Genomic DNA, 274,547 nt, shown 5'->3' with positions numbered 1-274,547 from the left:
CTGGGCTGTTCCAGCAAAACGGATAAAGGTGCTCTTGTACAGCTCTGCTCTGCCTAAAGTTCCACCAAATGCTGTTTGAGCTGGTACCACTCCTTCCCCTGGGCACTCGTCTGCTGTCAGGGGTCTCCTGACAGTTCCCTTCATCCTACACAAATAAATACACAATCTTTGTAAAACATAGGCAGTGATTCATGTTGCTTGGGTAACATTTATATGAAGATTTTTTTTTTTTATGTGGGATTAAACTGGAAGCTGGCAGGGGTTTATATTAATATATGGGGTTTATATTTATATACGCTGGGTTTTATATTAAACCTTTAATATGTGTCTGTTAGCTGTATTCTTCATGTAGATCAGAAGCTCTTATGTTTTGAGCATCTCTGTTATCCCTGTGGGTGTTGGTAATCAATATGGTGTTATCTCTGAAAGCTGGATAGAACGGAGGCTTTCCCGCACTGCTTTGTAGACTGGAGAAGGGTTTGCGTCTGGTCTAGGGCTTACATGGACACCTAGTGATGCTGGACTCGGCTTCAGGCAAAAGGAAAGGCAAGAGGGGCCTGGGGGGGGACAGAGCAGCGTCACGAAGTGAGCAGAACAACTACCCAGTGCTAACGTCAGAGCTCTTGGGGTGCAGCCCCCTTTGGAGGAGGTACAGCTATGGACACCTGGGGCAGGAGTCTCTGAAAGGCAGGAGACCTCAATGCAAGGCTGTCGCCCTGCTTTCTACAAATGGGGATGCCGAGATGAAATTCATCTTGGGCTTTATTTTCCTGCATTTCCATTCACAGGGCTTTTCAGCTTCCACAACGGGAAATGGATAAATATGAATGTTCCTTTAACTTTGGCCTTAAAACCTAAGGGAGCATGGGAGGGGGCAGTAATGTGGTGACTTTGGGGTCATCAAAGTATTGCCCACATACAGTATCAACTCCCTCTCCTCTGTGCTAGAATATTTCCACACCACGTCAAAAGCCTCCTGCCAGCACATCCGTGTGTTCACAAGTGAACGCTAGCTCTGGCTTGAAGTAAGGCTGGCTGCTGCTGTGTGCGAGGTTAAACCACTGGGGCTGCATCAACACGGAATTTTTATTCCAGTCAGTCTTAAACTTCCAAGCACAGTGCCCTGTTCCTCCTTATTTAAGGACCTAATCAGGAGCCTTCTGTCTTTCTGAGAACTTCTTGCTTATTTTGAGTTAATTGCAGTTCCTGTGTCTCTAATCAGCCCTTCGATGCCTGCTGATCAGCTGTTACCCTTCCCCACGTTTAAAAACACCAGGCGATGTCCTTGCTGGGGCAGAATGTGTCACAATACGTCTCTTGTGCACCAGTTGTTCCCGACAGGAGTGGTTTTGGCATTTAAGAAGGTAAGGATGTGCTACCCTCAAGTCCTGTAAGACCCTGCTTTGAGAAATACCTCGGAGAAACAAGCTGCCTGGGGAAGCTGGGCGGTTGCGAGAGGTCTGAGCTTGGTGCAGGGTGCTGAGCCCTAAGGCTGGCTCAGGCACACTGGCTCTGCGGCAGCGGGTGCTGATAACCCCCTAAAACCCCCTCTTGGGTTTGTGGCTGGGGTGGCTCCGCATCTGCTGAGGCTTCTGATCCTGGCCCAGCTTGGCCTTTGTCTTTCCAGGAGCCAAGCTGGTCTGACAGAGTGGTGCTGGAGGGGTGGGGGGCACGTTCACAGAGGGCCAGGGCCGGCACAGGTGCTGCTGCCACAGGGGAAAATGCTCATCCTTCCCCCGGGCCAGGGGGCACGCCAAGGCAGACACCAGGGAGCGGGGAATTTTATTCTGTGGGTCCGATTTGCAGGTCTTCTACTGACTTGCTGTGCTAGCCACTTTATTGTCCCAAATCAGAAAGTTTATTTGACAATTGCGACACTTAAGTGCTAGCAGCGATGCTTATTGCAGCCTCAGTTTTTACACTTTCCAAAGGATTCAGACACTGGGGGCAGACTTTGATTTTGCTTTTCCTCGTCCCCGCTTTCAGGACATCCTCACGTTTCTCCTGCACCCTGGAGTGACGGTGTGGATAAAGGGAAAGTGCTTATCCCTGGTCTGGCTGCTTAAACGGGGTGAACTGCTCGCAGTGCAGGTCTATCTCGAAACCCTGGAGGCTTTTAGTGTCCCAGCTGGGCAGAAAAGGAGCTTTGGGGCTGGTGTTTACCACTAGATGGCAAGGGCCTCCAGGCTCTGTGGCTGGAGGCCGCCGCAGTGCCGTAGAGCTCCTTTGCGTTTGCTGTCAGTATTTTTTTTTAATAATTCTGCCGGTGTTTAGTGGGGTTGGGAAGTACCAGGGCAGCTCCCTGCAGGGGCTGAGCCTGGTTCTTGTCTGGCCGTGTGCTTCACGCCAAAAAAAGCTGTGGGACAGGGGGCCGTGTCCAGGGGGGCTTGTGTGTTTCTCTGCGGCACAGGAGGAACGCTGGCTTTTGCTTTGTGAAGGAAAGTGGCCTCGAAAATTATCTGCCTCGAGAAGGGGGAGCTCTCAAAAGTGCCGAGGGGGATCTGCTTTTTTTACCTCTCACCGCGCTTAAGAAAATGAAACCAAAACACACTCCGGCCGCACTTCTTCAGGTCTCAGTATTACAAACATACTGTAACATTGTGAAGAGTAGTTTAAGAAATGGGCTTGTTTTGTGGGTTTTTTCCCCCCCATCCAATTGCAAGGGCACGTTTGCCATACACGTCTATTCAAAAGCAATTCACAACTGCGCATCCTCATGCTTCTCATAGTTTCGCTGCAGAGATGTGAGGTGAAATGCCGCCCCACCAGAGCTGGTCTAAATCCTGCTGGTTATTGGGCAAGTAAAACAAAGGCTCATGATCTTTAAAAATCTTCTCCCCATGTCTGATATTAATATTAGAGCAATAGCAGTCTGATATTACTTTTTTAAATATATTAAAAATAGATTATTAATATTAGACTTGGGGACAGAGAGCCTGTGTCACATTTTCTTTGCATTAAAGACCAAAATCCTTGAGAAGAGCAATGAGATAGAGATACAGTGGGAGCCTTGTCGAGTTATCCTGCTGATAAATCTCTATTCTAAGGCTAAGGGAGGAGGGAGGACTTTGTTGCACAAGGATTTGGAGAAACCTGTTTTCCCTTTATTGAGCCCCCTCATTTATTACTCAAGAGTAACAGCGAGTCCCCATTAGCAAATCTAACGTTTATACTTGGAGAGCTGCTGGCATTTAAAAAAAAATTCTTTTTTCAGTCTGTGTGGCTTGCCAGGGAAACAAAGCTTACCCCAGCTGTGCGGGTGTGTGCCTGAGGGGCCCTTCGCCTGCTCTTTTGGTCTTGCCGCTGTTGTCAATGAACCCCAGCGCTCGGTGAGACCCTCAACCTCAAAACTGAGAATAAACGCATTCGGTTTAAAGCCTGGGCTGTCCGCAGCCACCTCGCAGGGCCGAGGAGGGTGACGCTGGCCCTTACACCGCTGCTCTGCCTGGCTCCGCGGGGAGCAGGAGCGCTGCTGGGGGCACGGATGGGACCACCGCTGGAGAGGACTTGCTTGCCCACGTGCTGGACCACTGCCCGCCCTGCGGGGGCTTGGGCAGGGGGAAGAAGCCTCTGCCCTATGGCCAGCAGGAGCAAGAGCTGAATCCAGCCTCTTGCCTGGGTGTTAAGTCCTAAACCACACAGGGCTTCTAATTTTTCCCTTCTCCAAACTCCACCCTGAGGTTGACTAGCCGGGATCCTTCCATCACGTCAGGGGATACCACAATCGCGCTGGATTTTTCTCCCCTCTCCAAGACCCTTCCTCTCAGTTCATGTTAGATGAGATGGGCTTGTTGTTGACGCTTTAACCAGGACTGGAGGATGCTTCAGATGTAATTGTGAGGGATAGCGGGGTGAGCCTGTCTGAGGGAAGGGGACACAGCGTGCTGAGAGGAGGAGAGTGGGGGGCTGGTGGGGTTCGGTGTGCGCTTCCTTCTCTAGGAAGGGGACACAACAGACTGAGGACACTGTTTCAAGGTACAGGTATGTGACAGGAGCAGCGTTTTTTTCTAGGAACACCAGGTGGTGGCTGCAGCAACACGTTTCCTTGAGATGTCCCAAGTGTGACTAAACAAATGCACTTCATACAGTAGAAGGTGGAAGCCTACCACCTGCTGCCATGGGATGTCACAAAGGTATGTTTGTGACCCTGCACATACGGGCTAACGGAAACTTCCATGGGCAAATCCCAAGTTCACTGGGTAATGAGAGGTATAGGCAGGTGTGCTGGGTTTCTGTGGTGGGGCTTTTGGTAGCGGGGAGGTGTTGGTGCAGTGGTGGTCCCTGTGAGAAGCTCCTTGAAAGCTCCCCTGGCTCCAAGTCAGACCCGCTTCTGGTCAGGTCCAAGCCATTTAGTGACAGTGGCTGCACCTCTGTGAGAATGAATTTGATAAAAGAAACCTGGGAGGGCCTGAGACTTGTGAGGAAGAGTTACGGGAAGGACACCTATGTGAAAGCTGAGGTCAGTGGGAGGAAGGAGGAGGAAGGAGGAGAGGTGTGCCGGAGCAGAGCCCCGCTGTTTCCCATGGTGGGACGGCAGGGCCACCCCCCTGCCACTCATGGAGGTCACCAGTGGAGCAGAGGCTGACCTGTGGAGGATCCCGCACTAGGACAGGCATCTGCACTTAAAGGAGGCCGGGACTCTGAGAGGAGAAGCAGCTCCCGCTGTTGTTGTTCGGCGCTGGGAGGACTGCAGCGTGCAGGGGTGCGGGGGTGACCCACTCCGGATCAGCATGGGAACAGCTGTGGCCCGTGGGGAGGACTCACTGCGGAGAAGGTTCATGGAGGACTGTCTGCAGCGAGAGGGGAGCCACGTGGAGCAGGGGTGGAATGTGCAGTGTTCCCCTCACCTCCTGAGAAGGAAGAAGCGACGGGACTGACTGCAATGCCCATCCCCTGCCCCTGCACTGCTGAGGGGGGGAGATGGTAGAGAGACTGGGAACAGAGCTGAATCCAGGAAGAAGGGAGGGATAGGGGGAGGTGTTTTTTTGGATGTGGTGAGGCTTCTCACTGTCCCATCCTGTCTGTTAAGTGTTGGTTTTGTTAGTGTTTGAATTAAAGTGATGTTCTTTTTCTTCCCCTAACAATTCTGTCTTTTGCCCGTGACAGTAATGGGTGATCCACCCCTCCCTGTCCTTATCTCAATTCCTAAGCCTTTTACTTCATTTTCTCCTTCCCAGCGCTGGGGCAGAAGGGGTGAGTGAACAGCTGCATGGTGCTCAGTTGCCTTCTGGGCTCAAGCCAGGACACCAGGGCTGCATTTCCTAACATCCCTTGTCCAATGGTTGAGAGCACTAGGGACAGTCAGGTTTATGAGTTTACCCTGGACATACCTACCTGCCCCTGCTGGAAACAGAATATGGGGGTATGTGCACCATGGCCTGATCCAACAGGACAGTTCTTACCTTCTTAAATGTTGGCAGGCTGATAGCTAGTGATGCTCACAGAACAAAACCAGTGGAATATTGCACACATCCCCTCGACTAAAAAAAGTCTCCAAAGTCCAAAATGAAAAAAAAAAAAAAAAATCCTTTGTTTTACAAATAGCTGTCATGTTTACTGCTATGAATGACCAGCATGAAACAAGCATTCAGTGCAGTACATGGGAGGAGATCACAGCCCACCTGTGCCCGCGGCCTGGGATGCTCTGCACACCGAGGAGGGCCAGCAGAGATCAGAGCTGGGCTCTGCTTTTGGGCTTTGTGCTGCAGTCAGCCCGTGCAAGACTCTCCCACCCTCCATGTACTGTGTAAGGAAGCTTTGAAAAGCTAATCAGTTTCTGCTTGGGCGAAAAGTAGAGTTTAGAAAGTTGGTGGGTTTTGTTTTTAATTTGTGTTTTTTACCTAAAGTGCAAGGACTAGAGGCAAATCAAAACTGGAGGACTTGCAGCTGTGTGCATGGAATGAGCTTTAAAAATAGATGCATTTCAGCTGGTGATGGGGCCACAGCTGTGGCTCTTCTGTGCATAAAGTTTGTGCCTTCAGTTTTGTGTCTGTGGAAAAGGGGCATTGCTGAGGAAGGGAAAGTGGAGTCTGCTGAAGTGTTCTCCTGGTTGCTTGTCATATGATTTCCTCCTGGGACGCCGTGGGTGCATTCAGGTAGAAAACACTGTATTTCACTTTCCTACTTGATTTTTTTAAAGGATGGGAAACTGAGTAATGTTCACAGGCCATGGAGGTTTTATTCTCTGCTGCCTTGCCTGGAAGCAGAGGTTGGCATTTTTTGCCGAAGTTATTCTGTGCGAAGTGGATTGGATGCGTTGCTCCAAAGATTTTTGGTTTGTTGTGGAAGAGATGCTACAGGATCCTGTGCATTGGGCTCTGAGCAGAAAAAGTTATCTGTAGCAGAGCCTCTTAGATAAGTAGCTGATGAGATGTAATGGCTCCATAGGAAATATATGAATTGTGGGATTTCCCCCTATGCCAGCAGAGCCTGAGGCAGATTCATCTGCTGGAAAACTAGTCAGCTGCAGGAGCCTGGGTTGCATGGTGATGATCTGGTATCTTATGCTTTTGTTTCCTCTGACATTAGTATTGTTGGTTTGTGGTACAGGAGCAGTCTGTGAGTATGTCAACAATTCTGCTAATGAGCATGGTGTGTAAATACCTGGCTGTTTATTCCTGCGCTGCCAGCTGCCCCTGCAGTTCATGGCACAGGCAGTTCCTTGCTGACAAGAGGCTTTGGCTCTGTCATTAGATAAAGCATTGAGAACAAGCTCTTTGGGAGTTTGTTCCTAAATATTGTGAAGAGAAAGCTAAAAATGTGTGAATGCTGTGGAAGTGAAAACTCACTCAGCTTGATGCATGTATTCACTGTGTAAGGTACATATTGTATGCAGTTCTTATCCTTGTCTCCATGTAAGGTGAAAACCAGACAAAAATAGGATGAGGCGTATGTGCTGGTAGTGGAGAAGCAGCCAGGCTAAATGAAAAAGAACTTTCACAAAATGTTTCCCACTAGTAAAAGAAAGCAACCTCACTTTGTCAGAAAGTCATTTTGAAACGCACACATCAAAATTAAATGTTTTTCAAATGCGTGAATCTCCTTTAGCCTTCCTTGGAGATTCAGCCCTTCCCATGCCAAAGGACGCCTGTTCCAGATGTGTGGCTACTTAGCTCCACATCTGGCACATGGTCTCCCTGGAAATGAGTGTCTGAAACCTGTGCATTATACCTTTCCAGCAAGGCAGGGATGTAGACAGGATTGCTTATTGAAGGGGAGCTAAACATCACCTAAACAACCATCTCTGGATGATCTCTTCTAACTCAGAACATCTGCCCGATTTCCCTGCCCTGACCCCTGTGTTTCTCTGCCCTGGCATGAGGAAAAGCAACCCAACCTAGGAATGCCTCCGGGCTGGGAGCTCCTAAGCAAGCCCCCGGTAACTGCGTGGGCTTGGCGCGGCTACGAGCCCGGAGCTGGCGAGAAAACTGCTTCAGGCTTGGTGGGGCGGGGGGAGTCCGTGAGTTTCTAAGCTGTTTTAGTGTTCAGGTTGTGATTTGAACTGTGTATGTGGCCACATCAAGTTTCAGGAGGCAGGTGTAGGGTTTGTGGGTAGGATTCATCGTCCTCAAAAATTGAGAGCCTACGATATGGTCATCGGCAGCTGAGCTACTTGTCTCAGCTGCCCTTGAAGACCTAAGGAGACCTAATCATTGGAGCCTGTGGGGGGGGTTTATCTCATCCTAAAGTAGATTTAATCATATGGCTTGGTCTCTGTTCAGTTTAAAGGAGACCCTGATGATATCTCACATGCAAATGTCTTCAGGTAGGCAAGATTACTGACATCTGGGGTGTCTCACACTGGCAGCGGGGATGGGCTAATCAAAATTGGGGCACTGTTGAGCATCACCATCCCCATGGAGAAGAAAGGAGGGAGTGAGAAAGAGGCTTTCTCGTTTGAGTTCCTCGGTGTTTTCAGCAGCTTTGCTCCTCAAATGCAGCTGCTGGTTCCGTGTACTTGCCTGTGTTTGTGGGACGTGTGGATTTCCACCTTCTCCATGTGCAGAGGCAGCTCCACCTCCTCCTGCTGCTGCCGGATGGAAACGGTGGATCCCACATCCACCTCCTCCTGCGTACGTACGCGCGCAGGGGGCTGAGGTGTGTCCTGTGCAGCGTGGCCCTGCTCCAGGAACGTCCTTTTGGTCCTCGTAGCAATTCCTACAAGTGTGACACAAGTTGCCAGCAGGGCTGTGCTCATTCCTTGAGTAAATCTGTTGAGTGGAGAACCGAAAGCCGTGTCTTGAGTGGTGAGGCCTGAAAATAACTGCAGGTCAAGCACTGCAGAATGCACATGCTCATTCCCATTTATCAAAAATTAATTTCTCTTTGAAATGCGGCATGAAGAAAAGCCAAGTAAACTAACTTCTCCCCGTCTGGAATGCAAGTTAATTACAGGTACTGGTTTCCAGCTCAAATTGCCTCCTGAGATAAAAGGCTGCTCCTACCATCCTTCATAAAAACAAAGCACAGGGTGAAAAAACAGTAAAACTCTTTTTTTTTTTTTTTTTTTTTTTTCTTTTTCACAGTTCATGGTCTCTCGCCTTTGTGGCTTTTTCTCTTTGAGCTTAACTGGGAATAAAGGCAGACTTGATTCACTGCATGGGGAAATGCCCAGGAGCCTTCTACCTGCACAAAAAGTTTTAATATATATATATTTTGATTCCTTTCTGCAAGAAAATCTAAAGCCAGAGCAGGTGCTTTTTTCCCTGTTTTTTCCTTTCCTCTCTGTTCTCCTCTTTCAGATTTTTCTGCTTGTCCTTCACTGAAACCTTAATTTAATCACGCTTAAGTCTGCCTTCATATAAATAGCAGATGCTTCTGGGACATTGTTATTGCGCCTTCCTGGTTGGCAGTAGTTTGGGTAACCCCGGGCTGCAGTGTCGAGCAAGATAAAGCTAGCTAAGTAGGAAGCTACGAAGGGCCTCTTGGATTTGGTTTCCTGCATTTTTCGCATCAAGAAAAGAGCTCTGATCATTTTTCCTGTAATTAAGGGAAATTAGAGGGAAGGAGGAAAAAAAAAAAAGTCCTGCTCATCTCGGGGGACAACCCCCCCCACCCAGCAGCCAGATTTTTACATCCCTCCCTTGACTGACAGAAGCTGATACACCGTGGGTGTGAGCGTGCATGGAGCCAGGGAATTGTGATTTTTTTTTTTTTTTTTTGTTTGTTTGTTTGGGCTGATGGTATGTGTAACCTTCTGGGAGCTCGCTGCGCGTGGAGGCGGCGGCTGCTGCTTGTGCCGCAAAGCCGAGGCAGTTGCAGATGAGCTGAGCTTTATATATCTCCCGTAGACCCGATGCTTTGTGCTCCCCCGGTCTGTTGTGGCTGTAGTCAGCTTGATTGTATTGAGCTGCTGCTTGTACCGAAAAAGATAATGTGTCTCTTGGTGCTCAGCAGAAAAAAAAAAGCCCTGGCAGGGAGGCGGTGCGTGTGCGGAGCCTGGTGAAGCTGCAGTGGTGCTCCCTGGGCAGGGGTCTCCCTCTCGGCAGGGGGTCGGAGGGCTTGTGGGGATGGAGAAGTCAATAGCAACAAGATGGACTCCTATGAGGAACATCGACTTGGTGGGCTTTGCTTGTGGGGTTGCAGAGCCAGAAGTTAAACCCAGAGCGGTGCAGAAAGAAGAAAGCAAACTGCAGGCCCGTTCTGGGTTTTGCCTAGCCTGATGTCGTCTGCTGAAAAAGTCAGAACTGAAGCACAGGCTGCTGTGCGGAGGTTACTATTGCAAATTAAACCCCAGGAGAGGTGGGAAAAAGTAATGTTCTGCTCAGCGTTGCCTCTCCCTCGGAGCGTTTCAGCTTTTCCCACTCAGAAATCCACGGTGACTGCGAGCCAAGACCATGTCGCTGCGGGGACGTGGGTTTATCAGGAGGCCCGAGGGGTTTTTGTCTCCTTGCTGTGGAACTGCCAACTCCTGACTTTCTGCCGCCCTGGGAGGCCGAAGAGGAGGGCTCTGCAGCAGCCTGCGTGCCCAGCCATGCCCTGACATTTTGAACCGAAGCTGTCCTTGTTGGCCCTTTGCTCCGGGAGGGCGGGGGGACGAAGAGCACCCCGCTCCGAAGCCAGCAGCTCCCCAGAGGCCCAGAGCAATGCCCTGGGAAGGGCGCTCCTCTGAGGTCAGGCTGCTGAGTGTCCCGTGCCCTGCATAACTCACAGGCACCGAAGAGTTTTAAAAAGAATAAACCCCAATATTTGGGTTTTGGATGGAGAGCGAGGTACTTGTGCTTCCTAATTGATTCCAAAGCCTGGCAGCATGTCCAGCCTGATGAGGCCTCGCTAATGATGCGAACTGCACTCCAAACTCAGCTCTAACTTAAAGTAAAATTGCCTCTGGGCTGTTCACAGGAGGGAAACTGGGGTGGTAGGAGTTACTAGGAGTCTCTGCTAGCCCTCACGCACTTAAGTTTCATGTTACTCCTGCTCTCTCTGAAGTCTGCAGGTTTGTGATAAGGCTGGATTAGGTGTTTCTCCTGTTGCTGTTCACTTTATCCAAGTCCTCTCAAACCTGGATTCGACGTCCTCTTTGAGTTGGAACAACTTCTGGGAGGACTCTGCAGTGCTAGATGGAACTGTAGTTTTACTCTGATGTTGAAAAGCCACACAGCTATAGCTAGGGCTCCTCAGATGGAGAAAGCTGTTGTCTTAGGTGGAATTTGGGTGCAAATAGCAAAAGGAAATTATTAAAAATAAAAATCCAGATCATCTGGACAGTGCATCTCTGAGATGGAAAAATACTCTTGCAGAAAAAGGGCTCTGTTGATTTCAGAGTGATGCATATATGTTGCTTTTGAAACTGCCAGCATAACAGGTTAGCATGAAACGAATAAGCACGTTTCAGAGTTTGCAGGAACGCTCTGTGTCATCCTCTGAGACTGGCGAGACCCCATCTTTGCCCTGGAAATGTTCCTGTATAAACACAGACTAATGCCGTGAACACTGCGAGAGGAGAAAGGGGCGAGAGAGGGTTAAGAACTACCTTTGGTGTAAATCCTACAAGTTTCTAAAGCCTTTTGACTGAGACTGAGGCATGTTAAGGTGAAGCAGGCAGCCTGGAAGTGGGAATCAACAGGGAAAAGCTCAATTTGGGGCAGAACAGCTACAGATGCTTGGCCAGGTGTTACCTGTGTAGCACAGTATGGGGTGCAAGGAGTTGTCCTGTGTCATATACCAGTATGAATTGGTAATTTCTCCAAAACCTGCCCATTACAAGGGTGGCTTTTGTCTCTCCTCTCTCTCCCTCACTCATCACCCTAGAAGAGAAAGGAAGCGTTTTGCTAATTAATATGAATTAGTATTTACTTAATGTCTGGAGTGAGGAACCAAGCGTGTTCTGGATTTGCCACTAGTGTGAGGCAGCCTTTTTTTCCCCACTGGACACCAGACAGTCATTTCACACTGTCCATCAACTTGGTTGCCAAACAGCAGCAATTTCTTGGCAACTGCAGGGGCACATTGTGGCTCAGGGAGGAGATCAGAGAGGCTCTGGTTTCTTTTCTGAACCGTTTTGGTTGTCCAGTCCCTCTTTTGTTGTCAGTTGACCTTTATAAATTTAGCAGAGGAACAAAATGGAGCGCTTTTGGGAGGTAACCCAGGCGCTTTGCTCTGGAGGCTTTCACGGCACTGACGCTCCCCAGCAGGAACATCTTTTGTTGGCAGCTGAGAACTGGTGTAAGCACAGAGCCGCTCCCAGGCTTTTTCTCTCCTTCTTGGACACGCGGGGCATTTGACAGGACGTGGGGCAATGCCTTGGTGACAGTGAAATGGGACAGTAAAACGGGATTGAGAGGAGCTGCCCTGTTGAGCTCCAGGACCCGTGCCTGTGCTGCGATGAGGTGGTTCAGGATGCTGCTGGTGCAGCAGGAGCACACACCAGGAATGGGGCAGCAGCGTGGCCCCCTGCACCGTCGACCCAGATGGTTGTATTTTGGACTTGAGGCCTTGGGTAGTTGAGTTGGATAAATGCTTCACCTGCTTCTGGCCTGGCAGAGAAATTCTCTGTCCCTTCCTCTTACACCCTCAAGTTCTCACTTCACACTATAAGCTCTGATCAGGGGAAAATATGGAAAGTGAATTCCTCATTTTAGAATGGCTTTGATAGTATTAGCAAGCAGCAGTATTTCCTCTTAAGACACTTAGAGGACTCTAAAAACAGGAAAAAATAAGACCAAGCATTACCTTTTTTTTATATAAAAAAAAGCTAGTAATTTAATAATTTTAAAATGACTCTCTACAAGATAACAAACTGTAATACAGGCTTCCAGTAAAGGTTTTCCTTTTGAAAGCACAAACTATCAACGTAACCACTAAGCTTCAAAACGCTTTTTCACTTTCTAAGAATATACAGTGAAAAAATGGACAAGGCAATCAAAAACCCTCCCAAATACCACGAGTACAAAACAGGTTCACGTGGATGGCTTTTTGGCAAGTGGCTCTGGGTTAAAATAGCGTAACTGTCCTTTCTGGGTGTTAGGCCAGAGCCGAGCCCTGGAGCTGATTCTGGGCCAGCTGAGGTTGCGCTGGCTCCCACTGCCCTTCCAGAAACATCCAGCAGACTCTGGAAGCTCCATTATGTTAGCGATGAGCAGTCTTCGCTCTGAGGCAATGTATTAAGGCTGCAAGATTTCATACACTGCTGAAATGGTTTTGTTATCTAAGGCAACAAATCCCATTTCAGGAAGGCACGTGTTCGGATACAAACTGGGGAAGTGAGAGGTTAGGCAGAAGTGCCCGTTTTCTAGGTGCTACTGACCTCACAACTGTGTATTTACCAGTGTCCTGCTTGCAGATGCAAACTCTCAGACCACATCAGCGTGGGACCACCCTGAATTATGCAAGGACTGCGGCTGCTCTAAAAACACCAGAATCACCTGGAATTTACCTGAGCTATTGCTTGCTTTGAAGCATGGCTTTTAGTCTGAGGACACAGGCAAATGGTGTTCTGTCACTTATTTTTAGGGAGTTCACAAAAGGCAACAAATAAGCTTCTCTGTGTTTCGAAGCAGCCAGCATACATGAAATTCCTGAAGGAGTCTACCACTCTGCTAACAATTTTTAAGGGTCTCAATTGAACATTACTGGGTAGGACTGTGTGTACTTACTGATGGAATGGCCCCATTAAAACAGGAGGTCATTTCTGGCAGCAGTGTAGCGCAGAAGGACCCAGCACCTATGCAACAGAATTTGGAAAAAAAGCCCAATAGTTGAATGGAAGTCAGAATTGCAATAGATGCAATTAATCCCCAGGAATAGGTCCTAGGGGAAAAAAAAAAAAAAAAGGTGCTATTTCTTCATTAAATCATGTATATGCTATGGAGATGTTTAAACATCTGTTATTTCAAATTAAGCCGTTTTCTTTCCAAGAGAATTACAACTTGTATGTTAATCCCTCTGGAAGGGACTGGTATTTTGAGATGTTGCTTATCTGCAGCCTCAAAGATGAGCCCAACGGATCCTGGGATGTTCTCAGGATAACTCAGAGTCCATGAACAATAAGGCTTTCAAGCCTGACTGTTAAATTTAATTGTCAAAGCAAGGACAGACAAGGTAAACAGCAATGAATTTACATTGCTGGGAATCCATCCACGGTTTGAAATCCCACGTTGCACCATTATTGGAAATAACAAAATTTGAATGCCATGAGATATTAAATATATATGATTCTGTCTTCCTTCTTAGAAGGTTCTGCTCCTTGCAGGGGCTAAAAATGCTTTTCTCCCAAATACTGTACGCTTTGCTCGATGTGTTGCTTGTTGCAGTTGCGCATATATGCTAGTCAGAATGATCAAATGCTGTACATAACAAAGAAACATCAAGAGGAGAGTTAAATTTCAGGGAATTAACCTATAGAAAGTAATTTCTAAAAAGGGAACGGAGTTCTATGAGAACCATTACACTTGCTTCATGGATTGCTACAAGTAGGTTTCACGACCAAGCCCACGTGCCAAAATCACGATGGAATGAAACGAGAGTGCAGCATCCAGTTAACAAATATACTGAGGAAACAGGCAGTATATACAAAAGATACGTACTGCTTACCCAACGCATAATTTTTAAGGTGCTTAATTGATGTTTTAGGGAGTGTAGCAACATATACATATATGCAGTGTATACAAATCTAAATGTGTATTAGAAACATAATACAGAACCAGATATATTCCCAGATCCCTGATTTCATTAGATTCTCTAATGCATAAGTATGTATTTAAAATATTTCATAAAAAATATCTAAAAAAAAAAAAAAAAGATTTCCATAAAAATAGCTCCAGTTTGTTTGCTTTTCTGTTTTGCTCCTCACGGACTGGGTTCCACGGCGTTTCATAAGGATGCCATTTGGACCAGCGAGAGTTTGAACAGCTGTGCGTGACGCGACAGCTCTGTTACTCGGTCCACCATCTTCTGCAGGGCTGCTGTGCTGGGGTAATGCAACGCAGCCGTCTTGGTAGCCAGAACAACACTCTTCAGCAGCTCACACAACTGGTTGCTGGAGTTCATCATTTTGTTGCGTATGTCCTGAGTCGTCACTTGCCTCGTGAGCGTGTCCCCAATGAACACAAGTTTGTGAGCGCTCAAAATGACAAACTTGCTGTGAGCCACGAAGATTCGGGGGGGCTGGGAAGTGTTGATGCAACTGAAAAAGGCGTCAATGGCATTTAGGAGGGAGTTGAAGTGAGTCTCGCATTGGTCAGAATAGAATAAGAGCAGCTGGCTGTCATGGGAGGTGGCAGCGCTGTTGGCGGTCTGGAGAGCTTGAGGTGGCTTCCATTTCGAGATGTCGTTCTCTACTGGCTTTGTGATCTCTTGCTCCAGGCGTTGAAACTGATTGATCTGAAAAGCACATAAAAAGGATCTCTTCAAAGAATATTCTCATAAGATGTTATGTATTACAATTTCACCTTACACCTCGTGACACCCCTGGGTACCCCAGATTGACCTTAGGCCAAATAAAAGGTAGTATATATGGTTTCGAAGATCTTTTCTCTTGGAGAGTGAGGGGTAATCAACTGCTTTGGTTACCATAAATCCAAATACACAGAGTTCAGAAGAGAAGAAGTTCTAAAATACTTTATTTGCATTAAAATAAAAAAAAAAAAAACAAACCCAAAACACAGAACCCTCTTGAATTTACAGGCTGTTGCTCATTTGGAATATTCTGAAATCACAAGTGAGAGATGGATCCAAGTGGCAATGACTCCTACACAGTCTTTAAAAAGCTGCCATCTCTGTGGGATTTTGAGATGACAAGCCTTTAACGCTCACCTCCACATTGCTTGTACAATTTTCTGCTCTATGATATGGCAACAACATATCGAAGAATTAATATGAGGGCAAAGTGGCACAGCCCTCTATCTCCTGTGACCTACTTTTTTAGCATTCAAAGTGACGTTAAGCCCAGTATTTAAGTTAATGGTATGGATGTTCCCTGAACAGACACGCAGGTGGCACGTGTATTCGCTGGTATTTACTGTGGTCCTGTGATTAAAGCACTGGATTGCAGGGCAGGAAAGCCAAGTTCTCAAGCTGGGTTTGTGACCGACCCACTGTGAGACATTATTGCAGAGGTCTCTTTCTCCTCTGGGGTAAACTTTTGGAGACAGAGACTGCTTTTTACTATACGTATGCACTGGGCCTGTCACAGTGCTGCATTGTATAATAAATTAATTAATCTCTTACAGTAAGATGGTTGGAAACTGTTTTTAAGGGAAAGGTTTATTCCTGCCAGGAGAGATGTTGTTCTAAACACCGCAAGCTGTGGCTGTGCTTCCACTCAATTACGAAGTGGCAACAAGGAAACGAACGAGGCAGAGATACTGATCTTCAGCATAGCTACTCTGCAGTACATACTTAAGATTTCTTTGGCATAAGCAATTGCTGACACAGATGCCTAGGTCCAAGGAGGTGCTAAAACCTTGATGCTCACCATTTCCCATTTGGAGCATGACAGGTGCGTGTCCTTGTCCTCTGTGTTGATAAATCCACTGATGGTGGAGCCTGACTGGCACAAATCCCATTTGAAAAGAAGCTAACCCAGAGCTGCTGCTTAGCCAAGACTTAACGCCTGCCGTCTTCACCACCTAGCACCTGGGACCCCCCCACTGCCCGTGCTGGCACTCGGGCACAGCTCACAGCCATGATGCTCGCAGCTGCACACTACTAAGGGAGGGGCCACTCCTGCTTTATTTGACCAGTACTCCTTATGCCCAAGGAACACTGCGTTTCAATGTGATTACTGCACCTGAGCGAACATACCTGATGGTGCTCTAGCTCCAGTTTGCTCTGCTTGATGATATTTTCTTTTTCCAGCAGCTCTTTCTGTTGCCTTTCAAACTCTTCTTTCCCCTGTTTTGCATAACATAAGACACTGTGTTAAATCAAAACCGCTCCTGAGCTAACTGACAACTCATAGGTCAAATAACAGGCTTCTTTATATTGTTTTTTTCACCGGTAGTACACCACTAAGAGTACAGAAAAGAAAAGGATAGTGTGGCAGAGCAAAAGGCTATTATGTATGCAACTATCCTATTTGAGAGGAAGTAATCACCCTGGTGAAATTAGTCCTGAATATGCATTAATGAGACAATCTGATTGCTACTTTCCTGCAAACAGCTTCTGCAAAAACCGCAGGCAACTCTTACTTGGCCTTGTGCAGAACAAGGAGTTAGGTTTACCTACCTGCAGGTGAACGTAATCGTAGTCATCCATCCAGCTCTTTTCTGAGCTCTCGCTGGTGGTACTGTGGGGGTGCTGACCTTTACTCAGCAGTGGAGGAAGGGAACTGCAGTGGTTCTGTGTTTTTTCTCCGTGACGCTGCGTATGAGGATTGTCATAGACATAGTCAGGAGCGCTGATGATAGTCTCCGGTACGTTTTTGAAACGTGAGCTGCTCAATGCTTGTCTGAAGAGCACCTCTGCGTTGACGCTGATGGTAGTGGTCAGTTGCTTGGCATCATCCGGGACTGTCCTCGCCACCATAACAAACCGGTCCAGGTCATCACACTTATTCTGCAGCCTGTTGACAGCTAGAACGTTTAAAGACCAGTTGTAGCTGCTCAAGTCGTGACTGGTTTGGGTAAGGATCTGGTGAGAGTCCTCCAGCCTTTGCACCTCCCTCCTCATTTTGTTAAGGAGGCTGAACTCGGAGAGGCAGGAAGCATTCGCTGCCGATCCTTTCGCAAACTGGAGGTACTCCAACAGCGACTGCTCTACCTTATCCACAGCAGTGTGAATTTCATTGATGTGCTTCTCCATATATCCGTAAGACCGCCAGTCTGCTGTAACGAAGGCCATGAGGTTATTGACAGCCGTCTCCACCATCTGCTGGAGGCGATAAAGCCTCTCTATAGCAGTGTCTGGATCAAGGATTAGTCTTTTGTCCTGTGCAGTTGATGCTGAGAAAGAAGAGTCTTTTGATGTTGTTGAAGATGTGGACATGTTACTCCTTGTGCTTCCCGTGCTAGAGAAAGACAACCTATTTATCCCGTCAGTCATGTCCTGTAAGCCTTTAGTGTCTTGGAGGACTGGTGGTGGCACATCATATACACCTTCTCTTCCTTCTGGGATGAGACTTTCACTGAGTCCTGTCTGTTGTCCTGGGAATGCAATTCCCCTTGGGGTATCATAAACATCTTTTTGAGGTGCAATTTGCTGACCAAGAAAATGGTTTTGATGGTTCATAGGGGTGTCATAAACATTCTGTTTCTGTGGCACTCCATCTGGCAGTAGAAGGCTCTCAGGAGAAAATTTATTAAGTTCCTTCCCAGTTGCTTTGGTGATGGGAGGAGGAATATCATATACTCCTTCTGGTCTTACACTGTGGCCCACTGGAGATGCAAAATCCTGCAAATTTTCCCTCAGGCCTGTATCATCTCGGCATGCAGATGGAGGTACAGCATAGACCTAAATCACAGAAGGCAAACCATGAAACCTTTGGCTAGAATAGCAAAATATTTTACATCTTCCATATGGCCTATGAAATGCTGGGATGGCAGATCTACCACTGACTTTCATGGAGTCAGCTACTTATCCTGAGTTTGACTGAGTGTCAGTTTTACTGTCTCACTTTTTAATACTCATCTTGATGCAAATTCTCATAAACAGCAAAATCCAAAGAGGCAGCATGATGACACAAAGACAACATAGGTCTAATTATCAAGTCACACTCTATAACATTAACAATTTTGATGCGGTGCTTTACTTTACCAGTTTCAGCAGTTTAAAAACCTAAGGAAATCTTTAAAGTACTGAATCTCCTTTTCCTTCAGGATCATACAAGAACTTTTGTTTAAGCATGTCTTTGGACAGACATGGAAATACAGGATCTTGTGGAAACAGTGTAATACTTACCCCTTTGGCAGGTGGTATGTCATAGACTCCTAAAGCTTTTGCTTCTCCCATGGGAACTGGAAGTGCAGGCCCTTTAGCCGATGTGGGGGGAATGTCATATATCTAAAGAAAGAATAAATTGGTTACAGAAACAAGTCCCCTCAGGAAAGTTCCGATCTCAGATGAGTTTTCTTGGTTTCCATGTCTCCTCTCAAACGGCCTGAAGATAATCAGCTCTTCAACTTTGTTTCATATGGGAGAGCTGCTTGGATTTGCCTGGTGTTTTGGACAGGTAGGAGGAAATTCACTTTGCTAGATTCCCTCTGGGCAACTGTGTGGACAGCAGGCTGAAGAGATGAAGTCACAAGTGACTTCCATCCCGAGAGTTAAATCAAGGCCAGACTATTACAGATAACTGTTGGGGTGAGCAGGAGAGCACTACGCTCGTGTGACCAGAACAGATCACAACCTTACTGATAGAGATTAGAGGGGCTGAGGAATAAGTTTATGCTGGTACACGCTGAACTCTGAAATTAAGGCTGCCCACCAGCATCGCCGATCTGCTTTATTGGGTGCAGTGTGATCTGCTGTACTAAGCAGAGTACAGTTGTCAGATGTTTTGTGTCCCGCTTGGTGGCATGTCCTACATTACAGCAGGTTCTGCGTGTGGTCCAAGGCCACTGTCTGAATGTCTCTTAACCCAGACTTCCCGACGGTTCCAGCCAGTCGGTGTCAGCCTGTGTTATGTACTGGTGGGCTTCGATGCTGTTCCCTAGGGGAGCTGCTCTGTCAAAGAGCCAGGGAGAGATGGTTGTTGAGTTACAGGTCCCGCAAGCATCCACTCTAGGTATCTGTGCTCTTGAGGACTGAATACTAAGGGTGTTCTCCAGAACAAAGATATATTTTAAGTTCAGTGACATGGTGTGGTAGATATGTAGTGAAAACAGCTCCCTGCAGAGTAGCTGTTCACCTAGGCGATAATTGTACCCTTTCTGAGTGAATTACTGTCAACTGTGCAACAACAAAGTAAGTGGAAAATAAATTGTTCCTAGGCAGCAAGTTTATTCTGTTTAGATACACTCTTTGATCAAAACACAGCAAAAAAAATGGGACTTTTGTGTTTGGTGTGCTGCCAAATTTTAGTCAACATCAAACACAACTTTGAAATCCTTCTGTACTCTGTGAGTAAGCCACAGCATCTAGTTAAAACATATTTTCTCTCTGAAATGAGAGAACTTGCTTTGCTCATAAACTTCTGGTAGAAATTCATCACCTTTTGTGCCCTGTCAGTGTTGCTGGCAGTTTTATTGGTACCTACCCCTTGGAGAGGCCGAACTGGGGGGATATCGTAGGTATCCTTCTGGTATTTGGAAGGGAATTCATAAACATAACCTTGTCCTGACCTGACTGGAGTTATTACCTGTGGGATAAAAGAAAAAGGAAACATAAGTCTCTGAGGATCCCATTAGCACAGGCCGCACGAGGTGTTGGTTACAGCACCCACTCGCTAAGATCAGGGCTATGTACACGCTGATCCTACTGAGGCTTTGACTGTCCCCACTTACTGACAGAGGCTTAAAATACTGTGTTCAGGCTCTGGGAGTCTACTCCTTTGCTCCTGGAGGTATTTCCCACCTACTCCAGCAAGACACCTTGCGTTACTGTGCTCCATAGCACAACATCCTAGATAACAGAGTATGAGCTCTGGCTCTGGAAATTCTTTACATAGAAAGGCTACGCTTAAACCTTCCAAGGAGGGACATTCCATTTTGCTGTCTCCGTTTAGTTTGTCTATATTAGCAGCTAAGAGATAGGAAATGTTAAGCCATTCTTGAAGTATATAACGCAAGAGCAGCCTCTGAAAAAAATAAGCTTAGAATTTACATTTTTTGACATTTTCTAAACCATTAACCACCATAACGACTTAAAATAAAATTTGGTGAAAAATAAATGCCTTACATCTTGGACAGCATCTGCATGGCAGAATTTTCTGTACAGTGTGGTATAAAAGAAACGTTACCTAACCCCAAGAAAGAGCTGGGTTTATAGTGGAAATGCTGACATCTTAACCTCTGCTGGTGCTATTTAGCTCTAACCAAAAAATATAAATACTGTAACCCAAAGTCACAAAATGGCAAATTACATAGGCCCGTTCAAGATGTGGCTTTGTACTCAGCTGGGGAGAATTCTGTACCAGAGCTACCTAACCATCTTTAGAAATGCATGCAAGACATACAACAGAGTTTCTACCCAAATGCTCAGTAAAGATCCTGTAACAGTTTTGCTGTAAGGAATCCTAGCATCTTGGCCAGATTTCACAGGGAGTTTTGCTTGACCGAGGTCTGCAAGGGCAAGTCCCTGATGCTAACCCACGACCTCCTCTCTATGTCAACACAGCCTTTTCTTCTTCTTACTTACTGCCCAAGTATGGTTGGGTAATCTCTGGCCCTGTACCATGAAACAATCACTGGATTTTGCCCGAGGTGACTGCCATGCCAGTATACAGTACAGCTCTGATTCCATAGGGGAAGCCCAAGGCCCATGTGCCTGAGGTGAGGGAGGAACCCCCACGATGGCAGGCAGGGGAACACAGCAGGTTTTGCAGCTGCTTTTCCTTGAATTAGCATCAGAGGACAGGACCTGGAAGCGATGAGGTCTCCAGAGCGCTGGGTCAGTTCGCTGCCCATGAGGGAACTCCTGCTGAATTGGGTGTGGGGTTAAGAGGGCTTCCATGCATAAGAGTTTTTTAAAAAGAAGCTAAAAATGTACTGAAGTTATGACAGACCATTCCTCTCCCAGAGTCACCTACTGCATTGTAAAATGTATCTACAGACAAAACATTTAAGAAACTTCTCCCTTAAGTTACTGGAGACTTTCCATAATGGATGACTCCAAGCATTATCCCTCCCAGGCCACTCTCATGTAATACTGGGATTAATTTGTTTGCCTGAGAAACTTCTAACTTGTATCAACATCATTCCCTCATGTTTTTTTGACAATGCAGGCTAGTGATCAAACTAGCATAGTTTGCTGTATATTTTTTGCATATTTTTTTTTCTTTTTTTTCTTTTTTTTTTTTTTTTTTTCAGTTGAGTGCTGCCAGTCAAATGCTTTCCACTCAAGTCAGGAACAGAAGGATTTGGTTTTAAGCAATGTTTACTCAGAGGTCCCTTCCAGAGGCTCCAAAATTACAACCATGGCGTTGCTTCAATAATGAGTCACTGGGTGTTTAAAAATGATCCCCCCGGGGAGAAGACAATGCACAGTAAAAACAAAGGGCTGTTTCCTGGGCAGCCCATCTCCACAAACCCTTCTGCTACTGTGATCACTGTGGCACTATAGGCTGCTTGTTGATAGGGTGGGAAACTGCTTGACCAGCCCCGAGAACAAAAAAAAAGAAACAAAACAGACAGTTGAGGGCAGGCAGCCAGAGACCCCACAGCAGCCCAGGCAGAGGGGGAAGACAGCCGCATCGCTGCAGTTCGGCTCTGCTTTACCTGCTGGTTGTTGCCAAGGTGGGAGTTGGGCTGTGTCAGGCTCCAAAACCCCTTGCTTAGTTGTGGTTTACTCCAGAAGTTGAACTCTATTCTAAATCCAGAATAAAATTTGACCTGATCTCCACCAGGCCTCAGATGCGTGTTGCTTCTTACAGTCCTGCCCACGGAGGCAATGTGTGGCACCTCTGTAGAAGCTTTATGGCACCTCGGCTCTCCAAAGTTTGCTCAGCACTTTAGAGAAGTGCCTTTACACAGGCTCAGCAGTAACTGTCATACGTATTTCATGCCTAAACTCATTCAGGACACAAGACACCACCACTCTCCTTTTCTCAGAGAATTAATTTCTATGAGCAAACCCAAAGAAAAGTCACAGGCCTCATAAAAAAGGGGAGCTGATGCAAGCAGCACAGGTAATAAGGCATAGAATCACAGAAGGTTGGACAAGACCTTTAAGATCATTGAGTCCAACCATAAACCTAACACTGCCAAGTCCACCCCTAAACCATATCCCTTAGCATGCACAAGTAAAACCGCTTGCTCTTGCTGTTGTAAGTAAACATGGTATTTTGCTTGTGTAGAAAGAAGCCCTGGTGGCAAAGCAGATGATGTCCTACACTGTGGAGCTTAGAACATATGTGGAAGAGAAGCTGTGCTCGTGCCCAGTATTTGCAGAGAGATCCTCCCTCACTGCATACAGGAGTATCACGCAGCTGCAGTTATTCTTGTAGCTCATCTTTAGAAACCTTTCCCATTTTTCAAAAGGCTGACATACCAGATGCTATATGAAAGGTTTACAGGGCTGCTGTTTTTATTTACTGTGCTGTGACACAATTCTAAATAACTACACTCAAGCTAGACTGGCCAGATGGAGGAAGCCAGTTTCACTCAGCGCTGCAGGACTTTTAAAATGATGTACCTTGACACTTTCACTCTATCCCAGGCTTGACTAACCCAAAGTAGTGGTCAAGCAGGGTCACTCCTTTATTTTGGTGAAACAAACCCCTGGTCTGGGTGCTTCTGGCTGTTGTCAAAGGAAGTGAGAGGTTAAAACATAAAATGCCTGATTCTGGGTATTCATGAGTACTGCCTGCCTATGTGGGCGACTGTGGACAGAAGACTCGAGCTGTCTCAAGGCTGTGCTCAGCAGTGCACTCTACTTAAGGTGGGATTTATTTTCCAAATAAAAATGCATCAGTGGCTTTTATGCCTGCTCCTTTTCCTTCAGACTTCTGAAAAACTATATGAAAGATAGAAAATAGGACTTTAAGAAACCCAGCAATACCCAGCACCAACCCAGGTTTGTCGATAACATGAAAGACAACTTTTTTCTCCTTGCGACTGAGGTGTATCTTCCTGTGTGGAGGGTTATTACCCAGTAACAACATGCTCCGAGCGATTTAATCATAAAATCCTCTACAAATGCTGATCTGGTCCGCACAGAGTACAAGAACGTTTCCTGTTGTACTTCCAACACTTCTCATTAGGTTAAACGTACCTCTGGACAGCTTGTTCCTAGTCAGTTCAGAACAGAAGCAGCTCATCACCAAAACACATTTTGGGTGACCAATTCGTAACAGTAATTAAAAGAATACCCATGCTACATGACAAAATGAAAATGTGGAGCATTTGTTCTGACTCTCATGTCCCCAAGACCTGACCTCGCATGGGAAGCCAGGCCATGTGGTCGCACTGCTTCTTCTATATGAGGAGGAGGGAGGTAGTTGGATAGGTGAAGTAAGAAAGGTACCAAGCCTAGTATTTTCAGAACTAACTTTTGATTTTGGGTACTCACCCATAAATATATTAAATGAACTTGCTGCTTCTGAATGGAATGCTCAGCCCTTTCAACACATTGTTGAACTATTTTTTTATGGTTTTGAGTGTTTGATGGCAGTTTAGTTTTTAAGATGGACTCCAGACAGAAGGAGGTGGCTGCAAAAGAAAAGTTCCCCCTCTCCCACTTCTGGAACAGGGATAGCGGCCCCATCTAATACTTAGGAATTTATTTCCTAACAAATGTCACTGAACCTCAGACCTCACGAGGATTCTTCTTCCTTTTACTTCTTCTCTTTTAAGAATGCCTGTGGTCATCCAAATTTAAATAATCCTGCATTTCAAACCAGCAATTTTCCTTGTTTACACGCTATAGGAAACAGATGGTGTTCCCACAAACTATCTAGCCCAACATTCTCAAAACATTGTTAACCACTTAATCCATGCAGAACAACTAACAGGGACTAGGTTTGGCTCTGGTGAAACATGTAATGAGCCTTCTTCAAACTTTCAGTGTTGCAAAACAAAGAGAATTGAGCAGAAAGCATGTTCTGTTCTTGCTGAAGACCATGCTCTTCCAAAAGCAATTACTTAGGTTTTTTCCATGCCAATGGCATGTTCCTAACCAAGAAAAAAAGCTGAATGTGCATGTACTTTGCAAAATATCCAGTCCTGTGGTTCATTAAATCCCTCTTCCTTAAATATAAGGAAAAAATTCCAATCTATTTCTTCTAGGATTAAAATGAACATTAGGCTGCAATAGAGAACGTTCCTAACTAAGGCAGCAGCAACACAATTCCTGTGCTTACAGCAGATGCACAATACTGTAGTTTACATTGTTTAACAAGGACAAAGTGCAAATAAACCTACTGAAGACAACAGAATTACTGTGAATTTATAGCAGCACTGGGGAGGGCAGAATTTGGCCTGCCCCCCATGAACGGCAATGCCTGATATGCAGAATGATGGGAAACAAGCTTCACGGAGTTTTACAGGTGAGAAAACTGAAGCAGAGGTATGCTGTACCTCTGCAACATCTTGTCCCACCCAAACCACAGGCAGCCAGGGGAGCTCAAAAGGGCAGCTTGCTATTCCCAGCTGGCCTTTTAACCCCAAGAACCTACTGACTGATTTTAAAATAGATCAGTGCTTTCAGAGGGTGGAAAAGAAGATGCACAAGAGGTAAATTTTATATATTTATTTTAAATCTGGATGAAGAATGCTCTCCTCTTCACCCCATGGGTAACTCTTAGCAGTTGATGAGCTACTGCCATCAACTGCTGCTAATCTCAGCTGTCAGTCCTGTACCTATTAAAATCAGCTGTAATTTACCCTGGGTAGAGTCAAGTGGTAATGCATAAAATGGGGCTGTTATAAAGCTTGAACAGGGGGGAAAAAAAAAAAGTCAAAATGTAAGTAAAGGAAAAAAGAGTACATTTGTTTTCTGTTGTAAAGTATTTCGGTAAATTTGATAACAGAACTCTAGTTGTTGGAATTCTGTTCCTAAACCTCTTAGGTAGATATATAACAGCTACCTGGGCTCTCTTAGGCTTGTAAAGAGATAAAGACAAAAAGAATATGGACAAATTATAAGAGAGAGATTAGGGAAGAAAAAAAAAACCAAATCCCTACTCTCTTGAACTGCTAGACTTTTGGAAGGTAGTGGCAGGGGCCACTGAATGATGCTGGATCAGACAGTGAGCCACCTCTTGGCCCCTCTTTCTGTTTTGCTGCATGTACTCTGGAAGCTAGGTGTGTCTCCTTAAATGTTTTTTCTTGGCACAGGTTCTATGGCTAAGTTGAACTGCAAGAAGGTTGTGTGAAAGAATAGTGTCTCTAAGGTAATGTGGGTATTTGAAAGAACCTGGCTAGCTGGCTAAAACTCTGTCTTTTTTACAGAAAGCACACAGTTTCCTCTCAGGTCTTTTGCAAGCTGCATCAAGATTTCCAGTGACTGATAATGAATTTCCTGACAGTAGCACCTATTGTATCACTCGCTATTGTCTGCTGTAAAACAAGAGCAAAAATGTTTTTACAAAGCAGTAGCCTTGACTTACTTATTTGCTATATACACTGACACACAATGTGTTTCCCAGCTGTTGGTGAATAAACGGGGTTTCATTCTCACATGTGCTGAGGATACTTGTTCTTATAAATATTTGTATTTTTTAAGTTGCTATAGATCTTAGGATTATGAAAAAATAACACTTTATTTTAACATAAATAATGTGTGAACATCAGGCCACTATAAAATGCTCTAGTAAAGTATTTTCTGCTAGGACTGAACTGTTGGAGAGCTTTTCATCAAGGCTCACCAGCTGATCGAGAGGGGAGGAAGCCTATAGAGGTATTTCTTCTAATGTACCAGGCTTGTAGCCTCAACTCTGAGTTGTTTCTAGTGCCATGAGCCCACATGTTTCTGCAAGGCAAGAAGAAATGAACAGAAATGACTGTATTTTCTTTCCTGGGCTGAGTTATCAGCTCTACTGCATGGTGGAAAGTGGTATCAGCACATGTAGTGACACTGCCACTTGTCTTTGAAGGGGTGTTCCCCAGTGGGTTTTCTGAGAAGTAAGATTCAAGATGTGTGAAGATAAGGATACGTGACAAATACAACCCTGATACATAACTGACTTGCAGTTCTTCATGTTTCCATCTTCAAAATACCTGCTTATTTTCACCTATGCTTTATGTCCATTTCTTGTCCAAGACTTTCATATACCTAGGAAGATCTGCTTTTCTGCTGTAACCGTACGTGCTCTCAGGGCTAAAGCATGTCCAGATGTCACTGATTCATGGTGCATTAAAATAAAAATGCTTAACTTTGCAAGCTCAAGGATTTAAACAGAAACTTTTAAATGTGGCTGTGAAGTGCCTCACCAGCAGATGCCCAGTTTTAATAAATGCCCTTGTGGTATTATAATGCAAATAACAAGAAGTAATGAAGATGAGTGTTACACTCATCTCCTTTTAAGGTCATATTATTTCTGTCAGATTTATGGAAGTTTTGGGTTGTGAATCTTGAAGATGTAGATCTGAAATTGTGAAACTGATTTAAAATAAAAAATGTGAAATCATGAGCTGGCCTGGATTCAGACCCTCAACTGCTGGTGATATGGGTATAGTCAACTGCTTTACAACTAGCCTAATCCTGACTTTTCAACTTCTGGTGTGACCCCTTCCATTAACCAGCACACAAAAGCAGGTTCATTACACTATTTTTCAGTTTTGTATTTTTTCTAAATCTAAAGTGCAGGCTTATTGTCTTTCCAAACAATGATTTTTTTGTTTGTTTGTTTAAAATCTATGGTGTTACATAAATGACCTAATCTCCACTTAGCATAAAATGACAGGGCTGTGTTAAGGGTAGTGGCACGGTGCTGACTTGCATCAACTGTAGCTTTGGATTATGGTGTTGAATTTTTGCTTGCTGCTGGTGTTTATGATCACAAACTAAATGCAGATACAAAGATCTATCTCTCTACAGACCTCACTGAATAAACAGCACAAGGCACAAAAGAAGCTCAACAACTTTGTCACCGACAAGATTTTACTGCTCTTAATCTTTCTCTTAATGATGCTTTCGTGACCTGATCCTGCTCTCACTCACATCAACTCTAGGGCTTTCTGCCAGTTATGTTACGAGGAACATTTCTGCTTGGTTCAGTGGAACAAACAGGCTTGGTGCTGGCTGGCCTTGAATTGTAAGGCTGACTGGGAAGGGGTATTTCCTAGCTTCTGGTGGAGTCATTCTTGCTTATAAAATGTGATTAAAAAGAATCAAACCAACACTTCTGAGGCTGTCCCATCTTTTGTGAGGAAGAGAAATGACCAAAACATACTCGTTGTTATTATTAAATTATCAGGATTTTTAAGATAAGTGTGAAAGAGGATATTTATCCAATACTCTCACTATGAGTTTTACCAGTGCCATCCCCGTGACAATTACTCATTTGTAGACCGACAGTGACATCACCATTTCTGCATCTGTTGGCCAACAGGGCTAATGAGCTGGCACGTTACAGTACTGGTGATAGAACAGGCATAATCTCTGAAATAAATGTCTGTGGATGGATCTTACAGAGAAACAAGATCCCCAAATCATTGTGTGATAAGTTGTTCTAGGGGAGGAAAATGTTTATCTGATAAAGCATTCTCTGGAAACCAGGGTTAAATTTGAGCTGGAGTTTTGATTAATGAGAAGTGTGTGGTGCAACTCAGCACCTCAGTGTTTTGGCATCTTGCCCATGATAAATACTTAAAGCAGCATCTTGCTTGGCCATCCCAGCCTGTCTCGTCTTCCCATTTTAAAAAGGTTGTCACATGAAGAACCATTTGGCAAACGTGCACTTGACTTCTATGCTAGTAATAGTATGACTGCCTTGTCTCAACGACAGAAGCCTGAACTTGGGGCAGGTTTGGAGGAGGAGAGGAAATGAAGAAGGAGAAGATGAGGAGGTGCTAGAACAGGTAGAGCAAAGAGCGGTCTTTCTGTTGAGAATGACACATAAGCCTAAAGGCTCACAAACAGTAAACAAGTTTGGTTCAGTCCAAATAACTTGCTTTAATTCTTTCAAGGAGCTTCATCTTATTTCTGTTATTTCCTCCCTCTTATGTTGAATTTCTAGAGGGAAAGTTGGAGAGTGTGTGGGGGGAAGCCTCATTGGGAATTGTTGAAGTAGGGTATTTCCATGACTTCTTGTTTCCCTTCAAATATTTTCTTTCTTCCTTTAAGACATTTCTCAGAACAGATCCTTCCCTGTCAACAGTTTCAGTTTTGGTGAACTGGCATTTCCAAGTGAGCACAAAAAATGGTTGAGATGAAGCACTGCCAAAGTATCTATTCTGTAAGAGTGTTCCCAGAGGTACACTTGGGCAGATACAACAGAAGTGTCCCTAAATCATATTTAGGTTGTGAATCATGTTGCTCTGAGAGAAATTGTCAAAGAAAACCTTCCATCAGGAAGCAACTAGATTTAATTTGATTTGTAGAGGTTCTCTGGCTCACAAGCTATATTCTGGCTCCATTTCTCCTCAAGGGTTTCTCAAGGCAGCTGTACAGACAAGAGCTCCTATTAATTGGTGTTTAGATTAGCATAGCTTGCTTTGGCAAGTTTATGGAAGGTATAGACACCTTTTAAACAGAGATAAACTCCATCCTTAATTGTCTGTTATATATATATATAATTATACCAGACCTCAGTCAGGATTTACGCATGTAAAAAAGTAGTGATGATAAAACCCAATGGGAATATGTTGGTGTCTTTTAAGGATTAGGGATGGACTGCCTTATGGAAGGTTTCTGTCTCCTAAGAACTTAACTACATTAATTTAACTCTGATTCCATTCTAATGATCTGTTTTGAGATAAAGCTTAATTTAGATTATTTTTTTTTTTCAAAAAAACTGATGCAATATTACCACTGCTATTTAAAAAAGATGAATTGAAACATTTCATGCCAGACATGTGGAATGATATTCTGATGCTAATTAGTCTTCCTCCAAAACAAAGCATCTACAAAACTGAATGCCTGCAAAGCCTGTAGATTTCAATCGAACTGTGTTTTCTGACTGCCAGGAACTCGTCTTCATCTATCCACTTCCTCTCTCCAGAAACCAGACTTCCTCCTTATGATGACCTTCACTTTTTGAATTATGTTTTCTAGTCACGTTTTTGTAAAATGCTCCACTGCTCTACTTGGGTTTTAGTACTTGCAGGGAAATTTAGATTATCCGTTAGTGTTTTCAAATATAACCAATGGTCCAGTTAGGTTTCTAACCACCAAGAAAGAGCCCATAAGCTTTTCTTTTTATTATTATTCTTTTTTTTAGCTAGGATTTGATCTTGCACTTGTGCTGTGCAGGCAGATTTGTGTCCCTGGGGACCTCAGTTGTTGGATGACATCGCACGACTGGCCTTTTTTTTCTGATACTGCAGGAAAAAAATGCATGTCTCTGGTCTACAAATAGAACTGATTAAAAAGAGCCCTGTGCTTAGGAAGAAACAGGGAGTAATGTTGAGCTCATATGTTTGCTCAGCCTAATGAAATGCAGTCGTCTTCTCAAAATACTTCTCTACAAATCACATCAGTAACTAACTACTGCTTATTCTGACTTGTGGATGAGGGTTTCTTCACTCAGTGGTTTTCATGGAGACCACTGAGAATAGATTAACTGCACAGGCTTTTTATCAGTAAAATGGCTTTTCTCCTATTAATGTCACATGGAGAGTTACAAGTGAAACTCCCAAGTCTAAAGAAAAGGTTGTGCACTGTTTTACCACTGAGTTTGCATTTAATTTGAGAGAATTTCATCCTTTAGAGCACGCTTTGAGAAACAGAGCACCAAGTGTCAAGGTATGTGTTACTATTCCTTGCTGCACCGGACAAATTTGCTGTGTGTTCAGCACTTTTAACACTGCAGCAACATTTTGCTATAAGGGATACACATCCCCAAAGTAGAATTTGTAATGTAAAAGCAGGAGAAAAGAGGGACTATAAGATGACTGTTTGGGCCATTTAAGTGAACCATATCGCAGGAAGTTGTCGTATTTCAGACTTGAGGGTAAACGGGGACATTGTTCTATCTTGGAATGTAAATACATTATGGCAACAAACTACAAAACACTAGATAGGCTCCTGTTCTTTTTCAAGACAAAATATATCTGCCACACGACTCTCTACTATGCTTAATGTATGTCTCTTCTTCATAAATGTGTAAATAGGCAAGGAAAAATATAAGAAAGGTATGCCTATTTCTGGAACAAATGTCACATGCAACTGTTTGTTTTCTCCCAGCTAAGACAGTACTTATTTAATTGGAAGGAAAAACGTCATAATGTGGCTAACTGGCTTCTGCTACTGAAGTCTGTGCCAGAACTGTCAGGGTGGTGCTGCTTGTGGGGCGGTGTTTCCATTTTCTCATGGATTCAACCGATGTGACTCTAACGTAAATAAAAGTCCAGGAACAAGGTCCATTTCCTTAGCTGTGGTTTATCCAAGCCTCCTGCTGAAGCCAGTGAACTCCTGAAAAAGGTGAAGATTGCAGAATGGCAGGGTGTGAGACCCTTGATCTGTCAAGGGCATGTTTATACTTGGAGATAGGCCAGGGACGTTCATGTGTGAATTAGTTCCTTCCCTGTTCTGCTTTATCCGCTTTTAGAAGGTGGATAAATCTGAGTGTTTCCTGCACTGTAAAGTTCTTGTTTCAAACAGACCAACAAATAAAAAAGCTGATATGTTCCAAGTTGGCATTAATCTCTACTTGCCCAAGGTAGTCTTGCAGGTGCTGTAGTTCAGGGCTGGTTGAACAGCTGTGGAGCATCAGCCTCATATGCTGTTTTGTGCTGATTTCCCTTGATCAAAAGTTCTCCTGTAAGCTACTGGTTCTTACAGAAAGCTTTCAGAATTTGTCAAAACTGTTTTCCAACAATTAAATGTTTCCCTTATATTTTTTGGCCAATGCTACTTTCAGGATGGCAGGGACAGCGCAACAGATCAGTTAGGGGGAACACTGAACCAGAAAGTGTTTAAATTACAATGGTGACTTTTTCTTACGTGTAGCTTTCCCTAGTTTAAAGCTCATGTGTGAACTAATGATTAATCACAGATGCAAAAGAGACTGTGCTTTGACAGCACCCTTCCCAAAGGATGTTCTCAAAGCAGCCTGTACAGAATGAGTTCCCTCATAATTACCCCACATATTTTGCAGATGAGATTGCTGAGGTGCAAAAACACCACTCAAGACTATGCAGAGGTCTGGCAAGGATAAAACCTAGGTTTCCTGAATGTCAGATTTGTTTGAAAGTTCCTTCTCTTTGCTGGTTGCAGCAAAGGAGAGTAAGTTTGAAGTCAGAGCACAGAAAGAAGGAATAAATGCTAAGATACAGCTTTCCTATTGTTATGTTCCTCAGACTCCCTTCACACTTCGGGGTGTAACCATTTTCTGACTAAACTTGCAGCACAGCTATAAAAGCTTGGGGCTAACCAAGGCTAATTTTAAACCACCCCTCATTCTCTCTGTCGTTTGTAGGGTGAGTTTTAGAGGGCGGTATTTTTATTTGATAGAAGGAGCCGATACAGCTCTGTTGTCAACAACTAACTTGGCCAGAATCAATTCATCTTTATAATTACCTGCCTCAGGACTCCTTTTTGAATTGCTTTGCCTTTCTGGCTAAGGAGATGAGTTACCTCAGCACAGCTTTATAACGTGCCTGCTGGTGATTTACTGTTGCTTGAGGCTAGACAATTCCTGCCTGACAGGGGACCCTAAGCTTTGCCTGTAAAACTTGTATGGCAGCCAAACCACACATTTGCACAAAAAAACCCCAGGCAAACGTGCACAGAAGTGGATAGGATAGAAGCTGCTGCTGGTCCTGCTTAGAATGGTGTCTAGAGGACACGGCCTTCTCTAGCTACTGCTATGGGAAGGCAAAAGGCTTGCATAAAGGATGACCTCGTAGCAAAACCCTTCAGTGTCCTTAAAACTGCCAAAACCCCACGGCTTGCTGACCAGCTATTTCTGCTGATGGAAGAAAGCAGGGTGGCTCACTTAAGCCACTGGGGCAGGTGTCACAAGTCTGAGAAAAGAGATTATTTTAGAAGTTAAAGCAAAGATTCCCCCAATCAGATCTTCAGGATTTCCAGCGTTCCTTAATATTAAGGATTGTTTTTAGTGATCCCTAGAGGAGGAGGATTTGGAGGGCGGATTGTTTCCTCAGACAAAGGAGACAAGTGCTAAAGTGCTTCCCCTTAATTAGGCTGTTCTTGCACAAAGGCATTAGCAGATAGTTGCAGCTGCAGCAGTAAAAAGCAGTTTTGCAAGGCTGACATAATAATGGAGTAGATTTTACCTCAGACTCCTCCCTTACTTTTAACCCTACAGTTCTCCCTTATCTACCATGGTTTCACTCCCAGTGGGCTCTTTTTAGTGTCGAACTGAGCAGTTCCATGGGACATGTCTGCCTCTGCTCAAAGCAGGACACTGCCATGAGGTTTGCCACCTAGCAAGCCTGACATTAATACACAGTGAACACTGAGACTCTTGGGCTACATAAACTTCAAGCCAGGATTAAAGCTATCCTATCCTAAGTAACAAGAATTGGCTAGTGCTAAGCAAGTTGGTAGCTACTTTGCTGAGGGTAGAATGCTTTATAAATGTGTATGTAGTTTATTCTACAGTTGGCAGCATAGCCATTTTGTTTTTATGCAACATAGCTGACCTTTCGTAGGTTGCAAGGACTTTAATGAAACAAGTTTTAAGTCAACCAAGTAAATAATCTTAATTGTCTAAAGAAGGTGACTTCAGAAAAATGCATATTCAAGCTTGCTGAAAAATTTCTAGGCAGAAACTTGGAGAAAACAGGTGCTTTGTTGAGACACAAAAATCAGAGGCACTAAGAAGTTTGCACATAAATTAAACCAAAGATCTTGGTGTACCTAGGGCTTTAACACAGTCCCTGTAGTAACTAGGTTTATGAAGAATGTCCTGTTCCAGTGGAGCTAAACAGGGTGGGAGGAGGGAAAAGAGACTTCACATGCAGTTGGAGAATTTTTTGCTTTAAGGCTTACACTGTGCAGACTATGCACACACTTGCATTATGCTAAGTCAACTATGCTAATGGTCATTTAGGCAGGTCAGGTCCTAAAATTAAAGTACATAGCACTTATTTAAAGCTAGTATCTTGGGCTTCGAAACAGACTTCAGTGCAGCTCCGCCGTATGCTGCGTTTCCTGTGGCCCAAGCTGGCTGAGGCATCTCTGCACAGCACTGTAAGGTTTCATGCAGACATACATTAAAATGTGGTCTCTTCTGTGCTGTCCCATCAATAGGCTATTTACCAGGTGTTCACTACCTTGGGAGGGTAACTAAAAGCTACTGTGGATAGGTAGCCTATACTGCCCGGGAAAAAGATTTTACTATAGCCTACAGGGAAAGGAGAAAAGGAGAGAAAAGTGTTAGATTTCTCAAGAAAACCCACATAATTGCTCCAACAAAGCTTCTATCTCTACCTGTGCAGCAAGTGCAATTTTCTCATTTTATCTTCCTGCACACCCTACAAAGCATAATTGTGGAAAAGCTGAGCAAGCAAACCTCTTTATAACTTGACTTGGAATGATTTCACAGATCTTTTGCTTAGAAGGGGAAAAAAAAAATGTATTTATTCTTATCAAGGAAAATGAAACTGTAACAAGGAAATAAAAGCATTAGCAGATGTCTTCCAAAGGCCTGATGTGAAAAAGGCTGAGTTGGGGGTGAGGCAGGGGAAAAAGCTGAAACAGACTGTCTTGCCGATCTAATTTAGGAGATGAAAGTTTAAACCAGTCAAGAACTTCCTGACAGAGACGACATCTGCTCAGATAACCTGTATATAAATACTGTGCTTTAAACTCTAAAGGTAAGGAGGATGCTAATGGCTGGAGCTATTGAGCTGGGAATGGAGGGACTGTAGGAACTTCTTTTTGATTTGGCAATAAGGGGTCTGGAAGGCCGGGACAATGTCCTTCCTCCCTCCTTCCTTAACCCTTTTCAGGCACCAAGGCAGCATGTACCATCAGGGTACCTGGCAGGTATCCTGTGTGAAGGTACAATGAGGAAGAGACAGGAGGTGGGGAGAGTCTGAGAGGGACAGCAGGAATAAGGGGGGACCCACGTAACTCAACACCTCTCACTGGAGCCTCAGGAGCTCTCAGCTGCTGCAGTAATGGCTGCATCATGGAGCTGCTGCAGCTCCCACTTTCAATCAAGAAATTTACATGTAGATACATACCAAATGCAACTGACAATCTTTATATTTGGTATTAAAACACCCCTCATTATCATCATCCTCTTGTCCCCTCATTCTTCCAAGTATGGCCCTTGCATCATTGCTTTCTCTTTGTGGTTTAGACCCACTGGAACTTCTCCAGCAAGGCAGTACATCATTTTTAATTAAACGAAAATTACTCAGGCACAAAATTTAACTACTCATTAATTTCTGGGAGAGTTAATCTTACTGCAGCAGCTCTCTTTTGAGCATATAATGCAAGAGTGCCATAGCCCAGATATGCTTCGGCCTCCCTGGGGAGCCTGTGAGGACACAAGATCACACACTTCCCTTCACCTTTAACAGCTGTGGTACACAGCAGAGCATTTTGGAGCTGTGCTATCTCAGTTGCAAGTTATGCAAGCCATTAAGAACTGGACCTTTCTTTTTCTCTCACAGCACTAAAGTTATTGCTGTACCTTTATATACTTTATATACATGTTTATCCTTACTGTATCTTAAGTCCTCAGGCTATCACTAGATGTTAACCACTTCACTGGTGGTCAGCACAAATGACCTGCTTTGCAGCTAGGACATGAAAGCAAATGCGCGTACCTTGTTAGTCAGAGCTGGACCATCAAGACATCTCTGCATGGAGGGTGGCACCTGATAAACATCTTGTCCCACTAGACCATGACCAGTGGGTATTTGGTAAATTCCCTGATTCAGATGGGAAGGTGGCACCTGGTAGACAGGATCCCGTGCCGAGGCATGTGAGCTTGGCACTTGGTACAACTTTTGCTGGTTGAAGGATTGATGCATCATTCCTGTGTTGGACACATCCTGGCCAGAAGGACTGTCCTGTACCACTGGACCTATCAGGAGTTTCACACGGTTGCCTGGAACGATGCCTTGCCGGCCGTGTAAGGAGCAGAGCCACCATCCTTCAAGACCTTCAGTGTTCTGTTCTATCACCGTCAAAATGTCTCCTTTGCGGAAGGCCAACTCTTCTGCACATTCAGGGACGTTATCATACAGGGCTCTTGCCATAAGATTCTGTGGAGAAAGAAGGGCAAGAAAAACAAATAAGCTAGAATTTTTCTAAAACTTCGAGCGCATTCTAGGTGGAAAGAAATAAGAACTGAATTTGGGAAAGTGTGCAGGAAATCAAAATAACATGGAAAATAATACCGCACGGGATTCCCTGGTCCCAAGTTGGAGAAATGAGAGGCATTAGCAACACTGCTAGTGAGAGCTTTTCAAGTAATACTAGGTCGCATAGAAGCTCTTTATATGGTCTGTTCACCTGAACAGAGAGGAAGGCAGAAGAGTTCTGCTCTTGGCATTGCGATGCTGTTCCTGTTAATGGGGCCTTGTACCTTCATCTCTTGACATTGCTTTCCCTATAAATGTGCTCTGTGTACTGCTGCAGCTAGCTAGCTGATATTTAAAAATAAAACTTGAACAAGACTCTCAGAGATATAATCCAGAGCAGTTGTTTCCAAACATTTTTATATTTGTAGGGTCCCAAAAGACTTTCCACTAGAGATAGAGATGCCATTAGCATAAAGATGGTGGGCTTGGTTTCTTAGCTGCCACCTGCAGGCTCCTTAAAGACAGGGATCTGTAGACCACCTGGTGAGAAAAATCAGCCTAAAGTACAAACTGACAAAATGTCACAGTTTTTGAACTATGATGCTCATGCTGGTATGTAGCTCTGCGTGTTCTCATTCTTTCTGTAAACTTCCTTGGTGACACAGTGCAGCACAGCACTAGCTTAATAGGTAAAAAGCTTCCTCCTCCTGCTGCCTTGAAACCATCACCACCAAAAAAACTCCAACCTCAAAGGACAAGGCTCCTCAGAGTCCCACCCTCTGTAGAAAGATCTTGGAGACCGTTGTTTAAAAAATAAGGTGTCCAGTGATGCCAGCTGGAGTCATGCCTTTGCCAGGGGAAAGCTGTACCAATCTATGTGAGCCTGTCCTTGTGCCAAAGAGCATAAGAATTTAGATACCAAACATCACCATAGACTGTGTCTGTATGTAACTTGGGGGAGGGCTTTAGGGACAGCCAAAGAGTGCCTTCAACCTGTGTCAGTGTAATTTTAACATCCTTATATGCATCTTGCTCAATTATGTCAAGCGGAGCAGTAACATTAACACAGGGAACTTCACGCAGGTCTACTCCCAAGCATTTGCCTAGTGTTTCAGGCAGGCTTTGCAGCTTTCTCTGACCTCTGTTTTATTGTGGCTATGCTACCTGCAGTACCTCTGCTAAGAAGTTTTAAGCCAACGTGGAGCTGATGCAAGATTGTGGTCTCTGAGGTACAGATGTGTTACTAATAAGTGCCATCTCCTCTCACTGAACTAGCTCCCCTCCCTCCTTCTTTGCAGGCCTGTATGATGCAGCCAGTTCTGAATAATCAGCCAAGCTTAGGTATTCAATGGAAAGGAGGCAGCCTGTCTGCACTGACATTCTTGGACCCCTCACAAAGGCCGTGAACATTTAATTTTTTGGCTCTGGTGACATTTCCAAATGCGTTGGCAACAACTGCTCCGTGCCTGCCTGCTTTTCGGTGAAGGCAGTCAGCAAAGACTGTTACAAACTAATTATAAGCACTTGAAAAAATACAGGGAGCGTGGATGTGGGGCTTTCTAGCTGAAGTATTTGGATGCAGTACACAAACTGAAATGGTGCTAATCTACTGTAAGATAGGATATGCAGCTGTCTTCAAGATTTATCTTCTGTCTCTTAAAGGGATAGTGTCAAGTACAGCTTAGTGTTCTTATCTGTCATATTTATACTCCTCCTTGGATGTATCAGAACTTTTTTTTATCCCCTACTTGTTATATCTTTCACCATTGACACACACTGATGTTTCCCCATCAACTCTGTGTTTCAGCAAGACAGCAGATTTCCATTTGACCTTGCTCAGTTCAACTTTTCTTAAGTGTAGTATACGGCCAGGAGGTTGCATGAAGGGCTGACTCACGGATGGAGATGCCACATAAAATGTAGAAGAATATGCTTTTCCCAACACATGTAGTGTTGAAATGGGGTGCATTAGAACAGTTTTCTCTTCTCTGAATGGAGGACCAGCTTTCAAATGTCTGAGTAACACTGGCTTTGCTTTTCATCAGCATCTTTAGTGAGGTCAGTATAAATTAAGCTTTGGCTTGGAAAAGCAGGACTGCCATTCTGAACTCCCACGTAACCAGCAGCAGTAGGGCCCACCACGCTCTCTGATGTACTCATCTCATCAGTCAGCAACACTAAGAAATGTGAATAAAGCAGAGAGCAGTTTTGTCCATGCCTTGGCAGAACTGTAAACCTATTCTTTAGCATGGTCAAAAACAGTGGTCTCTTCTTGAACACTACATCTATGCTCTTGCTGTGTTGACCTGGATGGTCAGGGGAGTCCAAGGAGCTCAGAAGAGAAAAGCTCCTGCCTAGTCTGAATATTCAAGTTAATCTCTTATTTTTATACGTCTCTCTAGTGTGTCTTTCACAGGAAAAATCTACGAATGTGACTAGCTCAGCCTGTCCAACTGACTGTTTAAAGGAGTCTTTTAACAGAGGATGTTGTTTAAAGGAGGATGAAAATTATGGGGGGAGGGCACAAAACAAGCAGGCTAAATCAATGATAAATGCTTATTCTTCTATACTTTGGTGATTAAAGGTATTTGAAAAGCCTGATTATCTTCTACAGCAAGGCAATTCTTAGAACAAAGCTGGAATGGTGATAGAATTAGAGTAGATAAAAGTTCCCATGTGAATTTTTTTTCCAGTTGCTCATTATCTCTGTCCCAGTGACCTTCTCACCACCTGGCATACAGCATGTTAATACTTTCTGGATGCGTTTCAAGAACTTCTTTGCTGCAAACAGCTTCAGATTCTCGTTGTCAGTGTTAACTCAGGCACCAGTATGTGAATTATACTAATTGGTTGCCACTTGTTTTACAGAAATTTCCCCAAGGCCTTTTAAATAGCCCAGAGCCACGCCACCAGCATCAGTCACTGATGGAGCAGTGAAGCAGGCAAAATATTCCTGCAAATAAGCACTGGGACCAGAAACACTAAGCCTTTTGCTTGTTGCCAGCATTACAGGCACAGTTCCTGCTACGCAAACCTTCTGCATTTTGAGCATTTCCCCAGCTTTACTCTTCCTTCACAGGAATCTTTAATATGAGCTTCATGAGCAGTGTTACAGTTGCTCTCATTAGTCAGCAGAGTCAATCTTCAGAAAAATAAAACTGTCACCAGAGAAGGTCATGAGGAAAGCTTGTGAAAACCACAGAGGTGCCATTAACCTGCTGTGGCAATCAAGATGGCAGTCTCTACTTTTCTACTCACAGAAGGAAGTGCTAATCAAAGTTATCTCTCAATGCTTGCGGGCTTTATCTGGACTGATTTGACAAATTCGATTAATTTTTGGATGCTGTGGGCATCAGAGCCCACATCTCGCAATACTCCCTCTTACTGGTCTCATTAGCTCAGAGACTGGGGAGGGTTATCTGGAATTGATTGGACTTGCTTTTAAGAGGCATGGGTCTGTCACTCTTCTTTCTGAAATAGGCACCAAGTAAGCACTAACATCTGGTATGAAAAGGCAGAGGCACAGCAGTGACCTTTGTGTATGACTAAGTCCTAAAAAAACCTCGGCCATCTCCTAAACAAACTGGCAATAGAGAAAGTAGAGAAAGGGCTGATGAAAAACTTGTCTTGGAGCTTGTTTTTGCAACTGGCAAGTTGTGCAGAAGTCCGTTTATATTTCTAATACAAAGAGAAAAAAGGAGGGCAACAGATTCAGAACTACAAATTCAAGTTCTGTAATGGCAGGGGAGGAATTATCTGATCCTAGATAGGGAAAACTTTTAGTTTGCCGTAGAAATCAGCTGTGCTTCATAAAATGAACATACTAGCAGCTACCATCTTCTTTTAATAAGACTAAGGATGGAAAACTCTGTTGTTCCCCTTTGGTCCAGTTAAATTAACTACGATAGGTGCAATGGTGCTCTCCTCAAAATCTGAAAGTATCTGTGGTCTACATACAGGTCCACTCTCCTGACCCCTCTGACTTACAGCAGCCATACTTCAATTAACAAGTGCTTCTCTACAGCTAATGGTTGACTGGATGGATTCAGTACAGCTTCTGTATCCCCCAGCCTTGCTAGCCATACTGGGATGTTTGGAAGGCGAAGACAGGGCCAGGTCCCCACTGTATTAATACTCTTTACAGGCAAAACCAAACAAACAAACAAACCCAACAAAACCTCATTTGTTCTCAAGAAGCTTAAATTCCTCTTGACCTTGGACTCTTGAGTGCAGTAGAAAGCATCTTCTGTAAAATCGCTGAAAAAAGGAAGTTTTTCAGTCTACTCTTAAATAAAGTGCTATCCTAGTTGTTAGCAGGTCAAAGGGAAAGGGAGCCTGACCCTAATGATGGCTGCCTGGGGATTTTAGCTGGAACATGCTGCAGGAAAAGGCTCAGCAGACTTTGTTGATGCCTTGTGTCAGAAACTCTGTCTAAAAGAACTAAAACTGAAATGGAGACTCTCTAGATTAAATACAGATTACATTGCCCATGGTCTCAACTTTCTATGTTGGTTGAGACAAAAGTGAAGCTTTCAAGCTCTCTAGCTAAAATGAACCTGGGATTTGAAATGTCTATCTGAATCTTCCTTTAATGCCAGTTGCAACTGCATTAGATAAAACCTGGAAAGACGCAATTTGTATTCTCTGCCCACCTTAGATTTTTCTCTCTTTTTGTGTCCAGGATGCATGTCTTAGTAAAACCTGACTGAGAGCAAAAGATCCTGCTCTGAAATCTGTCAGCTAGTCTACTTGCAGAACCTGAAGAAGAAAAAAAAAGACTCCATGAATTATTTTTCTTCTCAGATGCTGAAGAAATTGCAGGCCAAATTCAGATGTATAAATGTAGTCTATTATAGAACAGTCAAAGGTGTCTGCTCTCTCCTTAGCTTACTGCAAGTGATGGTTAACATGTCTGCAGCTGAGTAAAGACACATGAAAATACTTTGAAGAATACGATCAATTTTGGTTAGCCTTCCATGCTGATAGAATTCTGTAATTTGTGCTTTGGAGAATGAAAAGGTTGATTGTTGATGAGGCTTTGGCAGCAGAGGGAAGAAGCAAGAGTTAAAGAGAGTGGTGAAAACATCTACTCTTTCTGTTAGAGTAAACACATTCAGTGAAGTGGCTTACAAGAGCATGTGAGGTGCCCACAGCCACTGAAGCAAACAGAGGAATAATAAATGACACGCTATGAGATTAAATACAATGGACTCTTTAAGGGCCAAGTGTTGCAGTGCCAAGCTCCTAGCACAGGGCTGCTGACATGACTCCTCAGCCAGCTCTGCAATGAATGAACGCTCGAGGAAAAGGTTCAACCAGCCATAAGCTCGAAGAATTTCAGTCACTTCCCTCAGAGGTGCAATATGAAGATGTTCCACAGTGCCCAGGCTTGTGGATACTGATCTCTGCCCTGTGCTTGCCTTGTGGGGTGTGTTGTTTTGTTCTGCCTTTGTCTTGTTTTTAAGTATTGCTTCCTATGTATACAGTTTATGTGCAAATAGAACTAGGGAAATCACCTCTGCTCTTAACTGAAAAAGGGTGGGACCCCCCTTCTTCTCTATTATTGGACAAACTTTCTTAAAATGCCAAAAGGCTTTGCTTCTATGTTTAGCTAGCTTAGGAGAAGGAAGGAAGAGAGGAACAAAGGAAGGAAAGGTGGGGTGAGACACCCCAAAGAAGTGTCTGTACACAAACCAATAGCTTCATTTTGGTTGGATCACTTTTAATTACCCATAATATTTTAATACCGATTCTCCTGTCTTTTAAGTTTTTTAAAAATGAATCACTGCCATTCCAAAGTAAGCTCTTAAGCATTTATGTACCCCTGTATGGTTGCAGTAGGCCTAATAGTAATGATTCACCTGTGAGACTGAAGAAGCAATCTGAAAACCCAGTAAGCAGTGAGTTTCATTCTAAGAAAAAGTTTCACTACAAGCAGTACTGGTAGAAGAAAGGGAAGTTTGTGCTCTGTGCCTTCTGACAGAAAGGCTTCAGTGGCTTAAATTAGAGGCCTGAATTTCAGAAGTTTTTCTGGCTGGGATTTTTTTTTTTTTTTATAGTGTGACACAATAAGTTAAGGATGAAAAATGGGAATGTCCCCTCCTTACTGGATCATACTTGGATAAACCAGAGTAGGCTTATGGCTGTCATGCTCTTGGAATATGCTGTCAGTTCTTGCAGGCACAGTACTCTCCCCATCAGGGGCGGCGGGCAGGCCAGGGCCCAGGCACTTCACACACCTGCTCCAAGATGCTGTTGTGGTCCCTCAGTTCACCCAAGACTGGGATTCAAATGTAATGTAAACATGTGAGAGACTGAAGGCTTTCTGGTCTGAGAACACTTTTTTTTTGTTTCAGCATAGCTGTTCCATTTTAAGCAAACAGGAGATATTTGTGTATCCAGTTTTTTGTAGGCAGTCTGCAAAGTACTTTGCACAACTGAGGCATGGTGGTGAACCTGCAACTCTGGAAGGAATCCGAAAGAAGGAATTAGGAGAGTAGAAAAGGTGGGGTGAAGTAAAAAAGGAAAAATCCATAAATGAAGGTTAGAGCAAGAGATCCTAACTAAAGCTTTGGCCTGTGTGACTAAAATACTTCATTGTTCTGCACTGAGTGAATCAGCTTATTGCTGCGCCTGACACTTCAAAGTGGAAAAGTGAGATGAAGAGTTTTCTGACTAAGTATCTATAAAGCGCAACGAAACAATAACTCAACATTGGTTAAAAGGACAATAAACTAGGCTTCATTTGTTTGTTTGCATGATAGTCTTCTGTCTCTCAACTGAGTTCTGTGTTTTGGCTTGGCTGGTTTTATTTGATTTTAGTTAGAGGGGAGGTAAGGTGTGGGGGTGGTGCTCTGCTTTCCTCAGCATTACAAAGGCAATCAAAGAAATATAATTCGAGGTCAGATGTTAAATAAGGAGTTGATTTACCCTTTCTGTTTCTGATGCAGTGAAGGCGGGATGTATTGTATCACAAACACCATCTAAATCACACAAAACCTCTGAGGCGCTCAGTGAGCTTGCAGGGGCAGTTTAACAGAAGCCGCAACTCCCTTTTACTACATAGCAACCTTCTGTTTGGGGTCTGTGCGAGACCCAACAGCTCATAGCTACGTTACACACGGGCATATCTGAGGTAATGCTCTTTTGCTGGGCCCTGGGGAACACCCTTGAGATTAATCCACACCCCTGCCGTGCTGTCAGACCACCCACCTTGTTTTGGGGCTATCAGAGAAGGCAGATAGAGTTTGCAGTGAAGCCGAGCAGTGATCCATTGATGACATATCCTGATCTTACTCCCCTGCCCGCTGAGTTTCTGGGGTTTTACAGGAGTGCTGAAACACCATTTTGTTTGCTCTTTCTGGGAATGCAAACCACATCCCCTGACTTACCTTCAAGACCTATTAATATTTTGGGAAATTCCACCACACCTAATTTGCAAAGTTTTCTATATATGTTTTACCCTCTTAACTGGTTTCCTTTCCCCCCACCCAAGGAAGGGTGTGATCTAGTTCCATGACTTTAAAAGGCCTTTTCAAATCTGTCTGAGGGCTGTGTGCCTCCTGTGACATCAATGGGGGGGGAGGGGAAGAAAGGAAAAAATAAAGCATGCAAACAATAGCCTTAGAGTAAATATGATCTCACCATGATTAAACTGCAGTACATCAAAATCAAAAAGCAGATGGAAAACCTGACCTCTTTCCCTCGGGCAAGCAATTAAAAACTTAATGAAAGGAGATCGGATGTTGAATGCTTAAGAATTGAAGGAGCAGAACAGAAGGGGGGGTGGGGGGGTGGGAAAGAAGATGGAAAGAAAGAATCCTGAAACGTGTGGTTTTAGTTCTCAGTTTTCCATTTTCTGGCATTTGAGAGCAGTTTTCTCCCAGACAAAGTTTCCTTAAAAAAAGCCCCTCCTCCCAAATTTAACCCTTCTCTGTGCAGCTCTGGGGAAACAATCACAGCTTGATGGTCAAGAAACCATAGCTGTGTAGACATAGGACCTTAGTATTGTCACCAACTTATTAGTGTCTGATGTCTTCAGCTTTGGAAATTAAGTCTGTCTGTTTGTTCTTTTAAACCTAGAATTTAGGTGAACTGGGGCATGCTCTTCTTCCCCCAACTCTCTCCAAAAATTCTCCATACAAGGGAAAGCCACCCTTCTCTGTCACTTTAGTGTCACCATCTGGGAATACTGCACAGGCAGCTGCAACTTGGGATGCCCTGGAAGTCCAGCTTACTGAAAAAAACAAGCTTGGGAGCTCATGTTTCCAGGCTCCTACCAGCCCTCAGCAGACTGATGGGGCTACAGGCAGCATGTTGCCTGTGAATCAGACACATTTCCAGGGGAGCAGGGCTTGGCTGGCACATGAGGCTTGCCAGGTCCAGTCAGGGTCTTCTCCATACCAGAGAGCAGTGAGCAAAAGTCAACAAGCCTCCCAGAACTGCTCAAGTTGGGGAAGCTGACATTTTCTAGGGAAGTCTACCCCTGGCAAAGGGAGAGGGTGAGTGTGGAGGTGCCTTTTAACCAGTTACAGTTACTATGCTTACTCCCAGATTGAAATACCACTTTAAATGTATTCTTGATCACATGAGAGATTGGTTTGTGTAGTTTCTGGGCTGTGAACAAGATAAAGCAGTATAAGCAGTGAGAGAGAAAAAAGAGAAGATATCGGCTTGTAAACTAGGCCCTTCTAGAACTGTAAAAATTGCTTTATTACCCTAAACGTTTTAACTGGATGTAAAGTCCACAGGACAAGGGCATTCATGGCCCTACCTACTTCAAGCTGCAAGTTAAACAGAGTGCACACTCCCAGTTGTTTCGTATTTAATTCTTTGGATCAAAAAATTCCTTTGAAAGAGAATCACTGAGTTTTCATGGTCTGTAATTTCCTCCCCCTGCCCTCAACTAAGCAGGACATTCACTGGAGGAACTGAGATTTGCCCCTAGGATCCTTCAGCATTTTCTAAGATTTGTTGTCACCAAATGATTCACAGTATTGCTATCACTGACATTTTCAGCATTGCTGTGAATGAGGCCTGTCTAAGAAAGGGCTTCTGGTGCACTGACTGCAGTCTGGTAGAGTAAATCCATTCTTATTACTCTTCCTTTTCCGGCCAGGCTAATCCACTGTGACGGTGAATGAAGTGTTTTTAAAACAAACACAAAAATAGAAAGGCGAGAATGGGCCTCATCCCTATAGAGAAAAAAAAATATACAATTTTTGTCATGCTATGAACTTGTGTTTCTAGGACTGCAAACTATAGCTTTAGCAGTCCTGTTTCTTGTCAAACGCAAGCAATGTCCAAATCTGCCGTGGAAAAATGAACTCCTTAAAATTAAGACAGTTTCCACTACTGTAATGTCTAGACCAAAAGGCAAAAGAAAAAGGGTCACTTGCCAAGAGCAGCCTGTGATAAACAGGCAGCAATACTGAAGGGCTGTACTCTTAGCTGCTATAAAGTGACCCAGCTTTACTGATATGGAGAGCAGCAGCCATTCACAAGCAGCAAGGAATACCTGTAAATGCAGCTTTACTTAGCAGTAGCCTGATTTAACAAATACTGATGAATATATGTCATAAATATTCTTTTGTAGTACAGTCCCAGAGGACTGTGTGATCAATCCTACTGAAAACCTACCACAAAGCATCTTTCAGGGCTCAGAGTGCTGTTGTAACATGTAAATGTTCACTGCTTTCCTAGATGCTCAGAGAGCACGTATTATGTAAAGAAGCATCTTGAAAAGTGACTTGCACATTTACGATTCCAAATGTCATTGAATGTGGGCTCCTACAGAGGTGTGTGGACTTTAATGTCTCAAGAAGTTCAGCTACTTGTCTCCATCAAGTGCAGCCAGAAATGAGAACAGCAGAAGGTAAGGGTTCTCCACAACTGTTGTAGCTAAGGCAGACACCTGTGCATGCTCCTCTTAAGTGCTTATGTCGCTTTAAAAATGAAATTAAACTCTAGATCTTGGAGGCAGGCGGGTTCCTAATTCTTGTTGGTATGAATGGGATCTAAATCCTTAAATGTCTGCGATAAGCTAGTTCAAATAAAAAAAAACAAGTGACTTTGCCTAGGTCCCTAAGTGACCTAAGCTCATCTATTGTATACAAAAATTATTCCCATGCCCCTAACATCTTTGATAACAGCAATATGACATGGAGGAGGCCTTATGCTCCTGTCATGGTTTTCTACTTTTTGTATGCACTGAGACACAAGGCTGTTTGCTACTTCCAAGTACTGAGGGAATGTCTTCTTCTCCTGTACTTCTGTGCAAGAGCAGGACCTCATGCTTGGCTGAGGACTACCATGAGTGCAAGATCTTTGCAAGAAGGCAAACAGGCTTCTGGTCTCCCACTGTTTCTAAAGTTGGCCAAAGTAGGCACACCCACTCCAGTAGTGGTGCCTGGAGGTGTGTGTGACTCAGGAGGATTGACTCATTCGAATTTTCACTTGGGTCACTAGACACACCTGGCCCTGCTGCAATGACTCTGGTATTTGCAGTGGGGCACAGGCAGTCCAATAACATAAATTTCTCCTGAGCCACTACACGTATGAGTTCAATGTTCATTGATAAGATATCAGTGCCAGTATAATCTTTTCTAACCCCCCTTCTTGTTGTGCTTGAGATAGTAAGATTCCAGAGGTGAGTTTGTGCATGGTCTTAAGAATTGGGCTCCAACACTTAATGAGTTCACAATATCACTTCATGAGACTTCTTGGAAGTCTATTCTGTATTCTGCAAAATGGTGGTTATTGGCTTAGAAGGGCTGCAGAACTCCCCTGGAATGTACTTTCATTTTTCCTTTGCAGAGGATGTTTCCATGAAGTCTTACTATTAGGCAGTTCTCCTGCTCTCTGATCTGGTAGGTCCCCCTCAGACCAGGTCTTTTGATAGTATAGCACTGCTTTGGAATGGTTAATGTTGAGTCAAGGTACCTCAAGAGACAGTAATAGTCTAACGTGCCTGCAACCTCTAGCAGGATCTTAAAAGCATCAGTAAACCCCTCGGATTAGTATCCAATGCTTCTTGTACTATCTAGGGTCAAACTGAATTGGAACTATCAAAAATATAAGGATGACTGTTCAGCATACACTAGGAACTACTGGACAGAGACAAATTAGGCTACCAGTTTCTTGCTTAAATAGATTTACAGCTCTATTACTCAGGAGCGACTGTTAGTGGAAAAAGCCCAGAAGTTTAGAAATCATGCAAAAACCTGCATGCTGTTAGCTGTAATACTTCTTAAACAAGTTTTAGAATATCCCTAAACCTCAGCACCTCCAGCTATAAAACAGAATTAACAGGACCTTGCTATCCTACCAAGTCTTTAGGAGGGCAAACAAATTCTGTTGTGGGAGTTTCTCAAATGCCCTAAGGTATTGAGGCAGTTACCTCTATTAAGTATACAAATACATACTTGACCCAGAATTGGAGGCTTATAAGAAGTACATAAAGTTGAGGGGGAAAGGGAAGGGACACAGAGGCCACACTGGAGCCAGTCCTACTTCTACATCTCACTGGTGCTGCTGCTGCTGATTTAGGCCTGACTCTGCTAGACTTCTGCCACCTCCCTCTGTACACACACAGAGGAGAAAACACAGCACAAACTTTGACAGGTTTTCCCTTGGTTGGTTTGTTCCTCTAGCACTACCTTTTACAAGGTTTTACAGTTCCTAATTACTTCTAAATTTGATTGTCACCCTATGATTGCTGAGACACCAAAAAAAGGAAAACAAAGAGGAGTGTGAGAAATAAATGAAACAGAGAGGATTTGGTTAGTAAAGTACAGGCAGTTCTTTCCCCTTTACATGGCCCGACACTCAAAGTCTTTCATTGCCAGGGTTACAAGAAGCTTTTCACAAGCATTTCTGGTTGGGAATATAGTATTTCTTCCCAGTGACACTATTTTGTTTGTCTTGGCATGCAGGCATTGTAATCTAGTCTATATATTACAGGACTGTGCCTTAGCACAAATGGCAGGCATTTCAAACCTATTTACTTAGGTTTCTTCCTTGCCCAACAAATTATCTAAAAATAGATAATCAAGACCTCATACTTTACATCTACGTCATTCCTTTTGGCCTAAATGAGGTAAGGAATGTAGTGGGTTTTTTTCCTCTCCTGTTTCACTAACTGTCTGGATCTTTTAGTAAACAGATAAGTCCCCCTTTCTCCTTCCCCCCTTTTTTTGTCTTGCTTGTGAACAGACAACAAACTACAAAAGCCTTGTTATGATAATGTCTTCTCCCTTTTGCTTCTGTCACACTTTTATTGCCTGAGATAAGGGCATTGGAATTGCTGGCCAGATATATCCTCTCCCATTCATGTTCTTCTCTGATCATGGCAACCCACTGGTATTTCTGTTCCAGTGTTGTATATTTTTGCTGTAACTACTTCATCCTTGGGATCACAGTCTGGGTTTGGTTTCAGAAAGGGTTGATCCTGCCTTCTAGATTACAGAATACTGGAATGACATCCTGTGAGAATTTGATGGGATGCAGTTTTGTGGTACATGGAGATATAGCACGTAAGGATGCTGTTGTCATCAAACAAAGAACTGGGGTGTATTGCCACAAGACAACTGCACCCTACAAGAATTAGTTTCTGAAAGTAGCTTTTAGACAAGTAGGACTAAGAGATGCTCACAACCAGCATATAAGTAATTGTTATGTTTAACATTTGCTATCTTTCCATGGCTCAGTTAGAGTAACTTTTGTGTTCTCCAATATTTAACTAGTACATGAATGGTAGAACAGGACCTATCCTGGGGTCAAATTTGTCTTTGCTTAAACAGTCACACCTTCACTGAATTCCACAAGTGCTCAAAAGATAGACAGAAGTGTAGAGACATATATAAGGTAAAATTTTGAACATGCTTAAATCCACAGGGATTTTCCCTGTTGCTTTCAGAGGATTCAGACTTGATTATTATGTTGGAAGAATGTTTAAAGAGTGGGATACACAATAAAAGAAGCTTAGGTGAAAGAAGAGAGGGAGGAAGTTTTCAAAATGCTTAGGAGTAGAAGAAAGGGTAGATTAAGTAGCGGAAAGGATTTCTAGACCAGAAAAGACCTTGGGTTTAGTCACACTGAAAGTGAAGCCTTGAGTGATGGAGAGACATACTCAGGGTCTCACACAAGTCAGTTCCTGTTCTGCCCAACTGTTAATACTCTAATTGAACTCTAAAAAGCATCTCAATAATTTCATTAAACAAAGCCTTATCTTATGGACTATCACAATGAAAGTAAAGGATGACAGGAAGCCCCAATATTACACCAGGAGTAGTTAAATAGACCCAACTCTGCATCTGGAAGCTAAGCCACCTCTGAAGTGATAGTATGTCCCCAGGCAGGCCATAAGCACACTGTTCCTTTATTTTCTGCATACAGTAAAAACTACAGGACTTTATTTTATTTTTCTGTAGGAAAACAAAAGAAAGAAATAAAGAAAGAAAGTAACAGGGACAGAATGAGCAGTTATTTTCTTTATATGTTACTCCAGGGGTAAGAAATAGATCTAAGGATGTTTGTCCTAGTTAAACAGTATAAGTAGCCTACTTCACATTTGCCAGGGAAAGTAAACACCCTCAAACGACAAGGTTTTTTGAGGCCAAAACCCTCAGTCTTCTCTCTCTCCTTTTTTTTTTTTTTTTTTTTTTTTTTAATGGCTTGTCCTTTCTTTGTCTAGCCTTCTCTGTCTAGAATTACATAATCACAAACCCTAACCAAAATGCTCATTCCAACCAGACAGGGCAAAGGAAACATTACAGAGCAGGGAAGACTCCTCCCTTTTGAGCCACCTTATCGGTCCCTGTTCTTGCAGTTCCACTGGGCTACGTATGAAGCACAGTCTTGCAACCGAGGAAGGATAGATAGTGACATGAGAAGTCAGGAACCTATAGAACCATGCAGGACTATTATTTTGCCACTGGGATGTGAGTGCCCCTTAGCCACGGGCAGTTGGAAAGCAGTTCATGAGCTCTGGACTGAGACACTGGAGTCACAGCTTCTCTAAGCAGGTATAAAGTCTACATTAACTGATCTGAGGGGGAATTGAACATGACAGGAGATTAATTTGATCTCAGGCTTCAGATTGGTTGAGATAGAATTAAAAAAAAAAAGAAAAGCCATCAAATCCAAATAAAAACTTTCAATGTCACAGAATATCTGTCTATTTATAGCTTACACAGTTTATTTTTCCTGGTTATTCTTAACCACCATGAGATGGAAAAACTGGCAGCAGCTTTAAAAACTTAACTCTAACATTTCCTAAAGTTTGGGAATGTGAGTGATCCTGAAAGCGTGGGCTGAGCTCAGAGATATATGGAAAAGCATGAAAATCCATGTATATTTACATAGGTATCACTCACACATCTCCATCTGTCCAGGTTTATAAGCCTTATACGGTGTTATAGCATCGGGGCTCCTTTATACTACACCGACTGAATTCAGTAAGATGGACTTCACTTCCAAAGCAAGTTAGTCTCCAAGTAAGTATATAATGTGTGACATTTCCAAATCACCTTTTTATTGATGCTTAAGTTATTTTTGGCAGAGGAAGGAAAATTTTTCCTTGCCTCCCCTTTTTTTTTTTTTTTTTTTTTTTTCCAATCACACCAGATTACGGTATGTCTGTACAGTAATCTAATGCCCTGTGGGCAATTCAGTACCTTGCCCATACGTTTTTAAGTAGAGTAATACTAGGATTAAAACATTAGGATGAAAGCCTCCACGTTTGTGGTTTTTGAAAACAAAACAAAACAAACACCTCTGGTAAAAGGTTAAGCAGAAGTCACTTATTTAACATGGAAAGAGGGATAGGCTACCTGGTTTGGATTTTTTTTTTTTAAATACACAGTTGTATCTTTTTTTTTTTTTTTTTTTTTCCTTGCTTGTGACCCATCGAACAGACCACCCCGAACAACCCCACGGCGATAACGAGACCTCCACAAAGGGCTGGCAAACGGGTGAGTGGCACCAAGGAGGTGGGGGGAAGCATCGGTACCTGTCCCAAATCGCTGCCGGGCATCCCCTAGGAGCCGGGCTCACCCCCCTCCGCCCGCCCAACCGCTGGGTCGGGGGAAGGAAAACCCCTTCTCCCCCTCCGCATCGCCAACACCTCACAGCACCCATTTGGGGGGGGGGGGGGTCCCCGCTTCGCTGCCCCCTCGCTTCCCCCCGCCCGGGGCACCTCCCCTGGGGCTCTGCGGGTGAGGGGAGGCCTGGCCGCCCCAATTCCCGGCGCCAGCACCGCACCCCGACCCTTTGCGGAGGGGAGCCCCGAGCCAAGCCCCTGAGGGACGGAGCCGCCCGCCCTTCCCGCGGCCCCGGGCTCACCTTGTACTTCATGGCTGCGGAGCGAGGAGCTGGGGGGAGGGCCGGCCGCCGCACGCGCCCCGCATCGCCGCCGCTCTCCGCGCCCCGCCGCCCAGCCCCGCCGCCAGGCTGCCCCGCTCATTTGCATAGCGGCCCTCCCATTGGCAGCGCTGGGGCGGGGGGGGCGGGACGGGATGACACGAGGTCCCGCCCCCCGCTCGCGGCGGCCGTTAGCGCGGCGGCGCTGAGGGGAGTTGGCGGGGGCGGGGGCGGTGTGTGAGCAGTTTTTCACGCAAAACGTGCTCGGTGTTAGACCTTTTCTGCCCATCCCTTCCGCGGCCACCTCTTTCGGAGGGGTTGAAGGCTTCGCGCCGCTCCGTTCCCGTCCTCACAGCTGATTTTTGTTGCCGTTTGTCCGCAGAAAGGTGATCTTTGAACTACCCGAGTGAAAACACCCCAGCGCTCGCTTTGCCTGGGAAAGCCCGCTATTTAATGCGCCGATTAGGTACCAGAGGCCAAGACGGCTTTAATAATCTATAGACGTCCATTATAAAGAGTGGCCATGGCAAATAAGGATTATTTGGAAGAGAGTAATAATTAACTCTGGTATCTCAATGGCAGGGAAGAGCGGGAAAAATAAATGTGTGGTGATCCTCCATGCTTTTCAAGTCAGACCCCTTAATTAGACATGATTAATATGGTGCACGCAGTAAGAATCTTTGTGTATGGGACATACTCCAGCTTGTTTAGATGAACAGGAAATAAATTTTCTCCATCTTGCCCAAGTTGGATCTTACCCAATACACATTTGAGTATCAAATTTGAGTAAAAATTGAGTAACAATCACAGATGGACTCAAAGACTATTTCTAGTGGGCTAAAGAAAAACAGCAAAGAATAATCTTGTACTACCAGATTACAAACATAACTTAATTCCATAGTACAACGATATCCTTAAATTCTCATGTGACTAATCCCCTAGAGAGGGATCCTATTGCTAAAATGGTTTCATGGCTTCTAAAGAATGTCATACTTCTATCTGCAATCTCCTCTGTTCTCTAGTTCCAGCATAAAATATGTGGCGGTGCTATACAAATTTATTAAATGAATGCAAAACTAACTTTTTTTCTATACTGTCTTCTTGACTGCACATGCCCTAACAGTTCATCAGTATGAATCCCTGTCAGTATAAAAGATGTCTGAGTTGTTAGAGAGAAAAGTGAGCTTCTGCTTTCTGCAGTGCAGAGCTTGCCACTGTAACTGGGCTTAATAATATTCTACATGTGCTAAGTTTGGGGCAGCATTGTTTTAAATGCAGCATCAAAATAAATTTGGGTAGTTTCATGAGAATAAAGCTCATTTGTATGCTGTGTCCTTAGACACTCGATTAAAGAAAATAATTCTTCCAGTGATTATGCATAACCAGCTTACTATTACGAAAGTGAAAATCTCTCTGGAGTGTTTCTTAACTGTAGAGTTTGACCTTTTTTTGCTTTTCTTTTTTTGTGTTTTTGCCCTTCACACTCCAAGGATGAAAATTTCTCCTGGGAGGAGAAAATTCCTCCTAAGTACAGAAGATGCAATGGCTGAGGGGTTAGAGTGGTATTGAACTAGCATCCAAATCCTGTTCCCTGAATAAGATCTGTATAATCTCTTTATCTAGCACCATTGTCATGAAGATAAACGCATTAAAGATTGTAAACCCACATTAATAAAAATTGGATAATTATCAGAGATAAAAATAAGAAAATTAGAATCATATTTCTGACTTCACCTATATTTAAATGCAGAGTGCATCTGGTTTCCAGTCATCATGCCAATAGTGATACTTTTCATGTAATTGGTATTTTCCCCTTTTCTGAATGCTTGACAATCACATTATGAAACCTAAGCACATTTGAAAGCTGTGCTTTCTGCTTTTGTTTTAGCTTACATTGCTTTCAATGTGTGTAAAATGTCCCTGACGGATCTTAATATGAGGTAACAGATGTGTTAATGTAAAATTCTAGTTGGGTTGTTCCCTTGTATACATTGTTTTGCCTTTATCGCTCTCCATAAGTCATATTAAAAACTTTTAATTAGATGCCACTGGAATGACATTTTGGGCATGAAAACAAAAAGCCTATTGGTGTTGATAGCTGTACTTTACAATTCTGAAGAAGCAATTACAAGAATTGGTATTTTACAGGGAGAAAGAGAGATTGCCATCACATATCACCTCCTCAGCGAAGTCCCACTGCTCATTTTACTCACGCACCCTCCTTCCCCCCTCTCTCACCTACTCCGTTTACTGGCTGAGGTTTTCTTTGCACTTTGAGGGGCTTTTTAATTTCCCCAAGGGTGAAATACTCCTGCTTAGTGCAACACCTCTAGCAGAGCTAGCAGCGTGGCGGAGCTCCCCGATCTATCATGAATGTCAGGAATTAGATATACCTTGAAAGAGAGATTTGTAAATATGATCCTCTAACCTTGATGCACTACTATAAGAAGTCAGGACTGTGGCAAGCACGCATTTGTGATTAGTGCAAGGACTTTGCTTTTCCCGATGACCTTGTCGACTGCTGTGCCTTTGCTATGTAATATTGTATTTCAGGCGTAGTTGAGGAAAGTTTTGAGTTGGTTGCCTTGGATAATCAGCTCAATTATACAATGGAACATGCTGATGAGGAAGCCAAGACCTGGCATTACTGATGTCTGTGTTGTAGAGGCAACTTGAGCTATATTGCCAGGATTTATAACTACAGGGTCCTATTGAAGTTCTCAGGAGGGTAATTCATGTAATGTGTCTTTTTGCTTCACAGCACAGCAATGGCTTGATTCACCGCCTCATATTTTATGCTGCTCCAATTCTAGCAGAGTAGCAAATGGGTTCCATGACTTCGCCTTGTGCCTGCATCAGTGGCTTTTGTTTGTTTCTTTGCTTTTGCTGGGGGCAATTAATACCACTCTCTGCTATTTGGGCAACCTCCTGCTTGTCTCCTACTCTCATACACCATCCTGGAGAGTTTATCGCTCGCTTTATTTCTCCACACACCACCCGTCTGTGTCTCCCCAGTGCACTCCAGATTGCTAGTTGGGGTTCTGGGGTATTTGGGGGATGGCAGCAGGTGAGATGGAAGGGCAGCCGGGGGGTCTGCTTGTCAGCCAGGCTCTGCGGCTTACCCGCTGAGAACTGTCAGCCGGGCTGGGAAGGGAATACTCACTGAAGCAAATCAGCCAGCTATCGCCCTGTGACAGTTGATAGGAGAAGAACACGAGACAGATATCCTGCTCTGAAAGGTTGCTCAAACAAGAATCCCTTGTTCCTATTTCCCCGTGACACAACCTGAGAAAAGAGAGACGCAGCAGAGTGTCTCCCTCACAGTTGAGAGAGTCTTTTCAGGAAGGGTCGGTGAGCTCTGCGTTTGGGAAACACTGAGCTATTTTTTTTATTTTTTTTTTTCCTGCAAAAAGCCCTAACTATTCTTTGGATAATGTCGTACGACATCTGCATCACTTCTTGCTGTAATACTTTGCCAGGGGATTGGGATTAAAATTAGTTATAGTGCCACTGGACTTTATGAGCAAAGGAGTCGTGGTAATTAGCCTTGGTCCTGCCACCTCTGTAACACTACCCAGACTGGTTTAGTGGGTATGCAGTGGATGGAATTTCTTCAGTATCGGATGGTTTTATACACACTCAGAGTGGTGGAATTTGCTTGCTTGGACAAATCTGTTAAAAAAGATGAAACGCTGCTGTTTCCTGAAAGGAAGATTAAGAAAAATTCAGCACTGCCGTGGGCAGGCTTCTGTGTCTCTCTGCGCAGAAAGGCCCCCTCTCCCACCTCACTAGGAGATAATGAGAAAAAGATTTCATTCTCACCCAAAGAAGGAAATATTTTGCATTTCAGCAAACCAAAACAAAGTCTGCTCTGTTTTTCTTTGACCAGGGATGGAAATCTTTTCAAGCAAGCGGTTTATTCCATTTAACAGTTACAGAAGTCTGTCCTGGCAGACGGAGGGGTGGGTAGTGATCACTGTAGTGGCTGGGTTTAAATGCAATGGTCAAATAGTGAGAAAAAAAAAATTGTTAATAGAAATATTTTTTAAAATTTGTCTGTCTTTTGCCATTCTACCTAAGATGCGTTTTAACCACACAGCTAGTTCACTTGCCTTGTTCTAGAATTCCACATTTTCATTAATATATATGAACTAATCTAACAGGCATCCCACCTCCTTTCATGATAAAGCACAAAAGCTGTTCACATTCTCAAGAAGGGCATTTTATGCAGTGTTTCTTCAGGAATCGCTCATTTAACATTGTAAGTCAACCATCAAGGCCCTTTTTAGTGACCCCCTTCAGATAAAGGGAATAAATGCAGCTCCCTCTGTCCTCTCTTTTGCCTCAAATGCCAGTGAGAAAGAAACACTGGTGTCCTCCCACCCAAAAGGTTTTGAAAGTGAATCCAGCCTTTGTTAGCTTGAGGAATCATAGAAGGCAGTTGGAGTTTAGATAGTCTGGCACTGGCTACTGCTAAGCCACCAGCCTGACCCAGTGAATAAAACCTAAAAAGTCTGTTCAGTTTTTTAAAAAAAAAAAACAACAAAAAAGGGAGGGAAATAAATAAATACTGCTACATTTTTCACTTGTTAGGAGAAGCAGGCGGTCACCTTCTCAGGAGGAAATGGACATGGGAAAGGAAAACAGTGGAATCACTATTAAAACAGCATGAGAGTCCCATCTCAGGCTGGAGAAAGGAAAGAAAGTAGAATCAAAAAAGCAAATTTATCTCTGGTCCGATGCTGTGTACTAACTGCAGATAAGGATGGAATAGAATAGCTTTCCCAGGCCCGTGCAGCACAGCGGCGGCCCCAGCCATCCGGCTGCTGTGGAGCACGTGGGGCAGGGGGACCTCATGGTCCCAGCAGCAGCGTTGGAAGGGATTGGTGGAAGGCGGTGGCAATTGTAGCTGCGCTGCCATGCGCGCTTTGCAAAGCCGAGGCCAGTAGGAGCCCTGCGAACCTTGAGAGGTGCACTGGTGCAGAGGACGCTGGTGCCTTGGGTAGGAGAGATGGCAGAAGCCGGTGGCTTCAAGATGGGTGCAGGGCTGTGGCAGACCGGGTCCCCAGGGCTCGCCTGCCCACGAACTGGTGGTGCTGGTGGGGCAAGAAGAATGTAAAGTATGCGGGGAAGACTGGAGAGGGGAAAGAATGTCAGGATGGAGCACGCACTGGCCTATTCCTTCCAGAGATACTGTCAAAGGCTCATTCATTTCCCAAACAAGCCAACCAGTCTAACAGTCGTGCTCGCAGAATACACTCCTTTATTTTCCCCCCGGCAATGAATATTTTTAATAGATGGGTTAAAAAATACAGGCTTGCTTCCAGACGTGTGGCGTGCATGCCATTCAGCCTACTGATGCCAAGAGGGATTTTTTTATTTTTCTTAAGAAAAGCTGAGAAGTAGCAATACTATGGAGGCTGCAAAAGGCTTCTGTTCTCTCTGGTTCACAATTGTGCAGATGAAATATGATAAATATAATACAGGGAGGTTGCTCAAGAGGAAATGTATGTTTAGACATCACAGCTCATTTAAGATGAAAGCAATCCAGAATTGGAACTGGAATTGCCTCAGACAAGAAACTTAGGCACATATCTTGGGCACATTAAGCTTTTCATGCAGTCATAAGAAGTCATAGTGCTGGCATCCAAAAGCTCAGGTCTTTACCTGAACTTTCTACTTGAACTTCCCATGGTTTGGGCAAAACTCTGGAGCTGAGATTTTATCCACGTAGCTCATGTTACATTATTCCACCGAGTATTAAAATTGTTAAAATAGGAGTGAATTGCGTAAGGTTTTTATTTTCCTTTTGGTTTTGGGCTAGGGGTGGGGGTTTTTTTGGTGGAGGCCAACCAGCCCACCACAGCACTATGATCCCAGTTTGGACACACCTCAGGCTCTTTCAAATATATGCACCCAGCATGCTAGGTTTGTGGGAATGAAGTCTTGACTCAAATAGCACATAACCCAAAAACAAAGGAGTTCCTTCATGAAAGCAGGAGGGCGAGTGTGGACAATTCAGTAGGAAACACTGGTCCAGAGTAAAAAGGTTCACTTTCCTGTGATATCCTGTTTGATGTCTAGAAAGGTAAGCCTTTGTAGACTAGCATCGGTAAGATTTTTTTCTCAGCAGGTGCAATCTCACTCACCTCTACACATGCACACACAGCAGAACGTGTGGCAATTCCCATCCCCAGAAGCTTTGTCTGGAATGCAGTAGCCCGTGGCTCTGCTCTTGTGCCCTGCTCCTGCCTGCCTCTCCTTCCCCTCCTCCTGCCTTCCCAGTCCTGCAGTCGACAGGCTGAAGAGCCCCACTTCCAAACACACGTGCCACCACTTTCCTCTGAATTTGTGTGGAAAGTGGTTATACAGAAACACGAAGCTACAAACCGGTGTATGAAGAGGAGTGTGCGCTGAAGTCCTTACACACCTATTAGATTAAAAATGCTGCATCAAAATCCTTGAAATCCTATGAATCCATTGTGGAGAGCATTTCTTCATCTTATCCCCATCTCAGGGAGCCAGGACCAAAGCAACCACTGTCTAAATACTCTCCTCTTCCCCCTGATTTGCAAAATGCATACTATTTTAACTTGGCAAGACCTCAAAACTGACCCTAAATTTGACTGTAAATTGTCCTTCACATTTCACTTCCTTCCTTTGTTTTACACATTATCCAAGGAATTGTCCTGCGACTGGACTAGCCAGCTGTGTCCATTTTGCTTGCAAAGCCTGTTATTTTTGTTCTCTTTGATTTTAGGAACATTTTGTTGCACATCTCTCATGCTTCTTTTAGAAAAGATAATCTGCTGTTTTTATATTTTATATCCTTATGTTTTCCCTCTCCCCATTTCTCACCAGCAACTCTTTCATAGCACCAAAAGCATTTCTCCCTGATAGGACCAGCAGCTTGGTGGTTGTCCACTAGCCAGCAACCACTTCTTTCCAATGGAAGGAGGGGAAGCAAAAATAAAAATTTAATAAAATGAAAATTAAGGATTTAAAAAAAAAAAATCAATCCAAAGAGGAAACTCCTGTTTTGCTTTAACCACTAAGTTTCCCATGAAGTCTCAGCCTGGATGTGTTTTGGGGCTTGAGGAATTTCAGGGAAATTTGCTTCTTTTGGAGATATTTTGAGGGAGGACTCATGATAAGAAAAAAATAATCTTTTTTTCTCTTTCACCTCAACCAAATCCGTGGAGGTCAGTTGATATCCATAATAACAGAGAACGGCACGTGAAATGTCTCACACTGACTTATTTCTCTTCTTTGGGTGTTGGTGTTTAAGCTCTCATCTCATACTCAGTGTATATTTGCATCTCCACAAAACTGCCAAAAATGGTTATCTTTGCAGCCATCTAAATCTGTTTATGGTCTACTCTCCCAAAATCACTCTTTAAAGGAAAATGACTGATTTCCAAACCCCTCCTCCTCTTCTGTTATTTTTAACAAGCAATTCAGTCCGATGTCATTTAAAGAAAAGATCATTTCATTGCTGCATGTTGCAGGACTCTCAGAAAACAATACTAGGAGTAATGTGGGAACTCTGTTCCCTCTCTTCTCCATTGCTATCGTTTGCAAACTCTGAATGCTTCCAGCAGTGGGGTAGCCAAAGACGGGGTGAAAAGGACAGAGCATATTCCCATTGGCAAAACTTCCCTTGACTTCACTGAGACCAGGATTTGGCCCACGTCACGTAACATCCCAGGCTTTGGCTTTGACTTAATTGGCTCCTTATAGTAGACTGTCTCTGCTGCGGGAGGCAGCGCTTGCAGATAACTCGGCTCTCACGTGTATCTACCACAGTTATTCTTCTTCTTGCTTCAGTCTGGACACCTACCCTTGCACAGCTGATAGAAGCACCAGTCTTGGGATCACATGAAAGGAAGGCTGCACACAACTCTTTGCTGGTCTCTCCTTCAACACCTACGTTCTCTTCTCCGTCTGCCCTTTCCCTCACATCCCAATTGACTCATGGTATTTGCTCCTGAAATCTGAGGAGGGCTTGAGTCATAAGTGTTGACACATGAGGATTTGACTCCTCACCTCCTCAGAGTTCAGCCCTGTCTGGGAGCTGTAAAGATCTGTCTCCACGTGTACTCATGGCTTTTGAGGAGGGGCTTAGCTCATTTGTTGTGCCATAAGGTCCTGGAGAATGTATGTCTGGAAGTCATCACTAAAAATCCCTGGGAGTGTCAGGGTACTTTAAAGTTTTGAGATAGAGTATGTTGGCTCTGGTTCTCTAGACAGTAAGTAGGCGCTGTAAAAGGACCTTAGTCATGCTTTCAAAAGTAAGGCACTGTAGCACGCTATAGCGAACACAGCTGCTGTGGGATGAGTCCACAGTAGCTATTCCAGAAGTTGTTGCTTCCAGTGAAAAAACATAGTATGGATGAGTGTTTGCCTGAAAAGGAGACCATGAAGGCCATATGTATGCGATCCCCTCTCCCCAGAACATAAGCAGTGGTCCGACATGACTATCTAGTTGTGTAAACGCTGGCTCGGAGACGTGAAAGCCAAAGATGTGCTGGAAAAGCGGGTTTCAGGTATGTGTGTGTAGATACGGTCAGAATATTTGGACTAAAACTGGTGGAATAGGTTCCTCAGACCAGTCTTGTAATTTCATTTTCCTTATTTCTCAGAGATGGATCTGGTGCAGAGATCAAAAGTGGGAAAGCATAAGAAATGCAAGGTCCCAAATGCTGACTCCTGATTTAAGCACATGGGTGAAAGAAAAGTCTGTCAGACCAAGTTGCATTTGTAGGAGCTGTAACCACTGCAGAGAGGAACGGAGGGAGACATTTCTTTGAATTTGTTGGAAAAGGGAAAGAGGGAAAGAAAAGGAAGATGGATAGAGAAATGGACTATTATTAATCAAAATAATGAGAGAGAAATAGTCAGGGGCATTAGGGATACAAAGCACCCCACACTGTAAGTGGATCAGTACAGATTATAGTCTCTTCTGTCTTTTGAGAAATCTGTTCCCCTCCTTTGATATTTAAAACATTCTGCACTTGATAAATAACAAAAAATATGGTTCTTAAAGACCGAACCACATTCTGGTAGCAGCCAAGATAACTTTATGAAGACAGACAAACTTGTGTTAAATTAAAAAATATATATATCATGCTAGAAGGTTATGTAAGATTCTATTTTAAAATCATCTGGTCCTAATTTACTAAATTTACTGCCTCAGAGCTAATGCCAAACTGCTACATTTGATTTATAGAAATACTTTAGCACATTTTTCCATCAGGCTATTGTAGAATATATTTACTGCCTTTTTATTATTGTTAAAAATGCAGAGTTCTTTAAAGGAAAGGAACATTTCTGAAGAGCTTATTGATAGTTTCTCACAGGATGCCAGGAGACATGCAGATAGTAAACAATGCTGTGTGCTTAGGAACATTCCACTCGATTTTCAACTCCTTCACCATCTTTTTTTTTTTTTTTTTTTTCTTTGTAATTGAACAAAGTGATCCATCTGGTAAATGGATGTTTGAAAATGTCCGGTTTGTGCCAAACCACTTTTCTTAAGCAGAGACTGCATTTTTTTCAGGCAAATATTTAAACAGCAGCCGTACTGTGATGCATTGCTAACCATTAAAAAAACACACACAAAACCCAGACAGCGGGCAGGGGGGAGTCGGGGTGGAAGAAAGCTTAGCAAATATTCCATTAAAAATCTATCTAAAAATATCATGCTAAACAACCCTCCTTCTTCCCCTTTCTCTCCCTGACAAGGGTTCCCAAATGAGAAATGACCGCTGGGGAGTAGAACCTATGCCCTGCGTTCAGCAGAGTGATTGAACGCATGCTTAATTTTACGCACGTGCTTAAGTCCTTCCTTATTCACCTGTATATGTGTGCTTCACTGTACTGGGTCCTTAATGAGTCTTTATCCGCTTGTACAACAAAACTGTGTTGCAGAACAGTTCTGTTTTTCAAGATCTTGAGAAGTCATTGTAGCTTTTTTTCTCCTGCATCCATCTCCCATTGAACTTAACCACAAAGTTTGCACCAGATGCAATGAGTTCTCAGATTTATGGATATGGATTGGAGCTCTGGTTCAGGCCTTTCCCTGATTTTTAGTCATGCCTGTACACTGATCTTCTGAACCTGGAAATGCCAAAATACCACAAGCAGAGGGAATTTTTCTGGTATTTCCATCTTGAGCAGAAATAGGTGGTATTAGACAGCCCCTCTTCTTCTGTGGCAAACTGAGACTAGTTCAGATCTAATCTAGCAGTCGTAACCTCTTCTCCAAAAGTCCCCATGCAGTTACCTGAAATGTGTATTGCCTGCTTTCATTTTGGTACCTCTCTTTCCTTGTCCATCTCTACAAGTGCTCTCTGCTGAATCTTAGATTCAAATTCAGTCTCCTGACATCAAACAACCAACTTCAAAGACTTTAACTTCAGCCCTGTTTTGAGTCCATAAACTCCCACCCATTTTAAAGCCCAAATTTCTGAGTAATTTTGAAGCTCAAGGGATTGATATTTTTTGCCTGGATGCAGCAAGGAACCAGACGCTTAACGTCAGCTTCAAAAAAAGTGTCTGGTCTCAATAGCAGTACTTCCAGATGAGTTGGGTTTGCACAGTTGAAGAGGCTGTTACTTCAGTAAAAAAATGAGAGGATGTAATCCTGGTCCTAGCAAAGCTGATTCAAGTGTGGCTGTGACTCCACAGTTTAGTCTCGAGATACAGAAGACTTAGTCAGCTATCCCAGTCTTACAGTGCCAAGGCAAAACTGATGTCTGTTTTATAACCATGAATGCCTTGCCACTGTGTCTGCTTGTAACATCCCAAGATTTTAGGGCATTTAAGTTTTGTGAAACAGGTTACTAGGCTGTTGTGGGTTTTGTAGTTGTTGTTATGCTTGTTGGAGGACTGTCAGAAGAGGGGAACTGTGTGTATTGCCCAACATGAAATGTTCCCTGCAGCTCAACAAGTACAAATCCACTGAATCTTCTCAAATGCTTCTATGAGGTTGACAGTGGTTATGAGAACCACTCAGGAAGAAATGGACTAACATGAAACGGAAGGAGTGTAAAAAGGTCGCAGCTGGGAAAAGAAATGATTCAGCACTAGTTTTTGTGGGCTGGTATTTGTGTTTGCAGGTCAAAGTCAGTGTAAAGTTGTAAATGTTGTGTTCTGCTCTGGAAAGGAGATAACAGCACAAGACAAGCTAAGTGCTGAAGTCTAAATTTAGTTTGACACACCATGAAAACGAGACAATTGTGCGCTAGCTGGTTAAGGTCCAGAGATGTCACCTCCCATTACTATCATTTGTTGAGTGGTTGCCAACATTTGTCCATTTTCACAGCCCCATCAGTGCTATAGGAGAATATTTCTGGGACTCCTGGCAGTCTAAGGAGGAGTGGAGCTTTGTTTCTCGGGAGCTAATCCCCTTAAATCACTTCCTCTTCCCATCGGAGTGAGGTTTTCTTAATGCTGTTTTGTTTTGTTTTGTTTTAATGACCAGTGCTCTTGGGGCTGTTTCCAGGTCTCCCTGAAAGGTCAGGTCTGCTTTTCTCTTTGCTTGCCATTCATATGGTGAGTACCAAGTGCTCCTCCTGCCCCCTTCACTCATGCTTTGAAGCTGCTCTGTTTGCTGACCTCAGCTCTCTTCTATGAGGTTGACAGTGGTTATTTCACTCTTTAGAAAAATTAAGAGAGTTCCTTAGAAACTTGTGAATTTATATCCCATTTTGCTGTTTATCACCACTTCATCCAAATATCTGGGTAAATAAAAGTACGTTCTGCATCTTTCAGCCTTTTCTTTGCACAGTGATAGAATGAAAGACACCTGATGCAGAATGGAATTTTTCCACCTGCAGCTCTGGAGAGCTTTCAGCTCTGCTTTAATGTTTGTCTTTGCTGTTTTCTCTTGCAGGGTTTGTTCTGCATTTCAGAAAACAAAAAAACATGCATGTAACATGTTTATATAGTTGTGGTTCTAGACTTCAGATGTGTTGTGTGTAAGCAGGTTTTCCCAGATAATCTAAAATATATCAGGCATGCCATTTTTTATGGATATTTATGATATAACCACTTAAACTAGCTATACATCCTAAAGACTGCATCTGTCTTTGATTCTCTCAAGATCTTGGTGGTGTGTTCTCAACACCAACCACAAGCTCTAACTGAAGCTGCTCAGTTTTATGAGTGATTACTGCCTCTTGGGACCAGTCCAGTTGATAAAGCTTATATTGAAGTAGGTGACAGTTGCATTTGTATGTGTAGGGTAATAATTCTGACTTACTACGTATAGATGACTTCATACAGACCAATTCTAAATGCTCACCATGAATGATGTAAATACAGAAAAATCTGTCAGGGTATGAGAAGATTTAACATAAAAGTGAGTCCAGCCTTCAAAGCAGCAACTACCTCCTCTCTAATTAAGGTCTTGTCTTTTTATAACAGTATTAAGTTCCAAGGTTCAGAGACAGATATCTAATATGAGCTGGATGAATTCTGATTCTTTCTCTCTCTGTTACTTTACAAACAATTTGTGGTATTTCTCAAGTTGGCTGATCTCAGAATAATTTGGGGCTTTTTTAATCATATTTCATTAGAAAATTAATCTCTTGATTTTCTTCCCTGCTGTTCAGCACTATAATCAATTCCCCATCAAGGTTTCAAAAATGAATCAACTGCAGAGTGTGTCACTTTTGGACCAGATGAGGTTAGAAAACAAGGGCTGAGATGCTAATATGAACCTGTCTCTGGCCCACAACCACAGCTGACATGAGAAAAGGAGTACTGGAGAAGAAGGTCGTTCATTTAGTTGTGTTCTTTAACAGAGGAAAATAAGGGAAGGGCTACATACATTATAGTCTGTCAGCGGTTTATTGACCACATTGTGGTTGATTTTTGGTTAAAATAACATATTCCAGCGTTTAAATGTATATTGACCTAGAACTAGGTATGGCAGAGATGTAACACACTTTTTTGATCACATGGTCCCTTACATTTAAGAAAATTTACTGCATTCTCTACTACAAGTTTTTCTCTGCTGTATGTGGTATGGCAGCAATCTCTGAACCACTGGCTGTTCCTTGAGATAAAGTAGTAATATCATCAGTATTTTGCAGGAAGGAAAAATGAGGCACTTGGTGATTTGCTCATGATCACAGAAGAAGTGCCAAACAGCTGAGGTACAGGCAGCTGTGAGCTGAATGGTTGGGAGAATTGGCTACTCAGCTGTGACAACATTGCTTAAGAGGGGAGCATGGACACTGCTCAGTGGGGCTGCTGTGTCTTCACGGAATCCCCCCCATTATATCCTTGGCTGTGTTGTAATGCTACAAATAACACCTAGCTGGATTTCCCTTGCTCTCGGGCCTGCATCAGTCTTCTCCTCCAAAATCAAAGTGGTTTGGAGGTTTGGTTCACTTAGGCATGTGAATGTTTGAGGGCTAGACTTTCAAAAGTAAATGTGGGTCTATCAGGGCTGGGAGTGGGTTGCCTGAGCATGGAGTCTATGGACAGGTCTATCTTAGGATATCCTAGCTGACATACAGCTGCAGCTCCAGGAAGGCAGTGGTATCCAGTAGGTCCTATTGCATTATACGCACCCTTGCATGGATGGTTGAGAGTTGGGTGCCAGAGGCTTTTGAATCCAACCTCTGAACATTTGTTGGGATCATAGCCAAGATATCTGAATGTCCTGGCTCAGCAAAGCTGAGCTGGAGTTTGAGACCTGCATTTCCCCTGTCTACAAATGCATTTCTTCTGGCTGAAACCAGACATGCCAAGGAGAAAACACATAAAATAATAATCATCACATTTTCAAAATACGTTTGAGTTGTTTCCAGGTAAAAATTTGGTCCAGGAATTCTGGGAGCAGGAGAGAATTGGTATCAGAGTAATAGTAGTAGAAAAGTCTGGGCCAGTTTCTGGTCCCTAAGGTTCAGTCAAGTAAAAATTCATCCTTTGTGAAATTGTCACAGCCTGCTTGCACAGGTGGCCATGACCTCTGCCACTTTTATCCTGTAAATACAAAGTGGCCTCTTGCCTCGTCCAGCAAGGAACAGAAAATGATTCATGGCAGTCAAGCATCTCAGTGCTCAAAGTAACCAGTAAGTTTTTCCCAGGACTCCTGAAAAGCCTGTTCATTTGGTAGAACGCACACAGAAAGCTGTACTGGGAAGGGAAATTGTACTGTAGAGGGAAACTACTGTTTTCAGTTGTTTTCTGTTTGTATTCATTTGTGCTGTGCTTAAAAGCAATAGACCCCTAAATCCATTGCTGGTTCAGTAACTTCTGCATCAATGTCCTGCTCTCTGCACCAGCAGTCTAACTACTGGCGTAGCTGCAGCAACAAAACGTGTCTTTCTGGTTTTTTAGAGTGAAATCACACCTCACACTGAGAGTTTCTAGGTTATATGCTCACATTCAGAAAGGATGTGGTTTTCCTGTTCTCTGGGGTGCAACACAGAGCTGCACCAAAATGGACTCTGAGAAAGCTTGCTGTGTAGTGCCAGCTGTGACAAATGCTTCACCATTATTCTTCACAAAAGAGCTGAACCCACTGTTGTAGTCTTCTGAGCTGCAAGCTAGCCCACTGGGAAGGCTAGACTCAGGTTTAACTTGTGTGCTGGGCACAGTAGAACAATAGGACAATAACTAGAAGGACAGGAGGACAAATGGAAACATGCAGCACAATGATTCTCACCCGAGTGCTTGGTAAAACTGGCCCTTACTCTTTACTTTGGCTTCTGCTCATACTGAAGGTGCCACCACAATTAATCTTGTCTCTTTCATCCTCCATGGTAGGTACCTAACTAGACTTTGCATCCTGGCTTGACTCCATACTGACAAAGCTGCACTGTATAAGGAATCCTTGTGTGCCACCTTTTCGCTTGCCAAACATCTGCTAAGTCCTTGTCAGTGCTTAAGAGGTCTAGTCTGAGCCCTCCAGCTTTGGAGTCTGCAAAGGGCCTCGTTGTGCTCACGGGAGCTAGTTTCTGCAACCAGTTCTCATTCAGTTACGAGAGGCTTATCAGACTTCCCAGGAGCATGGAAGAGATGTAGGTGGGGACATCTGCTCCTTAAACCAAGAGATGGGGAAAAGCAGGTGCAGTGGTTCCTCTGAAGCTTCTTCCAAAAGGGCTATACAGTTCTAGGAGCACAGGGCTAGTTTGGAAGGGACTAGCTGTGTCACTGAAGAAACCTTATTCATTCGCTCAAGCCAATCCTGCTGAATATTGTCACACAGAAAAAAATATGTTTTTGCCAGCAGGCAGTCATGGTTTGTCATCAGTTCAGGGAGGGATAAACTCTTCCTTGAAGGGAACTCAGCAGTCTGTGGGTTTTTATGCACAAGGACCAAAGGTTCTCTGTCCCCGTTCCTGATAGAATTGCTAATAAATTGAGGAGAAAAAGGGCTGACTACGTTAATGGCATTCCTCCACTCACTGGCAAGCAGTGGACACTTCTTGTGCTAGGTGCTGAGGATAGCCCTGATGTGACTAGGAGATGTGCACAGCTGTGCAATTAAAACATCCACCTCCATCCTGGGAGCAGTTACCATACACTCTGCTGTTGGCCAGAGGTCAGATGCCTTGGTAAATCCACAGCAGCACCACTCTTGACAGAACTGGAACTGCTGAACATACACAGTGTGGTGTTCTTTACTGCTAGCACTGAAACCATGTCTCCCATCTTTTTTCTCCTCTAGAGAACAAAAAAAAAAATACAGCTTTATAATCTAAAATCCCTCAAAATCATGGATTGAAACTGCTATCAAAAAAAAGTTTTAAGGAGATATTTGCCCACCAGTTGGTAAACTGATCTTTAAGGACAAGCTCTTGATATTATTGCATAATTCCTGGTCTCCACCCCCATAATGAAAAAAAAGCTACCCTTCTCTAAAATCACCACCTGTCTACAAATCATTATTTAATTTAAAGGAAAACCTGATACTAAAATAGCCAGACCAATTCTGTGTATTACATTTTAATAATCTTCCAGACCATCTTATTTATACTGAAGTGGCTTCTTTTCTTAGAAGAAAATGTGTAGCACATAAACATACATAGGTTGGGTTATTTTTCCCATAAATAAGTTTTAAGTGTGAAACACAGGCCTCACAACAACTTGCTTTTAGTCTTGATTTCAGTTGGGTTTTTAATGGGATGCACTATGATGTTAAAATGGCTTTAGACCTCAAGAGCTCATCGTTCTCCTGGTATGGCTGAAGACCACACATGGTGACTTAAGAGACAGTAGTTGCTGGGGGATCTCAGATATCTTTTCACTTTTCTAAGAGAAGGTAACATTTTACATACAGAAGATGTAACTGCAAAATTTCAACCCATACTGAAAAAAAAACCCAACCTGAGTCAAGACAGACACAGTAGTGTGGGGACTGCAAAAGCAAAGGGCTGGCTCAGGGCATGTCTGCACTAACCCGAAGGAATGAGATACATTCTCCACCTCTTTTTTTTTTTTTTTTTTTACTCAAACATAGCCTCAGGTCTGCTGAATCATTTATAACCTTCAAAAATGGCAAGTTTCTAAAATCTTGCGTTAGCTGAATTTTCACATTGCATCTTCCAAAACTACCCATGGCAGTATGCAATGTTTTTATCTAACCTAACATTTACAGCCCCCTTCTGTAACCGTGCAGCTTCTTCCTGGAACAGTGAAAGAGCTTCAAGGGGGCTCCCACCCATGGGTGGGTCTTGTGGTTAATGTGCCAGGCCCCCAGTTTAACAGGGAGGCAGTTTGATGTGCTAGCATGCGAGCATCTCTTTTTGTCTCTAATGTAATTCTCTAAGTTAAAAGGATACCAAACACAGATGAAAATGGCACTGACCTTTCCACCAAGCCAGGAGCGTTGTTCCATTTTTGTGCTCTAGTAAGTGGTTTTAAGTCTGAAGCCTGCCTGATTCTATGTACATTTAGCTATGTTTTGTTCTGCTGATAGTGTAATTTATTTCACATGGAACAAAGGCTGCCGGGGGAACTGGATGCTCTTCTGGTTGAATAGCACTCTCAGAATCTGCTCCTGGGTCATTTTTGTCTCTGAATATTTTCTGAACACTTACATTTCAAATTGTTCTTACCAGCCTGGCATGTAAATAACTATGTGGTGATGACTCCAGCAGCTCTTAGAGAAATCTTATGAAAGTCCATAGGCCAAATTACTAAATCTATCTCTAGGGGAGGATTCTACTTTATTTGTGAAGTATCATGACATATTTCAATAGTGCTACTCATCAGCCAAGGTGTCGTCAGTCAGAATAACAAAATATTGGATTCTGTACCATCTAAACAGGATTCCTGCTTTCAGTAATCTAGTTTCTAATTGATAATGCATCTTAAAATGTCTACATGTGGGAAATTCTATCTTTACAGTTTATCCTGTTTACAGCTAATATGGTAAAACATTCCTCTGCTTTTTAAATGCCATAAATGTGTCTTAACACAGTCAGTAAGTACTGAATGCATGCTTCATGCAAAGCACTGGTATTTCTTTACTCATGTTGGGTAATACCATTCATCTTAATTTTTCTATCTTATTTCATATGTCCATCTGAGAAGTAAATATTCTGCTTGAGAAAGAGTAACCAAGTCTGACCCAAGAATCTGTGTCAATTAATATAGTATGTAGTTTTGCAACAAGCACCTCAAAAAGGAATGTTAAATCAATTTGACATGTTTATTTCCTATTTTATACCATATTATGTTGATTATTGAAAGGCTGAGTTCAAGATTCCAACTTAAAAGGTATCCTTGTCAGTAAGGAAAAGAAATGGATACAAATTCTTGGGTTTTTTTAAACAACAACGCCTAGAACTTGATTTATCTGAAATATAAATAAAGCCCCACTTGCTGTCAAGTGCAGACTGAAGAGTGAGCAAAAGAATTTCAGGCTTGTCCCATGGCTTGGCACAAATCATCCTAGTTCCACTGGTTTGAATGGCTCGACACACTTCTTCACTAACCAAGGGTATGGCCTTTAGAAATGGCTGTGTGAAATGACCTCTACTCTCACAGTGTTCACGACTGACTATCCCTTCACTTGAATTGGTCCAGTGTCTTTCTACTAGATTGCAATAGATACCAGACCTCTAGAACACGCTGCTTCCTACCTTTCAATTGCCTCTACTTAACGATTCAAGAAAAAAACATTATTTTTCTTTTCCCTTCTACTCCATTTAGATCTTTGACTTCTGCCTCTGTCACTAGTCCTCTGCAAAAGGACAAAAATCAGATGGAGTTTACCCAGCTGTTTCTAGTCAGAAACTGTCTCTAGTCCTTGATGGGCTGGGCTTCTTGGTGGCTACTGAGAAAAAATTGTCCCCTTGTCCCCTTTCTGAAAGTTGTGCCTATGAATCTTTCGATCATCCTAGTTCAGCATTTAAAAAGCAGTAAATGGATGTAGAGAAATTTAACCTGATTCCCTTATGGGTGACAGAACAAAGGAAGACCTGGAAACGTCAAGATGGTCACCATTTTCCCCCTGAAGGCTTTCTTTAAAGCTAAGAATGTGTTTGCTGAAAGTCAGTGTTCCCTACCTCCTCATGCTTCTTCAAAAATTGTTTTAGAATTTCAATTCACCTAGCAAAAAATTAGTATTAAGAAATTTGGGATTTTCCCCTTGCCTCTGCAAGTGTTTTTAGAATGGCAAGCCTTCATTTCTCCTGAAATATGAACCACTCATATCCAACTGCTACATAGTGCTGGGAATACATCTATATTGTGTTGTTCCTCTATGCAGATTTATAAATGGCTGCTACTTTAGGACACAAATCTGTTTAATCGTGTATACCTTAAGATACTTTTCTATGAGCTAAATTAACCTTATAGAAATTACCTATTTCCTACTTCACTATTGAAGGAAGCCTTTAAGACAATGGAGAAAAGTATTTCCTCTTCTGCTCCATGCTTTATCTATGAATGCCGTATTTCCTACCAGTGTTGTCCTCTTGTATTGAAAATGCAGGCAGATAAGATGGTAAATAGCAGTCACATAGTTCCTTACGAGAGCCTCGCTAGTGACCACAGTGCATCAGATTTTTGGTATATGAAATCAAATTAACATAGTATTCTGAAGATAGTGACACAATGGCAACTAAGTTCTCTGTATTCAAAATGATCTGTATACTGCAGGTAATGATACTGAGGCAGATTGAAAAAAAAAAAAAAAACAACAAAAAACAAACAAACAAACCACAAGATGCTTTTCTACTCGAAATTGTTTAAATTTTGCTGGCAGAGATTTTAAAACAAAGCCAGATGACATTTATTTCAATGTGATTATTTAGTTTCTGGGAAGAGAAAAAACATGCTTGTATTTTGGGGTATTTCTAACTGATTGCTCTAATTTTTCTCTCATGAACAAGGAGGGTGAAACTGTGGCATTTCTGAGTCTGATGAAGTACCCCATTTCCAGCTGTGAAAAGAGTACAGATGTTGTGTGACTGTTTTATTCCCCTTTTCTTCTAAGATTTTTAACATATTTTCCTGAATTTTTAAATGACACAGAATAAAATCTCTATAATAATTTGTGGGTTTTGGTTGGGTTTTTTTTTTTTTTTTTTTATTACTTTTATCATAAAGAAGTGTAAGCTCTTGATCTACTTCTCCCTCCTCCAGGGAGTGCTTGGACCGCTAGTACCTCTCATTCTTCTAGGCCAGTCTTGTATGAGCATCCATCACTGTAAACACCATCCACTAGAAGACTAAAAGCTTCATATTTATAACTCATCATAGCTTTGCTTACAGCTAAAGTGGTTTATTAATTCACATTAGCAAAACAAGATTTAGGGTCTGTCCCACTACATAGCAGAATAGTTATTGCTCTCTCAGGTAGTGCTGTAAAGGACCTATGCCTGTTGTGAATAAAACCTTGTCTAAAATCCAGGCTGACATAAAGGAGGTAGCTAGAAGCATTTGCAGGACACTGTAATATCTGGAACTCATCCACAGAAAGGTAATCAAGTATTTTTAAATACATACAAATCTTCCAAATCGTTGGAAATCTGAGCAGTTTGCTTTGAGAATGCCCATAAATTAGATATCTCCCAGACCCTCAAGCCACATCTGTTGGCAGAGTTTAATCCCAAATACCAAAAGTGCAGAAGGAAGCTGGCTCATAAAGTATGCAGGGGCACTATGATGTGCAGATAGATCATCTCCTTTTGTAAAGTCCCTGGCAAACCCCCAACATTTTCAATATGCAAAATCAACTTGCATCTGTATAACTGCTACAAAGGGGATTTCTGCATAGCGAAGAGGTGGTTTTCTCGGTGGTATTGCTTTATGTCCATCAAGGACTTCACTGGCAATTTGGAATTTCACCTCACTGGGCTAGACTCTGGATGAGCTACCAGCCTTGGCTCCCTGGAAGTTGAGAGTCATGAGTTTCTGAAGTTCAGATAAATGGTTATCCACTCACAGGGTGAAGTTTTCTAAGAAATATTTACATCTACATGCACGGAGTGTGATCCCTTAAGCTCTCATTTGCTCAGGAAACCAGGCACACCCTCCCACAGACACAGGTGAACACACATACAGGTAAACATTTTGTAGATCAATTTAGGAATCAGTCTGAGAAGTTTACCAAACTGTACTGGTCCCCGACGTGCTATTTTGTCCTCTTGCACATTTACACAGGCTGCACTGGTAGCTGACTTTCGGAACTAAACACAGGGGAATATGTGTGGTTGCTGTAATGCTTTCAACATACATGTTACTGCAAATCTCTGCTTCTCTACATGTTAACCAGACTTGTGGGTTTGGTAGCACTTTTACCCAACTTCTATTTGTGCAGCTGAAAATCTCTCCTCTTCCTGCCTAATCGAGTTCTGACAGTTAAAACCAGAACCCAACAAAAAAGGCCAGTGTTTAACAATCATCCATTGTATAAAATGTCCACATGTTGTTTCCTATTCCCTCCCTAGATAACTAGGATGGATTTTTAGGTACTTTTTGGCTGACAGTTAACACATGTTCATTGTATAGTTTGTGTCTGCGTTCAAGTATTTTGAATCTCAGCTTGACTGCTTTTATGTGATGTCTTCTGTGTAAGGAAACGAGGGTCAGACTTTTCCATCGGCTTCTCAAGAATAATTTCGTTCTTCTGTTGCTGCTGGTGTATATGACTGTTTATACTGTGCTGAGGTAGGACTGAGTTAGACTGTTCAACTAATGTTTAGTTCCTTGGATCCTTCCAGCAAGTGAGATATACAATTCCTCAACTATTCAGTAGGATAACATTATGAAGTCATATATTTTTTTTTACCAGCCAGCAGATGAAATGACAGCTCTCCCCACGCTCTGGAATGTCATTGTGGTGGCCTCTTTCACAAGTTTTGTCAGCTTAAGTGAAACAAATACTCATTTGCCTTAGGTTACAAAATCACAACTAGACATTTACTGTTGTTATAGGGAACCATAATTATTATCAATTACTAAGTATGCAAACGTATTTTGTGTACTCAGTGGATTTAGACCTATTTTCATTCCAGTCTAATTAGAAAGCTACATGGTAATCTCCAGCCTCGGGCTTTTCCTACCCATCCTTGAGTGACTGCTTAACTTATCCTTTCAAAACAAACAACGAGCTGCCACATCCACAGCAAAGCTCCAAAAGGAGGCCCCACAGTGACACAGGATTAAGAGATTACTTTTTTTTTAGCAATTCCCTTTTATTTTGCAGGGCAAAATTGTCTACTACTAGTTTCAATGGAAAGATTTAACTTTAAAATGAAATTTCAGAATTTCTAGACCAAGTTAATATTTTCTTTCATACATGGTGGGAGAGGGAGAAAACAAATTTGAAGCAAAGATTAGTTAGTTGACTGACTGTCAGACAGAAAAGATAAATTCTGGGAGTATAAAGTGCTGAAGAAAGTATCTGAACGAGGTTATGGGCTCTCTCTCCTTCCTTGTATGCTTTCCAGAGCATGTTAGTTAAACATGTGTTTGCATTAGCCTCGGGATATCACACCCTGACTCTGGGCAAAAAATTGTATTAGACAATCTCATGAGTTCTCTTTCACCCCTAGTTTTCTAAAATGAAATTCAAATTAGACCAGCAGGCTGGGTCACTGAACTTTATTCACTACTACTAGAAATCAAGGTGCCCACCGTGGGCCCCGAAAAGTAAGAGCAGACCCTCCGTTTGAGAACTGTTCTGCTGCAGGAGGGCGTAGGCGTGGAGATGAAAGGACACTGGCAGTACATCCCGTAGGAGGCTGTGAGCAACGCTGGCCGCAGTGGGTCCCTCCCGGGGCCTCTGAGACTGGCAAGGGATTAGAGGGAGAGTTCGAAGGGAGTCTGCCCGCTCTTCCCTAGGGAAGGCAAAGAACTGGCTGGAAGAAGAGGGTTGCTAAGGTTTGGGTCTCTTACTCCCTGCTGGGAGTTGCTGGGCGTCTCTGGTGTTAACTGAATGTTTGGTGGGAGGCAGCTTGATGCCCAGCTTCCACATCCCAGGTGAGCATCCAGCCCGCTGGGTTACCGATCTGCCCTCTCACTTCCCGTGTCTCTCTGCCCCAGTTTGGCGGAGGGAGCAGAGTGGAATAAGTCCATCTAGCGAGACAGTGGGAGGGCCACTCCAGAATAACGTGTAACACAGTGGCTAAAGCGGCCTCCTAGGAGCTGGAGAAGCCATCATCGAGTGTCTGTTTCACGTCAGGCAAAGAAAGGTTTGAGCTTTCGCTTCTGATGTCCCACAAATAAGATTTAGCCATTGAGCCTCTTGCTAAAAGGGAGGCATAGTCCTTGTAGCCTCCTCCTGGGCATGGGTTTTGGTTGGTTGTCATGAACAAGCCTGCTGCAGGACCAGTATTTAACATGTATTAGGCCCAAAGCAGTTTGGAGCTGAATGAAAGAGAAGACGAGGTTCAGTGTCCGCAGGCTGAGGTCTGGGTTCTCAGGGTGCAAACCGCAGGCTTTGTGCAGAACATGGCAATTAGGCACCTAAACCAGCCACACAAATCTCACCCCATCAAACTGTGGTGTTTGTCTGTTTATTTTTATAATTATGGCTATATTTATATTTTAGAGGGAAGTGCAAACAGGCCTCTTTACGAGAAGGGAGTAATTCATTGCACAAACAACATTTCTGTCAGGAAGAAGGAACCCCGTACGATGGAGATGGTCACACCATCTGATGTGCAGCCGGGAGGGGTTTGACACCACAGCAATGATGCCTCCATGAGAATTTGGGTAGTTTAGAACTGAAGTTTCAAGCTTCAGCAAAGGGCAGGTGGGCAGGAGGGCATATATAACCTCATGTCCACTGTTGTGTGCATGACAGCATATGTATTTGACTTGCAGGATGGATATGCTTTTTAATCATGGGAGAAGCCAGACCTGTTTGTGTCCACTTACAAGGCTAGGTAGCCTGTCTCTGGCAAACAGTCAGACTCTATTTCTCTGTACTGTGTTAATATTTCTACTTTGGAACATATAGTGACTTTAGGACCTCAGAAAGAGCTGTTTGTGCAAATTACCAAGCAAATCAATGGTATGTGCATTCCAAGGGCTCGTAACTCAGGCAGAAAAAAAAAAAATCATCAAATTGCTCAAAGGAACTTGTTTAGAGTGGCAATTTCCTTGCCATATTTCAGCTCTCTGTCTCCAGCTATTCAGGCTGTCTAAAATAAATCACTGTCTTTTTTTCTTCTTTTTTTTTTTTCCTGAACAATGGGGGAAGTGTGATCAGTTTGTTTGTGATAACTTTTTTTTTTTTTTTAATTCTCCTTTTCCATAAAAACAAACAAAACATGACTGTTTCTGTTGACAACTCTACCCTAAATCCTAAATATGCAAAAACTTTCAGTGGGCATTAGAGTAGTGTTTTAACCAGGAGAAGTTAAAATAGCTTAGCTGTTTTGCCCACCATTGGAATATAACACAAACTATGTACACAAACCAGGCTTCACTTATTAAAAAACATCAGTAAAAAGTTTTAGAAGCTTCTTACTAGAAGTTTTAGAAGCCCCTTTAGAAGCTATGGATTTCATCTCTACGTTGGAAGGATACTGAGTGCAGACTCCTTTTAGGTGGCCTCATCCCAGACAGTGGTGAGCCCATGTAAAATCACAACCAGTTGTGGTTTTTTTTTTTTTCCAAAGCTGAATATATTTCCCTTTGAAGTACTGTTGGTGAGGACCATGTTTTATTATGCATGGTGTTAACACCAGTTCAAAATTTTAACTCCTTTTTCATATTAAAATAAGAAATTGTGTCCATGAGAGCTTGAGACTGGCTTTTTAACTACAATCTTCAACTCTTTTTTTCTCAAATGAAATAAAGGCTCTGCTTGGGAGCAGGAGACCAAAAGGATGTTTCTAAGCTAAAAGGCAGGCAGAATAAGTTTGGCTTGTCACCAAGTTGCACTGAATTTGACAAATGAAATTTCATTAGAAGTACAGTGGTGGTTGTGAAACTGCCAGTAAATAACTTTCCCCAGAGTCTCACACTTTTTCCAGAGTCTGTTTACTCTTCAGACTCCATTCTGCCAGGGACAATATTTAAAAAGCAAAAACCAGAGCTAAGCCTCAGAATTAGAAGGTGGTAGATAATAAAGGTCAAATGTTTGGGTTTTGTTTGTTTTGCTTTTTTTTTTTTTTTTTTTTTTCCAGGAGCTACTGGAATTTATGCCATTATTTTATCTTTTCTTCCTTCCTTGCACTTTCTCTCACAGTTGCTACCACTAATGGGGCCAAGCGAAGGCCATGAATCTAGACAAATTTGGGGATGGTTTCAGAGCTAAATTGTGTAGCTGACCATTTTCTCTCTGATGACCCAAAGCAAGCCTCATACCCATCACCCTGTGCTCTGAAATGCTTGGAGCTGTTTCAGACCTGGATCTGAACTTCATGGGTGATGACCCTCTCTAGTCATCATCCTTCAGTAATTCAAAATATAAATTAAATGCATATCATCATTCATCCCACCAAACCACATCTGTGCATGAATCTACTTTTGGTTTCTCATGGCATTGCAAAGCCATGAAGTATCTCTCCTCCTGGCTGTTACTGAGCAAAGAAAAAGGGTTCTTTGTTTTGTTTCTTGCTGCTTCTGTAACGAAGCTTTTCTACTCTTTATGGCTCGGGCATGTAGGACACTTCCATTTCCAATGTCTATCATGACAGTTTGTGTTTTCTGTAAGGATTAGCTGTTGAATTTACTCTTCTGTACCACTCCTTGCTGCTCCTCAGCTGGAATATGGGCTGGGGTGGCCCCGAAAATGCAGCTTCTTTTGCTCTAAAGACAAGGCGGGAGGTCCAGTGATGGTCCGAAGTGTGGGAATGCAGCTTTCCTGCACGGACACTGTCACTTGTGGTTGACTGAGACTGGCTCGAGGGAGCACTCAAGCTCTTTTCAGAGGAGGCTCCCCCCTCAGTGACACAATCTGTAACTCTTCTTACCAACGGCACTCTGAAGGACACCTACTTCTGAAAACACGTATATCCGCAACTGTCTCTGTTGTTAGAGAAAATGTTGATCATGTGTAGAGATGTTTTGTGAGTTCTTTCCTTCCCTGCATGCAAGGAAAGAGTTAGCTTGTCTTGGTAGCAGGTGAAACCCGGTGTGTGAAACACTTGTTTCTGAAGTGCACAGAAGTGTCTCCAAATGGGCAGGAGATGGAAAAGGAGGTGCCCTCAGACGCATTCTCTAGTTTTCTTTTTAAAAGCTTGAGACCATGTGTTTTGGGCAAAATTCATACCTGCTGCTGTCAGAAGAGCAGAGCTGGGATTTCAGCTGCCTAATTTGGTTAATAGTTTAATTTGCTGGGAAACAAGTCCTGCATATCACATGCTTCAGCTGATAAAATCAGCAGAACTTTACTACTTTCCCTCATCAGGCCATGTCACTGATGTAAATGGAAGTCATTACACTGATAGTTTATGGCAAGTGGATTTAGGGTGTAGAGAGAATAGAGCCCCAGTCTTTGCTCTTCCAAGTTTCCTAATGCCATAAATGCTTGCAGAACTAACGTGAAGAGCATATTTCCAGTGCAGATGAAGTTAGAGGACTGAATTTCTTGATACAACTTCTGTTTTCTAGAACATTAATTAGAACTTTAAAAAAACCCACTGATAACCCAGTTGTCTTGCCACTGCTCTTAGTAGAAGGTAATCTTAAATGACCTTCCACAAATCCCTTTTAATTAACCTCTTTCCCAGAGCACCATGCCAGCAGATGATTAATATATTAATCTTACTGTATTTGCAGCTGATTCTTTATTCTTTATCTACAGATGGAGTTTTATTTTGAGGTCCCATGAAGTTTTAGGTCATGATCATCTACTGTAAAATCTATTCTCACCCTTAGGGAGTCTAGTCACATTTTAGGGAGGATAGAGGGGATTATTTAAAATAAAATCTTGCAGATGATATTGACAATTGCACATAATAGCATACAGAATGCTGCCAGCAGTCCTGCTGCTTAAGAACAAAAATTGACTCTCATGAAATCTGAATTTGCAAGTTGATTGTAATGCTATTGAACAAGATAACAAATGCCATACCATTGTACAAGCACAGGCAGGAGGCAGTGCTAACACATTCGTTAATGGTGCTAAATTGTGTAGCTTGTGACATCAGATGTACTTTTTAGTCTTGAGAAATATGAATTTATTTATGCTGCTTATTATTGAGAAATAATTAAAAAATGGTTCACATGAGAAAAAATTCCCATTATGGCACTTGATATTCACCATTATATAGGGTAGAAAATAGCCATGTGAAAGAAAAATCAGGGGGATTTATTTGGACTAACTAGATTTGCTGGAAAATGTCCTGCATATCACCTGCTGCAAAATTTGATCTGAATTTGGGTCATCGATCAGATGTTAGACTGAAATGTAACATAACATTAAGGAGGGTCAGCAGAACATTGAGCTTTATATTTAAAACAGTTCAATCTATGTCAGGCATTAACTGCATCAGCTGCTATATATGGCACTATGGAAAGCATTTTGCAACTAGACTCAGTAACTCTCTGAAAACATTTTCCCTGAAACTTTCTGTTGGGGGAAAAAGGTAAAGAAATAGGTAAGTACACTTTTTCTGTCTCCAAGCTTTATGAAGATAAGACTTCGTGGAAGGTCATGGGGGGCGAGGATGGCAAGGTTCAGGGTAGCGATTGGTCACGTGGGCCATGGGGAGTCTGGAAGGAGGATCCATCAATCTGCTTCAGCCAACGTTATTGGTCCCAGTGGTAATCTGGGTACCAGCACATATTTGATGGCTTTATGGTAGATGTGGGTTAGAAGCCGCAGGAAGGCCTATAAATTTTCAGACATGGAGCATGAACTGACATGTAACCAATGGAGGTTAAGGACAAGCTTCTCCTTTGGGGAAACTGCTGGGTTATTTGTGTCTTAGCAAGGCAGCTGGTTTTACATCAAAACCAGCACATGGATTAGATGGACAGTTAGTTGTATCAAATGTAGTGGTTGTTGTGTTCTCTAGCCATCAGGCTGGGCAGGGAAGCTCTGTCAGATGGTAAAAGCACACTGTAAAAGAGATAGACCAGCAACTTCTTACAATAGCTGTATATATACCATATAGTTAAATGCTGAAAATCAGGTCCTACAGGACCCTACCAGTGCTGCCATTCGCTGAAGTCCTTGTAAATGGAGAGTATGCCGTACCTTGCAGAATGGGAACCCGAGGCACCTGTCATTAGATTAGCAAAGGGGAAAAGCAAGAGAACAGAAAATTCTGATGGCAAAGAAATCTGAGAGACATCCAGCAGTGTTATTTTGCACTGTTTCCCACTATGTTTTGGGAGCCAGTAAAGATTTCTGAAGATACTTGCTTGATAGAATACCCAGTGCTTGTTTTAATTAGCTTGGTTTTATTTTTAATAGGTACCAGATGAAAATTTTGAGTGGTATCTTGCATGCATTTCAGTATTAATGGAGAAAGATGGCCCTGACAGTTTGAGCTTGCATCCTGGTTACTGCAGGCATAATTCCAAGGGGCTGGTCTGGCACAGCATAGGGGGAGCAGCGGGACCCAGCCTAATTAAATTTTGCAGGTTGGGGCTATCTTTTGAGTTTCACTTGAAAGACTTCAAAACATATAAAGGGCTGTTTAGGTTCCTTTTTGCTCATCTTTGTTCAAGACTGCTGAGGTCTTCTGTTGAAAGCAAGTAATGACTGCCTGTGGTGGATAGCTGTTCTATCAAGAGATAGTTAAAACGTCAGCAATCTTTGGCTGATAACAGGCAAACCAAACTCCTCTCATGTTCCTTCACACAGAGCCTTTAAGTCTTGCTGACATGCCTGGAGTTGAAAAAGCCGACGATGAGCTGCGATAATAGCTTGTAAACACAGAGTGTGGCTACACCTTTGCAGTGTCTACAGCCTAAGGGAACAGATCTGCCAACCTATATCTGCCCTTAAATGCCAGGAAACAAATCACTGAGTAATAAACCACAATGGCTGTTCTCCATCTGCAGCCCATTTCTGTTTAACTGATGGTGTTAAGCAGAAAATAGCCACAGGCATCTCTTGTTAGGTTCTTGAATAAACAATGTCTGTAGCTGAAATGCTTCATTAACAGGGAGGGAAGGAGGCATCAGTTCCTTTTCCAGGTGTCAGGAGCAGCTAGGGTTTGCATGGCTGTGGGCAGGCAGGACTGACCCCACGTTACTGCCCGTGTCCTTTGGGTGTGTGACAGAGGGAAGCCAGGCTCCGTTTGTTGCATGGCCTGGAAGAGTATGATGCGCTCGTAACAGCAAGGCGAGCTCTGCAACCCAGAGTAAGTCTTTCAACTATTTGTAAATGGGTTTGGACACAATCGTTAAAAAAGTTAGCCATTATCTGGGAGCAGTTCTGGGTGTCTGGGGGAAAATTATGGAGCTGGGTCTGTCTCTAAGGTCTCAAGTAGAGAGCCTGAGACAAGCCCACTTATATGTTTCCTATCTCCCCTTGACCAGGCTTGGGATGCAACTGCTGGTGGCATTGCTGTCCCCTCGAGCTGCCAACTGTGTATAGTTAAAATGTTTTTTCCAGGCCCAATAGCAGAGAGAGGTTCAAGATGTAATTTTGGAATCGGGGTCCAGTGCAAAAGTTGTCAAAACCTGAAGATGATGATATGGTTCTGGTGTGATTCACCAAAACCCATACACAGATAATACATCTCAACTTTTCTAGGTTTAAGGTTATTCACTCCTTAAGTTAGTTTTTTGTGGCATTTGTAAATTACGAACCCCAGCTCTCTTCAAGTGGAAATTATGTGCTATGTATGCACACAAGGCTTGGCTGTCCTCTTACAACAAAATGTCATGCCAAATAAATAATCATGAGCATAAGGAAATGTCATGAATGAGAGAAGGGAGAAAGAGAATAAAATGAAATAAGACTCCTTAAAAATATTCTGGGAAATGAACAGATATTATGGGCAAAGATGGTAGAATTTGTAGGCAGGCTGGTGAATCTATGTTCTTTAATGGCATTTGAATGCATCTGATAAGAAATGCATGTATTTATGGGACTAAAGTGGATGCTAGATCCTCTTGTTTTATGATTAAAGCAAATGAAGCTTTAAGGTATTTTTTAGAGAGCCCCTTCACTGTTAGCCTGCTCTTTGTTAGTTTAAAAAAAAAAAAAAAAAAAATCAGAACCAAAACCCAGAATAATTCCTAGAGGAAAATATTTATGTTCATTTGGGGCAACCCAAAGCCTTTCATTTGTTTTCGTTTTGAAAGGCAAATGTTTACCCTGAGCCTAGCCTGCAGGTGTGTGGCTGGCCCTGTTAACCTGCACGGGCCTGCTCACAGGCAGGCGGCTGCCAGGGTGGCCTGCCTCCCCGCGCTCAGCCGAGCTGCTTTCCTTGCTGGGTGTGTTGTGGATCCACCTTTCTTGTGAAAAGCTGACTATTTCTGGCTTGGGTTAGGTTAGAGAAACTGTGAAAGGAAGCGGGGTTTGTCTTGCTCTGGTTTGCGTGCGATTCAGCGCTAATGGCTTCAGCCTGATCAGAATCGAGAAAAGCAAAAGAGTTTTCTTTCTGACTTCCCTCCAGTGTCTGCTTTTGACTGTGAAAATGGTTCCGAGTGTTAAATGTTAGTACTCATCTATTCCAGCCCTTTCATATATATCCACATTTAGTTTTCTATTCTGAATACCCCTTTCTCCAATGGAATAGTAATAGGGATCATGCGATAGAGGTTTATGTAAAATGGGTATCCAAAAAAATCTATATATTGCTACAAAGGGTTTTTACTTTGCTGCTTATGTGAATCCTAGTGATCCATATCCACATTGTGGTAACCCTACACAACAGTGACACATAATGACTAGAGGATCTTTAATTGGGCAAGCTAATATTAAACAATTGTACCAGGAGTCAACAAAGCCAGAACAACCCAGCTGATGAACGTGTCACCTAGGTCCCTGGGCTCTCAATTCTGTACTCACCTTGTAACTCAGTGATACTTTTTCCATTTGGTCAAGGGTGAATTAATCCATAATTCCAACTTCAGCTAAATATCTGTATCTCTGGTCCTCATTACTCTCCAGTAGGCTAGAGCTTGAGATGTGCCTTACTTGCACTTTGTCACATGTGGAAAGGAGAGAGGACTTAAACTGGCTTTAAACTTGTACCTGGCTGCAGTCTAGGAGATATTGGGTATCATAAAACAAAGCGGGCTTAGGCTTTCTTCCATATTTTTTGTCTGCCAGCATCTCCTGAGCACTACTCTATTGTGGGAGGATTGTCAGGGGATGGAGTTGTCCCTGAGGCCTTACTGCTGCATTGAAGAACGGCAAATGCAGAAGCTGCACCCAAGGCCGGGTGTCTTTGAAGGATTTTTCTAGCTAAACCATGGCCAATGTGTTGATGAACTACTTGCACAGCAGATGGGAAGCAAATGGAAAGCATACAATACACTCTATCCATACTGCAAGTTTGTGTATTTTCTGTCTCTACTTCTAATTCAGTCTGAAGCTTTTATTTTTTTTTTCCCTTTCTTTTTCCTTCAAAAAAAAAAATCCAAGCAATTGGTATTTTTCTTCATTCATTTTCTCCATTATGAGGTACTCTGTTTTTCTTGCTGTTCCACTTGCCGCTAAAGCCAAATTTCTTGATGGTAATTTTTAACAACCTAAAGTTCTGTGTACAGCATATCTGTAATAGGGTATATTTCAGGCAGTTGATACTTCAGGCCTTCATCTTCCTATATTTCAATGCAGAGGAAAAGAAACCATCTATGTCAACTGGAGGTAGAGGTTATAGGTAGAAAACTATGGCCTCCATGAATAAAAGTAGTGTTCATGGAGTGAGATGTAATCCCCAAAATCCAGGCTGGAAGAACTGCTGCTCAGCTGAGGCCACTTTTAAAACCTATAAGGCAACTTGCTTTCCTTGTAAACTAAGGAATTGGGTATAAATACATTTTACTGCACCTTTAAAGTACAAAACAAAACAGATGGTTGAGAGGTACTGAGCTCTCTTGTCTGCTCTCACCGTATTTACATGGACTTATTCCAGCCCTCCCAGTCTTTGTTTGTGGGTCTTAATACTGTTATTAATCCCAGTTTCCCTCCCTTCTTGGAAAGGAAGTCTCTCCCTATGCCAGTCTTTGGTCAGACAATACTGCTGAAGCCGCTTTCAGAACCTGCTGATGATGCCAAACCTGGGTTTAGCTATTGTTTGGAAACCCTGACAAACAGACAGGGTGTATATGTTCAGCTGGAAGCCAACGATCTTGTGCAGGAGGTCAGAGGATGGGGAAGATTTGCTGATCAAGTGTCACAGAGCAGCTCAGCTGACTGTAGTGCGAAGCATCAGGGGATGTGCAGCGAAAATCCCCGATGACACATTGGGAGAGAACATCCTCAGGAAGGGCATGTTGTGCTGCAGCTGCCTGCACAGACCAGGTGGGTCAGCTTTGTGGCCTGAACCGCAGAAGCAGATAAAGCACTGGGGGCTGAATAAAAAGTGTATAGCTTTCTCTAAATAAAAAATAACTGAATGCTGGGATTCTTGCAAAATCTGAGAGCTGGCAGGACGCTGTAGAAACCAGCATGTATTCTTAGTCTTGTGCTCCAGAAAATGTATTGTGAGCTGGCAGTGCTGGACGGTGGAAAGCTCATAAGGATAAAATTTTAATGCTGTGTACTCTAAGGTGCTGCACATCAAGAGGGAGGTACTTGATTCAAATATAACTTGCTTGGGGGCCATCTGGGCCTGCAGACTTGTTTCAGCTTGTTATTAACGCTATGCCTTGTTTCTGCCATCTGCTTCCAAATGAGCAGCTAAGAGGACAAGCTAATTTAGTCATGCAGCTCCCCTGAATCCAGGCATGGGCATGGCTTTGCCAAATGGCTTGGGGTGTGCACAGAGGGCAAAATGTTGCCCTTGCCCCATTACCACGCAAGCACTAAGGTGTGCGGGCAGAGCTTAGTTGAGTGTTGTATGGAAGGCGCTAGTGTTAGGTACAAATCCTATTTATTAGGGCAGGAAGGCTGAAGTTTATCCTGCCTAGCTGAGGTGCTGAGAACTAGGTATCTCCAGCGCTTATTCAGTCCTAATACCAGTTTCTATTGACCGTGGAGAGAACAACCGAGGCTAGTTGTCTTTGTTAGGTGAGGTAGATGCTAATGTCCCAGATCTTTGGGTGCAGGACTGGCTGAAGAACTAAAACACTGTGGCACTAGCAAGTTAGCCAAGGACCAATGCTTCCTTCTGTAAATACCAAATATGGAGTTAGGGGGTACAGTGGGAGGGGATGGCTGCATGGGCAGACGCTTAGACAAATGTGGTTGTGCCCTTTCCATTGACTAATTGAGGATGGAGTGATCCTGTTCCTCTCTTTGGTAGGCCGTGGGACGTATACTTCACCTCTGCTGGGTAGCACTGCAGGGCAGAGACTTCCCTTCTCTCTTCTAGCTGGGCACTTTGGCCCAAGTGCAGAGCAGTGGTTTTGGTCAGTTCCTGAGTATAAGAAAAAACCTCTATCTGAATCCTGCTCTCTTCCTAGGCACACTCTGGATGCAAGCAAGCCTAGGTTTCCTATTTGACCTCAATTTATACTTTCCTAGAGAGAAAAAAGGAGGGTCTGCAACTGAGAGTCCTGACTGGAAGAAAGCTCAGTCTGCTACAAGCATCTATCTACCTCCCTTAGTAACATGAGAGAAGGGAAAGTTTCTGCTTAGTGGAAGAAAGCAAGCAAGCACAGCTGAAACCTTGCTAAACATAGGGAGTCACTTGCTACCTTTCAGCTCCTGCTTACTCCCTGTGATTTGGCAATACTCCATTCTGCTCACACAATTTCTCCAGTGTGATTGGGCTTTGCAAAAACCTCCTTAATCCAACACAGAAAGGTTTTATGCAATTGCATCCAGCACAGTCCTATTTCACTTGATTTAAATGAGAAAGTTAAATCTCAGTCTAGACGGAGTGCTCTCTAGCTCCTGTGAATCTTGCAGCCGGCGAGATGTATCATCTATGAATATGTTTCTCATTTTCCAGACGAGCCCAGGGGATCTGCACCCCCCTCCATAAAATTCCTGTCTGTGCTAAATTGCCTTTTAGTCCTGATTTATACCTCAATAAAACACATCATGAGAAGGAGAAAATGTTTAATTGTATCGCTGACAAGACTTACACAGGGCACATTTTTGTTGGTTATTTATGCATTTATCTTCTTTAAAATGGGCGTGAAGACCCATGCCTTTCATTTACAGCAGGAACAGTAAAAGGTGAGGAAAATAAATGCAGTGAAGGACAAGGAGTAAACCTTAAACTAGTCTGGCTTCTGGAAAAGGATCTCTGTTAAAAGAATCACTGAAAAATATGAAGAGATGCGGGTTGGTTTGGGGATTTCAGGGGGTTCCAAGAAAAACTTTTGCGATTCCTCCTGTCCCCTATCAAACCAAGTCAGGAAACAATGTTACATTGGGGCTGTTTGATGTTGGAAGTTGGAAAACATTTATTTTATCAAAGCAGTAACGAGTAAAGAAATCTTCTTTTATGTTGCTTATGAAATCATTGATTCTGAGTTCTTGTTTGATTTCTTTCACCCAGACCCTTTCAAAATTGCGCTGTGGTTTTCTTTTAAAATAGTTTTCTCAAGGGTAAATATGGTGCTAGAGATGAAGAGACAGGTATGCAAGCCTGTCTTCAGCTCTCTGCTGCAAAGTTTCTACTGGCAACCTTGTCCTCCTGATGACATGAACCCTGGCAGCACCTTAAACAAGTATTCAAGCGGCACATGCAAGATAAGAAGACTCCAGGGTAATTAGAAGTGGGTTTATTACTGGGAGGTCGGCATGATTTACTTAATTACATCATAAATGTTCTTCCTTATCTTTTCTATCACTTGTGTAAGGATGTAGCCTCTAAGACTGTTCTTTGGGGGTGAAAGCTAAGGAGCAAAGTTAAGCTTGATCAGCTCCAATTTGGTCTCATTACTGGTGAAATGCTTATTATGGTGTGGAGTTAGTGTTGGCATGTGCTTTGTTCTGCGTGACGTTACTCTTGCCTCAAGGACCATCTAGACTTCAAACGCTGGAGAGTAGGTGCGTGGCAATGCAGGGACATGCCTATATATTTGCATATCAGTCAGGCTGATAGAAGAAATATTTCATAAGTATGTAGGTCAGCAGCATTTTGATCTCCCTGTCTTGCACTGTCTCAGCCGTGAGGCTACTTGCCTTACCTGTGATGATGTCCTCTGCATGGGAATGCAGCTGCTACGGTGCTGCAGACCAGAAAACGGGGAGTGTGAAGTCAGGAACTTGTGAAGGTTTCAGAGAGGTGGGGTACAAAGCCACCTAAAATGTCTTAAACTGTCCATAGGAGATGCTGAATTCTTCCTGCTAACATCTAGAAATTTCCCTTTAAATATGAGAAGTGATCAGCTCAACCTTCAAAAGTTCTTCTCTAATGGAGAGATGGACAAAGTTGCTCACGACTCTGTACTTGGATACTGTACTCCAGTCGGCTGTACCAATGCCCTTGAGACATCGTTTACTAGAGACAAGCCTTCCCCTTCTTCAGCTGAGAAAATTTTCCTGTCAATGTGTTCGGTAAAGATGCATTTGCTACCAAGACTCGCAGCACTATCCCTACTCAGGCTACCAGCTCTTGCTAGCTTTGGCACTACGAGGGGTTGTGACCAAGCCTAACAAGGAGTGCTCTGCCTGACTTCTGAACAATGTGGGTGTTTGGTCAGCCTCTGAGAGAGAGAGTATTTTCATGCTGAAGTGAAAAGAAAGGCAGTTACGCTTCTACTAAAACAGCTTTTGATTTTTTTAGAAAGTGAAACTTACCATTATCCAGTGTTTTTGGCTTCCACCTACAGTATGTTAATCAAAGGAACACAGGAGCTTTGTGCATCGGCAATGGTTATCTCCATAGGAAATCCAGCATTGTGGTTACAAGGGCTCTTTTTTTTGCTTTTCCCAAATGTAGGACTTCTTTACAGTTGCTGGATTTCCTTGTTCCAAATATTTCTTCATAGACCCAAGCGGGTTTTTTTTCCTCCTCTGGAAGAAAAGGTGAATGAAAAAGAGATGATCAAAGGAGGAAAATGTCTTTCCATTTACTTACCATCCTGCCAATTCAAACAGCTCTGCGCTGGGCAGGGTTTCCCTGAGTGCCTCTCCTGATGATGCACCAGACTGACCTTAGGGAAAAACTCTGATTCTCTCTAAAATATGATTAAATAGCTTTGCCACTGTCAGTGATATGTGTTTTTAATCAGCGGCACGACCTTTTTTATATCCCTGTTAAGGGCTGAGGAATTTTGGCAGGTATCATAAACTGATGCATGCTGCATGGCCTTACTTTACTGCTCCCAATGCATTTATCAGGAAGGCTGATATCCAGAGTTGTTCAATAGCTCTGGAATGCTTGTTCCTTCATCCACAGATTTGCAGCCTAATATTGCAGCTTTGTGCTGGAGAACCAAAAGGTCAAACAGACCTCATCTGGGATAAAATCAACTGCTTTGTGGGCTTCACTGAAAAAGCTTTGAGAGAAATGCAGCTGGTAAACCGAAGCACAACCAATCCACAATTGTGGATTGAAAATATTATTTTATGAGTCTGAATAGCTTAGCCTATTTAAAAATATTTTTGTTGCTCTTCATATTGGGACAGTGCCTAGAGCCAGACCACCATATGGATTATGCAAACATAAAACAAAGGGTTGATCTCTACACTAGAGATCATTAATCTAGCTTTAAAATGACCAGTCGTGCTTTCAGAGGTCATTTTGGTTTGTTTTATAAACCTGCTTGTTGTCTTGAGTAACCCAAACATAACATTGCTGAGGCCCTGCTCTTATTCTGATAAGGGAGACAAAAGCTGCTATCGTGCATGGAATTTGCCTCCTTAGCATTCAGGTATATAGCTAACTGTCCAATAATAACCAGTTCCTCTATGTGAATTTTCTGAGACACTTCTTATGTCAAAGAAAGACCTGAGCTGCATGGAGGAAAAAAAAAAAAAAAAAACAAAACCAAACCCAAAACAACCCATGGGAGTTGTCAGGAAATAACCTAGCAAGCTTGTGAGAAACCTGTGAGTTAAAGGAATATGCAAAGAGTTTATGCCACACGTGGAGGGTGTTAGATGGGCTCAGGGTATGGCTGCAGTAAGCCATAACGTAATCCTTCCAGCATGCAATGTGCAGGATGAGCTAGAGGTTGAGTAGAGTTACTTGGCTTTAGCATATTTTCCATTTGCCAGGAGAGTCAATCTGAAGGAAGCCTTGGAAACAGAGCACACTTGCTTTTTTGGAAGAGCTCAGTAACTTTTGCTATTTGTACTTCCAAATCCAGAAAAGCAGTTGTCACAAATGAGACTGTTTCTCTTGACTTGTCAAGGGGGGGTCTCTGAGGTATGACAGTGGCTCCTGAACTTCAAAATGCTTTCGCTATCCTCTTGGTAGCATGTGGAGAACCCAAGAGGCATGGCATTCCCCCGCGCCCAAATTCTTCTAGACAACATTAATGCCTTGTCCAAAAATTAGGGAGGACACAACTGCACAAAATGAAGCAGAAATGACTGCTGCCTTAAAATATGCTCACATCATGGCACTAACATCTGCCCCCACTCCCAACCAAAATAGATTTATAACAAAGGCACTGAGTAAGCTGTAGGGTCCATCAGCTAACAGCGAGACTGCTGGTAAAGGTTGCACAGCAGTCTCCTTTCTCTGCTCCCAACAAATGAGGAAAACTGATGTCCTGGCAAGGACTTTTCCTGTCTGTCTGGGTCTTAATCACAGAAGCAGCACTTCCCGGGGAAGAAAAAGAATTTATATTTTTGTGTGCAAATAGCAGCCAGCTGCTGGTTTTGTTTTTTGTTTTAATTCTCCCTGCCCCCCAACTTCTAAAATGTGTTCAACATGTTGAACCCAATTTCTCACCCTTTGTCCAACCTGCAGAGGATTTAAAGAATGGTCTCAAAAACTTCCTGATATGTCAAATACAGCAAATGTCCTGGGGGATGAAGGGGCCAGAGGCGACTTGTTGTACAAAGCCCAGTGTATTAGTTCAATGTGCATCCAGAATTGTGATCAGACATTAGGCCAAAAAGTTTGGCCAGGTGGGAGACAACTTCAGGGGGACTTTTCATGAAAGCAGTATGTGCTGCCTTGCTGCAGGACCGCCAGTGTTGGCCTTACTTAGTTCATCTCTCTGGACTTTATTTTGTAGAAGCTTTAGCAATTGCTTTTGCTCCCCTCCTCTCCAGACCCTGTGGTGTGATCCACGCACTGCTTGTGGTCCTTCCTCTCAGAGCAGAGGGCAGGAACATTATTTCTCTCTCTGTCTTCCCACCAAGCCAATTTTATTTCTGCAAGGAGTGACCTTGAGGAAGGGCACTCTGTGCCTGCCCTGTCTCCCATTGGGGGACTGATGGGGTCAAACAGCTCGTGCAGGGTTTCTTGTTCCTGCTGAACTTGCATCTCTCCTGTGACCCGGGAGATGTGCAGACACTGCTGGGGTTTGTCTAGGTGAGTAGAATCTTACGGGCATAGCCGTAGGGTGCAGTGATGCCATTGCAGTAATGCCAGTGTCGATTCTTTGCATGTGGATCAAGAGCGTAGTTCAGGCTGTTTGAGCCATCTCTGAAGTGGCAACTCTTGAGTATGGCAGGATGGGCAAAAGTGTTTGATCCAAGCAGTGCCCCTGCTTTCCTGAGGTGCATTACTGACCTGCTGGTATATACTCAGCTCAGGAACATACAGCTGAGGGATCCATATGACAGAGTAAAACAGGATGGCTTTTGCTAAGGGCATCGGGTAAGAGTCTGAAGTCTGTTGGCATGTTATTTCATCTGTTGGCGTGTTTTTTTTTTTTTTCCATTGCTCAAGAGTGAGGCATGAAACCTGCCTATGAACTGCCTACAGTAGTCATCCCTCTTGCTTACTTAAGAGAATCTCGAAGGGAATTGTGTTACTTGCTTTCATGTTAGGCAGGGGTAACCTCACATTAAACCCCATGAACCCAAGGCTGCAGGATACTTGAGCTTTCAATCAGCACTTGACTCCATAGCTTAGGCAACCAAATAGCACTCCAAGAAGTAAACTGGGCTTTCTCAAATGAGTGCTTTGGGTTTATTACCCTTACATTTCAACTAATAGGTTCATTCCTGTAGTGCAGAGTGAGGCATACAGAAAACATTTGTCAAATGGTATCAAGAGCAAAATTACCCTTCTATGATCTATGTGGTTTACCAGGATAAATCATAGTACTAAAAAATGATGGAAAGAGAGATCCAATTAAAGGCCTTTTTTAAATAAAAACACTAAAGAAATCCTTGTCAGCTGTGTTTAAGGAAGAAAGGCAAACATAAAAACGTAAGCCCCTCTCCTCTAAAGAAGGACAACATTGTACTGAAAGGGCTAACTGCTGCTCCATATACTGCATGATTTTACTCTGTACCCTTTCATTGCACTGAGGAAAGAAAATAAGGTACAACCCACATGCCTTCCAGATTTGCCATAGGGCATTTCCCCCACACACACCTCTCTTGCTCCATAATGAACAAGCACTCTGTGCCTTCGCTTCACAAACAGATTATTTATTGCTTGACACTGAATTCCCCTTCTATTTGCTATATTATTTTCCCCAGTGTATTTCAGAAGCTGCTCTTTCAGGTATCTGCTCTTCTAGCACTGACAAATGCCTCTCTGTGCTGAATGAAGTGCCAGAGGAAGTTATTAGTTTCTAATTAGGAGAACAGCCCGAGGGGACAGGCTACACATGCAGCCCTTTCAACCTGAGCAGGTAACAGTGAGAGAGCAAGCACTGGTATGAGGACCCGAAGGGATCTGTACAAGAGCTGGGCAAAAGATCTGTGGTGGCATTGGGAACAGAGACCACGTTTTCGGCATCACAGAAGGGTGTCATCTTTGACAAATTTGGATGGCAGGATTTTCAGGACCCAGAAAATAGTCACTGTTCTAGCTGGAAACAGCCATCTAACTTGCTCTGCTCCTGTGAGAACTGGCTGGAAGAGTTCTGGCTAGATGGAGAAATGGAGAGTAAAGTGTTAGTAGGTAGGGGTGAAGACAGCTGGAAGAAGTTGGCGAAGAGCAGGGATAGATGGCTGAGGCATAAACCTTGATTAATGGGTGTTTGGTTTTGCTGTTCAGAAAGTGTGTGGGAGCTGAGAGATGGCAGAGCTTCATTTAATTTAAACTATGGGGCATGCACCCAAATTCCCAAGTAACGTGCAGTGAGAACCGCCTGATGCTTCCCACTTGGCAGGTCCTGCTTGGAGGTGTTCACATGCCTGCAAGGCTTTGATGGGTTAGGTTGATGGCTTTGGGGTCAAACCACAGGCACAGATCCTGTGATCGGTCCCCGTCCCTGACCTGAGAGCCACTCCTGCCGTGGCTGCGTGGGGTGGGCCTCACCCCATGGCCGCTACTGAACTGCGACTTTAACCCCCGCACTTAAACCATAAATACCTCTCAATCTATTAAGCAAGCGGGAGGGTAACTGGTTGAAGAGCATTACCCCAGAGGTCATTCTCCTTCAGGGCTCGAAGCAGAGATCTGGGTTGCATTTCCTTTCTCTGCAACAGGCTGCAAACCTGCTGGAAGCTGTCTGTCTCGCCTTCTGGGAGGAGGGCCGTGAAGGGAATAAGGATGGGTTATTGCACTAGCTCTAGTAGGGAGGTATAAACGTTGCTCACAAGAGCTAGTTTCATAAGTGAAAATCTGTTGTTTCAATATATTTATTGTAAAACATCAAGAAAGCGATGTTGGAAGTACCCTATTAATGTTGTTTGATTGGTGCGTTTTGATTATACTAATGGTACTTTTTAAAAATTAATCAATGCCAAAGTGAAGGTCACCTGTATGATCTTTACTTGAGGTGAAGTTGATTAAATCATAAAACTTTTCTCCTTATCACTCAGTGTAGTCATTCCCTTTCAGTTTCCTTGTCACACTGCATGGCTCCAGTCATTATCTGGTATATACTGTATGTCCTCCTGAACTACATAGTTATTTTTATGTTTGGCTGTCAGGTAGTGTTGCTGTTGCAGGTGTCCATACAATGTTTATCTGCCTAATGCTGAGAGGTGATTTTTTTCTTGGAAGGAGCACAGAAGCATAGAAAGTTAATTCAGCATCATCGAGGGCAGGATGTGATACACCTGCCATCAGGCATCTCATCTGAGCTGCTTCTCAATGGATGGGTAAAGACATTTCTGAAACCTCTTTTCAGCTGAAAACTACTTCTTTTATAATTATTGGGGTGGGGAAGAAATATGCAATCCAAAATATTGCTTCTCATTTCCTTTTAAGATGTGCTTTGTATATAAAAATCTAGATACTGGTGTTCTTAAACAGTTTTGTTTTGGAAAATGGTAAGGCCAAATGTTTGAATTTCTGACAATACTGGCTGATAATTATTTTCTTACTTTGACCCAACTTCGCTTACAGTCTCACCTAACTGAAAACCAGATTTGTTTTCAGGTCAAAACAGGCTGTGAAATTGAAAAGAGAAAATCCCAAACCCTTCTTACATGTGCATAGCATTTTTCTTATACTACTTGATCAATTTAAGTATGGTCCTCTGCTTTTGGTGGTGGTTGTGCATGCTTACCGTGCTAGGAAAGCAGGCCAAAAATGTTTCAGTGTAATTTACTGGAAGTAGATGAAGTATCTATTTTCAAAGCCTGGGGTTAAATAAGGTAATAGACATTTTGTAGGAACTGTGCAAATGTTATGGATGCAATCTGACACTATGGAAACTTTTTTTTGTACAATAGGCCATGATTTTTCTTTCAACAGACTGCACTCACTACTTCAGCAGCACATGATGACTTTATAACAAATAAAGCAAGGACCTTCTAGACAGGATACTTACTGGGGCACAGCCCCCGAGTAACACTTAAAGTATTGGCACTGCATGAGGCAGGGGATTTATGGAAAAATAGTATGTGATAAAATGCATGTGGGTGAAGACTAAAGCTAAGAAAAGCAGATATAAAGGCTATTTGTGCAGTCTGGATTCTGAATACTTGACTTTGTAGCTATAGTTTTTTTTTTTTTTTTCATTTGTAGTAATTTTTGATGCTAGGAGCACTGGACCGAGATGTGGCATGGAGGTTTGCTGTCTGTGTGTGCATATCTGTATATATATATCTATATAGATACATGCATATTGGTCTAAAACCCATGCTCGGTTGTTCTTCCAACCTGTATTCTGTCTGTGTGGAGAGAACTGAGGGAGCAAGGACCTGGACCTTCTCAGCCTTCCTGAGGGGTACGTGCCAGCAGGCTGGTGCAGAGCCCTGCAGTACCGGCTGCGTGTGGCAGGCACGAGGCAGACAAGCTCCCTGGGTGGATAGGACACCCCTTGCAGTGGAGCTTCACTTGTACAAAGGAGAAGAGCAGTTTGGGTGGCTGCCTGTGTTATTTAGCCTCATTAATTCATAAAAAAAAAAAAACAACAACCCACAAAAAACCAAAAACAAACAAAACAACAACAAAACAAACAAACAAAAAACAACAACAAAAAAACAAACCAAAACAACAACAAAAAAAAACAACAACAAAAACAAACAAACAAACAAAAAAAACCCAACAAACAAAAAAAAAACAGTGGCAGCCTGTATGCTGCTGATGCCAGGTGCTTGGTTCTGGTGACAGGTTGCACCAGGGTGATAACTGCCTTACCTGAGGTGAGCAAGAGGAAGGAAATTAAACCAAAGATGATTATTTTTTTCTAGCCTTTTTCTCCTGGAGGTGGATGAAATTTGTTTGTGTTTCCACGTCAGACGGGCGTAGACATTGCAGCCTCTGTCCACGCGCTGTGTGGCACAGCAAATGCCGCTGACGCTCTGTTAACAGCTCCTGGGTTGAGCTCTGTCAGCTCCCTTAGCAAACTGTGCTAGGGCTGTTGTTAAGTAGCGCTAGTTTAGTGCTCAGAAAAAAAACAAGCTGGGCTAAGTCTTGGGAGTGTTTGGCAGCTTTTTTCCCTTCTGTCGCAGAGCAGTAGGGAAATGTAACACTGCCCGTGCTGAATTTCTCGACAACAGATGGATGCAAACTCTGAAATACACTCCTGTATTTTTGCAGTTTTGTGAATTTTCAGGTATAAGCTGTTGCTTTGGGCCTCTCTCAACATATTTTCAAATAGTGAGCGATGGTGAAGAGACTGATAGGGATGAAATACTGCCCCAGTAAGTGCTTGGTGTGCACCAGGCTGTGCCACTGTCTCTGTTCAGGCACATCACGCTTTGGGAGGTACAGCCTAGTACTGCCAGAAGCATGCCTCATTGCTAGGGTTCAAACCTGGACCCTTGCTGAATGAGTTGCCTAGGAAAGATTATTGCATCTATACACTTAGTTGCTCCTGGGCAAATCTACAGACTCGTGTTATCCCATTTGCAGATCTGTAAGCATGGTGTTTGCCACCCACTGAGTCTTCAACTGTACATGGAGGTAGGAGGAGGTAAAGTCATATGAAACAGGAGGTAATAAAGAGCCTAATGAACAGCAGGCAAAGCAGACATGAGTTAATGTGAAAACAGAGTAAGTAGTGTAGTTAAAAGCTAAAAGAAAGGAAAGCTTTGGCTGTCCTGTTGGAAGTGCATGTATCAGCAGGAGTCCCCATGTTCTAATTTAAGTGAAGAATTAGTCACAGGCAGCAGAGCAAAGCCTCAGGGAGGTGAAACAACACCCGTAGCTGCTTCCCAGAGCCCCACTCTTCCCATGAGCACACCAGGAGCCCTCCTGGTGTCTGCTGGTGGGCAGACAGGCATCAGCCTGCATCCTTCTGCAGTCTCTGCCTCACAGGCTCAATTTATCAGGGACCAGCTTGGGCCCAAGCAATAAATAAGCAGTAAACGTTGATGTGACAGTGGAGAGGAGCTGCAGGCACCCGTTGTGTTCTGCCTGGGCAGCTGCTAGGAGGATGCTGTTCCACCCTGTGCAAGCCCACGTGTTTGTAAGGGGGACGGGAGCACTCTGACTGGCACCCGTGGCACATGGCCAGCATCCTCCAAGAAGTCATCGTCACAAACTGCTGTTGCCTATGTGAACACAACCCAGAGTTTCAGCTGTGATCTTCCGCCTGACCGTACACTAGCTTACGCTTGCTGTATGCTGTGCTGAAGGCAGGAGAAAAGGTTACAGGTCAGTAGCTCTGTTTGGCTTCAAAGCTGATGCTAGAAAGAAATGCCTTCCCCGCCACCCCCCCCCCCCCTTCACTATGAATAAGCCATTCTGAGTTACGGCAAGACAAACATCAAACACTTAAATTTGCACACATACCCCCCTCCTGAGTTTGAGATGTGGCTTGCAATTCCTCTCAGGTCTGGTTGCAGCAGCAGATGATGATTTTGTCAGGCTGGTGTGCCGAGCCCCTTTGCCTGAAGCTGCTGTCACCATGGCAGAGATGACAAGAGAAGCTGCTCCCCTCTCCCCAAGGCATTTTGAAGCTGCACGCACTAACACCAGCTGAGGTCCATGCCGGTGGGAGGGGGGGTGCTGGGCTCTTGTGTGCAGCTGAGAGCCAGGCTTCAAATATTTCTGTTGTAGCAGTAGTAGCTGAAGTTTACCCAGCCCTTGGCAGGTCAAGAAGCAGCTTTCAGCCCACAGGGATTACAAATCGCTTCTGACCTTGCCTGGTCTATCTTGGCAGTTTTATATTAGGGGAGGTAAAATAATCGCTATGCAGACCTCTTCCCCAGCTCTGAGACACCTACGTCGTCATCCCCACTCAGAAGTCATGTGTTAAGGCATATCACTGAGATCCAGTCCCTTATCCTGCCTTTAAAGCTTTATGTTCTTAAAATCCTGTGGACCTCCTGGTCTGTTTACTTCCCATATTAGGACTTCACCTCTTCCCAGTTCCTGTTTTTATTTGTCTTCTCCCACTTTCTCGGGATTTTTTGGCTGCCTAAGTCCATACTCTAAACAAAGCATATAAGAAAAATGAGCAGAACCACAACAGAGCATCCGAGTTGAAAATTCATCATGGCTTTGGATGAGTAATTAGCAATTGCATTGCTTCAAGAACTATTTTTACAATTGCCATTGAAAGCTCATTACAACTTGTATTTCTTTTTTGGCAATGATGCATCAGCTCATTGAATTAGTAATTGTAAATGTCACTTGGACTTGACAGGAGGAGGACAAATGTTCTAGTTAAATAGTTTTGTTGTAAGATGCTGGGGTGGATAGTGGTCTGGTCTAATAAAAACTTTCTGGGGGAAGGAGAATGAAATCAGAACTACAGAGAAATGTGAAAACTGCCATAATTGGCAGGATAATGATTAATCTCATTGCTTGGCTAATAGACCATTTTTAAATTTGCTGCCTGCGTTCCCTTCACCATGTGAGATGAACTGGGAACCTCAGCATGGCTCTCCTGGTTTTGCACTGTGCCAGTGATGACTTGCTCTGTGATTCTGCCCTGAGTGCTAGGGCACTGCTGGATCAAGAGACTAGACTTGCAGGCAGTTAATATTGAAGAGCTGAAAGCAGACCAGAGGAGTACTCCCTCCTCCTTTTCCTGCAAGACTTACAACTGGGTGGTTCAAATATGCTCACAAGAGTTGAGGCATGGGTGATCAAGTGAGACAGTGGAACAGAATTAAACATTGATTTCCTTGCATTGCAGCTGAGCTATAGGGTACAGGGAGAACCACAACCTCCTCCAGTTCTGTTTTATGCAAACCTGTGAGTAATCATTCTAGTTTTCTACTAAACTGGGCCTCTTGGACAAACTAGGCAAATTAAGTGTCTGTGTATCCTCTCTAAATCTGAACTTGAGCAAGCCAACAGGTGGTTCAGCTGTAACTGTGGCCAAGATGTTTGCCTGCCCTGCTTTGCACAAAAACGCATGCCATAGTGACAAGATATGTTATACAAGTTAGACAAGGGTCTTTGGCCAGCCAAGTCCATCTTCCAAACACCGTGTTACAGTGGAGTAGCTGCCTTTGACCAAATGTTCCTATACCTGAAGGCTGGCAGAAATACGCTGGTTCCCTCCACTGCTGTGAATTATTTTCAGTATGAGGTTATGCGACTTGCTGGACTATCTGAAAGACTGTAACATCAGTGGAAGCAACTTTGCATCCGGGGTGACAGTAGTTTGAGTGACATGTCTCATGAGATGAATGACTGCTAATGAAGTCAATTATGGTTTGAGCTGTCAGGAAGGTTACTGCAAACAAAAGGACTAGTTTGGACTCTCATGTGTTCAAAAAAAAAAAAAAAAAAGAAATCCCAAGCATAACTTTTTATTGAAACCAAATGTGTTTATGTGACAGGTGGGAGTTACCTAAGAAAGGTACATATTTAAATGTTCACAGTTAAGTATCAGTTGTCAACTGCTCATTTAAAGCCTTATACAATAGTACCTTATCCATTTTTGTGTTATGTGATGGGCATATAATAGCTGGAGGCCATCTTGGGTATGCTTTCCTCTCAGGGCCAATCCAGTTCTGCTTCAGGAATATCAGTTCATTCCCTTTCATGTTTATTTTCCCCTGGCTTACTTGAAGCACTATCAAATAATCAGAATTTGAAAATTTGCCAAAGGGTAATTGTTTTCAGCATTGGGATAAATATGAAAACACCACTTGTGACATTTTAAGCCATTCATTTTTGGTTTGCATTTTTTGTGGGTTTTTTCTTCCCCCAATCACAGTGAGTTGCATCTCTAAATAAACATCTCACTAGCATACCAGTTAGACAGTTATCCAAGCCCAAATGTATATGTTGGGTTTGCTGACAAAAAGAAGGGCATACCACTTGGCAGCAAATGCTTCTCAAAGTTCAAGCAAGCCTCTGACATCAATTTATATATATATATATGTATATATATATATATATATGGGGGTTTTGGTTGTGTGTTTTTTTTTGGTTTTTTTTTTTTTTTTTCCTCAAGGTTCTGGAAACCATTTTCCTTCAGCTCCAACAATAACGAGGAACACTTGTTTGTAGCAAGGTCTGCACTGTTGCACGGGAGGCTCGCCTGGAATTCTCTGGCTCGGGAGTCAGATGAGCTCGCGGCGCAGACGGGGGGCTGAGCGCGGGGTGGCAGGCAGACCCACCAGCCCGCAAGCGGGGCTGCCCGTGCCGTCCCGGAGCGTGGCGCGGCGGGCGGCGGAGCAGCCTGGGCTAATAACCCCCATCCGCATAGTTTTCTCACGTACAAAAGCAGCTCTCGAGACTCTCACGCTCCAGCAGCTCCGCTGCAGAGCGTGCCACCTCTAGGAGATGGTGTGAGGAACTAACGCCCGACCTTGCTTGGGGCCTGCACCGGGGGAATTCAGCTCGCGAGAGCCCTGGCCACGGCGCAGCGTGGGGCCGGCACTGCTCTCGCCCACAGCAGAGCAAACCTGTAACCGCTCAGAGAATCCGATCATCAAGCCAGAGTATTTCCCTTGCCAGGTCCAGAAGCCTGCTCCACGTTTAGGCTGCTGCATGGCAGGACGTGGTCTCAGTCTGGTGGTACGGCACGTAGCTGTGACCAGGAGCGGGGTGTCCTCTGCCCCTCTTGGGGGGAGGGCCTGTCCCTTCTCACCCGCTGTGCCCGGGACCACACGCGGCCACTTTATTTCAAGAGTGGGAATAAAGAGCTGTTGTACCCATTGCTCTGATCTCTGGACACCGTTTGAATGGCAATTTGTTTGCGGAAGAGTTATTTCATGTGCTGTGGCTCATGGCTACAGATAAATCCAGTAACTGACCGCTTCAGTTCATTGCAGTATAGTTGCGGAGACCTAATCTGGTCAGAACCTCAAACAGAGTGTCATGTTTTCATTGCAAATAGTTCAGTGGAGAAAAAGTCACCGACTGGAGCACCTTGGAGAGTTGTGGTTTCCCTCCTCCAGAGATCTGCCTCTGGAAGCTATGGGTTCTATTGCAGCTGAGACTGATTTCAAAGGCAGAAGTCAGCAGCAAATGGAAAGGAAAGGTGGTAAGTGGTTTGCTTGTCTCGGCTGCCCTAGCTGCGTCCATAAAAATGTGTGATTTCCCCTAATATGCAACAAATGGGAAGCAGGTCTAAAATACCGCTTCTCAATTTTTCCCTGAGTTGGTCCCCTGGTCCTGTAGGGACCATCTGCCTTAAGAGGAGTGAATGGCATTGCTTGTGCCGGCTCTGTCAAATCTGGCAGCAGATTCAAACCTTGGGAGACAGGACATGGATTTGCCCTTCGTCAGATGGCACGTTTTACAAACATGCAAAGCGATTAACACTGGACAAGATTAGGATCTGTAGCCTTGTGAGGGTCCTGGTACTGCTCAGATGCACACAGGGGCAATCAGAAAGCAGTTTCAGTATATCTGCTTCAATTTTCCAGTGGTCACAAACTCATGGTTGCATATAAGCATTTTTTTTGTTGTTGGATGGATGACAGAGGAGGAGATTGTGCATGCAAAAGAGTATTACGATGGGTCATTTTTTTGGCTGCACTGGTACGTGCTTTTCTAAGCGTGGAAGCTGTGGAGATCAGAGGAGCCTCTTCCTGCTTTTGCAATAGCAGTAAGTTTCAGTTTACAAAACATTTTCCCTGGGTCACGAACACAAGACATTTGACAACCTTGTTAGAGATAAGTTGTTTGGGAATGTTTTTCTCCAGATCATTTTTGTAACAAAAGAAAATCCTACTTTGTCTAAAACTAACCCTTTTCATGAGAATTGATAATTATAAGAGATATAGCTGTAAAAGTTTGGTTATTTTTTATCTAAATGCCCTGGTTTTATATTTTTGGGTAGAAAACTCTATCTCAAAACTAAAACTCTGGCTCAAAGTTACCTTCATTTGAACACTTGTGTAGTTATAAACACCCTGAAACAAGAAAAAAATAAAAATATTTTCAAGTGCTCAAAGCTTAAAAAAAAAAAAAGAAACAGAAAACAACAACAACAAAAAAAACAAACAAACAAACAACAAAAAAAAAACACAACGAGGGAAAGAAGGGATAAGTGTGTTTTAGGTCTTAATTTTTTGTAAATCTAGATTTTTCTTTAGAATAATTCTCTCAAATCCTCAAATATTTTCCCCTGTGTAGGAGAATTGTTTCTAGTCCTGTTTATTATGGATTCAATGGTAAAGCTGTGTCCTCCACAATAGATAACATTGCAAATACTATTTGAGAAGGAAAGGAAATCTGACTCAGTCAGTCTCTTAGCAGAATTACTCAAACCAGAGGCCTTTCCTACTTGATATTATGAGTACCTGCTTTCTCTCTGATGCTTTCCAGATAGCAGTCATAAAGAAGGGATGGTGTCTCTGAACAGAGGGGTATGGAGAAGTTTGGGCTGTGTGATGGAGTGTTGTTAGACATGTGAGCCTGTACCTGGAGGCTGAAAAAAATTAAAACTGAGTTTTGTTGAGCTCCACCCCAATCCTACCTCCACTGCTCTCTTCTGGTGGCTCTTTCCCCCTACAGCCTCTTCTGGAATCCTCACCCTACAGGAAGGGAGAAGAAACCTCCTTGGAGGAACTGGGGGGCCCAACCATGATAGCTGTGCCCAGACCCTCTGTGCCATGCTCAGGCGTGGGGTGAAACAACTGGAGGTGTTTCCCCCACACACCACAAAAGATGCATATCTGTAATGTGGAGCATCTTTGAGATCTCATGTGATGAACATAAGGCTTTTCAAGTAGACCGTAGTGCTGGTGGTGTCCCACATTTAAGAGTTTTCCAACAAACCAGGGTCACTACATGGGACTGAAGTCATTCACCTTCCCTTCCTGCTGCTTGTCCCACAGCCACCTGTAACGCTGTGTGGTCTGTCGGGCTGCTGGCACCACTGGGAGATGGGCTTGTGAACAACCTGGACGAGATCCTGATTTGTTTGCTGATGGGGAGGGAAGTGGTAGAGGTTGACCTACGCCTCTGCTCTCCCACCTCCTGTATAACTTTATTTCTAGAACTCCCTCCGTCCCTTTGCTTCGGTGCTTTATTCCCCTCTGTTTCCCTCCTTCAGAGTATGGATACCCGCTTTCTTTATTATGGGTACCTGCTTTTTTATTTATTTTTACTGTTTTTATTCCATCTGCTTTCTGCTGTTTTTGTGCTTTGAGATCCAGTGCTGAGAACAATCACAGCCTAGGACTTGCTATGAACAGAGCCTAAGCAAATCTGTCCGTTGTTGCAGTCATGGGCTTTATTATTTGCCTGTTGCCTACTGAAGTTTTTAAATTTCCAATTTAAAGTTTTGGAGGAGTGTCTCAGAGGTGGGAGCATGGCAGCAGCGCTGCTGGGGAAGTCCCAGAGGTCTTGCTCTGAGAGGGCAGCATGGACTGGGCGAAAAGAGGCTTTATGTAATAATGCTCTCTCCAACTTCCCCTGACGCTTCAGATGAGTGGTCCTTGCCCCTTCCTAAATGAAAAAAGGCTGTCCAAAGAGGTCCCTCCCAGAAGGTCAGCGTGCCTTGCTGCTTCTTGATAAACACGCTTTATGTCAAACAACTTAGCTGAGTGCCGGTTTTCCCTGTCCCTGAGCCGCTCTCCTGTTGCAATAGCTGTTGCTGCCCTTCCTGCTGGGAGTGAGTGTGTCCAGCCAGGGGGGGGAAACGCCAGGGCAGGTTGTGGGAGAGGAAGCATATCCCTGACGAAGAGGAAGAATTAGGTGGAGACCAAGACTTTGTGCAAGGCCCCCTCCCAAAAGCCCCTTAATCATCTTGTGTCACACCCCTGGTGCCTCCTGTTTAATTCCAGGAAGTCCTTCGCTCTTAGCTAGTTTCCCAAGTATTGCCATCAGCAAGAAAATGGTGCTTAAACCAAGTGTTGCCGGGGCCTCTGGAAACCTTGAGCTGATCTTTGCTGGCTTGTCTCTGGAGCCAGCCAAGGCGTAGTGGGTCACCTCTTGAAGGCTGGCTATCCCCAGGGTAGCCCTGTAAGCTAAACCCACTGAGCAAATTGGCATGGGATGGCTCCATGCTGCAAAGGCTGTTTCGTGTTGTTTTAAACCCAAAAGCTGGAAATTTCAGAGCCAGCACTAAATATTTGTTCCACTTTCAAAGCTGAGCATCAGGGAGCCATTCCTTAAATAGTGGATGTCTGTTCTCTGAGCCCAGATGTGCTTATGCATGTGTCTTGCCAGCAATTTCCTTTCCTCATGCTTCCCACATGAATGTGCATTCAGCTTTCTAACCATCCATCTTTACACTTTAAAGTTGATGTGAGGGGTAGCAGCTGTTCCTTCTTCAATACAGGTGGCAATAACATTGTACAAATTGTTTTCAACCTTAATCAGTAAAGCGTGCCACACAAGTGATCTTATTTCTTGCCAGAAGGGATAAATCGGCCCCGATTTTGAAGCAGATGAAATGTTAGACAAAATACATTAGTCAAAGACACTTCAGAGTATCAGTTACTTTCCTGTGGTATGCAAGTAATAATTCAGTTCTTAAAACCTTCCACCTGGATCTGGAAGGTGACCTGAGCTCCTGTTGCAGGCATTTAGCAGTGAGTTAGTGTGAGGTAGTGGTGCTAACCAGTATGTGAATGGACAGATAGCATCGTGTTACCATTTATGTAAACAGAAACAGCAGCAGACTCCAGCCTGGAATTTGGGATACTGGTCTTTACTGATCCATCTTACTGGGCCCAGGCTGGGATGTTCCTGTCACTCGCTATCAATTTACGCAGGCAGTCAATCTCAAATTATCACAGCTTTATCCCTCCTTTAAATAGCACAAGCTGGGCAGGCCTGGGGTAATGACGATGCAGAGAGATGCACCAAGCACAAATGGACATTTCCTGAGGGTCAGTCATCCCTTCCTCCCACCTTCGGTGGCTGCCTTGGCCTAGTGTGTGCAACGGAGAGGTTATCCTGAATGAACCAGAGGCATCAAGAGCTGAGATGCTTGGAGAGGGGAGCTTTATCTTTCCATAATGCTTCCGCCACCTTTCCTTGCCCTGAGTAAACCTGTCGCTCCTCTCAGGTGGAAAAAGGTGCTGAAGGAAGGCAGTAAGGTCATCTTCTTGTTACTGGTCACATGTACTGCGTGAAGGGATCTGACAGATTGGGCTTTGTTTGTCTTAGGCACTGCACAAACCTTAACAAATGACTTGAAGTGATGGAATTGCATCGCTTCAAGTAAACTCAGTAAGGGTTTGATGCAAAAAGAGATAGCTTCCACCTGCATCTCTTACAGCAGGTTCCATCCCCTGACCAAAAGAAGAGCAAAGGTGAAAGTTTTGAGATTTTTAACCAGGTTTTCTATCTTCCTTTTTTTAAAAAAAAAAAAATAAAAACATTAAAAAGCAACCATGCTTGTGTGTAGAAATTTTCTTTCTAACCCAGCAGAGGGGACAACTTGTAGAGGAAGTCAGAATAGCTAAGACAAAAATCACAGTTTTCTCTGTTGTGGTCAGAGGAAAAATGTGTTCTCATTTACTGCACTCATACCTTCGTCATATTTCAGCACCAAAAACTGGAAAATAATGAAGTCAGTTGTCAAGACATAGAGGTCAAAACCAGCCAGCTGAGTCAAGTAAGGAAAAGATGGGATGGATGACTCCAATAGTTGAAGAGCAGGTGGTAATTTGATAAGTTCTGGGGCAAATCATGGGAAGGCTGATATGGAGTTGAAGTTAGGAAGGGGTTAGAAGGTGGCAATAAAATTCATGGTAGTCAGTGTAGTATTATGAAAACTGTTTTGTTAAATAATTGCAATGTAATCTTTGTAAGATACCACATGTTGGGTTGGTAGAGGTAATGGGTTTAATATGTACTTAAACATGCATCTATTGAAATTTCTATAAGGCATATGATCTTGTTCAACATGATGTTCTGAGTAAGAAACAAAACTATAAATATATAAGACTAATTAAAGACATTAAATGAATTGCAATCTGGCTGCTAGTCACACTTCCTAAAGTAATTATAAACGAGGAAGTATTCAGAATGGATGTTCCTGACAGATATAGCAAAGGGCTCATTCTTAGGCTCAGAGCTATTCAGTCACTTGGTTTTTGACTTGAGAGCACATGTCATATTTCATTAGGGAAAGACAATGATGATGATGCAGTCAGTGAGGTAATAAAGGACAATGTCAAGGCCAGAACTGTTCTTCAGGGTCTTCTGGATTGTCTAGTGAACTAATCTCATAAAAAAGAAAAAAGTGTATATTTAAATCTTAGGTCAAATTCAAGGTACTTACAGAGCAAAAAATGTACTTTTAGAGCCATGCCATTTGACTGGGAGATTGTGTTTTGGAAACCAGTGACATAGTCAGGCCTATCGTAACAGCTAATCAGCTAAACACGCACTCCCTGTGATGCAGTATACCTGAAAGCAAATGCTACTGTCTCGGATCAGAGCAGATTGCTGAGTAAAGGTCAAGGAGGTGATATTTCCATGTGTACAGCATTGAGACCATTACTGAAATACTGAGTCCTCTCCTGGTGTTTATGCTTTTAGAACGATGTTGACAGATGGGCAGAGAACAGAGAATGGCTGAGCAGCATGAGCATAGGTTGAACTGCACTGTCTAAAGGGAGGCAAGAGAAGCTAAATCAATTTATTTTGTCAAAGAGGAGATTTTATGTTCTTCCACTAACACCTGAAAGCAAAGGGATAATTAGTAATTGAAAACTACCTCTGGATATAGCAAGGTGGTTAGGTGCTGAAGCTGGACAAATTCAAAGTAGAAAACAAGCAACTGAAAAAGCATTTTGCTTTCAGTGTCAGCAATTAACCACTTAACTCAGGATGTGGAGCTTGCCTGTTACTTAAGTCTAAGTAAGCACCGAATCTTTTTCAAAAAGATAAGATGCTGATAAACCAGAGTTTGTGTGAGGCACAAGTGTTGTGATAAAAATACTATGGCCGTTATAGGTCAAGCAGGTCAGGCTATGTGAATTTACTAGTTTCAGTGGCTCTAGACAGAGAGATCTGCTTTCTCCCACATAATTTTAGCAATTTGGAGTAAAAACACTGAATGCCTGGGAGTGATCAAATGTTCAGTTGTTGCAGGCAGTGGTAGAGGGAAACTAGGTTCGATGTGAGCATCACGGGTGGGAAGGGCAGAGCAGGCGGCAAGTGTCATCTGCCAGCTTGCCAACCAAGGGCAAAGCTCCTCAGGGACGCTGCCACTAACCACCAGCCAGCCACCCAGTACTCCCCATTCATCTCAGTTCACCTGCTAACTCAGAGCTGTTCATGGCGTGAGTTAAAGCAGGCAGGGTACCCTGCTGTCTCCTTAACTTAGGGCTGCTTTCCCTCGGTCCCGCGAGGAAGCATGTCCTGTGCTCAGGAGCTGTAACCTGTGAGAAGACCTAGCAGAAGTGTCACTGGCATGGGTCTGTAGTAGTGATGTGGGAGCCTAGAGAGAGCATGCTTTACGCTATTCTAGTGATAAAATTCCCTGGAGAGAGGGTAAGTCAGACTTCAGGTCAATATCTCAAATCTGTTCAAAACACAGACAAGGCTGAAATCAGGATCTAATAATCCCTTTCGCCTCCCAGTTGCCCATTATTTTTATGGTTACACAGCCAGCATGTTACTACTGGGTTTGTTGTACTTCTGAACACAGCAAATACTGAGTAAAAGTGAAACTTTTTGAGCTGAAGACAGCCTTTCAAGAGGGCAGTGAAAGGACAAAGTCCCCAATACAAAGGAAGATACCAGGATGGCTCTTTTGTGGGTCCATGAGGCACTGAATATTTATGTCAACTTACAACTGGTTTTCAAATTTGGTATATCATCAGAATATAAATCATGTAGAACACAGTATTAGGCAAACTATGCATAAATACATTGAAGACCGAGAGGTAACAGATGTACTGTACGTATATATGTAGGAAGGTCTCGATTGAGATGAGCTGCTGGGTTTACTGTGGGATCTGATTCCTTGTTTGGGGACAACAGGAACCTGTCAGTAGTTTGAAAGTACTGACTTGTACACATGTGAAGTAAGAATCACCATCACCAACCTTCCCCTGTAGGTGTAGTAGGAACAGGAATGTTAGACATTTGGCTGTGCTTGGATGCATGAGAAGGCATTTTATGCTAGGTGCATATGCAGCCTGAAAATCTATTCCTTGCTAACTTAGAGGACTGAAAGGAGTAGGGTAGTAGGCACATCTATCTTCATGATATGGTTTATATGAGGTAACTGCACTGTGGAGTGCATGATGTGTGGTGGGGTAAAGCAGGAGTGAGGGGCAGGGGCTCGCTAATCTCCCAGATAGGGAGACAGGAATTGAATGAGAGAGGCATAGAGGGTCATTACTCAGTGTAGAGATAACTGGCTTTCTCATAAATTATCTGTCTCTACCACCACAGAGGTCAGCATGGGCAAATTATGAAGCCTGTCTGACATGTGAGAGCTGCAATAGTGCAGTAAAATGTCTCTGTGTGCGAGTATCCATCCTGTACGTGAGTGCTTTGTACCTGACCAACCCTGCTTGAGGTGCCATGGGTCAGGAATAAGTGCCTGCAGCACAAAACCACTCAAAGCCTCTTGATTCCTTCTGTAAGGCCTTTGTCTTACCTCCAGCACAAACACTGCAGAGCAAGGCTTTTTTGCACAGGCAGTGAGTAACACATCTCATGTATGTCTGATGTACTTTGACTTCTTGGGAGACCAAAAGAACTTTGACTTTACATCCATTTGGACCTCAGATTAATTTCCCAAATGGAATCAACTTTACTAGCAGAAGAAGGGCTTCTGATGTTAGTATGATTGTGTCTACACCAGGGCCTTCACTATTGTCAAAATTTTTGATGGGGTGATTTTTTTAGTGTATTCATTTTCAGAGCTATGCTAGAGTCAAAGCATAGAGTACACTTAAGGACTGGGGTTCTACATATCTTCCTTTCACAGCAATGGCATTGCCCACATGTTTGTTCTGCTTCATGGGATGGATTTAGAAAAGCTTGTTTTGATAAACTGTTTGCTTGCTTGGCTTGGCATTCCCAAACACTGTGTCAGCTTTCCACAGAGCCGTCTCATTTGAGTCAGTCGGGGGATTCAGCCTGCTGCTCAGCAGCACTCAGCTAGCAAGTGGCATGACTCAATGAGAAGATAATTGGGTTTGGGATTTTTTTTTTGTGGTGGTTTTTATTTTTTTTTTTTTCCCCCTGAGTAATTACACAAGAATTACAAAACTACTTTCCAAATGTGGGAAGAGAGGGTCTAAAATGGATCTGAATTTTGCGTGGCTTGTCAGTGTGTGTTTTTTCTGTGGCTACATCTGCAGCAAAAGCCACAGTTTCTTGTGTGGCTGCTGCCAGCTACTTAGAGAGCAAGTGTTGGGGATCTGCTCCCGTCCCAGCAGGAGGAGAGGGGGAAAACATGCAGGGAGAAAGCTGGAGATGGGACCTGAATACTGAGGGACTGATCTGTATCGAAGGATTTCCGAAGCACAAAAGACAAGTGTCTTGGTTGCACGGAGGCTGTTTATGGTTTGTGCTGTCCCTCCTGATTCTCCCTCCCATTGTAGCGCTTTATCACATGAGCTCCACTATGTAGGTACAGAGGTCTCGGGTGCCTGGAGGTGGCTTAGCAAACATAGGAAGAATAGAGTGATCAGACACTATAAAACTAAGTAAAATAAAATGGAAACATGAACAGTGGGAGCTGGGAACTAAACAACACTGAAAAGAGAGGGAAGGCTGATTGGGGTAGTCCACAATTTCTAGTAGGCTGACATATTCACTAAGAGAAAACAAGTAAGATTTGGACATGCAGCATTTCTTCAGACCTAGGTACTTGCATGCTTGTCTGTTTCCTTAATTTTACTTTGCTGACCAGAAGCTATTGCTTCTCTGAGACCTGTTTGTCATTTACATCCTTACACTACTGTGGCTCTGCCTGCCACTAGGATGCTGACAGAGAAGTCGTTTTGCAGAGAATGCTAACGGTGGGTGGGTGATGAAGGGATTCTGGCTTGAGCATTGTTTTATTTGTGGAAGCAAAAATGCTGAAGACTGAAGAAAATAAGTGAAATGAAGAGGAAATTAAACCTCATTCTAATTTCCAGCTTTAAATGTATTACTGACTAGGATAAACACATTTTCAGGGTGTGGGAGCAATACTGTCTTTCATCTTTGGTCACTCGCTCTTTTCTGTTGTGTTTCCCAACTGGGGCTGTTTTCAGGCATCTGTCAGACCCTCCTCCACCTTCCCTCACCCAGGCTCGGCTCCTCAGCTTGCCAGATTTCCAATGCAGCAGGTCCCAGCCAGCTCGAGCCGGTGGCTGCTGAAAGCAGTGGTCTCACCCTTCATCCCACTCCACTCAGGGCCGTTGCTGCCTCCCGGGCACTCGCCCAGCTGGGAGCAGAGCTGGCTGCTGTCCTCCTCTCTTCACCCTCCTACCTCCCTCCCCTGCCACACTGTTATTTTTAACCTGGATCAACGTCTTGATTCACTTCACCCTGTGGCCTCCTGCTTCTGCCAACAGAAACGGACTGTGAAACTACAGAGTTAACCCCAACTTCTTTAGGCTCCCCGCAGCCCTTCTCAGCCTTGCAGCTCATCCTCATCTGCTGCAAGCATCTCCCCTGGTAATGTGGAAGATGGCACCAGCCATGAGGACAGGCTCGTATTGCCTTTGTGATGGACTCGGCAAGAAGCCTGACACAATGTACGTGGGCTGCAGTGAAAAGTTATTGTAAGATGTGCTAGTAGAGTTGAGTATTTTTCTCCTCTGCTTTCCTCATGTTTCTCACTATGAAAAACGTGTTTTTTCACCCAGTTTCTTGTTATAGTCCTCAAGACTGTCCATGATAGTCAGGATGGAAAATATCTCCTCAATAAATAACTGTTACAATTGCAAAGTTGTGGGAGTAAAACTCCGAATTGGAAAACACACCAGAAATGTACTTCTGAATGGAGTTTGGGTATTTTACTTCTGAGTCTGATTGTGCTGACCTCGATAGGCTCCAAGCATAATCCACCCCTCCACTGAAGCCGATAAGGGTAGGATCCATCTGATCTAATTTTCCAGGTGTGCACTATACACAGCTATATCTGGAGTAGTCAGAGGAGAGTAAATGTGTTTTGTCACTAATCAGTCTGACCTATTTTAGCTTACTGCCTAAGTATGTGGACTCTTGTCTTTTCATGGAGAGTAATTCAGTTGCCAGTAATGAGTTCAGGTTTGGATATCTACATCTCAGGTCAGCTGATATGTACCCTCAAACTTTCCAGTTACTTCACTTGGCTCCAGACCAGGTCTTGGCAGATCAGCGTTTAGTCATGACCACTCATGCAGTTATAATAATGATAACCTTTGAGTTCTTGCCTCAGGAGATCTTTAACTAAATGGCTATGATGCTGTTGGAAAGAAGGCCCACAGGTTAGTATGGTTTAACTGCCCTGTGTGCTCTCAAGAGCTACCCAGTGATGACTGACAATGTTTCTATACCTTTAAGGACAAATGACAGTTTACAGTACAAGAATCTCAGAAGAATTCAAGTAGGGAAGGGACCTCTTGAGCTCACCTAGCCCAACCTCCTGCCTAAAGTAGGGCCAGCTGTAGGATCAGCTCAGGTTACTCCAGGCTTTGTCCAGTCAGTCTTGAAAACCTCCAAGGATGGAGACTTCATGGTCTCTCTGGGCAACCTGCTCTGTGGCTTGGCTGTCCTCATGAGGAATATTACTTTCTTCACATCAAGTCAGAAACTCCCCTGTTTTGATGTATGGCCTTTGTGTCTCGTCCTCCCACCATGCACTTCTGAAGAGCCTGGCTCAGTCTTCATGATAACCTTCTTGTAGGTACTATAAGGGTGCTGATAGATCACTCCGAAGCCATCACTTCTCCAGGCTGAATGAGTCCTGGTCCCTCAGCCTCTCCTCACGGGCTAGGTGCTCCAGCCATAACCATCGTGGTGGCCATACACTGAACTCGCTGTAAGCCATTGGTGTCTTTCCTGTATTGGTGGTGAAACTGGACACAGTGTCTAGATATGTTCTAATGAGCACAGAGCGAAGGGGAATAACCACTTCCCCATATCTGCCGGTGCAGCCCGGTGCTCAGCTAGCTTTCGCTGCTGGCACGTGTGTAACCGACCCTCTGCCAGGGTCCCCACATCCCTTGTAGCAGTCAGTTGCTCCCCAACCTGCACTATTCAATAGGAGGATTTTGGCAGAAGTTTTGTAGTGACTGAGAGTTGTGCTAAGAAGAAGCAATTATTCTAATTATTACTTATTGTCAAGCCATGCATTTAGAGTAGCTTTGAAAAATCAAACTTCCATTGATATTTATTTGGAATACTTCCCTAAAGGAAAGTGCTCACTGGTATTCATTATTTAGTTGAATCCTGATACAAAATAGGAGTAAGAATCTGATGGGGGAAATCTAAACATCTCAAATAAGAACGAGTTTATTATATTTCTGTGAGATGCTGGTGCTGTTTGGAATGAAAGCCATGAAGTGCTGAGGTGCTCAGGCTGGTTGTGTCCAGGCTTTTCCTGTCAGCACTTGGTAGTGCACTGTGTGCATGGTGTGCGCCCACTGTCGCATTCAACCTTGTGACTCCCTTTCGAAGGAGGAATGAGTTACACTTGTTGTTTAAAAGGGAGAAGCCACAGTGCAGAAACCCAAACACCTCTGACCTGATTTTAATTGTCAGAAAGTTAGACACAGTCCCAGTCCAGCAATCCACAATCTTTTTAGCAAGGGAGAAGCGGGTCCCTACAGAGGTTCCTGGGTTTTATCTCTTCTCTACTTGTTTCAGGGTGAGAAATGATGTGTTTGTCTTCACTGAGGCTGGCAGAACCTGAACAGTCAGTCTAAATTATTAGTCTTTAACTGAGATTCGTGGCTAAAATCCTGATTAAAGCTATGTCTTGGCATTACCATTTAAGTGCTTCTCCCCCCAACTGGTCATGGAGAATTGTAAGTGCTTCTAGCTTTTCTTCCAAATTAAACAAAGCCTCCAGACCATCCTTCATGTTGCCTGAGGGATGCCATGGAGATATGGGGGGGCTGAGGGAGATGGCAAACAGGCTATTCTGCTCCTCTTCCCTCACTCCCACCTTTGGCAGGATGTTTGCCTTCCATTGGTGTTGGCTGGGTTCATTGCCCCTGGGGAGGTGAACAGGGGGTTGTGCTTGCTGTTTTGATTCCTGTTTCCTTGCATCTGTGGATGATCCTGGCAATGGGGAAAGAAACAGCCCTCTGCTTCTATTGAAAAGAGACCTAACCTGTTTCACTGGGGAAAATGTTGCCATTTAGCTGCCAGAGTTCTCGGAGGTATCGCAAGTTACTTCAGTAGAAATGGCACTAAAATATCCCAAATTTTGTCTCCCCATGTCAGGTTCTTTACTACTAATTGCAGTGACACAGTTGTCACAGCTGAACTGCTTGTTTTCTTCAATGCCTCTGCAGCCACATAGATGAAACCCAACTGCTAGTGAGTTTTTCTAGGGGATGGAAGGTTTTGGGTTTTGTCTTGTACGGTTCTCAAGAAAGAAGCTGAACTCTCATTATGGGGGGGGGGGGGGGGGGGGGAAATTACCCATGCGTGTGCAGTGCAAAGCAAAATGACAGCACCCTGGGACACAAACCACCAGTTTTATTTCCAGTCTGTGGGACTCTTGACTGGGTTACCCTGTTCACAGATTTGACTAGGAGGGCATTTCAAACAAAGAAACTTTAATACTGAAAAGAAACTTTGATTGCTTTTTCCTAAGTATTGAAGAGCTCTCTTGCACAACCATCTTGCAACAATGAGAAGTGCTAAGGGTCCCTGTCCCGGTCCTTCCTCAAAGGTGACCTGGTGCTTTGGTTAGAAGAGCCATAAGGTAACCTAAATGACAGCAAGTCTCAATTAAGATTTAGATTGGAGGATAAAAACTATCCAATGATTTAGTCTCAGGGATTAAGGAAAACAAAACCTTACCGACGGCTGGATAAAATTCACATTCCTTTCAATTGTGATCATCCTACATCAAGGAAATGTTTGAAATGTTGGCAGTCTCGTACGATATGCCTGTGAAAGTTATTATATTGCTTTAAGTAATTTAAGAAAAAGGAACCAAGAGCTATAGCACAAATGTGTTATATAAATCTTCATTGGGATCACTGTTGTTTTTACAAAAATAGCTTGATTGATGTCAGGTCCCAGAGGGTGACCTTTAAAAGAGACCACATCAAATAGAGGGGCAGAGATTCAGCTGTCCACCCCCACGCTGGCTCTTCTACTTCTCACTTCTCCTCACCAGAGTGCCTCTAGACAGCTATGTCATCTGTAGCCATAAAATAAATTGAAGAATGTCTGTCTCACAAAGGGTAAGAAAGGAGCCCTTTTCTTATATCCACTGAAGTGGGCCATGTCCCTAGCTGGTCTGCAAAATGAGCTGTGTACCTGCATGGGGGCTTAAATGACCATAAAATCTCCTCCTTCTCCCTCACCTCGGATCAAGGTGTCCTGGGTTAAGAGGGATGTTTATGCGGGGCCTGAGCTGGGAGCAACAGGAGCCCTAGCTCTGTGCCACCTTTAATTTGCTGTTTAAATGGTGTGGGAACAGCATAATTTGCTTCTCATGTCTATCAACATCAAACTGTTAATGCTAGAAGAAGGGGAAAGTTTGATTTTCAGAGGGGGTTTCTGAAGCATAACTACTCCTAGGAAATACATATGGGGTAGTTCATCATCAGTGATGTTTTTTACTCTGAGTACGTATACTCAAAAGAAGAGTTCAGCACAGCTCACAGGATCCCTTGTCTGATATTTGAACCAGGCTGCAGGAGTCAAAACTCACAAATTATTGTGGTAGAAAACCCGCTTTGGCATTTACTCTCCTTTTTCTTCAACAATGGCCTGTTTGGTTCCGGTTTAGGGAAAAAAAAAAAAAATCTTTTTTGTACTGCTTGAATGAAAAAGATGAGTAGAAACAATCAGTGCTATTGTTACACAAGGGTGTCGGTGTCTTATTTTTAGAAAGCCGTACAAGAATAATGTAAGGCAAAATAATGTCCTGATGAAATGTCTTTGTGTGAGACATTTAGAGATGTTGTATTGGCAAACAAGAGTTTGTCTACTCAGATAGAAATGGCACTGGTGGAACAAACTGTTATTTGGAGGGAGGTAAAGTGTTAGTGAAAGCGGATGTTTCCCTGTGGCTTATGGGCAAAGGGGAGGATAGGGACGTGGGTGCTTCATGGCCACCTACTCCCCGACGGCCAAGTTCCTGCACCAGGCCATCGTGTGATCGTGTGTCTGACGCATCATGTGAAACTTGTGAAGAAGTGACACACTGGTGCCCAGCTAGCTAAGGCAGCCTCCCTCAACCTATGAATCATGGTAATGGAGGTAATTTCTTGCAGTTCAGATGATTTTACAAAATAAGATTCCTTTTCCCTTCTTTAATTCTTTCCCTGACCCCATGAACAAATATCCTTTCCTCAGGTGTTTCAGTTCCTAGTACTCCTTGTCACCTTCTAGAAGAGCCCTTCAGTCCCTCCCTAGTAGCAGACAACCAGCGGGAGGAAGCCAACAGGTTTAGAAGCTACCTTAGAGAAGGGAAAAATACCACAGTGCTAAGACCAGCTCTGGTTTAAGCATCCCTAAAGGCCACGAAATCTTTTGGAGCTTTCCCTGCTTATGCTGAATGCATGGATATTGCAACAACAAGTAAGGACTTTCTATGAAAGATAAGTAGAAGATGCAGCAACAGGCACTTATTTGGATGCCCTTTTGGGCAGGGAGCCCAGTGCAGTTCAGGCACAAGGACAGGAGGATCCTCCCAGTGAATGGATGGAGGGAAGAACAAAAATACACATCTGCGTTTGATCCCTGCTTGCTCCTTACCTCAGAGAAGATGTCAGTGCAGTGTCTTAAGAGCATCTCCAACAAGAGCACAGGGCGGATCAATCATGGGACATGTTGCACTTAAAGCTTTTTTTCTGGACTGCCATGTAGACTCAACCATTGAGTTTTAAATCAGAGGGATTGCAAAGTTTAATTGAAGATCATTAATTTTTGCCCTATAATATACTGGTCTGCCTAAATCTTCTGGGACTCTATTTAGATCCTTTTTTCTTTTTTTACTGCTGACAGAGGAGAACTGTTGATTTGGTCTTAGGATGTCAGAGGGTCTGAGCACAGCCGACTACATGCTTCAAACCAAGTAATGGCATATCTTATACCACTCACAGAAAGAGAACAGCCTCTGCTTTCCAGACTGTTTCCCAGACACTGTTGGGAGTGTTTTAAGTATTTGGTATTCATGACACACTCTTTGGTTAGTATTTGATTCATTCAAATTGTTTTTTCACGGAGTGGCAAGAACAATAGTTTCCAGTTTCGATTCTTAAAAGTATAAATTTAAAGTTTCTTTAAAATGCCAGTATTTACTTCAAATATGTTGCTTCTGATAAAATGCCTGCCACTAAGCTTGTATGGTAGAGCACTCAGACAATGTTTTGCTCTGAAAGCGCAAATTTAGGTAAGAGAAAATTAACAATTTTTTTTTTTTTTTTTTAAAAAGCAACCTGTAACCTACAATCAAAGATATTCTGAGTAGTTATAGAATCATCTTAACTATCATTATCAATTAGCCCACCTTGATTATTGGGGACAAACTCGCGAGGAGCAGAGAAAGCCTATAAATGTGGACTTAGGAGGCTAGGCTAGATATATAGTTTAGTGCTTTAGGGGGTGCTAGTGCAGCAATCTGTTACATTTTTATGTAATAGGCCCCTCAGGTTTGTGCTTTCTGTGGGATACCACGCAGATCAAAATGCATAGTGTAGTGGTAGGGAGAAAATTCACTTCTGGGGAAAGGGTAGGCAGGATGACTGCCAGAAGTAGTTCATGGGGACTGTTAAGTGGGTGATGGAGAATACCATACCTTCCCCAAACTACTTCTCCCTTCCTCATTCCCCTTCCCCCTTGAAACACCAGATTCCTCCTTCCCTATTTGTACTCCTCTCACCTCCTCTGCCGCAGGCCTGAATTTTGAATGCTCCTGCTGCGAGGCGTTGTGACCCACCAACTTTCAAAGCTTGGTCCCAACATGTTCATTTATCTCCGCTACCAGGTGCGGGCCAGCCCTCTGCGCCACAGTGGGGCCCTGGCTCTGAGGGAGAGTCAAAGCTCTTTAAGCCAAGAGGCTGTGTGGCTTGTCTGATGAAACACAAGTTGCTATTATCAGCCTTGTTTTGTTTTCCCAAGAAGCAGACAAAAAATTTCATGTTCCAGACACTTGGCACCAGCACAACACCGCCATGCCCATCCTTGGTTAAACTTTGCCTACTGTTTATATGATGCTTTTGCCAGCATAGATGACTTTTTTTAACTGACCCTGTGAAGCAACATTGCTTCAGAGGAAGCCTCAACACTGAGCTGGATTTTCTCTCCATTATTTCCTGGCTTGGAGGGGGCTGTCCTATCTGCAGCTGGCAGATACAGGCTTCAGCAGCTTACAGGGAGGTTGCTGAGGGTTGCTTTCAGTGAGATTTGGCCACTACACAGGTGTTTCCAGCCTTTTCTTGTTCTCATGGATGAATATGGACAGGTTGCAAAAACAGAAGTACAGGGGGACTGTTCAGTGGAGTAGAAGCAATAATCTCTCTTTAAAAATTCATGGGGTGTTGCAAATTACTTAGCTTAATTTGCTCTACAAGCTTTTTATGGAAGTGTATTGTTCAGCCTAGGAAATTATTCCTTCAAATAGGCCAAAAGAGGACAGAACAATTAATTTTCTGCTTACAACATACAATGTGACCCAAATCATATACTTTTGTCATATCCTCTCACACCCTGAATAGTGTATCTCAAAGGGGCTGGACTGCCTGATGAAGGTCACCATGCAATATTTCCCGAGTATTCATGCTTGGTCGCTGTACAATCCCCAACCAGTGGTGAACAGCTGCAGAAAGTGAGAGAGAGGGGCATGTACTGCCAACACAGCTTTGCAGTCGTTATTCAAATAATGTTCACAGATGCTTTCTCATCATTTTTTTTTTTCTTCCTGAATCAAATGCCACTCACATTAGAAAACAGCTTGTCTACCATCACAGACTAACAAGATAGCAATCATGCTATGTTCCTCCATCACTATGAATTGCCTAAATAAAGCAAAAAAATTGTGATGCAAATTCAGCCATGTTAAAATCTATAGATAGACTAGAAAGCCTAGGAGTGAATAGGAATGACTGAGGCAGACCTATGGTGAAATCTGTACTTGAAAAGAATGGTCTCTTTTGTCTTTAAAACTGTGTTTTAAAATGATCTTTGAGCTTTAGCTCATCCTAAACTTCTGTTTAGAGAACTACCAGTATGTCCTGATGCATCCAGGACTGACTCAAGCAGATTTTACTGTATAGTCAACACAAAAAAGGAAATTAGAAACTTCCTGTCTGATAAATATAATTGATGATATAATTAAGAGCTGATGATCTGTTTGGAAATGCATAGCTTAGAGTAAGGATGGGCTTTCTCCAGAAGCATTTATAATGTGTTTCCTCTAGGCAAATGACAGGTACATGGGTTTTGGTCCTTTTTCAAACAGGAGTGGCAACTCTGCACATAAACTCACTGCTGCCAGCCAACTTCCTGATTTGCCTTTGGAAATGAGGCACGACTCTTCTGATTTCTCATGAAATGTATCTTCAGCAAAGAACTTTTCAGCATCCAAATAGTCAGAGGAGGTGAATTGTAATGGCCAGTTGTCACACAGAAAATATTATTTCAACAAAAAAATCCTGTGAGAGTAAAATGGCAATTAACTCAATCTTTAACGAGCACAGAGTTAAATTTAATTAGTAGGGTTGTTAAAAAAAATTGAGAAGGCTGCTGCATATCTAAATGAAGAGGGATGAGACTGTTTATAGACTTGCAGGTTCAGGCTCAACTCTTAGACAGCAGCACTACTCTGAAACACCAGCAGTCGTGACAGAGGGATAGCGCTTACCTTGCCAGGCACGCTGCTCCTAATGCCCTCCGCCAACCCTTCTCATTGGGTTTCTTGCATCCTTGATAAGGTTAACGTAGCCCCAGGAAACCACGTCTGCCCATTGGCTCGTTAGGGAAGGCTTGGTTGTAGGAGTACGTTTTTTACTCTGTCTCCCCTCTTTCTTGTAAAAGAGAGAAACCACAAATGTTTTTCTTCCGGTTTTAGTAATTTCCTCTCTGCTTGGCAAACCTTGTTTTTTGACAGGATCTCTCAGATATTCAGGCTGAGTGCTCCTTGAATAAGAGAGCCCACAGGGAGAGTTCAGTGGTCATCCATGGCTGTCTTGTAGGCACCAAATTCAGTGGAGCTTTGCTGAGTAATATTTTCATTTTATTATGATTTACTTGGCAGTCCCAATTCCTGAGGATATTCCTAATCTTGCTTCAGTGCTAAGACAGAGCTTTGTAGCTCTGGAAAGTCAGATCATGGTCTTTGAACTTTCTGTGCTGCAGCCCAGGGGTACCGTGTGTGGCGAGATGGCTGCTGGCTCCCACAGATCAGCACAGCTGTGGATCACAGTCATGGGCAATAAGAAATGCCTCTGTGCTTTGAGACCCTTGCTGTCGTTATCACAAATGATTAAGAAGCCAAGAGCCTGAGCTGCTTTAAAAAAATGATGTTATGGAATAGTGGGGTTGCTGCAGACAGAGGTTTCCTTCCCATGCAGGTAGGGATCGGGAGTGATGGAGGTTGGCATGCACCCCCTCGTTGGTATGGCCGTTCATCTAAAACCACAAAGTGGGAAAGTACAGTTAGGTGTATTACCTACCCCTTTCTCTGGAGGCAAAATTCCCATCAGTCATAAAGCAGAGAACATTTAATGTGGAGGAAGTGTGAGGGAAGCCCCTGTGTCCTCTGAGACAGCGCTGTGTCCTGACCACAGGTGCTAGTAATTTCTAGAGAAGCCACAGATATAATGTGATGCTGACAGCAGGGGTTTTGGTGTCTGTTTGCAGCACCTGAAGGGAACAAGCTGTCAAGCAGGGGTCATACAACCATGCTGCCCTTCTACTAGGCAGGGGAAAGCCTAATTAACTCAGGAGAAAGGCACTAATTTCTATCATGCAAGCAGTACTGAGTAACTGATCTCTCTGTATTGAAATATCAGTACTGAGGAGTCTCTAAACTCCCCTCATTGTGTAATGGAGCATGGCTGAAGAGGGAGAGAGGGTAGTATGGAAAGAGATAAAATGACAGTGTAAGACAGCGAAAAATAAGTTATACAAATTTATTTGGCCAGACAAGGTCCAAATAGCTCTGTCAATGAGTGGGAAAATTGAGCCAGACCTCTGAGGTCAAAAGTGGTGGGCAGGGGGAAGTGGGAAGCACCAGGGTCGAATGGGCTGCTGGCAAGAAAGCTGGAGTCAGCAAGAGCAGGAGAGGTGAGAAAGAAAGGCTGATTCACTACACTTCAGCTTCTTAGTCTCAATGTGCACAACTTCAGAGCGGGGTACTTGCTGAAGCCCTTCCTGGGGGAAAGTACTACAAAATGTAAATTTATTAATTTCTATGTGCCTCACAAGTACAAAGAAGCCTCTCAATCTGTCCCCAGGTCTATTCTGCTCCAAAAAGGTTAAGCAACCAAAGCTGATTGATCGATCACCTTACAAAGCAAGCACTGTTTATATTTTTATCTTTATCTAAACTGCCTGTTTGTTAGTTCTGTCTTTCTCTGCCCGTAACCCATTTTTAACATTGCCAAATATTTATGATCTTTAGACATAAACGCAGTTGTTAAATTGCTTCTGGAACATTTTGCCAAAGTTCAGTCTTTGCATCTGAGACAGGAGGACCCAGGCCTAGCTCTGGGCTCGCTAGTAGCCAGCAGCTGGTCATGCTGGTCTCCTTCCTGAAGCTTCATGAGCCAAACTGACTGCAGCTTCTAGCTCCATGGGTGCTAGTGGCTCCTAATTTATTTTGAGGTGGCAAGATCAGGATTTCAGGTTCACAAAAACAGGTTGCCTGCCTTGCCCTGGTCCGGAGGTTATCACCTCTGCAGATGCAGCAGCCTGGCTAGGATGTCTGCTCCTACGTTCCTAGGTATGACCCGTGTACCAAAGCGACTTGTATCAGCTTTGACCTGGCCACAGAGCATATTAGCTGAGCTCTCTGGGTTGTGATTCCTGCTGTGCTGGGCAGCTGCGGCTGAAGCAGGGGCAAGTGCCAAGCTCTAGCAATAAGGAATCCTTCAAATTTTGCACCATTTCCCCCTCAGACAGTGAACCAGAGCCTGCAGGCACCTCAGTGCCTCTGTGGGCTGTGCTCTGAAAGCCTGCTTCGCACAGAAACGAACCTTGCTGAAGAAAGGCAGGAGTTGCAGCCGTGTATTAGCGCTTTGGGTGCATGTTACCTCCAAAAGAATAGGGCAGGTAGAAGGCAGAACAGGTCCCTGGGCATTTGGAAACCCTAGAAAATCCAACTAGTTAGACTACATTGGACCTGGACAGGCTGGAGTTGTTACTGATGAGGTATGAGTATTATTTTCCTACCTTGCACAGTCCTCAGGGCAAACTGTGACATATTGACAAAAGATGCCTCTTACCAGTGAAAACCAATCATCTTTTTTGTAGACATGTATGAGCTTTTTCATATAGATTTCTGCTGCACTGGGAAGATTGCTGTTTTCTGTGTCAGTGGGGAGGTGAAGCTTTTGCCTGGTCCTCAGAAATCTCATCATAGGTTTGTAGACTCTTTGCAGTAATTTCAAATAGGTTTGCAGTAATTTCAAATAGGAAGTCCCCTCCAGGATGTGGATGAATGCTCCTGGTGAAGTCAGCTAATAGATACCTTACAGTAAATCCAAGGAAACATATCTGAGGACCCTCCTTCATCCAGAAATAAAAGGTTAACTTTAGATGAAAGGGAAGAATCAAATATTTTTGTTGCACTGTGTTGAGCACATCAAAATAATTATGTGGGTTTTCCCATCTCTTTCAAGTCAAGGTCTTCATTCCCAGCTTCTAATTTTCCTCAGCTGGACAGACTGGCACTGTGTAACCAGATTGGTGTTCCTCCTCTTTGGGTATGACAGCTGTGTGTCTAGTTATTTGGAATAGGCATACGAATCAGTTTGTCCTTCCATATGTGAAACCTATTATTCTCCAAAATTTTTGGTTGATTAATAGTTCCAGGCTTACTTGTCCCAAAAAGAAATTTAGCAGTCCTTCCTGATGGTCACCGAGTTGGTAAAAAATGCCAACAAAGTTACTCAAACACCAAAAGAAAAGAGATTCCTCCTTTCAGAGAGCTTCAGCTCATTTCAGACTGCATCCACATTACAATCATCAGCTCCTGCCATGTTTTGCCTCACAAAACCTTCTCCTCCCAGAATGATACCTGGTATAAATGCCAGTGAGTTCACTATTGAAAAATTTGCTGTCTGCTTATTCTTTTACTCTCTTACAGCCTACAGTGCTCCTTGGCAAAAGTTGTTTCCAAAGGTATTCCACCTTTAGAAGAAATCCTTTCCCTGTTCAACACTAGTCCAATGGGTCTATTTATTCTTCCAAATAGTAGCTTGTACCCCTGCTGTAGTCACCTGGAATCATTTTCTCTAAGTCCAGTGGCCATCTCTTTCTACTTTTCTGAAGATACTTCTCTTACCAAATCATCTTCCAACAGCCCCATGAATTGTTTGTGGCTTTTTCTTTCCTCTGGGAGCTGCTTTGGCATAAATTCACCCGGGATGAAGCTTGCAAGCAGGACAAATATAGCTGGTTGAGGTTGTGAACTGAAAGTCAAAGGGCTCGAGGCTCTTTTCCCAGCTCTGCCATGGAGTGTGGTCTCTGATAAGATATCCTGGCATCCTGTTAGCACCTTCTTTCTCTTCTTCTTGGCAATATCAACTGCAGAGTCCTTTTGTGTCAGGACTGACTTTTGGCTTATATTTTTTCAGCGTCATTAAAAACTGCTTCCTCTCCCCCTGGCCTCTACGTTAGATGGATACCTTTAAAGTGATCTTCAGTACAAACCTTGAATAATGACAGCAATAAAGAATGAACTATAGAGACACTTGGTCCTAAGGAACACAAACTGCACTTCATGGGTGTCTGCATTTGCATCAGTGTGTATCAGTGAGCTCTTGGGGACAGCTTCCTTTGGCTTTCCTGAAAAACTTTTGTTTCAGACACTTCTGTGTTTCAGGCGTTTGGGTCTAACGCCACTAAACACTCCAAAAAGCCCTTTCCTCTTTCATTGGAACAAAAATCTACATTAAAAGAATCCCAAATGTAGAGATATTGAAACTAGGTGCAAACTCTGCCTTGGGTCTCCCCCTCATTTAATCGCGCTGAGTTCACTTCTCCATCTCAAAGCACCAGCAGACACCAAAAAGTAAAACCATCCATGGAGTTTCAACTGGGCTCGTGTCAAAATTATGTAAAAGGATAAGTCTCACTGGGCTTTCGAGTGAGGCTGTAATGATTGCTCAAAATTGTGTTCAGGGCATTAGAGATTTGCTGGAAGATTCACGGCCCAAACGGAGACTTTTACAGTAAATCTGGTCCCACATCTGGTTTGACATTGCAGTCTGAAAATGGGTACGATTTAGTGAGTTTTGTGTCTTGCCAGGAAGGCTATAGCACAAAACATTTGATATGTTTTTCACACAGTGGAAACAGAATACCCAGACTTCTGTTGGTTTGGATGCTGACTAAAGTTGTGGCTCTGAGAGAAAAGACAACAATGGCTTTTTTTACAAAACTTTTTACAAAACTGAAAATACATGTCTAAGAGGGGGGTTCTGGGCATGGTCTAAGCAGTTGTGTTGAATGGCATGCTGCTGGGTTGTGAAAGGGTAAGCAGAGTCCTTTCTGATGCAAATCAGTGCCAGGGTGAATTAAACACAGGAGCAGTTTGCATGAAACAGTGCAAACCATGCAGAACAGTTAGCAAAGGAGGCAGGGCCAGGACCAGCGGGGAGAGAAGGTGTGGCACAAGGCAAGCCATTGCAACTGGCCATTTCAGTTATGATCAGGGTCCTGATTCAGCTCCCACCTTTGAGATGCCTGCAATCAAAAGAAATAATAGAAATAAGTTGCTGTAAAATGGAAGACCAGGATCAGCCTCATAATTTATAGTCAACTGCACTTTAAATTCCTTTTTTACTGCTTTCTGACTGAAAGCTTCTGAGGCATGACTTTCACTCAGGGCAGATAGATTATTGCACTAAAATTTCTCTGGGGTACTTTGTTTTTATGTGCTAAGGTTAGATTGCTCAACATGCGCTTAAGAAAATAACATAAAACCCAAGGACTATCTTTAGCTACTGCAAAATGTTTTCCCTAACATAACGAAGTACGTAACTGGCATTGCTTGAGCAAGAGTTTATTATATTGTTTCAGTATTTTTAGAGTAGCAGGAAGAGGACAGAGCAGTAGAAAATATCTGGGAGTAAAGCACTTGTACTTTTTCTTGGTGCTAGGAAAAGAAGCCAACGCTGGCCCTGAGGCCATAGCAAACATGACTCCATGGATATTGCAGTGCAGAGGCTGCGGTGTGTATGTTGTTCTGACAAGACAGGGGTGAGCAGGGTGGGTGGGAGGCCTGTGTTGGGGAAAGGGTCAGATAGCAGCGTGCATGGAAGAGAAAACTGGGAAAATGTGGATGGGGCACACATTAAGGTCTGTGGACCACTGGCAACAGGGAGGTGCTCACAAAGATTTGTTTTGGGTGGAATATCCTACATCCCTCCAAGAGCTGCATTTCTGGGCCGAGGCTGGCATAGGGGGTAAGGGGAGCTTTAGAGGAAGGGATTGGTGCGGCAGCCTGAACATGTTTTGTGCAATCTCCATGCCTGTTTTTCGTACACATTGAAAGGAAAGATGTGAGTTTTACCCTAGTTGTGTGTTAGCTGATCACAGGACCACCCTGAGTCACTAGCATGACCTGCCCTTAAAGTAAGGGAAATGTGATCTCAGCATGGATTGCCAGGAGGGGCATAGAAATATCAATGCTATTTTGTAAAGCACCTACGAGATGTCACCTAGAAGTCTAGTTACCTACTTCCAAGAAAAATCAATTCATACTAGGACAGATGCACAGATCATTAGGTTTGTTAAGTACACAATTAGGGGTTGTTTGTTTCATTAGGGAAAAGTATTTAAAAGCCTGCTGGTTTCTTTAGCTTAGCAAAACAAAAGCTTCAAGGGGGTACAAATGCGGTCTATAGATACTTCAGCAAACACACACCAGAAAAAGAAGAAAACCATTTAAGTTAAAGGAGAGCTCTGACACAAGAATAAATGAACCTCAAGTGCTCATACCAGCCCTGAGAGGAGACCTCCACCCTTGGGAGAAGCAAAAAGGGAGTATTAGTGTGATAAAAACAAGCCTCATTTGAAGGTGCAGATGGAAAGGTATTGTATGACCTGGGACAGGGAAGTCCTTTCCAATCTTATGTCCCCATTTGCAGCAGGGTTTACAATATCTGGTGGTGAGAGCAGAAGCTTTCTAGTTGGTGGGCAGTTTAACATGGGAAGTATTTAAGATTTTCCCTCACGTTCCTAGTGCCTTGTGCTTGCGGTTTTGCGCTCCTGTGCAAAGAGCACTAGAGTGCCATTGTTCTGACTTACCTCTGCTTTGGGTTTATTTGGACAAGGGTAAAAGTCTACATTGAGACTGAGCTATTGGTTCATATGGAGACCAGCTGTGAAGAAATGGAGAACTGTGAAAGGCTGAAGTATGTGCGAGGGCACTTGCAGCAGTTCTATGGGTTGCGTGTCTTCTTGGTCTTTGCTGTTTATTATCTCATTGTTTAAAATTAATGGGAGTTGTATGTATCTTGTAAATGAACATATAGGATCATTGCCAAAGTCTCTATCCATTTATTTCTCTCTTAAGTAGAAACTAATGAGATCTGCAGAAATTTTTCATTGTAAATAAACTCCTTGACAAATATTTTAATGTTTTTGTTTTATAACTTAGTTGTAAATATTTGTGTCATCATTCAATTGTTACCAGAAATAACGCAGTCCTGGAATTCACTCCCTGATAATATATTACATCTTCCTGGAATAACTACATTCCAGAGGTCACATTCTGCGAATAGCTTTCCTAACTTAAATTACTAGCCAAATAGTCTGAAGGGTCCTATATGACTGCTGTTGCAAAACCCAGCTTTCCTGGTAGCCATCTGCATTTAATCACTTCAGGGAAAAAAAAGTTATGTGCAGTGCTTTTGGACCCGTGCTTTTCTTTTGAGAGTGCATACCTGCAAGTATCTTCATTATTCACATTTGATGTTTGTGTGAAGGATGTTCATACCTCCTGTTCCCAAAAAACACAGTGGGGTACTGTTAATAATGACCATTCTTCAGTGTCAAGTTATACTTTGGCAATAGCTTCAATATTATCACTATGGTTCCTTAAAGAAATGAGAAATATGTGTTTGGGCTTTGTTTAGAACAGAGCACTGCAGTTTTCATGTATATCCTCATTTCTGTAATTTAAGAACGTCCAGGCCTGGTAGAAGGTAGAAATCAACTGAGAGTCTGGAAACAGCACAGGTAACAAAAGGAACAGTTACTCCTTAATTCAAACCAAAGTTATTACTATCCTTAGGGCAGGAATCAATTGGCAGGGAGAAGGATGAGAGGTAAAAAGAGATGGATGGAGAGCACAGATGGAGTGATGTTCTTCAGGAGGCATCATCTGAATTTAAAAGAATTATTTCACCTCATCTCTTCAGCATGAGAGATATTCCATTTGCTAAAATAAAACTTTACAGGACTAAGGACCAAAGCCCCTTTCTCAGTTATGCCACCTAATTCCTGAAGCTCTGTGAAGTTAGTGAGGAAACTGGAAGTCAGAAAGACAGGGCTTTGGCACAGGGGTGAATGTGGCCCCTGAGAACAGAGCACCATGGAAAAGCATTGAGTGAGCAGGGCATTGGTAGTAGAAAAATACAGGAAATTCTTCCCGTAGTCTCCAGGGAGAAAGGCTCATTTCAAGATCAGAAGAAAGCAATTATCTCTGTTTTCTTCCAGGTACAAAAAAAAAAAAAAAAAAAAAAATTCCACAATCATGTATCTTCCTTTTTCTTCAAAGTATAATTTATCATGAATGTACAAGCAGAAAAAAGGCTGATTCTGAACAGCCTACATAACTTTTGTTTCCCTGCTAACAGTGAAACACTGGTATGATCTTGACCATTTGATGAGAAAATAGGAAGGTGGAAGGTCCCTCTAGAGAAGACACTACTTCTTTTTTCAACATTTTGCATGGAAAACACTGAGTTGGGCAGCATATCAAAACCTGCACTATTTTGGCTGAACTTTTTTGAGTTTGGGAGCATATGGGTTTTTTTTTTCCCCAAATGGTAACATTTTACTCTCTATTAGATGTACATGATGGATAATTTCATTTAACCAAACCCCTGTTTTTTCCACAGGAAACCATTTGCAGTGGAAAAAGGTTTTGTTTCAGCTCAAAGAGCAGGCGATGGGCCACGCAGCAGGACCAGGTACCTAACGCAGCCTCAGTCCCAGCAGCAGGGCGTATGGGGGTATATGTTTTCCTTGTAAGCTTTTACAACCTCAGCAGTGTTTCTAACAGCAAGCAAGTAGCTACCAGGCCTCAAACAGCTCTCTGGTGACCATAGTGTTCCTGAGGCTCCACGTCACTGCGGCACGACTTTATATAGCAATTTATTCCTTAATAGCTACAGGGATTGACCACATGGAACAGCATCCTTGGAGCCAGCACTGTGGTGGCTCTGAGCCTGTGAGGCCCCCTAATTTCTCCTGTTACATCCTGAGGTTGCTCTCTTTGGAAAACTCAGGCCTGCCCCATCAAGCTGGGTGGGATTGGTTACAGGGCAGCTGCTGCCAAACATCTTCAGGGTGCTGCTCGGGAAATAGTCTCTGAACTGGCGAGGCTGAGCTTTTCTAGCAGAAGAGCAGATAGGGACCAGTGCTGGACTGTGCCCCCTGGGGAAGGCAAGATGGACCCACACATGTGTCCAGCTCTGGGGCCCCCAGTATAAGAAGGACATAGACCTGTTGGAGCAGGTCCAGAGGAGCCACAAAGATGCTCGGGGGGGTGGAGCAGCTCCCCTGGGAGGCCGGGCTGAGAGAGTTGGGGGGGTTCAGCCTGGAGAAGAGAAGGCTCTGGGGAGACCTTCGAGCGGCCTCCCAGGGCTTAAAGGGGGGGCAGGGAAGGTGGGGAGGGACTCTTTATCAGGGGGTGTAGGGATAAGATGAAGCGTAAAAGTTTTAAACTGAAAGAGGGTAGGTTTAGGTTAGACATAAGGAAGAAATTCTTTCCCATGTGGGTGGTGAGGTGCTGGCCCAGGGTGCCCAGAGCAGCTGTGGCTGCCCCCTCCCTGGAAGGGTTCAGGGCCAGGTTGGACGGGGCTGGGAGCCCCCTGGGCTGGGGGGAGGGGGCCCTGCCAGGGGCAGGGGGGGTGGAACTAGGTGATCTTTAAGGTGCCTTCCAACACAAACCATTCTATCATTTTATGACAAGAACGGGTTTCTTGGTTGTAAGCAAAAGTTTATACTGAGCACCGGTATTGCAGGGCAATACGCGTCAGGCTCAGCACGCACTGGGGGACAGCCGGGAGTTAAACTTTCAAGCGGTGGTGAGTGCCCTCAGGAACCCACTCCAGGGGTCTTGGGCACCTGTCTGTGCCTGATGGGGGGCAGTTGGCTGCAACACCACGCCATGGCTTGGTGTGAGGAAGGGTTTTCTGCTTGGTGGGCCAGCAAGCACCTGACGAGTGGGCATCAATGGTTTTCCCTCCTGTAATTCAGCAGTGATGGACAGCACTGCTAAACCAGCTGGGGCCCTGGATCGCCCAACTCCATGGGTTGTTATTGCAGGACTGTGGAGTGGTCACTCATCAGTACGTACTCGATCCCCACCGGGGAGGGACACACAGTCACATTTGGATGTGATGGGCAGGCCAGGCCCTGCTAAGTCAACCAGAACCTGCGGTACAGGGTTTATCCTGATTTCATGTTCTTATGGTGGCTTTGTACTGATGGCAAGGTCTGCTCCAGCATGAATCTTGCCAACACAAGAGTAACCATCAACACTTTTTAACCAGCTTGAGCCAGCAGAATGAATTCCTATCAGATCAGTTTTTGTAACACATGGTCACCCAGTTTCACATACAGGACTGGCAGTATCTGAATGCACTGTTTCTTCTAAACCATGCCCTGCCTGCAAAAAAAAAGCAGCTCTGTTGATCACCTGCGCTTGCAGAAAGGTTGGGAAGGAGGAGGGAGAGATCGAGGGGATGAGTTTGCATGCTGGGGACTGAGGACTCGCATGCAGTGATCCTAGGAGAGAGTTAACCCAGGATCTCAACTCACACTCCCTATGGGGCTCTCCTTTGCTTACAGAGAGGCTAGTAACCCCTAGATGGAAGTGTGTCTGTAAAGGATGGAAAGTTTTATTTAAGGAACCTTTCCAGAAAAAACTGCCTGTGATATTATTCTTTCACTGTTCAATAACGTACGTTGCGAGAGAGGGAGTACAATATTTTCCAGATTAGAGAAGAGGACTTTCTGTGGTTTGAACTGTTTCAGAGAGGCCCCTCGCAAAGACTTCAGAACAAAACTAAAAATAGCTTACTCCATTAGTACCAAGGAAACACTCTTTTTGCCAAGAAACTGCAATCCTTTTTTTTATGCCCACTGATTTTACAAAGTGGACTTATAAGTCCCTTTGTGTTGGACCTCTTTCTGAGTAAAGAGCATTAGGAAGATCAAGGTTGCTTTGTACTTTGTTTGAAGAGTTATCAAATAGCAGCAGTATCAGATAATGCGGATTATCATCTTATAGCTCTCTACAGTTTTATGCATTTTAATTACTTGTACAGAAAGAGTTCTGCGGAACATCTGAGGCTTAGAAACAGATGCTAATTAAACAAGTGTGCTGAGATCTCTGTTTTCCTGAACTGTATTAATAACAAAATTCTCTAACAGGTCAACACAAACTCCCTCCTCCCCCTGTCATCTGAGCTGTGGGTATACAACAGTGTAATGTTTTCATAATCATCTGATTTACATAGCAGCAGATAAACTCAAAACACAGAAAGAAATTGGACCAGGAAATCCACAGTGCCCATTCCAGTAGCTTTCTAGAATGCCTGACAAACCTCATGTCAAATCCCCAGCTGCAGCTTTACACCAGGAAAGCCCATTTTTCCCTGTGGATCAATGTTGTAAGGGAAAAAAAGTCATTAAAACATAGGTAGAAAGGATGATCTGTTCAGGGCAGCGTAGAAATGTGTCCAAGCTCAGCCTGGTCACTCTTCATCTTCCTTCCAGTAGGTGGGTGCTGGGAGGAGTATTGGTGCAAGCTGAGCATACCTTAGAGCCTTGAAGATCACTGACTACTTGCCTGAAGTCATCAGGAAGCCTAACAGTTGTCCCTGGAGGGGTGGAAAAGAGACACTAAATCATGATCAAGAATATAGGTGAAGGGTTGGAAATTTCTTCCAACAACTTTGGTTTTCTGTCAAAATAATGATATTTTAGCTCCTGTCTGGACTGCTGCTTCTGGGCTGGTGAACAAGGTTGTTTTTATTGGCCATTTTCAGTTGAATTGCTAGCTGCATGCTAATTATAGAAACTCAAGTGCTAGATACTGTTGCTGAGCCCTCGGCATCCCTTGTCTTATTCATTCCCTTCCTTTAACAGAGCTGAGTCCTTGGGGTCATTTGCATGCTATTGCAATGGGTATTTAACAATACTTGACATGACACAGACTACTGCAATATTTCCAGGAAGAGAGCTCTCTGAGGCGGGCAGTTTCCAGTGTGCATGTATGTGCCTGCATTTGTGTGCGTGCTGGCTATACTGTTCTCCAAAGCAGGGAGATAAGAATGGGATTATCCCGTATCTGCCAGCTATGGGCTTCTCAGACCTTCCTCTGGAGCATCTGGCACTGGCTAGCATCAGAGACAGGATACTGACCCTTGTGTCTAAGCAAGTCTGGCAGTTCCCATATTTCCAGGCAGTGGACAGAAAAAGACTGTTTTCTAGTAAAGAGTGGCTCATATTTCTTGCCAATGCTGACAGTCAAATGTTGCTTTCACATTCTCTCTTACTCCTAATACACAACCTCAGGCTGAAGGTCAAAGGGTAGATCCTGGATGTTCCCATGCAAGGAAAATCAATTTAGAGTCACAAAAGACAGAGCAGTCAGTGCAGAAGGTCACTGCATGGTCTCAGCTGCTCTTCGGGTTTAGAAATTTGAATGGGGAGGAAGGAGAGGGATGAACAAGGATGAACTGACGAAGCAGGATTGCTTGCAGACTGGCAGAGCAAGAGCTTGAGAGGAGGCATAGGTAGAAGGGCCATCTGCAGTAGAGATTGACCCATCTCCCACTGTTCCAGGACCTGGACTGTCTCAAAATCTCCTCAGTAGTTATAATTTGGCCTCAGTTCATCCCATTGTGAAGCAAGATGTCCACCAAAATTGGATTTCAGATCCAACCTGAGACTTTTTACTTTATTTTATGGAGAAATATGACACCAGATAGTTTGGTCTGAATCAAGCAAGAGACTTGGACAATCAGACAATGACCTGATTCCTTGCATAAGGATGAATAAAGATACTTTTGAGCTTAAAACACTGGGATAAAACTACAAGTCTGGTCTCCTGGTGTAGCAGGAAAATCTGCTTAGCCTATAACAGACAATTTGACCTCATAGGAAATCAGAGCTAAGAAACATTCTCCAAGGGGTTTTGGCACCATTCTTTGCCTTATAAAGATACTCCTTTCCCCCAAGAGGACATTAGCAAGAGTCATATATTTTTTGGAGGGTCCAGGGCAAAAGACTTCGGACGAAAGGCAGTGGGCAAAGGAACTCTCAGGGCAGTAACACAGCACATGTCTCCCCCAGCACAGAGTGAGTCGAGGAGATATCAGTCCTCTCCACCTCCACCCCCCCTACTTGCCTTTCTGCTTTAGGCTGGTGAGTGCATTGAATGGAGCCGCGCTCTATACGTCTCACCAGGACGTGCCTATAGCTTGTATTAGGGATGTTGGCAGACTCAAGCTACTCATTACGGCATCGTGTTTGAGCTGTTTCACAAAGGGAGACAAACTATTGCCTCTCTGAGAGGCTAACATTGTCATTTGGTAAAAAAAAACACCCAGTAAGTGAATTCCCTCTTCTCATTACATTTTTGAGCACTGCTCAGTAATAACACCATGCACGGCTTCAAATTTAAGCACCAAGATCCCTACGGACACAGACTGTTGTGCAGCTTTCACGTATACAGCAGAGCACAACAGCTCCCTAAGGGCCAGACCGGGGCTGCTGTTTTCATCTGGAGGCAGATTCTTGATGCAGAGTCTAATGTCCCATTGAATTCAGTAGGGTTACATCAGTAGAATATGAATCAGGACCTTAGTTTGTCATTTGGCGTTTAGTTCATATTTGGTGTTGCTATAAATAGGTCATTTGGCTGCAATATTTATTTCCAGATTTCTTTCTTTTTTTTTTTTTTTTTTTAACTTCAGCTACGCTTTTTTAGACCATGAGTGTGTGAAGAGTCTCAAAATGTCAGACTTGGAATTGGAAAGGGCAGATAACTAAGGGATGGCTCACTCCTGTCTTGGGCTGCTCACTGCCTTCCCACTGTGGGCAGAAAAAGGCCAAATGATCAGTCTTGGCACAGTCACCGCGCGTTGTTTTGAGTTCCTAGGAATTTAACCCTATGACTTTGACCTTTGACAAGAACACTTAATTATTTCCAGCTCTCCAGCCAGGTCATAAACTGGCCCTTTAGAAAAGTTTCCTGCTCTCCATAAAGGAGAGCTCTCAGCTCCTGTCATAGCAGAGTTTACATTCTTTGAATGAAGGGGCTTCTTGAATCAGTGGGATACTATGGCTGGGTTAAAGAATTCAGCATTTGGTTTTGGTTTTAATGGTAGATGAATCTGTGTTTCAAAATGCCATCCTGTGTCCAGATTTTATATCTCCCAAAATTTTCCTTTTGTTTTTTGTTTCCCCAGGTTCTGGAATTTGAGATTGTTCCATTATAAAAACAGGATTTGTCTACAAAATCAGAATTAAAACTCTTCCACCCTTTTCTTATTTTCAGGGTCACACTTGGATAATAATCAATATTTTGCTTATCCAAATACCCAGCAAGTGAATCCCTTGTGCTCCTGAAACTTTAAGTTTCTGTAACAGCTAACGAGTGTATCTCTTCCCTTGGGTGACGTATCAAGCTGTGTATGGCACACTTTCCGTATGAGGCAAGAGAAGCTTTTCTTTTCACCTTTTTCTGTAATGCTCTCCATACATTCCAGTTTTCCAGGGGGACCTTTCTTCCTCCGGTCAAAAAATAATACACATGAAACATTAGTTATGCCAGACTATCCAATAAATTGGAAGGCAAGACTCCAGCTGCAGCACATCGTGCCTTAATGAAGAAGTATTTCATCCCACACTTTCTCTGATTAAGGTAAACACACAGACCTAAACAACCACAACACACCAGGGAGTAAAGGCACTCTGCCTGGCAGTCTTACAAGGCTCCTGCTTTTTAGCAGCCCCAAGATGGGTGGGCAGGGTGTGCATGTTACTCCTGGTAAGGAGCTGTTGAAACCATCAAAGCCTCACTTAAATGACACTAAGGTTTAACGGAGAATGTAATTCTGTCTTCCCACTTAAGAGCTTTACCAGTAAGTTGCTGCTTTTTCCTTACATGGGGATGTGGTTGGTGGGGACATTCTTTTAAAATGAATAGGCGGTTCTTGGTACCAAAAACCACTTGCCCACATTTCTAGCGTGATGCATTGTAAGGCAGCAAAACAGAGCTGAAAACCAGGCTTTTACCAAAATACCTATTTTTAGACTGATTTCCCAGCTTTTACAGCCGCCGGGCTCTGCCTGCCGGCTAAGAGGCAGGGCCTGATGCCCCCCGAGGGCACCGCGGCTGGAGCTGGCCTGACGCCGGCGGCTCACACCCAAATCTGCCCTTGCATCAGCCCAGGTGTGAAGCCCGGGGTTGGGCCGGGGTGAAGCATCGCTTGGAAAGCCTGCACGCCGTGAAGCCGTGGCCAGGCTGGAGCTGCCACCGGGACCCCCCCACGCCGCCGGGTTTGTGGTCAGCAAGGTGCCACAACCAGCTGCAGGACCAAAATGCCGGTGAAACCTGTGGGATGTCAGCGAGGAAAGAACAGAACAGCACCCTTTCCTCGCCTCATTGCGGGGAGGAGGAAATGGAAATGCATGCGTTAAAGATCACCAGGGGTAGCAGTGATTGCATTTCTTGGTCTGCAGAGCATGAGTTAATCTAGACAGTGACATTATTAAACTTGCCTTGGAAAAGAGAAGGCAGCTGTTAGCATCTTTCTTGCTCGGACGTAGCGTCCCGTGCCTCGTGGAAGGCTGGATTCCAGAGCACGACCTGGGAAATGCCAGCCCTTCCCCTGCCTGTGAGGGGCTGCCAGCTTCCACCTTAGTTATACCTAGGAATGCAGCTATTGCCAGGCAAAGGGAAAAAAAAATAATGACAAAAAAAAAAAAAAAAAAAAAAAGCAGAAAGCTTCACAGGCCACAAGTCCTCAGGAAAAGGGCTGCATTTCATGATAAATCCATTTAGCTCTAAACATAAATGGCATGTTTGTAAAATGGCACAGAATCTCTGTTGCTGAAAACAAAACAGCGATTAGCAGCGGTGCTGAAGTCTGTGTCCTGAAGGGTTCATCTTTTTTTATATGTTTGTTCCTTCAGTCTCCTGCCTGTACACAGTGTCCTGAAAATGCCTTCTGCTGCCCTACCTTCAACAGCAGCATTTTGCAGCAGATGAATTGCATTTTCATGTGTCCTTTCCTAAAAGTCTTTTCTTCAGTTCAAGCCTGCAAATGATTGACTTTTTAAATTGCAATTCCATGCTGCCTGAACTGAATCCTCACCCAGAGGCTGCTTTATACCACTCCAGCAATGCCAAACTGCTAGCATAGTATAAAAGAGATCTGAACATTAAAAACATCCTTTTGTGTCTCTAGAATATTTTCTGTATTCTACAGAAGTAGTTTTCTCAAAATAAATAAAGAAAAGAAGCAAACTTGCCCATTTAATATTCCTACTCCCCATATATACCTCATGGTATTTTAAATACCATCTTTCAGGGCTCTTTTTTAAAAGTTAAGAAGTTTTATGGAATAAATATTTTTCCCGTGAGGTTAGGAAACCAATGTGTTGGACACTGTATTTTTTAACAGTTATGATATATTAGATCATGGGCTTTTGTGGTTAGATATGACATCAGGCCACCACAAAGCCATACCAGGAGAATCACATGGAGGAAAACATGTCAACTTAATAGCTTTCGACATTCAGGGGAATTCAGAAAAGCCAAAACCTGGATATCTGGAGTGATCTGTTATTCCTACAAAGCTAACCTGAGGTGACTTACGAGCATGCATACTTACAAGAAGTTTAGAGGAAGAGTTAAAGTGAAAAGAATTACTATTTGGATACTACAGCTTCAACAAAAAAATCGGAGAGGCAGTCAGGCTAGCCACTGCTGACGTTTGTCCTCCAGTAAATCCCTGATAATTCACTTACCATCAGAAGCTCTTGGTGCCAGCTTTCCTAAATGAGGAAGTCAGCCCAAACTGCTGACAGACCCAGTTCGTGATCTGGTGCACCTGCCCTGCCACTGCGGTGATGTTTTCATTTATCTGTTCCACTTACCTCTTTTATTTTTCTTAATGCAGCACTGGCAATCCTTAGACCTTTTGGGCATCATCATGAGGAAACACACCAGAAAAATAACTTTTCTCCGAAGCCAGACCTGCGAGAGCAAGTGCCAAAATGCTGATGGGCAGCTGGAGCACAGCGATGCCTCGGGCTGGCTGCTGGTGATTTAGGTGGTGACGGAGCTCGGGACCCAGACTCGGGTAGATATAACCTGCCTTGTGGGGTTTCCTATTTTGGGGCTGGGTTGTGGAGCTGCCCTGACTTCTCACGGGTGCAGAGGGATTGGTTCCTGCCTTGTGCTGCCCCCCATCCCCCTGGGGCTCCTGCCATAGCTGTTCTCCCACCCAGAGCAGCTGGGGAGCCTGGGTTTGCTCCCCCGCTACCTCTGCAGCCGCAGTCAGTGATTGCCACGGAGCAAGGGCTTCTCTGAGACGTGTAGCACAGCTCAGGGAGGGGGAAAGCAGGCCCTGTGGCAGGCAAGCAGTCGTCTACAGAGATTTGCACCAGCTGCTGAGAAGTCGTCTCCATGGAGCTTGGATCCCAGGCTTGTAGAGGTTTTGTTTGTTTGTTTGTTTTTCAGAGCAAAAGCCCACATCTTTATTGGGGAATCTGCTGTTTCTGACCCATAATAGGACTTGTCTTCCTGGAAAGTTTCCTCCTTTTTCTAACTATGCTAACTCGGCTAATGAAAAATATTTCTGCTAAAACCTGAGTCTCTCCTACTTTGTATATTAAACTGTGTATAAAATACCACTCATACACTGGACAAATACACTAACCCCTTTGCAGCTGGTTAAAGGAAGGACTTTGTTATTTTTCAGGCAGTTCTAGGCCTAGTTCTGGGCTCACAAAACATACAGAGTCCACAAGGCCCTTCCTCTGCTCCCTTGCTTGTGAGGAAGATGGACTGATTGTTGTAGAAGAGCATGTCTTCACACTGTAAGCACTGTGGTGCTCTTCACACCAGCATGCTTTAGAGAAGCAAGTTTCATTCGCTCTTTTTGATGGCTTTTTTCAGAGGAAGTCATGGACTTCAGTTTTCCATTAAAAAAAAAAAAAAACAAACCCTGCTTCTCTTACTTTTTATAATGGAAGGAATCACATAATGTAGCTAATGCTGGAGCTAGACGCTGTTGATGGGCAATTTGCCTAGGTTGGTAAGAATCTGGACTGGAAGAGATGGAAACAGTAAATTAAAATAGGCAATTTTAGGCATCGCATGACGTAGCACCAGTTGCAGTACCAGTGAAGCCCCTGGGAAAGACTTCTTTAAAAGGAACACAGAGAAATGGAGTATCTTGCTCGTGTACTACAATCCTCCACCATCACCACCATGAGCTTCTGTAATATGTACTTGATGAAACAAAGCAGTCACTGTTAAAAATTTTTCTGGCAGATTTCACAGAGTTACTTTAATTATTCAGTGTTCTTGCTCTCAGGAGCTGAGGAGAACAAATACAGTAGACTCATCCTTCAACTCTCTCCTTCACCTTTCAAGCATTTTACCTGGTCGCACTTTTCTCCATTTTCCTTGGTGACAGTGGTCTCGGAGGAGTGCCCCAGAGAAGAGGCCTGGGTCAGAGGCATCACCGTTACGATGTACAGCGTGAGGTATTCTCTGAAGCCAAGGTTGTGATAATTTGCCCTGTCCCTGCTCCTGCCTTCTCCCCCACAGCTCTGCTGTACGTTGCTGTATTTCCATTGCCCTGTAAGCTCACAAACCAGTCTCTTCCTGGGGAATGGTAACAGAGGGACTCTTCAAGTGTCTCCTTCAGCCTCTGCAAGGTCTCTGTGTCCTATGACAATTCTGTTCTGGTGTTCAGCAGTAGGATCATATGAACTTGTTTATGGTCTATTTTCATAATTCTGGTAAGAAGAAGGATGGGGCCATTTAAAGATTAAGTGTTGGCTACCCACTTGATGGACCAAAGGACTAATGACAGCAGGTGTGATTGGGTTTGGTTTAAATAAACAGATTCTCACATGAAGTCTTTTTCAGTATATATTTAATAAGGGAAAAACCATTAAAATTACAATAATTGAATGAATTAAGTTCAAAGCATATTAAATTCAAAGCACAAATCTGAAGTTGAAACAACGTCCTTCCCCCCCCCCAGCTCCAACAAAATAAAGTATTTGTATTTTTGGACTGGGAGGTTACTATCGGGTGACAACGGAGACCTTTGTTCTGCTCTTGGCCGCACTTCTCACTCGCAGGCTGACCTTCTTCAGGCCAGACTCTCTCGCCCCGCTTAAAAAAAGTGCAGTGATATCAACCTATTTGGCAAAGTGCTTTGAGATCTGTGAAAAAGTGCTGGGGGTGAGCTGCCTTTGCAAGCTTTGAACATTTCACGTTGGTACGCTCCTTCAGCTTGGAAAATATTACTTGCTAAATTTGGACAGGTCTTAGTGTTTGTGATTCACTCACAGGGAATTCCTGACTTCTTTAAGCTCTTCCCTTATTTGTAGGTATTTGCTGACTGGTTTAGTAAACGGGCTGTTTGCTACCCTTGACATGGCTCATCCCCACCCCGTGCAACTTAGTCATGCACCACCTGGCCTTACACTGGTGCGTGGCAATTAAGATAAGGTAGACAGAAGCAACAACCCAGCCTTGAGCACAACCCACAGTTTGGCGTGGTGGGGTGGCAGCTCCACTGCCCCGCTCCTGGGCTCTGTCGGCGTGTGACTCGCGGCTGGCTAAGCAGGCGCGGGCAGCGCTGGGGCTTCTGGCAGGTCAGAGGCTTGATAGCAGCCGAGGACAAAGAGGAGCTGTTATCTGGGGCGCATGCAGAAGTACTCTCAGTGCAGACAGGGTATCTGGCACGTAAAATCATGAGCTAAGCACTACATGCAAAAGGTAACTAATAAAAGTATGCTGAGCGCATTTTGCCTGTGGTTACTTCCTTGATAAAATAATCTGCAAACTGCGAGAGCTCTTCTAACAACTTGCCTTTCTCCCATAGCTCCTATTTTAAGAATATTCCTATTCCATATTTTTTAAAAAAGTCTCTTGTTATTTTGAGGCCTCCTGCAGGGAACAAAGATGCACTTACAACCTGCTTATGCTTTCTCATAAATTGATTTAAAACCTTGTACGTGAACACGCTGTGATCTCAACTGGTACTCAGACCGATGCCCTCCGTGAAAACACACAGATGTCCCTTAATGGGAGATTAGTGATTCAATAAGATGTCTTTTTATTACTGTTGTTGTCTTCCCACTAATGAAACAGGCTTGTGCTGTGTGCTATCAATTACATTACAAATTATGTAATGTAATGACTTTCTACTTTTCATTTTTTTAAGAAAACGTAGCTCTATGTTTTATTCAATCTGCTTATTTTACAGCTTCAGAACCTGTTGTCTAAGTCCCTAATTACTGCAGCTGTAGATAAAGACCTGAAAGTCTGAACCTCTTAGAGCTAAGGAACATAACAGAAAATAACTCCCAAAATGTCACACACAATTTGTTTCTGTGGGAGAGGAGAAGGTGAGGAGGAGGAGGAGATAAACAAGCTGGGACAGGGTTTTTGCAGCTAACACTGCTGTCAGTGGGGCTGCTGGCACCATGTGGCTCTTGGGGCTCTTTGGAAAGTTTTCTCTGTATATCCTTTGAGTTTGAATTCTTCTGGCCTTGTTTAGTCTTCCTGGGCTCCCTTAAAGGTCAGCTGAGAGAAAACATGAATTGGCTCTTCCAGAGGGAGCTGCTGGTTCTCTCTCTCCATTTGGCAATGCAGGGAAAGTGTCTAAAACATGGTGGTATGAGAGAAATTAGCTGCTTCTGCTTTCTTGCTTCCCCTGTAGTAAATTTTGTTCCCTGAATGAATGAGCCAGACCTTGTACCAATTTATTCCCAACAGACCTTGATACTCAACCTAAAAAAACCTCAAAACCCACACATATCCCTCGTAGCCCACAGCTTTTTCTGGAGCTGATGAAAAACAGAGCTGATGTCATGGGCTATTTTTACACAGTGATGTCTAAAATACTTTATTTTTCTAATCGTGAATGACTGCACTATACTTGTAAGTAAATTATTTAATTTTATTGTTTCCATTTATGTAAATTGACAAATACCAGAGCTGAACTCAGATGGAGCAAGTTTGGTTGTTTTGTTTTCTTTTTCAAATTACTGTCAAGTTCTTAAGCCTCGTTTCCACCCCTGTCCTCTTCCCCCACATCTCCTCCAACTGCAAACACCAAGGCAATAATTGTCATGAGCCATGTTAGACATGGGTTGGTGTTTTTCCAGTTTCTAGTGTTCTTCCCCTTCAATGCTGCTGAAGTGGTTGGGCAGCCAGTCTGTTCCCTGTCAACTCCCATTACTTTTTTCCTTAAAAGTAATATTAAAAGCTCTTGTATTTTTTTTTTTTTTTTTTAGTAGTAGTATCAAAGAGTAGCCCAGCTTGCAGTCTTGCCTGCTGGGTTTACATTTCTGCCAGCAAATTCACTGCTCCTGTCATGCACTTGACACCCTCTTGCTGCTCACTAGCAACACAGGTGGGCATAGCATAGCCTTTGTCTCAGAGTTGCCCATTAGAATAAAATGGGAGTTTTTGACAATTCAACTGCTAATCTGCAAAATTGAAAAATAGAAGTTCACTAAATGGAGCACAGGATGCTGCTGAATTCAGAGCTGTTTTAAAAAAGAAACTGTTCAGTGAAATAAGTACAGGTTCTCTCTGTCTTTGCTTTCTAAAAATCAGATCAAGCAAATGAACATGTTTCAGGTTTTATTCTGGCCCTACCTTAGCAGCATCTGCCTCACCTGGGGAAAACAGGTGTGCCTAAGGTGGTAGACAGGGATCTTTTCCAAAAGGATTCAGGTACCTAATGTTGGTTTGAGATGCTTCTGTCTAAACGCAGATCCCCAAAACCTCTTTGCTGGCCTAGGGGACCTGAAAACCTAACTTCTGGCCTTGGGAATTAAGATAGAGCTCTGCATGAATCGGTGGTGGCTGCTTTTTATCTGTTCAGTTTTGAAAGGGGGGATAAAAACATTCATCTTTACTACTCAAGAACATTTGAATTCGTGTATCTCACTTCCCCAGAGAATATCCCAAGCATTTAACTAGAGAGTATCCTGACATGGTGCTGTCTTTGTTACAACTCTTCCTGGCTTAAATTACATATGTAATTATGAAGTTACAGCCACACATGAAAGACTGAGTCTGCCTGTGTCGTGGTGAAGCACTCATTGTAGGCCCTAGTTCTTATTCCAAGGATGTTAAGGTTATTTATATAAGTCTAGTATTCAGTGAATTTATCAGTTCAGGAAAGCACAAAGCTTATTGAATCTTCATAAAAGCTTGTGTTAATTTAGATGCAACATTTGGGCCTATTATACATGCACAAACACACGGACTCTGAAGACCAAACTCCATGATATTTAACAGAGCAAAATGTTTTGCAGACAGCTGTGTTCCACTGCAAGGCAAGCCCTGGCAGTAAGCACCAGCCTGCATAATGGAAAGAAAATACTCTTGTTGCCTGCTCATAAGCAGGTGCAGCATCAGACTGGGGTGTTTTCATAAACACAGTGTCATACTTCTCTGTTACATCTGCGTCATTTAAAGAAAAATAAAAGGATAATCTTCTCATTGCCATCTTCTCTGCTTCCATCTTTCTGAATTATTTTCACCAATTTCATGGCAAGAAATGCCAATCCTGTGTTGCAATATATAGCCCAGGCTGGAATAGTAATTGCATCTTAAATACTCAAGGTACAAAACGTATTCCATTAAATTCTTGCCACCTAAAAAGTCACGTTAATCAACTTTTTATCAGGATCTTCTTCAAAGCCTTCTCAAATTGGTATTATGTAATATACACTTTTCCACTTTTTTTTTTTCAATATAATTTTGTCTGACCACTATTACACCATCTGCCTCTGGAGTACAAAAAATTGTCTCAAACCTGCACCTTTCTTGCATGTCTGTGGAAAAGTAGTCACCGAAAACAGCTGCTGAAACCCTCAGTCCCCAAGACGAGTGTGTTGAACTTGCTTCAGACAACACCGTGGAGACTGCCTTAATCGCCCACTGGCTGTGGGCCAGGGAAGGGGGAATCCAGTCTGGGAGAAATGGAAACAACCTGCAAGGGTTTAAACAGTTCTGTCCACTGAGGCTGAAGGAAGAAAAAGATGAATCAGTGACTGTCAAAGAGCGGACCCATATGCATCATCAGGGAACAAGACGGGTCTGCAGACCCGAGGTTTATGTGATTTACACAATCTGTCACATGTCCCATGGTACATGGCAAAACACTATTCTGAAGAAGCAGTCTGAAGTTGCTGCTTTCTGATCTTGACCACATCTTGGCCCCTAGAAAGGTTGGGTTTGCATTTCTAGTTGGACTGGCTAAGCAATACAGTCCACCCAACAACATCTGTTGCTTTAACCTAAAGAGCCGGGACAAGCATAAAGTTGTGCAATTTCAGCCCGGTGCAATTTCACTATGGATTTGCTAAGACAGTTACTTCCCTCTCGGGAGTTTGTCCTTTTGAATGCCCAAATGCACCCTCAAAATCTCTGTCCTTCATGGGTGCCTTGCAACTGAGATCTGCCTTCTCTGTGTCTGTTGTTTTGATGGAGCTGAGCATAAACTTGCATGATGTGACTGCCCTTATTTCTCTCTCCCTTCAAGATTCAGCAGCTTTTTATAAAGAGCCAGCCTGTCCTTTTCCCAAGTTTAGCCCTTCTGTCTTGGAGAAGTGCCCTCTTCTCAGAGCCATGCCACCTTCCTCAGAGTGTTTATGTCCTCTCCCCAGGAAAGGATTACAAATTATGGTATAAATGCATTTTTAAAAACACACGATCTCTTATTAGACAGTGGTTTTAAGTAAAACAGCAGGTGAGCTTGTTAACTCCATCTGCCACCCTTTTCATGGAGTATGTTTTTAAAATAAACTTTAATATCCTCTACTAAATTAAAGAAGTGTTGTTTTCAACAGGAATCCCTTGAGTATAATCATGACATACATATATGCCCTTTTTTTAAAAAAAAAAAAACTAATATCTACCATCTGCCACTTTCTTAGTAAACATTATGATATTATGTCATGAACTCAATTACGCAGATCACTGGGGTGTGGACAACCGGTTGCTCCTTTTTATAAATAAGTGTTGAAATAAAGCTTTGCTTTAGGTGCAGCAAATTCATTACTGAATGTTCGTCAAAGAGAACAGGCTCATTTCAGCCAGCTGTGCATGTTCCCTTACGTCAGTGGGAAACTGGCTGGGCACAACTAGCTTGTTTCTTATTGACTCATGTCATTATAGGCAGGGTTAATAAATGGCACCAGGTACTGTGAAGGTAACCTCAAGCCCGCATTCTGCATTCTGCTGTCTGTCTTTGGCCAAGCCTGTTGAGAAATGATGACATCTTTCACCAGATCTGCTTTTTGGCCAAATGTTCTCTGTGGCAGGGGATGCATGCCTTAGGCTTGGTTTTAGAAATAGATTCATTTGTTCAGAAAAACACCAGCCTGAAGGGCTGAGACACTGCTAGTATAAGGGAAGAGGAGACAAAAGAGAATTTTGTTCACATGAAGATAAAATTTGGTGACCTCTTAGAAATCTGAAGTTGGAAGGTGCTGGGGAAGATCAGAAGGAAAGTGGGACTCAGAAATGCTGGAAAAGTGCTTAAATTTGTTGAGCAAAGGTGTTGGACAAAGAGAGAGCAGGTGAGATGAAACGCAAAAAGATTCAAGAAGCGTTTAAAGAACAGGGTGGGATCCCTCCTCCATCTCCCCCAGCTCCTAAGAAATCACAATTTATTCATCAAAGAAATGGTGGCAGCTTGAAAGCTAAGTACTCCAAGGCTGAGAGATGCTTGTTTTAATTTGAGCCTTTTTAGATACAAACAATTAGAAATAGTTGTTAACTGTATGCTAGGTGTGATCATGCAGTGAGCAACATCTGCTAATTGAACGAGGAAGGTATCTTCTAGGAAGGGAAGCAAGTTATGAGTCTAGAACCAATCTATATTGCAAATCTAAGAGGACAGTCATGGTTATGATTATTAATTTATTGCTCATGGGGTATTGAGTCATCTTCTCTGGAAACCCTACAGAAATCTACTGTGTTACACTAGGTATTATTCAGAAAAAAAAAAAATCTTTCTAATTATTACTGGCATGAGTTTCAGCCTGATACTTCAGGAATCTTTAAATATCTACATACTTGGCTTATTTTACATTAACAGGATATATGGGTCAGACTCCTATCATCCTCCTTCAGTATCAGTTATAAATTGATGTTAGGTTGATACACCTGAAATATCTCCTGGGGAGTTTTAATACCTTCTTTCTCTTCATTTTGGCCTGTCTTATTTCCCCTCCCTACCCAAACTGACCTGCTGTCTCTTACTGATATTTTGAGCAGCTGATGTGGGGGGAAGGAAATCCCTCTGATAGCAAGGGCCAAACAGCTTTGATGCACACAGCAAAACTCCTTTTGACGTGAATGGAAGAAGGATCAGCCAAGAGCCTGCCTCTTCTTTTTGCAGGTCTTTTTTTGTTGTTGTTGTTGGATTTGGTTTCCTTTTGGCCAAAATGCAGTAACATACTGTGGATGTGTATCTATTGCATTCAGTAAGACACAAATAGAGAGCTCTATAAAGTTCCTGTGACCTGTTTGTTATTCAAGAGGTGTCTGTGTTTGATGTGGTGGGCACATTGTGCCTGATTCGTTAAACCCGTTTGCTTCCCAGCCGGAATCCACTGGTGCGAAACTGCAGCCCATTGTACTAAGCAGACTGGTCTCTTGGCAAGTTCATTGTGAGTAAATTGTATGTACCCCTCTGGCTCAGTAAGACCTTGATGAACTTGTATCAAAGGATTTTCTGAACTCGTCGTGTGAATTTCCTTTGCTCATGATGTGAGTTATACGGAGCAGGTGTGAGTGCTGGAGGAAGGGGGAGGTTGGTGTCACACTTCACAGCTGAAAGCCACCCACCATCAAGGCTGCTTTTCATGTGCTCTGCCAACGTGAACGCTACTGGAAACAGAAGGCTCTCTGAGGCTGTATGGCAAGCCTGAAAGGACAGAGCAGGCTTTTGAGGGTGGAAATCAAAAACATTGGAAAAATTCCTGCTTCAAATCAAGGTAATTTTTAGTGACTTGCAAGTCAAGACTAGACTGAAGAAAAAACATTATGATTTATAGAAGTCCTCTCCTTTGCCTTCAAAGTAAGTAGGACCTTTCCAGCTGAAATCAGCTGCATCAGTCCACCGCAGCAAAACAGATGACTTTGTAGAGGGAGCTGATTACAATTCTAGCATTGTGGTGCTACCTTCTGCGAGGAGGGGATATTTGGTCTCGTGTCAGACTGCGGCATGTTATAGGCAGCAAGAGGGAGTCCTTTAGGGTGGCAAACAATTGTCTTGACTGTGAAACAGGACCATGCTGTGTGCCTCCTTTTTCCCCCAAGAATACAACAATGTTTGGATCTGACCGTTTTTGTGCTATAGGTGTTGGGTTAGAGCTTCCCAACTCTTGGACTATTTCCTCTGGGAGAGATAACATTTGATGTCCCCCTTGAAAGAGACAGTCTGCGGCTTTGCTTCCAGCAAAATTCACGAGCCACAGCAACTGGCACGGCTTTTGTAGGTGTGGCGAAAAAAAGTGTGTAGAGATTGATGAAGCTTTCTATTAAGAAAGCAATTTTGGATGGCTCCTAGTGGTTGGGGAATGCTTATATTGTATGCGTTCAATAATGTCAACTGGCAAGTTATTCTTGTTACGTGTTTCCTGAGGTACTGGTTTCTTAATTGTTGTTCTTCTGATAATCCTCCTGTGTATCCAGCATTAGATGCTGCAGAAGACACCTAAGCTTACAGTAGAAATTTCAGTGCACTTGATGAAGACTGTATCTCTGGCCCAGTGTGGGATAAACCTGAATCACGAAATAACAGAGATTTGGGTAACCATGCTGTATGAGCTGCTCTGGTTAAGTCTTTGGATTTTGTATGAATTTGTTTGGTTTTTAAACCGAGTTGGCTCTTCTGTATTGATTCTCCCTTGAGGAAAGGAAGGCCCCGAGGAGAAGAAGCCCTAGCAGAATACTGCCATGGAAGGTTTCTCCACTGTAGTCCCACTAAACTAAAATGGAGGGCCTTCATGATGAAAATGTTGTACCTCCAGGAAGAAGTTTCAGTAGTTAAATCTGACCAGTTCCACCATGTTTTGGTATGCAGATCTTTACCCTCTGCCTCAAAGATAGTTAGGAATGGGGTATGCCTACAGCAGTTCTGACGTAATGTTTTGTTTTCAGCAACTGGAATAAGGGTGGGGGAAACAAACAGAAAAACAGTAGTAGGACTATAATAAGTTACTAAGAGTGGCAAAATGAGTCTGAAAAGAGCTGCCATACAAAGCAGACTTCCTGAAAAGCTAGATGATTTCTTTGCTATGTTGACACATCTGAAAAATTTTGTAAGCTTCCTTATATGTTTCTGATTACTTAAAAAAATTGGGGAAGATGGATTACAGTGTTACCCAATATCAGCATGCTTTATGTAATTCTAAGGCAGTAAAGTTACAAAATACAGAGGCAGTATGATTTATTTTTTTAGATGATTTTAAACGGTATGATGTGTAATAACAGTTGATACCTATGAAGGGAGAAGAACATTTCCTGCCAGTTCTTAAATCAAGGGTTGTGTTTGAAGAAGTGACCTTGGTTAAGGCTTTGCATTTCAAAACTGTAATCTTCTGATATGTTCCTAGTAGAGTTGGGTTCTGTTGGTGTAAATTGTGATACCTCCATGCAACAGTTAGTGTTTGAACAAAGCCTTCTCACCTAACTGAAACCTCTCTCAATTACGAAATCATTTAAAAAAAGCATTTTTTTTTCCCAGTTTCTCAAAGCCAGCATAAAAAACCCCAACGCTTATTGTTTAAGTAACGCAAGAGAAGATCTCAGGTAGTGCATTGACATATGCAAATCAGAGTTAATTAATCTTTGCAATATGCTTTTCAGAAATTATCTCCTTTACCACTTCTTGGTTAGTCAGGATAGTGTCAGCTCCCAGTGGGAAGAGCAGGGCTAACTGAGCAAGTTAACAAGAGCAAGTACTACACTGGTAGAATTAGACAAGAAGTAGATCTGGGTTAACCAAAACTACTCTTTGGCTTCCCTGTAGTCTTGATTTGGCAGCTTGCTTTACCCTTTGACCAGGGTCCATTGTGCCATGCATCATCTTCTTATTTACTCTTTACAGTCTGGAAATATAATGGCAAATACACTTACTTCTCTGATTAAAATCCTCCCAGCAGGGCTGATTGGAAAGAACACAATGTCACAATTGAGTCCAGTCAATGAACTAACACAAAAGAGGGTAACAGAATAGCAAAGTTATAGCCATGAACTAGGTATTACTTGGTACCAGTAATAGTCTGGGGATGGTAAGAATGATGACTCCAATTCACCTGGTATTTTAATAAGGAGTTAGAGCTAGGGCAGCAGAAGGGACTTTAGGCTGCTATAAGAAAGAGATGAGAGCTAATGTTTTTCCAGATTAGCATTTGCCAGCCAAATGATCTGCACAGGATTTGTAAGACCATAGGCTAGTGCAAAGGGTGCTCTGAAAGTAAAGGCCTGAGGGAGGTTTAGATATAAAAAAGCAGAGGCAACAGCCTCTATTTAATTTATCTTCCTCCTGAGAAGAGTGTGTGTGATGTGCCTCCTCCACCATCAAATGGGCTTTGTATTTGTTTGCGTTGTTTTCTACTAGCCCTATCCCTTCCACCAGTCTCCTATGTGAATGCTTCAGGCTGCACATTTCTACTTTGATGGCAGGAATGAGGACAGAGATTACTCTTTTTATCCAGTTTGCTGCATTCTGAAGTTCTTTTAACCTCATCGTGGCCTGGTTACCTCCCTGCTTTTTTTTTCCCTTTAAGTGTTGAGTGATGTTGTCCATGATGGAAATCACAGATGTAGGTTTGTTGAACACCCGCTCCCTCCTGCCTCCACCCATGGTTTATGGTTACTTTAGTTAGCTTGTTTTGCCTTTTATAATATAACAGGTGGCAGGTGCTGCTGGCCTAGACTAAGGAAGTGTGATGTAGCTTTAAACATAATTTAGGTCTTCTAGCTCTTCCTTAGGTTAGCAAAGGGTATTCCCTCTTGTATCAACCTAAAAAATAATTTAAAACTGCAGCTATAAATATCCATCTATCAGAGAGAAAGCCTGGGAAAACTAAAACCAGTAATTTGATGCTTTTTTGCTTTATCCTCAAATAAGCTTGTTTTTCAGCTGGATATTTCAGATGTACTTCCTTAGATTCTTCCTCTGGACCAGACACCATGGGTTTTACTCACCCTAAATCCTGTTTTAAAAGTAGCTTCATTGCAGTTAAGTCATTAATTGACAGTGGGCACATAGCAAGGTACTGCTTGGAACACATATGTGTGACAGAAGCAAGGTCTTCTGTATCTGGAGTAAATGCACTAACATGCATCTTGTTGATATTTTAAGTGACTAAATCAAAATGCTGGGAGAGGGTGAGTACAAGCCAGTAAACTGACAGAGAGCGTTCCCCTCCTGAGCGTGTAATGGAGTCCCCTTCACTCTTTCAATCTCCTTTGAATTCAGCTGGATTAAAGCAGTGGACAAATACTGCATAACTGTTTGACAGGAGTATGGCAGTCTGGGACAATTATGGTATAGGAGAAACATGCTGAAATGCCAAATAACCTCCTCACCATCCAGCAATTATGCTGGTACAGCACAGAGCATAACTGAAATGGTGGTTAATAAAACTATTAATGAGATAATTCTAAAACATTTTTTCCTATTTTTCTGCTGGGCAGCATGGGAGGTTCCTAACCATCAGTGACATGGAGATGGCTTTACAGGAACAAAGGAGAAGGAAGAGGAAGTCTAGAGAAAAGAGACGAGGCATCTGAGCATGGAGTCTTCCCTTGCATCTAAGCAAAGATTTTTTTGTTTGTTTCCCATTTTCTTTCCTTGAAATGCAAAAGTTTTAGGATGTAGTTACCTGAAGCATTTTCTCTATTGGCAAGTCTCACCTAAGGAGACTACTGACCTCTTGCTCCTCTGACTGTGCTGCCATAAAGCCAGCCTCTTGCTCTGTCAGTGCCACCATCTGTGGTGCTTTATGCTGAATAGTTTCCCCTGCCAAGGGACATGGAAGGCCACTGACCGCCCCGCTGTGTCGCAGCAGATGCTATATCGAAGAGCTTGACAGGCTTTTCTGGATACAGTCACACAAACCCAGCAGCTGATAATGCAGTGATAGGCCATTAAAAAACCTGAAAGCACCTCTTGGAACTTGGAGTAGAAGCCCTAGAGAAGACATGGACCTCTGGTTTCTGCTTACAGATGGGTTATGAATTTTGGAAAGATCACTTTACTTCCCAAAGCACATTCCAGGAGACTGTTCTGGGCTTTCTTACTGTGTTTTCAGAACTGTAAAACAGCACATTGGGATATCCAATGTCTCCTCTTCCTGCCTTCCTAGTAAGATCCCTACGAATTGTGACTGTCCTTTCTCTTCATCTTTTTCAAGAGGCAGAAGCTGTAGATGTGAATGGAAGTTTAGACATATAAATATTCAGCACAGTTTCATCACCCTGCAGGAAGAGAACTTGCCAGAGTCCTTAATTCCTAGCTTCTGTGCAGACTAGCCTTTTACAACTTCAATGCACTTGTCATAGTTACTGTGTTGATTAAACAACATCTGTTCACTAATAAATATTATAATTGTTCCAAAGTATCATTCAGGAGGATCGCAGATCATACCCTACAGAACTGTCAAAGGACATGCAAAGTCTTTGATGGCTTCCTGAATAATCTAAGGTATACTTGCATTTTCATTAGAGTAACGGTCTACTCCTGAGCAAGACAGAAAGCAATTTGTGCCCTATGGAAACGTACGTGACAGAAGACTATGTTCTTAGAAAGCAACAGTAAGCAGTGCCAGCAATATCCGATAGATCAAATATTTCTAGGATCTCATGTTACTCGTCTGTGAAATCAAATTGAACCACTGGCTCCCAATGAACTTATAATGTGAGTAACATCCCCAGCTAAAATACTTCTTTGTAAACCAAGCAGCACTAAAGGCATATTACATCTCCTTCACCACTACTGCTAGGCAACCCAGCCTACAATTGTTAATTCCAGCTGCATTTATTAGTGGGATCTTAGGCAATGAAATATTAATTCTCCAATATAATTGAATTCTCTCAAAGCCAATGCTGAATTAGTCACATTTCTATCAATGTTTGGTTACTCTACCCAGAGGTTCTCTTGAACCTAATCCCTTGTTGTCTTTACTAACTAAATCAAAAAGCAAAATAAATTTGTCTTTTAGCCAAAGTCTACACTGATATATGAAGGATCTCTTCCTTCTGACTAGTAATGTAGGATGCATAAGGAAGAGCATGCATGTTTCTGGACCTGCTGTACACCTCCAACTCAAGGTGTGTATATATAGCATGCCTTGAAATTTGTCCTTTGCTTCCAGGTCATTTGTGGTATGCGGCTGAGTCAGTAGAGGAGTCAAAATGAATTGCAGCTGGATGATACAGACACTAGGGTATTGGGACCAAATGGTTGTGCCCAGTGATGCAGTACAAGATACAGAAAGGAATTCAGAGTAAATTCAGGATATTCGCATTAAAACATTGAAAGTTGCAGGTTATAGGCACTAACAGACATTTTCTAGGCTTGTAGTATTATTATGTTAGTAATATGAAGGCATGTTTTGGACTATGGACAATGTATTAGTGATAATAATTGTATTGTTAAATCTGTGAAGAGCTCATTATTCACACTTGATGCACATCTGGCATCATCTCAAAGGTAACTTTGTAACTTGCCACAGAGATCTGCGTGGTCCTGAGCCTACTGAAACCAAGGCTGATTGATGAAAACCCCAGTAGGCTCTGCAAAAGGAAGACATGGAATCAATATGATAAATGGAGCAATTTCAGAATTTTTTCTCTTGTTGTTTCTGTTTCCATGAAGGATGATATTTCAGTCTTATGTAGAGGCCCTGACTAAAGCCTAGGCAATACTTATGGACCACCTAAGCTCTAGCCCTTTGTCTTATTTGGAACACTATTGGAGCAGTGTGTTTTTGGATTACTCTGGTGTGGAATTTCACCCTTTGGGTTTATATTATCATACTTTGTTGCAAAAACCTGGTAAAAACTGAATCTGAATATGACTACACCCTCCAAATATGCCTCCCTGAAGTGGACCTCTTTGTATTTCTTATCTGGCTACATTTAAAGCTGCTGACACTTTTATGTAAAATTTAGTTCCAGCTACCTGAAAGAAAAGACCAAATCTAGTTGTGTTCTGCAGAAAACAAGCACAGCTACTGTAACTTATTTGCCCAGGTGGTCATACAACAACCCATGATATTATGTTAATTGGTCTTGTTGTTGACCTTTTTCAATTAGCATCCTAGAACAAAAAAGTTTATATTGAAATACATGTTTAAGCGCTGAGGATCTGCATCTCCTACTGAATGCCTTGGCAGGGGAAGCTCTATTAGGCAATTTTGTATTTCACGAATAGCATCACTGTCAATACTGGAGCCTGTAACAGAGTAAAGTAAGCAAGCTGTCAAAAAATGGCCTTCCATCAGACAGAGTCTTTATTTCTTTTGAATTCTTACTGTATTTATGTTTCAGCTTGTGAAGATCAGAGTGAGCAGAGGTAACAGTGACATTGCAAACCATCGCATCAAACGCCCATATAACTTCCTGCTTAGCAAAAAGGGAGTAGAGATTCATCCCTGTGGAGTGTAGAATTGAAGGGAAGGATTATCTGCTCTGCTAAATCCCATCCCTGCAAGCACATGACCAAACCAAGTTCATCTCACGCAGTAGAGCCTATAAAACATCTCCCAGCACCTTGTAGCAACTGTAAGGTCTGTAGTGAAGGATGAAACATAACATACATCAGCTGAGGACCTGTTCCTTTCCCTTTGCCTGCCTCTGCTTTCTGGGCCTTTTAAGATCTGTCTAAGGTTTTGTTCTTACCGAGTCTGGGTATGATTAGCTTTTGCCACATTGTGGCACCAGTGCCCAAAGTAGCAATAGTCTGTGCTGCACACTGAAAAATAGTGTGAAAGGGACTAAACTTGAGTATCTCTAAATGAAATTCTAATGCAAAATAATAGTCTTCATCTTCTATAAAGTACTGAGTGTAAATAGAGTAATATTGGCCTTGATCCAAAAGTCACAAGGTGCTTTAATTATAGCGCTTAATGTTCCTGCCGAATTTTCTGTCAGACATCTGTGTGGCAGTGTTAGGCCAACCAAGCTAAAGTTGTTGTTCCAAGTACAGGGTGAAAAAACTAACCATGACCTGGATTTTAAAACATTGACATTAAAAGTCTGCCGCTCCTTGTAAAGAGCGTGGTTTTCTAATTTAAAGAAATCTGATCTCCTGAAAGTGCCCTGCTGGGCCTGCAGCTGACATCATGTTTGTCTGAGCTTTAACAGATTCAACAGGACTAGTATGATTAAACCAACTTTCAGCTCCCTGTATTTTTGGAACAGAGCTGTGGAAAAGACACTTGGAGTTGAAGATGACAGCTCCCTGGAGATCTTGACTTCACCAGCTTCATTAGAAGTTAAATTACAAAACTTAGCGCTATAGCTGAAAAGGCTCCAGAGTTTATTTGTGATTCCTTGGTTACCTGTGAAAAATCAGTTATTTTTTTTAGCTGTGGTCATTTAGGATCAGCATGAAATGTATGTGCCCAAGAGCAAGTAAACTAAGATTGCATTCATAGCCTCCAATTTAATCTGCTGTAACTGGCTGTGCACTCATTCTTGCCCAGATATAAGTGCACAGCAGCTACTTCTCTGCAACAAAGTCATGGTCAAGTGGGGTAATAAGACATTGTCTTTGCTCTGATTAAATAAAGAGCAGACTTTCAACTCTAACTGCACTGTTGACATTTTATCACAGCCCTCATCAAGGAGACTATCTTGGAAGGTCCAGAGGGAAACAAGTGCATGTAATTACCATATGTGCAAGTAGAACAATTGTATGTATCGGTGAGATAATTCTTATCTACAAAGGACAGCAGGTAGGTGACAGCTGCACTACACTTGTACACCGAATGTTATTTATAATGTAGACAGGTATCTTTATGCACATAGACCTTGAGTCTTGCTTTAAAGCAATTATCTTTTTTTTTTTTTTTTTTTGCATTCTTTTAACAATATTGTTTTTCACTTATGGTAGGGGATTTCTGTGTCTCTGCCTTTCACTTCAACTGCTTATCGTGATCTCCTTGAACTCCTTATCTTGATCACCACAGCTCACATCGCTACTACATTTTGTCAAGAAACCCTTCCGGAAAACTACTCTGTTACCTTACAAACGAGCGTTGGTTGCAATTCACCACTGCAAGGCATCCAGTCTTGCCTATGTTTTTCACCAATGAGATCTCAGCTCAGTCTGGAAATTTGAGTGGTGTTCTATTTTTGCAGTGATCTCTTAATTTAGCAGTGATTTTCTCCTCTTAGAAATCTCTTCAAAACTGCAAAATCAAAACTTAATATAATCAGCAAGCCCCCAGCATAAAAAAAAACAGATTGTACTTACAGAAGTCAAAAGAAGAGTAATAAAGCCGAAAAGATAATGACCAAAGCACCGTTCACTATAAATCTTTAAGAATAGACTACCTTTCCAACTAAAAGATGCTTTAACTTTGCTTTAACCTCAGAATAGTTACTCTAGACTTTAGGATCTTCTGCATGGTTTTAGATGTGGCTAGAGGGAGAGAGTTGCCTCTGAACACGTAGAAGCAGAGGAGCTGAAGGTGAGAGGTAGGTTCAGAAAGCGTTCTGCATGGCTAGGGGGCATTGAGGGGAGGGCTCCATCCAAAAGGAAGGCAACCAGCAACATTAAGGCACATCCTCAGCACACACCTTACCCTGGGCAAGCCGTGCAGTTATCGAGTTTCCAGTACTGTGCCATGCAGACTGGAAAGGAGGGTGTGCGAAGGCGGGACAGCTGTAAGTCTTGGGCAACCCTCCAGAAGAGCTCTGGCAGAAGTGGCTGCGGGGGGGACGGCGCTGAATCATTGCACCCTGGCGGCACAGCCCCCTCCGGCTGGCACCAGCCCCGTTCTGGGCAGTGCTGGTTGCCTTTGGTGGCTCTGGCTGCAGGAAGGTTGCAGCCGCTCACTCCAGCTTCCTCCCCAGCCAGACAGTCTGTCTGGAAGGCTCCGTGCCAGGGCTCATGCTGGCACAGGGGTTCAGCCCCTAGTTAGGAGGATTTTGTTACTAACGCGTTTGTAATACTGATGCTATTAGTACTTACAGTACCGTCGTGCTTTTTTCGGAAGCTGTTTTTGTTTGCTCCTACGTGAACAAGCAGAAACAGACAGGGTATTTTTTTTAATGTTTTGTAGCGAGAAGTGGAAATCAGAGCTTAAAACCTTATCCCCAGTGTCCTGACCCACTGTGCTGCTTTCCTCATAGAGGCTGACAGAAACAGAGAACCTGGACCAACGTGGGTTTCTCCTCGTTTTGCAAACTGACCAAGTTCCTCTTTCAGATGCAAGGTAGTACGTGTACACACACCCTAAAACCAAACTGTTAGCTAACCCTCTGTTCTGGAATCCGTCTGACAAAGGGGTAGAGTAGAGAGACATTTTTCTTTTGTAATCTGTCTAAGTAAACAAAATTAAATCTCTTCTTGGCCCGTTTTAAAGCTCAAGTCATAAAAGCCTGGAATAGTTCTGTTGTATATGTTTCCCTTGGAAAGTATCTGCTTCAGCTTTTATCTTTGTTAATCAGGTCTGAGACTTCCGTTAGAGAATAGTTTATTCCCAGCTTTAGTTAATATTTTTCAAATGTGCTGTATTTATAAACACTAATTCCTGCTCTCTCAGCTCTCAAAGATTATCTGAGGACAGGACAGCTAATGTCTACCTGAAACCAGTCATGTTTTTTCCCTGATGTCGCAGGAGGGCCAGGAAAATTATCTGTAGAAAACAACTTACTAAATTAGTTGTGGTCCTTTCCCTTTTGTAAGACTCTTTTTGATTTTGTGGGCTGTTTTCTTGATTGTTTAAAAGTGGGTTCATTATTCAGCACCCATTACAAGCAAACCTGTTTAAATTCTGATGTCTTTGGGAAGTTTGTTCACCTTATGTATTCGTTTTGTATTACTATTTCTGTGATGACTGCTACCTGCATGTGCTAATTCTACTGTACCATTTCTGTTCTTTACCAAGCAAGCAGAAGGTGAGGAAAATGTTTGTGAGATGGCCTTTATCATCTTATCAGGACTTGAATTATTTTTAGGGCAGGGCCATAGCAACTGGTGCAGTCAAAAGCTAACAACGTGTAAACTGGGAGTGTTGCTATTGCATTCTTTGCCACTTTAGGTCAGATCCTGCCTTTCCTAGCTGTGATAAGTTTTTATTACCTTCTTTTTCTTCCCCTATTGCCACACGAAGCAAGGACTTAGGACATAATTGTCTACAGATCCGTCTACAAATATTTTAAAAGAATGCTGCCACCTTAACTACTCGTTCCCTCCCTCTCCTACAGGTACATTAGTTTTCAGACCACTCAGTTTACTCCTCTGGTCTTGGTGCACAGCTTTGCCAGTGCTGGCCCAGAGAAGGACCTGAGGGAAGAGTGTGAGATAGTCAGTCCTTCTCAGCGTTGGTGCAGCCTTAGGCATACTTAAACCAATTGTGAAACTGCATTCTAATTAGAGCTCTGGACAGGGACCCTGGCCATGAATGAGTATATTTGCTTGCAAAATACCCCTGACCTAAGGCATTTCCATGCAAGCAGGTGCAGACTACTCCCATGCAGTTCAGCCTGCCCTAATCCTTGAACTGGGAGTGCAGGAGAATGAAATGCAGCAGGCAGAGCTCCTTCTCTCAGGCGCAGCCCCCTGCGAATGTGGCCACACTGCTTCCAGACCCAGGGTGGCAAGAGGGTGTTGCGCTGCGGGGCCTTCTCAAGCCAAGTCTCTATCAGCTAGGTGCTCTGTACAACCAAACGGCAAAATTTTCCCCTCGTCAAAGGAGGAGGAGATTCCTCACAGCAGATGACAGCGGGAGATTGAGCCCAGACGTGGAGACTAAGGTAATTCTTTGAGTGGGAGAGCACACTTCCCATCCTCATCTGACTCTCCCTGTTCTTGAGACCACTGCGAATCATGACAGACCACTCGGAAGGGACTGGAAGATTATTTCCGGACAGGGTGTTAAAATACTGGCTCAAACAAGTACTTCAGTGCTTCACATTTATTTTTTTTTCCTCTCCACTTAATTTTTTTAAATCAGCTAGAGCTTACAAATCTAGTAAATAAAATATTTCTCCTACCGGTGGTATTAAATTGCATGCAAAGCACTGTGGGCAGGTAGCCAGAACAAAAACAAAGCTGCCTTGAAACTATTTATCTCTGGCAAGACTTTATACTTCTCACTGCTGTCTATTTGAATCTTTCAGTGTATTTTATACTGTCAGTGAATTAAACTTCACAAGTAAGGTTATCCCTCTTCACCAACTGGAGAAACCAAAAACCAAAGGGGTTATAAATAGAATTTGGAGACCCCTTTGTGTTCCGAGTACTACCCAAGCCCTGGGACCCACTGGCGACAAGAGGGCTATTCACAGAGCATGATCCTGCCTAATGTGATTCTGGCCGTGTGACTTACCTGTCAACATGAGGTTAGTCTAGAAAGAGATGCCCTGACTCCTGATTCTTGGTTGTGCACCTCAGTTACAATGCTGGGGCTTTTTTTTTCTCTCTTTAGAAGTAGTGTTATTGAAAAGTCAGGTAGTAGTAGTATTGAAAACAGTACAAATAAGCCCTCAGAACAAACACTTTGGTGTGTGATAGGATCATGCACGCAGAACTTTCCAAAGTATCAAGATCCAAAAGAAATGTAAGACTCCACTTATTTACTGCTTTCACAGTTAGAACTACCTGCAGTTCCATATGACTTTGGTTTTCTTTTCCTCAGAGCAGTGGGATCCCCTTGCTGTAGGCATGAGCTGATTTTTTTCTTCCTTTTTTGCCTACCCTGAGTCATTTTGCTCAGCAATGAAGAGGTGGCTACTTTTGGATAGCATAGCTGTGTGGCATATTTATATGATCAGCTTGAGTGGTGAACGAGGAGAGGAAAATCTAAACGGGATGACAGGAATTCAAAGACTTGTTGAAACAGCTTGAAAATTCCAGACATTTGAATGGGAACCTCACAATGGTCTGAACTCATATATGCTTGTGGTGGTGCCAAAACTTTCAGATTAACCAGTAAATTATAATCAAGACAGGAGTCAGATTTTGAGTTTCATGGGTTTCATTTTTTATGGTAGGGCTCGAGGAACCAGAGGAGGTTAAAAAACAATGGCAACACAGTTGTACTTCTTAAACGAGAAGGAGGTAGCCTCAAAAATGTTATCTGAAGGAGACTGTACTGATAAAATGGACAATTAGGTTATGTAAATGAGCACTGCAAACGTGTCAGGGTAGTCAAGAACTGTGTAAGACTAGATGAAGCTGGCCTGTGCTATAAAGGAGCAAAAATATGTACCAGTGGCCCTTACTGACAGAAGGGAACTGTTTCTACCCTAAGGCAACTGAATCTCTAGAAACACCTGTAACAGTTCTACTTAACATAATTACAGTTGCCAGATGAAAAGAAGATACGATAAGATCAGATAATTCCACCATTCAGAACTGAATGTGAGGTCCACTGAAATCAATTCGATGTTTCCAGGTTACTTCAGTGGACACTGGGTCAGTAGGGGAAGAACGAACCTGCTTAGGAACCGACTGTGGTATTGCAGGGCATGGAAATGATTTGTGCGTAGCACAGCTGCCTTGGAGGGAAAGCTAGGGGTTTTGAGGAAATGTCCCGCTTTGTGATGCTGATGTGTCACCTCCTGTCTGCTCCAGAGTGCACGGATTGAAGAGCAAACAAGAGGAGAGATAGAGCTCCGTGTAAGGGTGCTACAGATCATAAATGCATACATGCAGGGATTGTTTTAACTGTGCAGGCTGAAGTTACAGGCATTTCAACAAAATTTAGTATTTTGACGCTGATTTGTCCTGAATTCTGAATCATAAAAGAAATGCAAACATCTAGTGCAGTTTAGGCATTCCAATCCTTAGGACTGTATATACAAGTTATGCATAAAAGCCTATATACTGTCTGGATGGTAACATACTTATGTGAGGGCTAAATAAAAATTAGTTTAATGAAGGGACAGATTTCTCTACCAAAATTCCAGCGACTTCAAAATAAAGTATTTAAAAATAGGATAATTCAAAACTAAGAACTTGACAATGTCCTTGCTACCTAAAGACCTAAGCACATGAGCAACCTGATGTGGCTATCATGCATCAAGTTGTTGGCATGGATCCTGAGAGTCTGGTACGTTATTTAAAAAATAATTGCAGTGGGGAGGGGGCACTATTGTAAAAAAAATAGGTCTCGCAGCCAAGTGAGCTTTTTGCATTTTAGACAAACAACTTTTTTGAACATGGCATTGAAGAGAACAAAGGTGCAAGAGTTGTTCCCCACTTTTACTGTACTCTTAACTCCTGAGGGAACAGTGAAACTAGTTTCATCTGTGTTTTGAAAGATGGTTGTTTCTGTAGATCTATTCCAAATGTTTTCTGAGGACAATTTTCACAGGTAGTTGCCTGCTTTCAGCCGGCTTAAAAGGGGAAACACAAATGATAATTTAGACTTCATGTGAACCCTGATAGTGTTCTTAATCATAAGAAAAGATTCCTTTTGAGGTGCTCACACAGACTAAAAAAAAGTCGTTTTATAAGTCACGGCATAGTTGATATTAACCATAGTCCTGGCTTAAAACTGCTGTGTATGCATGAGCGCACATTCCTGTGTGCGTGTGTGAAGAAGATAGTCTTATCTTTCTGACTGATGATATTGTTTAAATCAAACTTGTGGCTTGATCTTTTAGACAATGCAGACTTAAACGCTAAAAAACAAATTTAGATCCCAGTTTAGGCAAGAATTTATTTATGACAGCACTCCACAAGTCTTTTTTAAGTAGTCAGTGGGACTTTTATACACATTTCATGATGGGTCCAATCTTTAAGGCAAACTACCGGCTAAAAGTCAGCGTCTTTTAGAGAGGGATATTCTGACATGACTAAGCAGACTTTTTCTTTCAAAACTTTAAATAAAAAAAAAAGAGAGAGATTCTAACTGCGGATTCTAAGTATCCACGAGTATTGAGTTGAAATGACATTGCAAACACAGCCCTGGCAGCCTGCGGGAGATGATCTCCGGTACCGCCGCGCTCCATCTGCCGGTGCCTGGGAGAAGTCTCCGGGGCCCCACTGCTGCCATCTGCGGCCCTGGGTGCCAGCTCGGAACGGGTTTTGGTGGCTTCGACCGACCTGAGAGGCTGCTTTCGTGCTGGGGAGGGCGACGATATTCAGCCCGTGATATCACCTTCCTTCCTTCCTCTCCTATGTTGCTGTCAAGGCGTCTTCACCCATCATCGAGGCTAGGGGCTGAGATCGTGTTTCAGCCTTTTAAGAGCTGAGATTACAAGGCCAAGGATCTCTGAATGACCCAGTTCTCAAACCACAGCTAGCCGTGGCTGCCAGTTCTGACTGAGCAGGAACTGCTGCGCGTGAAATGGTGGTCTCGAAGGGGGGCAAGCGCGCAGAAATCTATCGCTAACGTCTGAGGTATTCATTTACTATCTGCACTTGGTAATGTCTTGTCAGCGACTTGAATCATAGGCTAAAAAAAACCCCTTTGAAGTGGGGGAAAAAAATGTCTGTATATCTGAACAGTGCTGGGGTTATCTGTCCAGTAAAAACAGATCTCAAACAGATCTTTAACTGCAGTGCCAATCAATCTGCGTGGCAAGTGCCGGTTAGAAAATGCCAAGTGGAAATTTTTTTCTTCGAGGGGACCAAAATATGTGGTTTGGATTTTGACTTTTTACTATGACAAAAAGCTGATTTCACAATGCAGAAGTTAAATATTTGTTTCAAAACGTGACAATACAGGGCGCTCAGTGTTGTTCGTTTCCCTTAGAAGACATGACTTAAGAAAGCGGTTCATTTTGAACAGCGTTACATTTCCAAGTGGAAAATGATTCAGCCAAGGGCTCTCCAATCAAATTTATCATTATTTCTTCGGCTTCTGAAAGCAACACTAGAAGTTAATAACAGCTTACACAGACATATGATAATCTTTCATGGGGCAGAGAAACTAAGCTGACCCTGCTTTTCCACCTGTAAAACTAATTTCCTTTGACTGAAGTCGGGGTTTACAGCCGGCTCCTTGCAGTGTTTCACATTCATGCAGCTTGGGGAAGCCTCCAAATCTCCCAGCTACTGCGAGGGAACCAGGGAGTGGGAGTTACGCTGGGAGGAAAGTGAGATCGTCTGGAATAAAGATTAGTCCGTGTGTAAGTTTTCAGGCGTTCCTCGTGGAATTTTTATCAGTGTGTTCATACTTGTAAAGGCAGCCCAGAGTCATCAAGGCTTTAATTATCACTTGGTTTAATTATCGCTCTCTCAGGGGGACCCCGGCTGTCATGGCACTGGTGCTTCCAGCCGCCACCACCTCCTCTGCCCTGTGCTCCGGCCCCCGAAACTGGAGTGGGAACATCATTTTTTTATCCGTACACAAATAGTGGAGGTTTATTTGTGGGGTTGTTTCCCCTTGCCCCCCGTTTTTCCTGTGGCTACAGACCTTCTCCTACTAATTCCTACTTCTGCGGAGTGTTTGGCGCCAGTCAGACCCCCCGGCCTGGCAGCAAGCCCTCTTTTTGGCAGCCACATTCCCTGATCTGTCCCCACATCCTCTGGGCCCGTCCTCCCTCCCATCACAAGGTACCACAGGGGAATGAAGCGGTCTTACAAAAGGGCTACTTCTCTTTTTTTAACCTTTAATACTTTAAGGAACTAAAATATTTTAAGGAACTAAAGTTTGGAGGAGTGGATTTTGGTTGTTTCTGCTGCTTCAGTCAAGGCACCCTCTTCCTCCAGTGCAGTCCTCCCAGCACTGTGCTACTGGGAAATGTCCTTGCCATGCACCACTTTTTTTTTTTTTTTTTTTTTTGTTCTTTAAAGTCAACACTTAATATTTTTCTCGATGATCCACCAGCCTTGTTTCCACATGACAAAAAGCGCATTTCAAATTTATATCCAGCTCAACCGCTGGGTGATGCACTGAGGACTAAGTTGAATAAATGAGACAAATTACGGCCCCTTGTAAGATGAGTCTTTGCCCCTTTATCCCTTCTGCACTATCAGTGGAGCTTCTCCACATGTGTCAGTGGTGTTTGATCAGAAAATGTTCAATTAATATGGCGTGTGCCTGAGGTTTGACAACCATTCTTAGCATCTTAGGTGGAGTTTCAGTGGAAGCTGGCCCGCATTTTTGGTGGCTCTCTCGTGGGAAGGAAGCTGGTTTGTTCTCCCAGGATCTAGAGAGCATCTGCGTGACCTCAGAGGACACTGCCCATCAACTATTAACATAGTCTGTAGGCTACAGCAGTATTCCTCAGAGCACTACTTGGCCTCTACATGGATGAGTTCTCCGTACCTCTGTTGTAAAACGGAAGCTTTGTGGAAGGTGTTTTAGCAAGCTCTGGGCACAAGTGATTCAAAGCCAGTACTCCCAATGCATCCCTTCCTTGCATGGAACATAAAAAAATCACTAGTGTACAGGTCAAGAAGTCACTGGGCACCAATGCAGCGTTGTATATGGATAAATGCATGTTTCCATACATAACTCTGGCCTATCAGATGGTCTTGCTGACATCTGTCAGTAGCTTGTGATAAGGTATACAAGCTAAAACGTTCAAAAGAGGCTAGTTTTCTGTTTATCTGTGAGTTTCTCTGCTTACACCACAGTGCCCCGTGGAGTACACTTGTTCTTGGGGCACTGGTCTACAATACAAACAGATTTAGGGTTGGGGATTTTTTTTTTTTTCTTTGTTTAAGCGCATTGAAAAAAGTTTTGCTTCCTCTGAAGTTCAGCATACAGAAGCTACAAAGAAAAAAAAAAACAGAATAACTGTTTGTAAACACTTCATTGTGTGTTTCACATTCAAATGTAAATGATACACCGTTTTCCCACTGAGCCCTACTCAAAAGCACGGAATAATTCTGCCCTAAAAATGAATCACTACTGTGTAACAAAGGGTCCTGTTTTTTTCTGTAAGGCCTGAATAATAAAACTGTAAGGTGGTGGGAGTGCAGGAAGAAGGAGGGAGGCAGGACCTTCCCTCCACCACAGGACCTGGCCCGGCAGCCGGGTTCTTTCTCCACCACAGTGATCCTCTGCCTCCCCAGGCAAACCCCGAGCCCTCTGGGGAGTCGTTCACTCTGCGTTTCTCATTGCCTGGCTGGATACCTATTTGCAGAAATGCCAAGCATTGTCAGCTCCAAACAAAAGGCTTGGGGAGCAGGTCTGCTGAACCAAACACCCCTACTGGGGGGGAAAAAAAAAAAAAAAAAAAAATCAGGTCATTGGAGGATGTCGGTTTGTTGTGGCTCTTCATCTATAAATTGCAAATTATATTGCGAATTAATTTACCTTTCCAACCCTTTACCTCAAAGGATGCTTATGAAGTACTATAGCAAGCGCTGTTGAAGAAAGGCCAGGGAGGGAATGTGTGCGCTAAATATGGCCTAGGGGCACATATTTAAGAGCGTGTGTGTGGGGAAAAACTGCTGATTTTTTACATCAGCAAGCACCGTGCACCCTGTGCTTCGAAAGAGGCAGCGTCCACCTCACAGACTGCATTTTTTTTTTATGATATAAAAACAAAGGAACTAACTGAAGTACGGTCACGGAAGTAAGACCGGCTCAAGCCCTCCCGTATTTCCGAACTTTTTGAGGGTTTTACCCTGCGGCACCGGCGACCGTCGAGCCCCGCGGTGCCCGGGAGCGTCACGCAGCGCTGCCGGGGCGGCAGCTCCCCCCGCCGCCGCCCCCCCCCGCCCCCTCAGCTCAGCCAGCTCCGGCCCTGCCCCACCGACATTCACCTCGGGGGGGGCTGCCCGTTGCCCCCCGCCCCGCGCTCTCCACAGACGCGCGGCGCCGCCCTCCCCCCCCCCCCCCCTCCCTCTCGCTTTCCCCTCAGCTCCTCGCACTGCGCCTGCGCGGCGCCGCCCCTCCCGCTCCCGCTCTCCGGGGCGGGCCGCTGGCGTGGGGGCTTCTCGCGTGGGGGGGGGGAGCGCGGCGGCCGCCGCTCCGCCCCCCCCCCCCCCCCCCCAGCCCAGGTGATGCCGTCGGTGAGGCGGCAGCGGCGGCCGTTACCGATGGCGAAGGCGGCGGTGGGGTCCACGCCGCCTGGCCCCTGAGCCGCGCGGGGGGCAGCGGCCCCAGCGGCTCGGTTCCCCACCCTCCCTCCCCCGTCCTCGATGTCTCCCCCCGCGGCGTGGGGGCCCTTTCGCCGCCTCCCCGCCGTCCCGGAGGCCTCGCGGTCGTCAGGCCGTGGCTGCCGCCCCCGTCTCCCCCCGCCCCACGGCTGAGGGAGCGGCGTGGCCGCCGGGACCGCCCGCCGCGATGAAGGTGGAAGCGGGAGAGAACTCCATGATCAACCTGTCGGTGCAGCAGGTGCTGAGCCTGTGGGCGCACGGCACCGTCCTCCGCAACCTCACCGGTAACGGCGGGGCGTGGGCGTGAAGAGGAGGAGGAGGAGGAGGAGGAAAGGCTGGCCTTGGCACACGCGTGGGGGCGAGCTGCGTGGGTGGGTGGTGCCGTCGGGGTGCGGGGAGCCCCGCGGTACGCACAATGGAGGGCGTGGGTGTGGGACCGGTGCGTGGGGGGCTGTCTCCCCGCGTGTTGCACGTAGGGAGGGCAGGCGTGCGTGTTCCTGGGGCTGCGTGTGCGTGTGTGTGTGCGCGCGCGCGTGTGTGTGTGTGTGCATACGCCCTTCTTGAGTGAGCGTGTACATAACGCGTGTGTACGCTTGGGGGGTGGGGTTGCCCGGTGCAACGAGGGGGATCTGTGTGGGAGGACTCGGGGCGTGGGGGGGGGGGGGGGGGGTACCCAGTATCTGGTGCGCCTGCAGGAGCAAAGGAGCTGAGGATGTGAACGTGCTCGCTCGCTTTTGTGTGCATCTGTAGAAAAAAAAAAGGCTAATGGTATAGGAGCGAATTGATGGGCACCTGTGTGTGAGTAAAGGGTTGTAGAAAGCATATGCGAATGTATAAATATGTATGGGAGGCTGGGCGATGCTTGGGGGACTGTTTTGGGTAGTTTTATGGGGCTTTTTGGGGATGTATGCTCACTGGCTCTTGACAGAGCTATAAAAAAAAAAAAAACAACCGAACGAGCAAAATAGAGAAATGAACGTGAGAATCGGGGACTTCCCCCCCCCCCCCCCCCCCCCCAACTATACCCCTGGACAGTGAGAGCTGTGGGGGTTAATGAGGTGGCAGATATTTCGTGACAAATAGACTGTAATCTTAATCATCAGAGATCCTTAAAGACAGCTGTTCTGAAAAAAAAAAAAAAAAAAAAAAAAGCTGTGAAATAGAGGGAGAGTGTTAGCTTGCTTTGGCAAGTACAGGCTTTTTTCTGCTCAATCTCTTGCTGAAAAATGGGTGTGGAACTGCTGTGAGATGCAAGGCATAGAGTGGAGAGGTATATCTTCTGATTTCCAGTTCTGTCCAGGTCTAAAGAAAAGCATAAGCTTCCAGCTCTGAATAAGCAGGGATTTGGTGTCAATAGCAGAGATGTTATTGAGTAAATTCTTTCTGCTTGATATAGGGGTATATTAGGTGCTGACAGATTAGTGGAAAATGTGGAGTAAATACGGTGTTTCAAATATTTGTCAAAATTATTCTAATATTTATGAAAGAGTATTATGCTATATTTTTCCTCCCCCTCTGTAGTAATGATTGGTAGATTTTTATTTTTTTTAAATCTATTCAAGGTAGAAGTAGTATGATGAAGATAGAGGTGTAGCTGAAGTTGAAGCTGTAGCAAACAGAAAGCAATCATTTTAGGCTTTATTAACTTTCTTGTTCTTTTAACTTCCAGGATAGTTTTTAATGTAATAAAAAGGTTATATATTTTTTTTTTTAAATTTGATCTATGAACTTTTTAAGATGTGTGTCTGATGATTAAATTTTCCAGGTATTAGTGTGGTGACACACTAATACAAGTCATTTTCTGAGTAGCTGTTTTTGCATACTTGTTGTAAAAATACATCTTGTACTCTTAAATCCATTATGAACTTTTTCCTTTAACTTTTCTTTGTGACAGACATTGTCTATGAAGTTTTCCTTATTAAACATTACGCAACATAGGCATTTCTATGAAATTCAGTGCTGAGTGTTAAGCAAGCAAAACAGTTTGTTTCTCAGCACTTTTGCAATGCAATGAGGGGTTGCACAAGGTATTTTTAATGTGGAATGTTTTTTCTTTTTAATTTAAAGAATATGAAAAATAAATATTTATCTGTCAGAGTATTGTTAGAGAATATGTCGGTGTCAGTTGTAGTTACACTACAGTTTCTGAATTAGTGCTTAAATGCAGGTTGTCCTTATAGCCATAACTTGTAGCGCTGAATGTTCTTATGTAATGTTGTTGACAGTTAATAACTTTAACTGGATTTAAAATCTTCTATATAAGATACACTGTTACCAATTGTATCTTAAGAAATTGTTTTTAATATAATAAATTATATTAGCAAATAGCTGTTACTAAACTTACGTAAACTCTTCCTGAAATACTAAAGTAAACTTTGTTCAAAACCAGAAATTTTGTTTCTGTTTTTTTTCATGCTAGGAAAATATGTGTGAATGAGTTTGATTGTTTGACTACTTATTTCATTCCCTTTTGCATCTTTCTAAAGTATAAGGAGAAACTTCTTCACCATACTAGGAAAATAAATATGTATACATTAATGGTCTTTAAGACTGCTTTGTGTTTATTTCTGGACTTAAAGTTGTCTAGACTTGGCTTTTATGTTGCATGGGTAAAAATTTATCTTCTTTAGATAATCAATGTTGATTACGTTTGTGCAAAGTTGTAAAATTTTATCAGCATCCTTCTTAAAACCATGTTCATTTTCTAAAACTTTCAACAGGGACATGATATGAACTCTAGCCTAAACCAGGAATACTTCAAACAGTAATCATTTAATTTTGGTGGGGTTTTTTCCCCCTTAACAAGAAGCTGAACCTTATTTTAATACCATATATCTGCTTCAGGTTCAACATAAAAAAAAAAAAAAATCCTGTCTTTCACATATGGCCCAAAATACCCAGGAGACCACAGACAATTTAATTCCTCCCACATATACATCACGCTTGTGTGATAGCTAAAGCTGCAAGCACTGTTCTTTGTAGCTGAACCCAGGCCCACCAGCATGATATACTCGGCTTCATATCTTCCTGCCTTCACTTGGGAAGTGGAGATGAGGTTCGAGTAAGCATGGGAGAGGTGGCTTTTTCTTGCCCTGTTTTACCTCCTCCAGAAAATCCCAAGAACAGCCCCTTTATGTGAACTGATAGGGATTTAGAGTTAGTGGTAGACCAGGGTTTACTACAACAAGTCAGATAATAGCTGAATCGGAACTGAAAAAAAAAAAAAAAAATTAAAAAAAAAAAAATCCCAGTTTGAGTGCCTGTTAAAATAAATAATTTATTTAAAGGCTACTTCCACAAGAACTTAGCAATATTTCCACTCTTTCTCTAACCAATGTTGATGTCTTGTTTACATCTAGTTATTGTATGTTCCAAAGGTATAAGCTTATGGTCTGAGCAGGATTTATATTAGCCACTGTGGAGGTGGGGGGGAGAATATCATTTTCTCTGTGCAGATGAATTCATGAAAAACCCAAAGCTTGTGGAGTACTGTATGACTTCCAAAGTCAGAGTCATCTTCCTTTTCCTCCCCACACCCCAGTGTCCTAAGGTGATGAGCTCAAGATTCTACCAACTGCTTTTATACACTTTGAAATAAAAGTCTGTAATTTTCAAGTGCTGGACAATAATAACTCCTGAATTTGTCAAAAGTGAACATTTGTAAGAGATTAGGGATGTTGCATAGAAGATGCTTCTTGTCTGTTATGTTTTTTTTTGCTGAGCTCCATCTTCTACTCATTTGTCCCTTACCCTGTGATGTGAGAGGACTAGTCTGTAATTTATGATTTAAATGCTCCTCAGCAAGTGCTTCTCTTCTACTCAATGCGGCAAAAACATTAGCATCTCCAAACAACAATTTGACTGTATAGTCCTGTTAACTTTGAAAGTACCAGTTAATACAGTAAGGAAAGGATCCAGTGATGAAGAAAATACTGTAACATGTAAAATTACATCTGCAGGTATGATATACTGTCATTTCTTCATCTGAGTGCTTCGAGTGTATAGGTCTATAGGAATATAACATTATACAGTTTCTTAATTCAAATTTCAATGTGTGCTACCTTGTGAACTTAAATTAGTTTCTTTATATTCACAGCATAGATACTTATTGCTTTGACCTAACTGTAGCTACTCCAGTGGTAGGCTGGGGACATAGATTAGAATCTTCAGAGAGATACTTTATTTTGGAGTTACCAGTCTTGATTTAGGAAATGTTATAGGCAATCATTATTTATCTGGCAAAACAAACTAAGGACTAGAGGAAAAGAAAAAGGCTGAAGGTGAAGGACTGAAGAGGTTCTCCATATTTACTGAAGCTGAGTGGCAGTAGGACAGCATGTTCATATGTACAGATAATATTTGAAAATGCTAGCATTTATATGATTTTGTGTGTTGACTTTTCATTTTTTATTTGCCCCAGATGAAGCTGTTGATAGTGTGCAACTTCAAATTTTGATAAGATGGAAGCAATATGAATGTTATTATAAACAGTGGCATGCTTTAGAAACTGCTTTTATAATCTTTAAGGTTGTGTGTGCCTGCACTAATGTATGTATAATGTATACATATAGCACATAAGCATGATTTATCTATGAGGTGTATCTGATCTGTATAAATACCTAAATTAGCAAAGTAGTACTTTAAAACTGAAGTGATAGGGCATGAATTAGAAGTTATTTAAGCCTTGCAGCTTTTTGGGTATAAAAAAATCCCCACACAAGTCAATCCAGTGGAAATGAACATAAACTGAAAATAAGATTTAAGATAGTGCTTAAGTGCTGGGAATTTTAAATAAACCTGAAAAATGGATCTCAGTTGTCCTTATTAGAAAAGCTATGTCATCTGTGCAGTGGATTGGATGTCACTGTGCTTGGAAGCTACTAAGTACTGGATCTTTCCTAGTCCTCCATGTTTCTTGGGGAAATGTGGAGTTTTCCTAAAATCAGTTGTGTTTTAGCTGCTTAAAGTAATTTGGATACACTGAAAATAAGCTCTGAAACTTTCTTAGGGTCAAGCAAAGGAAGCTGGGATGGTTTTTTAAAGTTTTATTCTATTCATGTCTCTTTAGGGTAGCTCTATGGAGGGCATGAGTAAATAAACTGAGGCTAGGTTAGTATTTGAAGCTCTCTGCTAGGTTAAAGCTAAATCATTATTACCATACCAGCAAAGTATTCCATATGTGCAGGTCATATCATCAGAAGAGCAAGCTAATTAGGATAGCCACATAAAGATTGAAATTTTTTGACAGTGTGCTTTTTTTATCAATGTAGCAATGATGATCATGTAGGTAAATTTACACCTCCTAAAGTATCAGTCAGTATATAGAACATAAATAGTTGTACCAGCTGTTCTTAAGACACTTCAGTCTCATTTCCTCCTCCTTATAGGTATTGCAAATCTTTCAACTACTCAGTTATTTTTGAAGAAGCAGTCTTGACCATTTTTGTTCAGAGGTCCCCATTCTCTATTTTCTAGTGGCATCTCTCAATGTTATCCCCAACTCATTCTTTGCTTCCTTCAGTGTTACTCCAACATACTTTTTTTCTGAGAGTCATCTCTCATCATGAATCTGGAGTTAGATGATACTGAATTTTGTAAAACCTTGACATCTTTCACTCAGGAAAAACCTGTGCATGAAGTTCTCTGCCCTCAACCTGTCAGGATAAGAATGACTGGATTGCTCTCTCAGTTTATGGAGCTTGAAGACTTATAGTTTTCTTAAAAGATTGGCTGTCCTTCTTACCTTGTTCATCCATGTTAAACAGCTTACTCAGTTATCTTTGTCACTGGCCCAATTAATGAGTAGAAGTAAATAAGTAAATGTCGAACTACCAGTCATAAAAAGAATAAATAGAGGAGAAAAAAGGATGACTCTTCCTGCCTTTCCTAGGGAAGGTGCTCAAAAGCAATTTGTTTCAGCTTCTTGGCCTGAGGTGATGTTTTAATGAAGTGAGGTAGTGGTTTAACAAAGTGGATGATACCTATTCAGGAAGATTAAGAAAATTCTTAGATTTGGAAGAATCGCTCATAAATATGGAGTCTCTTACTAAATGTGTAGTCTATAGCCAAAGAACAGGAAACACTTATGTGAAATAGTCAATTGATACAGTTCTCTGAATTATGGATTTTTCAGGTATTTTAATAGCTACCTGAACATGACAAAGATGACTGTGATAGAAGGTTCATAAATTGTAAACAGCTGTGACTTTGTATATTGTGGAAGTTTTCTGAAAGTTGCTGTTTTCCATTGAGTCCCTCACTGGAAAATCCAACATTGCAAGAGAAAGATGTGATCTAAATCAATGATTAAAAAGCTTTGTGTGATCATTCTCAAATTCTTTAATATTGGATTTTGAAATGCTACTCTTGTATGATGATTAGGTAAGCTATCATCCCAGAATACTTGAGTAGTATGATTATTCCTTTTTCTTTATTTTGTATCAGGATGCAACAGTATACATTATTGTCTATTCATTGCTAATAACAACCATTCAAAAGAAAAAAGAAAAGTCCAATAATTAATGTCTAGGAAATTAGAGGTATCTTGGTACTGAGGGGAGATGCTAGCATAGTTCCAGCCACAAGATGAAGTGGCAGAGTTGTTTCCTGTTCAGGGGAGACTTTTCCTTCTCTTTTAAAATCCAGTTCTTGTTGCAGCGGGTGAGACTCTAGCAAGAATGTGTGTGAGGGGAGGGGAAAGACAAAAAAACCCTTCCAGTCTCTCTGCTCATAGCTTGTCTAGTAACTTGGCAAAGAAAAGCTTTTCAGCTAATTTCATTTAACAAATTTAGGTATGTAAATTAGTGGAGAGTGGGTAATCTAGAGCATATGTACTTGATGGAGTTGCCCAAATAAAAACCAACTCCAAATAGAAGATGATCTGTAAGTAATTTGCCAACTTACAGGATACAGACAGTTAACTCCACTGCTTGCTGTGACCCTTACCCTGCTGCCTGCCTTCTGCAAACAGGAGTATCACAGGCCTGTGTCCCTAACCCTTCTGTTCCCACCTGTCACTTCCCCCTCCCAAATAAACAACGTTTAGGTCCTTCTTCCCTCTTATCTTCATCTGGGCATGAAGGTGTTCCTCCCTCCAGTTCCCCTCCAACTCTTCTGAAGTCAACACCTACAAGTTTTAGCATCTATGGTTGGTTTGACAAAATTATAAGCTATTATGGATAATTTATAATCAGAAGGTAGGGGGTCACTGCAGGTATGTGTAATACTACCTGTATTTCTTGCATCACTGACTTTACAATGCTGTTGACTTGGAAATCTAAGCCTCTGTGAAGTGATGGTTTATAAGTGGTTTCTTTAAATGCTACAGCTGCATTTGTGTGGAACAAGAAGTATTTCTGGATGTTCTCTAATTTCCTTTAAAATGAATTCAATATGTGTGTTGCTTTTAAGGAGTAGGGGAATAAAGTGTGTACCAAGACTCGAGTTTATATTCCTTTATCCAACAGGACATTTGGGACTGATTCTGTTCTCGTGTCTCCTGCCTTTATAGTGAGGGGTGATGCTAAATTTCCTTGAGCCTTATTTGGAATGTAAATAAGACCCAAGATAGTTACTCACTATGCAGCTATTTTGTTGTGTAAGGGTTTGTAAATATTTTTGGTTTCTTAGTTACAGGGGAGTAGTTAGCCTTCCCATAGTCTTTCATTTTCTTCAAAAAATACAGTAGTCCTAATAAGGTTTCTTAAGACTGGAAATCTATTGCCTTTTCTACCTGGCGAGCTTCAACAGTGACTACAAACACTGATTTCCTAAAAGGTGATCCAGTGCCTAGTAAACCCTGTGGAAATGACAGGGAATGATGGTATCTAAGAGAGTCAGATTCCAACAGTGTTTCTTGGTCTAGTTTCAAGCTTTTCAGCTGCAGTGATGTTTTAGGAGAGAAGGACTGAAAATGCAGCTTTCAGTGTACTGGGACTGTCCCTCAGATGCCTTTGCATACAGACAATATCAAGAGCTTTGCTTCTCCCTGCCCCATAGCATATCTGCACACTGGCCGTTTACTGTATAATAAGTGGCTGCTGAATAGGCTGCCATAATCGCGGGTCCCCTCTCACCTCAAACAACCGAGTCTTCTGTTCTTGGGCTTCTTGTTAAATGGGGACAAGTTTGTCTCATTCTGATGCAGTTTTATGAAATCAGTTGATACCTGCCTGAATTCAGTATTCACAACAGCACACCTTCCAAAAATTCGGTTTTAGACTGTGGAAGAACTGATGGGACAATACGAATCTATGCAACGTTGGCGTAGTTATGGAGTGTTTGGCAATCTTAGAAGCCTGCAGTTGCCTTCTTACACAAGAACCAAGTGTTTTCTTCAACTGCAGAATTGAAATATCTATTCGCTGAGTCTGTCACTGGGGTATCAGGTTATCTTCAGTAATATTGCAAGACACCCTCGCTTTTCCCTGGTAGTTGATATTTCATCTCTTGCATCCATTTTAGTCAAGAGAAATTAAAGTTTGGGTCAAGAATGTTGTTAGCACTCTGTCCTGATGATCTAGGCCTCTTTTTTACTCAATAATTTGCATACCAGTATAATCTTAGTAGTATGAAAATTGTGTGACAGACTTAATTGCAGGAAAGGGTGCTGTGTCCAGAAAATAAGTAACATCTCCACTACAGTATTTACTTGCAAACAAGGCAGAGCATCCTCTTCTGTGTAAGAACAAGTTATCTTTTGAAATGATGCATTCAGCATCACATTCACTGGCCAGCAATTTAGTTTTGTGCTTCTCTGAATAATCTGGAAGATGTGCTCAACTGCATTACTGCAGAGAACTAAAATGGAAGATCCAAGATACGAACATAGTATCTTTTAGGTTTGAAGGTCTTCAGGGATCAACATCCGCAAGCAGTATTTTTTTGTTTGAGCTGCTAAGTATTTTTTAAATTAGCTAATTGGGTCATATTTCTGCTCAAATGACTGATGTGTGTTAAACTGCAATAATACAGGCTCACCTCATAAACAGTAAGTATCCTGCTGTTGTAAGGAAGCTGTTGGGTTTTTTGTTGTTTGGTTGTTTTTTTGTTGTTTGTTTTTGTTTTTGTTTTTTTTTTTTTTTTTTGACAGGGAACTGCAGCAAAATTCTGAATTAGTGACAGTTTCATGGGATTATGTCAGTTGGGAAAATGTGCCCCAATTTGCTGAATTCTGTGTCGATATATGCCTACCATAATTGACTTCAATATATATATATATGTGTGTGTGTGTGTTTTCCCTTTTGTTGCATTTCACCACCCTTTTGAGTTATAGTAAACATTTTTAGAAGATTACCACCAAGTGAGAAAGGTTCTTTGATTCTTATGTAGCTTCCTTGGTGGTTCCTGCACTTTTATTTGAAGGTAATGATCACATCTGCCATTCTTCAGAGAAATGTTTGTACTCTACACATTCTAATGATCTCTTGTGCTTGCTTAGTAATTTAAATAATAGTGACTACCTGTCTCTATGAAGTTCTGTGCTAAGCAATTCAAAGGAAGGAGTTAGATGTGTTAAAATTTATTGTTAAAATTTTAGTGTTTTTATCTGTGCCTTTGAAGCTAATTTGATAGAACACTATTACAGCTCCTGGGTAGGTACACTGAAGTCTTTAATCTCAGTTTTCCCATTTGATGTTACCTGATGATGACTCTTCTTGTAAAAAACAAAAACGAAACCAAGCAAAAACACAAAGCAAACCCAACCCCCCCCCCCCAAAAAAAAAAAAAAAAGAAAACCAAACAAAAAAAACCAACCTCAAAACAGTTCTTGACTTTTTCCTGGTTCAGTCTTTGTTTCGGAGATTATTTCATTCTACAGAAGTAGTTACAATACCTACTAAGAAATTGCAATGAATTTTGTTTAAAGAAAACATCAAAAATGATGGACTTATTATAATATTATATCTGAATTAAGAATTGTGCCAGAATCCTTTTTATAATTTTTTTGATCATAACAGAGTTTCTACTTTATGAAATACTGTTAAAAGGGCGAAAGTGTCTTGAGCCATATGCTGATGTTGTCACATTGATTCCTTATTGCTTTTCTCTTACTGTTAATTGTATGCAATGTTTTAAAGTTTCTTACTTGTAAACTTCTTGTCTCAGAAATATTAACCCTTTATTTGACTGCTTTCTTTCAGAGATGTGGTACTGGGTTTTCCTCTGGGCTCTCTTCTCCTCTCTCTTTGTCCATGGTGCTGTGGGAGTATTAATGTTTGTGATGCTGCAGAGGCATAGGCAGGGGAGGCTGATCTCTGTCATTGTGGTCAGCATTGGATTTCTGGGTTCTATAACTGGAGCAATGATAACCAGTAAGTCTGTCTTTTGGGGTTTTTTTGTTCGTTTGTGTGGTTGGTTGGTTGTTTCTGTTTGTTTATTTTTTATTTTTTCGTATTTTACATCTACTTCTACAAAGAAAAAACCTTTTTTCTTAGCAATTTGTTAATTGCTTATTAAGAATTTTGCCTTAGTTATATAGCTATCCTAATGATAATGACAGCTGAGTTGCTCTTCTACTGTGTAAAGATAAAACTACTATAAATTGTCAAAGAAGTGCAGGAAATCATTCTTCTCTCTCATTTCAGAAATGTTGAGTACCAGGCTATTCAAAAGGTGTACACTTAGCAGCTAGTTTGGGGGGGGGGGGGGGGGGGGGGGTGTCAGGAAAAGCAGTCCTGTCCTACCATAATTGTTGCAGATTTTTCTTGCCAAGGAGTTCTGATCGAGATCACCTCTTAGTTCCCTTAAAGCCATGAGTTCCTGATTCCATTGGTTGCAAGGCTGAGTTCCTGCTCATTTCCTTGGGCCTGCTGGGGGTTTTAAAATTGCACCCAGATAGGATGTTGCTCTTTTAAAAGAAATAAATGTGCAATGTACTGACTTACAGCCAAGAAAATTCGTTTGTTTGGAGAAATTACACTTGGCTCATGGATTTGAAAGAACTTCCCAGTCTTGCCTTGGCCATGTTACTTTCTACTTCATTTAGGAAGGAGAGGAAGGTCATTAGATCTCTGCCCCCTCCACCCCGCCCCCTCCCCCGCCCCCCCCAAACGTTAAAAAATTAAGCTGCACTGTTTTGCTAGCTAAAATGTTCTTTGGCAAGGACATCTGTTACAGGGTTTCTTATGGTGTTATTCTAATGCCTACCACTCCAGATACATTTTAGACATTTTTTTACTTCTTGACATTGTATCCACAGATAAGATGCTAACCATTTATCTGTTAAAGCAGCATGCTGAAAGGTTCACAGAGCTATAGTTAAAACCTATACTTACCATTAAAACATTGCAGAAAGCAGGAGTATTTCATGTAATGAAATGCAAAAGTGTTACACCTGGCCAAATATGGCACACAAGTGATGTTGCCAAGAATGTTTTGGTATCAGATACTGATTTTCCACCTTTCCTAAGGAATTCTGTTATCTTTGTCAGCATCGCAATATGTGCCATCAGATCAGTAGGACACTTTATTCAGTCTTTGGCTTTATCCTATCCAGCTACATCTAGCTAACCTACCGACTACAGTAGGTTTCACAAGGAAATAGGAGCATGGTGAGTTTTCTTGTTGGGAGCAGGGGAGGAAAGCAATAGCGCATATTATTTTTACAGGAAAGAAGCTTGTGCTTTGTTACCTGAAACAGTGCTGGTAAGGATTTCTCAACATTCAGACCAATGGATTGAATGGGGCCTGTGTTAACCTGAGCAGTAGTTTTGGCCCAAAGACCTTCACAGTTGTTGGCAAGGTGGTCTAACTTGAAAGGCCTTTGAGGGTAAGGAGCTGTATATCAGCAACCATCATATAGTCTGTAGGCAAACTTTTCTGTCTTTCATTCCCATTTTTCTGTGTACTGTCCGGATTATCAGAATAATGCTATTGCTTCAGCTTCGGACACATTCATGGGTGATTTCTGACAGATTATTTCTTATTGCTACTGGAAGTTTTTCTTGCCTGTTGATTTTCAAGTTTAAATAAAAATGCAAATTTAATTAAAAATTTTGTTAAGACTTTCCTCAAAAGGCTTTTTTAAGTGCTATATATTTCTTTCCCTAGAATTTCCATCATTAGCATAGAATAGGTTAGTATAACTACTCTCTACTTTTTTTTTTTTTTTTTTTTTTTTTTTTTTAATAAGGTGAGATAGAACCAGTTGAGTGCTTTAATTACACATTATGCTGATTTTTGTCCTATGATTAAAGCAGCAGTGGCCTTGTTACCAGGTCAATTGTACGTGAGCATTTGTGAAAAACTGAAGATAGGAAAGGTAATGCTGGAATATCCAAGCAGAGACTTCTGCAGTATTCGGTGGTGGGGAAAGCTCAGGTTCAGTGTTTCTAAAATGAAAGTACTTTGTGTCTTTTATCTATGCATAAAAAGAGGAGCAACACAGTTGTATTTTTGGCATTCAGTTTTGCAGGTCAAAACATTTAACAAGTAAGCATCACTGTTTGTGTGTAAATTCACTTGAGAATTTCTCCAAGCTTAGACTGTAGACTTGTTATGCTGTTCCCAAAGGTTTTGCACAGAGCATTGCAACTTTTACTTTCAGGTATTTTGTTTCTGCACAGCACTGCGTTGTTTCATACTGAAAGAAATTCTGTGGGGAGCTTCTGAAGACAAATTATGGTGATAAAATATTAAAGAGAGGATTTTTACTAGCTGTTGCGCTGCAAACTGGGATGCAAATTTGAAATATTTAGTTGTTTGGCTATGCCTCCTCCAGTGCTTAAGAAATTGAAATAGCAAACTGACTTCAGCTTCCATTTTCTGTTTCCAGTCCTCTGCATCGTTATGTAGGTATATGAATGCAGTATAGATAATTATTAGGTATAAAAAATTCACTAAATAGCAGTGGATACTGTCCAAAAAAAACCCCCATCCAGATACTCCCAACAAACTGACCAAGAACAGATAAATGTTAGGCAATTTGAGGCAAGGATTTTAGCTGTATTTCATCCAGAAGGGTCTGTTCTTCTTCCTGTCCCCAAGAATACTCCTTTTTGGTGTGCTATTCTCATTTCTCTCATTGGCAGCCTATTGTAGTATACTTTGGCTTTATACCAATTGTATTGGGTTATGCATTACAGGTTGTATTGCACACTGTTATTTGAGTATAAATACATAATTATCAAACTACCAAATTTTTATGTTTTCAATATTGATATTTTCCAGAATATCTCAGTATTTTCTCAAGAAGCCAAAAACTTCTGTTATTGATTAACTAGTAGCATCAAATTCCGGTGTTCCAATTTGGCTGATTTGAATATACTTTGAGAGTTCAATCACCAAAATAATTTTAATGTCAGTACTGCTCTTAGTCTAAAGGATCTCTTTCAGTTTTTGACAGCACATAGTCAAGGAACAAATGGAAAAGCTTATGCAAGGTAGCTGAGTGAAATACCATAAGACTAGCCTTCTGGTGAGATATTTCTAACAAAATATACTTTACAAAATATGGAGGTTTTTTTTAAAAAAACAGCAATAACCCCCCCTTCCAAAACTTAGTCACCTGACAGTCTGGATAACAGTGTCTCTAAGTACTGTTATGGCCACAATTAATAGTGAATTCTACCCTTCCTAAAATGCTTGTAAAAATGAGGTGTTACTTTTATAAGATGTCAGATGATTCAGCTACAGATTGTACTTTCAGAAAATCTGTTGGGATTTAATGTATTTCCATGCCACTAATGGGTCTTTGATCACTTCAGCAGACTATTCCTGTTAGTGACTGTGCAAAACCAAGAAAATTCCAAATTTTTTAAGCCTTTGCCTATTTTTTTTTTTTTAAATAATAATAGGTAGCTTTTCAGTTTTCTTTGAGCCTGAAAAAGCCTCTGTGATATCTGAAAGCATTTAATTATGATTAGATAGCATCTGAGACCATACATACTGAAGGCCTATAATTAAAATTTGGGATTTGATCTTCTGGAAAAACTCCTTGATTCTGAAATAAAGGACAATAAACTCAATGTTTGTCCTTTAGGCAAGGAAAGCAAATAGTGTATAGAAAATACTAGTTCAGCAAGTATCAAATAAAAGCTTCATTCTAGGTAAACTTATGAGATTTGGATTGAGTAAATTTTTTTTACATATGGACACAGCTGTATACAAGCTTATATTTCTTTTTTGAATGAACATATTAGTATCCTTAAAAGGTTTAGAAATTGTTTAAGCAGAAAATGCTATTCATCATTAACATGTTATTTTTTTGACTGATTGATATGAGGACTTATTTTTTCTCAGGCATTTGCTCCAAGACATCACAGCTATACATTTACTCTGTGACTTTTGTTCTTCAAACGCGTGTGATAAATTCAGTGTGTGAAAGACAGTAGAAGGAACTTAGTAGCACCTGGCTTTGTTTACAGTGCAGCATTTTGTTTCTGGTTTATCCTGACCATTTGATGTTATGCTTTAAATGGGAATTTGCACACAACTGTACAAGAAAAACGATCTCTTAATTTTAATATGTTATCTCAAAATCTAATCATATTGGTTGGAAATTTCCTTTCATACACATTCGTAGATAACAGTGCAGTACTTCGATCTTTTTCATGTTTTGCTTGATCTGCTAAACAACTGTTAACAATTTAATAGTTTAAGTCAAAGCTAAACTTACACAATATGACCAGGTTATTCAACTGAAATATTAAATGAAACTGATGGATGTGTAAGTATTGACAGTTATTTTGTAGAAACTAGCAGTTGTACTGTTGCTGTCTTCTCCCTGCCTATACAAGCACTATTAAACACACTTTGGACTGAGTCAATTTTTAGCGGATTTTTTTTTTTTTGATACCTTTTCCATTAGCAGAAGGCAAAAATGTAAAGAAAGATTTGAAGACGTATACAGGGAAACAGCAAGATTTAATTAACTTAAATCAAACTGATGTTGGAAAAAATAATCTGAGTTAGGAAAATTATTCCCGAAGGACTTGTATAACTAGAAAAATACAAGCAAGGCTAATAATTCTGTAATGTCATGAAGTAATACAGTGTTTGGTAATGTTCTATAAATAACTGATGCATAGACATAGTAAATAATGTCATATATTTCAGCCCTGGCTTTTTGTGTGATTTGATCCTTTTTTTTCTTGTGATCCTTAGGTGCTGCAGTAGCTGGAATTTACAGAGTAGCAGGAAAGAATATGGCTCCCTTAGAAGCTCTTGTCTTTGGTGTTGGACAGACAGTACTGACGTTAATTATCTCATTTTCAAGAATTCTTGCAACACTTTGAGACTTATGTGCGGGGAGGGAGAATCAACTAGCTTAAAGAAATCTTTAATCTGAAGAGAAGCTCCCTGAACATGGATTCATCAGCTTGCAAACTTGATTTCTAGTGTAAGAGAAAGGAAGCTATGTGGAATGTGCACTACAAATCTAGAGGTTCAGTCAAAGAAACAGACTGTCCTCTAGCGTCTGAACTGTTGTACTTCTGCACTGCGCCTTCATGTGCCTCAGTCACAGGCAAGGTGCAACCCGTGCGTGCAAAGCTGAGATAAAGCACCTTGAATAGCTGCCGGTCAGGTTAAAGCCTGGTGATGGGATCCTTGTTCTTAACAGTGTTGTAATAAAATAAAGGGATGCTCCTGTGTGCCAAACTCGGAGTTCAATTCTTAACTGTTGGTTAGGTAAGCTCTGAAATTGTAATTATAGAAGAATACTGTGAGCATATGCTCTACTTGAATTCAGGTAAAATAGCAAGATAAGTTTTGTATTAGTGGAATCTCTTTGAATGCTGAATGTTCTTATTCAGCATTCAAAACAACTGTTAGGTCTGTTTCAAAGCGTAGATGAATTTTTATGGGGCTTAAGAACCACGGCTTTAGCAACCCTGATGTAATTAGCACTGTGTGTAGAATGGCTCATGGCAGTTTTCTGAAGCTCAGCACGTAACTTCTTCCTGGTTTTAGCTTGTCAGAAATCAGTGGCTTAAGGAAAGTGTATAAGGATTACTAAGTACAATCTGTTGTGTATGCACAAACAAATCGTAAATTGATGCTTTCCTTGAAATTATTTTGTTTTAAACATACAGATGGTTACCTGAACTTCTGAAAACCTCAGAAAGGCTACTTGTTGCAAACAAGCTCCCTATATTTACTTGAGCACTGATAGGACTCTTAACCCTACATGTATTTACAGAACACACAAATATAAAAGATTTTGAGAATCCACCTATGAGGAAAATGGAAAGGGGTAAAAATATGATATACTGGTTTTCTACAGAACAAAAATGTTAAGTTTAAAATAGTTACTACACTCCAAAAGTTTGGAAGTGGGGCAGCACTAATGTATTTACTACCTTGTTTCTGAACACTTTGTATCTTTGGAAAGGTTAAGATACCTGGAACTTTCAAATACTTAGCTTTCAGTAGAGTTTGTGCTTTTCTGGTTTAAAAGGGACAGTAGTGATGTACATGTGAAATGTCTTAAATGTGAATGTTTTGGAGTGAATAGAAATTTCAAGTCTAATTACTAATTATTTATGACATGCAAAATTTAAAGGGCACAAAGTGCTCGGTGAGGAATAGGGAATCTTTTAAATCTTTCCTCAACTGAATGCTTTTCAGCTGTCAGCTTTTAATGCTGACAGGAAGAGTGAATTGCTCAAAGGTTTTGTTGTTAAGATATCAAAAAGACTTTCAGGACTATTGAAACCATGGCCACCTATTGCACAACTAAAAGAATATGGTAAAATATAATTTACCATCTAGTCATATCGCTTAGTGCTTCAAAATACAATGAATTAACCTGCCTGCCTTTGTTTTACTTCATATAAACTTTTTAAGTGCTAAGGTTGTTAATATTTGTTTTCTTTAAAAGTATTTAAGTCTTGTTTGGAAAATGTACAAAGTTGTGGGCTTTTCAGGGAACAAGGTAAAATACAGGTTTATAAACCTTTTCAGTGTTATTTTTGGCTTTGAATTGCTTTAAAATGTGGCTGAATGCATATATTCTCATTATTTTGAATGTCTTCAAGAATTTATTTTTCATTGTTTGGGTTTTTCATCTTGTGGCTTTTATGCTGATAGTTTCTAGCATAACAATCATTGCACTTTAGTAGACAATGAAATTACTACAAAATTACTACATCTATAAAAGGCAATTTAAACTTCTCCCCATTTTCTTAAATTATAAGAAAACTGGTTTCAGGTATTTAAGTCAAATTGAATAATGAAATAATTTAAGATATTCCTCCTAATGTGCCTTGTTACATATATTTTTAGGGGAGAGTATTTTTTTTTTAAATTACTGTATTTTGTTCTAATTACCATTCTTGTTCTATTTTTGCTGTTTCTGATTTGATATAATGTCTTACTCAACAGACATTAAAGTATTTGTTTGACAACCTGGAAATGCTTGTCTGGATCAAAACCAACTGGTTTATGAAGGACTGTATTCAGTTATTTAGATTGTCTCATGACTTTACCTCACACTGAAACTTCTTCCCAGTTTCCTTGAGCATCTTCGTTCTTATTTATTGTACAAGGCTATTATACTACCACTGAGCAATGGCTGTTATTTTTCCCTGAGTTAAACTATCACAGGCTACTACTAACTTACAAAATGCATATGTGAAACTTACTGATGAATTTCATCCTTCATTTTAATTGCAGTGCCAAGTAAATTGTTACCATTATAACTTTCCTCCCTTGACGAGGAGGCATCTCTACAAATCTTAATTACCTTTCTCCAGATAATTTTTATTGCATAGATCATTGTCATCAATTTTAAAAAGCTGTTGGATGCCTAGTTGTCTCTGCTTTATATGGCATTATTGCCTGACAACAATAAATAGGCAGATAATATAATGCCTTTGTGGCTTTACAGAGACAAAGTTATGTATTTGATAGAAAATTATTTTAAACTATTTATTGTGAGGAATACATAGGACAAATGGTTTTTCTATAATGTTTTCTTTGGTCGTAACATTAACTTACTGCATAATAACTCCAGCAGTGAAAGGAAGTGTAAGTGGCCTTATGTCTGTGAAACTTCAAAGTTTCATTCCACATCCTTAAAAAACAGCGTTGTTAAACATAAGGTGCTCTAGTCAGTGCAGTGTATGCAAATATATATATGAATTATGGTTTTGGGGTGTGTTCTATATCTTACACATACTAACAATTGAAATAACTTTTCCAAGAAAAATTATTCCGGATAATGATTTTTTTTTTTTTTTTCATTCTCTCCCCGCGGGCCCCCCCCCCCCCCCCCCCCCCCCCCCCCCCGCCTCCTTGTTATTAGGCTACAAAGATATCTTGTGTATGAATGGCACTGATGGTACTCTGGCTCCCTTTTGAACAATACAGTGTTGTGCAGATGTCCACACAGGATTATTTAGCACTATTTTCAAATAGCTCTGCCTGTCTCTGCATTGTATCACTAGGCACATTCTGCATTGTTAATGATTACTTTCTAGTAAAGAACAAATAATACATCAACACAATTTCATCTTTGAGGGGAAGGGGGGTTACTGAATATAATGTTTAATGTGAAGAAGATTCTGTTAAAGACAGCTTTTTCTGTTAACAGCTTCACTGTTAAAGATTTAAACATTCCACACTTCCAACTTATCAGTATGATCATGGAATCATGGAATGCCAGGTTGGGAGGGACCTCAAGGATCATCTGGTTCAACCTTTCTTGGCAAAAGCACAACCTAGACAAGATGGCCCAGTACCCTGTCCAGCCGAATCTTAAAAGTATGCAGTGTTGGGGGATCCACCATTTCTGGGGGAGATTATTCCAATGGCTGATTGTTCTCATTGTGAAAAATATTCCTTTTGTGTCTAATTGGGATCTCCCGAGGAGTAGCTGGTGCCGATTACCCCTCGGCTTTTCCATGTGACTCCTTGTAAAAGGGAGTTTCCATCTGCTTTGTAGCCACCTTTTAAATACTGGACCATGGTGATAAGGTCTCCCCTAAGCCTTCTCTTCTCAAGGCTGAACAGACCCAGTTCTCTCAGCCTTTCTTCGCATGGCAGCTTCCTCGTCCTTCGATCATCTTTGTGGTCTTTTTCTGGACCCTGCCTGTCCACAGCTTTTGAATAGCAGGGACCAAAACTGAACACAGGATTCCAGGTGTGGCCTGGCAAGCTCTGAGTAGAATGGGATAACCACTTCTTTATCTCTGCTGGTGATGCCCTTGTTGATGCAACCCAGCATCCCGTTGGCTTTCTCTGCTGCAGCAGCACACTGTTCACTCATACTGAGCTTGTCTACCGGGCCCCCCAGGTCGTTTTCTGCAGAGCTGCTTCCCAGCCTGTGCTGCTGCACTCCTGGATTATGTTTTCCCAGGTGCAAGACCTTACATCTGTCTTTGTTGAACTTCATAATGTTCTTGTGAGCCTACTCTTTCAGCCTATCCAGGTCTTCCTGCAGCGTGGCTCTCCCTTCTGAAGTATCTGCTCAGTTTGGTATTGTTGCAAACTTCATCAGGGTATGCCTGATCCCATCGTCCAGATCACTTATGAAGATATTAAACACTGTTGGGCCCAATATTGGTCCCTGGGGGACCCCGGGGACAGGTTGCTGGTTTGAAAAGGAGCTATTTACCCCCACCCTCTGGGTGTGGCCTGGCAGCCAGTTCCCCACCCATCACATGGACCACTTGTCTAGACTATAATATATCGGTTGCTCTAGGAGGCAGATGTGGAGGACCATATCCAAAGGCTTGGAGAAATCCAGGTAGACAACGTCTACCTCTTGCCCCACATCAACTAAGAAGGTTACTTTGTCCCAGAAGGTGATTAGGTTTGTCAAGCGTAATTTGCCCTTGGTGAATCCATGCTGGCTTTTTCCAATCATGTGCTTCATCTGACTTGTGACAGCCCCCAGGAGGATTCGTTTCATAACTTTTCCAGGGACTGAAAAAAGACTGATGGGCCTGTAATTTTCTGGATCCTCCTTTAAGCCATTCTTGTAGATGGGGGTGACATTAGCCTTCTTTCAGTCATCTGGGATATCCCCTGATCTCCATGACTTCTCATAAATTATGGAGAGTGGCCTTGCAATGACGTCAGCCAGATCTCTTAACACCCTTGAGTGGATAACATCAGGGCCCATCTGTTGATAAGGGGTCAAGCTCCTGTAATAGTTGCATACCAACGCTCCCCTCACTGATGGTGGGTTTGTGTTTGCACTGACTTGGATTTTTGTTCCCAAGACCTGGGGCCCAACACTGCTGCTAAAGACAGAGGTGAAGGAAGTGTTGAGAACCTCTGCCTTTTCAGCATTCTTGAGGACTAATTCATCTTTCCTGTTTAACTGTGGGCCAATATTTTCCTTCTGTTTCTGTTTGTTCTTTACATACCTGAAGAACCCTTGTAGTTTTTGACATTTCTGGCCAATTTAAATTCAAGCTGAGATTTTGCTTTTCTAACTGCATTTCTGCATATCCCGGTAATGCTCTTGTAGTTCTCAATGGGTATTAGTCTGCTTTTCCATCTCTGATACACTTCTCTTGTTTTTGAGCAGACTCAGAAGCTTGTAGTTAAGCCAAGGAGGTCTCTTGCTCCACCTACTTCCCTTACCTTTAAAGGCAATGAGCTATTTTTGTGGTTCCAGGAAAGCGCTCTTGAAAAAACCCCAGCACTCACTAACTCCATGGAAGCTTCCTACTGAATGCCTCCCAGCTCAGCTCTGAGCGAGGTGGAGTTTGCTCTCCTAAAATCTAAAACCTTTGTCTTGGTACTAAACTTCAGTGTGCTCAACAGGATCCCAAACTCTGCAATATTGTAATCACTGCAGCCAAGGCTATCACTAACCAAGATACTACAAAGCAGATTTTCTTGGTTTGTGAGCAGCAAGTCCAGCAAGGCCTCGTTCCTGGTTGGCACATCTAACATTTGTATGAGGAAGCAGCCCTCTACACATTCAAGGAACTTGATGGATGACATGTGAGCTGCTGTACTGTTCTTCCAACAAATGTCTGGGTAGTAGAAGTCACCCGTAAGAACCAGGTTCTGTTGACCTGAAGCTTGCTTAAGTGACTTAAATATTACTTCGTTGGCCTTATCTTGGTTTGGAGGTTGGTAGCAGATACCTACTGTAAGATCCTCCTTAGAGCCGACCCCTCTGATCTTGACCCAGAGGCATTCAATAGGGCTTCTACAATCACTGCAGTTGACTTCTACACATTCAAGGTTCTCCTTAACATAGAGTGAAACTCCTCTTCTTCTTCCCTGCCTCTCTTCACAAAACAGCCTGTATCCATCCATCGTGATCCTCCAGTCATGTGAGTTGGCCCACCGTGTTTCAGTTATTCCTATGATATCGTAACTTTGCCTGGGCGTGGAGCTCCAGTTCCTCCTGTTTGTTCCTCAGGCTGTGTGCATCGGTATGCATGCACTTGAGATGGTTGGTCTTCTGGCTCTCATCTTGGGAGGCAACTAGGGAACATTTGTCACTGCTCCGGTGGGCCTGGCTTATTCCCCAGATCAAAAAATTTTGCTTTGACTAAAAATGCCAGCTATATTGCAGGAAAAATAAAAGATCTTCCAAATAATTACTTTCTTTCATTTTGTGGGTATTTCTGAGTTTATGAAACTAATCTGTGTACCATGACCAGTGATATAATTTGAAGTTTGTTGTTGACAGTTTTTTAAAGAAACCAATAATTTAACCAGTTTTGAACATTCAACACGGACCAAAGAGAGTAGTCCTGATTTTGTGTAAAATAGCTTTATGTTTTTGAAGTACACTGTTTTTATTACTCTAAAGGAAATAGTATTTCCTGTTCAACATATTGCACATTGATATTTATTTTGCTTACAATTTCTATTTGAATTCTCTTGGGGGTGAGGCGTGTATAAATGCCGTTTGAGCAGAAGCTGTGATGGAGTCTAAGCTCTAATAACTCTAAGAACTGGTTTAATTGTTATTTTCTGGTTTAATTTATGTATTTCATGCAGTAAGCATATTCTAACAAAGCCTTTCCTGCATTAAATCTGAGTATTATATCATGAGCATATTAAGTTGCATGGTTTTGTACATAGCCATTCAATGTCACATGTACAATTCCACATAAGCAATTAATTTTCTTCTTCAGACACAATAGTATTGCCAGGTGTAAGGAAGTATGAATGAATCAGGGCCAAAAAAAAAAAAAAAAGTGTGACTCTAATAAAGCTTAGAAAAACAATTGTGAACATGAGAATTTTTTCAGTTACTCTTTTGTTTCTAGAAATATGTTTTTTCATCATATGTGTATTTCAGTTAAGGGGAAAAGATGTGGAGATTGGTTGTTAGGATAACAACTGCAACCTAATCAAATTCCAAGAAATTTGAGATAAAATTAAATTCTGAATTTTGTTCATAAATTATAATGGAGTGCTACATATATTTAAATGCTAGAATATTACTTCATTTCAGTGTTACCAGAATTTAACATACAACTGCATCAGCATATTGGCAGAATACCTTTTGAATGCTTGCTTTATTTTTAACCTCTAGATCAGGAGCAGCCCGAGGTGAAAAGACTGTTTAAATCCTCAGCTGTTGCTTCAGAAGGAATAAGTGTTCTTTGTATACAGGTGAATTTAACACAGCTGAAAATTTGTACTGGGTTAAAAGTCAAATATTTGGTCACCACCATCACAACCCTTAAGGTCAGAGGGAAAAGAGTTCTGCGCTCTGTTACAACAGTGAAACCTTCAGCTGGGCTGCATTAGTTTGTGTGCTGAACTTCACATCCTTTGGTGAAAATGTCATAGGCATTAACCTCAGTGCATACCATTTGATACCTTGTAAGTGAGAAAAACTGTATCCTGCAGCATGCTGTTTCCCACACTCGTGCCTAGAGTCATATCAAATCAATTTGTGCATTAAGTTTAAATGTAAGCACAAAGGTATCTCGAAGTCCGCAATGATATGTTACTGCTTAGGGTATTCTCCCATTATCACAGGTGTAAAAGCAATTATACTCTAAAGTAATGATCTATAGAAGTATTTTCTTTCAGGAGCACACATTTTTTTTCATTTCTAATTGTTCATCTTGTAGTTACTGAACACTTTAGGAAATTACTGCTTGAATACTGGTAAGAGTAGTCAGTTGTTAAAGGGAGTCCATAGTATGTCCTTACGTGCTGCTTCTGTAAAAAAAAAAAAAAAAAAACAAGCAAACCCCAAACCTGTAAGGCAAAATAAATAGTGAAGAGATATTTTCAATGAAATAAATAATACTTGATTGATGCAAATTGCATTCATTTTGATTTGAGATCTAACTTTTGAAGTTGATTCAGGTATTTAGTATCAACTTTGTAAAATCTGTTTCTGTGTTATCCATCAATATAAGGTATATTGATGAGGTCATCAGAGCTAAAAATCTATAAACCTTTTAAAATTACTTGGCTGGAGGTTTTTACTTGTATAAAAGTTAAGCACATTTCGGACAGATAATGGAGTTTTGAAGATCTTTATTATTTTGGGGTTTTAGAGGATAATCAGGTATTTATGTAACTAAATTTTTGACAGTGGCAATATATATAATAGCACATAATACTTCAGAAATGCTTACAGAAACTACTGAAGACAGATACCTGTTTTACAGTTAGAAAAAGGCTACAGTAATTGACATCTGTACTGATAACTGTGACTTGTACTATAAGCTTTACAAATACAGTCAGTATTATAACCTTTTGGATTTGGCTGAGCCAAGAGAAGAGGAAAAAGGGAATTTGAAAATCTTTAAAAATTAACAAGGCAAAAAGTATCCATTAGACCACTGACAAAATTGTGCCCCTCCAATACTGTTTTTCATCAAGCATGACTTAAACAATAGATCATACACAATGCAGCATAATATCTCTCCATAAAGTGTCTTGTGGATAGAACGTAGTCTGCAAATTTGTATTAGAAATAGATATTCATGTTTTCACTTGATGAAGTTATGTAAGTAATAGGTTCTTGACCTAGGCATTGTTTTGAAGCTCAAAGAAGAGTGATGGAGAAGAATGATTTAATATATAGTTGATCTGTGCTTTGTACAGGACTATATTACACTGCAAAAAAGGTATTCATTTTGAGTTGTGGATGTACTGCATGTTCATGTTACAGTTTAGATCAAATAAAAAAAAAAGTGACATTTAAGCTGTAAATACTGTATACTACTATCTTTCATTTTTTAAGCAACTTTTTTATTTCACTGTTTGTGTATAGATCTTTATGTACATATAAAAAGAAAACCACAACATTTTGAGAAACTTTTGTAGTCAACTTTTGACTTTTAATTGCAGTAATGGTCTACATATGTCCTTTCAACTGTTTGTTTTGGTCTGAGTTTTCATTGTATGCTTTCAGAGTCTTTGAAAAGCAGCAATAACAATTGGGCAGTTATTTAAAGTAAAACTTTTTTCTGCACAATTTCCACCTCCATGCTTTAGAATGGAGGCACAGTGGAACACTTGTCCAATTGTAGGATTTCAAGAGCCTTTAAGTAGTTTTTATCTTTTTTTTTTGTGTGTGATAGCAAATGTTTTATAATAGCTTGTGTACAGAATTTACAAGTCAAACACAATTTCTCATGCTCATTCATGTGATTAAAAGTTTCTGTTAAAATATTTTCATCAACTTTCCATGGCTTATTGCATGTTCTTATAAGTAATCATAAAGCTATAAGTCGACCTCTGTAAGAAATACTCTGATAACAAAAGTTTTACATTTTGTGAACTTGACTGAGATGTACAAATGTACACATAAAATAAAGCTAAAATTAATTATTAAGTGATTCACTTTCTTCTAGACTGTAGTGGTGCGTTCCTGCAAGTGTCTTATTTCTGCTTTATAGATAGGAAAAAGAAACCTCAGTGGGACCTATGTTGGTACAAGACTGAGGTGTGCTGTGGGTGAGGCTTTCATTTCTCAATTTTTTTTCACGCATTATTTTAATACCTATGGCCTCTGTTTCTGACAGTTAAATTCTAGCATGTGGAAAGAAAATGCCTGAGCAAATGAAACATGTGAATGGCTCATTATAACAGAAACTGAGGCAGCTGCTTTTGTGGTTATAGTAAGGATTTGTTTATGCAACTGGGTATGCATAGTTTGGAAGACAAATTGGTTGCAGAAATGAAAACCAGATTGATTTAGTGCATCACGTTAAGCCAGCTCAAAACGGAATGTTATTTTGGGAAAAATATGCTTAGTTAACATGAAGTAAATGTTTTTATCTAGTTTGTTGTTGTTGACCTGAGGTAGATAGATGCTCTTTATTCCTGCTTTTGTCATATGTGGAAGACTAATTCACCATGAGTATATTAGTCATTGCCTCCTGGAGATGCCATTTTGACAAAGTATAATGTAAGCTTTGTATTGCTTATCTTAAATAAGAGATACAGTTTTATTTGCTTTATATTGTATTAAATTAGCCTGAAAACACTTACCACTTAATCTTTATCTTCCATGCAGACTGAAAGTACTGCTGTTAGAGTTGGCATCACAATAACTAACTTCTCACGGAGAGCTTAAGGGGCTTTAGAGAGTATAAAACCAGGTTGCTACGTCTCGAAGTAGTGTGTGGGGGATTTTTTGTTTGGTTGTTTTTTTTTTAATTTGTAAGTTAAAGTTGCTTTCAAGATGAGGTTTTATTGCAAGTGGTGGAGGCACAAGAAGGGAAATCCATCTGGAGGAGAAGCTTCAAAATACCTGAATCTTCTGATTCTAAACTCTGGAGGAACTTGTGTAAGGCACAATGCCATACTGTGCAAAAGCATAAGCTTTCAGGCTAACTGCCAGAAGCAGGCAGCTGCTTTAATTTTGTCCCCTGTGTGGGCTAGCTGCCCCTGCAGAGCAGCTGGGCACCTCTGGGGTCGGGCTCCCAGCGCAGCGGGGATGCCTCGCCGCCGCAGCGCTCCCCGGCCACCTGCCCTGAGCCCCTGCAGCAGCACCTGTGAACGTCGGAGCTGTGTCCGCCTCGGGAACCAGCACCCGAAAGCGCTGGAGCTGCTCCGAGGTAAGTCGTCTCCACTCCCAAACTGGAGCCCCCTCTCTGGGAAGAGTGATGTCCAAATGCCATTTCCACTGTGCCAGAAAGGGTCATTCAGAACTAGTTCAGGCACTTGTTTTCCTTCTTGAAAGATAAGATGTGTTTATTTTTAATACATATTTTCTGCTGAGGAACAGACTTTCCTGCTTTCCAAGAAGCTTAGTTTTGGGGAATCTTACATTTCTTCACCGAAAGGCTTTTAAATCAGTTTCGCTCTTTCTGACACACGAGAAATACTTTTTTCTTTTCAGTACTGAAACTAATTAGCCTGGTGGTGTGGATGTTATCAGAATAAAACTCCACATTAATATGTCTTATGTATTATAAAATAGATAACATGTCTACATACAGATACGTAGACATAAATATAGATGTATAATACAGAACTCATATGTATGTCCGTGTTTTGTTGAACTTCCCATACTGGCTATACTTGTGTAAATAATGGGTGGTTTTACCCTTTCTTTTAAAAATAATACCTGTTATTTCTCTTTTTAAGTATCTCTAGTAAGCTTGGGCACAGAAGTATAGTGTAGGTGGAGCTTGTTCAACTGTAAAATGGGGTGCATGTTTACATTATTCAGAGAGAATGAAGACCTGCTTTTTATTTCAAATATGTTCCTTTCATCCAAATTAATTATGGCATGTCTCAGCCCAGCTGCGTTGATGGATTATAGAGCAACACTGATTACTGACATTCCAGGCATGATAGATATTGGCAGTAACAGGGGCTTTTTTAATTGTTAAAAGCTGAATGAAAATATTGTTATAGAATAGCAGATTAAAATATATCAGTAGAAGGGGAGCCAGAGTAATCAGTTGTCTGAGCACAGACATTCGTATTTAACATCGTGTATTTCAACACAGCTATTCCCAAAGCAAGCAAAGTTATCCCTTTGCACAGCACCTAACTATCAGCTGAGCAGTACCTTTGTACAGTGGTTACATCTTACTTTAGAGCTGTCTAAACTGTTCTGGTGCTATTAAAACAAACAAACAAACAACAACAAAATGCCCCAAAACAACAAAACCAACCAAACAAAAAGCCTGCCTTAAAAAGAATGTTTCTAATCCCTGCACTATATGTTCTTTCTTCAGTGCTGTAGCAGTTGCAGCTAGCGCATGCCTTTCTATATCAAAAACTCACAGGGCTCAGCTTCTGCTTTTAGTACAGTTGCTAGTACCTTCCCTAACTGTAGGATTTAGATGTCATTTGTTGTCCATTAACTGTTCAGCATGAGCCATTGCTTCAATTTTTGTTTAGCCAGTAGCCGGGAGAGGTGTGTAGCTCTGTGTTCCTAGGGCTGAGTAGCCTAGAACATTAGTTGTGCTAGCATGTATGCACTGGATCTACCCCAAATAGCCTATGACTAGGGGTAAAAGAGTAGAAAACAGACATCTAAAGACCGGATGGAGAGTACAAGGTAATAGACAGCATTGTTTAGTGTGCTAAAACGATAGGGTTTAAGTAACTATTTTTTGAAAGGCCGTAATTAATCCTGTTATCACAGAGGTAGGTAACTTGAGTGATTAGAGATGAAGCATAACAGTGTTTGAGAAGTTAATGACTGCTGGACAGTGACATGACAGGCCCACTGGTTGCGGGTGAAAATACCTTGTAGACCTGTGTGTAAGATGGCCTGAGTGGCACAAGCTATGGAATACCTCGAAACAAAAACATGGAACTTAGATGGGGTGGAGAAGCAGAGCAAGGGATGGGGTGGCCAAGATGAGGATGCACTGGGTTGTGGCAAGGGTCTTTGTAGTGTGTAAAAGGGAGGGAACAGAAGTGTCTTTCTCAGGACTGGGGAAAAAAGATACCTCGGTAACAAGAAAGTAGATGGCATGTGTTTCATCTGAAAGACTAGTTTTCAACACGCTTGTCCTATCTGTAGAAGAGATTTATTATTCTGAACATAAAATAATTATATATCCACATCAAAGATTATGCTTCACATTTACCATTTTGAATTATGGCAGTGCTGTGCAGGGAGGGAAATAAAGTAGTAAAATATGAAAGAAAAGAATAATCTATTCTGCCATAAGACTTAAAAACAGATTCTAGGAACTCTTCATACTTCACCCAGCACTCCTCCAAAGTTTGGTGCTGCTCAAAGGTACGCAGCCAGGGCTGTTACCCTCGTGTAGGAGGAATGCTTCCTCTTCCATAAAGTTCTTTATTCTATGTTTTTCAGGGCCCCACCAGTTCAGAAAACTCACGCTTCTGTTGAATAATGTCAAAATAATTAATTTTAAAACTGCTCAGGTTAAAATAATATTTCACTTATTTTTATCTAAATTGTTAGTTTAGGGAATATTAGAACAGGTGCTCTGCCAAATTAATCTTCCACAAATTCAAGAAAATATTTGTTCTTGATTGTTTTTAAAAGAAGAAAACAAAAAGAACCAGTGAAGTATTAAGTACCTCACTGCAGCAGAACATAAGGTCTGAATTTTTTCCTAATCCTGCAGGAATATATAATCCTTACATTAGAGGATTATTATTATAAAAGGACTGGATGGTTTGTTTCTTTGGCACAGTAACTTGTCTAGTATTTCAGTAAACCACCTGCAGAGCAAAAGTTCTGTCACTAGGTGGTGATCTTAGCCTGTGCATACTCTTCCTCCCTTTCCTCCCCCCTTACTCCTACACTGCACTTCTAGATAATGACCAAAGCAATAATCCTGTTTTAATGCTGCTTCTGAATACTGTGTCTACAATGGTAAAAAGTCTTAGCATTTAAAGGCTTAGGGCAGACTGAAACTATTTGTCCTCATCTTTCTCCTCTCAACTTTATCTTTGCTTATGATGTCCAGTACTCAAGGCATTATTTATTATTTATGGCTGGGAGCCCCTTTGGTTGAGAGGGAAAAAAACCTGACAATAAAAAACCCTAAAAAACACAGTGTGGGGGTGGTGGTGGTGCTGTGTGGTTGTGGGGTTTTTTTATGTGAGTTAGACTTGTATATCTGATTCCTCTCATCTCCAGAACTTTGAGATTCTTGTTTCAGATAGGAGATACTTGAGGAAGAAACACTTCACTACCAAAACAGGGTCTTGCATTTTAATCATTGCAAAGGACTAACCGTGTGTTTGGTAGTCAGAGTAATTTCTTTGCAGACGGAGAGGATCTTGGTTGACTAATGCCTTAACTGGTGGGCCTAAGGACAATCCGCCTTAAACAGCGGATTGGACAAAATTACATTAAAATCTCAAAGTCAACTGCAAGGGAAATTTATCATTTCCTATTGGAAGTCGATATATTTTACAGGACTTCATGTCCTATGGGAAAGATTCCAAACAGTCCTGTAGCGAACTTCAACTCGACTAGCTGTTACAGTGGAGAAGGAAAGTGCCTGAAATTCCTGGTATAAGCATTAAAACTCCCATACTTTCACTTATCTGCCTAAACAGTCACATAATCACAGCGTTGCATATGCCCAGGGCTGAGCCACTTATTTTCATATTTAAGATTTATGAATTCAAGCCTGACTCCACCTCCCAGATGACCTCTTAAAAGTACATATTTGAACCATCCAAATAGTGTGACTTGGACTTGATGCTCATCACTTTTCTGCTTGGTATTTTCCAAACTGGGTGATTCTTTTGGCAGATTGCTTTCAGACAAACATAGTGATTTGAGAATGCAGTGTTGTAGAATATATTTTCTTTATATATACATTTTTAAAAAACAAACCATACCAAACAAAAAAACCCTATTTTGAAAAGATAAATGAGCAGAAAGATAAATGCTAGGTGACTGAATGCAGAAGTGGCTTTTCTTCTAATAATTTTTTGATGTGGAATCCCAGTCTTTACTGAAACTTTTTGCCACTATCACAATAGAAATAACAGCACTTACATTGACTTCTGTATCTGACAGTTTATATCTTGATTGAGAAGTATGCTATGGTATAGTATTAACAAACACAGCAGACAAGTTTGTTCATGCTAATTTATTTATTTTAAAACAGTGTATTATCCTGTAATGAATTGGGGGAGGATGACAGGCTTCAGCCTTTAGTGGTCCTTTTCATTTAAAGTGAACTCCTTTTTGGATCAGTAAGATAGTTACTCCTTACTCCTTTATGTTTAACTTTGTCAGCTTCTGAGTACAGATTTCAAGTAGGTTAATAATATAAAAAAGTCTTCAGATTTCTGAATTTAAAAGGTGTGGGTTTTTTGGTTGTAGTTTGTTTTTTATTTTTCAAGCAGGCAAAATAGTCTTTGGGGTCCTTCTGCTAACTGAAGTCATCCAACTAATTATTTCAACAGGGTGAAATCTGTTAAATCTAGGCTATAAACATCTTTGAGATATCTTGTGGAAACTTCCAGTTGAAAAAATAAATGGTAAGTCCCTGTTGTAAACTTTCAACAATGCCAATAACAGCAATATTCTGCCCTTTATCATGTCTGAGGAGTGAGTTTTCTAGTAAGTTTGCAAGGCAATAGTTGAATGTTCTTTCTTTTGCTGAGGGGCCTCTGAGCATGAACAATGTAGTGCATGGATCATGTGTTTGAAAGTTACTTTAAATAAACTGTAAGGGAGAGATTTATTACTCCAATAATTAAACAGAAAGAGTAAAGCAAGCATTTATTAAATATTAGAGATTGCATGATGGGCCATTGTTCCTGCTGTCAAAATACTAACTTAAAAGTAGGAGAAGATTTATTGAATAAGTTCAGACAGTTCTGGTTTTGAACCTGAAACTTGTAGAGCTGTGAATTTGGAAGAAATAATGCCTTCATTTAAAAACAAAACAAACAAAACCCTAAATAGTCTGACCTATTGCAAAACAAGTCTGGACCTAAAGGTTGGACTGAGTTTTGGAAGTGCAGGAGGAATGAGCACTGATAGCCATCTTCTGAGACCGCGCAGCCCGAGGTACCCGTCAGCACTGCAGTCAGTATGAAAATATGCAGCTACGGCTGATCAAGAGATAGTTTCCCCTGATTAGGATGTACACAAGAGAGAAGGGGATGATCTCCTTTACTGCAGTCTCAGTGTTAGCTAAACAATGAACCCTATCCAATGGTAAAAATGTGCATTTGAGGCTTTAAAGAGTATATTTACCGTTTGATAAAGTGGTTATTACCACTTTATCAAATCTTAAACCAAATATCTGCAAGGTACAGCCTAGTATTAGGCTCCTTCAGTCTTCTCTTCTGCTGATTTTCCTCCAAGTGTCTGACACTGGTCTCCTTTGGTTCATAAAGGTTCAACCTGCTCATTTCACCCAATCCCTGAATTAGGGACCTAGGACTGAACATCTAATAGCCCCTTGCCAAAAGGAGCAGAAGCAGATGGTGCTGCACCTGTGTGGAAGTATTAGTGATTGTAACACTATCTGCCCAATTACTTCCTCTGAATAATAGATGGGTCACGACCAGGTTATATCAATTGATCTTCTAGCTTCTCTTTATACCTGTCAGGATATTTCCCTTTCCAGGCTCAGTTTCACAAATGTGATTTAATAGGGGCATGACTGAATTCCTTGGCTTGTGTGGTTATATGAAAATAAAGGCTGAGAGCTCAAGAACATAAGAGCATGCACAATCTGAGGGGATGGGGTGGAAGGTTGTAACATTTATTGATAGTTCATATTGAAAAAGAGCCCTGCAAAAAGTGACCTTGATGTTAGTTTTGGGTGCTCCTTTTTGTCAGTGAATATTGTGAAATCTCCCAAGTGCCTGCATAGTCTCCGCTTCTGTATAAATGACACAGGGAGTGATAGTGTGTCCTAAAACACTGACCTCAGCTTTAGCTGTGAACAGCTTTAAGGATAGCTTACTTCTCAATACTTCCAGTTCACTGATAGGTGCTACTCTATTGCCTTCTTGTTCACAGGTTCTTGATGTGGTTTTTGCAGCACCACTTCTCTGACAGGCTGTTACCTGCCTGCACCGGTCCCTGGTCCCTGCTGGTTCCCCTGGCTCCTGTAACTCACTCCTTACAGTGAGTATGAGATTAAGTAAAAATATGGGATGTACTTTTTTTCATCACTGTAGTCAGCTGAGGTATTTTGATACAAAGTAAAAATCCGCTAGGTATGCCTTGCCTCATACATACATACACTAATTAGGATAATGCAAGCTGGAGTAAAGGAGTAATTCCTGGTGTGCACCAGTCCTGCAAAACACACAATAACTATTCAGTTTCTCTTAACAAGTTTTTAAGGATTTCTAAATTCCAGTAGTCTGCCAGCTCACATTCTTGCTGTATGTTTGCTGGAACCTATGCTGACTAGATGTCTTTTTTTTTTTTCAGTGAGGATAATTTTATTTCAAATAGCTTTTAATTCCTGCTGGAGGTTTCTCTTTGACTTCTTATTTTTTAATTAAGATGACACCTTTTTTAATGGCTTGATTTATGTTCTGATATGAAATTACAGCTGCTTTTGCATGTCCCTGCATCATTCCCTTCTCTTTGTCCAGTTCCAATAAAGCTTGCCTCAAAATATCCAAAATTATTTGTCTTGAACTGTCTGGTACAGTTGATATTACAAATATGATGTAATGTATAATCATTGTCAGATATTTGTCTTCTCCAGGATTTGCTTTTGGCTGCATCTTATTGGCTGGATTCCTTAAATGCGCTATGGAGAAGAGAACTTTTCCTTCATGCAGCTTGAGGCAGAAATTAAGCAGCCTAAAAATAACTTCTTAAAATCAAATCTACGTAAAGTATGAATTAAAAGAAAAACCACTGTTATACTAGGGGCAAGCAAAATTATTGTTTGCTCCCTACCCATGGGAATCTTTCTCCAGGTGCTCTAAGGACATGCAGTAGCTGGCTGACTGAATACATTTATGACTCCTTTTAGCTGTATAAGAGAAATGCGATAACTGACTTATGCCAGACATCAGTACAGAGAACGTGGTTCTTGGTTTTTAGGAGCAAGGGGAATTATATGGGCATAGAGTAGTGAAATCTCCTCTCCTCTTTGATCCTTAGTACTGGAGGAAAGGCAATTTGCTAGGGAGTGGTAGGGAAATTCAAACTGAAGCTGCGCATGATTTTTGCAAGGGTGTTTACAGGATATTGTTGTTCATTTGCTTTTCTGCCATAAGGATTTTATGTCGCAGCTAGAGTGGAGAAAGGGGAAGAGATATATTAGTGTAGTCTCATCTTTTATTCTGAGACAAGGGGTTATTTTAGAAAACAGCAATTCAAGGATAATAGCTTAAGTTAACAATATTCCTTAGCTAGATGAACACTACCATAGCTTTAGTTAGCAAATATACAGTGTTTAAATTTCCTTTTGATGAGATGCATATCCCAAAATCTCTGCTACATTTTTCCTAAACAGAAAGACACTTAAAAAGAAAAAAAAAAAAACATAAACTCAACAAAAAAAAAACCAGAGTCATGCCATTTCAAAACTTTTCAATGATCCAGGATGTGTCTTGAAATATATTGATGATTTCATCCTTCGCAGATGACTGTTCATATTGCAAATGCCACCAGAACAAGCTATTAGTATCTTCTGAAAGATGACGTGTATTGAACAGGCTTGGCAGTAGAACAATTTTCTTCCTGTAAGCATTCATCATTTTCCCAGGGCAGTGGTATCATGAGAGAAGAGCTGAAGGGGTGGGGAAGGAGAATATGAAGAAGACTTATTGCTGTTCTGTGGCATCTATGATTTATGGGTAGAGAGAGTGTTCCCTGTCTCAATACTGAATAGTATTTGTAAGACCTTCAGGAGAATTACTGTTATGTTAAACATGCTCTCATTTATTTTCATAGAAAAACTTTGGATAGATGTTTCATGCCCCTGACTTTTCTAAGTTTTGCCGAGGCAGCAGTAAAAGCAAGCCACATTAGTAAATGCTTTTCACCCATAATTCCTTACTGCTGCACCTTCGGGGGTGCATTGGTCCAATGTCAAAAGAAGGGGTCAATTTAGTTTTAAATCCTTACTCTTGTGATAGCAGTTCAGGTTCTGATGAAGGATAAAACATGCCATGTGCATTGGCTACATAAACACATTGCACATGGACCGTCGCAATCTCAAACACTTCAAAAAATGGAGAAACTTGCAAGGTAAGATGTGTAGAGCAGGGCTTCCTATGGATATTTTCCATAATATGAAATTAAGGTGAAAAAGTAAGAGGATCCACATACACAGTTAGTTTGGAGTGGTTAATCTAGATTACATGTAGACAAGTGTTGTTAAAACTGGCCTCTAAAATTGGTGTGTTAAAGGTCAGCGTGTGGAAGACTTAATTGATGGGTCCTGTATGGTGCTGACAGAAATACCTAAAGATCCAGATGCCTTCTAAAAAGTGTTTGTTCGAACTAATTATTGGCTAATGCAGCAATGACAGTCTCTTAAAACTTTTCACTTATTTCCCCCCCCCCCCTACAATCACAATATTTAAAGAATTCAATGAGCATGAAGTAGCAGTTGTTCAGCATTCTACCTACCTGTGCCTGCAGTGTGGTGGCATGTCGCACACCCCTCCTCCCCTTCGTCTGCATGAAGCAGCACCTTCTGTTCCTCCACAAGTGACTTCTGCCATCAACAGTAGTATGCTGTGTCGATATCCGGAGAGAAAAAACCTCAATGTGTCCATTAGGATATATTTTCTTATGGGCAAATGAACAACTGGTGAGAGGAAATGTCCTGTGGAAAAAGTTGCTGAGTGATGTAGGACAGTGAAAGGAAGTAAATGAGCAGTTGGTGATGTGGAGAGAGAGCAAGAAAGATGTTACAGGTCAGTTCTGGCAGTGAGAAACAAGGTATTTCAAGCTAATTAGCTGAAAAAAATTTGGCATGTTTTAATTTCCTGAACAATTAAGATGAATAGAAATATCTTCTGCTTTCTTTGGAAAACATTTTTTAAAGCACATCGTGTTAGGAAAAGACTTAAAGATCTGCAATAACAGAAATGGGAAGTCTAATAGTCAGCTAATTAAACCTAGACAATAGATCCAGCCCTCATAAGTAAGATTATTGTCTGTCTTCTGGTTGGCACTGAATAAAATCAAACCTCTTGCAAAACATGTTTTGAATGAAGGCTATTTCACTTCCATATAGTGGCTGCTTATTTTCTTAGAAAAAAAAAATATAATAAAACAAAGCACCAGGGCATTGATGTTGTAAGCTGAAAAGGGAAGCGTGAAATTTCAACAGTGAAACTTTTAGAGTGCCAGTGATCCTTGCAGGAGCAGTTCTCCAGTTGGTACAAATGATCAGCACTTCATTATTCAGCTTGATTTTGTAGGTGGCTTTACAGCCACCCAGGAGAAACCTAGATGCCTAGTCAAATTGTTTCACAAATTGTATAAATGGAGGAAATTTTTAGCTGTGTGCTGAAGCTATGTAGGAGGGAAGCATCACTTCCATTCATCATTGAATAGCTCACCCCTCTTTTTATCCTCAAACCCCACAGCATCCTCGTGGCAACCTCATTATTACTTGCCTGGAAGTTAATCATAAGTGTAAGTGCATATTTTTAACTTTCTTGAATGTGATGAGCAATCTGTACTTGCAGGACTGCCAGCTCTTCCACTGTAAAGTGAGTGGAAAGAAGGGCAATGCATGCGGCTTTCTGTGCCATGTCAGGGCTACTGGCCCTGCTTGGAGGCCCCTGTATTGGGCCATTTCACTCTTCTTATAGTAATCATTTTAGGTTAAGCTTTGCCAGAGTGAGTTCCTGGGATAGATTTTGTTTTTCACCTTTGAACAATAACAAAACTGGTGCACTACCAGGAAGGGCAGTGGCTGGAGTGGGTAGGAAGGAAAGAATCATATAGGAAATAATTGTGTAGGAGGTTTTTGAGTATGAGGAACAGAAACCAGGAGTCAGGTCTATAATAGATTTGTGATGAGTACATACGTTCAGCTATAAGTGGTATCTGCATAAAAAAAAAAAAAAGGTCTATTTTCTGTTTGCAGGCTTTGTATTACCGTTTCAATGTGCTGTTTTTGTTTTTCCCAATTGTATTAATCTCTCCAGGTGAGCTGGAACTGGAAAATGAGATATGAGCAACACTGAATGATGGGGAAAATTCAGGCTGCAGATCCCAACCCAGGATTTGTACTTCTCTCTGGTGTTTGTGAGACTCTGAGAGAAAGAATCGCCTGGAGATTTGAACTTTGGTGGCAAGCCAGCTGAGTGCCCAGGAGTTGTGGAGCGGGCATGGGATGGGGGAAGGGAGGCCTGTGATTCCTGCGCAGCTCAGGTACTGGCGAGGACTGCGTTTTCTCTAGTAATGGAAACAACAAAATGTCCTAACTTCCCAAACCATGTAGTGCTCTTAACTGTCCATGGGATGGACAGCTTTTTCTGTCTATCCAGAGTGGGCACGCTACTGCAAACAGAGTTTATTTGGGAGGAAGGGAAGGAACAGTCTATGGAAGTGAATGACTGACATTACAACTCTTACTTATTTCTGTGGCTCTGTGTTTCTGCAGAAGAACAGATGGGGGAAGAGGAGAAGGGGAAAGCTTTGTCAATATGTGAATTACCAGTGAAGAAAAGGGCCGATTGTCTTAAATGCACTTCTGAAAACAGAAAGTAAAATTAATGGCAACCTTTGTTTTTTCTTCAGGAGACAGTTATGCAGGCAAATTGCACTTGTTAAATAGCTTTTTAGCACTTTCTCTGATCACTTTGACACTTTCTGTATTCTTAATTAGAAGCTGATGGAGTTCTTGAGGATAATTTTCGTTCCTTGCAAGATGAGGATAACTAGTAACTTGTTAATCTTTATTTAATTTTTAAAATATTGTGGTCTAAACAGTGCCTCCTGAGGTCTGTGAGAAGTTGTCATGCAACATGTTAGAAATAAAGCACTACATGAACAGCAATACTGGCAGCCTGGCAAAAAAATGCCTTAAGAGACAGCGCCAGAAATGGAAGTTATTGTACAGGACACCTACATGTATTTGAACCTTGATGGTTTTCTGGTCAGATGGTGTTACACCCTTGCATGGCAGATAATTTTCTAGAGGCTCCCTTTGTAGCTCTTTTCTGCTGTGGATATGTGTTTCATACTCACCCATGTATAAATTCTGGATGCTTTTGAGAAATAAGGAGGCAGTGCCTACTTTAGCCTGACTTACCAGCTCTACTAATTCTTGGGGGTCCCTGTGAAAGACATAGCTTTGATACAGAGAACTCAGTTGTTGTCTTGGCAGTCTTCCTAGCACTTTCTTGGTATACAGCTTTCCTACCTGGAATGGAATCATTTGGGTGCTTTTTCCAAACTATTTTTCTTTGCTCTTATGTTCTGCCTATTTGTTGTTGTTGTTGTTTGTTTGTTACAATTCAGCTAATCATCTCCAGCTTTAGGCCTTGGCACGAATGCCTTTATCCTGCTGTTGGAGTGTTGTGTTGTGAGGTGCACTGTGATATTCTGCTGGGGAGAGGTGATCTTTGATGATATCAAAGAATTTTTACAAAGCAACACCACGAAGATCTGTGGTTTGTACTGCTATTAGCAGGGATATATGGAACAAAGAAGGGGATGAGCTCTTCAGTGCTTCAGGTCTGAAAGAGAAGCAGCAAACCTCAAGGTTGAAAGCAGGGTGAGGTGTAGTAAGCTTGATCTGATTCACGAAAGTGCAATGTAGTTGCTTTCTGAATTCTGAGGCACTCTTGATCTTTCGTTCCTCCATTCTCAGAAGGACACCGTGAGTTATGCTTCTCCTGTGAAATCTTGTGCTGCATCACATACTTCATATACGCATGGCAGAATTTTGTCTGTCACCTTAGTGAGGGTGTTTTGTTGAGTTTCCTGTTCCTTCCCCGCGTCTCCGGCAGCCTAGGGGACTTGGCCAGTCAGCCACCATCAGTAATTAACAGTAAATAACAAATACCCACTGCAGGTATTTCGTGATCTGTTTGTCTGCACAGACTAGTCACTGAACAATGGCAAATAGAAGGAGTAATTTGGCCTGTTTATGATCAATTTATGAACAGCAATGAAGTGACTACTTAGCTATGAAAGTAGTACAGTGCTTAATTGAAAAGGGTAAGAAAGCAAATTTAAAGAGATGGATTTAATCTTCCTAGCTGGTGGCTAACACTACATTCAGACAGTTAGTTATTTGTAACATACTGTGGAAATATCTGTTTACTACCTCCTTATTGTGGCATTTACTTTATTTTTAATATGCTTTGGGTGCATATGCATATTTAATTTTTTAACCTGTTAAAGGTTAGAGTCTTACAACTACCTTCTGCTGTCACTTACTTAGGGGTTTTGAGGCAGACTAACCCTAAACTGTTATGTTTTGTTTTCAGAAAATAGCCAGAAGTGACAAAGCTTGCTAAATTTTTCCTTTTCCGTGGAAGTGCAGATGTCTAAGGGAGCGTTGCTTTGCAAGGACTTTTGCAACCTTTGTTTTTGACTCCTCTGGAATGTGACACATTGTTATCGCAGTTGCCTAAGAAGGCTTTGGTTGCAGGTTTATCATATACTCCAGGCTCATGAACTATTTCCCCGGGGACCACACTGCATTCTTGATTTGCATGGCGTCTCGTGGCCAGCCAGCACCATTCAATTCCTGTCCTCTTGGCATCCTGTCATAGAAAATGACCTTCTATTCCCCCTCAGTATCTCCAAGTTGCTATTGAAAAAGTGCCTGCTGTTCAGGAAGACCCACAGGGGTGTCTGGCAAGAGAAAACAGCATTTGAGTCTAGGAAGTTTCAGTGATGCATGCGCACACACACACACACACACACACACAGACAGTCATCTCAGGAAAAGCAGAGATGTTTGTGTTCCTGTCTTTGAAATGATAAAGAATACAGAAAAATTCCAAATATGTACAGTATGAAACAGGTGCAGAGGAGCCCAGCAACACACAAAGGGCAACAAACAAAACCCCAGCTTCCAAAACACGGGCTGAACTTGTGTTTTGCAAAGTGCAAACTCATCAATTATTTCCAACATACAGTTGGGCAGATGCCAGGGGTTTTTTTTTTGGTGTGTCTTTTTATTTTAGTTTTTTAAACAATTCAGTTTTGAGAGGAAGAAAATAAATAATCCCCTTTTAGGAATTCATTGCCAAACTGTCTTTCATCTCTTGAATGGTAATACTGTAGACATTAAGACATTTGTAGTCTTGACAGGATCCCTACAGAACGTTTTTAATCCATTACACACTTAATCAATTATCTTAATTGAGGATACAAGTAAAGCTGTTACATTTTTGGGAACAGGTGCCCACTGTCTCCTATACACTGAGGAATGACACTCTAAAAGTAACATTTTCCTGATAGGAAAAACTCTTATTTCCTTAACCATCTCAGAAAAAATGTCAATTATATACATATATATTTTTTAATCCATGACAATATTGGCACAGAAAAAACATTTCTTTCATCTTATGTTCATTAAACTGTCATTAAGTATGCATTCCCAATTGAGAAAATGGAACAATAAGTTCCTGATTTATTTTGCAACAGTTCCTTGCAAATCTTACAGTTTCTAATTTTGCAGGATGGATAAATGCATATTCAGCTGCATGTATGTAGTTTTCAGTGATTTAAAGGTGGAGTACATACTTAAATTCATTGCATCTATCTTATGCAGTCTACTCAGTTTCACATTTTAAAGAAACAGTCCAGCTGCATTTTAGAAGAGCACTGCTTGTATGGAAACTCAGTCTGTAGGAAGCATATGCATGTGTGTGGCGATTTTTAGAATACTTGCATGTATGACTGTACACATGAAGTCTCTGCAGCGTATAGACCTATGGTGACTTTAGAGAAAAAAAAAAATAAAATCGTGCTTTTAGTGGGTATAGGCTGGCCAGCGTAAAGCATAAAGCTCCAGATCATAGAGTTGTCAAGGGTCTCTTAGGGAAAAGAGAGGAAAGGAGCAATTTATTTCACCTATTGCACGCCTACTTGGGCTGCATATCTGGGATCAGAGGCACTTCTAAGAACTTAGTGACCTTAAAAGAGCATGGTTGGGTAAGCCTCTGACCGCAGCCCTTCTTCCACACACCTGGAGGGCAAGGAGTGACCCAAGGCACGGAAAGAAGGTGCCCCTGGCAGGGCTGTGGTTCCTCTGCAGGCTGCCAGAGGCGTGCGGCTCCCGATGCTGGAGCTGGGGATGCCCTGCCTGACTTCAGCTGCAAAGCTGCATCTCCCCAGCGCCCTGGGTAGGGTGCAGCCTTACTGAGGAGCATTGCACTGCAGCTAACAGTGTATATTGCTAAAAAAAAAAAAAAAAAAAAAAAATTAAAAACAACTTTCTTTTTTGTTTTCTAGAATGTTTAAAAACCCAGCTAAGGAGCAGTGCCCTAGGAAACTTTGGCTCACTACCCAAGCATTTTTTACTCATGGATTGGTTTCAAAAATAACTCTTGTTGTTAAGGCTAATCTCAAGACAATAACAAAGTAATGATGATGATGATAAAAAATCTCCACCTCCTTCAGAGATTGGGTAGAAGTTTATACCCTGATCTTTCTTTCAAATGTAGCCTTTCCCCATCATAGCTTTTAAGGCAATTTGGATGGTATTAGTGACTAAAAAAATGTCATATTACTGTGGAGCACCAAGCAGGAGTTTTTTCCGTTATCATTTTAACACCAGAAAAATCTCAAACTGATTTTTTTTCTCTTCAGATACTTATCTTCAGCACTGACAAAGCTGACACCAAGAGCCAGAGGCTTATGTCCCCAGGTACGTGCTTTTCCAGTCCTCTCAGTCTCAGCAAGTTTTCAGGCTGAAAGCTACCTCAATGGTGGTGGGCGGGTTTTGGGGTGGGAAAGACCTTAAAACTGAAAAATCTTTCCCTGACTTCAGACTTAGAGGGCATCCTGTTGCTGCTCCAAGTCAAGCAGAGGCCAGGGAAGCCTCCTCACCTTACTCAATAACGTCTTTCTTGATATTATTCCCAGGTCTTTGCCTCAGATACTAAAAGCCAGTGCTGTAGCATGCCCATGGTTATGTGCTCCCAGGCTGATTTTTCTGTCAATCCACTGATTTGGTTTAACGACGTAGGTTCATGTTGATTATACAATAAACTCTCCAGGTAGGAACACTGAATCTCATTGCAGTCAGCTATCATCACTTTAGTACTTAGTAACGTTTGTTCTGACAAGTCCTCAGAACTTGCTATTGAAACAAAGCAGTTGAGCTTTCTTCTTATTAAAAATAAAACAATTAAAATGTCAGTAATTCTTTTTCCCTCTCAGGAAATGTTTAGTGGATGTGGTTTGAAGTTTGTTGTTGTTTTTTTAATCTCTTATGACATTTTAATGTGCCCGTTGAATAGAAGGCTCTAAACAAAAACTTACATTTAATGTTGCTGGAAAACTTTGGTAACAATTTCATATTTAAAAAAAAAAAAAATCCTTTACTATTTGAAAACTAAGCAAAAATGGAAATATTTTTTCCAAAAGCTTTTTTTTGTAGCTAAAAGCTTTACAATAGACAGCATATAAATATTTATAATGCTGCTTGAAAATTTATTTTTGATTTAAGCAGTGTTAACAGTAGGAGTTCAATCAGCCCTAATTATTACTACAGTCATTGATTTTTGGAGGGCAGGTGTACTCAGTGAAGAGAGTATCTGAAACATGCTGCAATTTCTTCCCAAATCAAACTTTTGCTTATCTGGCAATGATACAAAATTTTAAAATTTTATTATAAAATACTGCTGGATTAAACTGTTAATCTGAACTTTAAAAAGATTTGAAATCTGGGAGGTTCATTGTTAACTGGGATAGAAAACCTAGTTGAAATCAATCACCTGGATTACATTGGGAGACTGCTGATGGTAATTTAGAAAAAAAAAAGACAAGAAATTGCCCAACTGGACTAATACTGGCTCTGTGTATAATATCTTTTCATTCCTGACTAGTTAGATGATGTTTCTTTGCTGTAGCAATTACGCATTCATCTCCCCAGGGGCCCATGTCCTCAAGTAAGTGTTAACACACATTCCTCTCTAAAAGTTTTTGGACATGTCCAGCTGAGGTCAGGGTAATTAGAGATAGAAAAGACCCTTTGGATCACCATGTCTTTCCCCCTGCCAATGCAATTCCGTTTTTTTAGGAGGTGTATTTACAATTGATTTAACAATGCTTTGGAAAAGTGACTCAAGATGTGGCAAATCCTCTTCACTAGGGAGACTGTTGCACATCAAATAGGTCATAAGAATAGGGGATTTTTTCTGATTTTTTTCTTATATTTTCCTTTACTGCAATTATTTCTTCATCTGATAGACACCTGAGAATCCCCAGTAATAGTTCAATTTGGAGCTTGTCTGTCATTAGCAATTTCCTACTTCATCATGTTGTGCATGAGCTCAATCCCTGCGTTGGTATTTGGTTCAGAGCTCAGCACATGATGTCGCCGTTCTTAGCTTTTTATTACTCTGTTGTTGAGCCACTTCCTTTCCAGGGAACTCTTAAGCTTTCCTAGGCTTAAAGTCAAGTTTGCTCCATGTGAACAAACAAACTCAGACCTTCAAGTAAAGATTTTGGTTTGAGGGAGGTTTGGGTTGGGGAAGAAATGCTTTTTCTGAGTTCTTCTGCTACTTCTTGTTCATAATACTGTCTCAGTTAAACTATAATTACTGCTCAATACCACTTCTCCCCAACACTTCTTCTGACTAAATTTAAAAGATGGATTATGAGGTCACTTAGTCTGGGTTTACATCATTGTCATTTCATATGGTAAAACCATAACTCTGTTGAAAGCAATAGCAGTTTTTACATCTTTTCCCTGGAGTTAACTGGTACAAGTTGGATGTTGGCACTTCCACTGTCACCACATGTCCTCTCTTGTATGTGCTAATGTATCTATTTACCAAGTGAGATTTTTCCGTCCCTGCCTTCTTCACCTGGTACTAGATGATGGAAAAGCTTCATGTTTTGTCATCTTTAAATAAATACCCTTGCATTTAGAAAAGGGGAGAAAAAAGAAAAAAAAAAGCTGCAATTGTTTTCAAAAGCTTGATGAGAAGGAGACTGCTTTCTAGTTGTAAGTGGTGTTTAAGAACAGAAAAACCAAATCTCCCAATTCTTTTTGTTTAAAACTCTCATGTCCATAGCTGCCTCTGCTTTAGCAGGAGGTTGGGCTGGATGATCTTACTTCCAACCTGGGTTAACCCTTGCTTCTATGAACCTGTTTGAGGTGACAGCAGGTAATCTAGATACATTGTTTGAGAGAATTTCAGTAAAAAATGCTTCAGCAGAAATTCATGATCTGCATCTCGTTTGCATAGCTGTGTTTTCACAGAGCCACAGGATTTTAGAACTAGGGTTTTTTTTTTATAATTCGCAGAAATTATCTCCATATTTTCTTTGCTGTTTTCTGATATCAGACACTATAAGAGACCACAGTTTTGTCACTGGTAAGCTAAATCGCCTGTCAAGCTCTGCTTTGCAGTCAAACTGTTGCTTTTACAGAGAAGATAAAAGCTCAACAACAACAACAAAAAAATCACAGAAACCACAGCAACTTTCAAATAGTATGCAGACAGCAGGGTGCCTTATAGACATCCCTGCTTACATAGTCACCTTTTGAAATACCAGCAATTATACTGCATGAGACTATACTGCTACTTGTGTGCCAGTTGTCACTTTTATAATAATATTATTATAATAGATGACTATTAGTTATATTTCCTCCCTGTGAGACACTATGAAGTTATGAAGTTGCTTAGCATTTTGAGAAAGCAAGCATGCTTTCTAAAACACGTATGTCTTAAAAAAAAAAAAAAAGGAGAAAAAACACCACACAACCAAACAGCTTGGCATCTTTAAGTGGCATAGGATATTCATGGTGTAAATAAAAGCTCACTTTCTGTTGCTGCTGTTGGTACTGCCACTGCAACCTCAGCACTGGAAGAGTACCATGAATATCTACAACACACAGGAGATCATAAGGGAAGAAAGCAAAGGCAAGTTGTGGAATAAAAAATAAGTCTATGTCACCAGCTCCAGTGTTAAAATATTTTTGTATCCATTGCACAGAGTTCTGATCCCTGCCCCTACACTACTGTGGGTTTTTTAAGCACTTCTTAAAATCGCTAATAAGAAATGCTCTGTTAGGCTCATTGAACCCTTTCACATGAAGAGAAAGGAAAGAACTGAAAAGCTGACTCAAAGGCTGCGAAGCAACATTGTGCTTTCTGGATGCCTCTTCGTCCTCATGTTGATCTCACCATGTACTCATAGAAACTGGGAATGCAGAGACAGATTTAGCAAAAGGGTTTGGTTTGTAGGAACTTCCAAATCTCTCTCTATACTCCTTTCTCACTCTGCAGCTGGCATTAAAGAAAGAGGTGGAGAAACTCAATGGCAGACGCAGAAAGAGAGTGCTCTCCTTGGGTGGGAGGGAGCAGGGAACTAAACCAACCAACCAAAAGGCCTTTCCAAAATATCAACCAAGGCATTAAATTGTCGTCCCTTTCTTCTGATTGCTAAGTGTGCAACAGCAAGCCAGCTAAACAGAAAATTAACAGAACCTACTCTCTCAAGGGTCGTTGCCAGAAGGGGCAGGAGGTGGACATGATCTTTTATTGCCTGTATTTCAGCTGTAGAATATCCTCGTGCTAACTAGCTGGCACAGTGATTAACATCCTACCTGCTGTACCGCCTTTCTCTGTTCTACCCAGCCTTGCAATGGCTGGATGTCTCGTGTGAGGACACGCAGAACCAGAGTCTGGTGTCATTAAATAAACGGTACTCGTGCAATAACGTGCTCTTGTCACTGTTCACTGAGAAGCAAAAGCAGCCTGAAGCAGGAGCAACTGCTGGTCTGGCCTTTCTCAGGAGCTCTGTGTTGTGCCAGCCTAGCGCTCAAAAATTTCTTGTGTCTGTCAGATTTAATTACAAGTATTTTCAGAGTACAGGAACTAAATATCTAGAGAAAAGTCTCCAGCACCAAACTAATCTGTGCCACTCATTTTTCATTGTGATACGAATTTGATACAGTGACAGATTAATTGTGTTAGAAATCAGTGAGTAGCACTCATTTCTTTCCATTAGTGGCACCAGTGTTAACAAAATGTGAAGTATCCCGGGCTCTAAAAGAAACACAAAAGGTGTCTTGGGACAGGCAAACTAGGTGTGTTTCTCTCACTCGAAGTCAAATGAAATACAGTTGATATTTACCACTGTAACTTGGTTCTGAATGTACTTTGTCTCCATTAGCTGCCCAGTTTAGATATGTGTAGCCTTTATCAGTAAGAAAGTCAGGGAGGGAATTAAAAAAGTAGGTATAATAAAAGGAGTATTTAAATGCGGTTTTATTAAGAATAAATAATATTTTTTCTTCTAATTTATGAACTGTTCAATTCCAGGCACAAGTCACCATATGGTTTGATACCTACTGCTCTCAAATTATATTGCTGCTTATTTGCATTTGAGGAGGAAAAATCTTCATCGTTATGGGTGAGTAGTCACACATTAAATCAAAGCTAATCAATACCGTGCTTAAAAATGCATTACCTGGGACAACAAAACAGATGCTTGAGAAGAGGGATACTAATTACCCTTCTGTTTCCAAAGTAAGTTAGTTCTTGCACAATTTTTTTGAGGAATCCTGAACAGATTGTCCCCCTTATTTTTTGAGAAAGAGCAAACGGACAATTTTTGTTCTATCAGATCTGATCTCTTATCAGAGACTTGCATATGTCTTTTTCCTTAAAGTTTTTTTGGGGAATGCAAGAACAGTTGACTCCAAGGACTTGGCTTCATTTGTTCTGAGATCTAGAAACGTCTGGGTTTGCCACCATATTTGAAACCCCTTTAATTCTTGAGGAAACGATAAATCTTACTGTTTCATTAAATTGAATGTGATTTTTCTGTAGTTGCATTTATGAAAAAGAAGGTAACCACTCCGCTACAGGCACAAAGTGTTTTACTAACAATAAACCTGTGTGGCCCGTGTATCCGTTTAACCTTGTGTTAAACAGGTTTTGGTGGAGGGGTCACTGCTGGGTTTGAGGATAGCTGGCCTCCTTTCCTCTCAAGCTAGAGAACTCAAGAAGAGCTACTTAAGGTTACTGTATATGGAGAAGCTGTTGAGGAATAAACTAGTGGGGGAGGTTAAAGAACAAGAGCTGGTCTTTAGGAAGAGACTATTGTTCCAGAAAGACACCAGTAGTCCCTGCGTAGTGCCTTCGGGTCTCATGGTTTGATTCCCTCCCAGAGATGCTCAAGGGCTTTAATAACAGCCCCTTGTCACCTGAGTACCTAACCACGTCTGTAGTCTTGGCCTGCCACTAACCTAAGGTCAAACGTGGGCTTACACATCCTTGGCTGCGCAAGCATGAGAGCTGACCGTGGGCGGTGTACCAGGCTGTTTTTATGGAGTACAATAGCTGTGTTGCAAGCCCCTGCATTTTTTGCTGTGAATCATGGTGGCAGCTTGGTTCAGGCTCCACTGTTCTAGTGTCACTTAATTATGAGAAAATCTGATTTTTCATAAATAGAGCACAAAAGGCAGAAAAAGAGATTCTGGTCTTCATTTTGCTTCTGAGAAAAGCAAAGGACTTAACGGGTCGCTGGGTAGAATGCAAACAAAAAGAACCCCCGTTGAAATACTCTTGATGTCATGGGTTTTTGACGTGGCATTTAAAGACAGTGAAAAGCAGAGTGGGGTGGCAACTACGCTTATCAGCAAGCTGTATCACTAAGAGGCATCATTAAACTGAACCAAGCAAGGCTTAAATAGAGAAGACTATCCATATAAGAGTTTCCAGGTATTAAATTAAATCAACTAATAAGCCATTTTAAGCTAACCTATTGCAAATTTTGAATATCAGCATTCCTCACAGTGATTCAAATGTTAATCCCCAAGAACCAAAAAATGACAGGCTGAATATAAAAGTAAAATGGACTCACTCAATGACACAGTCCAAGATGGGTGAAATGTAAATAAGAAAACAGCCGTATGGAGTGATGTATCAGGTAATAATCAGTTTATGTAGATTATCAGACGTAAGCTTTTTTACCAGTAGAAGATGAAAGTTTTTTTGAAGTGCAGGGGCCAAAATTTTTATGTAGTTTACACGTGACTATTGCCAGTGCCAGTGAAATTGTTCCACAATTTCAGTCTTCTGTGTGTACTTTTATATCAAAATACCTGATTGCGTGCATGTGTGATGGAGCTGTTTGTTTCTTTACAGTCTAGATGAGAGTGGAAGGGGAAGAATGTCCAAATCCCTTTTTATCTCTCATTATTGTTTTGGCACAGGAAGAACTCTCAATCAGTTGTGGTATTTGAATCCACTGGCTAAGAGCAGCCTGGCTTGAGGTTGAACTCGATGCAGCACAGCTACAAACAATGTGCTTTGTCCATTCAAATGGTGTCTCTTTGCTGTAACATCATTTACTGCCACCTCATTGCCAAGGCACACCCATGTCGCCCCTGTCAAAATGTCATTTTAGATCGGTACAGCGATAGGACTTAATTCAGCTGTCTACATGATGCAGGGTCACCGCTCACAACAAAGCAACAATACTGCTCCGAGCCGGTCAGCTGGCAATAGGGCTTGGGAGAAGGGAGGGCAAGAGAGGAAGGTGAGTGTGTGTGAATAAAACAAATAGGGAGCCATAATTACAGCAAATGTGCTTAGCCTGATTACTTGATAACCTTGGTTTTCGGCTCAGCACGACCGTGTGAACTTTGTGGCCAAAACTTTACTGAAACAATAGATATGGCCGTGTAACCTTTACTAATTAAAATCATAATAATAGCATGTGACTGTATGGGAATGCATAGCTGAGTGGATAGCCAAAGTTAAAGCCTGGTGGAAACGTTTTTTGCATGTATTGATCTGAAGCCCAGTAAAAGCAAAGGGAATGAAATGAGGGTCTTGTGCCAGGAGCCAGAAGACCCAGATCCTCTTCTGGTAAGTCTAGAGCATTCTGGCCAGGCCTTTTAGCTCCATGTCTTTTAAAAGTAGCTTTTGGTTTATGTGCTTTTCTATCTGAGGGTAATCCAGTATGGGACCCCTACGACCTGGCCATCAGAAGTACTGTCAGGCAACTGTTTCCCCTGACTGACGTTGTGCTGAACCATACTGCAAATCCAGTCTAGATGCATTTTCACATGCACCCACCCAGAAGCAGTGGATATCATGGATTACCTGGGTCTTGTCTTCTCAAGACTCAGTTTCCCTGTTTGTAAATGTGCTATTATTTATCCTATTTTTAGGCTTAATATTTTGGGGATATTTAGATTTTCTTGGATGAAAGAACCAAAATACAGAGTTACGTTATGCCAGGTCAGCAACTCCACGCTTAAACTGCCATGATCCCACTAACTTCAGATAGCACTGCGCTGACACCCAGCTGAAGTTCTTACCCAAAGTACCTGTAGATCTGTTCAGACAAAAGCTTGTTTAGCATCATCTTAGGAGGAAGGTCAGTCTGAAACAGAGTTTCTGATTATTATCCTCTTGCTTAAGGCTACATTCACTCTTGCTTAAAGCTGCAAGGAGAACATGGCCCTGGGGTACCAAAAACTCTATTAATATATAGCAAACTATGGACCTTTTCCTGAATAACTCTTCATTATCTAGGGTTAACAACATTTTATAAAGTTTCCATGTCTGCTTCAGAGCAGAAGTTTGGAACAGGAGAATTAAGAAGAATGATGCTTCTGGGAGGTCCTGAGGGGAAGGAGAAGGGAAACTTTGAGAGGGAATATGGCTTTCTGTAGAGAGTGATTGGCATCTGCAAGGGAGTCAAGTCTGTGATGGAGGAAAGGAGAGAAAAAATAGATTTGAGGGCTTCCTGTTAACTCAGTTGAAGACAGACATGGAAAGTTTGAATGATGGGAGAGAAGAGAGGTGGTCCTAATGTTTCCAACCCCTCCAGGGGATAAGGGGATGCCCTGGAGTAGAAATTGAGAAATGGTTACAAAGGCAAAACTTAGATTCAAATTACAGTGCTTTCTTCAATATTTGGCTTTTAGAAATGCTTCCATGAATGGGCAGGGATATAGACTGGGTGATAGAGATTGAAGTGGTGGCAGTGACCTCTCCTTGGACGTCAGCAGCCTTGTCATGGAAGAAGTTGTGAAGTTTCCCTTGTAGGAGGAAGGTTGGGGGAAGAGAGTGGAGAAGAATGAAGTGGGGCAGCTGGAATACTAATTGGTGATTGTTTTGTGTTATATGAAATGTTGTCATGCATTTGGAGGTCTAGTAAGGTAAGAAGAATTTTAGCAAGGCATACTCTGGTACAAATATGAGGGGGAAAACAGATGGAGAGGTTTGAGAACAGGACAAAGCTCTTTAGGAGTGTGAGGATCAGAAAAAGATAAAAACAGTAGTCATCCTTGCAGTGGCTATACCCATCAAATCGCAAGGCAAAGACCACTCAGGTGTATTCTTGTGGCACAGAACTGGAGCATCATCTAAGATGTCAGAGGCTTAGTGGCAATGAACTGCTATGAAAACCATCCTATGGATAGAAAATATTAAAAAAAAAAAAAAAAAAAAGATAAAAAAGAATCTGCTGTCCTGTAAAGAGGAGGCTTCTCCCAGTCAGAAACTAACACCAGTGCTTGCGCAGGGGAATGCTGTGCAAAATCAGTATAAAGTAAGTGCAGAAATAAAAACTATATGCAAGCATGGCGAGGCATTACGGCAGACTGAGAGCTGTGCTGTAGGAAAATACAATTCATTTCAGACTTGAAAAGTTGAAACAACAACAACAGTCTTTTCCTAAAGCACGGGGCATAGATGGCACCTACTACATTTCTGCCACGAGCAAATGCAGGCCGGGTGAAGATCTGCACCCTTTGTGTTATGTTCTCTGTGCTGGTGGGGCAGACCTGAGGTGCCCAGCTCTGCTCCCCATCGGACGGGTGAGCCCGTGTCCCCCCAAAGCCCCGTGCCCGGCCGGTGGCCCGGCACACGGCAGCACGCCCGGGTCACTTTGGCGGGGGTGGAGCAAGCCGCCCCGTCCTCTCCTCGCGCAGGAATACCCTCATCAGGGAAGTGTGCACGGGCTGTTTAGCGAGGGGTCAAATCCATTTGGATGGAATTCCAGGGCCGCAGGGATAACAATGGCAGGAAGAGAGGTCCTTGAGCTGGCAGCAGCGCGGTGTTGGCAGATGTGGCCCATCGCCCCGTGCTGCTCGCCCTTGGAAAGCCCTGGCTGCTCCCCACACCACGGAGAACCAAAAGCTCACCACAAGTGGAGTGAAACAGAGGAATCCCTCCGTTATTTATCAAATTATTCTATGACCGTACCGCTTGCCCAAACCTAAATCTCCTCTTTAACCCTTTGGGAGTTTTAGGTGTTTCATGGGATGGTATGTTAGCGAGCAGTGAATTCCGCTTTGTCCCTTGCTTCTTTCCCACAGGAAAACCCTCCCATACGAACCCCAGCGTGAGCGTGCTTTGCGTTATAAGCCCAGGTCTCAGATATTTTTGGTCCGTCTGAGGGAAATCATGCTTTACTAATTGCTGCTCAAAGCATATGAGGCAACACACAAATAAGATACAGCGTTTTGCAAGCTCATTACTGATGTTTGATACAACAGCTTAGTTTTCACTCCTTCAGCTACTGTTTTTTCTGCTTCATTGGAACCTCCCCATCAGCTAAGGCAGGTGGGCAAACAGACCAAACCCAGGTCACAAGACCCCATCTGGCATTTGCTACAGCAATGCAAGTGATATAGCCTAGGAGATGTTTCTCTATCTGGCTCTGACCCTTAGATGAGGAGGGAGGAGGAACTGGAGGGCTAGTCCAAGTTAGAAAGAGCATAAGCACATTTTTTCATTTCTTCCATGCCATGCAGTGCTCTGACTGCCTGATAGCGACTGTATGGGAAAATTCCATCTTATCAATACGTTAAAAATTTCTTTCTCACTAGGGGATAGGAGCTGGCGCTCACATGCCCAGACAGAGAATGTATAGGAGTGCTTTGTGAGTGCTCTGATAATTGGGAAACTCCAAAGCCTAGTAATTAAGCAAAACAAACCAGAAACTCCTGAAAGGCACCACCACCGCTAAAAGGAAGCGCATTTTTTCTGTCAGCATCATGACCAGATCAACCTCATTTCCATTGTGACTGTTTTGTTTGGGTTTGCTTTTTTTTTTTTTTTTTTTTTTTTTTTTTCCAGCTGATGACAACCCCGCGCTCGTGGAACCACGTCCCGCACCGTTTCCTCCAGGTCGTTTCTGTTCCTTCAGCCCTGGAAGCAGCCTGCACCCCGCGGACTCGGGCAGTCGGACCCGGACCCACGTGCTTCGTGCTTGTTTCTCTGGATGTCTAGAGGCCGGCTCCGCCGAGGAGGAAGTCGCTGCAGCTGTACGTTCAGTGGAACATACTTTTACGATGACTATATAGACATGCCCAGGGATGGAGCTCGGGGAAATGCATCTGAACGGTGCGGGCTTTGCCTACAGACCGTGCTTTATGTTGGTCATGTTTTTCTCCCTTATAAGGGATGGTCATATTTAAAGAGAGCATAACTGACTCTCTCCCACAGTCTGGTCTTTCTGGCCACTTGGGGTTTGGGGTTTTTTTCTTTCCCTTTTCCCTCCGGTGTTTCTCTGCTGTTCTTCTGTGACCTTCTAACACTGCAGATCATTTATCAAACAGCCAGTAATGGTTAAAGAGAGGCCCATTATAGCAGGCATCTGCAACACTTTGTTAGCAATAAATACGCTGTGGTTAGTAAATATGTTGTAATTGGATAGCATTACGTGGAAATATCAGCTTCAGTATTTGCCAGAAATTCAAACCGGATTTAAAAAAAAAAAAAAAAGGTTTTTTATTTTTTAAAAAACTTAACTTTCATCTGAAGTAGTTGAGGTGACTTTTCTTGGCCTGCTTTGTTTTTTTCTACACCTGTGATTCACGAATTAGGTCAAAGTTCAGTTCTAAATTTGTGTCAGAGTCTAGAATTGAGACTTAGGATAACTAAGTAGACTGATGACTAGAAGTAGAAATGTGAAGGAAAACTTTATTCACACGATGTACAGTGGTACATGTGTATTTGTCCTTTCTTTCAGGGCTTTCTTTATCAATAAGATAAATGTATTACTGGTGGAAGATGAATGGTCTTTATTTTATATCAGGAAATGTACAGCACAGACAACAACAATACGAAGTTCCACCACTTGACCAAGATGCCTCTCCTGTGATGTGGACTATTGATAGCAAAAAAGCTAAGCTGATCCTTCACTGATGTTTTTTTGAACTACAAGTAGGAAATAAATTCTGTTATTAAAGAGGTATTTTGAAATCAGTCCTTTTTTTTTTTTTTTTTTTTTTTTTTTTCCTTTCCCCCTGTATGCTTTTCTGCAAAGTTTTGAGTTCAGTACAGACTGCCCATAAGCCACAGGCTATGTATATTTAGCGGTGTGTCTGTGATCCCTATGATTTCCAGATATTTCATTTTCCAGTCTTTTTCCTCAACCAGGACAGGTAGCCATTTTATGTTCCCTCACAAATAGTCATGCAAACTGATGTTTTGCATTTAGAATCAACACTGGCAAAGTTGCAGTAAAAGTTGAAGAGAGGAGGGAAAAAAAGCTAGAAGGGCAAACTATTTGAGCCTTCTGTACCTTTTTCGTTCTTTGCAACTCATTTTCTTTCTAAAATCAGAGTGGCAAAAAAAGAACCATTTAAGGCACAGTCGTGCAGCCATCCTCCTCAAGAATAATATGCAAGTTCTAGTGATATGAGTACACGGACAGAAAACTCAAATCTTTGTGTTTTGTTTTCACTTACACAACAACATAAAAACAGCTGCATAACTTAAACACTTCAATATCTTTTAATATAAACTCGTCCTCATTATGGTTTTCTCTCTTCCATCCCCTGCCACTTTCTTATTCTACTCCACCCACTTCCAATGTTTCCACATGCTTTTCAAGTTGTTCTGATCCTTTTGGGTTTATTTGTGCTGTACGCCATCCACAAAGTCATCTCTGGAACTTTAGTGCTTTAGCAAAGACAACAGTGGGAAGGCAGTTGCACATCATATTATTTTTGGCGAGATCCTACAGGAACAATGGCTATTGTTTGGCAACTAGCAACAAGGAGGCTGCTTTAGTGATGTAACTGTTTAGAGCCTGGGGGTTGTTCCTCAAAAGGTTGTGAGCCATTTTAAGGTATGTGTGATTCAAGGTCAAAACTATTTGGCAACATCTGTTTAAAAAAAAAAAAGGGGGGGAGTGGGGAGGGCAAAACATCCTCAAACCTGAGACTATGGATAAAAACAACGTGCTCTATTAACTTTTCTTTCCTCTTTCACGTGATTGTTATGTGTGTTGGCCAAAACGACCAACTTTCTCTTTATTCTCCCTGTGTTTTTTGACTTGACAACGCGGTGTTGGTGGGTTGTGAGGCGACAGAGCGTGGGGTTTCCTTTTGGGGCTGGGGCTGGCGTGGGCTCGCAGGTGTGCGAGCAAAATAACGCCACCGCCCAAAGCCCCCGCCCCTGCTTGAGGAGTAAATGCTAGCACCCCCGTGGCAAATTCGGGGGGGGGGGGGGGGGTGCGCGTCTTGCGGTGAAATATTAATTAGCCCTCCCTGTTGATAACCTCGAAGCGCCCCCCCGGGTGCAGCACCCCTGAGCGTCGTAGGTGATGCTCGAACAACCCACGCCTGCGTGGAACGCTGCGACGCTGGGAAGTGGGGGGGTGAGGGGGGAAGCTTCGGGGGGTGCGACGCGGCCCCGTTTGGGCGCTCAGGGTGGGGCGAGTAGCTTCGGGGGGGGGGGTTGCGTGGGAGCTTCCGCGCGGGTTGCGTGGGAGCTTCCGCGCCGCTCCGCGGGCAGGCGGCCGCGCCCGCGCGTCCCGCCAGGTGGCGCCGTGGTGCCTCGGGAGGGCCGCTCCGCGCCCTCCCCCCCCCCTCGGAAATTTATTAAAAAAAAAAAAAAAAAAAAAAAGGAAAAGGTCAGGAACCTTCAGTGGAGCGGAAGGTGCTGAATTTTGGTCTTTTTTTTTTTTTTTTTTTTTTTTCTGGGGCGTGAGAGCGCGGCGGTAGCAATGCCCCCGCTTCAAAGGGTATCTCTTCCCTTGCGAAGGCATGCTGCCAAAATCCTCCTACCCTCTATCAGCATCTGGAAAGGCCTAACAGAAACAAACACTTCAGCGGGGAGCTCCCCTCTTCTTCTGTACACATGTGCACCCTCATTTCCCTGCATTGCCGCTGATGCTGGGGCTGGCCAAACCCCACTGGGGCTGGCCAAACCCCACTGGGGCTGTCTGAACCCCACTGGGGCTGTCTGAACCCCACTGGTGCTGTCTGAACCCCACTGGGGCAGTCTGAACCCCACTGGGGAAGTCTGAACCCCACTGGAGCTGGCCAAACCCCACTGGGGCTGTCCGAACCCCACTGGGGCAGTCTGAACCCCACTGGTGCTGTCTGAACTCCACTGGGGCAGTCTGAACCCCACTGGGGAAGTCTGAACCCCACTGGAGCTGGCCAAACCCCACTGGGGCTGTCCGAACCCCACTGGGGCAGTCTGAACCCCACTGGTGCTGTCTGAACCCCACTGGGGAAGTCTGAACCCCACTGGGGCTGTCTGAACCCCACTGGGGCAGTCTGAACCCCACTGGTGCTGTCTGAACCCCACTGGTGCTGTCTGAACCCCACTGCGGCACACGTGGCAACTCCCCACAGCAGCCTCGCAGGAACAAGAGCTGGGCCAGCTGGGCAGGGCCACAGGTTGCCCGCTGGGTTGCCTCCGCCGTGGGGAACGGTCACCTCGCAGCAGGTCAGGCAGGAGCCTGGGGACAGTCACCTCGCTCTGCAGCACTCGGTTTGTCAGTTGGGGGGCCCAGACTCTTCAGGGCGCGGGGGATGCTGCTGCCAGAGCTTTGGGTCCTGGAGTGGCAGGAAGGCGGCGGAAGGAAAAAGCCGTGTTTGCAAACGCAGGCAGAAGCGGCGGTGCGTTGCGGCAGGCGAGGGGTCAGTGGGGTGAGTGACAAACGTGGCGACAACATCGTCACTGGCTGGTTCCACCCGCAAACCTGAATGAACCCCCCCCCCCCCAGAGAAAAGCAGGTATGTGTGGGTACACGTACGCTGTCCTTGCTGGCAGAAAACCCAGGTGGCCCTGCGTCCTGGGAGGGGGTCGTGCTGTTTGCCCCAGGTGTAGGTAGAGGGGTTATTTCCTTCTGTAGCTGCTGCTTTCCATCTAGAGAGGGAAATTACCTTCTCAAAGTGAAGGAGCTTGAAGGTTTGCTAAATGTTTTGAGAGTGCTTGATAGAAGACGACATTAAATACCGACTTATTATTACATTTTATAGCTCAGAACTACTATTGGGCTATATCCTAGAGGTTTTACTCAAACACGTGTTTTCAAACATGAATGTGTGGAAGTTAAACTGAAGCGTATTGACATTAAACGCCTTAGATATTTGGTTTGCTTTTCGGAAACATTGAACTCCTGGTGGGGTAAAGGCCTCTAAAAAGGAAAAAATTTCACTTTAAGAGCTTTCAACCACTGGCCAAAAGTAATTGTATTTGTTTTTTACTTGCTGTTTTTTCCAAATAGTTAATTCAATCACAGACAGTTCTTAGCTGTAAGCAGTAGCTTTAGTTCAAGAGTAGATTCTTGATATTGGGGTTATTCATATGAATCCACACAGCCAATAATCTCCTCCTCTGAGGTAACCAGATAATCAGTAAAGTTAAATACTAACAAAAATTATTATAAACCCATATATGAATGCAACGATTTTTTTACAATTTTTACTGAATAACTTGCCTGGGAAATGGGTATTAGTTTGGCTCTCATGGTTGACTCTAAGCCTGCTCTTACCAATACCCCTGAGACTCTCTGGTTAATTTTGTGGCACAAAATATTTAATTATGTGCTCTGCCAAGGGAATACAAGGTCTCAAATTGAATTTCAGCCTCCCTGGGCAACTATTTTAGACACTTTGGTAGAATGTAAATGCATATTTTCTGCATACCAGATCCTGGCCCCATATCCATCAAAGTAAATCTTCAGTAGTTCCACTGAAGGCTTGGAACAATTCTAAGTTATGTTATTGAGGTCAGATTGCGACCCTGAAGCTCTGGCAGAGACCCAGACCATGAAATTTGTGTGGGAAATTGGGGAGGGAAGAAATTAGCACTTGCCCATGCTTTTTGCAAGAGTAAACTGTTACAAAGGTGTGAGCTAAGATGAAAGCTCCTAACTGTGGTGGATATTGCTTTCCAGCTGTTTCTGCTGGAAATAGCTCTCTCTGTGTATATGGGATAGATCTTTATTTTTCTGATGGTGCTCTGTATCAAAGAACAACCAATTTTATGTCCCCGTTCCCTTCACTCCCTCTAAAGAAAAATCACTCAATCTTCTGTAAAGAAAGTGCAGGAGTAGGTTCTAACTTGGGGGTTTTTTTGCTCCGATGCATTTAAACCTTAATTTTCTCTCTCTGTCAAACAAAAGTGGCAGGCCTAAGTGGTATTAGGTAATTGTGGTTGTCATGCTGCACATTGTACTGTGGAAAAAATTAATTGTTGTTTTTTTTGCCCAAGGGTTTAAGCAGCGGTCCCTTCATCTGGCTGGGAGCACGTTGTTTTCCTCCCGATTGAGACTGTGTACCGTCGAGCAGCATGAAAGGATTCCTGTACAGCTGCACTGGGTGAGTGGGCGGGCATCTCATTCAGTAATAACATCTAATTTATACAGCCATGAAAATCTACAGCTATAAATAAACAGTTCTGACTGACTTTGTGTACTTACTCAAAATAAAGCGAGAGAGAGAAACAGAATGGAAAGAGAAATCTAGTGTAAATGTCGTAAAGGCCAGATCCTTACTCAGAGTACCTCAGTAAAGCCTTTTTGAAATCACAGGGAAAATAACAGTTTGTGAACAACGAGGCGTGCTTTCTTCCTTACTGGGCTTTGTGTGCGCCAGGGAAAGGAGCAAAGCAAACCCGAAATCCCAGCAGTTGTGTTTTGGGGACAGGCATCCCTGATCGCTTTCCGTGCAGGACGTAGCAGAGAGCGGTGCCTCTTCTGAGCCCTTTTCAAAGGGAGAAACACCCCCACCTCCCCGATTCTGCTCACACCCCCGCAGTCCAGCAGCCCGGTCACCGTGCCAGATCCCGAAGGTGATCGCGGCGCGAGCAGGAGCCGAGGATGAGGTGTGCCACCCAGCTCCTCTCGTGTGACGTGGGAGTCACTGCCCCTCCGTGTCAGGGCTCAGGCTTTGTTTCGAGTTTCTGACATTTAAACTGTTTGCACTGGGCTACCAGTACAAGATAAAATAATTTTAAAAACAAGAGAGAGAGGGAAAAACACCCAACAAACCTGTACAGGGAGTCTCCTGAACTTTCTCCTCTTCCCTAATTACCTTCACGGTTTTTATTCTGTCTGTCTCTGAAATATTTCCTTTGACCAGCATCTTTCAGCTGAATCCTTTCCATGTTCTCCTTTAGCTTCAACAGAAAGTGAGGTGGGGTGGGAGGGAGTGAGGAGCGTATGTGTAATTGCTTACATTCCCCTTGCAAAGTTAGCTGGAGCGAGTTATCTGGATAAACTGGGTATTATTGAGTGTGTGCATGTCTTACATTGATTTAACTTAGTTTACAGTCTAATCCTAGTATGTTAACTTCCCAGGCTAAAATTTTATCAGGTGCTTAACATGAGAAGAACAATCTTATGTATACACATTTTTATTGCTCACAGGCAGCTTACAATGTGTTTCGTTTTCACTAAGCTCCAGCAGCATTCGAAAGACAAAAATAACACCCCGATGAAGCACGTGCACAGTAGCTCTAAGCTAGGGGTTTTGGCAACGAAGATAGAGTTAGACATTTAAGTACTGCAACGAGATTCAAATCCTCATTTAAATATGCAAGGCTAATAGCAGAGATCTTTCTTTTTCACATTGACCATTAAAGAACACTTACGCTACTGTCAGTTTTGCCTGTTTACTGGAGTTTGCAAAGCAGATCTCCGGTGTTTTAGATGTTAACAAAATGTTGAGGCTAATAACAGAAATCAACTATATTGAGCAAGATTAGTAAACATGTGACTGGAGTGTAATTATATGGCAAGCAGCTTTATGTTAAACAGTGCTTTAAATTAACATGCTTTCTGTCAAAGCAATCATACAGTCAGTATAATTAGGTTACTTTTGCTGCAAGATTAACTGAAACCAAGAAAAAGAAAGAAAGTGTTGCGTTCAGATTTCCTGTTAAAATGAAGGGGAGATATTATGCATATTAATATTACAGAATGTTTCTCGTTAGAAGAACTTGGCTTCATGGTGAACTTTCTGAGCAGACATTCCTAATTACAGTCCTCGTTAGCCCAATTTGTTATCTAGATAGCTTGGAAGTCACAGCACTGTTAAAATTACCCCCCTCTTAATTTTTTCCAGACTTGATGAAGGGCAATCCAAACAAGAGCTGGCTTGCATTCACAGGTCTTTTACAGAGCAGTGCCAAGCTCATGAGGGAGTTCATTTACCAGTGACGAGTTTTAACCATGGACACATCCTCACGTACATTGTGCAAGAGATGAGAAATCTGTGTAAACAGATGAATACAACTTTCTTATTCATAGCAGTTGCGGAGTTATCATGTAAGAGGCAAACATTTCATATTTTCCACAGGTGTTCCATATGCCCGATGACATAATGGCTCCACTAGAAGCTGCAATGCATTGGAGAAAGGATTTATCACAGCTGCATTTATTTTCCTCTACTTCATGGCTTCAGCATTCACGGAGAGATTGGCTTGGAGAGGAGGATTCACTTGCCCTTCCGCCTGTAGTCAAGTATTACTATTGAATCTCCTGTTTGGAAGCAGAGGAGAAGAGATTATTGGAAAACAAGGCACAACAGAGAAATCCTCTCACAGATCAAGCACGCTGTTGGGAGGAGGATGTGAACCTGGCCCCAGCACCCCGGGGGAACCAAACCCACCTGGGAGTGGGAGTGGGAGTGAGCTATGAGCGCACGGCTTGGACCAGCCGCTGGTGCCAAAGCGCTGCAAAAGTCGAATGAGCCTGGGATGTCCCCAGCAAGTAGGGGATTACTCGGCTACTGAGGAATGATTTGAAATCTACCACGGGCCACATCGCTGGAAAATAACAGTGCTTGGCTAGTGAGGAAAAAGTATCCGCCACCAAAGAAGCCTAGCTTGGTGTAAGAATACGTGGAAAGCTTTAAAAATAAAGCTCATCTGAAAAGGCAGCAGATGATTAATCCTGCAGCTAAAATAACTGGAGTGTCCTCACGTGTCTGGCCAGGAGGGCAGAGGACCTAACAAAGACCCACAGCTTTCTGAAGCACCAGCTAGTGACCAGATGTGCTACCGTGCGGCACCAAATGTGGCAATGACCAAATATATTCAGGTACCCTTATCTAAAGCACCGTCTCATCTTCTTTTCTTCCCTGTTGATAATCATTTACTCACAGGGAACCCTCTTTTAAAGGTGCTTTCCTTGTCCATAGACCTCAGAGGCTCTGAAACACTAATAGCGGTACTTGATTTATCTCCAGCCTGCACAGCATTTGTCAATTGACCTGATATGGAAGAAAATTATGTCATTTTTTCCTTACTAAATGATCATATAATTATTTAGTACTGACCAAACAGAAATTTTAAAGATGAGGGAGGAAAAAACTCCACCATAAGGAAAAAAAAAAAAAAAAAAGACTAGCCTATTAGACCAGGGACAGCGTATTAGCTGGCACCTGTTAATGTCTGGCCTCCAGTGCTGAAATCGTAAGCCCTGGGTTGCCAGAGCTTCCGATTCGGTCTCCCTCTGGGGGATCATCAGATAAACTCGTCAGCAAGAGTAGGGTGTGCGACAGATGGTGCAGGTTTCCTTTAAATAGCTAGATTCCTCAACCCAGGGGGTGAACTGCAGCTTGGGGGAGTGATAAATATGAAGGATATAAGTATGCTGTCACAGGTTTGTGGGACAACTGGGATGAATGGATGAGACAAAAGTAAATATTTGTATTTAGTTTGCAAACTCTGGGCTGTAAATCCTCTTCAATTTGAGTTCCATTCGTCACTGGCAATATAGTGAAATTGTAGACATAAACATTATTTGCTCATATAAAGAAATGGATATACCCTGGACTCTTATTCTTTGCTTTTAAACGCAAGATAGAACAAATGAAGATATGTTCTGGAAAGCAGGCTCAGTTTAAAAATCCTTCCCAGACACTGTAATAACGAAGGGTGGAACCTGTGTCTGGATTAATAACTACCTGCAGAACATGAGCATTTTAACATTCATACAAAAACTTCTGTTCATAAGCCTGTACCAATACAGTGGTAGAATGACTTCATACCCCACACGGTTGCCCTTTGCATCCCTTTATTTGCCACTTAGGTTTCTGTGATCTCAATAGCTGCTCGGGAGAATGAAAGCATTGAGAATTCAATCATGTTATGGTATTGCTTTATATTGCACAGGTTCATGCGCTGTCACACAGGCTGGGTTTCCCAACAGCTGACCACAGGGTATTAAGGGAGCTTGGTTTCACAAGCACGTAAATATAAAAATAAAACCCGGGGAAAACAATCAGTTCCTAAAACAAGTTATATGCTTCTGCAAAACTGCATTTCATGAAAAAGTACTTCAAAAAGAAGAGGAAAAATATGTTAAAGAGAAGACTGTCATCTGACTTCAGCTCAGCCTCAGGTGAATATCTTTCAGCAATGCCTTCACAAGACATTCAAGAGCTCCCAGAAGATCTGGAGGAGCACATCCATCCATGCCCTGGGCACAAGGAAGTTACTCCACCATAAGTTTCATCTTTTTTCTAAGAGCAACAGCTCTTATTCTTGTCGTACTGCCTTATCCCTTGCTCTGGAGTATCTTTAATTCCAGCTTTGCCCCCTCGGTGTTCCTCAGCCACCTGCTGACAAGAGCTTTCCCTTCTGGAGGACAGCAGGCATCCAGGCATGGGTCTGTCGGAGCTGCTGCCCGTTCCGACAGCCAGCCTCCCTTTCTGCCCCGTTTCTCTGCCGAAGGACGGTTCCACCGCCTGGGGATGAGCATTTCTCTGGACTTGGCAGAGGTCTTGTGCCTGTAAAATCTCGCAAGTGGTCTGCCCAGTGTCCCTCAGCAGGTACTTAAATCACTGCTGGGGCCAGTAGCTGTTGCTAGCTGTGGCTCCTATCCACCTGCATTTCAAAGTATTGAAATGAAGCAGCTGATGAATGTTAGTTTGGGTTTTGTTTGGTTTGGTTTGGGTTTTTTTTTTTTTTCAGGTGTGTTAAATGAATCTGCTCCATCTTCAAATGCTGGTGCCAGAGAAAAGACCTCACTTGAAATGTTGCTCTGTTGGATGTAGAGAACTTTGATCAGAATTTCTCCTGAGGATCTGGTTGTCTCACCAGGAGCAGAACCTGAGGGAAAACTGCTTTGCTTTATTTTTCAGGATTCTAGTTCAACTGGTCAAAGTAACACTAGATCACTTGACTGCATGATGTTTTCTACCCATCAGGAACAGAAGAAGCTATTGCACGGTTCATCTTTGGTATCGGACCCTGCAGCCAAATTCTTGGCTGAGGTAAATTTATGGCAGTAAAAGAATCAGCCCATTGTTTTCAATTATCCTCTTTGGAGTTTCTGTATTGCTCAACATTGTCTAGTACTCTAGAAACTCTGGGATTTAAAACAAAAAAAAAGTCATTACTGGTACTATTTTCTGTGCCTCTCAGGCTGTGCAGCTGGGTTGCCTTAGTTACCACCAATCCAACTGTGCGAGGGGAGGGAGAGGCACATGAGAGATAATACATTTTTAAAACCTCCAATACTGTATGAAACAATTTGTCTATAAATAATAAAAAAAATTTAGGGTCTGGCATCTTTTGTTTGTTCTGAAAAGGAAAAACAAGGTTATATTATTCAACAGCCTGGATTTTCCAGCTGTCAGAAATGATACTGTATCTCCTTGGCCTAGCACAGGACATAGCTTTAAAAATTACTTGCTTCAAGCTGAAAGCTGCCATCCACAGACTTTGGAATAAGTTGGAACTGAATATACCTTTAATGGTGAAAAGGAGCAAATATTTATGTAGCTGGTTTTAGGAATATTGATGGTGACCTGAATCTAAAAAGGAACATCGAAGAGAGCCCCTGTGAAGCATGGTATGTTGTAGGATAAGCTTCTTTTGCAGCCTACCGTCTGCCAGATGATGTAAGTCCATAAGGAAACCAGCCTTGCCACTCACGTGGAGCTGTTTGTTAATCACTTCTTGCACCTTCAAATAAACACAGTTTATCTGGGCATAAACTCGGCGGGCTTTCTTCCTTCAAGTGGGAAAGGAAGAAAAAGAAGCAGCTGCCCGGAGCCTTTCCCTTTGGGGCAAAGCCTGGTCGCAGCAGCCCAGGCAGGGCTCTCTGCATTGGCAGGTGCCACCAGCATCAGGTCTAACTGCTCAGAGGTACAGATGTTATTGGAGAAGGTGTTTCCAGATGTGCCTGGAGGAACCAAGTGGACAATTGCATTAGTCTGTAACACAAACTGTGCCTTTGGGGGACTGAGCAGGAAGCAAGAGAGGGCAGGAATGTGCTTCCATGTACATTTTCTTTTGAGTATCTTTTTTTTTTTCTTTTTTTTTTATTTCTTTTGAGGGAGAGAGGAGGTGGGCATGGTGGAGGGGAGAGTATGGAGAGATGAAGTGAAGAGGTCTGTCCTCTACCACCACAGATTGGTTTGCTTTATGTGTGTTTTTTGCTGGTTGGTTGGTCGGTTTTTATTGTTTTTTGGGTTTTTTTTTGTTTGTTTTTTTTTTTTTTTCTTGCAGGGCTATTTTAACTGCATCATCTCCCTTATTATGATGGGAAGGAGAGACAGGGAAGGGTAGGATGAAAAAAACATACGTGGAGGCATTTTTGCTGTGAGAAGAAAGGTATGTTGGTATCATGTCTTAATTCAGTTTGCAGCTCTTTTTACTCCGGCAATGCTGAGCCAAAGGTTTGTCTCAGTCAGGAACATGTTAAGACTCTGCACACCGTAATTCAGAATAGCATCCCTCTGGCTGTGTTTCAATGCTTATTGAGACCTTGTTATCAATACCAGCTTAAGGAAACTCTACCTTTCTCTTGGGTGGACACAACTGGGAAATGGATGGGGAAAAAGATCAGAGTTGAAAACAGCCTCTGCTTGCAAGAAAGAGGTGCGTGTGGAGGAATTGGAAGGAGTGAGGGGTGGTGGGCAGGGGCTTTATTGAGAAGTGATTGCTGCCAAAGCCCCCCTGTTGTCAGACTGTACCCCCAGCTACCGCAGAGTTGCCAGCTATTGGGGTGCAGCTTGCAGCTTGTTTTATCGGTGCGGAGCAAATCCAGGGAATGCTGCGAGTCCTGGGGGTGAAGAGCCGAGGGTGCACGTGAAGTAGCCAGGGTTTGCACAAACATGGGGAGCAGTAACTCGGGGGGAGTGCCCTGTGCGTGGATGAAAACACCATGTAGATGTTAAGGCTCTGATTTTGTGGCTCCTTTGAAAAATACCAAGTATTGCATGGGTGAGACAGACCCACCGCACAGAGGAGGCCTCTGTGGATTGCAAAAGCACACCAGATATCAACGGAGGATATCATGTATGCCATGCTTATATATATTCTCTGGGGTTACATTCATGCTATCACAACTGGGGGTGCTTTTCAGCCTGTCAGTGTGCCCAGAAAAGGAAGTTGAGTGCTTGCCCCAGTTTCTTAGAAATCTCTTAAATTAACATCTCTGAAGTGAATATATTTAGTTAGCTGTTCAAAATGCATCTAATTTTTGCAGTTAATTTGATCTCTGCTTGGCATGACCTTTTGTCTGATCAATTAACACCTTGGAAATCAAATTATTTTAATTCTGATTATCTTCAGCTTATGCATCAGGCATACTCTAGGCCTGAAATTGCTAATATGTACTCAGTGATGAAAAAAATCAAATACCTACATGTATCAGATATCAGATCTCATATAAAGACCTATATGGACTTGTAGTGATGATGTGGTCTTTGATTAGTAATAGTTGCTATTTTTGTGATGCCTCTGAAACCAGAGCCAGTGCAGAAAGGCTGCAGATCTGTTTTCATTTACCAGCAATTCTCATCTTGTATCATATTTATGCAAGAATAAAATTCAGCCAGAATTTCCAAACATGGACATGTAGAGCAAGCATCTTATTTACAAAGGTATCAAACGGTGAAGTTGGTTATTCAGCACATTTGAAAGTCAATCTGCTGCTTTTAGGTAGCTGAGTACGGATGGTGAGAGACTAGATACAGACACTCTACTTTGACTTGACAGGCATGTGAGACTTCACAAAATGGATCAGGCATCAAATGTTCCCTGAGAACAGAGGGAGGTTGTCTTATTTATTTTCAGAGGTGTTTTTGCAGCATTTTTTCTTTCATCAGAAAGCTAGTTTAAGAAATTGCAAATGTTCACACATTTATCCTAAATAAAATACACACGTTTCCTGACAGAAGCACTTTCATCCTCAAAAACTTAATCTTGAATGAAAAAGGAGGGAGGAAACCAGAAGTGGAAAATAAATAATAATAATAACAATAATAACAATAACAATAATAATAACAATAATAATAATATCCCATGTCAAACTCCCAAAGCTGCTTCGTTGGTTCTTTCTTTCTTCCACCTGTTGAATGTGTCCTCCTAAACTACTTTTTCTTTTCTTCTAACTGCCCATTTGTCCAAGGAAGTTGCCTTTCATTTTCTTTAAATCACTACTGATTATACCACCACCAAAGCAGAAGGGAGATGGTCTCAACAGTTTGTAAAACTTTCCAAAGTACTGTTTTACTCATGGGGCTGCTGCGATTCTTTCACTTGGATACACTAATGCCTTCCTATAAATTGTCGGTGATCAGTGCCATTCCCTTGTCTGACAAGCACCACGTGATGCAGGTGTAAGAGTTTTAGCTGAAGAGATTTGGCTTCTCTGGACACTTGTTTGAGAAGAAATTCAAAATCCCGTGATTATGCTGGCTAGAGTTTCTTCTCAAACCACATCAGAGAAACCTGGCCTGGCCTTTATCTGGCAGGGTTGGGATTCTTGCTCTGGTTTGTTCTCTGTTTGTTAGTAACTGGCCAGGACCCTGCAGCATCTATCAGACACCCAAATGCCACCCTCCAGTGCACAAGGGCCCCCTTCCTCACAACCAAAGGAATTCATTTTAGATTTTTTTTTTTTTTTTTCATATAGATAGAAGTGAAAAACAAAACTTGGACTGACCCCATATCATACGGTTGAGGAACTCCCCGAAGTTGTAGAAAGAGACGATGATGGCAAGGCTACCAGTGAAAAAGGCTGCTAGCCCAGCCGGGCTGAACAAAGCAAAGAGAGGATATACCCACTCTCCCGTTACAGAATAAATCCAGAGGACCCTAGGCAAGGAGAGAAATGACCTTTGATTAGGACCATTCAGTTAGAAGAACCACTTAATGATTTCTCACTCCTGAAGGGCCAAGCAATCAAAACAGTCTTGATACAGAGAAAATTAGCTCAGCTGCCGATACATCTCCTCGGCATTTGGGCTATTTGCTGTGAAGCACACTTGAGCCACTGCTAAATTAGATGGGTTTCAGCGCAGGTTGAAATGCACAGAGTGTTCTGCTGTCATCCTGGTGGCACTGGCTATTAATGGCAGTAAAATAACAGTAAAATAGCAAAATGCTCAGAATTAGGGATGTGCACTTGGCTATTCTAAGTGAAGCTTATTCAGATAAGCTCTCACATATGTGTTTAGTCTTTAGTTACAACAGCTTTTCAGCCTCTCTCCAGATCTCAAGGGTCTGTGGAGACAAAGTGCTGTTTCTCACTGTCTCTATCCTGCTGCTGTCGACTGCTGTTTGGAGAGTGGAAAGAAGTTTTTGGGAGGCGAGAGGACAAGGGGAGTTCTCCAGCACCTTTTCTCTTGGTCTAAGGGGAAGAGGAGAGGAGGAGCAGGTAGGTAGGAAACAGATGCAGCTGCTCTGCTCCTTTGTGCCAGAACCATTTGCAAAGCACCGTTTGGGAAAGGGAAATAAGGAAAAGGAAGAGGATGAATATGCCTGCTTTAAAGGGCTTCTTTTCTTCTACTTAGGCCCTCTCTTTCTACCTTTTTCTTCTCTCAAAAAAGTCTTGCAGTGGCTGTCTGTTCACTGATATTATTTTCATTGTTTACATCTCATAAGGGTGTCTGGTAGAAAATGCCTGGACTTAAGAATATTTAAATGGTCTTTAATATTAAGAATATATATATAAAAATTGGTATCTATATTAAATATAGTGGGAATTACATTTTTATGAATAAAATTAAATATATGGAATATGTAAAGAATATAAAAAATAGGGCAGGTCTCCAGCGATTGTTATGAGGAAGTGCCATTCTAATGATGGGCAGCACTTCCCCAAAAAAAAGCTCCTTTGGGTGTAAAGAGCCCTAAAAGGTTTAGTTCTTCATTAAAAAAAACCACACCTGAGGAGTATGCCATACTTTCCACCACCAGTGCTAACATAGGAATGCAGTCCCACTCTCTCTGATGGCGCCCAGCCTGCCACCTTACACTGAGCATCACGCCTCCAAGAGAAGTGACAACCAGGCTGCCCCACCAGCCTGAAACTGTGTCACGAAACTGTGGAATGGCAGAGTGCTAAGAAAAAAAAAAAAGTCTGAAAAGGTGATTTCTCCTACGATTTCTCCTTTCTCTAGTTAGAAAATGAAGGGGTAGGGCATAAACCCCCACCTTTTTTACATTGCCTGTCACAAGAGATTCACTAACCCCCACCTAAGAGGTAGAGTGGAGAAATGGAGGGAGTTGGTAGTGGAGCTGCCCTGACTGAGCACGGAAATGTTAAGAGTAGAGACACATTTTCACATTCTTTCATCAAACAAACAGGGCTGTGAAACAGATAAGTAATTAAAAAAAATCCAAAACAAAAAAAAAAAGCTGCACAAAAGGCCACAGGGAGGCTGAGCAGAGATACTGGAGACGGCGTACTAAGTGGAGCCTGTGCAAATGTCAGTATGTGTTCTTCCCTGCACAGGGCTACTATTTCCTTAACGTGTCTCAAACAGTGAAACAGAGTGACAACTGCCTTTATTTTATATAATGAGGCACTAGATTATCTTGATGCAATTTGGCCAGCTGGTGTGCCTCATATGAAGCACTCCAACCCGTATTTTCAAACCTAAACAAATGACCATGCAGAAGCACTATAGCACTTTCAGCTTTCTGACTTGGTGGGAGCTGTGTGTTGCCAGGGGTTTTACCTTGGGGCATACCTCCAGATTCCTGAATTTACTCATTTTGATCATAGCGTGTTTGACAGTTTGGGGGCTTAGTGGTTTTTGTTTGTGTTTTTGTTTGTTTGTTTGCTTGTGTTTGTTTTTTTTGGTTGGTTGGTTGTTTTTTTTTTCCCTAGGGATTTCATAAAATACACCCCACAACTTGCAAATACATATTGCTCATGGGTAATCACATGCAGGATTCAGAGGCTTTTTATTCTGAAGGTTTTGTTTCACCAAATTTCAATTTTTACCAAGATTTATCTTGGATATCAGTGAGTGAGTCAGAAGCAGACAATGCCCAGAATTATGGGGAGGATAGATTGAGATAGCAGCCCTGGGTATAACCAAAGTTGCCAAACTACTGTAGGATAAAGGACAGCATATGCATATGAGGGAGTGCTGATGTGCTGTCATAACACAGCTGGATGCAACTTCTCGTTACATGTCCACTAATGTCAGTGGGACCACTGCAATCACTGAAGGGGGAAAAAAAGTGTCTCTAGGGAATTATTAAATTGGAAAATCTCAAAAAGGAGAAAATAACATATTGGCCACATATGAGCTCTCTGAGACTGTGGTTAATTCAACATTAAAAGGTTGTGAACTGAAAATGAACAGCAGTGAAGGAAAAATATGTTGATCCCTAACAGAGGTAGAATATGGCCATATTACAAGAAAGCCATCAGTCATTAGATTTAATTGGTTTGGGTTTTTCGATATTTTAGTTTTTTATACAGAATGCAATCTATAATGATTTATAATCCCTTGCAAAGGTAGTTTGAACTTTTCTCTGAAGCCACTTACAAAATTGTGAAGATTAGGGTTTATTTTATGCTGATCTATTACCACTGAAATGGGAAAGGACAATCTATTGTTACTTCCTTTCTAAGATTTAAAATGCCTATTCTAAAATTTATATAAACTTCACTGCTGTCGGTGTGATGACTCCAGGAGTAAGGCATTACTTAATGCAACCAGGAGGTGCAAGATCCATCCTTGCAAGAATTAACTAACATGCCTAATGGTTCTCTTAGCCCGGGTGTCCCGCAGCTGAGAGTCCCCTTTCCTTTTTGAACACTATGGGTATTCAGAGGTGCAGCAGATCCTGGCTCAGAGGCAGGGACCTGGTGCAAGGCATCTCCGGCTGCTCGGTCTCTCAGCTGCCTTGCAGGGACCAGTCAGTTCTCAATCCATCAATACTGGGGAAGGGGAAGAATGGTGATGATAGGGACAGTTCAAGGAGAGGCTTTTAGGAAGGATTCTGTTGCTTGTGAAACATAAGGTGCCCAAATGGGGCTATTAAAAAGTCACCAGGTTGCAGCACCAACCGTAAAATGCATGCATGTGTTAAGATTTCAGTGCACAGGCTAAGAAATTTTTCTTAGTTGAAAGCTATTGTCTGTGGTTGCAGGGAACCGAGACAAGGAGGGAAAAAGAAAGCAGACAGGACATTCCTTGTTGCCTTGGGAGGAGAGATAGCAACAGTATTGAAATCCTCATATCTTTTATCTAATTATCAGGGCCCTGGGACACAGGGGACAAATGCTCTAAGGGACCACCTTCCACTAAGCTCCATGCAACGTCAGGTCAGAGAAGGTACTGGAAGGGCTCAAATGTGTTGATGCCTTTGTGGATCCTCATCCCTTGATGAGGATTCAGGTCCTGGCATGAGCCGTGTCTCCTGTGGGGTGAAATTGCTCAGCTGATAGGGGCTTTGGGGGAAAGCATGGCACACATGACTGCAGTAGTTGCCTGGAGAGCAGTCTGGTCTCAAAGACAGTATAAACCAAATGCTGTCAGAAGACAAGCGAAACAAAGCTGGCATTTTAAGCAACTGGGTGAACTAGAACATAGAAAAGGAATTTAGGAAACCGTGGTCATAATCCTATTGAGATCTGGGCTGGATTCGGATAAATGGCTCCTAACTTGTTTATGTAACAGAGCAGTGAAGTCCATTGCTTCCACAGCCACTCTGATGGGTTTCAAGTCACAAGAGTGTTTCACCCGTGCAGTTTATTTTCTACTTCACATTTTCATTCAGTGGGCTGAAGGCAGTCTCTAGCTGAGAGTGAGAACTGGTGGATAGGAAGGGGAAGGATGGATTCCCTTACAGTCCCAGTGACTTCTCAGAAATCTTTGCATGAGGACAAGCCACGTCCCTGCTGACCAGTTGCTCTGTATCCTTCACCCTAGGGTCCAGCTGTTTCCTGAGCTCAGGAAAGTGATATCGCAGCGTACCCTGAAACCATATGGACCTGCTCCTGAGCCAAGTCTCAACAAGGCATCCTCAGAGGGGTTTGAAGCGTTGGCAGCTGCCCATACTTAGATGGAGTGGGCCATACCTCCAGACCCCGGCACTGCAGCCAGGATGCAATGAGCAGGAATGGATGCAACCTCAGGTCCAGGGGTGCATGAGACACACAGAGGAGGTGGGTGGATGGCTATGGGCTGGGGTGGGGGCTGGTTAGATATAGTTTATTCTCTCAGGATCACACACCAACAGGTTGGACATAAACTGTGGTACATTGCTGGAAATGTAGGCAGTGTCCACTGGTGGAGTGGGAGGTGGTAGTGGGACAGATGCCAGCTTGCTACCCATCAGTTTGCTCCTGGATTTGAGTATCATTTTCTATCTCAGGTTTCTAAACCCAGCCGTGTGTCCCTGCCAAATACCAAACTGAGTTTTACTCCTCTTCTGCTCCTGTGACCCCCAGAACTTTGAGATTTGGTGTTTTTGCAGTGAGCAAGACAGTGAGTGGAGGTAAATTTGATGGTACTGGTAGAAATAAAAACTCCAGCCCAGAAGAAATAACTCAAAGTACCCAGGAGTTTATGACAATTTAGTTGCTTTTCTGTAAGAGGCCTTAGAAGAGCAGGAGATACTATGTATGGTCTCAGAACCTGTATTGTGTTTGAAGAAACCTGCTCTGCCTATGTCTGGAAATAGTTTTCATGGGTCTCAGCTGAAATTTAAATGACTTCTCCACAGAACAGACGGCTGTATCCCATGTGCCTGCACGAGAACTTAAATCTAAGTACAGCGTTTGACCTTGTTTTACAAAGTAGGTCACTTGGAAAAAATGTTTTAAAGTATGTGTTTCTTACCAACTGATATACAGAAAAGTGACAAATCCTAGTAGGATCAATCCCTTCTTCTTTGCTGGGTAACGGTGCGGCAGGGCAAGGATTTCCAGGACAGCAAATGGCAATACAGCCGTGTGCTGTGGAGAAAAGAGAGTCCGTCACTGACCAGCCACAGCACCTTGCCCTCAGTCACTGCTGGTCACAAAGCCCAAGAGCCTGCCCGTGAGCAAAGGATTATTTAACAATACTCAATGTAATTGTACACATACATGTATACTAGTGAATAAGTCCCCCTGCAGTAACGAGCACAGAAATTTTCTTGTTAGTATGCTGTAAAAAGTACTGTAATGAGATCTGCTTGTCAAATGATCTGCATTACTTTGTAATAGGTGAGGTTTCCTTTTACATTTTATAATGCCATAAATGTTTTGGTAATTCCCGTTAGAGTACAAAAGATATTGAAGTCTATTGTTATGTGCTTTTGAGGATGTCAGAAGTCTCTTCTTTGAACTCATTAAGCAGTTGCTGAATTGCCTTCATGTTCTTTTCAAGTTGTTATTGTATTTTATAGATTGTCATTTATTATTTACTCCAGTGCAATTGCAGTGTGCTTTGTTTCTCTTTGTAAATGGTGGTAAACATACATAGGACTTATGTTAGCTGTGATTCAAGATGATGAGGGAACTTCAAACAAGCTTAACCAAGAGTTAGTAAAGAGTTAGCTTGCTGGAGAAGGGCTTTTTTTCTTCTCTCTGTTTTTGTCAAAGAGTTTAAATTGTATTAAGCAGCCTCAGTTTCAAGGGCCTTTTTGATAACTCTCCAAGCATGGAAGATTTTCAGCACAGGGCAGCCAGCTTGGTGGCACTGACTGTTTTGTGGTGGGGAGCTGCCTCCAAGATGGATGCTCCTCGCTGTGGGGAGGGAGGTTGGGAGCACAGCAGAAGTCCTTCTGGGCTCGGATGTTAAATGGGAAATGCGGAGCTATGGGGTTGTTAGCACCTCAACTTGTTGGCTGATTTGTGGCAACTTCAGAAAATAATTTGTTGGGCTGAAATTTCTCCACTAAAATTTTGTAATAATGCTTGCTGTGCAAGTAAATTATAGTTTTAAGTTGCAATACCTAGGACAGAAAACCTAAACAGCGCTGGGGAACAAGACAGCAAAAACACTCAATGAGGTGAAATGTGAGAAAACTATAGCAACAACTGTAGCTGACTAGTTGGTTAAATTCCTATTAACTAATCAGTTTCATGTGTAGATGGGGGAAGGAAGGGAGGAAGGGCAGCAGAGAAAGATAGATAGACTTTTAAATAGAAAAAACCACCAAGCTAATGATTTTTTTGTTTTTCCCTAAAGGCACAACCTGCTGGGTATATGGTAGGAAATTTCTTCTTGTCCCAGGGAAGTGGTTCTAGTACCTTCAATGTTTGTATTTGTCAGAAGCTGCGCTGAGTATCTGATCTGGTAGTATGGTGTCAAAGTTTTATTGCTGTACATTTATAGTACAAGTTGCCACAAATAGACATGAAGTTCCCTAAATGAACATTGAGCTACATACAGCATGCATGAAAACATTCTTCACCTATTTGCTTAAGAGTCAGACATCCATTTTTGTCTGCCATGACAAGTGACAGCTCACTGGAAGCTGCATGTCCTCCCTCAGGCCCCCCAGCACCCCCAGGAGCTGCTATTCGTACCTGGATGTCCTACTAACAAAATAACCTTTCCATCTCAGTTATCATTTTTCAGAGAAAAGAGATAGAAAAGGATTATTTGATGTTCCAGTTCCTCACACTCATTGGCACTGAGGTTTTCCCCTGTTCTGTTTCACAAAGATACTCTTCAGCTCTACAACCCACTTGATTGATAGCAGAGGTCTCGTTGTATCAGTACAAGCGATTCCTAGATTCATTTAACCAGAAAAATGTCTTTGTTGCACATAGTTTCCATATACAATCCCGTAACTGTCTTTTAGTCAGAAATCTATGTGTTAAGCTGCTTTTAGAATGACTAAAAAAAAGTTTATTTTCCATAGATGGTCAATAGTTTGTCCAAAATGCCCATGCAAGACAACAATGATGGAAAACTTGCACTTTGTCCCCACTTTTAGGCTTTAGCCTTTCACAGTGGATTTGTCCGTTATGCAAAGTGGATGTAAGTCCTGGTTTTCGTCTGACATCCAGTGGGTTACAAAATTCCTTTGGGCTACATGAAATGTCCTTGCTGGTCTTTTCATTAACTTAAACACTTTTAACAACTATAAACTGGCTGTTCCAGCCACATTATTGCTGTCCTAAGAGGGATTTAGTGGGAGTGACCTGGTGAAACAATCCTTTGTTGAAGCGAACAGTTTTTAGTGCGGGTTATTTTATATACTTATTTCCTTAGTTTGGGGCATTTTTTTCTCAGAGTGAATGTTAAATAAGTACAAGTCAGCAGTATGATGCTGCTTTAATAGAAAAAGCGTTCTGGGATGGTATTAACAAGAGTATTGTGTGTAAGAAAGACCTGGGAAGTAACTATGCTGCTTGCTGCTCCACTTGAACTGAGGAGGTTTTGGCTGGCATTCTCTCTCTGATTTAGGGCACCCCATTTTGACAAGTGCAGATAATTTGGAGCATGTCCAGCAAAAGACAGCACAAACAGCAAGAAAGTATGAACAGGAAAGCAGTCCAAAGACAGGCGTAGAAATCAGGACTGAATGTGTCGTTGCTTGTAGAGAGAAAAGGAAAATGAGAGAGGTTTCAAAGGCTCAAGAGGTTGATACAGTGATGACTGTGATGGACAAGTTCTCCGTGTCCATCATGGGTAGGACCAAGGGCGATTGGTTCAGTTTTCCTAAAGAGAGGTTTAGCATTATACTGGGAAATATGTAGCAAGGGCATGCAGGGAAGCAACCACCCAGGGGAGTTGGGCAAGCCCTTTAGAGGAGAATCTAGGCAAGAAGGTGAGTGTGATTCTGCCAGGCATCCCCTGGGCATCTCTGACAGCGCCTCAGTTTTCCTGTGAACCATCTACCAAGGGCCATGCAGACTCCAGAGGTCCCAAAGCAGAGAATGAAAGCATGGAGAAACGGGAGCTCTCCTCTTCTGGAGGGAGCAAGCTCTCATGACTAAGACCACCAATGTCTCCACTTGCTTAGCCTACTTCTTCTCTTTCTCAGTTCAAACATCTTTGCGCTGCCTTACAGCACCCAAATCCCACAGGAAGAGGGGAAGAGAAGAGCAGAGCTTTGCACCTCATTTAGAGTTTCTCCTTTGCCTCCCAGGAGTGAGCGGCACTACTCTGGGTGATGGGCAGAGACACGCTGGAGCGGCACGCTAACAACGGGCAGGCGGCACGGTGCTGGCACGGGGAGCAACAAGCTGGGGGTGGCGACGGGGAACCCACGGCTCCAACACATGCATTGGCACTGCAGGTGGGTAGCAAACTGGTAGTGGTTGAAAAAGATGGCTGGGAGCCCTTCTTTCTATTCTATGTTGATCTAGAAAATGCTGATTTGCTCAATTAGTCTTCTTTTGGCGGGCTCTCCTCCACTTATAGAGGAGTTAGAGAAAATACTCAGAGGCCTGTAAATCAAAAGAAGTTTGAATGTCATTGGCAAAGCTGGAAAATTTGGGTGCTTTTGGAAATAGCCAAGATTTTAGTGGAAGGGGTAGGTTCAAATTTCTGCTATGCTTGATTCACAGGGGCTTGAAGCCGAGCTTCCCACTCCCTGGAAGAGTGCTTCCACCTCTAAGAGCAGCAAAAGCATTCAGGAGTGGGGCTGTCTTCCTCTTGTTTGGGGAACAGTTTGTTAAAGGTCTTGGATTTATCCTGATTTGGAAAAAAAAAAAAAAAAAAAATTGTTGTGGCATAGGAAAGCTTCTTTCTTCCCACGTCCAATGATGACACTGGCACATGACCTACAAAAACATGTGCTATGTCTTCTGTACAAATAATTGCGTCTTTTAAAAAATGTTTTGCTATATATTAACCCAATTTTATTGATAGACTATTAGCCTATTCCCAGTTAGAGAGGATCACTGTATATATGAACTAGACATGGGTTTTGTAGGGTCATTTAAAGTTGCCATGCAAATGCCTTCTCAAGACAGATTTCTACAACAGTTCTCAGCTACTTCAATACACTACCAGGATGAAAATCTTTTGGTTTAGCATTTTTCCTTTGTGGATATAAAGCTTCTTTTCTTTTTCCCACTTCCTTCTCGTGCACACATACACCCCAGGCCCAAAAAACACGTGAGAAAATCTTCCCTTGCACTTCTGCTATCCCAGAGTCCAGTGGTGACTTCACATATTTCTGCTGAGCCCAGTTTGTCCATTAACAGTAAAATCACTGTGGAATTTCTACCAAATAACCTAACATGTTTATGAGAGCAGATGTATATTTATACACCAGACACCAGAGGAACACGTGGCTGGCTACAGGGTGCAAAGCCTGCCCTTTACCTAAGACACGCAGTTGGCTTTCCAAATTTTTTCCCTCTCACAGCCACTAGACGTTGCCTTTGGCAGCATCGTTAGTGATAAACCATATATCATAGTTAATCATATTTGCTGAAAGGCTTTAAAGACTTCTCGTATCCTTCTCAATAAAAAAGATGTATTTTCTCATTCAAGTTATTTTTACCATAGGTCTCTAGTGCATGGCCATTAAATATCCTTAAACTGACGTATGTCTGCAGAGTGCAGTATTTGTATGGAGCCAAATTAAAATATACAGTTTTGCCTCTTGCTTTAAAGAAAACTTAATTATTAAACTCAGATTGACACAGATCAAAACACTGGCAAAAATTGCTGGAAACAGTGACTCATTTTTTATTTCAATTAACAGTTTCTCAGTTTCACATATAAACAGTGAAACTGTCAAAGATAATTATCACAGGGGGAGAAAAAAACTATTTCACTCCGAGGTAAGGAAAATGGGCTAAAACAATAGCTGTGTGTACTGATCAAGCTCTCAATGAACAGAACTCAACCAGAGAGCTTTTTTCTTCTCTTGGCTGGAATCCTATTAGTACTTATTAATTAACTATATTAATTATTTATATGACTATATTTATTTTTCTAATAACCTCTGTTGAAGAAAGCTTTCAGCTGACGAATTTTGTAAGGACAGAAGTATTTTAAATGCCTTTTTTAAAATTTATTTTTTACAGTGGAAGGACAAAAGTTATTGGACTTTCAAAATTATCGGAGACATTTTGTTAACTAATCACACTTATATTCTGAATTCTGATTCCAAACATTCAATTTAAAAATCATCTGTGGCTCTTTTTGGCACTTATGATTTCTAACTTGTGTTTACTTTCTTTGCTTTTTTCCTGACAAACTCAGGTGAGTCTGAACTATTTGCAAAATTGCAAAATTCTTTTTGTTTCTCATAAACTCTGGCATATGAATACAGGGGGAAGAAAGTTTCTTAAACATATGCTGAACTTTATCTGAAATATTGGCATGCTAACTCATCTCCTGTGGAGAAGAATAAAATTATAACATTCTCCTGCTTATTTATTTTTTGTTTCCTACCCTATGTTGTGTGTTTCCCAGGATACGTTTCAGGTTCATGAGTTTAAACTGAAATAAATAGTCCTCTCTGGGTATTATTTCCACTGTTTGGTAAGACCAAATGGAATTTTTACTTCCCATATTTTGAGCAGTTTTGTGTATTTATTCAATGTTATATCCTCGTTTTGCTGTTGAGAAAGTAAGTAAAAGCAAGTTTCTTGGGACTGAGAAGAGAGGGTTGGGTAGAGTTTGTGTTCAGCTGCAGGCTCAAGCCTAGGCTGAGTTTTAAGCCCATGAATAATCTCCCCAGAGCTGCTGAGATCACTCGTACGCCTAACGCGTGCGTCGCAGTTTGACTCGGTTTGACCCTGTTTGACTCCGGAGTGAAGGAAATGATGCCTTGGTTGACCATAGCTGGCTGTTTCTAATTCGTCTGCATTTACATACCCTTCGTGTCTGTTTTCCATTAACATGTGAGACTTTAGCAGGGGATTTTTCACAAACAGTTACCACTGGCCAAACTAAACTCCACTGGGCACAGTTCGACACCATCAAGTACTTTTGAAAAACTGCCCATGTTTCTCCTTTCAGACAGATTCCCCACAGAGCTTGTGTGCTGACAACCACTTGTGGCCAATCCTCATGCTTGTATCTTCTCCATCGGTATGTTACTGCAAAGAAAAAACCCACTTCGGTGCTGTCTTATGAGGCTCATGAAGCCAGTGTTCATTGGTTGACCCTTGAGGTGTTTACTCAGTTACTCATCTCTTCGCTGGGAAATGTCCTCTTGTCTATGGAAATTTCCTTGGGTTGGTTGCTTTCATAAACAATTACAGCCTGTGTTATCTGAGCATAATAAAACTAAATGGATTCCTGTCACCACAGCCTCTATTTAGTTTTATACTCCTCATAATTTTCTGAATCTGTGTATGCTTTCTCCTTTCTTGGCTTCATTTTGGAACAAATTCCCTCTTCTGATTTATTGTGCTATGATATTGGTTTTGTTCAAATGCCTCCTTTAAAATTTTCTTTCGTAATCTGTCCTTATACGTTTTTCTTCCTCTCTTAACCTCTTTGTTTTTCAGGGAGTGAGGAGCTTAAGTATTATTGTTCATTTTATCTCTTTAATTGGTACATTGCCGAATTTAGGTTCTCTCTTAGAGTTACTACCTGTCTTTTATATTCTCAGCCATCAGTGCATTTTCAGGGAACCACAGGTTTATTTTATGGGTAGAGCGGGAGGCACAAGAAGTCCTGTTACTGAACAGGTGTGGTGACAAATTAGTCAGGAAGCTATTGCTCAGCTTAACTCCAGCAGCAGTCCTCTCTCAACTCTCAGCTACCATCTGTTTCTGCCCTTTCCAGGTCTGTTCATGCTCATCTGAAAGGCAACGTTTTGGGGTTTTTTTTTCTACTTTTTCTGAGACGTGCAGGTAGTTTGGGAGCATTATTGTGAAAAATGGATGAAACATCGGACGAATTGTATGATCAAAGGTAAAAGAGCTTCAGAGATAACATTTCGTGTGTGCATGCATGCATTTCTGGAAATAAGGCCCTGGCTGGATATCCTCTTGCTTCCTAGCAAATGTTTTGTCTCCGTATCAATGCCAGAATTTTAATTGCATTTCTCCCTGACATTAGATATGTACTCTAAGAAGCTGATGTTGCGCTGCATCTGGAAGCTGACATGAGACTGAAGGGACACATCCTTTGCTGTGGAATATTTGTCTCCAGCTGCTCCTTTGCAGGGTGGGTTGGGGAGACTGCACCTGTAGCAGCAGCCAGGGAGGATTCCCTGCCATAACATTTGTCTGTGAAACACATACTTTCTCCCTGAGGAAATGGGCTTATGTCAACAGAAATGGAAACTTCAAAAAAATATATATGTAGTGGTGGGAAAAGCTAAGCATCTTTGCTCTTAAATGTGTGGGGTGGTTAATTTCATGTTCCATATCCCTCACACACACATTCTTCACCTTTGCCAAAAGCTGAATGTAATTGCAAGCCTATGAATGTCCATAGTTGCCAGACAGCTTAAAATTGAGATACTGTGAAATGCAGACAAATGGAAATGTTTCTCTCTTCTGTAAATATGCAAGAATTATTAAGCATTAAATATCAGTTTCAAGGAGAATCATTTAAGATGGTCAAAGATGAACCTGAGGTGGTTCTTGTGTACACACCTGGAGCAGGAGTCCAGTTAGAGTGGCCGGAAAAGCGAGTTCTGCTCCACACATTGATTTTGCACCCCCTTGACTGGTTAGTGTTGTAGCAGCTTCCTAAAATAGCTGCAGGAAAATATAATCCTTTGCATAGTTGCCGTCACATAGGAGTAACACATTGTGTTCATAGAACTTGTTTTCTTCTCCAGATGGAAGCAAATCATACTGATCCAAAATAAGATTTGTGTTGATTTAGTTGTGTCCACACGAGGGAAGGCAACGGTTTAGCTAGGTGGGCAGCACACAAGCAGCTTGTAGAGTTGGTAGATACCAAGAAGCTCCAAGATGAGAGGGCACATGGCAAGTCTTGCTGGTATTCTTACTGTCAGGGCATCGGTGGCTTGTTTCAGTGAAGGAAAATTACTTCTAAGCACCCAGGTTGTTCTTTCACTCCCTTACATTTTCTTTTACATTCAGATACTGCTTAGCTACGTTGGGGCAAAGTGCAAAGGAGCTTGAGAGGCTCAGGCCATGTGGGGTCTGTTATCTTTGCTGAAAGTCTGCCAGGTAAGTAATTTTTCTTCTGTGCCTCCATTTACCATTCCTCATTTTTTATTCTTCGTCATTTAGCTTACAAGGTCTTCAGAACATGCACAGTACAAAACTGTGTGTCAGTAAATTACCCAGGACACTAAAATGCTGATTTTTGTCAAGGTGAGAGGGTGACATGGTTACAGAATAAATTACAAAAAGGGATGGCTAAAATAAACTTAGCTTCAGTCTGAAAATAAAGAAATTGTGGTTTTTACAAGAAAATTTGTGTTTTACAAGAACTGTGCCTTACAGACTGAAAAAATAAACCTCCTTTGCAAAAAGGCAATTGTACCATTGCCATTTTTTATGAACACATCTGGTCAATGTTGATGCATATCTTTTCTTTTGTTATAGATTAAAATGATTTTGAGTGATCTCTTCTGGCCCACCACTGCCTCTCTTTGTTTAGCATTCAATTCTGCCAGCCCTTTCAAAATGTGGTGTTCCCCTATACTGCCATTAAATTGAATAATACATGTATATGATTTAATCCAAGCTGCCTCCAGCAGTTAGTCGCCTTCTCGAGAGCACCCAGGTGTTGCTTGAAAAGGGACAACAGGGAAAGAAATAAACAATTTGACTTGATGAATTTGCCATCATATCTTTTGTCTCAGCCATCTTCCACTTCAAAAATCTTGTTCAAATAAAATAATTGTGTTTGAGACATAAATAATTTGTTGTGCTTTTTTTTTTTTTTTTTTTTTTTTAATCCATGAAGCTCAAAGCTTTGTATAAAGATGGTAAAACATAATTATCCCAGGCAAACGGAAATGGAAACGGAGGCACAGCCTTTGGGTTAAACTCAGTAGAAAGACAAAGAGAGAAACCTAGGTAGTCTGGAGAATTTGTCCTTCAAATATTAGCAAGATTCCTTTCTGCATTAGCCATCCTTTCTGCAAAACGGCGAATGTTTCTGTTCAGAGTACAAAAACATGCCCCAAATGTAATGCTCTCTGTACGACTCTGGGCTACCAGGTAGGCAACAACATTTTCCCACTGTAAGAGCAGTAAATGTGAGAAAAATAAATGGCTAGTTCATTTTTGCAAGGAAGGTGCTGCAGCATCACCACGAACTCGAGCTTGGTATTCCTGAAGTGGTTTTGCATAATTATTTTTTAGGTTCCCTCTTCAGTTACATAACAACATATGCTTTCCCTATTTACAATGTTAAAATAGACAGAGAGAGAAAAAAAATACTCCCACTGCAAATGATATGGCACTGATGTCTACTACTGATATACCGATGTCTTTTTCCACCAAAGCCAGCTAGATGCTGCCTCAGTCTGCCATGAAATGTCTGCAATCTCACAGCCATAAAGTATAGCAATGTGCAAGGAAAAGAACCCAAAGAAAAAGTGTCTTCTTGACAATCAGAACTTGGAAATTGTCCCTTAAACTGTCCGTAGCTCCCTGGATCTTCCTTGTGGTTTGGAAGGGATGGAAATATCCAACCTGGTGGATATTTTGGGTTGGAAGAAACAAATGCCTCAGCTAAGCCTGAAGGCACCTGTTGGAAGGAGTCCCAAAACGTAGGGATTGTCAATAGCAGGGATCAGTCTACGCTGGCGGCAGATGTTTTACGCTCGATAGTGACTGGAAAGATTTCCCACCCAGGAACTGTCAAGCACAAGATGTCTGCAGAGTATTAAGAGCTTAGAAATAAAATACTAGGTTGTGATAGAGGTTTGCTTTATGTGAAGCTTCTCTCTCATCAAAATAATTTTGAGGAAGTATTGTTTTCCTTTTTTAACACCTGTTTTTGACATTTCTGAGATGGAAAAGCTTTATGTTGTTGTCAGACTGACTCTGTTATGAAATGTAGATGTAGGTAGGGTAAGAAAGAAGTTATAACAAATACGTTTGAGGGATTCCTGCAGAGAGTTCTTGCACATGAAATAAAAATGTACGTTCTAGCACCTCTCAACCATCCCATGTCATAAACAAATGTGGAAATGGAAAGGGCAAATTCTCAGCTGTGCGCCAGGATTAAAACAAGCAGCAAAGCCCATCTCCTCTCAGCTCCACCCTGTGCTCTCCCTTTCCCTAGCACTTCCAACACCCTGAAGATTTTAAACTTCAACCAGTCACCCATACCAAAGCCTGGACCTGAAACTAGCATGATGCTGGGGACAAAAGGAATCTTTATTTTTCTTGGACGATGGTTTTGAGGGAAAGTGGTGCCTGTTTGTGACTGTGTGGAGGTACGGACAGCCGCGTAAAGGCCCTGGTGGAGATGAATGGGTGGGCAGGGAGCAGGTGATAAGGTTAAAAGTGCACCATGGCTGCAGTTTATCACTCGGATATCAGCAATGCGGACATGCCTCGGTGTGTTTGGATTCCAGGCACACGTATCTGAATGCGCCTGTTTAAATCAAGTGGCTGCTCAAAGCCTTTAGCAAGTGTCCTCAGGCAGGAACCCCAAAGCCACCCGCGTTTACCTTCAACACGCGTCGGGAGCCGCTGCAGTGGGTTGCAAAGCGTTGTACTTAAGAAATGAAATCTGGAGAGAAATGAGTCTGCTGTGCAATTATTTCATACTTTTTGGCTTCTCTGATTCAGACTAGCGCTGAACCTCTCCCTTCTCTCCCCCTTCCCATCAGCCCCACGAGGCCTCCCTGACCTTACAATCCACCCACGGTTTCCATGTTACTGTCAGCCTCCTTACACTTGACTGATGAGAAATATGTGATTATTCAACACATCATAAAAACAGCCAGAGCAAATGAAGGAGAAATCTGGAAAGTATTTATAGAAAATCTGTAAACAATCACTGCAATTCAGCTATTCAAAGCTGTGCACACATTAGCTTATTAGCTGTAGAGCTGTCAGATGTTCTTTGGTTCTTTCACCTTTTTTAAAAATTACAAACTGCTTTGTTATACTCCCAGCCATTTTGTATTTCATAGACTCCTGTTTACAGAAACTACTTTTTGAGCCACAATAACTGGGAAGAGAGTTCTTTTTTTTTCCTTATCATTTCATTGACATCAGAGGTTTGACAAACACCAATTCACTGACATTCTTTGTGTGCTAAAAGGCTACTCGAGGTGACTTCAAGCACACGCATCTGTTTGCTGTGTACAGCTCAACATCAGATTCTGACAAGTAGGAAGGAGGAGGTGAGAAGGAATAAGCTGTGAAACAATTCTGGAAAGCGACACAATGCAATGGTGGAACACGCGTTGCAAGGTCTCTCTTCTCTGCGAGAGGCAGGGGTGTTTCTTACTCACCACAGCATGATTTAACCAAAGCGGGATGACTCTATCAAGGCTTTTGGGGTAAACCAGCTCTCGATTGTAGGTATACAGTGTCCAAAAGGATATAGACACAAACTGGAAACAAAATACAAAATGAAAGAAATTTCAAAATGAAAGACAAACATAATTGATACGATTTGGCTAGTGCTTACATTTCTGAGAAGGCAAAACATCTACGTGAAAAATGGCAATATTGCCAGATAAATTCACATATCTCACATGTTACAACATAAAGAAAAGAATTTACTCTGAGGTGCAGTGTTATGTGTTGATACTGCGAGAAAAACCTCCTTTATAAACTGCCAACACTGACATTTTCTATAGAATACTAGATTGGCTTTAAAGTTTTTTTCTTTTTTCTTTACAGATGGGATCTTTTGATGGTCCAGAAGTTCTCAAGGGATTGGCTGTCAAGCCACAGCATTTGTTCTTCTCAGTAACAAAGTAAAAACAGATCCTGGTAAGACAGTCCACATAAAACTTACCCTTATCTTTGCAATTCATAAGCCTAATTCCTAAACTGCAGGTGCAAGACGTGCATTGGGCACCCATTTTTTTTTTCCAACAGGGGAGGATTTACAGTGAGAGAACATAACGGGTGGAAATGAACCCTGGTGTCGGTTGCTGATGCCTGGAAGCTGATTTGCACTTTTTTGACCAGGCTTTGTGTTTTTGAGCATACTTTGTGTGCCTGGAGTTGGACATCAGGGTGTGAGATACTGAAAGAATGAGACTTTACTGTGCCTCCATCCTGCAGGCATGGTGAGGATGCCTGGGGGGTGTTATGACAGCAGCATTGTGAATACTGCTGTGCTGGGCAGATAAATCAGCCAGTCTCTCTGTCTCCATCCCTGGCAGGACTTTTTTAGTGAGCCAGCTGGCTGAGCTGCTTGTGGACCAGATTTAAGCAGCAGTTCTCAGCCCTTTGAGATTCAGAGATGGCTGCAGGCTTCACTTGCACAGAGTGGTACCTACATGTCTAAGTAACCCATCAGTTCCCATCCAACCCACAGCACCAGATAAACAGCATTTCAATAAACAGTCTGTGAGGGAGTAGGTGATCTGTGGTCAATCTGATGTTGGCTATGACTATAATTATTGTCCTGTGAATCTGTTTCTCTCCAGTGCTTATTTAAAGCCATGCTGGAGTCAGAGAAGGAGATGTGAGATTTTGCTGCCTCTTAGGTACCCTCTCATGTCCTCCTGGCCCATGCTGCCCTTTAGAGAAATGCCTTAAATTGATAAATCCACAGCTATTTGGACTGTGAGATTAAGAGAGAGATTAGACCTCCTTCACCCTTTGGGGTCAATCTGTGTTTGCTCGGGGACAGCGACCCTGAAGTTCGTGCAAGAGGCTTTGCTTTCAACCATGACAGGCTCAGTATTGTTTCTTCTAAATAGTCCAAATCCATTTTTAAACAGTAAAAGAAAGCCCTACAGTTCTTATCTATTTTATACATGTGCATGTTATGTTATACACCCCTAATCGTTTATGCAAACATTATTTTTATGTACAGAGGTTACTTACTGTGGACAATGGGAAAGCCAGGACACTGAAAAGAAGGTCTCTGCTGGAAATTATGCACTTAGCACATCGCAGTTTCTTAATTAGTCTCAACACATCAGCCAGGAAGGACACCCCATAGAAGACAGCCTGCAAAACCTAAAGTAATTACACCTAATGAGGGAAACTCATCCAGCTTTAATTAGCACATTCCTCAATGAACTCTGCTCTTGCTCTTCAGGGAGCTGTTTTGTTCACAAGCTGCAAGCCTGTGTTGAGGGAAATAGCTGTTGGCTAAACCTTTTTTACTAACTGAAACTGATTAAATAAAGTTGTCTGGGAGATAACTTTAACAGTATCTCGTTTAATAGACTAAACAGAGATGTGTGATGTGATTCAGATGGTAGAGGTGGAAGGACGTGTTGAAAGCCAGCTCCTTCACACTTCCTATGTTAATTGTTACATTCAATGTATTTGAGCAGGAGCAGGAGAGAACAAAATATGCCAGGAAATATTTCCTGTAAAGCAATTGCTAGATAGCTTCTCCCACCACTTAGCCAAGACAAGGCCTTCTTTCCAGGGACTCGGGGTGCAGCTGATCTCAGTGTCAAGTAGCTCAAAATGCTCTAAAAGGAGAATTGGGTGCAGAAGTTACCAAAACCAGACCCTCTTTTGCTGAAGTCAGAAGAATTCAGGAAAGGACTTCAAGTGCTTAGAAGCAGAGATCCAGGCTTCTCTAACTAAAACAGAATAAGTTAAAACTATTTTATAACTAATGGATTTTGGAGTTGGGGATGGGGGGGATGGGTTGTGTTTTGTTTTGTTGTTTTCTTTGTTTAAATCATTTACAAGTAATGAGAGTGGGGCTGTTTGGGGAGGGTGCTAGGAGGAATTCTGTATGAAATTGTCACAGTATTGTAGTTTAAGCCAATACTGCTTTTCTGATTAGTTTGTTTTCTCTCCTAACGCTACGCAGCCTATCAAGCTGAACCAGATTTGTCAGATGCACCAAGGCAAAGCCTGGCAGATGAATACTTCTCCTGCTACCTTGCATTCAGCACTGAGTCTAGTTCAGTTCTGTTAACTCACTGGGCAGCCTCTTCTTTTTAAGGCTCAGTCGTCCCTGAGTGAGGCAATATGGGAAATGCAGCCTGCTGCAAATGCTGTTCCAGCTAGCAATGCTGAAATGGAAAGAGGCTGTGTTACAGCTTTCAGGGTGAGATCTCTTTTGCCATGATCTTACTCTGAATCAGATATTTATTTAGAGCAAACTGTCTGAAGCTGTGGCTGGTTACTTCATGAGTTTCTGAAAGAACCGAGAAGGGTGGTGCTTGGGAGGGGACAGAATTAATGCAGTGCTTTTCCCTCAGAAATCCCTTTATTATCAAAATATCTGAGGGGAGGAGGGGACTATGATTTCCCCACGTCTGTTGTCAAAGGTTTCTGCAACCTTTAGTTTTCAGAGACTGGGTCTTCCTGGGGATCAAAATGACCATAGTTTCCGTGACCAGAGTATCCCCCATCCATTTTTGTGGCTCCCGAGCAAAGGGAAAAGATACATCCTTCCTTCCCTATCCTTTCCGCAGCCCAGCTGGCTGACACAGCAAACTGCAGCCAGGTGCCACTGGTGGAGCATCCCCCGTGCCTGCGCAGACCCACGGCGTGGAGGTCGGGAGGTGCTGGCACAGGCTGGGTGACTGGCCCACGGTCACCCAGGACAAGGTATCTGAGATACCACCCAGTTCAGCTGCAGAGCCCTGTGTCTCCTTTCCTCTCAAGAGCACGGGGTGAATAGCCACATTTTTACATCAAAAAACCCAACCAGCTTCACCAGAACTCACATATGGTTTTGTTCAATTCTGAGGTACCCAAACCAGCTCTTTTAAATGTGGGTTTCTTCCTCTTTCTCTCCCATTATCACAATTACCCTCTGTAACTGCAGGCACAATTTCAGTCAGTAGGGATTCCACCCTCCAAGTCACAGGTCTAGTTCAGAAAAGTCTGTACTGGGGCACAGTTTGCTTAGACCCAAACACATGTTCAACCCAAACATCTGCCCCAGTCCTTGGCCTCACCAGGACACCAAAACCAAGTCCCTAAAGAGCTAAGAAAAGCCTGTTAATAAACAGAAGCTCTTATTACACACTGTAGAGTCAGCAGTAACTTTCTGTAAAAAGCATGAAAAATGAACATGAGGGTGGTGACAGTCTGGTGCCACATGGTGACTAATTGCCAATAAAGCAATTAGGGAGAGGCCGGGTTCCCAGAGGATGGGGCTATTATTATCTTGTTCATGGTCAGCCTTACATTAATCATGGGACAGGAATAGGCTGCTTCTTATCCCCTTCAAAATTAACTAAAACAAACATTTCTGAAAAGAAACAGTCCCAAAACAACCACATTCTCAGCCTGGTAAATATTCTGTCATATGCAGGGGAGGACAATGTTATCTTCCATATGGAAAACGCTTATCCGGATGTGTAACCTGACCCATTTCTCTGGCTGAATGTGGAGAAGAACAACTCCTGAAGGAGTTTGAACTCAGCCTCAGGAGCTTGTTTTTGCACTGCTCATAGCTCTACCCTTGTCCATCATTGTGGCTTCAAAGGTGTTTCAGACAGTTTGTGACCACCCTGTATTTCCAAGAGCAATGGAAGAATATACAAACAATTTTCAAGCCAGAAAACTGAACCTAGCTAGAACCATCCCTAGTAACACTCAGTCTGGCAGGGTTCACTGCTGGTAGACTTGAGTCAGAGCACCAAACCCAGGCTCTTCCAGGCATATTCCTGTAAGAAAGGCACATCCAAATCTCGCAGCCCTTCACCAATTGGAAAATGTTGACATAAAAAGAAAAATAATATTACATGAAAACATCAAATTATTCCAGATGTCCTGTGAATTTCCCAAACAGCAGCGCTGGCGCTCACAAACCCATTGCAGCCGCTTGTGGAATATAAATCCTCTGGCTGTAAATAAAGAGGATCCCCTAAAGTATTCCCACACGAACAGAAGGAAAACTAGAAGTATTCAGAAAGCTAATGATTAACCCAAAGAGGAGAATATGGATATGATTATCCCTGTTGGAAAGATGCTGCTTTCCTCTCTAGAACCCGCAGAGCTCCATGACACTAGGTGCTGTAGAAATGCTTAATTTGGCCAGATTGATTTTCCAAACTGAGAGTCATAGTGACAAATATAAACCTTAATTTTTATCTGCTGCAGTGATCAAAGGGGTGTTTCTGTTTAATTAACCTGATGTGATTCACTTTTGCTTATAAGATCTAGCCATGTGTATATTGAAATCTCCAACTAGTAAAAAATGAAGTGGGCTTCAAGCTCTGCCCTTAAAGGGGGATAAATCTAATATTTTGAGTAGGGTATTAGACATAACAGCCAACATTTAGTGTAGACACACATCCATTCACATGATAGCAACCTGGAAAATATGTATACTAAATATTGGCTCTATTTTGAAATAAATAAAAAACAGCTTTCAGGAGAATTTAAAAGTATTTCAATTACAACATATAAAAGCATAAGGAATAAAATGGGGCAGGAATGCAATTAATAGTTTTTAAAGGTGCAATGTGCTCATTATGCAATGGTTTACCAATAGATTTACAGCAGTGAGCAGTTTATGAGCTCGGATATTTCAGGCAATGAATGATTCCACTTGTACTGTTTTGTGTCACAGACAAATGAATACAAGACTGTTTTTATCTATCATTTCTGCTTGTTCAATAATAGGTCAATGAACCCCTTTGATACAAAGCCCACTTATCTTTTTCCCCCTACAAAAATATTTCCTTTCTGAATCTTTATTGCTATGATCATTAACTAGATAAACAAATCTAAAGTAATGTCAGAGCTGTAGCTCTCTCGGGAGAGCCACATGACTGGCAAGGAGTTGAATGAGGTGCTAAAAGAGGGTCATATCTAGAAGAAATTCTTCCAGCATCCCTCCAGCAGAGCTAGGAGTCAAGCTGCATTTCCATCCCTGGAAAATGTCATGTTTCCCAGTATTTCCATTTTGGATCAGAGCGAGCCGGCCACAACAGCTTTCCACAGAAGGAAATTTTAAAATGTAATTCCACAGAGCTAAGAGGAATTTTTTGGGGAAAATTTCCAAGTAATTCAGCCAGCCGATGCCAGAAGCCAGGCAGTTGCAGTCTGATAGGAGACAGGTAGAAGAGCTGGACAAATGCTCCGCGTGTCTGGCTCTGGGGAAGCCTCCAAGGCACAGCCCAGTCCTGCCCAGCGTGGCGTCTCCACTGGACCAGCACAGCCCACTGGGAAGCTTTTCCCTGCTCTTCTTCCCTGGGACCATCCCTCCTGGCATCCCAAGGCGTTTCCTGGGACTGCTTCCAAAGGCACAGAAATGTCACGTCAGGTGTGCGCCTGATAGACGTCTGTGGTTGACAGCCACCTCTTGGTCCTTGATGTCCCTCAGCAGCAACAAGAGTGAAGTGCTTTAATGCCAAACCATGGAATGACTCTTCTAGGTCTTGTGGAGCCCCACAGGGAGCTTCATGGCAGCCTGGGCCATATTGTCTTCTCACCCTCTTCCTCTTTTATACAGTGGCGCAGGAAACTTTTGCCACCTGGAGATATCAACAAGCGATCTCCAGGTCAACAGAAGAAGGGGACATGAGGGCATTTATCTCCCCAGGCCTCTGTCCCTTTTTGGCAACCCCTTCCTGTAAAAAAACACATCTCTGCAAAAGAAGGACCGCCTACCATGAAGCAGTAATTTTGCACACCCTGCCTCATTGCCATATTTTCTGAATGAGACATATTCAACATCTTCAGCTCAAACTATCTCCTTGCTGCCTGACAGCTCCATTTTAGTGTTGCAATCAGATCAATAAGTGGTTAAAAATGGGAGACAAAGGACTAGAGAAGCAGAGCAAGGGCCCCTGCTCAGGGAGATTTAATGAGACTTGAGCTGTTCAGCAGATCCGTAAATGAGCTGGGGAAGGGAGCAAACACTGAGGTGGTAAAGCTTTGTAAATCTTTTTTTTTTTTTTTTTTTTTTTTTTTCTGTCAAAACTAAGCCTGACTGCAAAATTGCCAAAGAATCTCACGATACTGAGTGCCTGAGACATCAAATAGCAGGTGAAAATCTGGTTTGGTAAATGCAATGTAATGCATCTTAGAAAAAAAAGCAACTTCAATGAGATTTTTCAACGGTGGGTTCTAAATTAGCTATCACCATCCAGGAAAGAAATGTTGGACTCACAGTGGATAGCTCGCTCAAATTGATGGTCCCTTGCTCACCAGTAATCAAAAAAGACAAATACAGAGTTACAAATTGTTAAGAAGAAATAAACAACAAACAAGGAAACACCTTTAGGCCTCTGTATAAATTGATGCTGTGCTCATAGCTCAACCACTGCAGCCTGCCCTACTTACCCCTTTCTGAAACTAGAAAAACTACTGCAAAGGGCGACAAAGATGCTTTAATGAAAGAAGCAGTCCTTTGTGAGGAGAGATTAAAAAGGCTCTGGCTTCCAGCTTGCAGAAAAGAATAACCGAGGGGAAAATCTGGTAGAGGTCTCTAATGGGTGGCAAAGAAAAAGTGAACAGGGACGGATGATTAAATTATAACACAGAAGTAAAGAAGCATCCAATTCAGGATGTCAGGAAACAGGTTTACACCAGCAAAATGAACTGCTCTTTTACACAAGGCACACTTGCTTTGTAGCACTCATTGCCACAGGATAGGGAAGGTACCAGAAATATAAACAGGTATGTTTTTCCTTTAGCTAAATGAAGAGAAGGCTTTGAATGGGTATTAGCCACCTTGGCCTGGATTTATTTTCTGGGTGGGTGTATGCCAGTGTGAGGGTAGAGCCATGGGAAGTTCATTTTACGCTTACACACGCTGTTCTCTTGTGCAGCCTTTCCTTGATCATCCACTGCTGGTCACTAAGGGAGTCTGGGCGATAATTTCAGTAAGTATTTCTGCATCTCAAAATACTGGGAGATGGGTTACTTTCTTTCTCCTCTTGATGTCATGCTTTAGAGCTGTGTCATATATTGGGTGATAGATGTCATTGTGATGGTGCCAGGGGATGGGAGTGGAGATGCTGTTTTGCCTGAAAGTATGGGTGATATTTTAACGGGGCCAGCTTTGCCCCCATAAAACAAAGGACAGGAGCTGGGTACACAGTCCCTTCCTTGCCTGGGACTTGACTGGTGGTGTTTTAGTCTACTGACAAACAGAATATCCTTAAGGTTGTTGAATGCTAACCATTTGATCCCTGGCATTTTGGAAAAATTTATTTTTGAAACATCACAAAAAGCCTAAATGTAATGATACAAAGACAACACAGCCACGAGCCATGCATACGGCACCCTGATTGCAGTGATGTAAGTGCCCTCACCCTTGCACAGTTATCTTGGCCACTGAGAAGGGTGCTGTGGCTCCCTGAAGCCCAGGCTGTTGTGGCCACCAAGAAGGGTGCTGTGGCTCCCTGAAGCCCAGGCTGTTGTGGCCACCAAGAAGGGTGCTGTGGCTCCCTGAAGCCCAGGCTGTTGTAGCCACCTCATGTGCCGTTCACTGCCTCTTGGTGGCAAATATTTCACGGTCACAGAATGGTTGAAGTTGGAACGGACCCAAACTTCCCAATGCCCTGGGTGTCTCCAAAGGCTCCAGTTGGAGCTGGGGAGCCTTTAGGCTTCCATGAAACCACCACGGGGTGTCTCCTTCTGAAGAGGAAAAGCAGAGACAAACGTACCCCGGGCCAGACCTCCCACTGATGCTGAACTGTGACGGTCACACAGAATGAACGAAAGCCTACGGAGGTCCCTGCGGTCATCCTTCAGCTTAGCAAGGGTCCCTGAAGTGTGTCCCTTGTAGGAACCCTCTCCACATGCCAGGTATTTCCACCCGGCTGCCACCACTGCCATGAGTCACTGATGAACCACATGGACTGTGAACAAACCTTCTCCCCCAAGGTATCTCACGTGTTTTATTTTGATTTCTATATTGTGAAACGTTAACATATTAGGAGAACCAGAACACATCAGGGTTTATGTTTTTCTGTGTACTTTTAGGAAATTCAGCAAGTAGTTGATAGCATTGTTAAAATACATGTAATAATGTCACAAGCACCTCTCTCCGCAGGCTGGATTTTAATTCCCTTGTGCTCTCAACTGATTGTCAAACTAAGCATGTACTCTGAATGGCTAAATTAGCACCGTGCTATGCTTTGTTTTACCTTCTCTGTAATTTACAGGATGCAAAAGCCTATTAAATAATTGAAGTAAAACTTCAATCATCATTATAATGTGTATTGAATTAAGGGTTAGATAACATGCATCAAACTTGCACGTATCTTGGCTGGACATACCCTACCTTTCTGTCCCTCTCCTCACTGATAGCTTGTCTCTTTTATAAGGAGGCAGCTAGCTTCAGAGTACTTTCTGAAAGCCAAGTAGCTCACCAGTCGATCTTCTTTCTGCATAAAATCTGTGAATACCTTTCACGGGACAAGCATAGATCCCTACTTAGTTTTCTTTGGGGTATAAACTGTTAAAGGAGGCAGTTTAACAGCAGCAAATATACCAGCTGCATATGTCTTGAGGCACAGATGGCAGACAAACAAATAGACATATTGGTATCACTGTACAACACGATTTGCTTACCAGATTGAGGACTGTCAAATATTTCCACTGCCCACCGTAAAGGAACACTTCAGATGGCCGCTCTTCTGTTCTTATGTGTGTGATTGAATAGGCAATGAAAAAATACCAGACAAAAGCAAGGCAATGGTACGTTGCGAGAGTAGAGATTTCCATGCTTTAGCTAAGAGCAAGTGATAAACCAGCCAAAAGCAGCTTTCCTCTTAAGGTCCTCGGTCGCTGTGCATGGGAAATGTCGGGGTAGGAGGCTTTACTTCAGAGCAGACTCAGAGCCACTTTGCTGTCCTCGGAAGGAATATGCACAAGGCTGTGAACTTTGCTTCTGTTTGTTTCCCTTTTCACTGTACGGATAGGCTGGGGGGTGGGCAAGAGGAATAAGCTTATTGCCCGGATTTAAATGCCTTGCTCAAGATTAGTGAGGATTAGCTGTGGAGTTACATAAATTTTTTGTTGGTTTGTTTGTTGCTTTTTTGTTGGGTTTTTTTTTTTTTTCAAAAGTGGGGGGAGCTTTGCTGCTGATTTTGTGTAACGGGCTGTCATTGTTCGAGTAGCAAGTGAAAACAAGTAGCATTTTCCTCTCTTGTAGCTATGGGTGCAGCCATGTCCCCAGCTCAGCTTGGGAAACCTCTAAGACTGTTTTATCCTTGTGCCAAAGGAAGAAGTGGGAAGCATAATGGACTGTGAAATAAAATCTGAGTTGATTTGTTGATAGACTATGGAGGTGGCAAGGAAGCTGAGAGGATCTGTAGGCAAAGGTCCTTGGGGTTGAAAATCACTGCGAGCGGTGACATCTTTTTGTGGGAAAAGGCTCTGCTGCCTTTATGCTGCTAGGATCCGTCACAACTGTGCACAGCAGGTCGGATGTACCCCGAGTTGCTTTGAACCTCTGGCAGGGGTGGAGACATGGGGCAAAGACCTTGGGTGGCAAACCCTAAGCACTGGGCAGGGCATCTCACCTATCTGCTTCTTTACTTGATGCCACTCACCTTCAGACAGCCCCTTTTCCCTGGCGTGACATTATCACACCATCAGGGCTGGGGTAAAGAAGAGAAGAACCCATACGCCCGCAATGACCCTAAAATGAAGTGATCAAAAAACCTCCCATGGAAATGCTCATTTTTCCCTGCCCTCATGCCTCGCCAAGCAGCCCTAGTTAGCACTGGAAAATACAGACGGCATTTCCTATTTGAGCCAGAGTCTGTGTAATTACAGTGCTGTCAGCAGTAATTGCCACCTGAGTGTTTCACAGGGGCCTTGGCAGGGAGCAGGTACCATGCCCCAGCCCACACCAGGACCTTCCCCACACAGGATGGGGAGAGGGGGTGCTCTTCTTGAGCCCTGTCTCCGTGGGCAGGGCTGGGCTTTGGCCAAGCAGACTGCATTAAGGGATCTCTTTTTTTTTCCTTTCCCTTCTAACTAGCCTACAGGCAGCATTGAGCAACCTGCTGTGTTTTGGTTTGTTTTGGTTTTTCTCTTGCATTTCTTTTTCCCCCTGGTACCGGACGTAAGGCTCCATGTGGGATGATTTCCTATGAACTCAGACAGCAATATGCATGCATGTTGGGAAACAGCCCTTGCACTAAGGCACTCCAATGTCCTCCTGAGTTTCATTGACTTCTCGCCTAATTCAGATTGCCCACATCCAGATTCCCCAGGCATTCCAGCCATCACAATCCTAACGAAATATTTCTGCCTCACTTAGGAAAAATAAAGATGTAGATTCTTTTGTGGTTGTTTGAGGTTGGAGAAAAACCCTTGCCAGAAAAAAAAAAAAAAAAAAAAAAAAAGGGAAAATGATATGTGAATATGTTTTTTGGACTCTGACAATGTCACTGGTCTTTTCCTAGGAAATCCAGCAGAAAAGACTTTTCAATTGCCTTTACAGACTTTCTGAGAAGGGGCAGTACTGTCATGAGCTGCTTCCTCTGCTCCTCCTTGTTAAGACTCATCCCTGTGACAAAAGGCAGGAACAGAATAGGACTATGGCATGGAAGGGCCCTTTTTATTAGTGATTTGCATATCAAAGGCTCCAAGCAGTCAGCATTTAACAAGTTATCTTCACACCAGTCTTTCTGAGGTTTTGCTGTAGTGCAACTTTAAAAATGGGAAAGCATGTGCTTCTGCTCAAGTAGGTGCCCGAACGCATGCAAATCAATGTAAATGTATGCAAAATGGCAAGGTATGTTTTTTTCTTTTCTGGAGGATCTTGGCCAATATGGCTGGGAAGGTGTCAAGTACGGTGACAGTTTTCTGATGTGTACACCTGTCCCACAGACTGAGACCATCTGCTTTGTTTTCCCATATACAAGAAGCAAGACACATATCCTTCAGCCCAGATAAGGGATGAAGTTCAGCTGTAGAAACATCGCAAAGAAAGGATGAGCTCCAGATAAGATCTGAAGTCTGACACCCCACACTTCATGGAGTCTTTCTTATTTTACTGCCAGTATGATGCAGTAAGCAAATACACTGGAAAGGTAACCGTCTCTCCGTGGTTATGAACATCTACTAGAGGTTCAGTGGAATAGGAAATTCAGTCTAAAACTTTTCAGGGAGTGGAGAGAAGGAAGAAAGGAGAAGCACAGACAGATGTGCTGCTGCAGATCTAGAGGGATGGTTAAGGGAAATACCATCTTCCATCTGCTTGGTATCACACCCCAGCTCACAGCTGCTACTCTCCTGAGCCGAGCTGAGCTGAGCTGAGCCTCATTCATGCACTCTGCCAATGCTCTCAGTCTGCTTCAGGGGCTCTCCTGACTTTGGACAGAAACAAACTGGGAGCTCCAAGTTAGTCCATTAACACGGTTCAACTGAAGACTAGTAACAAGTAATTGGAGTTGTAAATCACCTTGTAAACACAAAAATCTCTTCTGCTCATGCCCCCTTCTACAGGAGTGAGTTAGGCCAGCTTGCCTGACATTGCACCAAAATGGGCTTGACTCACTTACTATGGTTCAGGTACAGAGATGACAGCAAACAGTGTAAACTGATAATATCTTAGACCAACATGTCTGTAATGCCATTATGTGTCTCCACTGATGGGCATGGTATTTCCAGGCTATCAAGTCCATCATTACCATATAATGTTTAGGTATCCCCTCAGCCTTTCGCTAATGAGGCAGATGTAGAAACAAATATCCCTACTTCCTCATGGGCTGACAATTTGTTTAGAGACCAGTTAGACACCTCTAAAATATTCTTTAATATTTTTGCACTGGCAAGGTTAGGTTTCCTCTCTGTCAAGTCAGCATCCAACCATGGCAAAACAAGCAAGAGCAAGGCAGAAAATCACTGAATCACTGGCAGGTGGCAGCAGTTAAGGCCAGGTGGGAGGAAAGGATTCAAAGCCAAACAAAGCCCTAGGAAAGGTTTGGGAGTGTGGGGGGGTGTCTAAAAAGCAAAACTGGGGGTTTGTGCCTAGCTCTCTTTTCTGGGCATATTCTAAGAACAAGGGATTGATGCACAACTGGGATTTGCCTCCATCAGTGGCATTTTCTAGGATGAAGAAAATGTGAGAAGCTGGGTAAGTACATTTTTCTTCCAGTTTTCTGACACTTGTTTCTATTGTCATTGCAGTTCTTCTATCTCATGTGTGGATGTCGCAATTTATGTATTTTTAATTCACTGCTATTCTAAGCTGGCTTCCGTTGAGGGTGGCATTCCTTGAAAGCTGGGCCCAAGGCTGTTCTTGTACAACATCCTCTGTGCGTTATGTGAGCATGTCCAGAGTTAACAGGCTCCATCTCTGCTATGGTCTGGTTTAGCTGCAGGTGATGCAGGGGTCTGTGAGGAAGAAGCATTTTCTGATACGCATTAGTCAAGAAAGCTTTTTAACATGTAGAGCAAGGCTGCCTGAGCTCTGTGTCCCTAGGGACATCTGTAATAATGATTTCTGCAGTGACTGTCCTGATGTATGAAATGAAACATAATTGACAAAATGGCAAGCCTAACATAGTCTGCTTCAGGCATCCTCAAATCCTGAGTCAAACTCCCCAAAATCATGTGGTTAGAGTAATTCACAAGTTTTAATTTTCTCTGGCTTTATTTGTCTTGGGCTTTAGTAGCTTCTAGGGGTCTGAGTTTTCTAACTCTTTTTCACAGCTGTGTGAGTGACAGGTGTAAAAATGTTTTAACTGCTAACAAAAGCTGAGGGCCTTGCCCAGGGATGCAGCAGTGACAGTGACAACTAATGACAATAGATAAAAATATTCTGAGTTATTTCACTAAAAATCTGAGACTAGGCAAATGTTGCAACATCTACCTGCTGTGTATGGCAAGCAGGAAAGTTAAAATGTTGAAAGGCGGCTTGTGCACACTCTTGTGTGGGCCTCTCCTCTTTATTGTGTGTGAGATTTTTTTTTTTTCTAATATATACTTTTAAGGGAAACACAGGAAGTGGTTTATCTCATCTTGATATATTTGTTCTGAATTGTTTTTAAAATGTTGTTCCAAAATGCCAAAATCCAGAGGGAATTTTCAGTCCCAAAGTGAAGACTAGTGTACAAGAAGAAACTGGATTCAGTAGTTGGAAGTACTCACTCAGGTTTCCGAGTTTCTCCCTCTCTTCCAGCTCTATTGGCTTTTAAACTATGTTTATTCAGACTGCTAAATGAAATGTCACTTTGATCCAGAAGCAAAACTTCCTATGTAACAGTGATTTGACATTTCTGACTTTTAAATGAATGAAAATGATGACATTAATCAAAACAAAACCTTTTCAGCTAACAACTTGGGTTCTAAAAGTAAGTATGTTGAAATTAAGAAACATTTGATTGGAAAAATGCTTGCCTATCATTCTTTTCAACTCATGGTGGAAATTAGTAATTGTTTGCCTTATTACCAAACCCCAATTGTGTCTTCTCTCTTGGCAAGGTGAATATTGCTTAGAAATAACAGGCATGGTTTTCCCTGGTTCTCAACAGCTTCCCAGAACTTACATAATTTTTAAGAGAGATATAACATTGCTTCTCAGTTTTACCTTTTCCCTTTTCTGTCAGAGATGCACAATTAATCTTCAACCCTTTAGAAGGATTGTGCACAAACAACCTGAAGTTCAGAGTGAAACAGACATACCACAGTATACCAGGGAAGAAATACTAGGCTATTTTTTAGATTTTGGATACACAAGGTATGACTGGTTCTCATTAGACTCCTTCCTGCTTAGATAATAGTGGTGGGCAAGTTAAGAAATGCATTCATGTTAATATTTTTCTTTGCCCTTTCTAGAGGGAGCCAAGAATGTACCAACTGGTCTTGCAAATAGATGTGTGTTTGATAACATACTGCATAGCAAAATGTTTTGATTTGTGTGGAGTTTTTTCATCTACCACTGAAACTCAGAAGCTTCTGGGGAAGGACACGGTAATTCTGACGCAAGAGTTTCATGAAGATTTATGATGTAGAGAACACCTCGCTGGACTGATGGGATAAGAATTGCAGTAGGAAAACTGGGGACGTTGCTCTTCTTTCATGACTATAAGGAGACATCACTTGTGGCTTTTTTCCACTTGTTCAGAAGATCAGCAGATCTAGTGTATGTTACTCTTGACTTTCTGTGGTCTATGTAAAACTGTAAATAACTATTTCATATGCAAGGCAATAGAGAATCATCCAACATTGACCCCATCACTCAGTGCTTGCTGAAATGGTGTAGTTTATGTGCAAATTTACCTTAAAGAGCAGATATCATTACAAAGGGGTATTAGATAATAAAATAAAGGCCTAGCTATAGCCTGTATTAGTACCTACACCTGTTGTCACAAACTTTGGGACCTAGATTGCAACAAATGCTGGGCAGAGGAAGGAACGGCTTATCCTCACTGTATGTACAGAGAAGTGCAACCCAAAGCACTGAAATGGTGTGCCCAAGGTCACACTGAAAGCCCCTGTTAAGAAGCAAATTAATGATCTGTCTTCTGAAGTCCTGATAACATCTAAAGGATGTTGAAGGAAAGGATGTAGTTCTGCAAAAGATGTTGAAGAGGTACTGGTGCGCCCCCACACACACTGGTATCATCTTGATAGATGACTCAATGGGTTATAAAATGTGACACAACCCAAGAGCCTTCCAAAACCTGCTAGATGCTGAGGACCTTGCAAGCTGGGTGAGTGACAAGTAAAAGGATCTCTTCTCCTTGGGGACACTAATATCCTTTGTACACCAAACTCATGTCCAGCTCCTGCTCATTACCAGACACTGAAGAACAAAGTAAATTTTTCAGTCTGTCAAAGGCAAGGGTAAAACAAAGATTGCAATGTTTTAATGATGCCAACAACATAATGAAGTTCAAACCAGTGGGTTGGTCAGACTGTCTGCCTAGCAGTGGGGATGGAAAGTGGGTTTCCTACCTAAGACCAGCTAGGCAATTACTGCAGTCTTCACATAAGATAGCAGGGGCTGACACAGCTTGTGGCTCTGGACCATACTTGTGCAATGAGCAGCCAGATGCTAGTGGTTCCTTACTGGACCCCGGGTTACTGGGTGGGCTGTGCAGGCTCAGGTGCAGCTGGCACAGCCCTGGGGCTGAGGCATCGGCTGGGCGATCAGGCTCTAATGGGGCACTGTTAACAGGCAAGCGCCCAGTTTACCAAGTGAATGGTGCTCTTCATCTCCTCCAGCTCGAAGAAACAAATCCTGCAGCAGGAGCTGAGTGTGATGCTCAGTGTCTTAGCTACTGCTCTTTAGCAGCAATGTATGAGTACTCCTGCTACTGTGAAGAGCTGGCAAATTGCTCCCTATTACCCAGCCCCTTCATCCTTGGAAAGTCTTTGCGTTTTCTTGCCTCTTTGCTGAAGATGGAATGGGAAAGAGTCATGTTCAGAGCAAGCCTCTGTGCACATCGTGCCCTGCTTCCCTAAGCTGAAGTGGCCTGCTGCCTCTCCTCCACTTCTTCGTAGCCTGATCACCAGGACTGACCCCCACATAAAGATGTTCCCCAACACCAACATCTCTGGGAGGGGGTCAGTCCACCCAGCTTCCTCTTATCTCTCACATGTATACCTGCTCACTGTTGTTCTCAATTTGCACAGATCTTCCTGTCTGGATGGTTTCTCTCTCTTTTTTTTTTTTTTTTTTTTTTTTTTTCTACCTCCCTAAAGTACTGTGGCAAAACATATATTAACCAAACAGCTGTGCTAGGTGGTACCCAGTTCTGACACATAACACCTATCTGCAATCTGTGTGTGCTGTAGTGGTGCCACAGGTGATGGGCATGGCACCGAGAGAGCTTTCTGGCTGCTCCTCAGCCCTGCTCTCTAGCAGGCTGTCCTTGGGGCAGAGCTTCAGCCTCTGCGAGGGAGGGAGATCCAGCCGCCGTGGTTTACCTTTGTGTCTGTAGCCAGGGACTCTTTACTTGATGTTGTGTGTCACAATCTCATGGACTGGGTTGATTTAGTGATGGTTTCTCACAGAGCACTCTGCCATAGCTGTTTACAAGACAGGCTATTTCCTACAACAAAAAGGTATCCCTCAGAAGTTCTCCTATGTAGAAATGAATGGGGGGAAAGTTGGAAGGCAAAAAACCCACAAAACCCTCAACAATTTTATTCATCCTTCTTGAAAAAATCCACCTTAACTTTCCTTCTGCCACTGTCAGTTCCATTACATGATGTGCATTGGCGTATTTCCTTTCCTTACAGCTATTTTCAGTGCTGAGAAAAAGTGCCTCTAGCCTTTGCAGCACTTCATTTGGTTACTGGTCAGATAATCAGATGTATTTGTGAGGAATTTCAGTTTGGAATATGGCCATTTGCTACAAAACTCTTGTGCTGACCCCTTCCTTCTTGCTGCCCTCTGGAAACATGTTGTGTTTCATTAATGTTAAATGCATTTGAGGTATCTGAACTTTCTTGGTCATGTGCATTAGCTGCTTAGTGAAAACCTGGGTGGTTTGTATACATTTATGATTTTGGGATCAGCTGGTGGAGGGAGGCAGTGTTTGCCGTTAGCTTCCCATCTCAGGGGCTTGGAGTTTTCTTGCTTCCTAATAGCAGGCGTGGAAAAGAAACCTGCCCTTGACAAATTCAGGATGCTGGTTATCAGCTAATTCTACTGTTTACTGTTTGCACAGCTAAACAACTGCTCATGTTTGGCAGAGAGCTCAAGTTCATCTGTAGCATGCAGGACAGAGCTGCCTGCTCATTTTCATCAGAAGCTTTCTGCTGTTTAATTGTAATGCTCTGCGGCGATCTGTAGTACTGCTTTCTACTCACGTGTTTCAAGACACTTTAAAAAGGGAGGGTGTCATTGCCCCAGCTTTGAAGGATGGAAACCCAAGCTTCTAGATGATCTGTGCAGGGGTGCTGTTCCCAATACATTAGATGGAAGTTGGTAAAAAGACAAAGAACAGTTAGGAGTTCAGAGTCCTGTGTTCTTCCCAAATTTTACCCCACAACAATGGCGCTGCCTGCGCTAACATACACTGATCCCGAGCAGCGCTGCTGCAGCTGGCTGCGAGGGGGTGTCAGACTTGTTGGGGGACTCCTTTTGGTGCTGGTGATCCAGGCAAGAAAATACATGGTGGGGAAAAAAGGGGGCAAGAATGGAAAAATAATCAAAAGGACCCCAGACCTGTGTGAGGCTTTTCCTGGGTACCACCCACACCAACCTCGTGTAAACTGAGCTGGAGTTTTGCTGGGATGCTGAGACCAAAGCTTGTCTTGCAGCCAGAAGCGTCCAGGGCTGGGTAGTGCTGCCTCCCAGCAGCACCGGTCTGGCACAGAGAGGACTGCTGGTGCCACCTCTCTCTGCACCCTGGGCTGCCAAGAGGAAATATTGGCCTCTGCGTCATTAGCGACAGCTTCATGTTGTTGAACTAGTCTTTGATCCCTTCCTCCTCTGCGAAACTGCGCAGTGGGTGGTAAATTAATCCCTGGAGTTCAGCCCAGCACGTATGCAGAAAGCACAGGGGAAAAGTAGGTGATCCTGCACTGATGCTAAGAGCCCTGAGCTTGCCTGTGCCCTCGGTGTTATTCCACTGACTTCGGTGGCAGAAGCTCTCATTTGCACAGATGTACGTAAACCCAGTCCGTATTTCTTTCCTCGTGTCTGCTGATGGGGTCATGCAGTAAGCATGAATCCAGATGCCGCTGCTCTTCTCATTAAACGCGTAGTCACCGTGGAATAAAATGACCTGGTTCAGTCTGCCGTGGCTGCAACAAAAGGTGACATTGTCAGCTAAGTGGGCTTAGTGTTAGGAAACTGGACAGTATTTTATGCATGCTTCATGATGGAACCAGGAGCAAAACAGAGGACAATCCAGGCTGGCTGTAGTAATGAATGAAAACTAAGGAATAAACAAATAGCAAATGTAGTTAGTTAAAAGAAGGGACCTAAATTTTACACCAGAATGAGCAGGACAGACTGCCACATTAAAAAGATGATAGTTCCCAGTTTCACTTACGTGGCTCTCTTACCCTTTTCTCTGTCTCACTCTCCTCTCCATTGGGATTTAAATTTCCACATTCAAAAACTAGCATTATTTTAGGACACTTAAAGGAGAAAGAAGTTTTGCTTTGTATGTGACTGGGAAACGGAAAAATATACTCTTACCATATAAAAGGTTGCAAATTTTGTAATCTGCTAGCCAGCTTGGTGTGAGAGCTGAAACAAGACGATGCTGTGCTAGAAGAAAGGCTTTGCTGAGAATCCCAGCGACTAGATCAAACTACTGTCTGCTGAAAATGTCTAGTTCAATCCCCCTAGCTGTAGCTAGGATATGGCACATGATTGCAGCACATGCTAAGGATGCTTTGAACTGCCTTTTTTTGCCTTTTTTTTTTTTTTTTCCTGCTTTTAAAATTGAGCAGTAAAGCATGCAGTTCAGGAAGGCCACGTATCACGTGTGAATATTGCTGACTGTACAGCACGGCGAAGGTCTGTGCTGAGTGAAGTTGGGCCTCCGTGGTTCTTTGCAGATATTTAGTAACAACCTTGAGCAGAGCATCTTTGCTTTCCACAACAGTTCTTCTAGATCAGCAAATGTATATTGCTCTCAAAGAGCAATCTATGTACCCTGGCACCTGTTTTCGAGTAAAGATGTATTTCACTTATTAAAGCATAAAAGTTAGGCTGGGTACACTTTCAGAGAGCCTTGTCCAAGGCAGAACAGCTACTCTAAAGACGGCGCCATGGGATAATGACTTCCAGACTGTCCCGAGCTGCATTCCTTCAAGCTTCTCCATCAGTGCAGTAATAAAGACTCTGTGAGCCACCTGGGCTGCATCTGTACTGTGTGGGAGGTAGAAGCCGTGGTGCAGCCCGCAGCCCTGCTCCCCTAGCTGTCCAGATGAGGCTTGCTGTCAACCTTTCCTCCTGCCGCAGGCCTGAGTCTCCTTCCAGTGGGAGCCAGGAAATGCAGCGTGATGGGGTGGGTGTCCCCCCACACACAAAATAGATGAAACGTGACCTGTGGAAGTAGCAAGGGCTGGATCATGCAGGGGAGGGCTCCCGTGAGCACAGCAAGGGTCGGTTAGGAGACGTCCTGCCAAGGAGCAGAAGGGCTCCTGCCCAGGACAGCTTGCAGGTTTAGGATCCGAAGCTGGCAGAGGGATTTACTAGTGCAGCTTTGCATTGCTTTGCTGGAAGCCTGTTGCAGAGGCACTCCTGCACTTCTTGAGCAGAGCAAAGTGAATGTGTAAAATATTGAGCAGATCTGACTTGCACCTTCATGAGATAGGAGCTTGCTTCCCAACACCAGAGAAGTCAGGGCATGCAAGGGCTTTGCTACAGAGTATTGAAAGCATTATATCTGGGGACTAATCAATTAGTTAAAAAAACAAACAAAAAAATAAAAAACAACCAACCAAAAAAAAAAAACCACACCAACCCCAAAAGCAAAGTAAGCTGCATGTCATTAAAATCCCAAATCTGTTTCTTCTATAAAACTAGCTTTTGTGTCTCTCCAGTGACTCCCCAGAATTCATGGCTACACTGGACTTGCAGAAGCCACTCCAATGCTGACTCCAGCTTACAGGAGAGAGACGATAACAGTTTAATCAGCAAGCCTCATACAGTGGGGAGACACAAACAAGCTCTGAGAACAAAAGCCCTTCTTTAGGTTTGCAACAGGAGCCTTGCCCTTCAGTGTATAGGGACTTTTAATACATACAGTCAACAGCAAATGTATATCTTGTTTACTGTTTGGTCTTCTGTTCTAGATATACAGTGAAAATATGAAATAATGCCAGAAATACCATGTGAAAACATGTGGGAGAATATAGACATAAGCAAGCTCTTTAAACTTACTCAGTAGTGCAGTGGTCTGGGCATCCTTAAATGATGGGTTTGAGGATTGCTGTTGCAAATCTGAAGCTAGCCACACAATTCTGTGGGACGCGTACAGGCTCTTAAAAATTTATTTGAAGTGTATGTCTGCAGTGGAGGAAAAAAGCCCTCCGTTCTGTGTAATTGGTCTCACTGAGTGCACCTTCTCTTTCAGTGAGCCTCACTGTGTTCCTTTTTTTCCCCCACCTGGGCTGCTGTGGGCTCCACACTCAGCCAAGCACAGTAATTTCTGCCCTTTTCATCCTTTTCCCTGGGGATGCTTTGGGCTGCACGACCACTGTGGCCTGGAGGGGACCATCCTCAGGAGATGCCACGTCAGGGCTGGACTCAGGCTGAGATCTCCAGTTCACCTCTGGCACCCCGTGCCCCACTGCTGCCACCTGGTAGAGGAAACTCCTGGGGCTGCCCCAGTTCACAGGGGGTGGAACGGACCTGCACAACCCCCTGGATTGGCAGCATGGGTGTTGAGATCACTGAGCAGCCTCAGAGCTATGCAAAAAGGAGATTTCTTGTGTTTTTGTTCCTGGCCCCCAAATGTGTCTTTATTTTCACACTTGCAAGGTTTCGGTGGCCAGAGTTTGTCTAACCACGTGCACGTGTGGTCAGCCAACACAGCTTTATCTGGAGGGGGTAACTGTTGGGTTTGGCAGCTCTTAACAACCACAGGTGCTTTATGCAGGTTAAAAGGAAGTGATGCGATGTCTTGCCCTTTCTCTGACAGTTCAGCTTTTTGGCACTACACAATTCTTGCAGAAATGGTGTGCTTCAAGGAAACCAGTGGAGGAGACTGATTCCACACATCCCTTCTCCACTGGTGTACCACACGTCCTCTGCAGCTGGGTGTCTGCCCACTGCCGGTGTGGGCTATTTTGTCAAAAAATTGTGGAAGATCATTAGCAGACCTTCTCCTTCTTCTCAGCTTGTTCATTTTCCACCCAGTTAGTTTTTTGGGGTAGGAAGGAGAAGTTTCCAATGCTGGTTGTCTCCTGTGAAGGAGTAGAGGCATAGCCCAGAAACTTTAAATTCAAGTGAAACCCTGGAGAGAAGGGATCTGGGCTCCTTATGGATGCCATACGCTGTAAAGGACTGCCATGCAAGTCAGCAAACTGTCTTGTCACTTCTTGACCTGCCCCCAAAATCAGAAGATCCTTGCAGCTGCCTGTGTGGACACTTGCTCTGCATTAAGGTGTTAATTCCTTCTCCCTCACTTACTGTAGTTTTGTCCCAGGGACCTCACGGGAAGCTCTTCTGATGCTACTCCCTGGGACCTACTAAAGTCTGTCTGTCTTCAATGGAAAAACTAACTCGTTTCCCTTCTTGTTGCACAACTGTTGAGGTGAAATAGCAGCTAATAGTAATCAGGCTCTCCCTCTCTCTTAATAGAAACACCTTTTCCCCTCCCTCCCTTAATGAAAGAGGCTTTGTTCTATGTATGTAATTCTCTCTCTCCTCTAATTCTGGTGGAATCTTCCATTGGGGACAAACCTGTTTTATTTCTGTAGTAGGGGGGGAAGCAGAAAGTAGGCATACTTTTTCACATTTGTTTTGTTTCTGTTTTGGTTAGCCTTGTTTGAAAGCCACTGGAAGCTCCCTGGCCTGGCATGTTTATTTTGGAGAGAATAAGTTCCCTATTAAGCAACAGCGGTAACTGTGTGTAATATGCGGGGGTTTTTTTAAGTGGATAAGTTATCCACAAGTCCCAGATGATGATATGTCTTGCAAAGAAGATGCTGGAGTGGGCCAAGATTGCCTTACAAAGTGAGAAAGTCCCATCAGAGGGTGAGCAAAATGGAAATGTTTGCTCGGGGAGGGGAAGAAACAACCGTCTGACCTTGCGTTCATGCACCTCGTCTTACTGTAGCCTTGAGCCCTTGTCAAGCACTCGTCACAGACTCTCCCCTGGGAGTTGAATGCGTTTGTTTCGCTCGCCGTTTGTGGTGTGGAGAGTGAGGGAAGGCGAGGTGATGCGACCTGCGTGCGGTGGGGCCGGGGGCTGGGCCGGGGGCTTGCCTGCAACCTCTGGCTGCCCGTGTCCCGGCTGTGCCGCTGAGCTCCCCTCCTGCTTTCAGCTGAGGTGCCGCCGCACCCCTCGGGCTCTTCTGGAATGGCTGGGTTTGGGGTGCTGGAGTGACGGTGTCGAATGAAATGCAGGGGGAGAGGAGCTGCGCTGGGATGTGTTGCTGGGGGATGGTGCTAAGTGCCTGCTCTGCGGGGCTGTGCAGCCAGCGAAGGCAGCGGCTGCTGCTGCCATGCTGGGAAAGTGGTCTTCAAAACGGATGGGGATAGGCAGGGCTTCTCCTTCTGTTTTCTTTTTTCTTTTTTTTTTTTTTTTCTTTTAAATTAAAACAGGCTCTCAAAACTATGTATTTATCTGCCTGGAGTCTCTCCAAGCCATCATTTCTTGGGAGTTACCATTTTTATTCTGGGAATGGTTGTCACTGTTTTAATCCTGTTTCCCATCCCTCCCAATCTTCTTGGGTTTTCGGGCTCTGTTGCATTGCTCCCCACTGTCTTTTCTTTACACCTTTCGGACAAACTGCAGTACAGCTCACTTCGGTTAAGTAGGATTGGGCAAGGCTCTCGACTTGTCACATAAGGGGTGGTGAGGAGGAAATGTGGCTGTAGCTGAATCTATTTTGGAGGCAGCCCATTCGTGCCCTGCCCTTTGCCCAGGCCTTGCCGCAGGCTCCAGCTGTGCTGGGGAGACCGGCAGTGTCAGGGGGCTGGTCTTCACTGAGGAAGGAAGAGCCTGGAAATCCCCAGTGCAAAAGAGCAAGAGCATTATTTTGTTTCAACCTGGGAAATGCAAGCTATGTGCTTTTTTTTTTTTTTTTTTTTTTCCCCATTTCCTTCTCTATTTTTTATTTTGAGCAGAAGAGGATCTCCAGATCCAAGGGAAAAAAAAAAAAAAAAACAAAACAAAAAAAAACCAACCCCCAAACATTTGCATTCCTTTCATTTTCACACATATGTCATGGTTTGGATGTTTCTGCCATTCTAAAATAGTGGGTTTGAATGTGCACAAGCTGAGGAAAGCCAGCAACGACTGGGAGGGTTCAGTGGGAGGACTGGGTTTCCCAGAGCTGTGCCCTCCTCACTGCTTTGCTTCTCCCTCGCCCTCCCTTCCCCACCGGCGCTGTGGAGAGGCTGATGCCTCCAAAAGTTGACGGTCTGCTGCGACAGCTGCAAATCATCTCGTAAATCCATCCTCAGGGGAGCAGAGGGGAGCGTGCAGCTTGTTTCTTGTTTCGCTTTTCCCCAAGCGTTGCGCAGGCTGTGGTCTGCTGGCCGAGGCGACTCGGGGTGCTGGTGATGCTGCGGGGCAGGAGGGCAGCCCACAGCCCAGCCTGGAAGGGGAACCACGCTCCTGCCTCCTACGTAGGCGCCGAGCTCCAGACTGGGGATGTTCCTCTTCCCACCGTGGAGGAGCCGGGAAGATCCCTGTCACCACTGACAGCGGTTAGGCACGAGGCACACGTATTTACAGAGGTCTTTGGGAATACAGTTGAAAAACAAACTGCTTTGCCTTTTATTTTTAATTTTTTTTCTTTAATTTTTCTTTTTCTCTTTTTTTTTTTTTTTCTCCTGCAACACTTAAGAGTCCCCTGGTGCTTCGCCCTCCCTCGTAACACTCCCACAGCTCCTCTGCCAGCATCTCCCTTAAAACCACAGCCGAGCAATTACCACCGCCGCTCCCAGGGCGCTGGCTCCCAGAGGAGGGTCCCAGGGAGACCTCCCCGTTTGCCTGCCAGTTAGGTTTAGCAAGGATGCTACGCTGGGGAAATCCCACGTGGCTCCTCTATGGGGGGGGTTAACCAGCCCAGTTCCCTGTCAGCCTTCAGCTGAAAGGCGCTGTATGTTCCCTCTGTGTGTGTGTGTGTGTATATACACATACATATAAGTGCATGTATAGAATGGATATTATTATTTAGCAGCGTAAGCCCTCATTAACAGCAATGGGATTTGTGTGGCTTACAGCCCCTAGGAAGCTATTTGATAGCTTACTCCTAATTTGCAAATCTTTGAAGCCAGTCCCTGTACCTGGTGATTAAGGGGTTTTTGTGCACAGAAAACAGAGGCCTCTGGATGGTTTGCGTGAAAAGGCTGCTGAGCGAGTCCTGTGATTCAGGGGCCAAAAATAATGTACGTTCTTTTAACAATGTTAGCTCTGTTACACAAACTGTCAAAAGCCAGTGAAATTTAAAGGGACCCTGTCAAAGCAGGCCTAAAAATAACTCCAGCCAGCTGTGTTTTGGTGAGTGGGTGCGTGTACTCACGTGGTACACACCCTCTGCACTGCCAGTTTTGTCTTGGGTTGTGGTTTTTTGTTTTTTTTTTTTTTTTTTTTTTTTTTTTCTTTCTGAAACAGGCTAGCACAACATTTGAGCTTTGCCATCTGGTCGCTCCGTGTATGAAATGACCCTGCCCTGGGAGAAAGGGTCCAGCTTTGCCGTGGGAGAGAGCATCCCCATCCCTGGCCACAGCATAGCCACCCCCCCCCTCCCTCTAAAGGAGGTGAAAAGTTGCTGGTTTGGACATTTAACACCCTAAAAGAGCGTTGCAGCAACACTGCTGAGCACAGCACAATGGTGGCAGCGCAGGGCCCCATCCATGCCCGCTCATGCCAGGCGGGTTGTCCTCGTCGTGCCAGGGTGTTTCTAGGTAAGGGAGAGGGCTCCGATGGATGGGGTGTTTTGGGGTGTTTCTGTGGGGCTGGGGGGAGGCTGGAGTCGGGGCTGCTCGGCGCACCGTACCTGTCACCAGTGACACCCGGGCAGGTGTCCTCCGTGGTGGACCACAGCCTGTGTGCTTGCAGGCTGGATGGAGCAGTTAGGAAAGCTCGAGATGGAGCACCCCCCAACACCTCTTCCCCTCCCACCTCCCTGGGTTTTGGAAGCATCTTTCTTTCCCAGGGAGTGGGGTGACTCTCCCTTCCCCACAAGTGCCGGTGAGATGGGCTCCTTGTCAAAAGACAGCTCCTGTTTGTAGGACAAGGCTCACTTCGAAACTGGGATTCCCTCTCAGAGCTGCCAAAAATACCCGGCAGCATAAACAGGGACATCTCTGCCAGCTCACATCCTGCCTGACCTTGCCTTGCGCCTCTCGGGAAACTAATCGAGGTTTCATATCTCTGTAAATGGAATCGTTTCCCTCTGCCTGTCCTCCTCCTGGGCATGTGAAAAGATGCATGGAAGATGCGTGTAAAGTGTGCATGTGATGCAGCTGCTTTGAAGAACAGAAGTATGTTTCAGTTAGTTTCCTCATCTGAAGGGAGATGGGGAGTTGGGTATTTCTCGGTGCCGTTTACCCGTGTGCTGAATTTCCCTAAGTCCTGTTTTTGCAGTCGGAAATGGCAATAAATAACTGCTGGGGAATTCCCTCCCGCAGAAACCTCAGTAAAATGCCTTTGCCCTATATCCAGAAGCAGCTGCTCTGTTTGCCCTTCCCTCTCCCACACACCTACCTCCTTCCCCGATACCCTTTCCACCCTCTCGAGGTTTCTATTGCTGAAGTCCCTGCTCCGAGGTTGCTCATTGCTGGCAGTAGAAGGTTGAGCATCTTCTTCCCCCCTTGGGCAGGAGCTGGAAGACCCGAAAGATCCTTAGACTTTCCCTGCCAGGCAAAGGAAAGAGCTTGAATACGTGCAGCATCTGAACAACTCTCCCCCCAGCTGCCACACCAGGAGTTGGGTACGAGACAGAGGTGCTCTTTCACCATCACTTCTGAATATTTTTCCAGGTGTGATTTCATGCTGATTCAAAACAACATCCCCAAATTGAACTATTCTTGACTAAAATAATTACATTAATAAAAATTATCCTAAATTCTCCTCCCATCATGTTTCAGAGTAACTGAAGCATTTCCATCGTACTTGTTTCCCTTGAGGGTATAGGTAGGGATTGTACCTATTGACTGATTGTACCTGACTGACTGAACACTGAAGCAAAGGTGGCTTTGAAATTAAGTGAAGTTAAGCAACTTAATTTTAGCACCCTGAAACTGTAACTACTGCTATCAGATTCTCTTTTTTTCGTATTGACAACATTTACTTTTTGATGTTATTTCCAAAACAAAATGCCAGTGAAACTCGACGTCTTGGCATGACTTTGCTTCCCTGATTTTGCTGGAAGGCTGTTTTCTGAGGGAATTTGTGCTCTTCCCATGGTGGTTTTCCTTTAGTCATCTCCCACATGTAGGTGATCTGTGTACTTTGCTGTAACAATATAATACAGTTGATTACAAATGAGGCTGGCATAAGATATTAATGTTTGCATTCTAGTAGTTGAATTTTTTGTTCTAGAGCATTATTCCTTGGACGTGGGCTTATAAGTATAGTAAAGGACAGCAGTGTCCAAGGATGAAGAGAATATCTGCCACCAGAGGAAACGTGGGAGATATGCAGAATATCAGATAGCTTCTGATATTCTTCCAGGTATACACTGAGGGGGGAAGCAAGAAACCCTTCATTTTGATCTCATTACTGGTGCTGAAGCAACAATAGAGTTCAAAAGGACTTTTCATCTTAAGAAGGAGAAAGGAAACTTTCAAGATGTTCCTCTGGAAATAGTTAAATGGAAGACACCCAGTCTATGGTCTTTCACATCCGTTGATCTAATCCTAGGCAAGAAAGACAGAGCTGAAGGAATAAAATAAATGTAAAGCACTTTTAACTTGGTGTCAGCAAATTGTCCGCTGTTCGTTAGCATGAATTCATTATTTGCCTTAAAAATCAGGGGTTGTCAGAGCAAGTGTTGCAGAATTTACAAAAGTAAATTCATAATTTCTACAAGAATCTACTAGAATACATCCACCTTCTCTGTTTACTTTCTGCAAATGGGTTTATTGGTGAGAATGCTGTGGAGTAATAAAAAAAAAAAAAAAAAAAGGCGGGGGGCAAGGGCAAAAAACCAAGCAAATACCAGCATAGTCCCCAAAAAAGCAGATTGTGAGTTCATCACAAATGTAAGTGGGTTTTTTTCCCCAAAAAAATGGAGTTAATTATTCAAATACAGCAAGATACTGGCTGATTTGTGTGTTCAATCAAGACTAATCACCACAGCTTGAATTTTGAATATTAAATGCTTGTGGAGTCTGCTCACAAGTTATCTGCATAATTTTTGTCATGTAGATTAAGTTAGTTGATGAATTATGTCAGACAACACATATGTCTAAAAGTTGGGATACGCTGGTGGACAATCTGCAAACAGAGGAAGAGACAGGTGTGAAGGAACACAGGACATAATTTCCTATGAACAGTTTATTCATTTCTGAGTTTGATTCCAAGATCTACAGGTTTGTTTTTCAGCAATACCCGTTGATGTACAACTGAGTTTTTACTGGGTAATGTTTATGGGGAAGCAACCTACGTTCCAAGTTAAGGCATCAGAAGCTGGTATCTGCTGCTGTGTTGCAGAGCTGCTTTCCAGGAGCTGCGTAGCCACCACCTCTTTGGTCTGACCGTGTCTTGCACCTTCTCCCTGCATTGCCCCTGACTGCAGCCTGGTGAGGGAGGCAGAGCTAGTAAAAATGTCATTGGCATTTTGAACCTACAGGAATAAAACAAACGGCCTTAACTGTATAACGCTGATGGTTAATCAAGTGGAACTAGGAGTTAGAGACCAGCTCGCTGAATCGGGGAGAAGCAGTGGCCTGATTAAAGAAATCAAAGTGAGTCGGTAGGCGAGAGCCAGTAAAATGCAGGACTTCATCAGCGTGGGAAACCAAATCAATTAAGCAGTGAATGACAGAGCGAGTGTGAATGTGGAAAGGGCTGTGTAAGTCCTCAGGAGGAAGGTGCAAACAGGGTGGTGCCGCACCCAGGGCAGGGGTGGGTTGGGTTATGGCTCGCTGCAAACCAGGCAAGCTGTGTTTTAACGGAGCCTGGCTGACCCGTGCCCTCCCCTGCCAAATTGTTCGCTCGTGCCCCTCGCCTGGGTGGCACCGCCCGGGGAGGGGGATGCTTTGTGTGCGATACCAACGCATTGCAGCCCAAGCCCATCGAGGGTAGGAGCTAACGTGGAACATGTGAATTCAGACTTTCTAATGCATTTTATAGGGCTTAGGACAAGAGCAACGCTGTGGTTTGGACTTGGGTCGCTTACACAAAAGCCTGCAAAATTAATTGGGAGTTTTGTATTTTGGCACAATTTGTGTTTGTGGAAGAAGTCTGAAAACAACCTGACATAGAAATCAAAGGTATATGGTAGGAACAATAACATACACAGTCTCTTTGCCAAAACATTGATTTGAAGTAGTTTTGTTAAATTAAATTTCACCCTAGATTTCCGTTAAGGATAAATCCTAAAAAAATATAGAAATCTCTTTGCAGAGAGACCCCAGGCCTTCCCATTGCCATCAACTTCTTGTGACCTCCAGAGCAATGATAATCTTCTGATAATGTCGTCATCTACATCCGTAGGAATGTGTTTGTGATTTGTCACAAATTAGGCAATGATAGGCAAAGAAATGCAGAAAATGCCCGTTTTTCTTTTTTTGTTTTTAATTCTGATGTCAACAGCTGGTTTTCATACAAGGCTCTGTCCCCTCCCTGCTTCAGCATTTGCAATTGAATCCACCAGTGAAACAACTGTGACTGAAAAGGAAATCAACTTGATTATCCAACCTGATATTTTTTAAAAAAAGTATAAACTGACACAAGCCAAATGCATCATGCTTTTTTTTTTTTTTTCCATTAATAAGGTCTTCCATTATCAACCTGAGCAAGTACATTTATTATTAGCCCATTTATTTGGGCTGTTCGTCACACCATCCTTCTAATGAAGAATTAAGTATGGTAACAATTGGAATAAAATACAAATCCTGGAACAGAAGACAAGATTGTTTTAAAAGTGCAGGCACTGCATTGGCACAGTACTAGATTTCCCTGCTAGAGGTAAGAGCCAGGAGGCTCCAATCTTACAAGAGAAACTTGCCCTTTCAGCCTCCTTCTGCCCCAGCCACCTTCTTGAATAAGACTTGTTCACACTGCAGGGCAGCAAATTGTCTTATACTTTTACAAGAAGTCCCACACAGCAAATCGGAGGCTTCATTCTCAGCCTGTTGAAGCCCAGAGAGATGGCTCCTAATTATTTCAATGGGTTCTGGAACAGGGATATTGTTGCACCTAACAGGGAAATTAGAAAGTTCTGGGGAATCCATGCTAGCTTCCAAACAGTACATTGCTGTGCATATGGGAAAGAAGGTTTCCTACTTAAGGGACAATTGTCTCCAAAGCGTGTTACCACCACAAGTCAGCAAAGTCCAAAAGTTAGCAAGCTTCAGTTTAAAAACAAAACAACAACAAAAAAAAAACCAAACACCAAAGAACCACCCCTGCCTCAGGGTAGTTATCTGGATAACAAGAATATGAAGAACTGCACTAGTATATGTTAGCAAAATTCAGAAACGCATGCATCAGTGGCTGAAGGAATCCCCAAATATTGATGATAGGAGAGAGATCTGGTCAGGTAACCCCATATTTAACCACTTCTTAATTCATACGAGAGTTGTATTTCCCCAGGGGAAGAGCAGCAAGCTAGCAGAACTGAAACTTGCTTAGTCACTCCTTTGTCCACAAAACCACACATCTGACCCATGTAAAATTTCCAGGTTTGTCACCCCTACTGCCCCTTGTGATGGAATAAGATGATTAGAAAGTTGGCTGTGCAGTTCCTGGGCATCTCAGAAAAAGGACCCCTCCACCTCGGTAGCCCCTTTGAAGGCTGAGTGCTACAGGCAAAGTGTGGGGGTGTGAAGGGTCAAAACCATAAAAGGCGAAGGAAAGAGAAAGTGGGATTATTTGTTTCTCACATAAGTAGTAAAGGGATTGATTGGTGTCATGGGAGAAATTAATGCCCACCCTGACCATGCACTATCTGCAGGCTTGCTTGATCTTCCCTTACACTGGGACCTACCCATCAACTATGGGTTTTATTTCTTGTGGAAGGATGGTTTGGGTAAAATAAGACACTTAATGCATTTACATGAGAAAAACAAATGCTTTTAAGTGCGTAATCTCCATTTTTAGAGACACTCAAAAGTCTTCTGGGCATGGTCCTGGGCAGCTACCTCCAGGTGACCCTGCTTGAGCAGGGGGGTGTGACCAGATGATCTGCACAGGTCCCTCCACACCTCAGCCACGCTGATGTGGTCCACCTCCAGTGTGTTCACTGAAAGCTTGCAAGGAGTCCATCTCTTCGTTAGGAAACAGTGCGTGCCAGTTTCCAGTATCTTAATATTGGTGAGAGAGAGAATAATAAGCAGAGAATGGCGGAGCTTTTTCAATGCCTCGGGGTAATGAAAAGTGAACTCCCTTTGTTTCAGACCATGCTGTAGTAATTGCGTGTGTGCTTTCTCTATTGATAAATGTCTCCCTAACTATGGCTGCAGCTTCTCATAACAGGAATATCAGGGAAAAAGATTAAATACATGTCTAACAGTGCAACTAAACTAACAAAAAAAGCAGCCTTTTCCAACCCAAAGCTTGGAACACAAAAGGGGGAAAACATGCCAGAATCCACTCCATGCCTTTAAAAGCTGTCCTTTCACTGCAGTGTCACCCACTCTGGAGCAACTACAGGAAAAACAGGATTTTAACTGTTTTTTTTTATAAATCTCTTTTCAATGTCAGGTACGGTCTCTCTAGGGTTTCTCTGACGCTTGCAATGCACACAATATTAATTCAGCGAGAGAAATATGTGATGTCAGCCCTCTTATGTCTGACAAGAGCAATGGCTGAGGTAGGTAATTAGTGGGTACCTGCTGGTGTCAGCTTCTTCTGTGTTTGCTGCAGAACAAATTGCTGAAGGCCCAGGAGACATTAGAGCAGGCTTTGCCAAAGACAGTGTGGGGCAGGCACTTTATTTTGGAGAGAAGTGATGCAATAAGCTGAGAACAAGTTAGTGAAAATATCTGAAGTGTGGATGAAATGTTGAAACCCCCACCAAAAGCAGAGCATTCTTGGTTCTTGCAGTTCTGCAAAGAAGTGTTTTTGTGGAAGTCTAGAACTGCAACATCCCAAACTCTTCTGTAACCCTATACATGGCGCATTTTCTCCTCAAAAAAAAAAAAAAACAAAACAAAATAAAAACAAACAAACAAAAACCAACAAAAATAATGTTTTTAGTCTGTCACTTAAGGATAGCAGGGAGTTTGGTGGCATCTTTTCTTTCTTGCTGGGGAAGTAGGAGATGTGGCAACAGAGAACAATGTTGTGGAGTGACTAATGGAACAGGAGGTACTGTAATTTGGCATCTTCCATGGCACATGAGCAGTCCTTTTAGAGTTGCTTTTTCCATAGGGATGAGTGTCAGCATTGCAAGCAGTTTTTTCTTCTCTGGTTGTAATCAGCACTGTGAACAAGACCCAAACCCATATTCACATCAGACTGTATCTATAAGCATGGCATACAATACATGTGCAGGCTTGAAAACAAAATTCAAAGAATGAATTGCCTTTGTGATTGTTCTTGTCATAAAACAATTTTATGATGATTCCAGTATTTTACTGAAGGGATGATGAGTTGTTTCCCAAGCTGAAAAAAAACCTGCTCTGTTGCCGTTTCATTTCCCCTGGAAAGGAGATGTAGAAATTTCCACCTGGCAGATCAATAGCTTTTCAACATCTTCCTTTTTCTTGTGTTTCCCAAATGAATGCCTGTTATTTGGAAGCAGAACAAAAATAAGACAGAAAAATAACTGCAGGAAAATTTGAAGCGAAGTCTTTCATTTAAGCAACTGTAATACACGAAGAAGAGATGAAATCTGAATTTGGTTTTGTTTTTTTTTTTTTTTTTTCCCCTCATTGCAGTGAACAATGCTGTATCACTGCACAACACTCTTGATTTGTGAACGTTGGGCTGAGCAGGCCCTTTTCTAATGGAAGGCAAATAGCTGGAGTCAGTGTCTTTGAGAAGCGTGCTCCACAGTGGCATTTCCAAAACATTTAACACGGATGTCCCCAACTTTTGCTAGATGCCTGGCACTGAATGCCTTGGGTAGGTTTTGATGGTGTTTTTATGTGGACACCTGAGTGAAGGCAGAGAGATCCCAGTAACGCTTAAGCATTGACAAAAACCAGGATTTCCCTGTGGCTGCAGAGAGGTCTCCAGGAGAGTCTGAGTTCTGCTCAGAGGAAGGAAGAGAATCTGGCTGAGTTGTTTGAGCAATAATG

At 42.6% G+C, this 274,547-nt stretch overlaps 3 protein-coding genes and 1 long non-coding RNA gene across 12 annotated transcripts; 2 read left to right on the top strand and 2 right to left on the bottom strand.

The window, feature by feature from the left end:
* Positions 1 to 12,172: 12,172 nt before the first annotated feature.
* Positions 12,173 to 50,856, bottom strand: NEDD9 (neural precursor cell expressed, developmentally down-regulated 9). The gene is made up of 7 exons (XM_042806816.1): positions 50,766 to 50,856; positions 34,944 to 35,384; positions 19,634 to 19,735; positions 18,337 to 18,438; positions 16,666 to 17,889; positions 16,243 to 16,332; positions 12,173 to 14,820 (listed from the first exon to the last, which is right to left on the bottom strand). The coding sequence occupies exons 1-7, from the start codon at positions 50,775 to 50,777 to the stop codon at positions 14,311 to 14,313; spliced, it is 2,481 nt and encodes an 826-aa protein (XP_042662750.1). The 5' UTR covers positions 50,778 to 50,856; the 3' UTR covers positions 12,173 to 14,310.
* Positions 50,857 to 159,968: 109,112 nt separating this feature from the next.
* Positions 159,969 to 218,773, top strand: TMEM170B (transmembrane protein 170B). Of its 4 annotated transcripts, none has more exons than XR_006166872.1 (10): positions 160,348 to 160,451; positions 190,429 to 190,503; positions 192,002 to 192,109; positions 196,120 to 196,345; positions 200,747 to 200,804; positions 205,438 to 205,528; positions 211,219 to 211,406; positions 212,180 to 212,335; positions 216,601 to 216,707; positions 218,688 to 218,773. XR_006166872.1 is itself a non-coding variant. In XM_042806648.1 (3 exons), the coding sequence occupies exons 1-3, from the start codon at positions 160,355 to 160,357 to the stop codon at positions 175,401 to 175,403; spliced, it is 399 nt and encodes a 132-aa protein (XP_042662582.1). In that variant the 5' UTR covers positions 159,969 to 160,354; the 3' UTR covers positions 175,404 to 184,891. The 4 variants fall into 4 exon arrangements, 1 of the variants encoding a protein (XP_042662582.1); XR_004406381.2 differs by lacking the exon at positions 160,348 to 160,451 and adding an exon at positions 185,975 to 186,119; XR_004406382.2 differs by lacking the exons at positions 160,348 to 160,451; positions 212,180 to 212,335 and adding an exon at positions 185,975 to 186,119.
* LOC104365816 (androgen dependent TFPI regulating protein) lies at positions 217,748 to 251,453 on the bottom strand. 2 transcript variants are annotated; one of them, XM_009972659.2, is made up of 6 exons: positions 251,096 to 251,453; positions 243,467 to 243,601; positions 241,912 to 242,013; positions 230,436 to 230,551; positions 225,293 to 225,444; positions 217,748 to 218,869 (listed from the first exon to the last, which is right to left on the bottom strand). In XM_009972659.2, exons 1-6 carry the CDS (start codon positions 251,246 to 251,248, stop codon positions 218,826 to 218,828), a joined length of 702 nt encoding a protein of 233 aa, XP_009970961.2. In that variant the 5' UTR covers positions 251,249 to 251,453; the 3' UTR covers positions 217,748 to 218,825. The 2 variants fall into 2 exon arrangements, with proteins under 2 accessions (XP_009970961.2, XP_032843661.1); XM_032987770.1 differs by lacking the exon at positions 243,467 to 243,601.
* LOC116960415 lies at positions 218,877 to 250,725 on the top strand. 5 transcript variants are annotated; one of them, XR_004406378.2, is made up of 11 exons: positions 218,877 to 221,609; positions 222,850 to 222,954; positions 229,524 to 229,759; positions 233,683 to 233,832; positions 236,517 to 236,588; positions 237,291 to 237,419; positions 237,567 to 237,674; positions 238,565 to 238,654; positions 242,306 to 242,398; positions 249,346 to 249,399; positions 250,232 to 250,725. It is a non-coding gene; the product is annotated as an uncharacterized LOC116960415 (long non-coding RNA). The 5 variants fall into 5 exon arrangements; XR_004406379.2 differs by lacking the exon at positions 250,232 to 250,725 and having other exon boundaries at positions 218,877 to 221,165; positions 221,478 to 221,609; positions 249,346 to 249,883; XR_004406380.2 differs by lacking the exons at positions 249,346 to 249,399; positions 250,232 to 250,725 and adding an exon at positions 243,456 to 243,522.
* Positions 251,454 to 274,547: the final 23,094 nt, after the last annotated feature.

The sequence above is a fragment of the Tyto alba genome, unplaced genomic scaffold (genome assembly GCF_018691265.1).
Source record: "Tyto alba isolate M040663 unplaced genomic scaffold, T.alba_DEE_v4.0 Super-Scaffold_48, whole genome shotgun sequence".
NCBI classification, from domain to species: domain Eukaryota; kingdom Metazoa; phylum Chordata; class Aves; order Strigiformes; family Tytonidae; genus Tyto; species Tyto alba.
Note: the sequence above shows the minus strand (reverse complement) of the source record. Positions and strands in the feature narration are given on the sequence as shown.

What these genes read in the sequence shown, in the direction of transcription:
- NEDD9 (XM_042806816.1), bottom strand. An exon ending in CAGTTCGGCCTCTCCAAGGG is followed by an intron (nt 18,439 to 19,633) that starts GTAGGTACCAAT and finishes TTCTTTCTTTAG; the next exon opens with ATATATGACATTCCCCCCAC. An exon ending in ACGATTACGTTCACCTGCAG is followed by an intron (nt 16,333 to 16,665) that starts GTAGGTAAACCT and finishes TATGCAAAACAG; the next exon opens with GGGAAAGAAGAGTTTGAAAG.
- TMEM170B (XM_042806648.1), top strand. Translation starts at nt 160,355, where the DNA reads ATGAAGGTGGAAGCGGGAGAGAACTCCATGATCAACCTGTCGGTGCAG. An exon ending in CGTCCTCCGCAACCTCACCG is followed by an intron (nt 160,452 to 170,309) that starts GTAACGGCGGGG and finishes GCTTTCTTTCAG; the next exon opens with AGATGTGGTACTGGGTTTTC. An exon ending in AACTGGAGCAATGATAACCA is followed by an intron (nt 170,481 to 175,272) that starts GTAAGTCTGTCT and finishes TGTGATCCTTAG; the next exon opens with GTGCTGCAGTAGCTGGAATT.
- LOC104365816 (XM_009972659.2), bottom strand. Translation starts at nt 251,248, where the DNA reads ATGGAAATCTCTACTCTCGCAACGTACCATTGCCTTGCTTTTGTCTGG. An exon ending in ATTTGACAGTCCTCAATCTG is followed by an intron (nt 243,602 to 251,095) that starts GTAAGCAAATCG and finishes TAATTACTTTAG; the next exon opens with GTTTTGCAGGCTGTCTTCTA. An exon ending in CCTCAACCGTATGATATGGG is followed by an intron (nt 218,870 to 225,292) that starts GTCAGTCCAAGT and finishes GCTTCCAAACAG; the next exon opens with GAGATTCAATAGTAATACTT.